The 261901-nt window shown below is 43.1% G+C and overlaps 1 protein-coding gene and 1 non-coding gene across 2 annotated transcripts; one reads left to right on the forward strand and one right to left on the reverse strand.

Moving 5' to 3' along the window:
- Window positions 1-31852: 31852 nt before the first annotated feature.
- On the forward strand, window positions 31853-223469 carry Adarb2 (adenosine deaminase RNA specific B2 (inactive); the record flags this gene model as incomplete). Its single annotated transcript, XM_038334718.1, has 10 exons — window positions 31853-31874; window positions 37111-37197; window positions 49005-49912; window positions 139136-139250; window positions 168725-168893; window positions 172639-172790; window positions 185579-185747; window positions 200664-200845; window positions 219880-220058; window positions 223293-223469. Coding segments are annotated over 10 exons (2160 nt in total), but the record flags the coding sequence as incomplete, so codon positions are not given.
- On the reverse strand, window positions 94416-94498 carry LOC119818135. The gene has a single exon (XR_005286044.1). It is a non-coding gene; the product is annotated as a small nucleolar RNA SNORA5 (small nucleolar RNA).
- Window positions 223470-261901: the final 38432 nt, after the last annotated feature.

Raw genomic sequence — 261901 nt, forward strand, 5'->3', positions numbered from 1 at the left:
TCTTCTCAAGCCAGACTGGGTTTAGCACATAGATTTGGTGAATTATTAATTTTTTAAAGGCAATTGTGCTACATTTTACACTTGGATGAGGTCCAGAGAGACCCTGGTCTCTAGTGCAAACCTTACAGAACTGAATCACTTTGATTCATCTTTAATCTAAAGATTCTCAAAGCACATAGCCAGAGATGTAAGAGCTAATGAACCCTCCAATGTAACGTGAAGCGCTAACACACATTTAGTTAACACTTAGATTCATGTGATGAAAGAGGAAAACCACCATTTCCAGCAGGTAATCTGAGCAATAACCTTGGACAATATAATTCATTCAGTTATGTAATAAGAACTGCCTTTTAAAGACATAATGAACATTAATAAACCACAGAGCCAACAAACACCTCAACACCACTCATAATTTATGCAGATCCCCCAGACAGGCCCTCTGAGATTATTACACCACTGTTGACCCACTCTATCAGGAAAGAGTGTGTCCTCAAAAAAAGTCATCTTTTCTTTGGTTTTCCTACAATTCAATGTACTTGTGTGAGAGATAAAATATCTCTCTCTCTCTCTCTCTCTCTCTCTCTCTCTCTCTCTCTCTCTCTCTCTCTCTCTCTCTCTTTCTCTCCAGGGCCTTATATATTATGTATTCCAGGATAATCTCAATATACTATATAACTAAGGATAATCTTGAATTTCTGATCCTCTTTCCCCTACTTTGAAAGTGCTGGGATTATAGGCATGCATCACCATGCTTAGTTAAGGCAGTGCTGAAGACTGAACCCAGGACTTTGTGCATGCTATATAAACATACCAATGTAACTACTGATGGTCTTAAAATAAACATGAACTGACAAGACCTTCTGAAAGTTCAGAAAGACCTGATGGAAGAAGCTTGTCCAACATGAGGCTGAGACAAGTTGTTGGTGCCAAGGACTGCCCCTCATGTCTACAAAGATAATCCTCAGTCTGTAGAAGAGAACTAATAGATTGTTACCTGTGAGGTTTTATCTCTAGAAAAAAATCAAACCACAAGGGCTATGGCCTTCATAGTTCCAAGGTCCCTACAATTTTGCCATACTGTCATCTAGACCTGTAAATGGAGACTGCTCATTAATTTCCTGACTGCTCAGACCTGAAATAATTACACAGAAACTATACAATTACAACACTGCTTGGCCAATAGCTTAGGTTTCTTATTAACTAACTCTTACATCTTAAATTAACCAATTCCTATTGTTTTATATTTTATCATGAAGTTTATGGTTCCAGGGCATCTGTCTCCTTAGGCAGCTACATGGCATCTCCCTGACTCCACCTTTTTTTTCTCCTCTATCTGTGTTTGGAATTCCTGCCTTGCTCATTCTGCCCTGCCATAGGTCCAAGTGACTTCTTTATTCATTAACTAATAAAAGGAACAGAAGGACTTCCAACACCATAGGCCCAGATCATTCTTGATTTCTAGTATCCTCTTCAGCACTATAGAGTGTCAATTGCATCCCCTGCTTCCTCCCCACATTATGATAGTACCATCCCTCACCCCATAGTCATGATAGTCAAAAACTGCCTACAGACACCAACAAATGTGCCCAAGGACAAAATCATGCCCCTTCCTTTCCCATTTCCATTGGCTCAGCACATAGTGAGTATCTGGAGTTACTTTTTTAGGATGAATTGAATAGAAATTTCAATGTGACTCGCTGTTACTGGACTGAAATTTTTTATCCTATTTAAGTGAACTTATTTCCAACATTTAGTGAATATCACTAACATTTCTGTCTGCTTTGGCAGAATTGATTGCATAATTGGAAGATCAGCTTTTATTGAAGTTTGTATGGATTTTGAGCAAAAAAAAAAAAGATAAATTTGTTCAGTGCTCATCCTAAAAGCAGTTCAAGGATAAAGTTGAAATGCCACTCAGCAAAGCAATGAACACCGACTTTAGAGGTAGCAGCCTGAGGAAACTGAGCTTCACTGTGTAGGACCAACCTTTCTATCCCCCAGGTTCCTCTTTTGCAAGGCAGGGCTGATAAGAGGAGCCATATCATGGGACAGTAAAAAAAGAAGAGAGTTCATAAGCATATAGCAATTACTCTACTAATTTCAGATGTAATTTTAGCTATTTTAATTAAAGGGGAATAACTACCACTGGCTGAGGGCATGTAAGTCATACGACATCCAAGTATGAATTTGGGGGCCATACATAAGATGAAGAAATAGAAATATGCCTTTTAAACATATATCAATTCTTTGAGAATTTTATGCAGTATATTTGTATCCATATTCACCCAAATTCTTTCCTTTACTCCTCCTAGATCTACTACCACCTTCTTACCATCCAGTTTCCTGACATTTTTGTTTTTTTAATTTAATAATCCACAGACTCCAGTTATGTTATCAGGATGCAGGGTCGACCACTGGAGCATGGTCAAACCTACTGGGAATCGCATCCTTAAAGAAAACCAGCCTTCCTCTCACAGAAGTTAATTGTCCACTCTTTAGTCAAGGTTAGGGGTTCATGAAAACCTTTTTATTCTGTGCAAGAATTTTGGCTGGCTCTGTCTTGAAGAGCTCTACTGCACATAGCTACAACTGCTGTGAGTGTGTAAGTGTAGCAGTCTGGTCAAGTCCAAAAGACACTATTTCACTCTGCTCCTCCCCAGCCACTGGCTCCTACAATCTTCCCATTCCTTTGCCCATGATGGTCTCTGAGCCACAGAAAGGAAATGTGAAGTGGCTATCATATTTGTGGCTGAGCACTCTACAGTCACTTATTCTTTGCACTTAGACCTGTTGTGAGATAGAAATATACTAGTATTGCTTGTATCAGCTACTTGTCACTGTGAACAAACACCTGACAAGAAGAAACTGATGGAAGGAGTTTATTTTGGCTCATTGTTTGAGAGGCATCAATCCAGCATAACAGGGAAGGTCTTTGGGGGGGACAGTGTTATAGCAGTGGGAGCAGAGAGCAACTACTTACTCACATCTCAGCATACCAGAAAAGACTGGAATGTAGACTTCAACGCCTGCCCATCAGTGGCCCACTTCCTCCAACTAAACTCTGCCTCTCAAAGGTTCCACAACATCCCAAAGCAGTATCACCAACCAGGGACCAAGTGTTCAAATGCATGAGTCTAACAAGGGACATTTCATACTTCAATCATAATATTGTTCTGGAACTCATCTACTTAGTTCAAAAGATCCCATTTCAATAAATAGAAGAGAATTTTGTCCATGGTATGACCATTTTCAGTGATACAGACATTGGGCTTGGGTTATGGATTGGTGCCAAAACATTAGAATAAGGACTGTTTGAAACTGGTAAACCAGTTTGCAGAATTGCAACATCAGAAGTTCTGGTTGGTTCTCAAATACTACCGGAACAAGCAATTACTCTAGGCACCCAAGGTCCTGCCCTGTATTATCAGCCTGCTTGAGTTATTCTAACCCTTTATACCCTGCCTGGAACTGGTAGCTTCCTCCTGACTAATCTACATTATTCATTGCCCAGGTCTCTACTAACCTTACAATGTCCCCTCTCCTGAGAAGCAACCATATTTGTTTCCCCTGCCCATTATCTTACCAGGCCCCATACAAAGCATCAGTCTTGTCTAATAGCATAAAGGCAATAAAGAGAGAGGGGGGAGGGAAGAGAGGAGGAGAGAGAGACGACTCAGAATGCGAGCAGAGGATGGGAGATGACGTGAGAGAGAGAGAGAGAGGAGAGAGAGAGAGATGAGGGGAGGGCGGAGAAAAGAGGCAGATAGATGAGAGAGAGAGAGGAGGAGAGAGAGATGACGAGAGAGAGAGAGAGAGAGAGAGAGGAGAGGAGAGAAGTCTGTGGAGAAAACAAAGAAGGGGTTGCCCCAGATATATATAAATAGATTCTCTTACTTGGTATTCACAAGAGCGCTATAAAATAGCTAATTGTTTTTTTTGTAGTAAAACTTTTGTAGAGAATTGACACTTTAGACAAGTGGTCTAGCTTACCCAGAACTACATAACTCTAATGAGAAATGAGAATAAGCCTTGGAGCCATGGCCCCAGTTCTGTGAAAAGCACATCCACTCACAAATCCCTGAGCAGATACGGGTTCAGCTACTGTTTGTTAATCAGACTGATGATTTGGTCTACTACTCAGGAATAGCCTGTCTACTGCTCTTGAGTTGATTGCGTGGCATGTTATCTAACTCAATTCTATCAGACATGGGAAATCCTTTCGTGATGTAGATTTTAACATAGAAAAATATTTATGGCTAGTTTGGACTTTCTTTTCTGAGACAAAGTCTCAGTGTATAGCCCAAGCTGGCCTAGAACTCCCCTTATAGCCCAGGATGATCGTGAAATATCATTCCTCCTGCCTCTGCCACCCAAGTGCTGGAATTATTAGCCTGTATCATTATTCCTAACTATATATTTTTACTTTATAGGTACAGTAGCTTTGACATAAAGTAGTTGTCTATTTTACAAAAACAGCAAAAGCTGCAAATCCAGGTAACTAAAGCTCAAATTTAGCAAGCATTTATAGAGCTTTTAATAAGTTCATTTATTCAAAGAAAGAATTTCTTTTGGTAAATTGTAGGCTTTTCTTTTCAGGCAATACTTTAGGTTGACACAGTAAACAGACAAAAGAAAGATATCTCTTTCAAATGGATTTAAACATTCTTTTAAAAACCTAAGCGTTTTCTTAGAATGGAACCACCCTACATCTGCTCCTGAAATCATAAAAAAAAATGTTTTGAGTCTCTTCTAGGACAGACATGTTGAACTGGTTTGGCATAGCATCTGAGCTGAGGTTCAAGTATAAAGATCTCGATTGCTTCCTTACTGTACAACATTTGTCCTAGAGTGATGGAAAATTTGTCAGAAAATTATTATTTTCTTCAAAATCTCCAGGAAGTTGACCAAAGAAAAAGGAAGGAGGGAGGGAGGGAAGAAAGGATGAAAGGAGCAAGTGAGGGGAAAAGGAGAAAAGAAAGAAGAAGGGAAAGAGGGAGGAGAAAAGAAAGGGATGGTAAGTATTAGATCAAGTGTATTGAACTGTCTACATCTGATAGGCCATTGCTAAAGGTAACTTCTAAGTCAATTCTAGTTAAAAGTTGCTTTAAACTGTGGTTTATTTATAACAAAAGTATACTTGTAGCTATGAGACAGTGGTTGCTTCCAAATTTCAGTTGAAAATGCAAATAAATAGAGAACAGTTTTTGCTGCAGAATCATCTGTTTTTTCAAGATGGAGTGCTGTTTGCTGTCCACTCTCTAAGAGCTTTGTAAGTGACACCTTGCTCAATTCTCTCAGAAGCCTAAGCGTTCATCTGAGTCTTACTAGAAGGCTTGTCTCCTACATTTGTCACTTCTTCATAAAGTCACATTTGCACTGTGGTCAAATAATATTGTAACCTGAACTCAATAAGCTTGCATCTCAGTAAGTGCAAAGCCAAAACAGGAATGGGCAAGATATAAGAAAGAAGAGAGTGATTTATTACCTGCATCAGGTAAAAAGTACATGGAATCTATTTCCAAAGCAATGCCCTCTATGCTCAAAAGGATGTGGGATTTTATTTAGGGAAGCCATATAGGTTTATAAAGAAAAACACTTTGGAGGAGGGAAAATTCCCCAGCATGCTCAATTTAAGAGGCACATCACTGGCTGAGCATGCTCAGCTTAAGGTCAAGAAGGAATGATAGAAGATACATTCCTGGGAATGCCAGGCATGTTCAAAGGTGGACATAAATACTTCTGGGCATGGTTAGCTTCTTTTTACCCAAAAAGCTTTTAACAACAGTGAAAAGAAAGAACACTTTGAAGACATGTCAATACAAGAGTTTGCCCCAAGTCTACCAGCTCCACTTAACTCCTAACAGCATCAATCATCCATCCCCAATCTCTGTCTAAGAACACTCTTCACGCAAAAGACAGCCTAACGTAGGAATGTGTCAGAAAGTTACAGGTGAAAGAAAAGAGACAGATTCTTGGCTTTGGATTCACAGTATCTTAGATACAGCTTAAGTGGGTTCAAAATTGGAAGAATTGTGTTTCAGAATGTCCCGATTTTGCTGATCCCCTCTCATCCATTAGTTTGGGGTTACTAATATGTTGTTAGCTGGTCACCTTTCAGCTTAAAGAAAAGAGAAAGAGTGGTTAATATTCTTTCTCAGTGGCCTCCATGAGGCAGCTCTAAGAGACAAACACACTGATTCTAATGAGGTACCAGTGAGAAAGAACGTGTCTGATGGTTGACTGTGGTTGAAAGACGGTCAAAGACAGACTCATGAAATCTCTCTTCGGTGCAACCCACACACCTGACTCAGCTTTTCCAGAGTGGTCACTGACCCTCCATGTAGAACCAGACACTTTCAGAAGTGCAGCCCACACTTGACACTTCCTGGAGCACCAGAACCCAGGTTAATGACCCAGTGACCTAGAATAGAACCAAACATGACCAAAGGGAAAAATGTAAATGTAATGATGTCTAATGATATTCTGCTATATACATAGATTGGTGCCTAGTCCAGTTGTCATCAGAGAGGCTTCAACCAGCAATTGATGGAAACAGATGCAGACCCACAGTCAAACATTAGGCAGAACTCGGGGAATCCTGCAGAAGAGGGAGAGAAAGAATTGTAGGAGCCAAGGGGGTGTCAAAGATACTACAAGAAAATTCACAGTGTCAACTAACCTGAGCTCATAAGTGCTCACAGAGCCTGCATGGGACTGACCTAGGCCCTCTGCACATATGCCACAGCTGTGTAGCTTATTCATAACAGTGAAAGCAGGGCTTGTCTCTGGCTTCTTTACTGGATTTTGAGACCATAGTCCTCATACTGGGTTGTCATTCATAGTCTTACTGAAACATGATATGCCACGCTTTGTTGATACTCATGGGAGACTTGCCCTTTCCTAAACAGAAACAGAGGAGGGTGAATTAGGGGATGGGGGGCTGGAAGGAGAAGAGGGAAGGAAAACTGCAGCAGGGATATAAAATAAATAAATTTATCTTTTGAAGTATATTTTCTATAGCTCAGTAAGCAGTGCTTACTTTGCAGCATGAGAATGAATGGATGCTTGATTTCTCCAGAGCTCATTTTTCTAAAGCCAAGAATGGTGCCATTCACTTGTAATCCTAGCACTTGGGAAATGGAGACCCACAGAGCCCTGGGTTCCCTGGCTAGGCCAGCCTAATCTCTTGGGCAAGTTTTAGGTCAAAGAGAAACCATGTCTCAAGAGAAAAAAAAAGCAAGGTGAAATAACTTACAACTGAAGCTATCTTCTGGGATCCACACGCATATGCACACATGTACATGCACACAGGTACACATACATGTGCGTACATATACAAGAACATGTACATGTATCCAAAAAGTATATATATGTATATATATATATATTACAGCAACTACATATGAATATCAATATTTATTATATCAAAAAATGGATAAAAAATGGAAAGGGTAAGACATATTTTGATATATATTTCTAATTGAATGTGCTGTATGTTTAAATTTATGTTGTAAAGAAAGTATTTTAGATAGTGAAAAATATCAAGAACATATTAAATGAGGGGAAACCCAAGATTAAGATATATAAAGTATAATCACAATTTCATTTAAATTGCTGTGCTAACATATACACACAAATTAAATCAACCTCTTCTTAGCTATTATGTTTGTCTCTTGAGACAAGCTAGTCTAAAACATTCTGTAAAACCTGATTTACGGAAAGCTGGAAGCCATAATATGTGAGACAAAGAATCTCTAAGGGTTCTGTTGGGTTGTATTCTGTTGACCACCTATTGCCGGGCTCAGTGCCTACCTTAGGAATTGTTGGTTTCTCTAGTAAGACTTCCTTGGAGAAAACTACTATTTCATTTGCAAGTGGTTATCAGCAGGAAATAGCTTCTGGATTGGGTATGAGGACATGTGTCCATGTCTCCTTTCAGTTCTAGAACCCCATCTGGTGCAGACCGATGCAGGCCTGTGCATGCTGCCTCAGTGTCTGTGAGCTTATCTGTGCATCTGTGCTGTGTTAAGAAGGTCTTGTTTCCTTAGTGTCCCCCGTCCCCTCTGGCTCTTACATTCTTTCTGCCTCCTCTTCTGCAGGGTTCCCTGAGCCCTGAAGGGAGAGATGTGATGGTGACATCACTTTAGGGGCTGACTGTTTCATGGCCTCTCACTCTGCATATTGTCTCATAAATAGCTGCTGCTCATCTAGGGAACCTCCCCCCAGAGGTGCCAGGAGACATCACACTTGCGATTGAGATCACTCATTGGCGCTTGTAGGAGACAAATGACTCCACATGTGACACACAACTACGCCCCGTCCTCCCAGGCTTCCAGGAAGAGGAGAGTCAGGGAGACAATTAAAAGTCAATGATGCTTCCCAGCTAAGCCAAACATCCCTGTTAGAGGAACAGAAAATCAATGTGGAGATCTGCTGGGCTCTGAGCTGGTCTTGTTACCACATCAGGGAGTAAGGGAGCTGTTAACAGGTATTTAGTGGGCTCTGTAAGTGCTTGTATAAAATAACACATTTAATTTAATGCACGGTTATAAAAATAAGTGGGCTTTATGGCTGCTAGCTTTGTGAAGCTGTGAAGCCAAGAAGAAAAGACACTTCCACACAGGGCATGGGTCACTCATCTCTGCTGGCTACCCCGAGGAAAGTTGCAACTCATTCTGTTGTTTTGAGAGATGTCTCCACTACCTTCTCTCTCTCCTCTCCCTATCTGTCATTTTCTAAGTGAGAAACCCCAGGATCCATCTTTCAGTTCTGTAATGGGGCATGAGCCAGGGCTGTGGTTCATAGAGATGGGGTGATGTAAGAAGTCCTTCTGTCTGTCAGACATTCTGCAGGCCACAGAATAAAGTAACTGACAAACTGCCAATATAGGCAGAACTATCTTTGAAATTTCCTGCTTCATGGAAAAGTCTGCCAGATACTTTAGGCCTGTAGGCTAAAGATGGATGCCCCAATGGTACAGAAGAACTTTGGGTGTCTGCCCAGGCAGCGAGATGTCTCTGTCAAATCTAGAGTTTTGGAAGTTGCTTACAATGCACTTCCTGTTAACTTAAGTAATATTATATCCTTCTGGGGTCTTTGATGGAGTTGAAGAATAGAGAGTTATAATTGTAGTTTTTCTTAGTTATGATAAAAAAAAATTAAGTATATATAAATATTGTAACTGTAATTCTTGCTTGATACCTGTTTTGTATATGCAATTTTACTATGCTAAAGTTAAAATCTTCCTTTTTATTTAGACAGAAAAGGGGAGGTGATGTTGGAAATCCTTCTGTATATGTGTTGCTTTTATTGGTTAATAAATAAAGTTGTTTCATCTCATGGCTTAGCAGAATAGAATAAGGTGGAAATTCCAAGCAGCGATAGAGGAGAAAGAGGTGGAGTCATGGAGCAGCCATGTAGCTGCTGCAGGAGACAGATGCCACACACTGGATGGAACCTTACTGGTAGGCCACAACCATGTGGTGATACACAGATTAATAGAAATGGATTAATTTAAGATATAAGAGCTAGCCAGTGAGAAGCATGAGCTAATAGGCCAAGAAGTGTTGTAATTAATATAGTTCAGAGTGCTTATTTCGGGTCTGGAAGGTTGGGAAATGAATGGGCAGCCTCCGACTACAACCAGGAGGGGGCTGTTGAAATAGCAAAATATAGTAGGACTCCACACTGCAAACATTAGACTTATTACTACTTTAGGCATGTATCCTCCACACATGGAGGGCCCAGGAAAGGGAGATCGTTAAGATTGCCTGAATAAACTGGGAGAGGGGATAGAAGAGAAAGGATGGAGGATGGAAACTTGGGGGTGCAAGATAGACGAGTTGGGGAGGGATAGAGAGGGGAGCAATGAAAGAGATATCTTGATAGAGGGAGCCATTATGAGGTTAGTAGAAACCTGATGCTAGGGAAATTCCCTGGGAATCGACAAGGATGACCCCAGCTAAGACTTCTGGCAATAGTGGAAATGACCTTCCCCTATAATCAAATTAATGACTACCCTAATTGTCCAGTGACAGATGGAAGCAGATGTAGTAATCCATAGTCAATCACTGAGCTGAGATCCTGGAGTTCAGTTGAGGAGAGGGAAGAGGAATCATATGAGCAAGGGGGGTCAACGTCATGATGGGGATACACACAGAGATAGCAGACCTAAGCTATTGGGTACTCACTAAGTTTGGACTAACAGCTGGGGAAGCTGCATGGGTTGATCTGTTGTGTGGGGGGGTACCTAGCAGTGGGTCCAGAACTTATTCTGATTGCATGAACTGGCTTTTTGGAGCCCACTCCCTATGATGAAATACCTTGCTCAGCCTTGTTACAGGATGGGGGAGAGAGACTTGGTCCAGCCTCAACTTAGAATATCAGACCTTGTTGACTCTCCAAGGGAGGCCTTACCCCCCTAAGGAGTGGATGGGGTGGGATGAGGGTAGGTGGGGACAAGAGGAGGGGTAGGAGGAAGAACTGGAGCTGGTATGTAAAATAAAATAAATTAAATTAATTTTAAAAGGATTTTTTTTAAAAAAAAAAAAAAGCATGTGTCCTCCATGAAATTCAGAGAGGACATCAGCATTCCTCCTGGCCTGAAGCCTTCTTTATATTTCAAGACAAAACATTTCTTCATTTTTCTCCTAAATCCACCTAGACTTCCCAATACTCCATTTTGTTTGTATCATGTGGGGTTGGCCTAAATGCTCATTTTTTAAAATTCAAAGGATATTATAATCCATGAGGGGAAAGATCAAGGAACCAACAATATCCATTCAGGGAAGCTGAGGAAATTAAGAAGGAAGCAGATTCTTGACGGAGATGACCATTTGTGAATTGTTATTGCCAGCCACATCTGGCACTGAGCCAACTTCCATGCCCACCCTTTCTCAAATGCTCAAGACTAAATAGGAATAGATACAGTGGTAAGGCATCACTCTGAGCCCTTGAGAAGGGATTACCAATGCATGTGTCCTGAGGACAAGTTGTGGCTTGCAACTCTGCCCCTGAGCACCTGGGAATGGGTTGGCATGTAGAAGGAACCAGGACATGTTGGTTAATCAATCTTGCAGTGAGGGCAGCTGGGCTATGAGATTTATAGTGGCCACATGATGGCTGATCACTCAGGACACTCATTAAGATAAAAATTGATTCTTCACAGAGGCTGCAATGGCTTGGATGAGAAATGTCCCCAGCATAGGCTCACGTGTGTGAATATTTGATCATCAGCCAATGGCACTGTTGGGAAGTTGCTGGACCTTTTGGACATGAGGCTTCACTGGCAGGTGTAAATATGTGGGAGTGGGGCTACAAGTTTACAGTCAGCCCTGCTTCCTGGCTGAGCTGTTTCTTGATCCACCATGATGGAGTACTGTATAGACTCAAACCATGCCCTCACATAAATCCTTACTCCTTTAAGTTGTTCTGGCAGCTAGAATTCTGTCACAGAGAAAGCAAAGTAACTAACACAAATTGAAAACAACAATTTGTAGCCTAGTCTGGAGGTGAAAGGCATAAAGGCCACTATTCTCAGAGGTGTCCATAGTCATCATGAATGGGTGAGTGTATTAGGGTTGAGCCGAAGAAGCCTTACATGTAAAGATCTCTCAATATGAGAAGGCCCCAGAGTTGGGCTGAATTTGATATTACTTAAATCTCCTCTTACCTTGACTCCCTTTTGGATAAAGAAGGAGAATAATAATTGCTGTTAACTCAGAAGGCTGACATGAGCATTGGCTCATTGCACGTAGATGGATGCTTTTTATTTTTCTTGAGACATAGTCAATATGCAATAAATACCCATTAGAACTGTGTCTGTTAATCCTATATGTGCAATAAGGTGTGAGGAGAATCACGACTTGAGACATGGGGCTTGCACTGGCATCTGTCACTAGGTATTGGCCATTTCTGACACAAATTCATAATCTCTGAGAAGTCCCAGAGGTATGGTGGAGGACATGGGGAATGGTCCCAGCTCCAGCTTATACAGCGGGAATTTTGTTTAAGAATCTTTTGAGACTTCACTTAAACAAAGCAGATCATAGCATTCTGCTGATTAAGCACACTACACAATCTCAAATGGTCTAAACAATAAAAACTAAAAGCGTGGATGTCAAGGGAATTCATCCATTATTGTCTCAGGACACGGAGGAAGGTGGTCTGAAAGTGTTTTTTCCAGAAGTCCTTTTTGAATTTTTATAAAATCTTTCTCATCCTATTGCCTTTGGGGATCTGGTTGGGGTCCTTTAGGGTCATGAATTTTATTGCTAACAAAGCTGAAAAAAAAAAGACACAAAACTGTTGCCTGAAGCAGTCTGGCTCTTACCTTCCTTAGAGTTTTAAGTAGTTCAAGATGAGCAGGAGAGGTTTCGAGTGTAATGGCTTTGGATGCAGCTCCAGCCCATGCCGTGCACAAGTGCTGTCTCTGCCATCTGCAGAGCCCCGCCTTGCTGTCATTTAAACTCGAGACTGCCAAGCTACACAATGATAAAGGCAAGGGCAAAATAGAGTTGATGCCCTACAATGTGTAACCTGACCCAAATTACTCAAGGTGGTGCCGTCCTTGGCTTACAATAAAAAAAAATTAAAAACAAAAGCCAAACCCCAGCAATCCCAGTCCAGCACTAGCCCCTGCTGTCCCTGCTGTGTATTTGGCTGGAAGAACACTTTGCCAGCAGCTGCTAGAGATGCACACCTCTGTTATGGCTCTGATGGCACAGCCCATGAGATGAGCATGGGAATACATCCGCTTAAGTTAAACAGACCCAGAAGAGACGTCATTTAGTGGAGCTCTGAATGTAAATATTTCTAACCTAACTGCCTAGGCTGTATGGCCAATTCAAAGGCAGTGGCTGGTAGAAAGTTCTTTCTCTTGAAGAAATGATCCTCATTTGGGACCTCTTATTTTGATTTATGTTTATGTTCATGTACGTGTCTGTGATGTCTGTTGTTTGTGTAAGTGCAGTCAGCGACCAGAAGAGGGCGTCAGATCTTCTGGCGCTGATAACACTAGGCAGTCTTGTGCCATCTTATGTAGATGCTGGGAATTGAACTTGGGTCCCCTGGAAGAGCAGTTAGTGCTCTTAATGGCTGAGCTGTCCCTCCAGCTCAAGCTTGTTTTAATTAACTAAGCCATTTAGTGCTTGTCATTGAGAAAACAATGGGTTCCCTGCATGGAAGTTATTTCTCCACCTAGTCAACACAGAACTCCTAAGATGTGCCAGTGGCAGAGACTCCCTCACTCTCTCGCACTATGTGTGCATGTGTGTGCATGTGTGTACTCACTTCTGAGTGTGCATGTAGACATAAAGGTGCATATGTGTGCCCATAGAAGTAGATGCTAGAGGACTATCTCAGCTCTCATTCCTCAGGCTCTGTCTGTCTTATTTTGTCTTGCCTTAGCTTTGAGACAGGGTCTCTCACTTTCCTAAAATGTACCAAAAAAATCTAGGCAGACTGGCCAGAAAGAACTAGGCATGAACCTGTCTCAACCCCTCAGCACAAAAATTATATGTACAACCATGCTTGGCTTTTTTTCACATGGTTCCAGGAATCCACACTAAGGTCTCTTTGCTAACAAGGCAAATACTTCACCAGCTGAGGATCTCACCAGCTTATAAGGAGCCCCCAGTTCCTGGTTCACAATGAGTCCAAAGAACAGCCAGCATCCTGGACCTGTGGGCTGTCAGAGATGTCGCAGCTAGCCGATCAGTATCTGCAGAACAGAAGCCCTGTGACTGGGTCACAGTAACACAAGTGTGATGCTGTGGATGTAGCAGTGAACTGTGAAGCCAAATTAGCTGAAATAGCCAAAAACAATATGATCATCACATTGATAAAGGTGCTTGTAGGATATTCCAAAAGCCTGAGGGAGGGACGCCATCTGAAATACTGCATTAAATGAAAGAGTGGAAAGATTAAAGAGGGAACAAGCCTTGTAGCACACTGAGTGGGTCCTGGGCTGCAACCAGGGAGATGCCAAATCACTAATCTCCAAATGAGCTGACTGACTAGGAAGCCATTTTTTCCCTTAGAATATTAGACCGCTGCAGTCCCCATGTGTTTTTGTAAAGACTCTGCACTTTTCAAACTGACTGCTCATTTTAGCTTGGCCCAAGCAGCAGCCTCAGTCTGTTCATTCTGGCATGAATCAGGTGAGAACGAATGATAATGGCCCCTTACTGACTACAGTAGCAAAAGAGTTCTTTAGAAAATACATTACAATCTGAAGGGTTCCAGCCCACACCTTGCCAATACCAAGCACAGCAATTATTTCTGCATCTCAATATGGGTTCCAACTCTCATCCCAGATAAAGCAAATGCTCAGTTCCATGCAACGCAAGGGCAGGGGAGTGATAATGGAGTCGAGGCCCTTTCGATAACCTGAGGAGATATTAAGATTTTCACTTTAGCCATGAAGGACTTGAAGCCAATAAAAAAAAAAAATTTGAAGTTTTGTAATTAGCATTACATAAGTCAGAATAAATTTGGTCGCAAGTGTTAGATAACCAGTCTTGGCTCCCAGAACTGGGGAGTTGAGAGACAGGGCTGGCTCGCATCCCACTGGAAGCAAAGTATAATGATGGATGGAAATCAGAGCTCAGGGGCAAGCTAAGCCCAGCCTTCTTCTACCTCCAACTCTGGGTTAGAGACACATGGTAACCAGAAGGTCTAGTATCCTGAAGTTACACGCTTCAGACTCATCCAGTCACTCCATCCAGTAGGAATGTGTATCAGTCAATCAAGAGCCCTAGGTGGACTCTCATTAGCCTGAGTTTTGTACGCACGCATGAAAGAACCACCAGGGAAAGTATGTAGTTTCTCAGGCTTGGGACAAGTGACATGTCCTGCTCAGTAGCACCCCACTCTTAGATTAATGTTCCAGCATCACCATCTTGAAATATCTAATTATTAAAAAAAGGGGGGGCGCCACAGTTTCATTCGGTATAGATTGCAAATTTTGGAGTCTCTTATGGTCAAGAAAACAGAGTAGGTTAGATTATCAGAGCTCCCCCTAGAGGTGAGAAGGGTATAAGTCTGGCTCAACCTGTAACTTAAAACTCAGGAATGGGTACTCCCAGAGGAAGAGAAGTCTGCTCACTTGCAGGAAAATGGGTACTAATGGGCAAAGATTACAAATGCCCACAAACATGGGGAATCCCACATCAGACCCTTGTATAGAATCTTTTGCTGCTATGTTGGTCTTGGAATGCCTGACGTATTTTCCGATTTGTGTTTGGTGTGAATGGTGAAACTATACTAGAATAACTTCAGTCATATAAACATAAATAAATGTTTTTATTTTGCCTGTGATCAAAATCTGTACAGCACTATTTCTCAGTGGAACATCCTATATTTGTTTGCTACCAAATCCCCCAAATGTAGGAAACCACTGTCCCTTCATGACTTAGCAATAATAATAATAATAATAATAATAATAACTACACTGACTGCCAGTGAACATACTGTTCATAAATAACATTTTCAAATATACCCCCTCTCTATATAGACCACCTCTCTACACATGATACTGACTTTTGTCCCCCCCAAAAAAGGGGGGGAGTCTGCATTCCATTTCTTGCCCCTCAGCCTGGAGCTCAGCAACTCAAATCTAAATGCAAACTTCCCACTGCATTACTTAGGAAATATCTGCAGGGCAGTTCAAATGACATCAGGCTGGGTCTTCTGATGGTCCATGGGTCAGCATTTCTCAAGCTCCTCTTGTGGAACAAAAGTTCCCTGAGATGCTCATGGAAAGCATTCCAAAGCATAAGATATACTGCATGCTCAATCCATCTCAGATATTTCAAATGATGTCAGCAAATTGCATATCACTCCAACCCTAAAAAAGCCTTCCTAGTAAAGAAGTCTGTTTAATTTTATAGACCCCAGCATTCTGGGAGTGCATTTAAAGCACAAGGTGGACAATACTCCCGTAGATCTCCCCACAACATTTTAATGAAAAGCAAATCAGCTTCCTCGGGTGACATGTATTTCTTTCTCTATGACATGGTGGAGAACACCAAGAAGATGTCCAACTGTGCTGTAGTCGCCCAGATCAGCCTGGAAACCATTATAAAGTTTCTGCGTGTGGTTGAGAGAGAGAGGCGACTCCTGTGGGTTGTCTTCTGACCTCCAGAGGTAGACAGTTGCCTCTCTGTCTCTCCGTCACTCTCTCTGTGTCTCCTCTGTCTCTGTCTCTCTCTCACACACACACACATACACACAATATTTTATGCATATTTTACTACCTAGAGCGGTTAAGTATGCTCCTTGTAACACTCCTGCTCCTGTAGATTGGTGTTGTCTGTGGTATACATCTTTGTGTTGGCTTTCAGAGACTGGGCCTGGTTTGTGTGGAGAAACTATGATGACTAGAGCGGGCCCCTGATCAGCACCTATCCCGCCATCGACAATCCTTGAGCTGATGACAACTCATATAATAACTTTGCAACCCCCAAACCTGGGCCTTCTTCTCTGAGGTGGGAGGAACTCATTGGCCCTTTAGTGTAGCTGAAAATTAGGACTGATGAATAAGCCCTCATTTTTAAATTAATAGTGTCTTCTAGAATGTGTGGGTACAATTAAATCCCTGCCTCACTGTTAACTGGGTAGTGTCCACTTCACCTCAAGCCCACAGACATCTCTTCTATAGTCCCACGTGTTAGGGACATATCCCCATTCGACCTTAGGGACTCACAGGTCATGTCAGTTTCCTGTTGATTTTGCCTTGTTAGAAAGTTAAAAACACAGGGCCACAATCACCTAGGCCCCAACCTCAGCATCCTCACCAACTATTCTACAAGCTTCCCTTCTGATGGGTTTCTTTCTCATCTGTAGAGGGGACCCTGATAATAGTTCTCACTGTGCTCGGGGCTGTGTAGACTCCAGATGGTGAGATGGGGAGGCCTCAGGCAGGTGTGTGGTAGCAGGATATGGCAGGATTCTTCCAGATGGCTAAGAGCCCACACCAGGTGTTCTCAGAAGCCTTTGTTCTTTCTCTTTCCAACTTTTTGGTTATTATCAAGACCTCCAAAGGGAGCAACTTCTCAGAGAAGTGAGGATAATATGTCCCTTTTTGCTTCTGTTTTCACCGTTGTTACCAGGCCTTTCATGACTTGGCCCAGCAGAGCTTCCCTGGCCACATCCTCCATATGCCCTGATCTCCAAAATAACTACTTTCTAGAATGAGTAGATGATTTGAAAAGAAGGAGGAAGAGGAGGAGGAGAAGAGGAGGAGGAGGAGTAGAAAGAGGAGGAGGAGAGGAGGAGGAGGAGGAGGAGGAGGAGTAGAAAGAGGAGGAGGAGGAGGAGGAGGAGGAGGAGAAAGAGGAGGAGGAGGAGGAGGAGGAGAAAGAGGAGGAGGAGGAGGAGAAAGACAGAGGAAAAAAATTTTTTGCATTTTCATTTTCCACATTTTAGTATCAAACCCTGCAGAATGCGAAGCAAAGGGCTGAGAATGAGGCTCCTTATACGAGGAAGGTGGTAGAGTCTTATTGTCTGTGGAAGACGTTTTACCCCAGTCAGCAGACCTTCAAAAACACACCATGTTGTACGACTCTCACCCTGTAGAGGCGCACAGGAGCGGGTAATAACTCAGGGTATTTTAGCCCTCTGTGTCCTCAAGCTAGGCACTGGATGAGAAAAACACTCTGGAAACAAAATTAAATAGTTTTAGATCTAATTTTACCAGGCTGAACGAGGCTGCAGATTGATTTTCATGGAATCTAATAGAGAGCGGCACTACGCCGCCCATCTTGTAGAAAATCCATCTCCCGCACTGTGCTCTTTACTTACTGGGCTGTTCACGAGAAGTAATAAGAAACTAATATTTTACGGCACAGTGTGTTTCACTCTGTAAACGGTCCTTTCACATGAAGCTGTTGTGGATGCTTAAGTTCAACCTGGGGTTTGTCTCTGAAAACGCCTGCTTGGGTTTGATGGGAAAACTGAAGCCAGGGCTCACCTCTTTTCTTATGTACATGTGTGCACACATTTTATGTGTGTGCAGGCATGTGTACAGGTATGTGCATGCACGCAGAGTCTCAGCTTCAGGAAGGCTACCCATCTCCTCTGAGAACAGATTCTCTCAATGACCTGGAGCTCACCAGCTAGCCTAGCCTAACCGGCTAGGGAGCCCCAGGGATCCATGTGTCTTGTCCTCCCGTGGCTGGGAGGTGCCATGACACCTGGCATATTTATGTGGGTTGGGGGATGTAACTTAAGTCCTCATACTGATAAGGTAAGCGTTTTACCAAGTGTTCTGCCCTTCCCATCGAGAACTCGCGTTGCCCCTCTTAGCCCATGAACAATGTTTGAGATCTTGCTTAGAGGCAAAGTCAAAGGTTTGTTGGTGAGGGAACCTGTACTATCGTGTCCTTTTCCTGAGTCCTCTCATAGCCCCATGACTATTCTTTGTAGTTCAACTAAACCTGGGTAGTTCTCCTTCTCTAACTCCTGTTGTTTTGTCGGCTTGAGTGTCAGTACACGGAACCCGGGGCCTTTACACACTCAGACAGAACTTTGCCACTGAGTTCCAGCCTCAGCCCTTTTCGCTTTTTATTTTGAATTTCCCAGGCTGGGCTTTACTCATGTTGCAGCCCCAGCAGCCCTTGAGCTCATGGTTGTCCTGTGTCAGCCTCCCAGGTAGCTAAGATTGTGGGTCTGCAATGTCATGCCTGCCTCTCTGCCCTTCCTCTTCCTCAATGACAGATGCAAAGGTGTAAGCACCAATGCCTACACATGCTCCCGTGCCCCTTGAAGCACTGGGTGCCTTTAAGGTATGCACAGAATTGGTTGCTTTGTCCTGAGCATCTTCCAGCCAAACACCTCCTCTTGAGCGCATCAGCCGAACACCACAGCGCCCTCCTTCACTGAGGGGAGGCCCTGAGGACAGCCAGTTGTTGGTTTTTGTTTCTTCCTCTTTTTCAATGCAACCTACAGTCCTCGTCAAGCAACACAGGTAAATCTTCTAACACAGTCACACACACACACACACACATACACGTGAGATGGGGAGAGGGAGAGAGAGAGACCTAATCACCTAGCACTCCTTCCAAATAATGACACAGTAACTTTGAATATTCACCTCACTGTTGGGATATGATTATCCACATAGCATGAAGATCTCCTGTAGAATCTTTGTAATCTTCCTTATCCTGAGCATTTGTTAGCAACTTTCACAGGAATCTGAGGGCCGAGAGACCCCAAGTAACAGGGTTGGGTGACCTTGGAAATTGACTGAAATTAAAACACAAAACAGAAAAATGTTGAACTGTAATGAAAACCAGTAGTTAAAAGAAATAATGTTGTTGATTAGCAATCTGTTTAAAACTCATTCGTCCAGGGCCTGCTGATTCCATAAAACGGTCTCATTGGCACACATTATAGGACATACTATCACCCTTCTTCAGTCATCTAGTTACAAAAAACCACTGAGAGAGCAAGATCTTGTGAAGCACTTTTCCTTTCTATGATTGAACCATAAGCACCATGCAGTTGCTTTACAGTAGGCTGGCTGACACTTTATTTTGCTTTTGGTTTGGTTTGGTTTGGTTTGGTTTGGTTTGGTTTGGTTTGGTTTGGTTTGGTTCGATTTTGGTTTTTTTTTTTTCTCTCTCATGGTTTATTTTTTTTATATTTAAAAATTTCCATCCCCTCCTCCTCCCCCTTCCCTCCCCTCCTTCTCTCCCTTCCCTCCCCTCCTCTCCACCCCTACCTCCCCTCCCTCCCTCTCAAGGCCAAGGAGCCATCAGGGTTCCCCACTCTATGCTAAGACCAAGGTCCTCCCAACTCCCCCCAGGTCCAGGAAGGTGATCGACCAAGCTGAGAAGGCTCCCACAGAGCCCATCCATCGATTTTGGTTTTTCAAGACAGGGTTTCTCTATAGCTTTTGAGGGGGCCTGTCCTGGAACTCGCTCTGTTAGACCACGCTGGTCACAGAGATCTTCCTGTCTCTGCCTCCCATGTGCTGGGATTAAATATGTGCTCCACAACCGCCCAGCTGGGTGTCACTTCAAACACACTGATATGGCACCAGTTCACACTTGAAGACCATGTACAAGAAAGAAGAATAACTTTCTTTTTGTATATAATATTTAGCCTGCAATGTCTGTGCACCACAACCATGCAATGCCTTCAGAAGCCAGAAGGAGGCACTGGATCCCCTGAGAGTGGAGTTACAGATGGTTGCAAGCCCCATCACTCCAGTCCCAGGAGTGATGCGCCAGTATTTAGAGGGAGGCTCCCACCGCAGCAACCAATGGCAAAGAATCCTCTTAGATTGTCTTAATGCATGTTTCCTTGCCTTATGGTGTTTTGTCTCGGCATTCAGTCAACATTTCTTGTAGCCTTGCTGAATGGTAAAATCTGTACTCTGTACTAAGCAAGGATTTTGCAAGAAAACCTGGAGTGTTTGATGAACAAGATTGCATCCTTACATCTCTTTGGGAAACACCTCTGGGTTTCCCGAATCAGCCACAGTCCCTAGCAAGCCCCGACAGACAGAAAGGCCAGTCTCCCTTTAGCAATAAACTGTACACTATGCTGACAATGCAAGAAGAGGAAGGCACATCTTCCCAAATGTAAACTTGGACTTTAGTGGAAACTGAGGCACTTTACAGAGTCAACTGTGCTACCGGAAAGTCATAGAAAAGCCCTGATACAAAGACACTTCCACATCTATCCTGATGTCTGAAATTCCATCATTAAAACTGTAATTCTGGACTTGCAAAATGTCTAGCAAACTCAAGTCCAGAAGTAAATGACTGGCAAAACTGCCAATATAGGTGTAAAAGTCTTTGAAATTTCCTGCTTCATAGAAAAGTCTACTGGATACTATGGGCCAGTAGGCTGAAGATGGATGCCCCAATGATACAGAAGAACTTTGGGTGACTGTTCAGGCAGCAAAATGTCTCTGTCAATTCTAAAGTTTTAGAAGTTGCTTATAATGCACTTCCTATTTACTTAGTTAATATTATATTCTTCTGGATTCTTTGATGAAGTTAAAGAATTTATAGTTATTGTTTTCCTTAGTTATGATAAAAGATAAAGTACATATAAATATTATAATTGTAATTCTTGCTTGATAAATGTTTTGTTATATGTAATTTTACTATTTTAAATTTAAAGCCTTCCTTTTTGTTTAAAGAGAAAAGTGGAAATTATATGGGAGGTCCTTCTGTCTATGCATTGCTTTTATTAAAGAAATAAAGAATAAAAAAAACTGTAATTCTGTGAATGAATTGTTCCTCAGTCTACTGTAAGTATCTCGAGGCAAAAATAGATTAATATTGTTTGTGCATGTTCTGCTCTTGTTCTAGAACTGTGTTCTGAAGATGTTAAGGGAAGCATAGAAAATTCATCTGGATAGTGGGCTTGGGAGTTTCTTTTTTCCACTTTATTTTTTATTTGGAAGGTTTTTTCATTTTACATACCAACCACAGTTCCCTCTCACTCTCCTCCTCCCACTCCTACCCACACCTCACCCCACCCAACCCCCATTCACTCCTCAGAAAGGGTAAGGCCTCCCACGAAGAGCCAACAAATTCTGGCATAACAAGTTGAGGCTGGACCAAGGCTTTCCCTCCTGTATCTAGACTCAGCAAGGTATCCTTTCATAGGGAATGGGCTCCAAAAAGCCAGTTCATGTACTAGGGATAAATCTTGGTCCCACTGCCAGAGGCCGCACAGACTGCCCAAGCCACAGAACTGTCACCCACATTCAGAAGGCCTAATTCAATTCTAAACAGGTTCCCCAGTTGTCAGTCCAGTGTCAGTGAGCTCTCATAGCTTGAGTTAGCTGTCTCTGTAGGTTTCCCCATCTTGATCTAGACCCCTTTGCTTATATAATCCCTCCTCCATCTCTTTGGCTAGACTCCAGGAGATCAGCCCAGTGCTTAGTTGTGGATCTCTGTATCTGCTTCCATCAGTTACTGGATGAAGGTTCTATGTTAACTATTAGGGTGGCCATCAAGCTGATTATAGGGAAGGTCAGTTCAAGCACCCTCTCCACTATTGCTAGGAGTCTTAGCTGGGGTCATCCTTAGGGAATGCTGGGATTTTTCCTTGGCATCAGATTTCTCCCTAACCCCATAATGACTCCCTCTATCAAGATATCTCTTTCCTTGCTCTCCCTCTCTGTCCCTCTCCAACTCAGTCATACCATCCTGTCCCCTCATGTTCCCCTTCTCCTCTCCTTTACCCCTTTCTATTTTTCCCCATACTCTCAATTTACTCAGTAGATCTCATCTATTTCCCCCTCCCTGGGACATCCAAACATGTCTCTCTTAGGATCCTCCTTGTTACATAGCTTCTTAGAGGTTATGGATTTTAGCTTGGTTATCCTTTTCTTTATGTCTAATATTCATTTATGAGTGAGTACATAGCATGTTTGTCTTTCTGGGTCTGTGTTACCTCATTCAGGATGTTTTTTCTAGTTCCATCGATTTGCTTGCAAATTTCAAGATGTTATTGTTTTTTGGTTTTTGGTTTTTTTTTAAACTGCTAAGTAATATTCCATTGTCTAAGTGTACCACATTTTCTTTATCCATTCTTTGCATAAGGAGTAACCAGGTTGTTTCTAGGTTCTGGATCTTACTAATAATGTTGCTATGAATATAGTTGAGCAAATGTCCTCGTGGTATGATTGAGCATCTTTTGGGGTATATACACAAGAGTGGTACTGCTGGATCTTAAGGTAGATTGGTTTCCAATATTCTGAGAAACCACCATACTGATTTCCAAAGTGACTGTACAAGTTTGCACTTCCACCAGCAGTGGAGTGTTCCCCTTATTCCACATCAAAGCTGTCATCAAGGAATCCTGAGCTCTGTAGGGAAAGAATGTTGAGAACTACATCCTAGAAAGAAAAGTCACCCCAAAACAGGAGAGGCCAGGAAGGACCAAGTAACATCATTCATATCCTTGCTTGTCATTTTAGCTATCTTGGGTAACACACATATAGTCTATACAATTGCATATCTGCTGTGCACCAAGAAACACATTCAACACTAAGATGCAGTAACATAGCAAGACAGAAATCCCTACTCTGTGAAACCTGTATTCTGAGTGGGAGAGATGGGCATTCAGTGAACAAATACAACACATAGTGCTAGAGTAGACAGTGAAAACTGTGGACAAAACAAAGCAAAAACAGGAATTCTAGGCACTCTTAGTAGGTCCTAGGGGTAATGTGTGCAAGACAAGTCTGAGCTGAATAAATGAAAGGTGGAGTGAATGAATTCCAGGCTCTTTCTACTTCAGTTAAAATAGCTCAAACTTACCACAGACAGACCTGAAGAATGGCGGGTATACCAAGTGACACAGAGGAAGACTGAGGGAAGCAACAGGGGCATTTCATGCTCTGGATGGCTGAGTTTGTAAATACCTGTGTTATAACACATGCGGCTATTACAGGTCATTAAGGACAGAGAAAAGCTGCTTTGATCTTATGATTTTGCTCTGGTCAACCCAAGAGAGAAAAATTAGAAGCATGAAAAAAACATTCTATTAAGGAGGTTAAAAATGGTAAATATCATTTTCATACATTAGCTAGAAGTTCAATCTAAGAGAAGTAATTCAATTTAGACTTGCAAATTCAGGTACTAACACTTTGACCTGCTCTCTAAACAATTACTCATGGAATCATTGCTCCCCTTATAGTTATTAGAATGTCTGATCCCTATAAGAGATGAGAAAGCTGCCAAATTTCTAACAGCATTGAAGAAGAGCACCGTTGACAGCATGGCTAACTGAAGTTAAAGGAAAGCAAGGTGACTCGCTAGGAGGTTTCGTGCCTTAGTTCTAATAGTCATTGAGTTCAATTCAGTACCTTAATAAAAATAGAAAGTGAAATTAAAAGAAACACTAGATCCAATTGACTTCAGAAATACACATGTTAAAATTATCTACAGAAACAAGGTAAAGAGTTTATCTTGCGAGATGCAGTGAGAGGCAGTCAGACTTCATAACCATAAAAAGCTAATGATTAGGAACATGTTTTGAGTCTGTGTCATATGCCAGATGCCATGTTTCCTTTTAGATATACATCTCAGTTAAGTAGCACAATACGCCCATGACATAGATACTGATGACGTATGGTGATGGTGGTGGTGATGGTAATGATAATGCCAATGGTGATGCTGATGACAGAGATGATGATACTGATACTGATGATGGATGGCGATGGTGATGACGAGATGCCTGACCCTAAATGGGACATAGACATCATCCCTTCCAAGGCTGATGGTGATGGTGATAATTTGAACTGAAATTTAAGGAGATCAAAAAACATGGGCAAGGTCTCATAGCTTACATGTGTATTGAAACTCAAAACTGCCTAAGCCATTCAAAACCAACCAAGACTTGCCTGAGCCCTTAGGAAGAGACAATCCCACTGGGAAATAGCATACAGAGGAAGTTGTTTTCTATTGTAGGAACATGAGTCAAGAGCAAGGAGGGAGTTGTGCTAAAGGAAAACAGAAGGATAAGATAAAAAGCCAGAAAAGACCTCAGTGACTCACAATCTATATTCAAAGCCTTCTTGGACCTCAGATGCAAAACATGGGGGAGAGACAGCCACTTACTCACTTATTAACGGCAGTGGAGCTTAGCATCCAGCTTTTGCAGTAGGCTTCATTTCAAAGCAGCATCTTCAACTGTGAGGTTTCTGCATGGTGAGTTTAGAAAAGATGGTTTAGGTTCGAAGAACGGAGGGGTCTATGTGTAGTATCCCCTCATACAGGTGCAGATTCTCCTCTTAAAAGAGATGTCCCTTTCGTCTGTGTATGTCCTTACCCATCATAAGGGTAATTTATTCACTGACACTGCTCCTTCTCGCTTCAAAATTCACATAGTGATCTTTGTAGGAAGCAAATCTCATCGCTGCCAGTCTTGCTTCACCCCTGCAATGTTCTGTCAGTCTCGGCATCGTCATACGGCAAACGGAACCCTGGAGGGCTCATCTCTGCTCTGTTCACCTCCTCTGTTGCGGCTCACTCTGTACTCCTTCGCCCAACCACAATAACTGACAAAGCAACTCCAAGCACACCATACTATTCCTGTCTCCTAGACTTCTGTGTGCTCCTCACTGGAGAAGACTGGTTTGGGACACACATTAAAGTACAGATACACATGGTATGGAAGAAATCACTGCAAAAGAAAGGTTAAGGTAATGATAGCCTGGTAAAGAATAAAGAAATGACAAGAAGGTACACCCATTTATCACAAGGAATGAGGAAAATAGACAAATAGAAGTGACCCAAAGGTTTCTAATTTGGACCTTGAGTAGATGGCACTAAATAGGTCAGAATATTCAAACATATTCAGTTTGAACAGGTAGAATCAAATGCCTATAAATTAAATATCCATATATATATATATAACTATATTAAACTATAAATTAGTTTAAACTATAAATTAAAATATCCAGTAGAAGTAAAGAATTTAGCTTTAGAAACATAATATTATCTGGGGCTAAATAACACATACAGCACTATCATCAAATGAGAGCCTTGTCCACAGGTAGGGTGACCTTACACTGTGTTTTCCAAACTGGGACAGCTATGAGTTGATGTGATGCTATTAAAGATCAGACTGGAGTGACAAGACAAACTGGGACAGGTCAAGACATGCTGGGGCAGGTTTTACCCTGTCCCTAGTGAATACTAAGAGAAGCAAGGCAAAGGTGATGTCACTGTGAAATCATCCAAAAGCTGTACTCATGAGAGGCACTGTGCATTTTCTACAACAGAAAGGTTGAGCACATTAACAAAAACTTAAGGGTAATACTAGCTACCAGGCAAGACAAGGAGTCGTAGGTTTCTACAAGTTCCAGATCTTGAGAAATATGCTCTATAGTAGTGTGAGAGATGAGGAATTAGAGGGCCTATACAGAGACCCGCAGCAGATGTGGCTTGCAATTCTAGTTCCATTTCAAGGATAGCAATACATGGTATACCTGTCAAAAACTCAAATGATGGAGCTGAGATAACTGAGTTAGTAAAGTGTCTGCCTTGCAAGCAAAAGGACCTGAGGCTGATCTTCAGAATTTATGTTTTAAAAAGGAAAAAGGCAAGTTTGATGGTATTTACTTGTTACCTCAGGGCTGAGAAGATAGAGCAAGGCAGATCATTGGGGTTTGTTGGACAGCCAGCCTAACCTTCTAGGTGAGATCTAGACCAGTAAGCCACCCTGTCTCAAAGAGAGAGGGGAAGGAGAAGGAGGAGGAGAATGAGGAGGAGGAGGAGGAGGAGGAGGAGGAGGAGGAGGAGGAGGAGGAGGAGGAGGAGGAGGAAAAGGAGGAGGAGGAGAGGGAAGGGAAGGGTAGGGAAGAAGAGGGGAGGGGAGGGGAAGGGAGGGGAGGGGAGGGGAGGGAAGAAGAGGGGAGGGGAGGGGAATGGAGGGGAAGGGAGGGGAGGGGGAGGGGAGGGGAGGGGAGGGGAGAGATAAAAGAAAGGTGGATGGTACCTAAGTAATGGCAGCCATGGTTGTCTCCTGAGCTCCATACACACATGTAACTGTACACATAAGAACATACAAACATCATTTTCTTCTTTTTGGATAAAATCACATGTAATAACAAAAGGGAAAGAATGCGGTGAGCCTCCTACACAAAGACCAGATGTCTACAAAGCTTCTCTCCCAGGAGCAAATAGTCCCTCAACAAAAAGAACAACTTATGATGGTGGAGATGGACACAATACAGCTGTAAAACTTTGACACTTAAACTTGTAAAAGGCTTGGGCCCTCTCAAGCATATAGAAACTTTGCTCAAGTCTAGCTAAGAAGATACAAATCTGTATCATAAAGGAAAAGAACAGCTAGGAAATTTTCTACAGTGACAAAATTAGAAGAGAAATGTGTACAGATGTGTATGAGTGTCACAAGGGATGCTGAATGCTCATGCCAGCATTTCTAGTACTTAAATATAAGAGTTAAATAAATAAACAATAGATATTGTTACTCAATTTAAGAACTATACTGTAGTTTGTGTAAAAGCTTTCCAAGTGACTAATTTCGGGATGCATTTGCTACTATAAACAGATGGATTGCCAAGACAAATCCTTTACAAGCTGTGGGTTCAGGAAGCACTTACTGAAGGAATAACTCTGCAGAGCCTCCATCCCATTGATTTTGCTGAGAGAATAATTTACCACGTGAGCCATTTGCTCTCAAGTCTGGTGTGAGGGTTTGAAATGATGTGGCAGGTGAGCTCTGCGTGGCCTTTGCTCCCCATCACACCATCCCTTCGCTGAGGCAGACCTTCAGAGTGAGCGTGGAAAGGCTAGAAGATGACCTGCAGTAGTCAGCTCTTCCCAACTCAGGTCTTGAGGCCTGTGGCATACACCCTTACCTCCTAAGCCATCTTACAAGTCCTGGTGTGGTCATTTCAGATATCTCAAGCAGAGGGGGCAGTAGGCAATGATGCCAATAGGTCAGGCCCCATAATCCGTTTATCTTAAATTTATGACTTTCATGTCAGCAATAAAGTCAAGGAGCCTACAGTGGAACCCAAACAGAAAAGTTGCCTGAGAATGCTAAACTCAAATGTAGAGAATGATGTCATGCCATATATACAATCCTAAAAAGATCCATTCCCAGAATCTAAAATGAGGAAATTATTTAGACTACTGCAAAGCCATAGCATACCTTGGCACATCATTTAGAAAACTGCAAGCCTCCAAGTGAAGTGTGAACATATACCTTGAGAATCTTTTCCTAATTTAAATACATTTTCCTGCAAAGATTCACCTTACCCTGTCAATCATTTGTCAGACCATCTGTATCTTTGCCCATCTTTCACATCTGGATGAGAACATGGAACAATCTGGTGTCTACTTGTTTATATGTAGGCTTTTTCCCTGTTTCTAAAAATAAGCCAAAGTTCATTGGAATGTGCTGCATATATCAAGTCAAGTATGTCTGTATGGTCTTGTAAGCTTTTCACAGCATGACAGTAATTGGTCCAAAACCTACTAGTCACATGATTCCATATTGCTACAAGAAGATTCTGTGAGGGGCAACTACATAAGAGAAGAACAAAATGCCTTAAGATGAAGGACAATTTTTATACAAAGGCTATATACTTTGCCATATAAGAAACCAATAGTTGGGCAGTGGTGGTGCACACCTATAATCCCAACACTGGGGAAGCTGAGGCAGGAGAATCTCTGAGTTCAAAGCTAGCCTGGTCTACAGAGCTAGTTTCAGGTTGGTCAGGGCTACACAGAGAAACTATGTCTCAAAGAAAAAAAAAAAAAAAAAAAAAAAGCAAAAGGAAAAAGAAAGAAAGAAAGAAAGAAAGAAAGAAAGAAAGAAAGAAAGAAAGAAAGAAAGAAAGAAGCCAATAGCTATGCTTCTAATGTCTGTGGATAAGAGGTTGCTTTTATGGGGGCTAGCAATGTAGCTAGGCCAAATAGGCTACTTGCTTAGTAGGCACAAAGTGCTTGGTTCTGTCTCAGTACCACATAAAACCAGACATGGTGGCATATACCTATAATATCAGCATTTGGGAAGTAGGGGTCAGAAGACCAGAAGAAGTTCCAAGTCATTCTATTACATAGCAAGAGTAAAACCAGCTTAGGATACATAGGACTCTGTCTGAAAAACAGAAGTCCTGTTTGTGCATACACGGCTCCCAATAGCCCCAGCATGGTTAGCAGCTTACTGCAATTTCCACGAAAGACTGGTTCCTACAAGCATTATGCTTTGAGTCTTAAATGCATCCTCATCAACCTCAGGCTCATGGCTTGAACACTTATTCCTGGGCTGATGGAGCTCAGTGATGAAGGATAATGCAAAATCTGTTAAATAAAATGAGTTTGGCAACCCTGAGGAGGAGCAGGCCCAGTGCAAGTAACCACGGCTTCTGTGAGCTCATGACTCTATTGGCTGTCATGTCTGAAAGATGGGTTTTCACTGACTGCCTTTTTCCCTATTTCCTGGCTCTTAACATTCTTCCTACCTGCTCTTCTGCAATGTTCCCTGAGCCTTGGAGTGGGAGGAGTATTTCATCTGGCAATGGATACACCGTGTCTAGCTGGAGGTAACAAATGGATCGTCTACCTTTCTTTAATTACCGGCTGGTTATCCTTCTGGACAATATAGATATGAGTTTGAGGAACCTGGGTCTGAGTAAGAATCTCAGTCTCTCTCTCTCTCTCTCTCTCTCTCTCTCTCTCTCTCCCTCTCACTCTCGATATAAATATATATATATATATATATATATATATATATATATATATATATATATATAATCATCTCTTACCATCCAGAAATTTCATTGCTACCTATCTCCAAGACTCCCAATTCAAACTCTGGACCCATTACTGCCTCAAGTTTCCATATGGAGAACTCTCCAAACTAACTTCAGAAACTCAACTAAGATCCTGGATCATTACTTAGAACCCTCACACATGCAGTTCCTCCTTAGAATGCTCTCCTGTCTCTGAGACAAAAGCCTCATAAGACATCCTGTGAGAGACTGCTTTCAAATCCTCTATAGCCATTTCTCAGCCTTCCTAATGCTGTGACCATTTAACACAGTTCTCATGTTGTGCTGACCCCCAGTCTTAAAATTATTACATTGCTACTTCATAACTGTAATTTTGCTCCTGTTATGATATGTAGGACATCTGCTATTCGACCCCTGTAGGGGTCGCGACCCACATATTGAGAGCTGATGCTCTGTTGCTTCTTAAACCACAGCCATGATCATCTACTAGGTCTTGGCCCATCAGTTACTTTGTAAAAGCTGCCTCCCCAAGGACACAGGATTCTGCATCATCCTGTCAGAGTGAGGGAGTTTGAAATCATGTATAACTCTGTAATTATCTGCAGGAAATCAATACTTACTGAAGGACATACTGTTGAGCTAAAGCTGCCGCAACAATGCTACACTTGGCTTAAAGTGGAGAAATGTTGTTGCCCCACAATTCTGAAGGCTGAGTCTTAGAGGCACTGCCAGGGGCTGGACTCCTCTGAGCCTCTCTCCTTGGCTCACAGATAGCTACCCCACCCTGGTGACCTTACTTTGCCCCAGCCACCACCTGTGAGACCTTACCTCCAAACAGTCGTATTCCGAGCAACTAAGTTTTAAGACGCCATATGAATTGTGAGGACGCAACTGAACACTCACAGCGGCCCAGTGAGTAACTGGCACTCCAAGTTGGTCTCCTTTACAATTGGATGCTCTCAGGGACCAAACACCTGAGTTCTATGCATCTCTGAAGTTGTCTGAAGATATTTCCTCTCTGCGATCACCAATGAGAACTCAAATCTTCTTGTGTTTTACAAAATTTAGTGTTGACCCAGGGTCCTCTTTAAAGCTAGAGGAATAGCTTTGTGCAGTTCATGGGACTGGAACTTAAAAACAGCACTTAAAAGTTCCTGAGAGTATGTAGGTAGGACCCTTAGCCTTTTTCCCAGAATGCCGTTGCCGTCTTCCAATCCCATGCAGGTTAATTAGTTTCCTGACTCTGAGGGTAGCCCATGTGTTAATTCTTATTTGAGGTTGTGTTTAGATAGGAGCAGTGTTTACTTACAGACATATCTGCATTCCCTTAGACTATACAGTTATGGAAGAAACTGGGTCAAGCTTGAGAGAGGCCATCTGTCAGAGTGTGTTTTGGCAAACGGAAACATAAGAACGGAACTTACAAAAGAGGCTAAGTATTGTAGCCCAAGGGTACCAGCGGAGTTCTGTAGACTCCAACTGTCACCCTCCTTTTCCAGTTACATAATCATTCAGGATAACTGCGCTGGATGGAATTGGAAATGTATGTGGCCTGCAAGAAGACAAAAACTTCACTTCCAGTTTTTAAAACGAGGCCAGCACTAACGTGTTCACTTTAGGTGTTTTTGAAATAGCCCATCCTATAAAAGTACTTGGCACCTTTTAGAGGCAAATGATAAGATCAAGTTCTCAGATAGTTTAGCAATCACCACTTTTCATTAAACTTTCTAGTGCATATGTTATTTCACATGAACGAGTTTTCTAGTAATTGGCATGTCCCTGCTGTAAGAGATTATGTCTAGTCATCCTGCTTGCTTTAAGAAGGGTGTTTCGTCAGGGAGTATAGCTCAGTGGGTAGAGTGCTTGCCCACCATCATGCAGCCTAGGCTACAGGAGATACTGCTTAAAAAACAAAGAGCAAAAACCCAGGATTTTCATGCACAAATAGGTTCCAGAAAATGAAAGCTTTTGCAGCCCCTGAAATGGTCTCTGTGAAAAAGCTGAGTCCTCGGGGCTGCAAAGGTGTGCGCAGCCATCCTGATTCTAACCCGGGCTTTGAACTTTCTGGCAATCTCACTTCAGTTCTCAGTGGAGACTTTCTGCTCGGTGGCGCTTTGGCATTCACGCCTTCCCAGGACTCTAAGAATGGTTCCAAGAGACTTGATAGTTGTAGAATATTATTTTAAGGTGTGTTACATTTGTTTATGGTCTGGGACATTTGTTTAACGATGCAAAGTTGTGTTGCTTTTGTTTGTGCTACATTTGTTTAACTCTGTGAAGCTGTGTTACTTTGCCTGTCTAAAGCACCTTTTGGTCTAATAAAGAGCTGAATGGCCAATAGCGAGGCAGGAGCAAGGATAGGTGGGGCTGGCAGGCAGACAGTATAAATAGGAGGAGAAATCTGGGCAGGGTGGGGAGAGAAGAACAAGGAGAGAAGGAGCAAGACAAGAGGGCAAGACATCAGGGGCCAGCCAGCCACCCACTCAGCCACCCAGCCAGCCACCCACCCAGCCACCCAGCCACCCTCCCACCCAGCCACCCAGCCACCCAGCCACCCAGCCACCCAGCCAGCCATGGAATAAGAGTGAAAGTCAGATACACAGAAGTAAGAAAAGGAAAAGGCCCAGAGGCAAAGGTAGACGGGGATAATTTAAGTTAAGGAAACTGGCTAGAAACAAGCCAAGCTAAGGCCAGGCATTTATAAATAAGAATAAGCCTCTGTGTGTGATTTATTTGGGGACTGAGTGGTGGGTCCCCAAAAGAGTAAAAACAACCAACAACATTTTGGCATTCCAACATGGGGTTAGAGTAAAAGAAAACCCAACTACGCTTTATCATTGAGGCTATAAGTTATCGTTGTTGTTCTTATTGAATTGTCAGGGCTCTTTAATAGATCTAAGTATTCACAACTATAAAATAAACAGGCAATAAAGTCTGAATCTAAATCCTAATAAATGAGGCCATAAGTGGCTTTATCATTTATTCTTCCGAGTTGATCTCTTCACTCAACATCTGCCATCCCGACCCTTCTTTACAGGTGAAATAGCATGCACCCCAGCCTTCATTTCCCTTTTCTGGTAAATTGACACTTTGAGGTTTTGGAGGATTTGGTTTCTTGTACAATTATGATTTGTGTTTTAGCATTTAACCACTGAAATGTAATTTACATAATGTGGAAGGTTGTGGTTTAGTGACACCTGCAGACAGACATAAAGCCCATGGCTTTAATATCTATACCATAACACATGCATACACACAAAGCCCACAGTCTTAGCAACATAAAATGTGTTTCCATCATACCAGAAATACTCTTCATGACCTCTTTCCAGTCACCCTGTAACTCAACCTTACGGGCTGCCTGATGACCCTCACCACAAAGCAGTTTGCAGAAACAAAAGAGTTACATCACAGCAGAAGGATTTTCTTTCACCATGAAGGTGTTTTTGCCTGCTCTGAACTTTCTCGATGCAATCCAGTAGTACATTCCACTTCGTGACTATTTTCTCCCCTCCATCTAATGCTTCAGAGACACAGCCATAGCATGATGTATTTTGACAGTTCGATCCTTTTATTTCATTTTGTTTTGTTTAGCTCTGTGCTACACCATCATATAAATATACTACAATTCATTTGTCCATTTTCTGTTGATGGGCATTTGAGATAGTTTGATTTTGGAGTCATAATACATAGACTTTCTACAAAAGCCTCTTTACAGATCCCTTATGAAGATAGCTATTTCATTGACATTATTTTGAGAAAAACCTAGAATGAGTTGGTATGTCATAGGTCAGGTGTATATTTAACAGCTATAGCTACACATATGATCTACTAATATGTGCTTTGTGAATATCTCTGCATCTTTTACCACATTTAGTATTAGCAGTCTTTTTAAATGTAAGTTTTTTTCTAAAAACTATGCATTGATATCTCACTGTGGTTTTAATTTGCATTTCCCCAAGCTGTAATGTTGTTCAGTACAAGTTGGTGGATTTATTGGCAATACATCTATTTTCTATTGTGAAGTTTGTGTTCAAATATCTTGATCATTTTATAATTGGATTTTATGGTCTCTGTTAATGAGTTACAAGAGTTCTTTCACTATGGGCACAAATATGCTCTGAAACTTTTAAGACCATAATACCAGTCTGTGGATTCCTTTTTGCTTTTAACAGTATTATTAATATTTATTAAAGTTTTGCTTAGTTGGACTTTTATTTATAAACACTTAATTTAATCATATTATTGCCAAAATTGGCCTTTATGGTTTCAGTTCTGTGAAATTTATGAAGACCTGTTTTATTTCTAAACAAATTACCTATCTCAGTGACTTGTTCCTTGAGAGAGGGAAATGAAAGTACATACTTCCCTGGTTGGCTGGAGTATTATGTGCTTGTCATTGTAATCAGGCTAGCTGATGACTCTGTTTAAACTTCCTGTTCTGCACACCATCCTTCCTCCCTACTTCCCCTTTAAGTTATTGAGAAAAGAATGTTAAAATCTCGGTGATAGTGTATTGTCTGCCCTTCAGTTTAAGTTTGTTAGTTTTGATTTGTGGTGCTTGAAACTAAGTGATGTGGTTATGATTTAATTTAATTTAAAAATATTTAATCGGGTCATGAAATTATATATATTTAAAGCTTATCATATTATAATTTAATATATATGGTATAATTATCATAGTTAGGTTAATATAACCATCACTACTCATAGTTACCATCGTGTGTGTGTGTGTGTGTGTGTGTGTGTGTGTGTGTGTGTGCACATTAAGGACATAAAATCTAATCTCATTAAGTGGCAAGTGCTCGATGCATTGCTGTTACCTACAGCTATGATGCTGTTTGTTAGGGAATCAGAACCTTGTCCTCTCATGATGGAGGAGGGTCATCTGTCTATGTGTTACTTTCATTGGTTAATAAAGAAACTGCCTTGGCCCTTTAATAGGACAGAAAATTAGGTAGGCAGAGTAGACAGAATAGAATTGTGGGAGAAAGAAAGCAGAGTCAGGCAGATGCCTCAGGCAGTCACCATGGCTCTCCTCTCTGAGATGGACAAAGGTTAAGATATTTCCCGGTAAGCCACCACCTCGTGGTGCTACACAGATTACTAAATATGGGTTAAAGCAAGATGTGAGAATTAGCCACTAAGAGGCTGAAACTAATGGGCCAAGCAGTATTTAAATGAATACAATTTGTGTGTTGTTATTTCTGGGTATAAGCTAGCCAGGCGGATGGGAGCTGGGCGGGAACACAGCCCGCAGCTCCTTCAACACTCTCATACGTGAAAGCTTTACATTCTTTGACTGGCATCTCCTTTCTCACAGCCCAGTGCCTTCAACTTTTCAGATTGTGCATATAAATGCAATCATACAACATTTGTCTTTTACTCTAAAGCCCATAATTGCAACCATATGGGAACAAATTGCATGGTTTCTTTCTTTTGCGTGCTGAATACTACTCCACAATGAGGGTATACCCTACTTTTGTTTATGCATTCATCTGGCAGTGGACACTGGTGCCTCTGTCTCTAGGCTACTGTGAAACGAAGCTCTTACTTCTTTAAGCTCTAGACCGACGAGAGGGATGGCTGTCGTGTCAGCATCAGCAGAGCTCAGGGTGTGACTTTCCCTACACCTTTTCCAGGACTCCGTTTTCTGTCTTGTTTCCAATAGCTATTCTGTGGGTATGGTGCAGTGCCTGATTGTGGTTTTCCTTGCACTTGTATGTCCTTAATAACCACTGATAGTAATCATTAAGTGCTCATTGGCCTGTAGAATATCTTCCTTAGAGAAATGTCGATGCACATCCTTTGCCTTAAACATGAACTTCAGATAAACAATAAGTACTTGTCCTGGTTTATACTTGCATCATGCAATATGGAGACTATATGGACTCTGAAAAACATTGTTCGTCTGGAATTTAGTTTTATCCGGATGCACTCTTTTTGTCTGATAGACATGGGGAAAAAACAGCAATGACAAAAAGTGAAGACTTGGATGGATCTGAAACTGTCTTTATATATTTCACAGTTTTGCTGTGAAATAGTTTGGTATATTTTGTGGGGGTTTTGCTGGTGTTCCTGCTTTATTAAAAAATTATAATTTCATTTCAAGATCCTCCAGACAAAATCATTTGAGCTTCACAGTCTTTGTGCAACGTTATTGGACTCACTTAATGAAATTATAACTCAAGCAAGGTATTTCATTCTGTTGGAGTAAATGAGGTTGGGCGATGAGAACCCAGGGGGTGGGAGGGGAGCAATGCCTTTGCTGCGTCGATCCTTCGTGTTTGGTAGAATGAAGGAGGAGCAGGCACTTCATATTAGAGTTATTTATTGTTCTCTTTGTGTGAACACTATATTGGTGCCTGTCTCTACTGGAAACAACAGCTGTTAACAGGCTCTGAGATGAATTTCAATGTGATCTCCCCTGGCCTCTGGAAAGCTTGGCTAAAAAGAAAATGGGCTCAGCCTTGGAAGAAAAGAGCGTGTTCCATCCTGAGCCTGGTCGCCTGAAGGCTAAGGGCAGTTAAAGCCACCAGTGAGCGTTTCATGGGTTTCTGCCCTTAGATCAAGGTACAAGTGCAAATGGGAATACGGGTACAGGCAGGCCACCTCTGTAATAACAGCAAGAGACAAGAGGCAGTGTAGAACACAGTGACCCCCACTAAAACATCCCGCCCTCGAGTGGGAAAGACTGCAGAGGAGAAGGAAAGGCCCCTGCACAGCACCGCAGCCAAGTCCTTCGTGGCCAGTGCCCCAAGCAGCTTAAAAGAAGATCAGAAATGTCTCTGATGCTGTATCACAGCAAACAAGTGATGGTAGTCCTTTCATCTGTGGTCCAGATTCATAGCGAAACAGACACAAGGAGAGTGGGGATCCCGGGAGTCCCCTGCACTGAGGCTCTGGCAATAGAGAGAAGGTGCTGTATGAGCAGACACTCGCAGTTTCTGCCGTATAGTTTGCTCAGTGGAATCTTCTAAAATAAGGAACTTCAACTCATTTAATTACTTATTTTAAAATGTGTTTTCCAATAACATGTCCCACCTAGAATTCCTTAAGAGAGGAATTGTCAGTTGGGCATATTGGTGCACAGAAGTAATTCTAGTCTCTGGGAGGCTGAGGTTGGAAAATATCGAGCTCAAGGCCAGCGTAGGCTACAGAGTAAAATAAACATCAACCAGGACAAGAGGGATGAGAAAGCCAGCTATTCCTGGGTCCCTGGAATTTTATCAGTGTCATTGAACCTCATGGTTCAGGCCCCCTACCTAACTCTGGCCTAATTCTCACTTCTAGTTCTTCTACTAATACACCCACTAAGTGACATGACCCTGTGTGCATGTGTGTGCACATGCGCACACGCGTGTGTGTACACATGCATGTGTTTCTCAATTTCTACAATTTTACTTCATGTATATCATTCAAGAGCTCAGAGAAAATGTTACACAAGTGAGAAACTTGGGAAATCCTTTGGGTGACAATTCTCTCTTAATTCTGGAATTATTTAACTGAACTTTCTCTCTAAAACTTTCCACGATAGGTGTTAGCCCACCCACCTGTGAGTAGATGAAAGGTTCTTCACCTGAATGCAATTAAAGTTTTCAGGGATGTGGAACAAGAGCATAGAAGGTAGCAAAAACAAATAAAGAAGGGAAGAAAGATGGAAATCATAAGGGTTTTAAATGGATGGAGAGAGGACTTTGATAAAAATGTTGTCAAATATCCAATAAAAGATGGAGCCAGAATGACATGTGTGTAACCACGATGATCTTTTCTCTTCCCTTGTCCAACATTTTGGTAATCAGAACATATGAAAGCATTGAGTTTTCCTGAAACTCGATGTCAAAAGTGCATTTTCCTCTTCTTTCTCTTTCCAGACAAAGTAAGCATATTGTCAACCTTCCTCGCTCCCTTCAAGTACCTAAGTCCTGGAACCACAAACACGGAGGATGAAGACAATCTAAGTAAGCAACCCCACTTCTCTTGTGGAGAGGTCCTCACTTAATGCGTATGGGGGTGGGATTGTCTTTCTCGGTTGCCTTGTAGCCATGGAAAGGAGACTGGCTGATCTTATCTAGTAGAGGAGACCCTGCTCCCAACTTCAACAGATCCATCTTCCTCCACAGTTACATCCTTACCCATAGTTCCATCCTCACCTGTAGCTCCACACTCTCCCTATTCCCATAGTTACTAGTAAACTATCATCACCTGAAGAATGGAGTCCTTACACAGAGTCTAGTCCTCATCTGAAATCCATCTTCAGGACCAAACTCACACAAATATTTATCCTCGCCCACAGCCTTGTGCCCACATGTAATCCCATCGTTAACACGGTACCAGCATTACCTGCAACCCACCCTGACCCTCAGGTCACCCCACCTATAGGACCAAATTTACACATTCTTCACGGCAGTGCCAACTATATCTAGGATCCTCCCTAATCTGCATCCATCTTCACCTTCAGGACCAAACTCGCGTAGAGTCCTATCCTCACTCATATTCCCCTGGAATACCGCCTTCCCTTGTTGACTATAGTTCCTCATCCCTATGGTTGAATCTGCAAACAGAAGTTCTGTCCTCATTTGGATTCCCACTCTCAGTGGCAGTTCTACCCTTAAACTAAAACCCTATCTCCCCTTGTAGCCCCATCTTTACCAGCTACCCCATTATCATCCACAGTTGGTATGTGTGTGCCTCATTCCTGTCCAGACCTTCATATCTCACCTACCTAGTTACCAACGCCAGGAAATCTATCCTTACCTAAAGCCCCAGTCTTATCTAATATCCTGTCCTCATTTGGAATTGTGTGCTTACCTGGAGTCCCATCATCATCTTAAAGATAAGAAAATGTCAGTAATGTGTGACCAAGAGCCCCAGACAGTGTGGGAAATGAACTAGCTTTCTTAGGCAATCCTTTTTTTCTTCATTCTCCCCTTCTAACTACATAAAAAATTGAATGATTGCAATATTGTGGTGTCTCGGTGACTGGATTTTTACAGTTCTTTAACAATAAAAATGATAAGTAGGGGTTTTTCTATTGAAACATTTCAAGTGCGTGAAGCTAGAGAAGATGCGGCGGCGGCGGCATTAGTTGTCCTGATATTGAAGTTGGTTTAGGTAAGGGGTCATATTCATCTCTTCTGCTTAGATCAGTAGGGAGAGCTCAGAATAGAAGCTAAGAAAGAGGGGAAAAATAAAGAGAGGAAGGAAGGAGGAGAGAAGAGAAGAGACAAGAGTGAAAGATTGGAGAGGAAAGGAAAAGAGAGGGGAGGGGAGGTGGGAAAAAGAGGGGAAGGGAAGGGAGAGGAGACGAGAATTCTGGGAGTGTTTGGCTTGCCCTGCGCTCTTCTCTTACCTGTGGCACATTGTCACGCATTTAAAAAGGAGTCCAAACATCCCATAAGAACACCTCTCTGTATCTTAACACCACCTAACAGGTGGGCTTCTTTTACAACTAAAATGAGCTAAGAATGTGCTTGTCGTGGGACAAGAAGGAAGCAAGGTGCTATTGGTGGTTGGTTGCTAAGATAATTGGCTGAATCAAGCAAAACCACTGGCAGAGATTTCCATGGGAATGGTGTCTGTGTTACCATCAGCCTCTAAGAATCACAGCGTATCATTGTGGGCATCCTCTCTCTAGAAATTGTTAATGCTATTAGAAATGGTTATTTCTTCCTTTAATTACTCACTTTCCCTATTGCTATGACAAATGCCAGCAAAAGCGACTTAAGGCAAAGAGGGTTTATTTTGACTCATGATCCAAGGGTATCATGGTGGTGAAGTTGTGGCTGCAGATCATGATCTGGCTGGTCACATTGCATCCTCCATTGGGAAGCAGAAAGAAATGAATGCAAGTGCTCAACTTACTTTTTCCTTCTCTGGTCAGGACCTCAACCCAATCTAGGGAGGTCTTCCCATCTTAGTTAAGACTAGAAATTCACACATGTGGCCAAAAAAATTCTCCTAAGGGATCATGCCTAGATCCTGTCAGGTTAGCAATGAGTAGTAGCCATTGTACCTCCCTACCTCACTGCCCAAAAGCAAAGTTGAGAGAGCTCAAAGGTCGGAACCTTGCCAGATGGTCACAACTTTCTACTTGGATCTTTTTATTTCTAGAGAAGGGAATGGAGGTTGAGGGATAGGGGAAGAAACTGGCTGGGTTTAGAGAGGTGTTCTTGACCCTGAATTTCTGGGGTCCCCTCTTAGCAAGGCTTGTGGTTTGAAGCAAAACTTTGACATATCGTTGTGTATATCCTCTTGGTGATCCAAATTTTAAAAAATTCCCAGATCAGTCAAATTATGGATGGCTACCTCAGAAACCTTAGGAAAAGAGGAGTTAAAAAGCATATTGTCTGGCCAAATTTATTCTGACATGAGAGGAATCTGAATTCTGTTTGCAGCTCTCTCCACCTGGAGCTGCTGGGAAGCCAGCTGAATCAGGAGAAGAAAGCAGTGAGTTACCTAGGGAACTTCTGGAGAGAAGGAGAAGCAAACGGGCTCTAACTTACAGAAATTCAGGTTCCACTTTCCTGAAGTAACTAAAGGCTCAAGATCTTAAAAACCTCAAGACCTTTGTAACGTCACTGCTCTGTCCAGGGGACACTGAAAAATTTTCACACCACCACCACCACCACCAACACCACCAGCCGCAGCCTCAACAGTCACAGTCGCTGCTGCTGCTGTTGCTGCTGCTGCTGCTGCTGCTGCTGCTGCTGCTGCTGCTGCTGCTGCTGCTGCTGCTGCTGCCCCTGCTCCTGAGGCTGACCAGTTAAGAAAGTAGGAACCTAGTTTAGGGTCTAGGAATTCTGAAGGCATGTTTACTCTTGGACTTGTGAGCTTACAAATGGGAGTGGGGAGTTACCATCCCAGAAAGTCATAGGGTTGAGGCAAGGTAGGAATATAGAACACAAGGAATGCTCAACTGAGGATGGATGATACTTGTAATTCAAGCTATTTCCCCCTGATTTGGTTTACTGGCTAATGGAAAGAAATGTACGGATAAAAATAACTTTTAACTGTTTGTTATACATTAAAATGCTTTTGAAGTGCTTGGGGAGCCTCATTTTTTGATTAGTGGATTAATTTGTGTATATGTGATTGTGTGTGGTTAGGCACGTGGGGGGTATGCGTGTGTGTATAAGTGCATGTGAGTGTGAATGTATATGTATGTGGAATCCAGACAAGTATATTGGATGTCTTCCTCTATCTTTCTTCCTTCGTCTTGTTTGGTTTTGTGTTGTGTATTTCGAGACAGCGTCTCTTCACTGAACCTGAAGCTCGTGTCTCTATCAGACTATCTATCGAGCATCCTCTGGGATCTGCCTTTGTCTACACCCCAGTGCTGGGGTTATAGACACCCATGGCAGCTCCTGACTTCAGCATGGGTGGTGGTGATTAAAATGTAGATCCTCCTCTTTGTGTAGCAAGTGCTTTACCCACTAAGTCTTCTGCTCGGACCTCTCTTCCTCTCTAAATGCTGTTAGTTCATTTAGAAAACTATTTTTATACATTTGTGTTTGATATACAGATGTCCATGGTGTGAGTGGTATTCATGTTTATCTACCTATATGTTGCATGACTGTATTTATCATGTATATGTCTGTAGTGTGTAAGAATGGTATGTGGTAAATGTATATGTTTACATACGGGTAGTGTCTGTGAACATGAGTGTGGAAGCATGGGCGGGAAGAGGAAGCACATATGACCAACCACTAGCCCCACGCTTCATGCATTAGCATCCTCTGGATCTTCTGTGTCTGTGCTACTCTAACGTAAAGACAGTTCATGTCTAATCATTTACATGTTTTCAACTGTTGGAGAATGCCTCTCAGCAGCGATCTAGATCCTAGCAACCTGGGATATATCAAAGGCATTGCTTAGAGCTGTAAACTTCTCCATCTAAAGAAGTTATGCAGAGAGACAGAGAAACACAGCCAGGACACATCCATTACACACACGTTAGGCTCTGCCTATAGAACGTTGGTATCTAGGAGCCAGTCAGCAGTAGGCTGGATCTGAGCTGGGAGACTCATACAATACTGTGGTTTCAAGACTTGTCTGCCTTCATCATTCAGTCTGAGAAGGCTTCACCTTGCAATGCTGAGCAGCAATGTGTCCCTATCTACCCGGGCCCCACCCTCTGCTCAGAAGCTGGGATTTGACCCAGATTCAAAGACAACTGAGACCCAGAGTTTCATATTGCCTTGGACTCTAATAGAGGACATTTCCTTACCAACTGTACCTGCTTTTCCCTGAATTCCATGCACACACATCACAGCATCATGGTTACTCATGACGAGCCTTTGAACAATCTGCTCAAGCTAACAAACTGTTGCACCCACATACACCAGCAAATGCCAGGCTTGTGCTACCTCCTGCACACCTCAACTTGAACCTGTCTGTCATGCACCCTACTGTTTAGGCTATCTTTTGCCCCTCCACACACCAAGCCCTCTCCGCTGTCTGGAGGAAGGACCAGGCTGTCTGCCATTCTGCTGTTGTTAAGCCTTGTCATCTGGGAGGAGCTGTTCTGTTTTTTAAACCAGGGCTGCTTGGCAGCCGAATAACCTTCACCAGGAACAATATTATCTCTTCAAATGTAGCGTGGCGCACTGGATGGCTGGCTCTCCGGAGCCCTCCTGACCCACAGACAAGACAGTGTCATTACCAGTGATGCATACTATCCCAATGATGCCAAGCCATGAGAGGAAGCCGGGTGTACATAATAACCGGGTAGAAGATTCTGGCCTGCAAGGGAGCCAGCAGAGAAGGAGGAGGCACATAAAGAAATCCACAAGCAAGGATGGCTTCTTAGGGATGCTAGCAATATGCTCTCACTTAAGACCCAACCACCACCTTGTCTAACAATTCCTGAATGTTATCAGCCCAGGTCATCAAACTTAATAAATTGCAAATTACAGACTTATTTAGAAACTAAACACATAGCTGCAGCTATGACAATATACAATTTTTTTCTTCCTGTCCAAAATGTGGCTCCTTCATGCATTAGACTTTAAACTTAGCATTATAATTGCCGACACATTTTGTCTGGAGAAGAATCCAGGTGTGAGGGAAGCAGAATGGAAATAATTTCATTTTTCATTTTCCTATACAGATGCCTTCCTGACTTAGACATTTTCTTTCAGTGCCTGGCCGTCTTCAAATTGCGCATGATTGTTCTATTACCGTTGCTTACGGTATTTATCTAATGTTGTCTGAAGTTATTTGCTTGCTTTTTTCTCCCCTAATTCCCATGATGGGAAGACACATGTGACTCCCTGAAAAGACCTTATGGGAGTCACAGTTCTGAGATGTCTTCTTTTACAGTGTCTTGAAGAATGAGGCAATTTGCCACTGTATGTATCAAAGCAGAAGAACCTTGGGCACTGAAGCCATGCATGTGGTCTCCTTGGGAGCGAGTTTCATCAGGAAAGGTGTTTGGAACCCAAATCAGGAATGTTCTAAGGGGAGAAATGCAGTCTGAGACTCTTACATGTAAGCCATCTGCGGTGACAGAAAAGCCATTCTGTCACCGCAGAGCTGCTGCATTATTCTGCTTCCCTCTCTGCCTCCTCAGCATCCCGAGGCAGGTCTGATACACACAGGAATATGCACTTGTATATGCATACGTATGTGTGACTGTGGTTAGATCTCCTAAGGTCTAGTCTGCACTCTCGGGCAGTAAGCACATGCTAATTCCACACCCGGTGCCTCCAGGAACACTCAGAGAAAGGTATAATACTGAAAGTACCCACTGGGTAAGAAGAACAGGAGCAGATAGAAAGCCCTCATGTCCCCTCACAGCCCAGGAATGTACGCATACTACCAGTACAAGAACCCCAGGGCAGGGCTGGGAATTGACAGCATAAGAGCCACAGTGTTTACACAGCCCTCTGAGTTTATTTGTAGGATACAAGGATCTCCCACTACTCCCCTAGTGAGTGCTTTCACAACTAACTCTTCCAGACTGTGTGTAAGTCAGAGGGCTTTTTTTGATCTCCTGACTTTTCTAATCTGTCGATTATTATATGTGACAATTGGGTGTATAAAACCTATTAACTAAATGGAGAAAAAAATGAATATAATTTCCTGGGTCAGAGGAGGGGAGTGGAACATATTTAATGCCTTCTCCGTGAAGAGGAAAATATGAATGTGTATGTCAGAGTCAGAGCTATGAAGAGTCCACAGAAAAGGCAGTAGGAAAATGCCCAGATGCACCTGGCTTGGTTGCAATTGGATATGAATAGCAGCAGGCATTACTGGAGTAAAGAAGGGTCCTTCTGTCTCCAATCTTGTCACAAGATGAGTGTTACCTGTGTCTGTGTTGCTCCCATTGGCATAAAGGAGCCCAAGGAAAAACGATAGGGCTTGTATCCACATGAATGGATTACAGGCAGTGCACTAGAAGCGAATAGGCGTGAACGTATGCCTTGTCAAGCAAAGGACAAGACCAGGGAAGTGTTTTGTTCTGCTCTTAGGGAGCCAGTGCTGTTCTTTTGTCCACATTTCTGGGTGGTAAAATCACCATCTACCATTCAGCACACCAGAGAAATCAGAGATCCATTTACCCTTCTCTCTGGTACATCTTTGAGAATAGAAGTAGGAGGTCCTGCACTGATTGCTTCCGTGCTGAACTTTAAATGCCCCTGAGGTGGTCTTTTTGCTAAGTCTGATAGACAGATAGATAGATAGATAGATAGATAGATAGATAGATAGATAGATAGATAGATAGATACATACATACATACATACATACATAGATACGTACAGAGAGAGAAAGATGTATACATATGTACATAGATAGATACATACATGTATACATACATAAATAGACAGACAGATAGATAGATAGATTCATAGTCACTTAATTCACTTTCAACCGATAAAACAAATATAAGTAAAATCTTCATTTTCTGCCATTTAAAGAAATGAAGCTTGCACAGAATGAGCTGCCTAAGATTCCAATAATCATAAACAACAAAGGCTTTGTTTGATCTCTCACCTGCTTAACTCTACACCCTGTGAAGTGGGCACTGAACCACCTCAAGTACTACGCTTCCCAGGACAGAGACCACAGTCTAAGTCTAGCTGGAAGTACTTGCTGAACTCTGAGGATCCGTTAACCAACACGTTTTACATTAGTAATATCACCATGGGTAATGTCATCCCAGAGAGTCTACCTTGTATGTAAGGGACCAATGTCTGTAGTTTTAAATCAACCACTACTAATTATTGATTATTAAGAAAGGAGCTCACAGGAACTGACAGATAGTTCATATTGTTATCTTATTTCACAAGCACAACTCCTGAGTTTGATATCCAGCACCCATGTAAAAAGGTGTACTGGGAACAACTGTAATCCCAATGCTGGGGAAACAGAAACAGCAAGATCTGGGGCTTTGTGGCCAACCAGCCTAACCTACTTGGCAAGCTCCATGTTCATTTGAAGACCCTGTCTCAAACTGAGAAAACACCCAACATCAACCTTTGGTTTCCACACTTGCACGCACACACACACACACACACACACACACACAATGTGCATATACATAAACATGCACACATGTACCAACACACACACACGAGAAGAAAGAAACTCACACCATGGTTTAATAATCAAAGTTTATATAAAGAGTTCCAACTACGACAGTAGTAAGATATTGAGAGTTACAGAAGAGAAGCAAATAAAAGGGATTTCACCTTGTATAGAGCAAAAACATTATTTTCTGGTTCGATTCTCAAGATACAGCAAAGGTCATCTGATATGCTAGCCACCATAATCACACTGGCACACTTATTGAATCCCCACATTGTAAGAAATCAATAAGAAATTAGAAGGCTCCAAGCAGGTTTCTAGGCAATCTGATGTGGGGATTTGGGAATTGTTTTGTTTGCTCTTTATTTTCCATTTTGAGTTCAGTCTGGGAAAATCACATGGTTTAATCTAATGAACACTCTCCCTTGGCTTGAAACACCCTAAAAAGCAGAGTCCATTGCAGTGTGCATACCCAGAGCTCACAACGATCAACACAAACAGCCGAGATTTAGCACTTGCTGTCTACAAGGTAATTATTTTTGCTGAGATCCATAGCAAATGAGTGCTGCATGGTTATCACTGAGAAAGTACTCAGGTCCACACTTTTGAACAAACTAACCTCCCCAAGCCTAATAGCTTTTTAGTAGCAAATTGATAGAGATAGTAGTAAGCCCATTTCACAATTTATAAAATTAAACTGAGAAGCTGAGCTTGCTTTCAATGCAGAGCCCAGTGCCCCCCACTGGAGCATCCTAGCAAGGACTGTTTGGGCTTCTTTATACAGACATGATAGCTATGACCGACAGGTTAGCTCTGAGCTGAGAGGAAGTAGAGTACATGCTGAAAAGAACATTCTCAAATGTCGGGATACCTCTGAAAGGCCCCTGATTTTCAAAGGCATCCTTTGTGGCTGTGAAATTGTACCTTCTTCTTCATTATTCTCCAACAACAATGCCATAAACTGAGAGGTTAGGCGCACAGCAGCCATTCTGGCAGGTCTCAACCTACGTAGCTTTCAGGCTGCACGAGAGAAGCAGGTCCATGTGTCAAGAGCCAGCCAGGCATTCAGCGTCTGTTTTGAAGTTGTGGGTTCACCGGAAAATTCACCTGGAGTTTCCACCAGCTTAATGAGAAAAAAAAATACACACACATTCACACCTGCCACAGAGAGCCCCCCAGCCCCTGAGGACATGTACAAGGTGCACAGAAACCTGGACATGGTTCTGCCTGGCCAGATCAGCCCCAGGACTCATCACGCATGGAGTAGACTTGGTTTCATTATATCCAGATGGCCTGGGGAGGGGTGTCAATCTACAAAGGCCAAGAAAATGTCACAACCATTCTGTGTCCATAAAATCAACTTACAGCCACTGCACAGATGAGAGGAGTGTGAGATTCCTAGGACCGAGTCCCATCATGAACACAACACAGCATACAACCTTTATAAATAAATTATTTCAACTCCTTGAGTCTCAGCTTCTGCCTGCCTGCTTATAAAATGTTGACCATACTAGCCACTAACTAGGGACTAAGGAAGAAGAAATATATAAAAGTTAGGTTCTCAACAGAATGCATAGAGGCTTATGGGTCAGTTGACAATGCCAGACTATTCATAGGCATAATCCTTGGGTTATTATAATAAAACTAAGAGTTTAGCTTCTAGAAGCACACACCCTACACCCTAGCAAAGTTCAGCAGGGGTCATATGGTCATGTGGCAGTTCACATGGTCATGTGGCAGTTCACAACTGGGTTTTTCTAAACAGGACAGCTTTATTAGAAAATAGTCATTCAAGGTGGTGGCTAGTCTTAAATTATCTTTAAATTCATCTTCACTCAGTTATGATGTGTGTGTGTGTATGCACGTGCATGTGCATGTGTGTAGCTTTCAAGCTGCAGAAGAGAAGCAGATCCATGTGTCAACAGCCAGCCAGGCATTAAATGTCTGTTTTGAAGTTGTGGGTTCACTGGAAAATTCACCTGGAGTTTCCACCAGCTTAACGTGAAAAAAAAAACACAACACATTCACACCTGCCACAGAGCTGAGAGCTCCCAGCCTCTGAAAAAAATGCATGGAAGGTGCACACCTGGGCATGGCTATGCCTAGCCAGATCAGCCTCAAGATGTGTGTGCACATTGTGTGTGTGTGTGTGTGTGTGTGTGTGTGTGTGTGAAATAGATAGATGATAGATAGATAGATAGACAGACAGACAGACAGACAGACAGACAGACAGACAGACAGATAGATAGATGTCAACTATATGTAGTTTAAGATATAGTTATAGCAAGTGATGGTTTTGGTGAACTTGCTTTATGTCAGTTTTTTGCAAAGATACAAAATGTTGGATCAGCAAAATGGTTCAGGTGATAAAGATGCTTGCCACCAATCCTGATGGCTCATGTTAAATCCTTGGGACACACATGAAGGAAAGAGAGAACTGATTCCTACAAGTTGTCCTCTGAACTCCACATACAATACACATGCCACGGTACACACACACACACACACACACACACAGACACACACCACAAACACACACTGTAATTTTTTAAAAAGAAAGAAAATGTTACAAATACAAATGAAGCCATTCTTTATCCATTTCTTTTCCTTCCCTCCCTCCACCTCCTGTGGGAGATGGGAATATGTCTTTATGATATAACTGTCTTCAGTTCTTTCATAAGTCTGACTACACAAATAATATGTCATGTGAGTATTCTCATGACATTCTGACTCAATGGAATTTTTGCAAGTTCATTTTGTCATTTAACATGCTGATGAGTTTTATTTATGTTGAAGCATATAGAGTCCATTAAGATATAATTGTTGTATATCATTTTGTTGTTGAGTCTACTGTAACTTAACCATTCCTCGAGGCATGGGAAGTTAGATAGTTCCTACATTTTCAATTTTAAAATATTATGTTATGGTGAACATCTTTATTAATCTCAGTTCTCAGATGCATCCCTAACGACATATTACTGAGTAGGTAGTGTTTCTGAGTAGGTAGTGTTTCTTGGTTGTCAGGGGGTGTCCCTAAATTTTTTGCCATGGAATTGTACCTGTGTTCATTCCCACTGATCTGTGGGTGCATATCCTAAGAAACACATTACATTTTGGTCTGTTTTACCTGTTTGCCTGGCTAAGATGGGAAGGCTCTCAGCAGAGTAATCCAAGGATTCCTTCTATCCTGTAGGGGAAGTCGAGCCCCAGATTTGCAGCTGAATCATATGGTTCATTTAGGACCGTTTCCAACTTCGATATGTCAACATGTGGTATTTTTTTATTTAGAAGGACAAAGGACTTCTAGTCAGTGCACTTTATTAAAAAGTCCCAGGTGATTGTGGCAGAGAAGACAAGAATCATATTCAGATGAAGAATCAAGGCCACATCTCGGCACCTGTGGCTTTTGATGGCTTCCCATGGGTTGTCTCAGCTAGGATGGGGCTGGTTGGCCAGGGCCCCATGCACCCCTCGGACTCTCCAGTTCTGTTACCAAGCAGCATGACTGAAGCCAGCAACTGTATTGGCCTACACAGGCAGCATGCGGGTGTTTAGAAAAGGCAGCTGCACCTCCATTTGATTGGCTCCTAGCTGTCTCCTCCATGGAGGTCTCACTTCCAGATGTGATCTGGGAGGCGGGGTTTTGAGAAACTCTATTGGGCTTGATGTGAAAGAGCATATCCTCGACAAAGCCCTACCCCTGTTCTTCAGTGCTAAGGGCATCACAAGCATCAGTCACCATGCCTGATGGCCCTGAAAGCACATGAGGCAGGAAGGTGCTCATCATTGCAAGAACAGCCTTTCTAACGTCTGCTGTTGCCCCAAACCATACATAGGCAGGGCTACTCATCTGTTTGATTTTTAAGAGATAATGTAGGTGCAGAGGAGGTAGGCACTCGTAAGTGACAATATCATAGCTCAGACAACATAGTGTGAGACCATGCATAGGACACACCCCTTTCCTGTCTCTTCCTCACATCTTTTCAGGCCTGACTTTCTGAGGATTGCCCAATGATGGAGCCTTTCCTCCACAGGCAACTGGTCCCTAGTGTTCCTCCTCCTTTGAGTCTTGCACAAGCCACTATAGCACCTTTCCCAGACTGGCTGGAGGCGCTGATGGCAAAGACCCATGAGCCTGGATTCCCAGTCTTCCAGAGCCATCATTAGCAACAGTTTCTGTCATTACTGCTGACCTGCCAGTGCCCTGGGTCATGACTAATTTGTTCTCACCCCCAGGTACCAGCAGTGCTGAAGTGAAGGAAAACCGAAATGTGAGCAACCTGGGGACTAGGGCCCTGCCCCCTGCAGACTGGGCCAGAGGCAGCACAACCAGCATTAAAAGGAAAAGGCCACTGGAGGAAGGAAACGCGGGGCATTTCTGCAAACTCCAGCTGATCTGGAAGAAGCTCTCCTGGTCTATGACACCCAAGAATGCCCTGGTCCAACTGCATGAGCTGAAGCCGGGTCTGCAGTACCGGATGGTGTCACAAACGGGCCCGGTGCACGCCCCAGTCTTCGCAGTGGCTGTGGAAGTGAACGGGCTCACGTTTGAAGGCACGGGGCCCACTAAAAAGAAAGCCAAGATGCGGGCAGCAGAGATGGCCCTGAAGTCCTTCGTGCAGTTCCCCAATGCGTTTCAGGCCCACCTGGCTATGGGCAGTAGTACCAGTTCATGCACTGACTTCACCTCTGACCAGGCTGACTTCCCAGACACGTTGTTCAAGGAGTTCGAACCATCTTCAAGAAATGAGGACTTCCCCGGCTGTCGTCCTGTCGACCCGGAGTTTCTGTCTTCCACCTACCGACGAGGACGACTGTTCTACCACACACTGGACCTCATGGGCCAGGCTCTGCCTGACAGGTCCAGGCTGGCCCCTGGGGCTCTGGGCGAGAGGAACCCTGTAGTGGTGCTGAATGAGTTACGCTCAGGTCTGCGGTATGTGTGCCTCTCTGAAACAGCCGAAAAGCCCCGAGTCAAGAGTTTTGTCATGGCTGTGTGCGTGGACGGGAGGACGTTCGAAGGCTCTGGACGCAGCAAGAAGCTGGCCAAGGGCCAGGCAGCACAAGCTGCTTTGCAGGCCCTCTTCGACATCCGGCTGCCTGGCCACACACCCAGCAGGAGTAAAAGCAACCTCTTGCCACAGGTGAGACTTCTCGGGTAGCTGCCTGTCAGTGGAAAGATGGATGTGGGTTGGGCTATTCTTTTTTTTTTCCTCATTTTTTTATTAAAGATTTCCATCTCCTTCCCTCCTCCTCCCCCTTCCCTCCCCTCCCTTCCACCCATACCCCCACTCCACCCCTCTCCAAGACAAAGAGCCATCAGGGTTCCCTTCACTATGTTAAGTCCAAGGTCCTCCCAGCTCCCCCTAAGTCCAGGAAGGTGAGCAACCAAACTGACAAGGCTCACAGTGAGCCCGTCCATGCTGTAGAGTTCATGTTCATTGCCGTTGTCCTTGGTTTCTCAGTCCTCCTCCACCGTCAGCCACATTCAGAGAGTCCGGTTTGGTCCCCTGTTCCTTCAGTCCCATTCCAACTGGACTTGGTGGTCTCCCGTTAGATCTGTCCCACCGTCTCAATGGGTTGGGCTATTCTTGCTGCGATGGGGAAATGGGCATGCCCTTCTCCCCCAGTGTCTGTGAGAAGAACATGGTAAAGCGCTGGCCTTCCTGAAAAGGCCCCTTTCCTAAGCACATAGAGAGGAACTGCTGGGAATATTAAGCAAAGAGTTCATCAACACAGCAACCGAACAGAAGTAATGAGAGAACTCATGAAGCTAGGCAACTTTCACAATGATGGGCTCAACTGCTAGGGCGGAAAGACAACCAGGGTCACAGGAAACAAGTGGAGCCAGCAGAACGCAGAGTCTTCTGTCCCCACCTAGAGACCCAGCTGCAGGAAAGGAAAGCAAGATTCATTCGCCAGGTCCTCCAGTAACTTAGAAAGTGAAGAACCAAGAAAAAAAAGTGTGTTGGTTGGTGGTCTGCGCTAAGTTTCTAGTTAGTTACTGTGAGCAAACCAAGAGGGAAACTGTCTCACTGGAGCGGCCAGAACCGCTGAGTATGATTTCCCACCAGGTGGGAATTTCCCCAGTAAGACACTAGCGCAGACTGAGAGGCGTCGGAAGCTGCTGGAAGGCAGAGAAGCCAGAAATAAGGATTAGGGAACTGCGGATGTGACTCTGGTTGTCTAGTGCTTTCCCAGCATTCACGAAGCTGTGTGTTCAACCCCCAGCGCTGCATGAACCAAGAATGGAGGTGCGCTTCCATAATCCCTGCACCAGGGAGGTAGCAGCAAGAGGATAAAGAGTTCAAGGTTATCTTCAGATACATAGCAAGTTCAAGGTCAGCCTGGCACATATAACAGAGAGAGACAGAGGGAGAGAGAGAGAGAGAGAGAGAGAGAGAGAGAGAGAGAGAGAGAGAGAGAGAGAGAGAGAGAGAGAGGAAAGAGAGGTAGGGAGAGGGAGAGAGACAGAGAGGGGGGAAGTAGGAGGGGAAGAAAAAAGAAAGAGAAAGGGATCTCTCCCCGTTTTGCCAACACAATGGTGGTTCTAATTTCATTTTTTTCTTTCTTGCTGCTGCTGGAGTGACCCAGAGCCACTGGCACATTAGACAAGGGGTCCCTCTGAGCTCCACCCCCAGCCCTGTGAGTCTGCTTTCTCACAGGAGTTTACCTCCAAATGTTTAAGGTGCCTGTGTAGCACTGCCTGTGTGTCAAGAACTATTCTCACACCACTTAAGACAACCTTATTCTGCCAAGTTCTATAATTGCTTATTTATGCAAATTATCTTTTCTCTTATCACTCTGAGACTTATTTGTAGGTCTCTCTAATGTAGTCGATACAGAAAATTATTTTTATTCATTCTGGGCATCAATCAAGGAAAGAAACACTTTAGATAGTTAAAAGGCACTTAGCCCCGTGTGGGATTCATCATAAGTACTTAATAACGGTGAGTTATTGCTGGGATCGTCACCATCATGACATCACAGCACCTGGAATAGAATCCCTTATTTTGCTTTTGAAGATAAAGAACCCACAAAAGAATTCAGGGTGTCATAAAAATGCCAGATACTGCTCAGGGATATGTGTGAACAACGAGCATAAAGGGCTCTTTCAGCTTGAATAATAACTGGATAGGGCATTCATTAGTTCATTTCATTCATTCACTCATTTCATATTTGACTCTAAGCAGGCATGGGAAAGACGCCAGAGCAGATGTCCTTTGTGTATGTGTGTTTACAGCACATGCTTGTGTATATGTTTGGGTGTGTATATGTGTGGGTGTGTACACACATGTGTGTGCACTCATGTAGAGGCATGTCAGAGATCAATGTGGCATGTCTCTTCTATCACTTGTCACCTTATATTTTTATTTATGTGTTTATGTGGAGGTATGCAAATGACTGCAGTGATCCCAAATCCAAAAGAGGCACCTGGAGTTACTGGTAGTTGTGAGCCATGTGATGTGGATTCTGGGAACTAATGGAGGTCTCTGAAATTGTAATATGCACCCTTCACTGCTGAGCCATCTCTCCAGCCCCTCCATCTTGTTTCTTGATACAGAATCTCTCACTGAACGGGAAGTTCAGCAGTTTGACGAGACTAGCTGGTCAGTGTGCCCCAGTGATCCGTCTGTCTCTACCTCTCTAAAGCTTGGATTATAGGCCCATGATACCATTGCCTGTTTTTATGTGGATACTAATGATCCAAAGTTAGATCCTCATGCTTGCAGAACCTGCACTCTCTTGACTGAGCCATGTTCCCGACCATAAGATGTACTGATTTTCACAAATTTTGATGAGAGAAAAGACACACTATATATGAGTCCCAGTTGAGGGACAGTGGTTTTTTTTCCCTGCTTTATCTACACTTCCTACTCATTTACTTCACCTCAAGCATTTATTGCACATGTAATAATGACTTAAGGAGCAGGTGGAAGGGGGAAAACCATAAACTTCATCAGTCTTGCCTTTCAGTTCACGCGCAAATAAATGCATAACCCCAGTGAACAGAATGGGCTAGAGAAAGAAACAAGAACATTTTCTAGATCCACTCCTGCGCACTCACTAGCAAGAAACTCTATGACCTTGTATCCTCTCTTTCCTATGCCTTTGTCTTTTTATTTGTCTGACTTCCCCCCCTCCCATTCTACCTCTCTGCTACAAGGAATCAAACTTGCAGAAGTGCCATGGAAGCAGTCTCCTCCCCACTTCCAGGACTCAAGGCTGTGCAGAAGAATGAGCCCTTTCTGAAACTGCCCATGACCTTTGGCACGAGCTTGATCAGCTCATCTCTCTTGCCTACTTGAGAAGGTCCGAGAGCAATTGTAGGCATAGTCCTTGTGCTGTTTCACATGGCCGCAGCTTTATGCCACTTTGCAGAAAGGCCAGAGCTCCCCGCAAGGCTCCCAGGCAGGCCAGGGATTCTCTATTTACTAGGACACCCACCCCATCTCTCTCTTCTGCTTCCTACCGTGTGAAATTGAAGGACGTCAGTGAGTTCTGGGTGTGATGCGTCCTTCTTTCATGTTGTCAACTCTGAGTTCTCACGATGGAGAAGCCAGGCAGCGCTACTACTTTGTAATAGTCATTTGACCCCAGAATGCAGCACATCCGTTAAAGCCATGGCTGCTAAATTATTTTTCTCTGACAGTCTGCTAACCACTCCGACTGGATGATGAAGGGCATGGAGCGGCTCGAGGGTTGCGGGCCATTCATCACACCACAGCAGCACAGCCGTGCCAGGGGCTCATTATCCTCTTGCCTCAGCCCCTTAAAAAGTGCACCCTGTAGCTGGGTGGGGGCCAAACGTAAAAATGGGAATCAGGGCTGATGAAATTGAAAACCTGTCCTAGATAGGGTCTGAGTTCATGGGAGAATATATGAAAATAAACAGTTTTAAGGTTTACCATTAAGATTTCCTACTCAGCCTAAACCCCTTCCTTCTAGGAACTGTGTTCTCTCGGAACCACTGTCAATACATCATGGGGCCTCTGTCTATAGATCACAGAAGTCCTAGCTATGCACTGTTGAACCTGTGTCTACATGTCATGCCAACCTCTGTTTCTAGAACCTGAGTGTCTCATTCATAGGTCATAGATACTCCATCTATATAGACCATAGAAAGTCTATGCACAAATTGTTGACCCCTGTCTGCACATCATGGAATTCCCATCTATATATCAAAGCCTTTCGTCTATAGATCATAAAGCTTCAGGAAAACTATATCTGTGAATTGCGGGTTTCCCTGTGTATAGACCATGAGCCCTGACCTGTAGCTCAGGGAACACTCCATATACACATGGCAATACCCCACCAAGACATCATGAAACCTTTACCTATACTTTGTGGACTACAACCCATGCATCATGGACCATCCATTTGGCCACCATGAAAACTGCCCAAAAATACTCTGTGCCCCTCACCTAAGGAGCACAGAATCCTTCATTTATACTTCATGAACTTCCCTCCTTGACTGTAATATACATCGTGAACACCACACCCTTATCCTTCAATGATATTCAAGTAAACACTTGGTCTCAAAGGCACCATGACTCTAGGTCATGGGTCTTTAGGGATGTGTCCTCTTGTGATCTTTATCTGACTGCTCTGTCAGCACTGCCATGGGTGCAGCAAACCAAACATCTTCACAAAACTATTGCCTGGGCTCTCAGAACAGAGCACTTCCCACATCCCCTGAGCAAGGACAATTCTTCCAGAGTTTGCCTTGAGGACCCTGTAGCAGTGCAGTTTCTGGAACTTGGACACTGATACTAGTATTTAATGTCTTCACAAATTCCCATATTCTTCCCCATGCAGGACAGCAAAGACACACATGTTATTCCATAGAAGATAACTGGATGTTGTCTGTCCAATGCTTTAACCAAAGTTAAAGCATCACAAACAACGCTTCAAGCCATCCTAGTATGAATTCTCTTAATTATGTGATAGGCTATGAACAAATACTGCGTGTGTGCCAGAGCTTGGGAATATCAGGAAAGCATGTTTAAGATGCAGCTGTTGATGCTAGAGAGACGGCTCATTTAGTAAAGTAATTGTCATGCAAGCAAGAAGACCTGTGTCTATCTCCAGCACCCACTTAACAAGGATAGCATGTTGGTGTGCCCTTGTAATCACAGAGCTCAAGAGCCAGTGACAAATGAACCCCTGGATATACTGGCCGGCCGGCCAACCTAATGGAATCAGCAAGCTCCAGTCGAAAGAGAAACCCTGTCACCAGAAACAAGAAGGAATAGGTCCTGGGGACTATCACTTGAGGTTGACCTCTGCCCTCTAGTGCATGCCATGCACATGCACTCACATGTGCGCATGCACGTGAACACATATACACATGTTCACACACTAAGAATCTTATTTTTTATTTATTCTTTGTGTCTTTCACATCTTGCATCTTGATTCCATTCATTTCCCATCCCTGCATATCTACCCTCTGCCCCTAAACCTTGTCCCCCACCAAGATAAAAATCTAAGAGAAAAAAAGAAAAGAAAAAATGGGGTTATCTCATTATGGAAGCTGTAGTGTGACACGGTGAGTCACGCAGTAAACCTTTTCGTCCATATATCTGTGTTTGCAAGTGTTCATTGCAGAGAGTCACTGGTCTGGTTCAAGGCCTCTGGTATCTATTATACAATCAATGCTGGGCCCTCACTGGAACTCCTCTTAGTTTTCTCGCTATTACCCTGTGTTTTGGAGATCCTGCAGCTTTGGGTCTGCAGGACCAGTCCCTTCACATGCACATCACAGATGGAGTGGATGATGGGGTGGGCTGACCCATAAACCTGGTTCTGGGTATAGGTAGTAGCAAGGTTGGTCAACCCACAAACGTTCCCTTGTCCTCACCACCAGGGTGAGCTCTCCTGCATTGCATTGGCTAGTTCACCCTTTGCAGGGATGAGCAAGGAGTGGGACAGTTCTTTCGTCTCCTCAGGATTGGATCTCCCACACCTACACCTTCAGGGCCAGCTCTACTGTGTTGTCCAGGCATGGAGTAGGGGCCACTCTCGAGTGCTGCAGCAGATGAGGGTCAGGGCCAGCTCTCCACTCTTATGACCTCAGGCATTGATAGGTGGGGAAGGGTGCATGTCTCTCCCGCTCATGCCACCACATGACAGGTGAATAGAGGAGACAGCTCTTCCATGCTCACAACTTCAGGGCTGAGTCGCCCACACCTTTGCCAATGGGGTTGGTTCTATTCTGCTGCCCAGGCAAGGTGCAGGACCTGCTCTCCAGAGTGTTGCAGCTGGTGGAGGGCAGGGACAGCTCTCCCACCTGCCTCGAGTGTTGGTGGGTGGTGGACGGGGCATCTCTCCCCCTCCCATGCCACCACATGACAGATAAGTGATAGGGGACAGCTTTCCCATGCTCACAGCTTATTGTATGCTGTGATTCCTATTGGGTTCTGGAATGAAGACATAGAGTGTATAGGATAGATAGGATAATCCTAAAGAAGTAGAACCTCTTAAAATTTCCCCCTGAGACCTTGAGATGAGTCCAAATATATGATGGTAGTTGCTGTTCTTGGAATCCAAAGCACCGGCTTTACTAAGCTACCTAAAGTAGAGGCCCAGCAGGAGCGGGGCAAGAGTCCACATTGTTTCTGCAGTCTGGGTTTTGAAGGAGTAAATTCAATCGCATGATGCTCACTACAAAGGCTCGGACTGCAGGAGTGAGTTCATCGGGGTCTAATTTTCACCATGTCAGGTGCCTGAGAGCTAAGTCTTAGCCAGAGTAGCAAAAGCAAACATTTATTAATGTCTTTAAGGCATGGAGCAGACATAAATAGGTAGGGTTTACTATGCTGATAAGAAAGTGTGCAAGTCCCGGGACTCCATAAACAGCTGTTGGAAATGATGTGCTCACTGAGAGATAGCCAGGAGGCTCTGTCCAAATCCTTCTTGTTTTGTTTATCTACCTTTGGTACAAGACCCCTCTAGGCTGACATGGCTAATAGTAGGAACCAGAACAAGAGCCTGAGAATGGATAAACACTCATTACCTAGAAGTATCATCATGAGAAATAATAACAGTCTCAAGCCCGGTTCTCACCTCTAGCATGAAAAGATCTGAGTTCAGAAAGCACAAATTCAAAAAAGAATGACTTTTTTTTTTAGCAGTTCTGTTGTTGAGAAAGTGGTTAGAAAAAAAAGTACATCGCAGCAAAAGGAGCTAAAGAAAAGTTACATTCTCCCTAGGCACACAGTAAACCTGAGAAGAGAATTAATTGGCTTGTCTGTAGTTTTCTCATTCGCCCTTTATTTCCCCGTGTTTGTAAATCTCTATATCAAGTGGATTGGTGTTTATGGTGTTTTACAAGGGTTTAGTCAAAGCAACTAAAATACATGTGTCCTCAAAGTAGAAGAGGAAATGCCTTCTAAAGTGACTGCTAAAGGCTGGCTGATTTGAACAACGAAGCCTACAAGAGGGCCTGCTGTAGAAGACTGTGCCTGTGCCTTCGGGTGTGTAAAACTGGCAAGAACTTGAAATAAGTATGCCTCAGAAGGAGCCTCTGGGATCAAATGTTAAAAATGAATGCCACATTTCTCCTCCTTCAATGACCTCCATGTGCAATGTACATTAATGGTTGAACAGATTAGTCTCGTAGGAAACCAGCCCTTCTCACCCAATCACTCTTGATAATTCTATAATTTACATAGTGATATAAAAGACGATGGCTTTGCTGACTCATGATTCTTCCTCGTCGGGAGTTAAATCCCATTCTTAAAAGCTGTGATGTTTGGTTGTTGGTAGCTGCTTTAAGAATGGTGGAGGACGGCGAGGCAGAGGCATGCATGGCTCTTTGAGCCAGAATCATGATACCGTCTTAAAAATGGGCTTTTGGGGAGCTGCTGGAGAGATGGCTCCAGAGGTCCTGAGTTCAATTCCCAGTAATTACGTGGTGGTTCACAACCATCTATAATGAGATCTGGTGCCCTCTTCTGGCCTGTAGGCATACATGCAGGAAGAACACAGTATATATAATAATAAAGAAATCATTTTTTAAAAATGGGCTTTTTGTGGGCTGGCAAGATAGCTCAGCCAGTAAAGGCACTTAAACCTCAGAGCTTCTGTAAAGTGAAGGAAGGAAGTGACTTCACAAAGCTGTCCTCCATGGCGTGTGTACAGAACCCTACACACACCATGCACACATCTGTATAATGATAAAAAAATCCTTTTTAAAAAAGAATAGGATTTCATCTTATCTTGGGTCACATTTATAAGACCCTCTGAAAACAAACACCAAAACCCGGATGCCTTTTGTTTCCTTTGGAGAGCTTATCCAAAGGGGCACTTCCTAGATTATGGTTTATATGAAGGTATGTCATTTCCCACCAACCTACCCATGATGGTTCTGTTCTCTGAGCAAGGCCAAATCTAACTGGACCTAACCATCTAGTAACCAGATCCACTACATACCTGTCCATCCCAGAAAGGCCACTAGTTTCTCTGCACTCATACTCCCCTAACATATTAGCAACACAAAGCAGAAACTAGGCAGACAGCTCCCTTCCTTTCAGCACCTCTGCCTTTCAGAGAGAATTGTCTCCTTCAGCTTGTCCTCTGACCTCCACGCAAACCATGTGGCAAGTGTGCATGGGTGTTTGCATGTACACACACACACACAGACAGACACACACACCAAAATAGATAACACGTATGCAAATTTTTAAATAGAGAATGTATTTAGTTAGGTGTGGAAGACTTTGTAGATGCTTAACACTTTTTGTAAGTTTATACAATATATCATCACATTTACTATCCACATGTGCAACATATATTATGGAATGTATATCTAGCATGCCCTGTTCACTTATAGATTGTATATCTGTGTAGTGTCCTTATAATATATGCTATACTGTATTCAACATGTTCGTACAATACACTTGCCTTGACACAATAGCTTCTACCTTATTTCCTACTAAAACACGAACATTAAACAAGAACAAAGATTTCACAAGTAAGCATTGAAGCCTGATGCTCTTACTAAGTTTGGCATTTTAAACATTGTACATGTAACTACCCATCAGTTAAGGAGTGTCTACAAGGCAAGTTCTGCCAATTGTCTAATTCCGTGGCCATAATTAACGATGATCACGGTGGCGGTGGCATAACAGCTAATGTTTAATCGCACTTGATCTATATTGGCTCTGATTCTGTGTTTACATATAATGGCACATCCGCCCTCAAATGGAGTCTTTACACGAGACGTTAATTACATTCCCATGACAGATGACTGTGCAGAGGCCCTTCTGAGGCAGGTAAGGCCCTGGCCTAAAAATCGAAAGGAGGACAATTACAGAAAGGTCCAGCACTTGGTTTCTGTGGGGCTGTCGTAGTGACCTTGTCCTTAAGATACCTGTCACTCTCCCATCTTCCAGTGGCTTTCTGGCTTATGAAAGAAACTGAGCGCTCTTGGCTGAAAGGGAAGTTTATAACTTAGTAAAACATAAGCCTAAAGGGACTAGCTATTAGTTCCTAAGAAGCAAAAAAAAATATTGTGCTCTGACAAAAGGAAGGGGCTGCTTGAGTCTGGAAGGCTGCAGAGTCTAACTGTGCAAGAGGAGATGGGACACATGCCCGGGTGTCAAGTCCCAGCAGGTCGTTGATTTTGGTGTATGTGGAAACTCCTACTTGGGCAGGAGGAAGCCTGGAGAAGGTCAGCGCTCTAAGCTGCCCTCATGGATGAATTCCCATTAAGAAGCTGTCCTCCTGGCTCTCCAGGCTCCTGCTGATGCCTCTGTGGAGCAGCAGGGTCCTGGAAGCTCGCCAGGGGCTCCCATCTGAGAACATTGCCGTTTTAGTGGGCTCAAAGCCTAAGCCGCAAGTGCACTTGCACAGACGGGCTTTCTGGGGACAGGCGGGCACAGCCTTCCTCTGGGATTCATTGTTATGCTGAAAAGGAGACAGCAGAAAGAGGATGGCAAATGGTGGAATGCCAACTTGTAAATGAGCCAGAGAAAGAAACGATGACTGTCCAGAGAAAAGAAAGAGAGCGCCCCATCCCTGAGCTGGAGGGAGGGTGACAAAGAATATACCCACGGAGGAGCCAAAGCTGGCTTTACCTTTCCAGCCCAAAGGGCACCTGGGGGAGATCTCACTCCTTTGGGGTCTCTCTCCCTTTCCTGTACATTCTGTGTTCTCTCTGGCACCTGGGTGACTTGGGCTACTTTCAGTTGCGAGCTTCTGTGAACCCCAGGCAGAGGCTAGGGAGATGGCCTAAAGAGAGGCCTCGGGATAGAGCAGAAACTCTGTCTACTGCTGCTTGGCCTAGTGAGGACACACGATGATGGCAAAAGCTCGGAGTGATCCAGATGTTGAATCTGGATGTTTGAGCTTCATAGTTCACAGCTCCTCCTCATCGTATCTCTGGTTTGCTGGGCAACCAATGGCAGATAGGAGTTAGAATGTAAGCTTTGTTGCTGGGTTAGAGCAGGGAAGTTGGAGAAGAAGAGCAGAATTCTTTGTGGAAATCCATAGGCCACTGGTAGGAAAAAGGAAGAGAGGCAGAACTGAGTAAGTACCTCAGACTGGTTAATGCACAAGAGCAAACCCAGTGTCAGCTCCCCCACCAGGAACTTCCGCTGCAAACCCTGACTGCTCTGGCAAGTGCAGCAGCTGTCCCACAACCAGGCCATCATCTTAGGCGGTCCATGAAAGACAGTAGGAGCTTGAATGCCTGTGGACTCAAAGGTACTGCAGAGAGGCTGGATCCTTGATCATTCGTTCATATATGCAGGAAACAGGGTCCAAGCCAGTCTAGACAACATGACTGTCTAGAAAACCTACAATCCATCCTGGATTAACTTTTGACTGAATCCTGCAAAAACTATGTCAAAGATGGTTCAAGGGAGTTTATACAAAATGGGGAAAGAAAGCGTTCTCTCTTCTAAAAATTCACCTCATCCCACCTCAATGAACTGTGTACCCCACGCTCTGTAAACCACTGTCAGGGCAGAGGTGCAGCCATCCTGGGCGGTCTTAAATTCACATGTTCTCAAGTCCCCCATCTTTTCAGTTACTATTCTATTGCATGCTTAGTGTCCCTGGTATATACACGAGGAATATCCTAAGTGCTTTACACACAAGTGGTCTCAGGAGAGTGATACTGTACAGGTTATAGGCCAGCAGTCTTTCGTGCAGTTCTTGCTGGATTCCAGCCTGAATGACGTAGCCAAAGAAAAGCCAAGGGTCACACAGATAATGGGCACAAGGAGCTTAGAAATAAAGTCCTGAGCCCTTGTCCTGTGTGCTGCTCAGCTCTCTCCTGGGACAGGCATGCTTATCCACAGTTGGAGAGAGGGGGAAATAGGCCCTGGAGGAGAAAGAGTTAACTAGTCTTTTTGAGCCAGATTGCACGCACACACTCACTAGCTATGGAACCTAAGGCATCTTGGTCCCCAGGACCTCTGTTTCCTGGCCTGTGTGATGGGATGGTCATGAAGGTTCCTACACCAGAAATGTCAGGAGCCTCAAGTGGGTTAGTACGGGGATGAAAACAGCTTTTGACATGGAGAAAACTGTATAGATGTCTCTCATTCCTCTTTCAGGGACAGCCACAGATATGCACCACTGGTGGACAAGAAAGGGGGCAGATATTCCAAGAAAACTTAGATGAGTCCTTCTAATCCATTTCTGGCATGAAAGAGAGAAAAGCGGAACTGTGTGGGAGGTGGGAAACCAGGACTTTGATGACATTTGGCCTCTCCTGGACCTCAGTTTCCTTGCCTGTAAAATAAAGGTCTGATTAGCTGTGATTACTTCCATAAAATGGTGCTTGTCAAATTCAGCATGGATGGGGGAAAGGCCTGTGAGACCCCACATCTTGCTGAGGAACAACTAGCAGTCTGGCTTGGGGATAAGGTTAGTTATTTTTCTTCAGTGACACAGCTATGAGAAAATAATCCCGCACTGATGCTAGTGTGAGCACCGCTAACAAAACCCAGTGGCTCTTTAGAAAGTAGAAAAGGGAGGTTTTCTCTGAAGAAGAGGACCAGAGGAAATAGGAGGGGAATAAGAGGGTGTGATGAGGGGAGGAAGATGATCAAAATACATTGTATAGCTGTATAAAATTGTCATCCAATAAATTAAAATACCTTTAAATAATTAGAAAATAAGAACTATGGTTGACTGCTTACAGCTCTCCCATTGAAAAAAAATTCTGGTACAGGATGCCCATATGTCAGCATGATGCCGGCAGCTGCTATTTGATAACATTTAAAGAGCAACACAGAGGTATCCTCAGGCTGACAGGCAATCTGCAGCATCTTGCCCCAAACCAGAATTTGTATTTCTCACTCCAGCAGTGATTTTTATTAAGACATAGAGTTCTAAACCAAGGAGAAGACTGAGGACACTGGGTAGCCGGGAAATGATGGAGATACAGTGGTTATCCTCACCAGACAGGGGTGGACCAAAGCCAGTGGGCCCCCATGTAGTGTTGAAAGGGAGAGGGGAAGACACACTAGAGGATCTTTTATCTCCAGCAATCCCATCATCACTTCTACTGAAAGACTGTCAGAGTCCAGAGCCTTGGCTCGATGTCAGGTCTGTTTAAATATGCCGCCTCCTGAAGCTTTTCGTGCCTCTCACAGCTGCTCCTCGGTGCTCCCTCAGAACACTGTGAAGCATGCATGCTCATCCATGTTAAGTCCTAGGACACAAATCTTATAATCAACTCCTGTCACCATCTGTGATGCATTTTCAGTAATACACGGTGACAATTTCGGTTCCCCCGTGCTGAGGGTTGCGGGTATCTCTAGGCACAGTCCCGTGAACCCGTAAGAGCTATAGTGCTCTGAGAGCCACTCGGGTAGGATGCTAAGAGCTCATTACTCCCAGATCCCAGGGCCACACGCCCTCACTCTCACAAACTCGTCATGTGTCTGTACATATAGGATCCTAATGAGGCCTAGATGGTGATAAACCAGAGCGTGAGTTTCTAACAATGTGCCACAATTAGACAGTTCTAAAATGTATTTTTTTCTGAATTAATGCACGCAAGGGAATTGTGGCTTCATCAAGTACTCGGAACTTAAAGGCATATGGACAAAAGTTCCTCTGCAAACACCAAGGACAAGAGAGATGTTTTGTAATACAAGGTATTTTCCTCCTGGTCACAGCTTCAATGGATACCGTGACAAAAGCCGTCCTCTGCCTGTTGCACCAGGCGTCCCCTCCTTGCAGTTTTGATGGCTTCAGTGACATCGCAGGTGCTTAGTAAAATGACTCTCCAGATGCCAATTTGGTTTTATCTGGTTATCCAAACTGATAAAGCAGAGGAAATGTTGCAATAAAGTGCATACACTGCCCCCTCAAAGCATCTATCCATTATTGCAGCTCCCCCAAAAGCATCTATCCATTATTGCGGCTCCCCCAAAAGCATCTACCCATTATTGTGGCTCCCCCAAAAGCATCTACCCATTATTGTGACTCCCCACAAAACATCAGTCCATTATTGTGGCTCCCCCAAAAGCATCTATCCATTATTGCGGATCCCCAAAGCATCTATCCATTATTGCGGCTCCCCCAAAAGCATCTATCCATTATCGTGACTCCCCACAAAACATCTATCCATTATTGCGGCTCCCCAAAAGCATCTATCCATTATTGCGGCTCCCCCCAAAGCATCTATCCATTATTGCAGCTCCCCCCAAAGCATCTATCCATTATTGCAGCTTTCAGTGCCCAGAACCAGGTATGAACGACCACAGAACAGCCCAAAAGGAAGCAGAGGTTTGCAGAGAGGAAGCCTTTAGCAGTTAGAACTACAGGATGGACACCCAAGAGGGTCTTCTATCTCCAAGTTTATTCCCTCACCTACTGGTCCTTCACCCTGAGAGAATCTACAAAAATCATAGATTGGTTTAGCGTCTTGCCTATTTACATGGGTTGCATTCTGAATCTCTTCAGGCCACCCTCAGTCACTCTTCAAAAGCCTCTCAAACGCTTACAGGACATTGTGAAGAATGAGAACACAGCTGTGCTCATCTGCCTGTCCCCTAAAAATCAGTCATCAGCCCCGAACTGTCCTGACAGCCAGGGCCTCACAGAACACACTACAGTCCCTGTCACCATGGCAGCACTGTCTGCACTGCCTCCTCTGTGAAGGAACAGAGGCATAGAGCTGGGAAGCTTCGCCCATGTCGGCTCTCAATGGTCCCCCTTGGGAGGACATAGGAACAAACAAGCATCCATGGAGTAGGTGAGCTGTGAGGAATATGATCACTTGTATGGACACAACACCCAAAAGACTAAAGCTAGCTTAATTTTAAAAGGTTGAGGCAAAACTTCCTTGGGACTCAACAGACTTGAATTTTCATTTTACTCTACTTACTAGCTGGATGCCAATGGGCAATTGACTCAAACTCTCTGAGTGCCCTCACACACATAATGGCCCAGTATCCTGGCAGAATTTGCTGCTATGAGCATCCAGAAGGTCACATGCACCAAATTATATGGAAGTTACTTCAGACTTTGTAGCTCTGTTCACTGTGGATGTTATTCTGGACCCAGTGAGAGACAATTATCGTGAACGATGATGTAACTATGGGTTTCCTTACCCAGAGCCTAAAACAAAACCAACTCCCTAACTGTCCAAGGTTGTAAGCAGAATTAGAAACTCACTAGCTCAGGTCAACTGTTTCTATGGGTATCAGCATGATGGTCTTGATCTCTTTGCTCATATTATTGCTTCTCCCTCTCTTGGGTTGGTAGCTCAGACCAGTGCTTTGCTGTGGATCTCCGTATCTGCTTCCATCAGTTGCTGGTTGAAGGTTCTATCATGACAATTAAGGTAGTCATCAGTCTGACTACAGAAGAAGGCCAGTTTCGCCATCCTCTCTGCTGTTGCTTAGAGTCTTAGCTGGGGTCATCCTTGAGGATTCCTGGGATTTTCCCTATTGCTATGTCCATGTCTTATATGAAGAGAAGGGGTACACAGGGGCAAAAGGCCTCCTTCAGTAACTGCCCCATCTTAAGGGAAACTCCAGAATAGAAAAAAGAAAAAGAAAAGAAACATTCCATTGGACCATCCTTGGATGCCTGGCTTTCAGCATGTGCATCTACTGGCATTCGGAATAAGACTTAGAATGGAACCTGCTTGAATTTCTCAGTCTATGACTGACTGCTTATTTGACCTTAAGCCAGTTAGCTAATCTTTCTGGGTGATGTGGGAATGAGGAGCAATAATATCAAGGTCTGGGGAGTCTGTGAAGTACTTGCTGCATAAGCATGAGGACCGCAGTTCAGCTCTCTAGAACCCAAATCCTGTAATACTGGTGCTGGAAGACAGACAGCAGAACCTGGAACTCATCCGTCACCCAGTTCTAGCCAAGTCAGTGAGTTCCAGGTTCAGTGACAGACAGTCTTACCAAACAGGATGGAGAGCAACTGAAAAAGACACCCAGTGTCAACCCCTGGACCTCCACACACATCCACACATGAATACACACACACACACACACACAGAGAGAGAGAGAGAGAGAGAGAGAGAGAGAGAGAGAGAGAGAGAGAGAGGTTAACATCATGACATCATGTTTGTTTCAATATTACATGAGACACATCCAGAAAAAAAGGCAAGACATCATGAAAAGTAAGATTATATAATCACTATATTGACTTTACTTGTCTTGAAGGCAGGCAAGTGGGCAAGAGAGAAAGAGAGTGGATGGGGCTCCCAGGAGGATGGACTTGGGTATTACTTGCTGCTCACGCTTTCCCACTGCCAGACACAATTTGATTCTGGTTAATTCAGGCTCAAGTATGCATGAATGAAACATGAAGTGATACCATGGCTAATATAGCCTAAGGTGAGAAAAAGAAGCAGTTGAGTACAGAATTAAACACACACACACACACACACACACACACGAAAATGACTGTGACAGAGCAACACTCAGGCTCCAGGAAATATTGTGGTAATGTGAACTGAATTTCAGACCAGCATGGCCCTCACTCTGTTTGGGACCACAATACACATAGGTCACACAAATCATGTGGTTTTTTGTCCATTTGACCTCTATCTATAAGCTCACCATTATCAACTCAGTAAACAAAGGTCAGAATAAAAGTTGATGTAGGAAGAATTATTTTGAAACTCTCAAAAATTATATAAAAAGTCAACCTATTCCAAACTTCCTGTGTCTCCCTGTCGCTTTCTCCATTACCTGCGCATCTCAGGTGTGCACAGCACACAGACCTTCTCTTTCCTTTCACTCTTCTAAGGGGCGTCAGGAACTAGGAACCAACAATAACACATTCCCATCCCCTCTGCCGAGAGTGATCACTCAGCTTTTTAATGCTAGAACGTTTCGTTTCTCAACAGAAATAGTTATTGATTTGATTTGGACAATTTTCAAAGTTTGGCATGAATCTATGACAGCCCTGAATCATTGATATTTATGTTTTTGCTTCATGGCTTATGTTTGTTTTTAATCCTGTTGTAATCTAAGCAAAATCAGGATGTATGTTACATGGAGTAAAGAAAAGAACACCAAAAACACAGTCAGGGATTCCTCAGAACTTTGTTTTCAAACTTTAAAAAAAAACTAATAGAAAGAAGCCTGTTGCTGGATTTCCCAAACATAAGTGTCATTTGGCAGAAATGGGATCGCTCCCAAGAATGGCTTCTACTTATGCTAAATAGCTTGGGTCAGTAGAAGGTAAGCAGAACACGGACTTGGTCCACCTGCTTTGAATTAACCTTTGCTTTGTTACCTATTCTTATAAAATGCAAATTTGACCCAGTTTTTCAATGGGACCTGGTCATCTTGGAAGGAAGGCTACTCCCAAGGGAGGCAGATAAATCAACACCCATCTATAGGAAGGAAGGAAGACACCTCAGCACAGTCCAGCACATGATGATGCAGCTGGGCTAAGAATGGGGCACCCAGGGAAGAAGAGACTGGAACAGGAGATATTTCAAATCCAGAGCATGGGCCCCAGTGGGGACTACTCTGCTGGCAGACTGCATGGGAGAAGAATCAGAAAGATCAACCCTTAAGGTCCCAAACTATTAACAAGATGAACGTTAGGGTGAGTCCACTAGAAGGCACTCCTGCCCTCAACCTGTGTAAAGAAGACAGCCATCATTGTTTTTAGAACCCAGGGCCTGACTGGCTGAAAAGGGGGAAGATAAGCTTACTTTTTGTCAGCCTTGAAGTCTCTCCTCCATTGCACCCACCTGTCCTTGCTACAGTTTCCGAAGGCTCTCTTTGCGTGACCATTTTCATTTCCACTTTAGATTTGTTTAGAAAACAGATAGAATTAGCATAGCCAAATTAAGAAGCAATTGGCCCATGTTTGGGGCCATTCTTATCTTCTTTTCCTTTTCTGTTTACCTCTTTAGTACTAGAAGTAAACCTAGAACCTCCTCATGTATGCCAGGTAAGTGCACTTCTACTGAGTTATATCCCCAGCCTTCATATTTTTTGGCAGAATCTCCAGTAACAAGGCTGGCTTCAGACTCCCTATTTAGCAGAGAATGAATGTCCTGCTTGTACTTCTAAAGTGTTGGGATTATATTCGTGCCCACCACGCCCACTGTAGACAGTGCAGAGAACAGAGCCCATGGCTCCATGCATGCTAGGCAAGCATTCTACCAATTGAGCTAGATCCTCAGCTTTCTTTCTATGTTTTGTTTTTGTAAGTTGACAGCGTAAACATCAAACATGTTGTCCTCCTGCCTCAGCCTCTTGAGGAACCGGAGCTACTGACAGGCTTCTCTGGGCCCAGTGAGGGTCATCCTCCATACAGAACTTACTACCTCAAAAACTCTGTGTCATTCTAAACCATTCCTCCTAGAACACAAAGTACCTGATTTTCTTATTGCCATATTTTACATAAGTAAGGGTTTTTAATCAAATGGCTAAAGATGAACATTTTATATGACAGAGATCCAACGAACAGAAATTAGAAATGGAAAAATGGTAAAAATGAAGTTTATCTATAATGTAGTTATTAGAGGCCAGAAGCGGGGAACGGTGGACAGTATTTTGACACTCTGGAACATAAGATAGCTAAACTTTTGTCTGAATAAATTTAAATATGTTGGACTGAACTTCTAAAGTACTGAACAAGTGAGCACTGATCAGCAGCCGTGAATGAAAGCAGAAATGACAGCCATGGTTTTATGTGTGCCTTGTTTTCAGCGAACTGGCCACAGTTTGGGAAGTGTGTTCTTTCTCGATGTTTTTTGTCCCATATGAATTTGCTTTTTGTGACTATTTTGCATAGACGTTTTTGGTTTGGTATGTAATAACATCCTCCAATGATTCTAATTTTAAGCAAATATTAGCAATACTAGCAAATCTCACAGCGTGAGCATGGCACCCAGGGCATATGTTACCTGATTTGAAGACCCTGTAGGATTACCACCCAGAAGGAGAATTCTAAGGTCACTTTGAAAATACAGAATGCTGGACCTTTGTACTCCAACCAGCTACTTTGAGAGATCCTGTGATTCACTCTTAATTTCTCCTAGTATTGAATGGGTATTAAATAAAACTGAATTAGATACTATGAATAACTGAAATGAGTCAAGAAAACAAACAGGTATCAGAGAATTCAAGCTCATTCCAGAATAACGTGAAGTAACTTGCGGAGGCAGATGAGGAGGTACAAAGGAGCCGATAAGCCCTATGTCCATAAATATTCAGTGACATCACCTATATGCTACAACACAATAGACAACACTACTCAGCTCATCATCAGTCAGTTCACACCAGTTGCCAAAGTTCTCACATCTTATAAAGCAGGTATATGTATTCTTCACTGAAGTTGATACTGTGGTGTCATTAGCATTCATAGTTAGTCTAAATACTGTATGAACTAGGGCTGATTATTTTGTCTATCTAAAATTTTGTTATTTCTCTCAAAGCTTTAAGGACCCAGATGGATACACCCCTTACCGTGTGCTGTTTTGAGCAGCTGATCATCTGGACAGCCCCCATACTTTCTCTTAGTAATTAATCCACTTTGTAAAAGGTCAGTTCTGGTTGTATCTAAAATATACGCAGAGTCTGGTAGAGTGGTTTTTGCCCATCTTCCCAGCACTAAGTGGCTCAGTACATATTGTGAGTTTATGGCCACCTTGAGCTACATAGTGAGTTGAGGTCAGCCTGACACAGCAAGATTCAAACTCAAAACTAGTGCATAAAAATTAAAAATAGACAAAAAAGTAACTGACACACAAAACCTCTAACTAAAAGAATAAGAAAAATATCAGTTGTTTTGCTCTAAAATAGCTTAGTTCCACAGGTCCACGGCTTTTTTGCTATCTTGAGTCATTGTTCCCGATACTGTCTCCAAGTGTAGGAGATGGCATACACACCATAAAGGTTATTACCACTGAGAATTGCTGATGAAGACAGGAAGTAATGGGCTAAAATAGTCTTTCTAGAGCCACAGATAATAATAAAACTTCTCCTGACATGGGTGGTCCTCCATGGACTAAGGAAGTGCATTTTTTTTCTACAGAGACGTCGTACGGTCTTCTGAGGGCAGGCCGACTGTAGGAAATGTCTTTTCCATGAGGAACCCCTCATAATTCATCAGCAGCTAAACCTAAGGAGATGCAAAGGTCATTCTTATTTCACAACAAGAAGAAATATCTAAGGAACCTTTAAACCCTTCATTCTCCCTGCACAGCTACCCAGCACTCATACATCATAATGTAGCATGATCCGCCTTTCTGCAGCAAGGATATTCATTTAATAAATACTGTGGATGGGTGTTCCCATGATTTATTAGTAATCTTGAAGGCTACAAAGATATGTAAGAAATTCGATAATATCCCTTAGATCCACAAAGTATTAATTAAGCACCAGATATTTAAGACACTAAGGAAACAAACATGATAAATTTGTTAAAATCGCAGTGAATAAGAGAGACAGACATGAGAATAACCACACCAATAATGAGAGGAGTTACCACATTCCTTAAAGGGTTCTATCTTATTATCCCAAAGTGAGTAAAGGTCTAAATGCATTACAAGATCCCATTGTTTAAAAATCTCCTGCTGGGAAACCCTTGGTAAATTGGAAAATGATTCTGAGATGAATTGGTGCTGGATTTGTGCATTCTAGAAATCTCAGTGTTTGCTTGTTGGAATTTCCTAAAGTAGGGGACATGTTTAGAAATCACTGGGTTTTACAACCAAATTATTTCTGAATAAGAGCTAATTATGTTTATATTTGTTGTGAAGATATATAGAAACAGTCTGTGAATGCTCCTATTAACCACCACCGCCAAATGAGAAGGCATACTTAGTACTATTCAAAGCCAAATTCAGTGCAGAGGCACTCAGAAGGCAGTCTGTCTGGGATAAAAACGTATCTCTGACTTGCATATTCTAAACAATAAAACAAGCAATGAGCTAGCTGTAAAACAATAAGATTATCAGGATGTGCGAATTTAGCTTTGATGGCTTTTGAAATCTGAGAAAAGTTGCAGAATATTTCCTACTTAGACAGGAACTTGTTTATTCTTGTTTGAGATTCTATCAAAAGGGTCCTCGGGTTTAAGAAAAACATAGATGACTAGCTTTGTTCATTGTTCAACCTGTGGATAGCAGTCAAGCCTACCGGAAAAGAGTCAAGCCTACCCACAAATGCCCTCATCTGCCCCTCCCTCAACTCCTCAACCATCTATCTATACATCCAGGAAAACACCCGTCCCTCCCATCACTCAGCTTTCTCTCCATGTGTCTATCACCTCTCTGTCCCTCTATTCATATTCATTCTATAGACATTTATAATCAGTCCTCCTTTATAGGTCATAAGCCAGTGCGTGGAGTACCCAGAGAGGTGCTTAGGGTAAAGCTTTGTCCTTGAGAAGTCCTCACAGTCTAATCAAGAGGTTTTCATACACATCCCAGTAGTGGTCATCAGAAAATTTTCCTGCAGTTATACATCTGTCACTGTGGGAAAGTGCCCGAGATGATCAACTTAGACAGAATAAAAAGCTCTTGACTCAGTTTCAGAGATTTTCATCCGTCAAACTCATTCCATCGTTCAGACCTGTGACACACCAGAGCATCATGAAGGGAACAGATAATGGAGCAAAGGGGTTTACCTCACGTCAGCCAGGAAGCAGAAAGAAAAGGAAGATCCTGAAATCCCAGCATCTCCTTCAAGGACACGCCCCAATACCTTCACTTCCTTCTACTAGACCTGTTTTCTAAAGAGCTGTCAGCCGTGGAGAAAGGCTTATATCAGAGGCCTTTGGGAACCATGTAAGGCCCAAACCACAACAACCTGGAAACATGTTTAAAAGTACAGATAGTGGACTCTTATCACAGACTAAACAAATTGGAGTTTCTTGGGATATATTTTAACAAATCTCCCAAATAATTCTTACTCAGCCTGAAATTTCATAATTCAACTCCTGCAAGGACTGGAAATTAGAACAAGTCACCACAATGCATCTGACTGTGCTGTGTGCTGTGGTAGAGATGGGTTAAGACTGTTGTCACAGCACTGGAGAAAGAAGGCCAATGACCCTTTGTCAGCAGTGCCACAGCCATGTCTCTGATCCAAGCACTTCCCAGGAAACATACACATGCTTCTAAAAACTCAAACAGGCCAGGTTCAACAAGCAAAGGCACCTGCTGGCAAGCCAACAGACCTGAAACCCACACGGCAGATGAAAGGAACTGACTCCTGTAAGTTGTCTACTGATCTCCACTTGCATGCGCTGGCAGGCACACACACAACACACACACACAATAGATAGATAGATAGATAGATAGATAGATAGATAGATAGATAGATAGATAGATAGATAGATAGGTAGGTAGATAGATAGATACATACATACATACACACACACATACATACATACATACATACATAAATGTGATTTTAATGCTCAAATATTAAAATTTGTGGTCCAGAGATGAAGCTCAGTTGGTAAAGTACTTGCTTAGTGTGCACAATGCCTTGATTTCAATCCCCAGTGCTATATAAAGTGGACATGGTGTCTCACACCAGTAATTCCAGCACTTAGGAAGTAGAGCAGGAGTATCAGTGGTTCAAAATTGTTTTTAACTACATGGCTAGTTCAAAACAAGCCTTCAATACATCAGGTGCACCCTGTCTCCAAAAAAAGAAGTGGAGGAGCTAATTTAATTTATCTCTATGCTAATATATTTGACTTGTGGGAGATAATTTCTTGTAAAAGGACAGCTTCACATCACATGAAAAGATTGGCCATGAAATCTCAAGGAATCATCTAGCAAAGTTAGGAGTTTTAACAGAAGTGTGTGTGTGTGTGTGTGTGTGTGTGTGAATGTGTGTGTGTTTATAATATATACAGATTTTCAGCTGTAAATAAGATTAAAATAATGTGTATAGGAGTATGTGCATATGTCTACACAGATATGTGTATATATATATGAATGAATTTTGTCTACACACATTTGTACACATGCATAGGAGATTCCTGCTCTCCTGAAGCTTGCAGTGATGAAGCTCATGCCTGACACCTGAAATATCAGTGCTCATGACACCAACATCAATCATAACCACCAAGGCATCTGAGAAAACATTTTCAAATGTATTTTACCAAAAAGCTGATCTCTTTCATAGGACATCTCATCCATTAATCCATTTGCTATGTGTAACTAAATACCTACTCCCTCCAAATCAGCTTCTTTTCTGGTTCCCAGTCCCCTTCAGGAAAGACACCCAACACCAATCAGAAAGTTCCAGACATGGAACTTTCACTCACATTGCTCACATTATGCTTCTGGTCTACTTGTGCAAGCTTATTTGAATAACTTTCTATCTGAGCCCTTTCACTGTGTGGTTTATTTGTGTGTGTTTGTAAAAATATAGGAGTACTCTGTGTCCATTTGCTTTGAGAATTTTTTTTAAATTTTAGCCATCAGGTCTGGACTGGCTGTCAGCTCCTGGACACTAGCAATCACTGTCACATCACAGGTAGTGTGATTGAGTAGAGGCAGACAGCACAGAGATGAGTTGACAGCTTGTTTCTTTCTACCTGGTTCTGCAAAGCAAATGGGAGCTCGCAGGCAGCTGCTACCTGTTGCAGCACAGCCAATGCCTCCCTGCTTCTTTGTTTGGCTTTGAGATCTATTGTATCCACTCTACTGTCTCTTTCCTCAGTCATCGCCTTCCCAACCCAACCCAAGCCCCCTTCCTGCAGACATGTTTTTCCTGGTGAAATTTTCCATGTTATACACACACACACACACACACACACACACCTACATACATATACCCTATACACACACATGCACATTCCAATCAAATATACATTATATTCCATATAGTTACATATACCACACCATTTCACTTATTTTATGAATTGTGTTTTATTATAAAAATGAAAAAGATATGCAGAACATGTAAGAAAAATTATGTTTGGACAAAAAAAATCATACTCAAATTGGTCTTGGCTTGCCAATGAAACAAAGTGCTTAAGACCATGGACTTGGAATTCCAGCTGTCTGAGCCTAGATCTTGGCTCTACTCTGTAATATGATCTTCATAGTTTGGGGCATTTTATCTAAAAACTGTGTTCTGTATACTTGGAACTATAGAGCACTTACTTTTGAGTGTGTGGCGAGGAGAAATGAAAAGCGCCTAGAACCCTTTCAGATGCCAGATCTTCCTAAACAAAGCTTCATTTGGTGCCCAAAGATTGTGTAACATGTGACAATTTCAAACCAAGCAATTATGGCATTAAAGTGAATTAAAACCAAAAGAAAAGCTAGTAAAAATTGAGTAAACTCAGCTAAGTCTGGAGTGTGGGGCACTTCTAATGATCTTGGCAATTGAATGAGAAATGGAGCAAGCACTTTTCCTTAATGAGCTTGGGGACTTGTGTGCAGGCATGGCCACTCACAATTGGAGCTGCAAATCAATAGCAGAAGGCAGGCAAGCGACCAGGATGATGTGGCTGGTTCCAAATGGAGTTCCTTGCCCACCACTGTGCTGTAGTCAACAAAAGTATCTGCTCTAATAGATTATGTTCTCTCTCTCTCTCTCTCTCTCTCTCTCTCTCTCTCTCTCTCTCTCTCCCTCCCTCCCTCCCTCCCTCCCTCCCTCTCTCTCTTTCACACACACACACACACACACACACTTCCAATGCAATGAGATACATTATTGTGACTTGATAAATTTGTCTTTTGTGTTAATCAAGTCATATATAGCTTTGGGAATTTTGCCTCAAATAAATAGATGTGCCCTGTCCAATACACCAAACTGTTCCACTAACTAGTGTGGCTATATCAAACAGATACAGTCATGGAAGCAAAATTATAGAGCTCGCGAATGAGAGAGAAATGATGGGAGGCTCAGGCATAGGGGACTTTGTCTACACACCATTACTCTCAGGGGTGAATGCCTGCCCTGAGTTATCTTGAAGTCCTTTGAATTCTTATGTCAAAACATCAAAATTATGCCAGTTCCTGTTGGAATGTTTTTATTAATAAATAAAGGCATTCAATACTCAGGAGGCAGAGGAAGGCAGATCTCTGTGAGTTTGAGGCCAGCCTGGTCTACAAGAGCTAGTTCCGGGACAAGATCCAAAGCAACACAGAGAAACCCTGTCTCAAAAATCAAAAAAAGGAGGAGGAGGAGGGGGAGGAGGAGGAGGAGGAGGAAGAGGAAGAAGAAGAAGAAGAAGGAGGAGGAGAAGAAGCTATCCAAACAGTGCTGTTCACTAGTATACTAGTATATCCATTCTATCCTACCATGCAGAATTAAGATTTGTGTGTGTACATGTTCTTGTGTGTATATGCATGTGTGCATCCATGTGATAAAGCACAATTAATAAAAACTCAGAGGGAAAAATTCAACCAGAAGATCCAAAAAGCAAAGCAGCCAGTCACTGGCTCTTACCTCAACTTCAGTCTGAAAATGGCAATTCTGCCTCCAGGAATCTCAGACTGAGACTGAGACTGAGAGCTGTCTCCTCCTGTTTTATAATCCTATCTAGGGCTGGGATTAAAGGCATGCACTGCCTGGTTTCTATGGCAACTAGTGTGGCTACTGGGATTAAAGCTGTGTGTTACCACTGCCTGGTCCATAAGGCTGACCAGTGGGGTTATTTTACTCTCTGATCTTCAGGCAAGCTTTATTCATTAAAATACAATTAAAATACCACTACACTGTGGTGGCCGTGTCAACTTCAGGTGTCGTGAATTAGACACCCTCTATCTGTTATCTTTTTTGAGACAGTCCCTCCATAGCCTGGAATTGACTGTCTGGCCATTAAGTCCTAGCGATCTATCTACCTGTCTCCACCTTCCTGCGGTTGCAAGCATGTCTCATCATGCCCAGCTTATTTTAACGTGGGTACTTAGGACTGAACCCAAGACACTGTGCTTGTAAAACAAGCACTTTACCGACTGAGGTGTCAGGTCAGCTCCCAGGTTTATAGCTCTTCACATGTCCACACCTGTGAGTCAAATTAAAACAAATCGAGTCCAAGCTTTGTGCCTACTCAACAGTGGCAAAGCATTTTCCCAAACACTTTCCATGCTACCGCATCCCACGGGAAGAAGAGTTCTGAATATCCCCCGAAAGCAATGACACCAAGTGAGCAGTCCCTACTTGGTTAAGCTAACGGATGAAAGTCTCCTAACTGCAGAGTGTATAGATGACATATTGCATAGAAAATTAGGATTAGAGAGGCGGCTCAATGGTGAAGAGCACTTAGAGAGGACTCAGGTTTGGTTCCCGGCCCCAATAAGGCAGCTCATAACAGCAGAAATGTATGCACACATACCTACGTAACAAAAAATGAATAAATATTTTGAAAACTGTAAACTTCTTTGGGCACTTTAATCTTTTTCATTAATGACTTTATTGATATTTAAATCAATTGTCACAAAATTTAACCTTTTAAAGTGTCCAATTTAATTGTTTTGGGTTTTTTTTGGGGGGGGGAGTATACACAAAGTTGTGCAACCATCACTATTACCTAACTATAGAGCCTATTAATTATCCCAGAAATAACCTTTTATCATATTTTCCTCTCCTGGCACACAATTAACTAATCCTCATTTACTTTTCGTCTCTATGGATTTGCCTGTTCTGGGCATTCCATGTATTAAAAGGGAAAAAAAAGAAAAAAAGAAACAGAAAAGCCCAGATAACATGTAACCTTTTGTGTCTGGCTTTTTCACTTAGTGTGATGTTTCCAAAGCTCCCCCGGTTCTAACAGGAATTATGACTCCGTTTCTTTTCGGTGTTGAGTACTATTCCATTTTATGAACAGACCGGACCTTGTTCATGTACTCATCAGGTGATCCTCCCAACAGCCGGATTGCTTCTGTTTGAAGCTATTATGACCATGAGCGCTAATTCCCATGTGTCTTTCCAAGGGCCTCTATGCCCTCATTTCTCCCTGGTATGTTACCTACCAATGGAATTATGTGGTCTAATATATTTAGCATTTTGAAAATATTCTTTTTCTTCAGACGGGTTGCATCATTTAAAAAACTTACGTGAAATGTGTGAGAATTCCAGTTTCTCCACATCCTTGCCAGCATGTATCATCTGCCCACCTATCAAGTGAACTGCATCCTGTCGCAGTTTTAGCTTTCACTTCCTCATGCCTAATGATACTGAACATCTTGTAAGGCATCATTTGGTCTCTATATCTCTTCTCCAGAGAAATTTCTCCTCAAATTTTAACACTGTTTTTATTTGGGTCTTTTTATTACTAGACTATAAAATTTCATTGTATATTCTGGTATTGAATATCGCAACCAAATATATGACTCCCAGATATATTCTCCCATTCTGCAGATGTTCTGTTCAGTTTTTGCCATAATATATTTTAAAATATAAAACCCTTTTCTTTTAAAGTGTGTGTGTGTGTTTGTGTGTGCATGTGTGTGTCTGTGTGTATATGTGTGTCATGGTGTGTGTGTGTCATGGTGTGTGTGTCTGTGTGTATATGTGTGTCATGGTGTGTGTGTGTCTGTGTGTCTGTGTATGTCATGGTGTGTGTGTGCGTGCGTGTGTGTGTGTGTGTGTGTGTGTGTGTGTGTGTGTGTGTGTGTGTAGGTCAGATGATAACTTACATTATTAGGTTCTCTCCTTCTACCATGTGAATCCAGGGAATTAAACTTGGGTCATCAGGCTTGTCAGCAGGTGCTTCGACACAATTGAGCCATCTTACCATACCAAAGTTTTTAATTCTGTTCTTTAAGTCTGATTTGGATTCACACTCTCTGGGTTCCTTCTTAAAATGCAAAAATAAATCAGAATATCAACCTTCGTTGAGTCTCCACTCCATCAAACGTAGAAACACTTCTACCGAATCCTATTTATAAGAGGAAAACCAAGGGTTAAGTGTCCAATCTAGTAAGTGATACTGTAATTATTGAACAGTGACAGGAGGGACTGTCCCCAAGTCACCACATACAGACAAGAAATGAAGTTATAACAGAGGCAAGATTTGGAGAGCAATTAGTAAAATATTGAGACCAGCCATCCAAAAGAGCCCTCATCCTCCAAAGGAAGCAGACAGAGTTGCAAAGTTCACATGGAAACTAATGGGGCAAAAACCACAACCAGGAAAAAATTAAGGTTTGAGATAGAACATGGCTAATAGAAACAGCAACAGGAACTTTTATGTAAGATATCAATGCCTTAGAGATGGTTACAGTGCCAGCCAAGGCCAGCCAGCTACCTCACCGTGTAGACAATTGCCCTACGATTTTTAAACATCAGGATATTCTATTTCCAGTCTGCAAGGTGTTGAGCAAGTGATACATTTTAGTAGATTTAATTATTTAACCTCTTATGGATCACTGAAACAAATTTAGTAGCAGAGGGTTTTCTTATTATTTTATTCATACTTTCATTATTGTTACCACCCAGATTCCCATTTAGAAATAAATAGTCTGACAATTTTTACATCTCAACTGGCAGCAGGCACAAAACAGGAGACAGCTGCCAAGAAGCTCTCTGTCGTGCTGGAATGTATCGCCACATTTTGTTAAATCCTTTATCTACATAGCTGCCACAGGCTGCACGTGTTAGAGTGTGAACTTTGTACTGAATCAGAGCAATGTGTCTGAAGGAGATGTATCATAAATTAGCAAGTGACAAACTTCGGGAGCCCCTTTCCTCTTGCGCTGCTTCTTGATAAGCAAAGTGAAATAAGAGTTTGATGTGCCAAAGTGCTGGAGGGTGATTTTGACACAGCCATAATCCTGTGGAAAGCAACAAGACATTTTTCTCTGCTTGATCAACAATCCAGAGAGAACTGTGCCCTGTGCTGAGAATACCTACAGAGTAGATGATGGTGGTGATGGTGATGGTGGTGGTGGTGGTGGTGAATGAATGAATGAATGAAAGAATGAATGAATGAATGAAATGTTAAGAATGTTTGTACTCTTCAACAGAAGATATTCTGTAGGATTTTAACTAGTCTGGGTTCTCCAGAAAATCAGAGCCAATACATAGCAAGTAGATAGATAGATGATAGATAGATAGATAGATAGATAGATAGATAGATAGATAGATAGATAGATAGATGATAGATATAGATAGATAGATGGTAAATAAATAAATGATGAGTAATAAATAATAAACTTAAACATAGTAACTGATAGGTTAGTGATAAACATAAGTAGGTGGATGATGTGTTTATAGATAAATGATAACAAGACAGGTAGAGCCGGACGGTGGTGGCGCACGCCTTTAATCCCAGCACTCGGGAGGCAGAGGCAGGCGGATCTCTGAGTTCGAGGCCAGCCTGGTCTACAAGAGCCAGTTCCAGGACAGGCTCTAGAAACTACAGGGAAACCCTGTCTCGAAAAAAAAACAAAAAAAAAAAGGACAGGTAAATAGGTGATGAATTTACAGATAAAAGATGATAGATAGATAGATAGATAGATAGATAGATAGATAGATAGATAGATGATAGATAGATGATAGATAGATAGATAGATAGATAGAGATGATAGATGATAGATAGATGATAGATAGATAGATAGATAGATAGATAGATGATAGATAGATAGATAGATAGAGATGATAGATAGATAGATAGATAGATAGATAGATAGATAGATAGATAGATAGATAGATAGATGATAGATAGATAGATGATAGATAGATAGATAGATGATAGATAGATGATAGATAGATAGATGATAGATGATAGATAGATAGATATGATAGATAGATAGATAGATAGATAGATAGATAGATAGATAGATAGATAGATAGATGATAGATAGATAGATGATAGATAGATAGATAGATAGATAGATAGATAGATAGATAGATAGATAGATAGATAGATAGATAGATAGATAGATAGATAGATAGATAGATAAAAAGACAAGCAGATGGAAGCAAGAGGTGAAAGATAACCTTTTCATCTCACAAGGTGAAAGTTCCATGTTAGATTTCTACAAGCTGAAAAGCCAGAGAAGATGGCAGAGATGCTTAGTCCCAGAAGCTGAAAGCCTCTGATGGGTCTGTCAGCACATCCTCCAGACAAGGACCAAAGGCTTGAGAGCTTCTGAAGGCCTCAGGGGCAAAACCAATGAGCGTTCAGGGTGAAACTTAAGAATGACAGTAGGGGCCGGGCGGTGGTGGCGCACGCCTTTAATCCCAGCACTCGGGAGGCAGAGGCAGGCGGATCTCTGTGAGTTCGAGGCCAGCCTGGTCTACAAGAGCTAGTTCCAGGACAGGCTCTAAAAAAGCTGCAGAGAAACCCTGACTCGAAAAACCAAAAAAAGAAAAAAAAAAAAAAAGAATGACAGTCGGAGGAAATTTATTTGCTCCTTCACCCATGTCCCTGATCTGCCCAGGCCTCTATGTAGAGGGCAGTACTGCCAATGTTGAAGAAGTCTTCCCGTATCCCTTTCCTGATATTCCTCAATGCAGTTAACTTGACATTTGAAATAAGGCATCACAGGGTTAAGCGGAATAACTGAACCTTCCATAGTATAGACTATTCATTTCCTGGCATTGGATTGGGTGTATGATTCCCTAATACCGAATTTGCTTTGGAGACATCCTCCAACTTGCAATCTCCCTATCTCTGCCTCCTAAATTCTGAGATTTCAGGCTGTGATGCCACGTTTAGATGCTAACACAACTTCAAATTCTACTTTTCTACCCTTGTTTAAGAGCTTTCCTGTAAGTCACATGCCATTTTTTGGTAATGCTCTCTTTTATTCCAGGTTGGTGTTATTCAACAATTTCCTTCCTATTGCCCTTCATTAACTAAAGATAGGGTCCTGGGGATCCCTCTTCAAACTCTCTGTGGTGGTCATGGACTGCCATGAAAATTTAGCTCAACATGTGGAGACCACTTCTACCTTTGAAGATCCTATGATGCCTTGCTATTCCCAAAGATGTCACTTCAATGTAGGTACACACCCAGGACAAATTATTACAAGACTTTCTCACTCATCTCATTTCCACCATCCCTGAAACTTACACTTCCTAATGCTACTAGAGAAATCTTTCTACATCTCATATCTCACCCTCTCCATAGTCCTTCAGTGTTTGCCCAGCATTTTTATTATACAGTCAAGGCCCTTTCCCTAAATACAAAGCCCCTCAATGAGCAAAGAGTCTGACCTCAACACATCATGCTATTGCATGGTAACTGATAGTATACCTTCCTTGGTTGTAACAAAATATCTGAGTTATTTTATTTATTTAGAAGTTTCCAGTCCATGAGATAGTGTTCCCTTAGCTTTGGATCACTGACAAAATAGTGCATCATAGCAGCATCTAGATGAACCAAATTACTTACCTCATGAACATGAACAAAAAGGAGAAAGGGATGGGTTCATATTTCACAGTCCCCTTTAAGAGTATATATCCAATGACCTAAGGATTTCTCATTAAGCCGTTCTTCCTAAACATCCCACAGTCTATAAGTAGTACCATCCTGAGTACCAAATCTTTAACTATGGACCTTGAGGGTATACTTATCCAAAGAATACCAATAATGATACCCTTCCACTTGCTGTTACTCGGACCCATTACAAAGACAATTTCTTCTGCCTGGAGCCTCCTCCTTTACTTCTGTCACCCCGAAGCCTCATCAATGCGCAAGTATTTTCTTCTCCTCCATGACTCCCTGGCAAGCCTTTATTGTTCTAACTCCAGGCTGGTCAGCTATCTTTCTTCTGTGCAGCTGCAGTATTGGTATAGAACTGTAGCTACGAGGGATGTGTCACTACCATATCGTGCCCCACAGTGTCATGGTTACCTTTTTCCTGTTCATCACTTCCTGCTGGAAGAAGGACTGTGGTTAGCTTTTCCCCATTTACACTTCTGCCAGGGTTCCAGTCATAAACAAGGGTCCAACAAGTGTTCTGTGGGGATGTCTGTATTCTCGTTTCCTTGTTTGTTTTTATGGTCATTATTCCCCTCCTCTCCAGCCTTTGTAAGAATAGTTAAGCGCATATGTAAAATGCACGGTAAGGATATTTCCTCAAGTTCATAGGAAAATTGTAACTGAGATGAAATTAATTCATGCACAGTCTTACTCAGGGGCAATATCTTTTCTGCAAAGTAAGTCATATTTTTTGCTTATGTCAAGAGATGGTTTGAGACACTGAAAGAATTAAGTTTTACTCCTTAAATGGTTCTTATTTGGAACCACTGAATAACTGTGACATTTACTGAATAAAAGGTCTGAACCACTTTTCCAAAACATTCCTTCCTTCCATCATAACAATTAATGAGTTGATATAGGTTTAGTCTCTTTATATCACAAATCTGCTTCAAATATGTGCTTAAATTTATAAAAGTGAGTTTTCAGTATGTTTAACCTTATATACAGAACACCAAGATAGCTGAGTTTACCAAATGGAAAAGTTCAAAATCAATTTTATTGTATTATATTGTCTTAATATTTGCCTGTTTTTTTAACTTTCTATTGTCTTCACTTTCCTAATGATTTCACAAGAGAGGCATGCAGTGCATGTGGACTGCCGCTGGCTAGTCCTATGGCAGAACCACCGAGAGAGCCTGCTCAGCAAACACCTTGAGTTCTCTGCCCAGCTATTCTTATCTGTAGTTTTGAGATGAGCCTTGGGACTTTATGTATGCAATGGATATGCATGTGAATATTTAAATGTTTTTCATGATCACAAATGAGCATAGTATCTTAAGAAATGACTAAAATTATGTGACACTTATCTATTATCCCTCAATAATTACATCCAGAAAAACTGTAGCACATTTTAACACACACTTTAGTACAGTCAGTAATGAACTATACACTTCTTATTCAGACTTCCTATTATAATTCACATATATGCATGCACATGGGTACATGTATATGTACATACGTGTACATGCGTGTGTGTATGCATGTGTATATGTGTTCCACCATCACTCAGTACACAGAACACCCCTCTCCACAAGGTCCTTCAAGATTCTTCCTATAGCCCCACCCACCTCTCTCCCACCACTTTACCTTTAACCTTCAGTAGCCACTAAGTTTCTCTTTTCATGAATATGGAATAAACATAATCATAAAGACTTAAATTCTTTTTTACTCAGCATAATACTCTGGAGATCCATTTGAGTTGCTGGGTGTGTCCGTGGCTCATCTTTTTATTGTTGAGTAGCATTCAATGGCACAGCCCCCTCACAGTGCTTAACTAATTGGGGACCCCTGGGTTGCTTCATATTTTAGGCTATTGTGAATATATCTTCTGTAAACACTGGAATGTACTTTATATGAGACCAAAACCTTCCATTTCCTTAGGATAAATACTCGAGTGCTTTTGCTGTTTTCTAGGTTTCTCACAGGTTTGACTTAAACTGCCACACTCTGTTCCAGAGTGAGTCTCTGCCCCCACCCCGCCAGTGACTTTAAAATGCTCTGGTTTCTTGACCGACTCATCAGCACTTAGTGTCGTCATTACCTTTTCCCTTCTGCCTGGTGCACACGATAGCTTCAGTGGCTCTTTTTTGCATGTCCTGAATAATGGGTGAATGTGGGCATCTTATGTGTTTAATTGCCACTGTGTGTCACCCCTATTGATGTCTACAGTCTTCTCTCCACTTTTCTAGTTGACATTTTTGTTTTCACTTGGTTTCTAAAGTCATTTAAATATTCTCAATACAAGTTCTTGGTCAGATATTCAATTTGCAAGTATTTTCTTGTGGGTTGTAGCTTGTCATTTCACCTTTAAAGGAAGTCCTTTTTACAGAACAAAAGGTACCAATATGTATGAAATCCAACTGATTTGTTTTTCTGCTGTGAATATTAGTGTTGAGTCTAAGACTCTTCCTCTTGGTCTAGATTCTAAAGGCCTGCTTTTTCTTAAAAGTATCATGGATTCTATGAGATTCTTTAGTTGGTGATGTGGGACTCCCCTCTGTATGTTGTGAATATGTTTTATTACCATTGGGTAATAAAGAAGCTGCTTTGGCCAATGGCAAGGCAGAATAGAGATAGGCAGGGAAATTAAACTGAATAAAGGGAGAAAAAAGCAGAGTCAGACAAATGCCATGTAGCTGCAGAAAGAGAAAGATGCCAGAATCTTACCAGTAGGCCATAGTCTCAAGGTGACACACAGATTAATAGAAATGGGTTAATTTAAGATGTAAGAGCTAGCTAGGAATATACCTAAGCTATTAGACAAACAGTGTTTTAATTAATATGGTTTCTGTGTGATTATTCAGGTCTGGGAGGCAAAGAAACAAACAAGCAGTCTCAGATTACAAGTTGGCATATTGAAAATACCTAAGCAAAATACTTAAGGAAAGAAGGGTTTATTTGGACTCACTATTTCAGAGGGTCTGTTCATGGTCACTTGGCCCCGTGCTCTAGACCAGTGGTTCTCAACCTTCTTAATGCTGTGACCCTTTGATACAGTTCCTCGTGTTGTGGTGACCCCAACCATAAAACTATTTCATTGCTACTTCATAGTTGTAATTTTGCTACTGTTATAAATCATAATGTAAATATCTGATATGCAACCAACCACCAAAGGAGTCATGACCTACAGGTTGAGAACTGATGTTCTAGACAGACCACCATGGCAACAGGAGTATGTTGTGGAGGAAAACACTTCTTAGCAGAGAGCAAGTGCAGTAGGGCCATAACAGGAAGGAGCAGGGAAAATATAAATCCCTATTTTTCCAACCAGGCCCACCTATCATATTTTCACCATAGCCCCAATTAAATTTTTAAAAATACAAACAGTTCAAAAGATTCATTGAGCCAAAGACCTCATGATCTAATTGTCTCTAAAACACCTCCACAAACACCTGAAGTGTGCTTCACTAATTTCCTGAGCGTTCCTAACCCAGCCAAGGTGACTCAAGGCCAACTGTCACTTGTCTTGAGTCTATGTTCTACTCCGTCTAGATTTTCACAGATCTAAGTTTCGGGATTTACCTCCTCTTCTCCTCTTTGCCCGTGGAAGCCTAGCTGCTCATTGGCTGGAAGACTGCCTCTCCTCCACGGAATTGCATTTGTGCCTGTTAAAAACCTAGCTCAGCATTTCTATTTTTGCTTCTCTATTCTGCTCCATCCATGTGTCCATCAGTTTACCAATTCGTGTAATCAATCGTGGTAGTTGTGCAGTGAATACTGATGTTGAGTAACATAATTCTCTCTACTTTATTCTTCTTCCTCATAAATAGGTTGTTTGGGTTTTTCCAAAACTTGTGCCTTGGAATACAAACTATAGAATGAGCTTGTCAATGTTTAATAAAAATAATACTCAACTCTAGGTACATTTAGAGAGCTGACATGTTTACTATTTGAGTTCTCCATCCCATCACTACAATGTGCAACTCCTTTAATTTGGTTGGATCTTCTTTGTTTGCTTAAATAAATATTTTGTAATTTTCAGCACAAAGGTCCAAAGAGAGTATATTTATTATTTTATTACAACTTTGGAATATTCCAAAGAGGTTTAAAGTATGATGATTATAGTACTACAATTTCCATGATGCTACAAAGCACTAGACTCTTCTAAAGTATTACTCTATTGGTTCATTTTAAAAGACAAAGTCAGCTATGATGATGTAACTGGCAGTCCCAGCACTTGGGAAACAAAGGCAATGAGGATCAATAGTTCAAAGTCATCCTCAGCTGCATAGCAAGCTCAAGGTCATTCTGAGTTATATGGGATCCAATGTCTGGATCATTAAATAGTAAATAGTAAATAAATGTCAGGAATGAAATAAAAACACAAAACAGTTTTTGAAATAGAAATCATCTCTTTTTGATTTCTAATCCTTATTAAGGTTTCGATATAGCTCTTTAAAACAGTCCCCAAACAGTGAGATATATCGTGTTGTTGACTGTAACACTGTCCTAATAAATCTGACAGAGTCAAGTCCATCATTACTTCTTTGCTATGCTAAGTGTGGTAGAACCAAGTCTGTTCCAATTATGTGTCACTGGTGTCATCTTAGTTATATATAGTTTGGGGAAAAATCACACAAATCATCACATATCGTTCAATTTGGAAATGAATGAAAATTGTATCTTTAAGGTCAGAGAATTTTCTCTTTCGTAATGAATGTAGAAATTATCACAATTCTCCTTAGACGGAGTATAACAAGCAAACTACTTTTCCTATGTCTGTCATCATTCTACACTTAGAGGACTACAGTGAGTGGTACTGTCAGCAGCCCTTAAGCCTTTTCCCCTGTATTAAATGCCTCCAAACATATAAGTGTTTCAAATTCCCTAGCTTGTCTCATAAAGTATTTTACCATATTTTCTCAGTATTGGCCTAGTGGATAGCTAATTCCTTTCTCATCATTTATAACTCTGATGGAGTTCTCTAAACTAATTAGATAATCCATTACATGATAGAAACCAAAAAAAATACAGTAATGAAAAAGCCCAACTAAAATATATACATATATTTTATGAATGTTCTCTATATAATACATTAAATATTAATGTAACATATTATAATGTGTATATATTGTATTTGTAGTATAGTATGTGCATGTATGTGTGTGCACCTCTATATGTGTGCATGCATTTGTGTGTGTGTGTGTGTGTGTGTGTGTGTGTGTGTGTGTGTGTGGTGTGTGTTTCAGTTTGAATGTAAAGTGTCTCAAGAGGCTCACGTGCTCAACCACTTGGTCCCTAGATTTTGGCACTATTTAGGAAGAAGAGCCTCACTGGAGAAGATAGGTCACTCAGGAGGAACCTTGAGGTTTTCCAGCCTGGCCCCACTTCCTGTCCATGCTCTGCCCCTGACTTCAGACACAATGTGGCCAGCTGCCTCACACTCCTGCTGCTGTGCTTTCTTCATCATGAAGGATTACATGCCTTGAACTTTAAGACAAAAGAAATTCCTCCTCATTTTTATTGTTTACATTAGTGTGAATCATCCTAGATATCATTATAGAAATTTTGAACAAAATGGATCTTAGTGGTTGTCCCTTTTTCCTTTAAGTTTCTTCTTATCAAATAGTTGATCACAGTAATGAGAAAAATAACGAATATTACTCGTGGTGTATAATTCTATATTATATAGCATACTTTTATATAATCACATAAAATATAGTATATATTTTAGAGAGATCAGCTCAAATTTGGTAGATTTATAGAAAACTATCATATATAGAGAGACAGACAGACAGAAATGGAAAGAGAGAGACAGGAGAGAGAAAACGGGGAGGGGGAAAATTTAGATTCAACCTAAAGTCCATATGGCTCTGAGCCTCGCTGTTTGCTCTACACGATAATGGGCAAAAGACAAAGATAAAAGAGCAAAGGGGGTTGAGTCTTTTTTTGCCCTCAGAAAGTGGGATTTGGAGCCAACCACAAGAAATCAAGTTTATGGCCAATCCTTAATTGTTGTCCTCTTTCTCATCACCTCTCACCAAGCTTCAAAGATTTTCATTACAAAGACAGCACGGAATGTTGAGGCCTGCACTTTTCGCCGGTACTGAGTTATTTAGAAACACCACCAGGGACTAATTTATGCCTCCTGAGCCCAGTGCCTGGGTCGCTCTGAGGAGATAGGAGACGATGGTAAGGAAAATGAGCAGATGAAGTCCCTTCAGCTCTGCTGCAGGCCGTGGCCTTAGCTCTAGGATCGGAAAGTACACTGGGTAGTCTCTGTTCTGTCATTAAGTCTCTTCTTTCTGACTCTCCCACTTCCCAAATAGCAGTTGGCTGCAGATGCCCACAGGCAGGAACTGAGTCCGTAAATCTATACCCACTTTGTTCCGAGTTAGAATGTGGGGTAGCCAGAGTTCTATGCAATTTTCATCATGAACCGTGGTCCTTAGAGCTTAGAAGTTTTTTCTGTGTCAGAATGAGAAGTTGTGCTTAAGATAAAGGCAGTAATGAAAAATAGTAGCATTATCCTGTATCTAAAACCTTTAGATAGTATGGTAGTCTTTCGTTACAATGGGAGTTGTCCAAATAGTACAGGCTCAGGGACTGTAGAGATGGCTCAGTAGTTAATAGTACCTGCTGCACAATCTTCAAGATTGAAACCTGGACCTTAGCACCCATGTAAACTGGACATCCCATGCAAGCCTGTAATCCCAAAACTGAGTAAGACAATGACAGGAGGATCCCTGGAGCTTTATGTCTTCCAGTCTTGTGAAGAAAACTCAAGCCTCAGGGTCAAGAGGAGACCTTGCCTCAAAGGAATAAGCACAGAGTGTCAGGACCCCTGGAGCCCTCCGCTGGCCTCCCTACACGTACACTGGACCACACATGTGCAAACACTCAGTCTCATACATAGACGAAAATAAACAAATACCCTCTTTTTCCAAGTACAGATTCAGATGGATGTATTCTTTGAAATAAAGAAGACCCACTGTGCTAATTCACTGTCAATCAGACTTCAGCTATAAGGAACGAATGAAAATTTGGGTAGGTTTGGATATTCCCTTGGCAAGCAAGCAGGGGTAAAATCTATATGAACACCATCATAAGGGAAGACCTATAAAGCCCTAACATGATAGATTGCTGTTCCAAATTATATCTTTGGGTTTCTCACTATGCAGTCATATGGCACGTCAGTCTGACAGATGGAAGGGGAAATGAAACCTGTTGTTGCAGGGATGGGAACTTCACATGTTTTAGTGTAATCAGAGCATTTCAGGGTAAAACATATTCCTAATGAGGAACCAATCCCAATGATGCTAAATGGACCACGGGGCTCTAATTCTAGATGAGATCAGTTCCATTTATGGTTACAAAGTGGTATTCCATGTGCACATGGTCTATTCTCCAAAACGTTTTATTACGGTATTCAAGAAACAGAAAGTGATGTTTCAGCATTGGCCTGCTGAGCCATCTCTGCTGTTACCGTTTCTTCTTATGCAATGCCCTTCTCATCGGCCTTTGGTTTGTAGTTCACCATAGCACTTTCTCCTACTAAGAGAAACAGACCCTAACAAACAGGGTCTCACAGTGGCTGCTAGCTGGCACAATGACAGTTAGTAAGCCAACTAACTCCATAGTGGCCAAATAACTCTGGAAACTCCCTCCTCACAGTTCACGGTCCGATAGTCCATACCTGACTAAGAACTGTCCAGTATCCCCCATCTGGAAGTTATTCATAGCCTGAGAGAGAACATCCGCCCTTCACCAAGGAAACACATGAAAAGATGAAATTGTGTTTTCTTTCACCTGAGCTCAGAAACTGGCTCACTTAAAAAAAAAAAAAAAAGTGGTATCTACGGGATGGAATTAGAGTAATGCTGGGTACCACTCCCTGGATATGGATGGTTTTTTAATTCATACAAATCACTGACTCATGCCTCTTTAGATTCAAACGCTTCCTAAAGCCCCACTACACTGGGTTAAAAGCAGTATTTCTAGGGGCTGGAGAGATGGCTCAGAGGTTAAGAACATTGCCTGTTCTTCCAAAGGTCCTGAGTTCAATTCTCAGCAACCACATGGTGGCTCACAACCATCTGTAATGGGGTCTGGTGTCCTCTTCTGGCCTGCAGGCATATACACAGACAGAATATTGTATACATAATAAACAAATAAATAAAGGAAAACTTTTTTAAAAAAAAAAAGCAGTATTTCTAGGTGTGGCACCTGTAGTTTTAGCACTTTGGAAGTTAATGGGAAAAGGTTGTTTTCTTCTGTCTTGACCTCCTGAGAGCTGGGATTACAGGTGTGCTCCACCACAGCCAATTTACACAGTTCTGGGCAGGCGCTCTACCATCTGAGTTACAGCCCAGGCCCTTTGTGCTATTGTTACATGTTATTCTACCATCTATGTTAGGGTGGGATCTAAAGACAAGTCTCTACTTGCTTACAGTCTTCTTAACATCTTCACCAAGTCCTGCTTTTCTCTGTAAAACTTGGTGGTGTAACACTTCTGTCACATCACACAAGTCATAGTCATAAGTAACAGGGTCTGTGTTAACACACCCCCAGCCTTATTCTGGTGCTAGTTTCATCTTATTTTATAATATTCAAGTAGGATTTCTGAGAGGATTCACACTGCAGAAGACAGAAGATAAGGCCATTTATTGTGTTTATGAGCTGTTGGAATTTGTCCATTCTGAACCATTTTTTACTAGGAAACACGTCTGTCTGCAGACTGGTAATCTCTCCTCACCCTGCTGGAATTTGTGGGCTGTGTTCTAAGACTCTCTTTCTGGCGACGAGGGTGGGAATTAGATTGTTTTCTGTCTGTCGCTGACATGGTAACAAGAGAATCCCACGCTCTTTGGTATTCTTTCTGACAAGGACAAATTACGTTTGACAACACTCTTGAGTTCACAGAAAGGCCTTTCCAACATCAGCTCCCTCGGTCTCTGTCTCGTTCCTGAGTAGAATGAACAAGCATTGTCATCCCCACTTATGAATGAGAAGACTAACTCTGAGGGGACAGCAGAACTTGAATTCCACCAAAGCAGCCTGCTTTCTGAATTTGCTGCCACAAGCCCAGCATAATGGGGGGAGGGGTGCTATACACAGAGCTGGTAATTTCACAAATGAATGGGTGAATAATATTCAATGAATTCAAGCCACTCTCCAATCAGAGAACACATCTGGTACTTCTTGTTACTTTTGATTTTGACTTTCCAACATTCCTGAAAGCTTGAGCCCAGTAAAATTTCTTCTTCATTCTCAAGAATTTCATACGCATTTACAATAAAACATAATCCCCATCCAACTTCCTTCGGCCAGCAGAGAATATGATGAAGCCTGTACCTCGACACAACTCCCTCCCAACTTCGTGTCTCTTGCCTTTTTACATAACCCTCCAGATCTAGTTAGTGCTGCCCGCTAGGGCATGTGTGTGGAACCATTCACTAAAGCATGAACTTTGCCAGGACATATCCTCAAAAAAGAACAATTCCCCTCCCCAAGCAACTATCAGCTGTCAAAGGATCCTCTGTCTGGGGCAGGGTTACAAGGATTCTGGCAGGCTTGATCATCCGCAGGTCTCTTGTGGATAACTACAGCTACTAGGTGTTCATAAGTGAGATATCTGTGTCACGTCCAGAACACAGCATTTCACGGCACTCCTCCCAATTCTCCAGCTCTTACGTTCTTTCCTCTTCTCCTGATGTGTTTCATGAGCATTGGGAGCAGGGGGGTGTGCATGGAGCAACCAGTATTCAAGTGTAAAGACAATTTTTTTATATATCATGGCTGCAAGAAAATGCAGAAGCAAATGAGAGGGACTGAAGCATACCACTGGGACCCTAGGCTTCATCATATTCTCTGCTGGCTGAATTGATGACCTGTCCTTGCTCCTCTCTATAGATGGCTTTTTATCTTCATTTGATTGCTTTTGCTACTATGAAACTTATTGTATTACTTTTCCTATTGCTATAACCAAATGTCCAGCAACTTAATGGAGGAAGGTTTATTTTTGGTTTATAGTTCCAGATACAGTTTATCGTGGTGGAGAAGACATATCGGCAAGAGTTGGAAATGGCTGGTCACATTACATCCATAGTCAGAAAACAGAGGGTAGACAGGAAGTGGTATCTGGCTAACAAACCTCAAAGCCCACTATCAGTAACCTATTTCCTCCAATTAGGCTCTACATCCTATGGGCTTCATAACCTCCTAAGCAGCACCACCAACTGGGGACCAAGAGTTCAAACACATGAGCCTGGAGAGGACATTTCACATTTAAGCCTAAGCCACAGTATTCATACATACCAGGAAATAGCTTGCGTTTCCTTTTATGTAACAATTACAGATTATTTTCCGTCATCTTGAATTGCCCAGCTGGGCAGTAGATACATAATAACAAACATCTCAAATCCATTCACAAAGGGTAGTCTTACAAAATTACTACATTTTGGACAAGGACCCTGCAGGAACCTAACATGCTCACTCTGGATATTGAAAGAAGCTAGTGTTGAGGGACCTTGAGCGAGCAGACTAAGAAGCCTGACCGGATGCTGCAAACATGCAGCCTCTGAGATAGAACTCATTGGGGGCAGCTGAAGATCTGGTCACTTATTCCAGCTGGACCTTTGACTGGGAGATGTTGCCCAGAGGCCAGAGTGGGTGATGAAAACCAAATCACTTTCTTCAGCCCCCATCTCTGCCATGCCCCCACTAATAGACTTAAGCCGAATCTTTGGGTATGAATGGCAGATGGAAATACCCAGCAACACAGAAAATCAAAATATACCTAAAGACACTGTGAACTCTTCTTGTATGGAATGCTAACCAAAAGACAGTGCCTCAGAAAGGGGATTTTTCTAAATACTGTTCTGAAATCTGGGGAAACTTCATAGAGCTATTAAAACTAAGCTACATGTGCTGAGAGAGTTAATGACTTTTCCTTCAGCAAAATTAATAAACTCATAAGATCCACGCTGTCCTGGAAAAATCCAGGCCACAAAGTCTCTTACAAAGCCAATCGCCTATGCATATCAGGTTCTTGGTGATTATGTAATTATGTTTAGGATTATGCTTGATTGTGTAACTGATATTTAGTGATTAACTCCCAGGAACGTTATCTGACTCAAGGTATAGCGGATGTGATATAATAATTATCTTTAAATTATGTCTGCCTGCCTCCATTGTCATTTTTCCCTAATAGAGTAGAAAAAGAAGATGTTAAACACAAAGGAGAGAAACTGGAAGCATAAAAATTGGCAAAAATAAAAAGTAAAACAGAAATAAGTAGTCAGCAAAAAAAAATGCTGGGGAGGGGGGAAGGAGCCCATTCGACAGCCTTTATAAAATGGAATTATTTTATCTTGCCACGGCAATGCTCATAAAAATGACTTTTTCCTTCCAGCTGCAGCTGCAGCAGCTCAAGAGGAAATGGACCAGATCTTAGACTGGGGGTTAACTGGGAGAAAAATGGTGAGGCTGCATTTTGCACACAAGTGTGCACATGCATACACAGGCACACACCCCCAAAACTGCAACCTTGTGCTTCAGAACAAGCACATTATTCATCCGCAGGGGAATGATGGGAAAATCTATCATTTCCGTATTTCATTTTCAGGGCCTAAAGTCAATGACAATCTAGTTTGCGTTTTGGCCAAATGGCATTTTCATTAATGCAAAATGGACACTTTTGCAGCAAGCCCTGGTAACTGGACACCCCTGTATGTACACTAGGGGACTGAGAAGAAAGGGGTTACAATTCCATGTGCCCGTGAGACATACAAGGGTTTGTACTGTTGCGTGATTCGGTAGGAACGGCCTCACATCACCTGAATGCAAAGGTACAGGTGCTGCCATGTTTTAAACAATCCTTTCAGGGTGGGAGGAAAATCAATAGCTGCCAGACTGACTGGGAGTATTTTAGATCACACAGCCGTAGGGGTTTCATACAATTCACAAGGTGAGGGCCAGATGCATAGCAGAGCCGAACACTGCCCGGTCTCTTCCACAAGCCCACTCACCACACCTTACATCAGCCATACAAGACGTGGCTTGCTACGACCCTACTTTATGGATGAGGAAACTGAGCTCTAGCGAGGCTGTAACTGGGTCAAGGTGGCAGGCAGGACTCAAACTCTAACCACTTAGTGTCTGAGCTTGGACACTGTGCTCATTTTCCTTATTTATTTATTTTGTGTGGATGGCTGGTGTATGTGCACATATGTAAATGTGGTCATATAGCCAGGCACCCACCCATGCAGGAAGCCAGAGGAAAAATATTGGCTGTCTTCTATCTCCCTTGACCTTATTCTGGAGATATAAGGCCGCTTACTGAACCCGGAGTTGGGCTGACAATCCTCAGGTCCCAGCAATTCTCTTATTTTCCCACCACTCTCTCAGCACTGATTTTTTAACAAGGGTTACTGTGACTGGTGGAACAGCTTTACCTAGCTTTTACGCAAATTCTTGGGATTTGAACCCATGTCTTCGTGCTTGTACAGCAAGCACTCTTACCCATTGTGAAATCTCCCCAGTCCTACCACTGTATGTCTTAAATACACGAACAAACTCAAAATGGAAATGAATCCAGCTTAGAAATCAAATAAAAGCAGATGCATCCTTGGTTTTCCAGCTGAGGAGGAAATGAAGAATTGCCAAGTTCATACCCGGTGTAAAAAAAAAAAAAAAAAAACATTAAACTTTTAACATTAATTGCTCCTGAACATTTGTGAGTGCCCAAAATCCTGACATAAAAGCTTTAATTTCTATGCAAAACAGATAGGATGATTGAGTTATAATTAAAATGGTAATTATACCCTTAATGCTCCATATTTGACTTTTCAAAAAAAATGTTATGCTCCAAGAAAAGCTATTTAAAGATCAGAGGGAAAATGTTTGAAAATGAATGTATTCAAGACATTTTAAATCTTTTAAAATCCAGTTATTGATTTTTACATGCTTTCAAATGTAGTCTAAAACATTTTCTTCATTTATTTTGGTCGATGGAAATAATAAAAAATCATTGGAATGTGAAAAGCTTAAACGAAGGCAATATTCTAGAGGTTGATATTTAATGTGATAAATATTTGAAATGTTGGGGCATAGAGGGAGTGCTGTCTCCACCTACAGCAGCGGCTGAGCCTCTGGAAGCCCCACCCATGGAGGGCCAGGGAAGACGTGGTTGGCACCAAGTTACCTGGGCTGGCTCCCTCTCTGGCTTCAGAGCGCCCACTATAAGCTTGAACACTGCAAATATGACATTTCCTTTGATCCTTCATTGACTGTTTAGAATTAAAAAAGAACACCTAAAGCTATAAATCAAATGTCAGGTGCAGCAGTCTAGTGGAACCGTATCAATATTTCATGATGTATAGCTTGCTGGGAGACTTGAGAAACGCCAACCTCGCGGGGCGGGGTGGGGGGTGCTGGAGGGAGGGAAAACCTGCTAGCATGATGCTTTGCACTGGCTCAGCGGCGCAGGGTGCCCCAGGCTGAGGTGAGCTGCACTCTGAGCCCAACATGGTAGGAGAGCCCCCTGCAGACCTCCTCCTCACCAGGGAACCTGTTCTGCCCCAGGCTAGTCTCTATTCACTGACCTGCCCCTGGCCTCTCCCTTTGAGTCCCACACCTCTTGGAGCAGTGACCAACTCAAATCGCTCCTGGCTTCCTTTGCCTCTTGCCCAGGACCCTAGAAAGTTAGAAAGAGAGGGTGCTTTTGGATTCAGAAGAGATGTCCCAGCCAAAGCCTTTCTTTTTGTTTTCCTTTTTAAAATAACTTTTATTGGAAATTTTCTTTCACAATTTCCTACATGTATATGGATATAGTGCATTTTATATCTAAGGGACAGAATCTCATTGGGTATTCTGGGCCAGCCTGAGCTACTACAGAGCCCAGGCTGGCTTTGAATTCACCATCCTTCTGCCTAGTCTCTCAAGTGCTGGGATTCTAAGTGTGTGCCACCATGTCTGGCCACCATACCTTGTGTCGTCATGGAGGCTGGAGGGTGATGAGGACATATAAGAACAACAATACAATAACAAGAAGCCAAAGTCGACCTTTCTACAAAATCCAAGTCCCTCCCTCTTTTGCCTTCCTTTGGTGTCTATCTCTCTCTAATGTTTTGTCTTCATTGTTTTTTTTTCTTAATGTTATAAGATAGTCTCATGTAGCTTAGGCTTCCCTTATACTCACTATGTAGTTGAAGATGGTCTTGAACCCCCAACCCTCCTGTCTTTACCTCTCAAGTACTGGAATGACAGATGTTCATAACCACATCCATCCTTCTCTCTACCTAATAGATCCTAGAGTATTTTGTGCCAATGGTAACATATTCGAGAGCAAGAGAGGTCTTGAAGTTGGCCCTGCCTACCACACTCAGTGCAGACCAGGCAGAGAGCCCTTTCAGGAGGTGTTGCCTCCTAGAGACATGCTGAACCCTCCTCCCTCCTGGAGTGCTTCCCTTCGTGTTCATGGCCTGGTAGAGGTGTCCTCAGAGAAGCCTTTCTTGCCTAGATGTGACAGACACACTTCACTCCTATAGAAGAGTTTCCTAAGTCTTCACCACCCACAGCTGTAGCTTCAGAACTACTATGAGACCTTGAGACCCAGGGAGGCGGATAGCCAGTCACATGAGAACTGAGGCCAGGGCAAGCGGGAAGCCCTGACAGGGCCATGAGAAGAGGGACAAGGAACAAGGCAGCACACCGATGTGAGCCAAGTGCGGCCGTGGAAGGAAGGGCTCTGTTGGAAAGCTGGGTTCAGGGATAGCAAGATGTCAGCATAGAGAATCACAAGCCTGACAGCCTGAGTTTGATGCCCATGTCAAACAAGATGGAACAAGACAACAGATACCACAGACTGTGCTCTGACCTCCACACGCATGTCATGCCGCACGTGTATACACAGGCAATAAATAAATAAATTATAATAAAATAGCTTAAAGAAAACTAGGTTCTTGAGGAGACAGAATTAGATGCTAGATTTAGACGGTGATCAGGGGCATCTGCTCAATCAAGAATTCCAGTCTATTGTCTGAATTTTCTCACCACACAGCCCTTCATCCAAGGCCTCTTGTGTCAACAGTTGGATACAGCTCTGCATCCTTTGCAAGGATGGAGCAAAAAGACCACTGAGGATGGCAGATGTGGGATGAGGCAATAGGGAGAAACTTCCTCACTGCTTGGTTTTTCAGAGCACCATATTTGCAGCGCTGGCTATCAGCTCAAAAGTATAGCACTAGCAAGGAGTGCTGACCGTACCACACATGGGGAAGGTGCCATCTTCATGACGGCCATAACAGTTCCTAGACCAAAGGAAAAGGAGACCTAAATTCAAGAATCTAAAATGTCAGGTGGGTAAGGAATACAAAACCCTAAGTCAGCCATGAAGAGCTCCTGGCACTCAGGGAATACAGAACCCAAAGTCAGCCGGTGCCTAAATATGAAGGCTCCTGAGCGCTCTCATCAACATATAATTTGATTTCCACGCACCTTCCTCCCTTCATCAAGAGCTGAGACTAGAAATTGCCCTGCAGAATGTTCCAGATGACTGCTTTTCAGACATAGTGAATATCAAAAATATTACCGGTTAGCAAAAGACACATTATGGATCTTTAGCACTGCCAGTTGGCAGAAGAAATGCATTGGGAGGCAGCACTGATAGCTGTGAGCATTTTAGGGATATCTACAATCTCAGACAGAAAGTTAATGGCAGGCACATTTTTGTGGAAGCTTTGCATAATAGAAGTGTGGCCTCAGCTCTGAAGGGCCCTTTGATTGACTGGCTGGTACCAGTCCTGTGCATGTGGCTGAAGTTCCCTCACCTCCCCTCTGGTCAGGCAAAGCAAGCAACCAAACCCTCCTGATCAGGATTAGCTGCTTATGCTCCTATCATCACAGGAATCCGTGACTCACGGTGATAGCAGTGCTAGCGAGGACACTTCCACAAAGATCCACCCACACTTGACAGGGATGATAATCCATAAGTTTGGTCACACTATCCGATTGATGGGGGAGGATGGTGGTAGCGGTGGCGGTGGTGGCAGCTACGGTGGCAGTGGCCGCAGCCGTGGTTTTTGAGACAGGGTCTCTCTACCTCTTGGGAGTCCTGGCTTTTCTCAAATCCATGACAATCTTTCTGCCTCAACATCCCAAGTGCTGAGATGACAGGCATGAGTCACCACACCTGGATAGAGTAACACGATTTATGGCTCACGGTTATATTTCTACCTTGATGCCTACCTTGAGACCTCAACAAGATCCTGGGAACATTCTGTGTATCTCTATTAAGATCCATCCCTGATAGTAGGGCATGCAATGGACAACAAGAAGAAAGGAGTTGGGAAATAAGGATCAAAGCAGTTATCCCTCAGAGGTTCACAGTCCGGTCCTGAGCTGAGGCTGTCCCTAAATGGGGTGGGGAGGATAAGCAGGTAACTGAAAGTCACCTGTGCAAGTCTATTTCACTTTACGTTGTCCAGTGCTTCACACTCAAATGTTTATGCAAGAATTATAAGAGTGGAGGTCAATGAGATTGCTCAGGGGGTAAAAGAGTTTGCTGCCAAGACTGACTAACCTGAGGTCAGTCCCTAGTACCCACACGGTTGAAGGAAAGCATTGACCCCTTGTAAGTTGTCCTCTGACTTTATACATGCACCATAGTTTACATGCCCACACACACATCATACATACACACACACACACACACACACACAAAAAAAAAAAAACTAAATAAAACATTTCAACTTTAAATATGTAGAAGAATGGTCTTCCAGTTGGAGAATTCTACATGGAATTCCTTCCTTTGTTCAAATGAAGTCTCAAAATGCTGTCTTTCTGTACTCATTCCTACATCCCTACTATTTTCATTCCTCCTTCATTCATATAGTTATCTTCATCTATAGGAAGATAACTAAGCAGGGTACAGAAACGATGCTATAGGGCATACAAGCAGCACAGCCAGTGGTCCAAGGAGGAGGAATTCAGCCTGGTAGTGATGAACAGATCTGGCTTGCCTGTGATGCTGTCCAGCAGCCTAAGTGTTTCATGGGGAGTTTCAGTAGGAACTGCATATTGTGTCAGCTCTGTTTCTATAGAGGAAAGAATGGGGGGGAGGAGTTGTCATAGAAGACTTTGACAGCCACTGTCATAGTCATAGATGTCTTGGCAAGTGACTCACCTCTCTGCTTCTTTCCTGTTCTGTAAATAGGAAAAGCCACAATGGCTGCTCTGAAGGGTTATTGTGACAATTAACTTGGAGGATGTGTGCCATGTTGGGTGATGCCAGCAAGTGGCTGTGGCTCCCCACTTTCTTCCGACCAGGCAGGGTAGGCACCAAACTATACTTCTGGGGCAGGGTTAGCTTCCTATGCTCAGCTTTGTAGTGTGCATCTCCTGGTGTCATGGGAAGCCATGACGATGCATAGTGGCATTGGTGCTTGTGGTAATAATAAACAACTGATAAATTTAGCTTTCTTATGATCCCTAGAGAAGAAGGTGATCAGAAGACAGGGGTGTGGCTTAGGTGAGCTCTGAAACATGTTTAGGAGAAAGAAGGATTGCAAGCATAGAAACTTAATCAGACCTGCTGTGGTCAAGTGGCCAACCTAAAGCTAGCGAATGCTCTCCCTGGCTCAGGGAATTGGTGGACATTGTGTTCAGTATTGGTACTGCCAGTGTTGTTGCTTTTGTTTCCATGAGGTATGGAGTCAAACATACAACCTACCACATCCCCACAGAAGCTACATTCAACCCTACACCTCCAGGGAGTGCACACATAGCCAGACAGCCTGTGTGCCACCCCAGGTGCAAACACTTCCGAGATGCGAGGAATCACAAGCCAGCCACAGATACAGAGACAAACACTAGCTGCCTGGGAACTGCAGACCAGGCAAACTGGAAGTTACTTTTCTGTTCCATCTCACCTCAGAGTCAGATTATTGATTTTAATACTTTATTTTCACATGAGTTTACTTGAGCGACAGACACTACTCAGGTAGCGCCCATGAAGGGGAAATTAGATTCTGGTAATTAAGAATCGCATCCAGAGGTCGCAGGTACCACGGAGGATTAAAGCTGCTCACTCGAGTGAGTACAGAAACTCTCAGGGGATTAGGACAGAGACTCAATAATTTCTTCCCGTTTCTTAAATTACACTTAAATTCTCAGGAAGGCTTAAGATCCGGCCCATTGGTTCCAAAAAGAGCTTCATTTAGCTGCACTTCCATCATCTCAGGGTGCAGACCCGACTGCACTGGTTGCGGTGACAAGAATCAAAGAGCCGTCAGAAGAAGGGAAAGGCCAGTTTCATGGAAGGCACATGGACCGGCATCCTTGTCTGTCTCGTGGGTGGTCTCCATGGCCAGGTGACCCAAGCCTCACCACATCCTCACTGAAGTCCATGTGTCTGAACTCTGGAGGGGCTCAGATAAGTGAAAATCTACCGCTGAAAAGCAAAGTCTTCAGAAGTTCTTTTGGTTGTTGTTCATTTCTTTGAATTTTCCTGGGTTTTATCGGGTCCTTTCGGGGAGTATCTGAAGCAATAGCATTCCCACTGGTGCCTTTCCAAAGCACCTCTGCCTCCCCCAAGATGCCTTGAAGGAGGTTTACACCCAGCCCAAGTCTAGATGCCCACTGAACTCCAACACACCAGAAAGAAAAGTCTCACCATCAGGCACAGAACGAACGCCTAATGTAGGTACCCAGCATTCATACTGGGTCTGCCTAGCCGGAACCCCAGCGCGCTGCTCTGTCCTCCAGATACCAGCACTCTCTGCTACAGGAGGCTCGTCTTCCTATGTCTTTTCCTTCGTTCTCTGCCCTCAACAGAGTACAGCTCTCTGCTGGGGAAAGCTCCTGTGTATCTCTTTGCCTGGGTGACATTAGGTCGCCTGTGTTACTTGTCTGAGATCACATGGCTGTACAAAGGCCGTTCTGGGACTCTTATCCAGATGTCCCAGTAAACACCACATGTCCCTTTCCCACATCCACTGTCCACTTTGGAAGATTATGGTTATTTTACTTTTCATCTGCTTGGAGCCACATCTGGCTTGCTGGTACATGCTTGCTGATATCTTTTGAATGACTAAAGTCCTAATTGATCCAAAAACACTTGCTTTTACTATTGGATTGAAATATATGAAATTTCCAGTCTTCTGGGTAAAATTACATTCAATGTTATAAAATTAACACTAAATAATTTCAAACACTAGCCTCAATTTATTTTAAAAAATGTTTTTAGCTAAATAGTTTTCTATAAAAAGCTCATTATGCTTATAACCCTGTCTCTTTTCTTTATGCCACTCCCTTCACAAAGAGACAGTTGAGGAGCAAGGGGAATGTGTTGAGGTTAGACACTTTAATTGCAGTCCGTTTCCCATCCTACCTTTTCCAGCTCATATCTCTCCTGATCATACTTATCCATGCATAAATACCAAGAGGGTAAGTGCCGGATCTGGCAGGGTAACATCCCCTGCGCCTAGAATAGTGCCTGTCGTGGAGTAGGTTCTGCAGAAGTTACTTCCTGGTCAATCTATAAGTCAATAGCAGATCATTTTATTCCTCCAGCCTGTAGGATTTGGAGTCTGAGTTACATTGGTTCTTTTCTCAGTCAAGGAAAGTTATTAAGAGTCATTCCATATGTGCACACAGATGGAATAAGAAAGAGGGTTCTTTTCTCACTGACCCTAATAATTCTGTGGTTTATCAGGAGTGTTTAACCTCTAATGCAGATGGCGCGCTGTTTGAGGCTGCTTATCTGGAGCTGGTAAATGTCAGCATCTGGGAGTTTCTCTTCACAAAGCATTTAACAAATCGAAAATCATTTTGTTGTGTAAATGTGAACATCTTCGAGTTTCCTACCCAACGTGATAACTAAACCATATCTGATGTTTTACCTTGCATACTGCTTAGTCCACGATAAACTCGCATTAAATTGATGATGGGAGGATGGGTGGGTGGATGGATGTATGGATGGATGTATGGATGGACAGATGGGGAATTAAAAAGACTTCAGTGCAATAAAGTACCAAAAGCCCACTTCAAAGTGAGGTCTGAAGAGCAAGAATTAGTCAAGAGAACATAATAAGTTATGGGGAAAGTAGAAACAGGGGGATTAAATAAACTAGATGCTGGAGGACAGAAGGTCCTGGGCATTACAAAGGCCAGCAGAAAGAGGCCAGACCAGCACTGGAACTCACATATCTGCTTACAAGAGGAAGAGTGTGCACCTCAGCAGCTAGGTAGTGTAATGGGTATCTCTGGCAGGAAGACAGACAGAGGCCCCTTCCTGCTCAGGCAAATTCCAGCCTATCTTCCAAGAGCAACCAGCTCAAGACTGGACTCTGCATACAACAGAGTCTCAAACCATTTAAAAAGGGGAGAGATGACCACTTGTAATTTTATCCAAGGTGCCTATTATTCAGTGATGGACATTGCTTCTTGTATCATAGACTTTCTCAAATCATTCTGTCTCAATCAGAAATGTTGCTACCAATAGAAGCTGCATTTGCCACTTCATTCCCCACCATCCACCAATCCTGGAGTCCTGGGTGTAGCCTCCAGTCTTGTTGATGTACTAGGGGCAGTTTAGGAAGCAGAGCTGGTATAGGCCCAGCTAATAAAGCCATTCTTGGTGACTAAGACTGTGGTCTATACAGAGGACGAGAGCTGTACACACTGAACCAAAATGACACCGAATACTTGAAACCGCTTTGGTCACAACTGGCACAGCTTTCCTTCTCACTTACAGAGTTTGAAACCTCCAAAGTGACATCAAACATTTAGTGACCAGCCACAGAGTGCAGAGCACTGAACTCCCTAGACACAACCTCAGAAACATCCCAAAGCATCATTCCTCAATCCTAGCATCCCAGAACCCTGAACTATGCATACTGTTTGCAGTAAGAACAGTGGACTCAGCACACTTTAAATATCAGCTGAAGAACTTGGGTTTGTAGCTGGAGATGTGGCTCAGATGGAAGGTTGCAGGAAGCTCTCGGTTCCATCCCTGGCACCACAGAAGCTGGGTGTAACGGCACACACCTGTCACTCCAACACACGTGTGGTGAACACCAGAGTAACAGAAGTTAAAGGTCATCCTCAGCTACGTTTGACTCCATCCCAGGAAGAAAAGAAAGAAAAAAAACCTAATAGAAAAAAATACACACACATACAAAAAAATACACATCCACAGGTTGTTTTTCCCCCAAAGCAAAATCTGTCACAGTTCTGATAGAATGTGATTCTTGTCATTATTAGCTCATCTGTGTGCCCCAAGAAACATCCAGAAACTTCTTGGCAGCTGAGGAAGAAGAATGCTAGAGAAGACTATGCATCCTATGCTGTCTATCCTGTTCTCTGCAGAGAAGAAAAAATAAAAGATTCCTTTTCCATACTCCAAGCATCACCCACAGATCTGTATTATATGATTGAAAACCGGTTACTCAGAAAGAAAATTCAGACAACAATGAGAGGTTGAGGAGATGGCTCAGTGAGTAAATAATTGCTGAAGGACATGAGTTCCGTGCCCAGAACTCACATAAAAAAAGCAAAGCAGGCATGGCGGCCTTAATTTATAACCCCAGAAGAAGCAGATACAGGTAGACCCCTAGGGCTTGCTAGTCAGTCAGCTTAGTCTACTTAGCAGATCAGCAAGGGTCCTGGTTAGGGTTTCTATTGCTGTGAAGAGACACCATGACCACAGCAATTGTTATAAAGGAAGCATCTAATTGGGGTGGTTTACAGTTCAGAGGTTCAGTTCATTATCATTATGGTAGGACATGGCAGTGTGCAGGCAGACACAGCGCTGAAGAAGGAACTGAGAATTCTATATCTTGATCTTTAGGCAACAGGAGAGAATCTGACACACTGGGAATGGCTTGAGCATATATGAGACCTCAAAACACACTCCCAAAGTGGCATAATTCATCCAACAAGGACACACATCCTCATAGTGCCATTTCCTTAGTGCCATTTTCTTTCAAATCACCACAGCAAGAGATCTTGCCTCTCCACAGAGAAAAGATAGACAGTGTCTGAGGAAAAATAGCTGAAGTTGACCTCTGCCCTCTGTATACACATGTACACACATGTGCATGCACCTGCCCACCCAAATGAATATGGATAATACCTGTGTGGACATGTATGAGAACACACACACTCACATCCATTAGAGTGAAAAATTCTATAACACTGGCAAATACCAAATGCAGAGGAAGATGTGAAGAAAAGAGGTTCACCTGCTACTGGTAGAAATGCAAAATGGCTCAGCCACTGTGGAAGAAAGGATGACAGATTCTTACAAAACTATATGTATTCTCCCTATAGGATTCAGCAACCTTGCTGCTTACCCAAAAGGACTTCAAAAGTCATGCCCACACAAATGCTTATAGTAGTTTAATTTATAGTCACCAAATCTGGAAACAAGATTTTCTTTAATGGGTGAAGGAATAAATAAACTGTAGTACGTTCAGACAATGAAATATGACTCATCACTACAAGTACACCAGCTATCAAGCCATAAAAAAGGACTCAAGTGCATATTACTAAGTGGTAAGACGCCAACATGAAAAGGTTCCATCTATGTAAGTGTTTGCAAAAGACAGACTATGCAGGTGATGAAAAGGCTGGCAGAGGCTGGGTGGAAGGAGGAGTGAACAGGGGAGCACAGAGGGATTTAGGGAGCAGAAGAGCTCTGTGTGAGGCTGTGAAGCTCAACACTTGTCTAGATGTTTCACAGCCTGCCCCATGCAGAGAGAGCATCCTAACATAAACGATGCTCCTTGGGAGGTGACTGGAGCACAGCGTTATTCATCCTGGTGCGGGATGCTGATGGTAAGGAATGTATGGAGGATACAGGGGAGTCTCGGCACTTTCCACTCAACCTGCCTGTGGACCTAGAATTTTTATAAAATGGGGTCTGTTTCAAAAGTTGGGCACCCGATAAGATTATACCAGAGCTGTCAGCATTAAATTCAGTGACAGGAGATAAACCTCAAGGAGTGCTATAATGATTTGCCTGATAACCACTCTAGACTCTAATTAGTCACCCAAGTATTTAATCAGCAAATCTAATGAACCCTGAGAATGAAGGAAAGGATGGCAAGAAGAAGGGAGAAACAGGCAGAAGGGGGAGGGGATCGAAGATTGTCTGCAAAAGGCCGATTTTTCTTAAAGATTTTGTGCTGGACATTGATATTCTGTGTTCTATGTTGTTATTCTACTTTTCACTTAATAGTACACATAAGTTCTTCTATTTGCTATAGGTTTCGATTCTTCACTCCATCTATTCAGGTCCTGTGTGGAAGACAACTGTCACCCTCTGTTGGCAGCAGGCAGAGCTAGTGACTCTTGCCTGACTACTTAATCTTTTTTTCATGTCTATGGAAATTCCAAAGTTAAGTCACATCTGTATTTCTGTATTTCTATTTTAATGCAACTAAACTACTCAGCTTCTTCATCTTTATCTTTAAAATAAGTACACACGATATCTAAACATCTTCTGTCTTGTTCAGTCTTTGTTTTTTAAGGTTTTTATTATTATTTTTTATTGAGCTATACATTTTTCTCTGCTCCTCTCCCTACCTCTCCCCTCCCCTTCAACCCTCTCCCAAGGTTTCCATGCTCCCAATTTACTCAGGAGATCTAGTCTTTTTCTATTTCTCATGTAGATTAGATCTATATATGTCTCTCATTATTGTCTAGGTTCTCTGGGATTGTGATTTGTGGGCTGGTTTTCTTTGTTTTATGTTGAAAAACCACTTATGAGTGAGTACATGTGATAATTGTCTCTCTGTATCTGGGTTACCTCACTCAAAATGATGTTTTCTAGCTCCATCCATTTGCCTGCAAAATTCAAAATGTCATTATTTTTTTCTGCTCTGTAGTACTCCATTGTGTAAATGTACCAGTAATGTCATAATATTATACAGATACCAAAATGACCTCCATATTCTCTCACTGTTTTACCAAGAGATGTAGGCATCCTGACAAGTACTAGGTATCTCTTGGTATTCAGGACATGCTGCTCAGGTCCAGTGGTTTTTAAAATTTTTTAATCACACAGAATTATACCAATTACACAGAAACTTACATTAATTACAAACTGTTTGGCCTATTAGCTCAGGCTTATTATTAACTAGCTCTTACAACTTAAAGTAACCATTTCTATTCATCTTTATTTTGCCATGAAGCTGTGGCTTATTACTTCACATCTTGCTTCTCCAGCACCTGCTTGTGCCTCCCTGACTTCACATTATTTTTCCCTCTATCTCTGTTTAGATGTCCTGTCTGGCTCTATTCTGCCTGGTTATTGGCCAAATCAATTTTTTTTATTAACCGGTGGTAATAAAGCATATTTTCAGAGTACAGAGTGGTATCCCACATCAGAAAAACTGGAGTTATACAAATGTGTGTGTGTGTGTATCTGTGTCATGTGTGTGTGTGCAGGTACATGTTGAGGCTAGAAGACAATGTTGGGTGTCATTCCTCAGGCCCAGTCCACTATTTAGTTTTGTTTTGTTTTGTTTTAATTCATCTTGTTCTGAACCAGGAGTTCTCACTGGTTTGGAACTCACCAAGTAGACTAGACTGATTAGCTAGTGAGCCCCACAGGTCCACTGTCTCTATGTCCCCAGCACTGAGATTACAGCATGCAGCACCAACCCCACATATTCTACATAGGTTCTGGAGACCAAACTCAGGTCCTCATGCTTAATCAATAATCACTTTACTGACTTATTATATGCTTTTGTATATGATAAAAGCAACCCTCTAAAATAAAAATGATTGCCTAAATCCAGACAGGCAGCACACGACAAAGTCCACTCATACCGGTGTGCTAAGATTTCAATTCTAAATTCTTTCAGCAAATATTTACAGAGTGCCTCTTAAGGCACTGGGAATTTATAAATGAAGGAAACAGTTTTTGTCCTCGGGGAAGCACCTAAAAATATTTTGATTATGTATTCAGTAAATATTGAATGAATGAATGAACAAGTTATAGTGGGTGATGGATAACATAAGAAAGCTACTGTTGATTATAGGAGCACACACCAAGAATTGATAAACAGAAGAGATTCATCTGCCCTTGGCAGAACCACAAGGATTCAGCAGAGCTGAGCTAGCATGAGGGAAGGAATCATAACACAAGGAAGGGGCAGAGTTCAGGGCTTAGAGTTTCCCAAAGTCAGTTCAGTGACTAGCAGGAACAGCTATGACTGCAGAATGTGACATAAGGAGGTACAACACTGGCCACTACTACAGGAGAAAATGGGGAGATGTAAAAGAGCCCGCTCCTGGCATGTGAGCCACCTCCAACATTCTGAGAAAGCCCAGACATTGTGGGTGTGGAGGAGGCTGTTCAAATGTGTCACTGAGTTGCTAAGCATCAAAGGGACAATGAGTCAGAACTAAGCCTCTACTCACTTGGTGACAGTGTCGGGGGAATGGCACCAAGGGAAGGCATGCGACAAGTGACTGGATCCTCTCATTGTAGAGGAGCCACAAACAGAGGGTTCCTGTCTCATGTACACCTGGGAGACCAGGAATAGAAGGCTCCTGTCTCATGTACACCTGGGAGGCCAGGAAGAGGGAGGAGGGGTGCTGGTGTGCAGGGCACTAAGTGCACATTCAATGTACAACTCTGCTGTCTCAAATATAAGGGGACAGAAGCCCGTCTCCTAGAAGAAAACAATCCAAAAGGGTGTTTGGAAGAACCACTAATTACTAAGAGATCTATTTGCACATGGATGAGTGGGTACATTGAAATATGCCTCACGCCAACATCTCAACTCTTGAATAAGGAAAGGCATCAGTACAGTTAAGAAGCAGAACAAATTACAGCATTCATCCCTACCCAAGGTGCCACTTTTCCAAGTTCTGATCATACACACAACCAGTAAGAGTCTAATGTGTTAAACTGAAACTACTAGAAATAATTACTACATTGCAAATAATTTTCATAATACATATAACTATCCTACTTTATTACCAGTTATTGTTATCAATACATAAACATTACTATGAATATGTAAAACTATATATTATGGGCCTTAGGAGCTAAGTCAGTTGGTAAGGTACTTGGGGCACAAACATGGCCTGAGTTCCATCCCCACAACCCACGTCAAAAGCCAGGTATGGCTGTGTGCAACTGTAATCTGGGTTCTGGGGAAGCAGAGACCCCGGGGCTCTTGGAAATCCCAACCAAGCAGTCACTGAAGGTTTGGACTGTATCCCCTGGGGAAAGGGGCTGGAGGGGTGATGACACCATCTCTGTGTGGCTCTAAACAAATGTAAGAAACCTATTGTCTCTCAGTGAGGACCCCAGAACTAAAAGGTAAAGAGGCAGCAGGTTTGGTTCATTCCCAGAATTTCCAGGAGAAACTGTTCCAAGTCTTTGTCCTCACCTCTGGTGGTGGCCTGCAATCCTTTCTGTCTCCTGGTTTGTGCCTGCATCCCTTTGTCCCTGCTGTCATATGGTCTCCCCTTGGATGCAACAGCATCTAGGGATCAATAATTGCATGGAAAGGGGAAAAAAAGGAGGGACCCAGCAGGTGGCAGTGGCACACATAGGCTGCACTTGATAATGTCCATACAGGTTCGCACTCCCTCCCAGGAAGTCGCTGATAGGAAGAGACTCTACCAAGAGTCTTTATGACCAATACCGACAGTCACCTTGACAGAATTGCCCAGCAGACAAACCTGTGGGCATGTCTATTAGGGTGCCTCTAGGAAGACTCACCCCAATGCAGGTGGCACCATTCCCCGAGCTGACATCTGAGAATGCTTAAGTGAACTGAGCACCAGTGACTCTCTCTCTCTCTCCTTCCTGAGAGTAGATGCGGTGTGACCAGCTACCCCATGCCTCTACTGTCATCTCTTTCCTGCCTTGAAGGGCTGTACCCTTAAACTATGAACTCAACAAACACTTCATTCTTTGAGTTGCTTTCATTGAATAGTTTATCATAGCACCAGGAAAGGTAACTACTGCAGAGGCTTACAACAGCAGCCAAGGGAACTCCTTGGGAGAAGGGTCACTGTCTAGGCAATGTCTAAGCAGACTAGTCAGGAGTTATGGGTTAGAGAACTCTGAAGGACCCTGCAGCTTAGGATCTATGCATTGCTCAGAAATCAATCCAGGGCTTCGAGCATGCTAGGCAAGCACTCTAGGAGCTGGGTTGTGGCCTCAGCCCCTCCAGCTGTTTTCTTAATCCAATAAAATTGGAAATCAAAATTTGCCATTACAGAAGGCAAATAATAATACATAAGCAAAATCACAGAGAAAACTGACATATTAGAAAAGATAATAGAGGCCAGAGAGATAGCTCCGCAGTTGAGAGTGCTTGCTGCTCTTTGCCGAGGACCAGAGTTCAGTTCTTAGCATCTGCATTGAAATGGTTCACATCTATCTATGACTCCACTTCCAGAGAACCTCTTCTGGCCTCCACAGGTGCAACACACATACACACACACACACGCGCGCGTGCGCACATGCGCGCGCGCTTTTTAAACAACAAAAAAGAGACAGTTATAGACACATAACATCCTGAAGATGATGAGAACAGAAACAAGACTCACAGCAGCAGAGAGGCTAGCCATGGAAAGGAGGAATGGTCTCTGTTTCTGGTGGTAAACGGGGGTAGGAGTATAAGGTAATGTAATACACAGTTCTGATGCAAGATAACACCAGTCTTAAAAGCCCTCAGCATACTAGTATGCTTGTCTATGAAAGAAGGGTTGAGATGGTTCTCTGAGAGTGAGCAGGGCAGTCATTGGGCTGGGGAGATTTTTTTTAATTCTTCTCTCATATATTACATACCAACTACAGTTCCCCCTCCCTCTCTTTCCCCCATCTCTCCCTCCCCAGATCCATGCCCCACTCCATCTCCCCTCAGAAAAGAGCAGGCCTTCCAGCGATATCAACCAAACGTGACATAGTATGCTCCAATAATAACGTGATGGCGCATACCATCACATCAAGGCTGGAAGAAGCAACCCAGTAGGAAGATGGTTGGAATTGGTGTCCACTCTACCATTATATCAGAATTCAGTAAGACACAGGAGCTCATCTAAGAGGTCCAAACTAAAAATGGGGCATTAAGTGACTTGTCACAAACCAAGGACAGCCTAAATTATTGCCTGCCAACACCAAGGAGCCCCTCAAGGTTAGAAGTCCTAAATTTGAAACACCATCAATCACTTCGAATTCTTATGTCATGACTTTTCTGTCATTTTGCTTTTTAGTTTAGAATATATATAACAAGGGATCCTCCTTCCCACCACTGGATTGTGTCCAAAGAGTTTTGCAGTTAAGTAGTGGATGGAAAGATGAATCACAGGCAATCCCAAGAAACCTTAGAAACAACTTCCCAATGACCTTTCCACTTGTCTCCCTAACACTTGGGATTATTTGACCTTCTCTACCCAAGACTCCCTCATACGCCCTCCAAGCAACAGACTTTTCCCTCATTATTCTCAATAATTAGGTACCATGTTGCAGAAGATATCGGGAAAGGCATCAAATACATTACGAGTGCGTCAATAATCAATAACTTTTTAAATATTTATTCAAGGTAGTATTATCATAAGCATCTCTATTATAATATATGAACAATCCACAAGAAACAAAACACTGGGTTTTCTTTAGGCTTTGCTCAGTATTCCACAATTTAACTAAACAAATCTGCTGATATTGATTAGACTGTAGGTCAGTTAACTATCCTTTGTCTCCCTCTGCTACTAAACGAATTGCTTCCCTACCTCAGAGTTGCTGTCTTATGCATGTACCTACCCTAGGACCCCGGGGTATAAAATTCACTTTTGCAGATCCACTTGGACTCTTGAACACTGCTATGAAAAGGAAGCGATTCAGGTAGCTGCTGATCCAAGGGACATAGATGCAAGTACTGCAAGACTCACAGCAAATGACAATTAGAAACCAAGTTCAATGACTCCCAGCCTACCTCAGTTCCACTAAAACCAAAACCTGAGACTCATAAGTACTAATGAATGCTGTCTTAAAAAGTCCTTGATTTGGGGATGGTTTGCTACCCAAGTGCTTATCGATACACCACATATCAAACCACTACTAAAGGCTGTTATCACAGAACTTTAAGGAAATTAAGACTACAGATTATTCTGCAAAAGCATAGTTAGTAATACGAAATAAAATAGTTTATTTTTCATGTTTTAGACTTTTACAACTCAAAAACTTTTTTAAAAAAACTGTTTAGTGAGTCCCTGCATATATTGCTATTGCTGAGCTCAAAATGAAACAGGGTTCTAGAGCCAGATCAAGTTCTTAGGTGTTGTGTGCTTGTAAACGGACCAAAGCCTGCAACAGCTCAGTAGCCCGGACACCTGCTGACAATGAAGCCAGGCAATGACTTTAAAAGCCCAAAGTGCACTTTCTGCTCGGGGTGTGAATGAGTGCATGACAACATTTCTTCCCGGACCTCATAGTCTCAGCTCCTTTAAGCTTTTGGAGCACCCTGAATGCCGTCCCTTGGCCTCCACTCCTGTGGTTTTCCATCCTTCAATGCTACACAGTGTTGTGGTACTCCCCAGCCCCTGTCCATCAGCCAGGTGGCAATTACAACTGCCAGTGTGTCCAGCTCTGTGATAAAACATCACAGCGAAATTCCCAAAGAGAAAGATAACATTGCGTGGTGTGGAGATCCGCGTCTGGAATCCCGGCACTAAGGACACTAACACTGAAGAGATATGAGCGCAAGGAGGCCTAGACAGTGTAGCGAGTTCCAGGCTAACCTAGGCTACACAGTAAGACGTTATAGTGAAGAAGAAAAGAAAGCTATTGCCCTGACTGTCCAGGGACACTGAAGTCTAAACAGTCACAACAAACGAACGGTCAGACATGGTGATGCACACCTTTGATCGCAACACTCAAGCGGCAGAGGCGAGTGGATCTCTGTGAATTTGAGTTCAGTGTGGTCTCCATAGCAAGTACACAGCCATGGCCAGCTCAGAGCGACATAGTGAAATGCTGTCTCGGATAAATAAATAAGCAAACATGCAGGCAAGCACACAGAATAAAGACATTCAAATGTTTTCTCCATGAAAGAATATGTTATTCCAGCAACAGTTGACTATTTACCTCCTTTCCTGAGACTCCCCACTCTAGTTATGCATGGAAATCTGAGTCTAAAGGCAGAGATGCCCTCATCTCATTCCCAGACTTTCTACCATAACTGTTCTAGGCTGAGGCCATCACTCTGGGATGTTTTCAATCTCTTCATGAGGATGATATGAAGCTGGGAACCACAGCTGATGCTGTGGGCATATCCATCTGTCAGAACTGCAGAGAGACGACTAGGGAGACCTTTTTACAGGAAAAATCTTGACTCAGTGAAAGATGTTGCTTGGGCTGAAATTAAAAACCATAATAATGAGTACGACAAAGCCTGGAAGCTGGGAGGAAGAGAAGAGAGTAGCCAACACTCTGGCAATCGCCCCAGGATAGAGAGGAGGAAGCTGGGCAAGGCGTGCATGGGAACAAAACATTCCCCCAACTATCCCCCTCTTGTCATTCATTAGTAATTACTTGAAGAGTCAGCTGCTTTCCCTGAGTCTTGGTTTCGCCCACTGTAGAATAGAACACACTTCTCTCTCTGGCTAAGCCAAAAGACCCACTAGCCTCATTTATAAAAGGTTTCGCCCATCCTCAATGTCCGGCAGAAACAAGAAATGACTCCTCCTCTGGTGACAGAAAAGAGCTTGTGACTCGCAAAAAAAAAAAAAGTCGCTCCTGCCAGGGCCTATTGCCATCTCAATTTTGCCTGGAACTTCTGTTTTCACCCATTCTGTGCTGGTGATAGATTCCAGCGGACCAGCAGCTCACATCAGAAATGGAATCTGGCAGAACAGAAACGGGAGAACACTGGGCTGAAAGAGACAGCAAAGACACCTAATTTATCACAACAGCCAGAGTTCAACTTCAATGCCAGGAAAGTCAAACTTCGCCACCATCAACAACCTGGTTTTGCTCACTGCCTTTTTAGCCGTGTTCCACCTGATGCGTTGTCCCCCACCACGGGATCTTCACCTGGAGGAGGCTTTCGTCCCCAGCTCTAAGTGGCTTCTCTTTGTTCATACTCTTTCCACTCTGTGCCCGCTGCTTCCCTCCATCACAGATGCTATCTTTTGTTTTGCATTTATGCCTTGAGGAAGACATTGCCCTGCTGACACTGTGAGAAGCTTCAGTGAGTGAAGCCTGTTATCCAGGCTGCAAAGCCATCTGGACTTTCTGCTGGAAAGGTTGGACATGGTTTTAGGCAAGATTTTTATCACATCTGACAGGGGAAAGAAGTCTTGAATGCATTACCATCTTCCAAGGTGGGTGTCAGATTTTTTTTTCCCTTGTCAGTTGCAAAGCAAAGCAAAATAACAAGATGACAGACAAAAAAGAGTGGAGGATGAAGATACACATCTCCAGAGAAGTGTTGTCAAAGGTAACGGAGTACAAAAAAACAACAAAAAAATAAATTAGTTCTGGTTTTATCAGGAACTGGACAGACATCTTCTGGTATACTAATTTACCTGGTATTTCTGAACCTTTCCAAGAAGTGCCCTTAAAACGCAAAAAAAAAAAAAAAAACTGAGATGCAAGCAACAAAGGCCAAGATTTGCTTCCTAAAACCTATTAACAATTTTTATAACACACACAAGCAAGAAAAGAGAGTAAAGCAGGTCATGTGAGAGTAAAATTGCTCAATTACTTTGAAGTCGCTCCCTCTCCTCTCTCTCTGTCTCTCTCTCTCTGTCTCTCTCTCTGTCTCTCTCTCTCTCTCTCTCTCTCTGTGTGTGTGTGTGTGTGTGTGTGTGTGTGTATGTGTGTCTTTCTCCTCTCCTTCTCTCTCCTTCCCTCTCTCCATCCCTCCCTTCCCCTCCCTCACTTTCTCTCCATTTTCCTATCTTGCATACACTTTTCTAAAAGGGTTCTGCTTTTCAATGGAAGAATTCTAGGTGTCTCCGCAGTGTGAGTTTTTGTCATTTTTTTTCTACTCTCCTCAGTGGGCCGGAGCTCTGCTGTTAGAAGGATTCCCCTAATAATAGCCTTGTTTGGTATGCAGCCTGTGCCTAGTGGCTTGCTCCTCAACCTCTCCAACACATGCAGTGGTGCCCTTGAGTTCCAGAACATACGGAAAAGTGAGGACCCGCAGATTAACATCTTAAACTATCTTCTGAAAAGCAGTGTTGTCGGCTACCACTGTGGACTGCACCCTGAACTGTAGGATAAACACGGGATCCAAGGGGATTTCATTGTGGTAGAGAGACACCACATGTTTTTGATTTCTAGTACAAACCGATATGAAGAGCTATTTGTGTTGCATCTGCAATCAAAGCAAAGACATGAGCTCGAAAGATGGCCCAGTGGTTAAAAGCACTGGCTGCTCTTCCACAGGACCTGAGGTCAATTCCCATCACCAACAACAGACAGCTCACAACTGTCTGTAACTCCAGCTCCAGGGAGATCTGCTACCTCTGGCTTGTGTGAGCACACACTCACATGTAGTCACACACATATGCATAATTAAAAATAAAATGAATCTTTTAAAAAGAAGCAGAGCAAGATGAATGCTGGTGTTCAGTTCACTTTCTCCTTTCTGTTTAGAGCTGACTCCAACTCGTGGAATGGTGCCCCGCATTTAGAGATAGTTTTCCCACCTCAATTTACCCAGCCTAGAAAACCCCCCACAGATATGTCTACCATGTCTTTTTAGACAAGTCTAGCACCTGCCCAGTTGGCAGTATTACCCTTTGCTGTGTCTCTGCATGTTACAGTTTAGGAAGATGACTCTATCAAGACGGATCTCATCTAAACACACTGATCCGAGCAAAGAGGACAGAGAGGATTCATCACAGTAGAGCCATGATTACAATTAGTGATCCTACAAAAAGGATTCCTATCATTTTCTTCCTGAACATTGACCTCAGAAAGAATTTGTTTGTGTCCTCCTAATCTGTTCTGTGATTTTAGGAGTGAAAAACAAAGCATGCTTTTCCTACAAGTGTATCTAATTTGCTTGGACAAATTTGCTTTTGAAGCAATTGTAAAGCAGAAGACAGATCATGCATATTCACATGAAAACTAGTTATGACTGCATAGACAAGAGCTTCCGGTTTGGGAAGAAAGTACCATAGAGCTGTCTGAGAGGACAGAGCTGTGAGTAAAAGGTTTTCTGGCACAGGAGCCTCTTGGCAGTCAGGAGCCAAAGAATACCACAAAGCCACACCGCGTAACAAACCTCACACACGAGGTTTATTTGTGGGAAGAACAGAACGGAGGCTGCCTCTGAATGGGAGGGAACACACAGAGGGTTGGGTGAAGGGGAGGGCTTTGGAGGGCTTCTGGGAGAACGTGGAGTGAGCTAGTAGAAAAGTTGTGTGGCAAGAAGTATCACTTGGCCACTAATGCTGAGTCATGGGAGCTGGGATTTCCAAGTTTCAGGTTAGAATCAAGCCAGGGGCAAGGGTGTTCTTTCCTTGGCCCCTTTTGCCTACAGTGTGTGAGACTTTCCCTGAAGAAATGGAAATAGGTGTCTACTTGTTCCACATATGCTTTTATACCCTAATGCAAAAGGGGGAAGAAGGCAAAAGGCTGCTTTAACATGGCACAAAGGATGACTGGAACAGTTACTTCAATACTTGAGACATTAAGCCATTAGTTCCTGAGTAAAGCATTTTGCTGTGAATACACCCTAAACCAAGCATCCTGTAGGCAACCACTCAGCACATAAAACCTCGTATGTTAAAATGAAGGAGCAAAAATAGGCTTGAATTCTCTGACCTTTGGTTGGGGTGGAGCGGATCCACCTCTGTGGCCATCTTAATGTCCAAAACACCCTAAGTCAGGGTTTCTTGGTTGTAGCCACACCTGTTGTCAACAACTTGAAAAAGTAAAAATAAGCTCAAACCCTCTGACCTTTACTCAAGGTGGAGCAGGCTCACGTCTGTGGGCCCCCACACCCTAATGTGACCATGACTCTTGAAAACTGCATCTGTGTGACTTATAGGCACTGCCAGGTTAGAGAGTCACTGTCGGGCAACAGTGCTGATCCGATGGAGACTCTACTCCTCTAGCAGCTGTTTACTGCTCCCTTAACTTAACCCTGGGGAGAAACCTTGGAAACCTGGTTATTCAATTTGGAGGAAATTTCTACACACACACACACACACACACACACCACACACACACACACACGCACACTGAGACAGAGGCAGACAGAGTTCCTGAACCTGCTGTTGCACAAGGCCTAAGGAAGTCTGAGGAAGTGAAGTCACTAGGTCTCAAGTGTCAGGTCACTGCATTCTGGCCTGGTGGGAAGAAATGAGAAGAGTCACAGAAAGAATGTCCTAGTGGTGACTGACGGTGAAGGGAAGAAAAGGGCTGGAAGCAGAAGAGAGGCTGACACACCCCAGACATTGTATTGCTTACTTCCCATTGCAGGCCTGTTTCTGGGAGAAGATGGGACCCGTGTATCACCCAGTTTCCAGAATAACCCATCTTGCTTTTCTGCCACTTTGTCTTAAAAGTGGGGCAGCCCCAGAGTCTTAAGCTGGGTCAGTCCCTCCTCCATTGCTGGCAGAGAACCTGTGTGAAATTCCTTCACTTGTGGTTGCAACATTTGGACCAATTATCCCTAAGCTAGTATCCAGACTTGGGCACTCCTGGGTCTTTCAGTTAAGACACGATTCATTTGAAAGAGTCTAAAAGAAGGCTGAAAAGAAGGCAAGCATGGAAAAGCTTCATGCCTGTAGGGACAGTTCCTACCCCAGAAGTGCCCTCTAGGTGATGTTTTGTTCCCACTTGCAGTGAAGCAAAGGGTAAGATGTGCATAGGTCATTGTGCTCTTGACTCCTCCAACACAGGGAAGGCCATAGTGTTCACAGGTAAGCACCATTTTTTACCAGCCTGTACCACATCCTGGTATCCTGGTAACAGGAAAAGACAGGAAGGGACCCAGACACCAGCAGAGAGAAAATACTGACCACCCTCCTACCTCATTCAGCCAGACAGATACATGAGGCAGAGGTCCTGAGAGTTCAACATCATGAGGCATCCACTGAACACATGAATTAGCCCTCTGCAGACACTGGGAGGCTGGGAAGGGCCGTGGGGCTTGAGTTCTTCTGTTTGTACCCTTTGAGAAGCCCTGAAGACTCAGTGCCCTCAACAGAAACCGGGGTACTCTATTCTTCACCTAGTCCAAAGGACACTCCCTAATGCATATGGCAGAGTCAGAAAAACAAAAGACCATGCATTGTAGGAAGCAAAACTCCTCTTTCACTGCAGAGTGAAAGTTCTTAACGGACGGTTCTGTTCTGGAGTCCAGAAGTCTTTGGTGAAAGCTGGTGATTCGGGAAGACTGTTGCCACTCGTACTGAGTGACTCCTACATGAGACAAAGCCATGCCTGGCAGATGACAGCAATGGGACTGTGGAAGTGTTGATGCATTGATTGCCTTAAAACAGTTGTCGGTCACCAGGGCGTTAAGGTGACCTGCCCACCTCTAGACAAGCCGGAAAGCGGGCAGCATGGCATGGTGTTAGACATTTAAGCACTCCAGTGGCACAACACCCCTTCCTGAGTACTGTTAAAGAGATTGGAGCTCAAGAGAAGTTGGTGGTAGATGCAGGGAAGACGCATCTGCTGGAAAATCCATCCTGAATGTGTCCATGTAGCGCCAAAGAAGTTCTGTGGGTGCTGCAGAACTGGAACCACCTCTCCAGGAAACATGGCCTCGGTTTCACCAGCCCTTAGTCCTTGATCTTCTCAGCTGCTCTCCCCGGGCCTTCCTAAGTCTAGACACCCATCTAATAAAAGCTGTGCACCATACCGCATTCCATAGGGCTAGCTCATACTCCACCAAAGTATACCCGAAGACGTCAACTTCATTTCGTGTGTGTTCTAAACAAATTTAAAATATCACTTATCTGAGATAGACTGTATGCTTATTTTTCCCTAAATTTTATTGAATTCTGAGACCTTTACTAATACAGATGCCTTCATTTCAGTAGTCACATTAGATGGATAAAATAATAATCAAAATCAAGATAAACATCAAGAGGACGACATATATTTTGGCTTGCAGGACTGGTGATAGGGGAGGACTGGGGAGTATGAGCCAGAGCAAGAAAAATAAGAGCAGGTGCTAATAGCTGTGACATGGCTCTGCTCTGTTCTTGCTAGAAATGCTTAATAATGACCCTGTCCTAGCTTGGGTCGCAACCCAAATACACTCTTTAGAACTGTTTTGCCATTTTCATCTACTTTGCTTCTCTCTGGAGTCTAGATTCAAAATAAAAAAGCAGATTGGGGGGCAAGGCGGGGGGCAAGTCATTAGCAATGAAGTCCAAGGACCTCTCCTTTATGGTATCTAGAAGTCAGTATAACATTGTTCTTGACGGTGGTTTTACAAAGCAGGTACTGACATCCCTAATTATCTGGCCGGTAGCTAAAAATGTGAACCTAGTCCGGGAACACAGCAAACGCTAACTTTCTTCGGGTATTCAGAATGTTTCCTCTTGTTTATGCCTTTCACAATCCAGCTGAACACAAACAACCATGAATCAACCCCAAACCGAGGGCCTCATCTGTTATCCCCATTACATGAGCACACTAATGCGAGTTTAAAGATTCTAATTAAACCCACACTCCAAATCTTCCCAGGCAGATCAGAAAGCACCAGCTTAACAAAATCAGAAATATTACAGCTTTCCAATGTGGTCTGTATGGGCTGTGTTTTTATAGCATCCGTTCAAAGTGGATTACTAAAGCAACAGCTACTGCTAATTGCGTGAGAAGATTAGTGGCTATCCAACGTCGTGAACACCTACAAATGTACTCTGTCGACAGCAGACAGGCATGGATTGAAGCATATACTCTCGATTACTCAAGGCACTAGGCCTTGGCGCTCTTGTCTTAGGCTCATCTGAAATCTCCAATTAGTAAATAAGAAAATGATAAGAAACTGAAGGTACTTCTGACATTGTAGGCACAGAGCTCAGAGGCTCAAATTCAAGCTTCAGGAGTCTAATTCTGATGCTACTCTGCCTCGGTGAATTAGCTTGCTTCCGTGTTGGTCTTTGCGCTGGCAACAAAATGGAGGGACGAATAGCATCGCCCTTAGTGCCTGGGAGTCAGGCATCCTCAGATACTGTCAGAATGGACATCTTTCCCTCTTATTAGGAGGAGGGGCCTCCCCTGTGCTGCTGATTAGAAGCTGTGCATGAATTTGAACTTCCTTTATCCTTCCACTCTGCTACAGATGCCCCCAGGCTTGACAATGGCCAGGTTAATTCACAAAACAGGTAGAAAAGACAGAGGGCAGAATCTGTCAGAGATGGTCATGAAGAAAGCCAGTTCATAATACTATGAAACTTCCGTCATCCGTACAGGAACGACCATCCCTATGCCTGTGGGCCAAATGCAGTCCATAAAAGCTATGAATGATGCACAAACACAGTTGTAAACATGCTTAAAGCTATCTGAGATTTCTTTTGGTATCCAGACTTCATGCATGTAGCCATGCTGCCATGCGGAGGGCAAGGGCAGTGCATACCCACATGTATGCGTGTAGTGGTCAGAGGTCAGTGCCATGTGCTTTCTTTTATCACTGTCCCCTTTATATATTGATTCAAAGTCTCTCTCTTGAACCCAGAACGTCAGCTAATCTCGCTAGCCAGCTTGTTCTGAGCACCTCTGTCACTATCTCCCAAGCACTGGAAATACATGCTAGCCACCAACCCCAAGTGACATTCACAAAGTCCTCACGATTGCTTGGTAAGCCCTCTCTCCAACCCTGGGAAATACTTTGTTATGTGTAACTTGCTTATACAGTAACAGATATATTGCTTATATATACATTGCATATATATATATATACATTGCTTATATATACATTACTTATGTATGCTTGCTTATACATTGGAGATGGCAACATCGGGTCATAATGTCATCCACATAAGGAAGTGTGTGCTCTTACAGTCCCCAGTCACCTGGAGGACAGTCCTAACTATCATAGCATTGGCCACTTACTGAGCTACGTCCCTTCTTTTACTTTATGCAGGTTTTTTTTATTTTCAAAACATTGTTTGCTTCATTTTTCTTTAGCACCTTTTTTGAACTAAATTAGAAAATACTAACAACCCCAAATTAAGATGTCTCGATGCCATAAACTGGAATTTTAAAATGTTCCCAAGCTGGGCTGTGGTGGCGCACGCCTTTAATCCCAACACTCAGGAGGCAGAGGCGGGCAGATCTCTGTGAGTTTGAGGCCAGCCAGGTCTAGAAGAGCTAGTTCCAGGACAGGCTCTAAAACTACAACAAAATCCTGTCTTGAAAAACCAAAAAAAAAAGAAAAGTTCCCAACTGCCAGTCTATTCTGTGCCGATTATAATCCATCCCATCACACATACCAAAGACCTTCCTAGTGGGTGAGCCAAGAGTTGCTCTGCTAACAACCCCCTGAAACAGGGAGACTAGAGTTTGGGGACCTTGGGCTTTGCTTCTGACTTGGTATGGTTTGTTGGGGCACAGTGACAGGAATGGGTGACAACCAGTCTCCCCAGAAAAGGGTAAATTCAGTACAAGCCCTGCTGCCACGCTGTAGGGTGGACAGTGTAGAATAATGTCTGCAGAGCCAGAGGAAAGGAAGCCTTGCTGTGGACTCCAGCGAGAGGAAGCAGGACGGTGGCCTTTAGGGGCCAGGGAACACGCTAATGAGTTAAGTGCTATTGAGCAAGGCACACTGCTCTAATTTCACCACCCAGGGCTATCTCTATTTTTGCTTTCTAGTTGCTATGACAAGATACATCAAAAGCAACTTTAACAGACAGGGCTTATTTTGGCTCACGATTTGAGGGCACAGTCTGTCCTGGTGAGGGAGATGTGGTGGTTAAAGCAGCTCTGGCTGTGGCTGGAGCAGCTGGCCACACTGACTCCACAGTTAGGAAACAGAGAGAGGTGAGTTCTTTCCCTGTTCCCTTCCATTTAGTCTGAGAGCCCAGTCCAGGGAGTCCAGTCCAGCGCCAGGGCTGTTCCACTCCCGTTCTGGGTGGGCTTTGCGTCTTCAGGTAACCCTCTCTGGAGATGCCCTTACAGACATCCAGAGGTGTGTCTCCTGCGCAGTTCCAAATCCAGTGAGGTTGACGATGAAGATCAGTTGTGATTCCACTCACACTTTCTCAGCCAGTGGAATCTGCCTATAGGTTATGAATTCCTGGTCTGTCCTGCAGAGCAGCCGCTATGGTTTAACCGTGAAATGTCCCCATCAGCTCATGTGGGTTTGCTTGTTTGTTTGTTATTGTATTTTATTCATTTTACATACCAACCACAGTTCCCCCTTCCTGCCTTCCTCCTACTCCCCACCCACCGCCATCCACTCCTCAGACAGGGTAAGGCCTCACATAGGGAGGCAACAAAGTCTAGCACGTTAAGTTGAGGCAGGGCCGGGCCCCTCTCCTCCGCATCAAGGCTGAGCAAGGAATCCCCCGGGCCCCTCTCCTCCGCATCAAGGCTGAGCAAGGAATCCCAACATAGGAAATGGGCTCCAAAGAGTCAGCTCATGCACCAGGGATAGATCCTGGCCCCACCACCAGGGGTCCCAAAAAACGGACCAAGCTACACATACCTAGTTCAGTACCATGCAGGCTACCCAGCTGTTCGTCTAGAGTCTGTGAGCTTTCACTAGCTCAGGTCAGTTCTCTCTGTGGTCATGATCTTGACACCCCTACCACACACATACATAATCCCTCCTCCTCCTCTTCAACGGGACTCCTGGCAGAGAGTTTTAACAGTTGGTCTTGGGGCAGTGGTACTGCTTTGGAAAGTGAGACCTCTTAGACATGGAACTTAGCTAGAGTCTGTGGGGTTGGAGGGACAAGATTTCTGGGTTATGGCCTGGCCCTGGTTCCAGTCTGTGTTTTTCTGAGAAGCGAATACAACATCATGAACAGGAGGGGTTCCCGCATAAATACTCCCAAGGCCTCTCCCGTAAACATACCAGGACCTTCCCCACTTGAAGCTGTGTGCTTCCTTTCCTAAATTGTTCCACTGGTATTTGGTGATGGTGATGAGAAGTGACCAACAGAGCAGCTGACCTTGGCTTCCTAAACTCCTGCTGTTGTGCACAGAGGACTTTTTCCCAGCCTGCATCCCATTCCTTCTCAAAATCCTCCAGGACTGGGGAAACTGCTTCCCTAGGGAAGCTTCCCCTGCAATTAGAATTCTGCTGGGCTCCATGTCAGAAGCCCGATTCAGTTTCAATCCTGGGAATAGGTAGATGGATCCAGATACCCTCGGGTGACTCTGAGGCAGAGGTTGCCTGCCTATTTGAGGAAGTTGGGTGTCATTTCTTCCCCCAAACTGCTAAAGTGAAAGTGGCCATATGCCTGAAACTTGTAGGTGGAATCTGAATGCTTTGGTGGTGTCCGCAAATGGTTGTGTTTATAGGCTGTAAGCTCCTTTTGAGAATATAAGGTCAACTCTCTCTCTCTCCCTCTCTCTCTTCCCTCTCTCTGTCTCTCTCTGTCTCTCTGTCTGTCTCCCTTCCCCTCTCTCTGTATCTTTCTGTCTCTCTGTCTCTCACTCTGTTGCTCTCACTCTCGCTGTGAGATGTTACTCCAGGGAATCTGAATGAGTTTGTATGGTTCCTGGATCCACCACTTAGGGTCTGTGTATAATAAGAAATTTTATTTCTTTTTCTCAGCCTCCACTTGCTCTTCCACAAAGCAGGGCACCGACTGCAGTGGACTCTGAGGATCATAATGTAGGTTGTGTATGCCAGCCACTCAGAATAGCACTTGTTACACAGTGAGCCTTGGAGAGACACGCTGTATCACACAATGTTTCCTATTTCCTTTCTGTATTGCAGGCGTGTGTGTGTGTGTGTGTGTGTGTAACCTTGTTTGATTTGTTTCTGTATTTCATTAGTACTTTGCTCAATAAATTTTGATTGATTCTCTCCCCCAGGGGACAAGTAAGGAGATGAAATAAAAGCAAAGAGCTTGGGAAGTAATATCACCACTACGGCTTCTTCCCGGGCTGCTCTGGAGACAGAACAACTTGTCCATGAAAACGGCCCTGACGAATACCTTTCAGCTCCTCCCGGTCCCCATTTGAGGAAGGTTTCTGAGGCCAGTTGTGCCTGTGCAGACCTCCCAAAGTCAAGTGCACAGTCTGTTTAGGATAAACCATGCGCATCTACCAGATGTTGGGAAAGCAAAGATGATGTAAAGTGCTCATCCTGGGGACACAAGTCGAATAAAGACGACGTACGTGTCACCAGTCACAAAATGACACGAGTCATGGAGCCAGAGGAAGGAGCACTTGAATCAGAAAACAAGACATGAAGAGAGCAAGTAGCTAACAACACAGGACAGCGTAACTCTGAGTGGCAGTTCCTAGTGTTTGAGTGGCTGAAGAGACTGGCTCCCAATTTTTATAAAATAATTATTTGAAATGTAATAAAAGACTGTAGGATGAATTTAATTAATGAGCATTTCCCTGTCAAAAATTACAATGTTTTTACTAAAAATGACTAAATGAGATGGTTGATAAGCATGTAATTTCTCCTTAGTTTAGCTTCAGAGCCAAAATACACCCACACCTGTGTCCGTGGGTGTAGAGTAAAGGTCAGCTACATAGCGTTACATTCCTCATGATCCAAACCATTATCCAAGTTCTTCTAAAGTAGATGACACAAGGAATTCAGACAAATGAATCATGGGATAACTGTGTGGTCAGATAGCATTAACCCAGCCAAGAGAGAGGGAGTCAAAGTAAGCACTTTGACATTGAAGACATATTTCAGAAGAGATTAGTTGAACACATACCTTCCCAAAGTTGCCTGCACCTGCTTAACACATCAAAATGCATCATTTAAACAGCCTACAATGGAGAAAACTTGAATCTTAAGATGCAAATAAGTGTTCCCTGTTCCTACATTTTTCCTAGAGAAAACTCATGTTGGCATAAGGGTGGATAATAATAACACAGCTGATCATTTCTGGGTGAGGAGGGTGTCGGTATGCTCTAGTGAATGCAGGTAGAGCTCTGTGTGTGTGTGTGTGTGTGTGTGTATGTGTGCCTGGAAACCAGAGGTGTCTCCTGTGGGTGTCTTCCTTAGGTGCCATCATCTGGTTGGGTTGGGTTTGCTTTCAGAAACTGGATCACTCATTTGTCCTGGAGCTCACCAGGTAGAACAGACTAACTCAAGTGAATCCCCACCAATGTCTCTGCTTCCCCCAGGCTTGCAGGCCACCATGTTGACTTTTTCACGTGGATTCTGAGGCTGGAACTCAGGTCCTCACACATGGGGAAGTGCTCACTGACTAAGCTATCTTCCCAGCCCATACTATTCAACTGTGAGGGCTGAGTGTTAAAGAACCATATTAGGTCCTGGTATAAATCTTAGATGCACAAATTCATTAAAGCAATCACATCCCTGTCTAATGTAGACACTGCTCCTATTTGAGAGCTGAGGAAATCAAAACCTGCTTGTGATATGTCATACCTCACCTAAGCAAAAAAGTCAGAGTATTAATCTGAATTCCTGTATCTTCAGACTGCCCATTCTGAAGTCCTAATCTGTAAAATCTCCCAGAATACTACAATACCTAAATGAAATTTGTGTTGGTCATCATTACTGCAGAGAATAGCATAATTAAGATTGATCACAAGTCCACTATTAGAGAAGTTCCCATCATGTATTGCTCTTTTGTGTTTCATGTGGAATTAGACAGGACAGTTCAATGGGATCCAGACCCTATCCCCCAGAAAGCTCCCAAAAAGGGCCAGGTTGAGTTTGCTATTGTTAGATTGCTCAATTGAACTCAGTACCTCTCCGCTGGTCCTCTCCAGACATTCCCCGAGAGAAAAAAATATGTGCCAGCCCTATCGGCTGGGTCAGTTGGTGAGAAAAGAGCTGGTAGATGGGAGAAGTAAAGGATCGTTGTATGACGACCTGTGAGACGGGAGTTGCTAAGGAGCTATGACTGAAGAGTTAAATCTGCCACAAACGTGGCGATTCTGGATCTCAGAACAACTAGAACAGAGAAAAGGCCCCTGAGATGCCACCTGCAATCTTGTACTGCTGCCAGCCAACGACAACACTGAAGATGCTCCTGAAGACGCACGTCTGCTTGTGTTTGGAAAGATAGCTCCCTGCCCTTAAAAATGCATCCTCCAGGAAGGGTCCACAGCAGTACTGATAGGTATAGGTATGTGCTGTGACTCAGAACCTGAGCTTCCAGGGGTTGTCGTTAGGATGCCTCTTCTACAACTGCCTCTTAGCAGTGGCACAGTTAGATGAAGACATCGGCAGAAGCCAACCGCAGCTCTGACTCCAAGTGGCGGGTCTTTCCCACACTGCTACAGTCCCAACAAAAGATTTTCATTTCCCGTGCCTTCATTCAGCATTTTTGTCAGTCTGTAGGTAATTTGAGACACAAAAGAGCTGAATAGTCAGACAATTTGAATTGCTTAGTTGACAATGATTTTCAGCAGTCCTTGATGTTGAAATTAATGAGGCTTTATTATAATTGTCAGCAAACAGGACTCGTGACCAAGATATCCAGACTGCTTTTTTTTTTACAGAGGCATAAACGAATATTAAGACAGAAATTGGAGGATATCGGCTAACACTTTCTCTGCTTTTCTCCAACCCTTGGTTTGCTGTCCCACTGGGTGTGTTTGTTTGTTTACCCAGCAGCATTGCTCCTGCCTTCCCAGTTCTGGAAGGCTGGGTTGTTCAGGAGGAGCACAAATCTGTTGCCTAGCATGGAGAATGTACCCCATTACCATGTGAACACTTGTCCTACCCCTAAAGCCCCGCTCATCACAGCCCTCACCATGCGCCACTCCATACCGCAAAACAAAATTCACAGGAGAAAAGAGCAACAAGAATGTTGCAATCTGGATTCCCAGATCTGGTCTTGCCCAGCCCACATGCAAATCTAACCTTTCAGATATTTCAGCATCATAAACACAAAGATGGGATTTCAGCAAGAAAATATTTACTAAAGGCTTTCTCCCCTATAATCTATTGATTTTAATATCCCTACCACTTTGGCTGAATGTCAGTTTTACCCTAAGGACTACTATTGCAAATTTGAACACAATTTATTTATTTATGCCACTCAAAATATTAGCACTGGAAATGAATAAAGTTTGAGTCTTGCAATGTTCCCATTTAAAGTTTATTTTTCTGATTTGAATAATGCTGGCAATTTGCTATGGTAATCAGGGCCAAGAGGTAAAATGCGGGCAACTAAAGGCAGAAGCACACATGGCGTTTTGTCTTCTGTTCCTGTGAAGTACAGTAACACACCGCTCATTAAATGTGGGTCAACTTCCCCACTTAACCTTTGGAATGGGAAGCACCTGATCGCTCTCACTTAACAAGAAGCCAAATCCTCTCTCCTGTGACTGCTTCTGCTCCAAATGTCCGGTATATGCCAATTTGGTCATTAAAAGCTTCCCCGCTGGGTCTCTAGATCTGTGGGGATCTAGGTCCTAAAGAAGCCTCGGGAATCTCTCTCAAGAAACCCTGCTCTACCCTCAACCTCCACAGTCAACATCCTTCCCTCATGATTGAAGCCAGGGCTGTTTCCCGAAGTATCATGAAGGTGGTTCCTCCCTCTCACTGTATAAATGGTATCCTGGGAGGCTGGGAATGACTGTAGAAGACACATTAACCCTCCCCTGCTACCAAGGGACCCTTTAGCAGGCATTTTCTAAATTGCTAAATTACCAACAATAACGAGTACAGCTGGATGGCTCTCTTCTTCATATTTAATGAAGAATTGATGTGGCCAACTGTTGATTAGTCCCGGCTTTGTGGAGCAGCTTTAGAGTCTCCCTGAAGAGCGCTCTCTGTACCTCAGAGGAACCTCTACCCAGCCCCTGTCCTAACTCTCGGGCTGTCACCTGTCCTCCAGGGAGGTGGGGCTTCTAGGGACACTGTGTCTGTCTACACAGTAACCATGGACGTACCATAAAGGATCTGCAGCCCCCCCCCCACACTCAGTTCTTCAAAGCTAGACCCAGACTACATAGGTGGACTTGCTTGTGTGTGGCAACTGCACACGTGTAGATGCACATGCAGGTCCAAATGTGAGCGCGTGCATGTGGAGGCCGGAGATCAGCCTCGGGTAATATTCTTCAGGAAGTGCCCACCTTGGTGTTTGAGACACAGTCTCTCACTGAGGCCTGAGGCTTACTGATCAAACTGGACTGAGTGGCCAGCAAGCCCTAAGACCCCACCTGTCTCTGTTACCCCAGCCCTGGTTTGACCAGCGTTCACCACCACACCTTGCCTTTTTCCCTTCTTTCTGGAGAGCAAACTCAAGTCCGCATGTTTGAACAGGAAGCATTTTATTGGCCAAGCCTTTCTTTCTAGGTTTGAAGGACTTGTACTGTATGATCAGATTTCTGTCCTGACACCATTGGTGGAATAACCTCAAAGGAGCATCAGATAGTATGCTGAGATAGCCCAGAACTCAGACAAAACCACTGCCGTCTAGCCTTAACTACCCACTTGTTAAAGAAAAAGAAACCTTTGGCCAATTTACCACATCCCTTAAAACTTCCACATCCGTATGACAGGACTCGCAACCCCCGTGACACAGGTGGCGAGATGGAATGACATTGTAGTGGTCCCAGCAGAGTTCTCACGGACGGTCAAGAGGCTGGGAAGAGTGATGCGCAGTCACTGCTGGAGGGACGGAGGCAGGTGGCAAGAGCCGGCGCACTCACAGTGAAAGGCGTTCAGTCCCCCGGGCCAGTAGCACTCTTGACAATTCATCTAAGGAGGCTGAAAGTGTAGCAAAAGTGCAAACTGCACATCACACTATGACTCCGGAGAAATCTCGGGGCACTGGTGTGGTTCATCCATATACTCTACAAGACATGCATAATAGGCTATATATCCTATAGTTAATTCACAAATGAAAATAGAGATGGAAGCATACCTTTAACCACAAAGCAGTTTGTGAGGTCAAGAGCAAAGAATGCAGGTAAAGAACTTGGAAGTGTTTGATGCCTGGTAAACTCAGTGTCGTTTGCCTTAATTACTGTTAAGCAATACAGATTCGATTAAAATAGTAGCTACTTGTCTGCAATAGCTATGAAACAGTGTGCATATAGGATACAGAAAGGAGGCCGAAACAGACCGGGACAAGCAATATCAAGAGTGAGCTCAGCTTCTAATGCTATAGGAGTCGGGAGGAGACTAATGAACACCAAGAGTTCTACATCCAGGTAGCCTTTATGAAGGAGCTGGCAATTCAAGTGTTGAGAAACGAGCTTGGGTTTGTTTGTGTTTTCTTACAGCTTCTGTGTGAAATGGCCCCCACAGGCACATGTGTTTGAACACTCAGTCACTAACTGGTGGCACTCTTGGGAGGTTATGGAGCCATGAGGAGCTGTTGTCTGGCTGATGTGATAGGTCACTTGGAGAGGCCTTTAGAGGTATAGCCCAGCCCTGGTTCCTATCTAGCTCTCTACTACCTGGCCTACCATGCCTTACCTCCTGCCACCACAGACAGAGCCAGCCTAGCTATCATGCCTCCTCAACTATAGTAGACTAGATTCCCAAAGTGTAAGCCAATAAAACTCTCCTTCCATAAATTGCTTCTTGTCAGGACACAGCAATGAGAAAGAATAATCAATACATCTAGCTCTTATGATTCAAGTTCAAAGCTCAAATAGGCAGAAACTATAGGCACGTGCTATAATCCCCAAAGTTGTTACTGCACAGGCTTGTACACAGTCAAAGGGTATAATACAGAGGTGCATGTTGCTCCTGATATACAATGTGATATCTTTGTCCTCCAAGTAGGGTGAGGTGTCTTATACTAAGCCTCAAAGTAATAATACAGTATAGCTTGGCTCACAAACTCACTTGCTTTTTAAACTGTTTTGTGCTAAATTTACACACATTTTTTCAACTGCTGGAGCTTGAACAAACTCCAGGCAGTACTGTAAGCATGACTTGGAATTCGAATTTATAAAACCACGCAGGGACTACAAAAATGGCTCAGTGGGTAAAGCCAAACACGCATGATCTAGAGTTTAGAACCCTGACAGGTAGGCATAGTGGCCTGCCTGGAATCCCAGCACATAGGAGAGACAAGAGGTCCTTGAAGCAAACTGGCTAGATAGACTAAGGGAATCAGCGTTCCCTAGGTTAAATAGAAACCTTGACTCAATATATAAAGCAGAGAGCAATCATGAAAGTTTCTGATATCTTCATCTGACCCCCACATCTATACCCACACACGTGCAAGCACAAAAATACATATACACACATACTGCATATACATGCACATGCTGAAAAAAACTGCTAATCAAATGCAAGTTCAAATGTGAGCATTTTAGGTGCTTCTGGTGTAAACCAGTTGTCAGGTGGAAAAGCAAATGAAATCACTGCAAGACCTGTTGAGTGAGGTTTGCAATAAATAAAGTTGACTGCATTAGCACCCCGTAATCAAATGATGAAACTCTAGTGTCCAATTAGGCATCTATGCTTCCCTGTAAGAATCCCAAATTTCTATCTTGCTTCTAACCCCCATATAATCAAAAATAATGTCATTTACATATACAAATTCAACTACTAAAACTACATACAGATGCATCATTTAAAATAGCCACACTGTGGAGACAGCGGACAAGTGAAGGACTTTCGTGGAGAAAAGGAAAATGGAAAGATGAAGAGCGGAAAAAGCTCAGGCTGGAGAGATGGCTCAGAGGTTGAGAGCACTGGCTGTTCTTCCAGAGAACCTAAATTCAATTCCCAGCAACCACAGGGTGGCTCACAACCATCTATAATGAGATCTGGTGCCCTCTTCTGGCAAGTAGGCATACATGCAGGCATAACACTGTATAGGTAATAAATAAATAAATCTTTTTATTATAAAAATTGACTTTAAAAATAGAGAAGAAAAGCCCAAAACCATGATTTCTCTGGACCTTCCTAAACCCAACATTTTCCCTAATAATTCTTAAGTGTCTGAATATAAAATAATAATAATAATAATAACTTGTTCACAACAACATAAACTACAAAAGGTACATAAACATTCTATGAAAGTTTCCTTTGTAAACACATTTTTAGAGTGATATAAGAATTTGGGGGGGCAGGTAGCTTAGTAAAGTGCTTGCCACACAAGCATGAGTTCACATCTCTCTGTGTCCACCTAAGATCGTGGGGAAGGTGACACAGACCTAGGGATGCAGAGAGAGGCAGATCCCTGAGGGTGGCTGACTAGCAGTCCTCAGATGCCAGTAACGTTTACAGTGGTAAACGTAAAAACTCATGACTGCACGGGGTGTAGAGAATACATAACAAACAAGAGCTCAGCCCTAAATAGGCCATATTTCTACAACTCATATAAATGCCCATCTCCTCTAAGGCTCAGAGAATATCAAGGACGAAGGAGAAAAAAACGATTAAGAGCCAAAGCTAGGGAGAAGAGTTGAGAAGTGTTTTCTGGGCAAGACACAGTCATTGCAATCGTGAACTCTTGCATCTGGGAAGGCCTGCCCTGAATCTGCACAAGAATTAACCCCACAATAGTCAGCTGTGGAAAGCGAGAATCCAAGAGGCCCTACACCTGACTGCTGAACTCTTTGCTAACGATAGATTCAAGGAGCATCATTGCCTTCACTTGTATACCCTCTGATGACGCGATCAGACTCCAGTGGATAATTCCAACCAAATTGTCACATAGTGAGTCTTGGAAACTAGGTGAGTCACAAATAAAAACCAAAACAACGTGAATCTGAGTAAGGGACTAATAGGGATGAGTGAGAGTTGACAGTGATGGAGGGGGTAAAGAGGGTACTGGAGAGAGTAATCGGGGTACATTTATATATGTACCATTGCTACATAGATATAATATACACATATCTGTTGTAGTTGTCAAATAACAAAGACAATTAATTAAAAATTGTGTACAGCTCCTGGGGAATGACACCTGAACTTGTTCTCCAGCTTCCATGTGTGTGCTCATGCCTACACACGTACTCGTGCACACTTGTTCCCCAGCTTCCATGTGTGTGCTCATGCCTACACACGTACTCGTGCACACTTGTTCTCCAGCTTCCATGTGTGTGCTCATGCCTACACACGTACTCGTGCACACTTGTTCCCCAGCTTCCATGTGTGTGCTCATGCCTACACACGTACTCGTGCACACTTGTTCTCCAGCTTCCATGTGTGTGCTCATGCCTACACACATACTCGTGCACACTTGTAAACACATGAATGAATAAGCAAGCAAATAAATAAAAGTGACTTGGGACAGTCATTAAAATGTGCATGTTTAAGCCTTGTATAGTAATACGTGCCTGAAAATCCCTGCGCCTGGGACACTGAGGCATGAGTTTAAGGCTAGCCTGGCTACACAGAAAGACGTCTAAGAAAAGATATGATATGATAGATCAATACACACATACATAAAAGAAAGTCAAAGAGAATAAATAGGTTATATATAATAGATGGATAGAGATAGATGATAGATGAGAGAGAGAGAGAACATATAATTGCCAAACACACAGGCAGTATAGGTCTCTGAATTTTTGAAGTCCTAAGTAAGCTGACTCCGTGGCACACATCCAGTATCAGGAGGCTGAGACAAGAGGATTTGAGCCCAAGAGTTCACGACTAGCCTAAGACAGTATGTTGAGCCTCCACTTCAAGACAAAAACAAGATAAACACCAAATTTGTCCTGACAGAATAAGGAGGCTAAGAATCCATAATGAACATGACTCCAGATCATGTTCCGTTCTCATTTCTCAGAGACAAGAACTTGTGGGACGTGGAGGTATTAGGGAAGGTAGGGCATTGGGGGATGGGAGGTATTTGGGGAGGGGGGGCATCAGGGGAGGTGGGATATTAGGGAAAATGGGGTGTAAGGGGAAGTGGGGTATTATGGGAGGTGGGCATCAGGGGAGGTGGGATATTAGGACAGGTGGGATATTAGGGAAAGTGGGGCATTAGGGAAGGTAGGGTATTAGGGGAAGTGGGGTATTAGAGGATGTGAGGTATTAGGGAAGGTGGGGTATTAGGGGAGGTGGTATATTAGGGGAGGTGGAGCATTAGAGGAAGTGGGGTATTAGGGGAGGTGGGGTAGTAGGGAAGGTGGGGTATTAGGGGAGGTGGGGTATTAGGGGAGGTGGATTATTAGGGGAGGTGGAGTATTAGGGGAGGTGGATTATTAGGGGAGGTGGATTATTAGGGGAGGTGGTGTATTAGGGGAGGTGGAGCATTAGAGGAAGTGGGGTATTAGGGGAGGTGGGGTAGTAGGGAAGGTGGGGTATTAGGGGAGGTGGGGTATTAGGGGAGGTGGATTATTAGGGGAGGTGGAGTATTAGGGGAGGTGGATTATTAGGGGAGGTGGATTATTAGGGGAGGTGGTGTATTAGGGAAGGTGGAGCATTAGAGGAAGTGGGGTATTAGGGGAGGTGGGGTATTTGGGGAGGTGGGGTATTAGGGGAGGTGGGGCATTAGGGGAGGTGGATTATTAGGGGAAGTGGATTATTAGGGGAGGTGGGGTATTAGGGGAGGTTTGTATTATTAATAGAAGTCAGCTGCTTATACTTGTTATGATCTTCAAAGGGAAGTGAAGAGTCTCATGTTGGAGCCATGAGCCAGACTCATGAAAGTGATCACAAAAAGTAACTCTGATTAAACAACAGAGAAATAAATCCTAACGCACAACTGAAAAGTTGTCCTTATTTTAGTGAGTTAACCACCCAAAGTAAGAAAAGTTAAAGAAATACTTTATTTGTTTTTCTCTTTCTTCTTCTTCTTCCAGTCACCTATGTGAAACATTAGTTAAGAAACGGGCTTAGTATGAAGTGTACGGATTCTTCAAAGTGTTTTCCAAAATAACAAAAAGAAGAAGGGTACAACAAAGGAGATTCTAGTGGGGAATGCCCTCACGGAGCCTGCTTGGGCTAGAGACGGCAGCTGTCATGTCTGCCCGGAGCCCTTGCCCAGGCATGAAGGGTGAAGGCAACCACAGTCTGAGCATCTGTCATGGCTGCTGCCGAGTCCCAGCTGGTGAGATACAGAGCAACATTCAGTAACTTTGCACCCAAGTTAGAGGAAATCTCCAAAACAAATCCCTGATCACTCAAATTCTCCTTCTACTGGTCCAAGGTCATCTGGCACAAAGAAGATAAACATCCCATGCTTTGTGGCATTCATCCATATGAATCCACGGGGTAGAAATTAAAATCCCATACAACTGACGCTTCCATAATGGCTACTTTCATATTGAAAATTGTAGTGATGAGGCGAGCAGGCCTGCTTTTCATCCCGCCTGCCTCCCGCACGGCTAGCTTAACAACACACAAACTGTATTCTTTTAAACACTGCCTGGCCCATTAGTTTCAGCCTCTTATTAGCTAATTCTCACATCTTGCTTTAACCCATATTTAGTAATGTGTGTAGCACCACAAGGTGGTGGCTTACCGGGAAAGATTCAGCATGTCTGACCTGGCAGCTGGCTCCATGGTGTCTGTCTCAGAGAGGAGAGGCATGGCGTCTGCCTAACTTCCTTTCTTCCCAGCATTCTGTTCTGTCTACTCCACCTATCTAAATCCTGCCCTATCAAAAAGCCAAGGCAGTTTCTTTATTAACCAATGAGAGTCCTCCATCAGAAAATGCTTACAACTGGCCAGCAAGAAAACACAGACCTGATCCTTGAAATCTGAGACACACCACCCCAGGACACCCCACTCCTAGGTGGCTAGAGGAAAATTTTGCCGTATGATGAACTATACCTGGCATCCTACCCACAAATTATGTAGATGTTATTTAAAACAGATTCTAGGCTTGAGATTTTAACATTGATGCTGGACTGAGTTAAGACTATTGGGCAGTTGGAACGAATGTATGTTTTGCCATGCAAAAGAACATGACTAGGAGGTGGGTAGAATACTATTGACTGAGTATGTGTTCCTAATACATGTTTGAAGCCCTACATGCCAAGTGGCTGTATTTGGAAGTCGGGCCTCTGAGGAAGTAGGAAACTTAAACAATATTAGGGCCCTGATTCCATGGTTAGTAACCTTAAAGAAAAGACAATAGAGTGCTCATTCTTGCTTTCTCCCTTATCAACACAACAAGAAGAAGCTATGTGAGTAGGGTGGCAGTGCACCAAGAGAAGAGGCTCAGCATGAGACTTATCCCATTGCTCACACCTTAATCTAGGACTTTCAGCCTTCAGAATGTGAGCAAAGGCATAGCTGCTGTTTAAACCAGGAAGTCTGTAGGAATGAATCTGCACTGACAAGGCCTGCAGACAGACTATGTGTTACAGCTGGAAGGAATGTCGAGGTTCACTAACAAAGGAAAATTATCAACACTTTCCTGAAATTTTTAGCCCTTCGACGGTCACGCATATGTCCATTTAGTTCACGCCTGAGGATTTTATGAAATCATATTCTCGGTCATCCGTTCAAGATGTGCACCATTGTCGGTGACATTCATGAGCACACACAGTGCTACAGCGGAGCAAAGAAAGTGCACAACAAACACAAGCAATGATTCCCAATCATAAAGGTAGCCTTAGGTGGCTCGTGTCATTAAAAACATGAAACTGCTAAATATTTTCATACAAGACAAAATTTTGCTTTAATCTCACATGGATATTGCTAGCATTCTAAGCACTGGTGGGCTGTAAACAAGAGAAACAAACATCCAAATACTGCAAACAAAGAACAATTATAGGGTTTTAAATTTTTAATACATTTTATTTGAATATATGTGTCTATGTGGGAAAGGGTGTATGTCCATGGTACTCAGATGGAATCCAGAAAACAACCTGTGGCCACTGGTCCTCTCTTTCCATCATGTGGGTTCTGGGAGTAGAGCACAGGACAACAAGCTTGGAAGTAAGCAAGACCTTCACCCACTGAGCCATCTAATCAGTCTCTGGGATTTAAAGGACCAGAGACACTGTGCCATATCACAGATTAATAAACAGGAATGACAGTCAGGGTACCTATGTGTGTTGAGAGAATGAAGCCCCCACCTACATGCCCTGGCAGGGAACAGTTACTGACGGCCTTGACGTGGCCTTCCCAAGACTGAGTGTGGAATGCCAAGGTCTGTAACCTAATAATTGGGAGCTGTATCTTAGGCCTCCTGGAAGTGGCCCGATAAGGGAAACCCCGCCCCATGAACAGTCTCGCTATGCTGGTTTTCTCAGTTCTAAGCCATCTGTGCTAGCTAGAGGTCTCTGTCACTCTGCGAACAGCACCTGAAGTCCCATCGGCCCATGTGCTTTGCCAAACCAAGTGAGTCGAGGAAGCCATCATCTGTGGAAATGCTGAGATCCGAACCAAATGTGATTTGTTCTGCTTCAGCATTTCCTCAAATGACTCCATTAGGGAATCGCTACGGCTCAGGGCTAATTAACTCATAATGGGTGCAAAGCATCCTGGGATACCGGCCCAGAGGGTGTCAAGGGATCTTGGGCCCTCTGCGTACACCCTGACCCTCCTCAAGATGACAATACACATTCGGTTATGTCCAGTTACAAACAGGGCATACAGATGGAACTAAGCCTGTGGGGAGTCTTAAGACATGAATCTTGCTTCTTCCTGGAACAATTAGGTTACCAATCCAGTATGGAAAGCCTAAGACATATGTGGAATGGGGGTTAAATTCTGTCTGTCACATCCTGGCCAGGTGACTTTGGTGGCATCACTTGAGTAACTAAAGAGGATAAAGGCAGTACCCTCTTTGGGAGGATTAATGACATAATGCATACAAAGGCCCCCAGTCTCTGTTGTCTGCATTTCTTTCCATCCCTAACAGAGACAGCATGATATTTAGATCTCCAAAATGACGTTGGTCTTCTGTAATCTATGTAATTACTCAGTGTTTGGAGGGGATCTTATTCTGGGGACTTCAGTGGGAGCTTTATCAGGCATGTACAAAACAGTTAAGAAATTTCCCCTGTAAGGCCTTGTTATCATCCTTGAACACTGAAATATTTCATGATAGAAAGAAAGGACAATTAAACAAGTTGTTTTGAATAACTCTAAGGAAGACACAATGCCCAATGCCAAGAAAGAGATTTTAGAAGACACTTATAGACTCTGCTCTTTGTAAAGCTTGGGAAAGAGATTAACATGCATGAGAAACTAGAAACTGACTTTCAAGATAAAAAGACAAATATCATGTGGAGATGACAGGGTGTCATTGAGACCTCCAGGGTAGGACAGTCATTCCTGAAAGATGGACATTCAGGATGCACATGTCGGTAACATATCTGCTGGTGTGCTGCAGAGCTGGGCAGAAGGAGGAGGACAAACTCATTCTTTTGCCTGAGAAATAGAAATTTGAGGAAGGAAACACAAGGAATCCCATTTTCTTCCTTCAAGGTTCAATTTATATCAAACATCAGCATCAGCCCAAGCCTTTCTCATTACTTTGACCAAATGGGACCCAGCAGGGGACTGTGGGTGTAGATGCAGCAGGCTTGGGATCCAGGGTGGACAGCTTCATTCAATTTCCCAAACCTGCACAAGACCTCAAAACATAAGGTCTTGCATGGAATTAGGACTATAAGGGCCAGGTCTGCGCCATCAAATCTGGTTTTGAAGAGGCCTAGTAGCTCTGGAAAGACAAAGCAGGTGGCCCCATACTCACCACACAGCCCCTGTGAGGGGGGGCTGCCCTATTCCCTGAGAAGCTGTTTTGATCGTTTTCTCTGGGCTCTCGTGGTGAGCACTTGACACCATTTGTATCCCTAAGAGGAGGAACTGTACATGTCAGCCAAACCTTGGGTCCCTTCCTATCCCCAGCTCAAAGCTTGGTCCCTAAGTTCTTGAGATTTGACATCAGAACTTCTCTTCAGAGGAGGATGATGCCACCCTCCTTGATCACAGCGAGGATCAGGGCCTACGGTGAAGGCTGCTACCTAGTCTGCCGCTGGGGATGTTCATTGCTATTTGAACAGCCCCTTCATTTTTTCCAAATTAATAGTTGAGCTATTCAAAAACAAATAGAAATTAAGGAAAGCCGTGTATTGTGGTTTTAATGTGAAATAAACCCCATACACTCATCTATGGTCCTCAAGAGGAAGAGCCTTCCTGGAGGAAGTAGAACACCTACAACAAGGCTTTGAGGAGATTTCCAGCCTAGCCCTGTCTTCCATCTGTTCTCTTCTTCCTGACTGCGAACATAACACTTCTTCTGCCATGTCTTCCCCCACCATGACAGGCTGTAGCTCCTGCAACTATAAATTGAAATAAACCCCTTCTCCCTTAAGTTACTCCTTGTCAGGTTGGTCACAGTAATAAGAAAAGCAATAAATAGATTGTGCCTCTGTGGGAAAAAAAAAAATAGCTATCCTCTCCTTTACAGCCAGAAGTGGAAAAACAATGCAGAGCACAGCGGAGGGACAGGGTCCGGAAGACACAGGCAATGACTGTGACTGTAACCACATGTAGAGAAAGGATCTCTGTGGATGCAGTCAGGTTAAAGGAGTTGATATGAGCTCCTTCTGAGTCATTGATGTATCGTGAACTCACTGCAAAAGAACCATACAAGAGGTAGAAGAGAAAGAGACAGGGGCATGGCGAGAAGGCTGTAGGAAGTCACGGGCTGAGATGGAACCCAATGCCAACATCTCAGAAGCACCTTAAAGGAGAAAGGGTTTCTTTTGCCTTATAGCTACTGGAGATGCTGGAACTCTCTCTCTATCACAGCACATCACACAGGGAAAGTATGGAGTATGGGCCAATCACCACACTGGGCACACAGTCAAGAAGCAGAGAGAAGACCAGGAATGGGATCAGGCTATAAAACCTGAAGGCCTGCCCCTGGTGATAAACTGTGGAGCACCAGACACTGAAGGAGGTGGGAACAATGTTCTCCTGACACCCTCCAAGGGAGCGCAGCCCTGTGACAAGTGAACCTTGGGCTTCAGCCTCCAGAACCATGATATGATATGATTCTACTGTTCTAAGCCCCCAACTTACAGTCATTCCTCAGCACCATGTCTTAGGACACAAAGAGTCTAGTAATGTAGACTTTAGACCTCAGTCTCTAAGACATAAAAGGACAGGGCAGCCTCAAGCTGATCCAGGATTTATTGATAAAAATCCTGTCTCTATGTCAAGTCCCTGGATGTCATGATCTCTCACCAAGCAGCTTGAGTGGAAGAATGATGGGGAGAAGTTATCTAAATGAAAGTCCCAAAAAACTCAGGGCTTGCCTCTTCCTTCCCCACACAGCACTACAGCCACTTAGGGGAAGCCCAGTTTTTGGAGTGTCTGTCCGTTACGGGGTTTCCATAGTGATTTATAAAGCATTTCAAAACACAAGCACCTGCCAGGACAGTGACAGCAGCATGGGAAATAAGACTGTCAAATCACAGAGTCTGTGCTGGGAAGAGGCAGCCCTGGCCTCCCTACTGCCCACCCTTCATCAATGAAGAATTGGCAGGAGAAATTTGGGGGTTATTTTTGTGGACAGGATTGTTTCCTGAGACAGCCCTGTTTGCACATGAACATATTTTATTGCACACGAATGAAATCTTTGACCTGCCAATTTATCTCTTAGTTTTATATAACAGATGTCTAAGATTCAGTTGTCTGCACATTATCAAAGTGCACATGATGGAAACGTTAATATCTAACTCACTAAAAATAAAACCTAGTTTTATATTGGATATTCTTATTTGGCTGCACAAAAATTTTGTCACTACCTGCAAGGGCCGGGGACAATAATGAAGAGAATAACAGTTGCAGCATCATTATTGAGCACTTACCAAGTGTGATGCACCGTGCTAAGCATCTAAGAAGTGATAATCCGTTTAATCATTCCCAAAACACGATCGGATGAAAATTAAAAGGATGACCTTGTAAATTGGTTAAGCAGGGCTCAGAGGTTTTGAATGACTTATCCCAGCTCATAGACTTCCGAATTGGGATTCCAAGCAATTTCTGTGCCACTCGTGACAGTCACATCATGCAAGTTTCCCTAGTGAAAAGACGTGGGGTTCTAAAACTAGAACATGAGGCTGCAGCTGCTGGACCTGGAGGAGGGGTGGCCACAGAGTCACACCTTCTAGGCCTTGCTACTTACTGTACACGTGCTGCTTTAATAGAAATGTGAGTTGGCCTTAGGATAAGTTGGTATGTGTGCACTTTTGTGTGCACATATGTATGTATATATGGCTTATGTGTGTGGATATACATGTGTGCCTACATGCATGTGTACAGTACTCATGTACTGTGAGTGCATTTGTATTTGTGTGTACCTGTGTGTGCACATGTATGCATGTATATGCTATGTGTAGTACATGCTATATCTGTTCATGTGTGCATACTTGTGTTCGTGTGTTTATCTGTCTGAAGGTGAGAGGGGAGGTTATGGCACAAGCTGTGGTGATCAGTTCTCCAGAAGAGTAGCCTGAGGTGTTCTGACTACTTAAACACTGGTCTCTGAACCTAAAACAGTGGTTCTCAGTCTGGTTCACGACCCCTTTGCAGTTATATATCAAATATCCTGTATATCAAATAGTGACATTATGATTCATAACAGTAGGAAAATTGAAGTTATAAAGTAGTAATAAAATAACGTTATGGACAGGGGTCACCATAATATGAGGAACTGTATTAAAGGGTCGCAGCCTCAGGAAAGTTGAGAGCCACTGTCTAAAAAGAAAGCAGACCAATAGTGAATGCAAATCACCCTGCAAGTCTTTCAGGATTTTTCTCAAGTTTCGCCTGAATGTCTCCTCTGAGAATGCTGCTATGCAGGACAAGGATAGGAAGGAACTGTGTGCTTTCATGTAAAGGTTACCTGCTCAGTAAAGGGCATAGATCAGGGACCTGCTCAGACACAGGGAATTGACCTGCTCAGACACAGGACAGGGATCTGCTCAGACACAGGACAGGGACCTGCTCAGACACAGGACAGGGATCTGCTCAGACACAGAACAGGGACCTTCTCAGAGACAGGACAGGGATCTGCTCAGACACAGGACAGAGACCTGCTGAGACACAGGGAAGTGACCTGTTCAGACACAGAACAGGGACCTTATCAGAGACAGGACAGGGATCTGCTCAGACACAAGAAAGGACAGGGACCTACTCAGACACAGGACAGGGACCTTCTCAGTCACAAGGACAGGAACCTGCTCAGACACAGGACAGCGACCTGCTGAGACACAGGGAAGTGACCTGCTCAGACACAGAACAGGGGCCTACTCATATATTGAGCAGGGCCTCTCTCAAACAGAAGGGAAGAACCTGCCCAGATACAGAGCAAAGACCAAACCAAGCACAAGCTAAACTTTCAGGAAAGGCAATGCTGGGGGGTTCATACCTCACATCAAACTCCTTCCTAACAGCCTGGATCAAGGAGAAACAGGCAGCAGGCAAGGGGAGGCTCCTCTGGAGGACTGTACAAGGCGGACCTGAGCAGAGGGGTGTGCCATAGCCCGTTGTCACAAGCTGCTTCTACCCGGCACATCAAAGAGCTCTGACGCTTGTGTTTTACAGGATTTTGCAGACTCTGTGTCCCAGCTGGTCACACAGAAGTTCCGTGAGCTGACAGTTGGCCTGACATCTGTGTATGCCCGCCACAAAACACTGGCAGGAATCGTCATGACAAAAGGTAACTACCTTTCTTTTCCTGTGGCAATTTTTGTCTCCACAGAAAGAAATGTTAATATTAATCTGGATGCTTCCTACCACACAGAGATGGACAAAGACAGACAATGTGGAACACAAAGATGTCAGTGGCCACTGTTACTTCCAGAACAACCACACTGGCAATATTGTGAGAACTTCTGATGTCCCTGATTCCCATGAATTTCATAAGATATTTATGCATACCCCCACTTTCAAGAACGATGCTGGTGTTTGTAATGGCTGGAGCTGAAGGCCAGGATACCACATAAGTCATTTGAAGTCGTGCTCTGCTCCTCTGTAGGTGGAGTTTTTCCTGTGTCCCCGCAGCCACTCCCAAATAAAAAGGCTTAATATTAATTATAATCACTCGGCCAGCTCTTTATAACTTAAATTAACCCATTTCTACTAATCTATGTGTTGCCACATGGCTCATGACTTGCTACCTTATCTTGAACACATCCTGCTCCCTCTGCATCTGGCTGGCACTCCTCTGACATGGCCCTCCTTCTTCCCAGCATTCTCTCTGCCCCGAAAATCCAATCAGCTTTTTATTAACAATGAGAGAAATGTGTATTCACAATGTACAAAGATTGTTCTGCACCTCTTCTCTGTCACTTCTGAGGCACCTAAGACCAGTGACTGATGATATCACTTACACAGAACGAGCACACTGCATGCATGAGTCTGAACACAGAGCAGAAAGGTGATCCAGTATGTTCAAAAGAAGTCAGGTGTGGAGGTGGATTGTCCATGGGATGTTGGCTATCAAAGTATCTTCTTCTCTCACCAAAGAATATCTGAGGGTTCTTTTCAGTGTACACTCTACGCATTCATCCCACCAGTAGATGGCTGTGAGGAAAAAATGGAGGGGCTACCAAAAGGTACCTAAGACGATACTAAGGAACAAAGACGTCACACAGTAGGAACAGAAAAGAACAGAGAGACGGCAAAGAAATATGGAAGCCAGTCAGGACACAGTGCACAGCTGACACAGAAAGACATGGCATCATGGAATGTTCCAAAGGGACATGGAGAGCAGAGGAAGACACGGAGGGATATGACAAGATGCTGGGGTATACATTTCAAAGTATCTGCCTCCTGGGTGTCTTCAGGTCCTCTTGCCGAGGTACACACTACTGGGTGAAAGTCCCCCTTCTTATGCAGACTCGTCTTTCCAATCTGCTCTCAGAAATGGAATCCCATCCTAGGAATCAGTAATGACAAGGCCTGACAGGAAGTCACTGCTACTGTTTGCCAGGTGGGGAGAAAACGATGACTGGATTTGGACAATGAGATTTCTGAAATTTCCCAGTTGCTAAACAAATGTAACTAGTCATCTGGGTGTGTAAACTCAACCATTTTTAATCTCCACAGTAAAGAACAATTGTCATAAGATCAAAATTATTAGGGAACGATAAAAGGTTCACACTCACATGTGAGTTTGTATAGGTAGGGAACTTCTAGGACTGAAAAACACTATCTGCAGTCCCAAATTATTTATACTTAAAAAATGAAAACAAAACCAAATGACTGTAGAGTTTCCCTGTCACTCTAGATACCTAGGAATCACTCCAATATTCAAGAGCGAGGAAGCAGGAAAACAACCCCTTGGGCCCCATCGTACACCTGGTACAATGTACGCGAGCCAACCTTTCCAATTCCTGCATCAGAGCAAAGTGGAAATCACAATGCTTCCTCACAGTGTCGTTTGTAAGATAAAGTACATCAAATGCTTTGGAAAGTGAGGATCGCTCTATAAACACAATATCCCGTTCTAAGGCAAAGCAATTTGCTTTTTCCAATGATATTATTGTATGTGGTGTCATGCATAAGCCTGAGCCACTGCGAGGGCTGCCTCCCCTCCTTTCACTCATTAAATGACATCTGCCCCTGCAAAACAGAAAATGTTCCAAATCCAGGGCTGAATCAACCTCTGACAAGACAATGGCATTGGGTGCAGTCTTTTTTTTTTTTTCAAACATTTTATTTTATTTTATTTTTGCTTTATAAATAATACCATTCAAAATTTCCACCTCCTCCCATTTCCCTCCCACTCCCCCACTCATCCTCCCCTCTCCCCTTCCAGTCTTAAAAGAGGGCAGGGTGCCCTGCCCTGTGGGAAGTCCAAGGCCCTCCCAACTCCATCCAGGCCTAGGAAGGTATGCATCCAAACAGACTAGGATCCCAAAAAGCCAGTACATGCAGTAGAATCAAACCCCAGTGCCATTATCATTGGCTTCTCAGTCCGCACCCATTGTCAGCCACATAAAGAGCGTCTGGTTTGATTAGCCCAGCCTCTAAAGCTCTTTGCATTCACCCCCAATCTACATGAAAAGACTCAACCTCCCACTCAAAATCAAACGACCCATTGAGGGAGCCAAAATGAACCCAGCTCCATCAACAGCTAGCTCTGCGGCTTTAGGCAGGTTGCTTGACCTCTCTGGGATGTCGTTTTCTCACTCAGAAAAATGAGGCTAATGTAAGGCATACCCACCTCGTAGAGTTACAGTGAAGCTTAAATGTGTGTGTGTGTGATACACTTGGAAAGGCTTGCTGCTTAGGGTTTTCTATTTGACATAACTTAGACTCCCCTGGAAAAGTCTTTTTATGCTTTTATTGATTTATTGAAAAGTTAATACAATATATTTTAATCATAATCTTTTCTCTCCCCCGATACTTCCCAGATTCATCTTCCTTTATGTTTTTTCATGTTTTTTCTCTTTCTCTTAAAAAAATTAAAAAGCACACACACACGCACACACACACACAAAGAAGCATGGAGTGTGAATTGTGTCGGCCAAGGATCCTAATGGAGATTACCTAGAACAGATCATCCTGTGGACTTGTCTGTGTGAGACTGTTTTGATTTTTAATTGATATAGGAAGATGCAGCCTATTCTGAGAGGCACCATTCCTTAGACAGGGGTTTCTGAATGAGAGAGTATGAGAGACAAGAAATTTAGATGGCATCAAGCAGGTAAAGAAAGAGGCCCTCACGTGTGTGTGTGTGTGTCTTCTCTTCACAGTGAATGTGCTGTGACTAACTGCTTGAGTTCTTGCCTTGACTTCCCCTCAATGGCAGACTGTAACCTGAATTGGGAGCTGAACAAACCCTTTCTTCCCTAACCTGATGTTTGCTAAGATGCTTATCACAGAAACAGAAATGAAGCTAGAAACGATTTCTAATCCATAGTAGGAAACATATAATGTTCATTAGTAGTCATGGTACCTTTAATGCACTATATATATATTATACATAAATATATATATTTATGTATTTATACTAGACAGTGCACATGTTTTCTTTAATGCAGCATTGTGGACTGAGTGCCAACAATACTGAGGTCCTGGAGAAACAGCAGAAACAAAACTGACCAAGTGCCTGCTCTTGTGACTCTGATAACCAACTGGGAACTGTGTCATTTAAAAAATACAAAATCAATACAAAATAATGCTAAGAGAGTATCATACACAAAGTCTCAGAACACACGAACAAAACTTTGGCAGTTTTTAAAAATTTAAAGTGCCTCATAACTTTCTGCCATAAGTTGAGAGAGAGAGAGAGAGAGAGAGAGAGAGAGAGAGAGAGGCACTCCTCTTTTTCTCTTGTATAATAATGTTCAAGTTCATCAGTCTACATGAGTATGACTCCACGAGTCAGTTTTCAATAGTTTCTAGTTCCTGAGCATCTTTCCACTTTCATAGGAAACTCAAAATGGCAATTTTGGAAGTTATTTTGAGACTCTACATGGAAAGCAGTTATGTTTTACAAGGGCTTATGAGAAGATAACGCTCCAGTTGCCGGCAAGTGCTTGGTTTTTTACACAGGTGTTTTATTTATTCATTATGTGAAAGAGAGTCTCTACAAAGGAAGGCTTTGTAACTAGTCCTCTGTGGACCCGAGTACTGATTTCTGGAATTTGCTTTCCTGTTATAAAGGGAATAGTTAATAAACTTTGATTTAGAAAAGATTATAAAGAAGTGTGCAAAGTAATGAATAAAAGTATTTGTAAATATTCATTTACTCAAATTTTATGGGCCATGTAATCTTAATTCAAGTTCAGTTATTCAAACAAATGCCTGAGGAATTCTAAAAGATAGTGGCGTGTGTGCTATACCAATTACAATGCAATAAATTAAGCTGATTCTGAAATAAACTTCATTTAATTTTCACTATTTGCAGAAGGAATATTATTTTTAGCCATTATGAGGAATACTATTGGAAAAAAACATACTTATGAGCAGACTGATATTTTATCTTCATCTGATTATCCTAATCATATGATCAAAAAATCAAATAAGAAAGAATTTATGAATAAAAACTAATACTCCCCAATTTCATTGTTCACCATTTCTACCCAATAGAATTTGTTTTATTAATCCTTTGAGAATTTCTACGTACACAAAATGTGTTTTGATCATATTCATCCATAACTCCTTTAAGATCTCATCCCATTTCCAACTTCATGTCCATATTTTTTAACCCACTAAATCCAATTTGTGTCCCATATCGGTGTGGGCCATCCACTGAAGGGTGGTCAACCTGCCAGGAGCCACACCCTTAAAGAAATCTGACCCTTGCTCTCCCAGAAGTCACCAATTGCCAAAAGATCCTCAGCAGGAGTGGTGACTCGCGCATCTTCCTGCTACATGCTAGAATGTGAGTTCATTGATTTTGTGCCAAACACCACGGCTGCAGCGAGCTCATGAGTGCATCATTCCCGTCGTTTCAGAGGACACTGCTTCATCCTGGTCCTGCCTCACTTCTTGCTCTTTCAATGTCCCCACCTCACTCTGGCACACTCTTCCCTGGACCTTCGTGAGGGGAGCCATGACATAGACGAGCACTCTAAAAACACTTACTCTGTGTGCGTTGACCAGCTGTGAGTTTCTACACGCACCACCAGCCACTACAAAAAGAAGCTTCTCTCGGAAGGACTAAGAGCTACAGCTACATTCTACCCAATTTGATAATTTGTTCCCATTAGTTCTACATTTCCATAGTTTTGATTCTACAAAATATTTATTAAGCAATGCTATTGCAATCTAATACTCCTTCATTTGTGATTTTTGTAGATATAATTTTATGACATTACTAAATAAGTGTGATTTTATCCCATTTGGATTGCACAGCTTCCTATTCTGGTAATGCTCTTGGCAGCCACTCAGACTTTTACCTACTAGCCAAATTCCACAACTATAATTTTTAATAACAGGATCCTAACTGATAATACTTATATTCTAGTTGACTCTTCTATATTTTGAGTACCGCTAAGAATTGAAAAACAGTAACACAGCATCTACGTAGCTAGGCACAGAGCCAGGCTGTGTGATCTTGAATTACATTTCATTCTCTACCAACACAATCCTTCCGAGAGAGCAGCTGTCTTATCCAGGTCACAGACTCTCCCTTCCATCACTAACTCAAAATCATGTCACTTGCGTAATTCACGCTAATGGCTAGATCTAGCATGTAGATTTTTAAGTTATGTATCTATTTCCTGGTGTCTCAGTTTTCTTTTTTCTTAAAAAGGGAAGTGAAAAATAATAAACCTTTAAGTCATGTAGTCTATGGGTCAGGCTGCCCACGGAACCAGCCCACTTCCCCCACTGACAGCACCCTCAGAGTCTTGTCCCCAAGGACCCTGGCACACCACTTCTAATCTAAACCTCCGGCTCCAAAATCAGTGTCTTTCACCTCTGCCACTTTTCTTTGTGGCAGGCCATCATCAAGAAAAGAAATTCAGAGCTGAAGAAATGTCTCAATGTTTTAAGAGAACTTGTTCTTGCAGAGGACCCAGGTTTGGTTTTCAGCACTGGCGTGGTGGCTCATAACCATCTATAACTCCAATCCCAGGGGATCTGGCAACCTTTTCTGAAATCCTCAAGCACCAGGCGTGCATGTGGCACACACATACACACAGGCAAAACATTCATATGCATAAAATAAATAAATTTTAATTTTTTTTAAAGAAACGGCATTCCTATTTTAAAATATGCACAGGAAAGCCTAGTGTGGTGGATCATGCCTGCAGCCTCAACAGTTAGGAGGCTGAGGCCAGTGGGGTACTATGAGTTTGAGGAAATTCCGGACTATCTAGTAAGTTCTGCACCAGCCAGGACTACAGGTAAAGATCTGTCTCAAAAAAAAAAAAAAAAAAAAAAAAAAAAGAGCAAAGAAAAGGAACTTGTGAATAAAGTCTTGAACTGGTTCTCCTGCTACCTTAATAGCTATTCTGAGCAAGGTGACTTAAGTCTCGACAGCATCAGTCAGCCAAACAATTAAGGGCGTGGCTTCATGAAGTAAGTCTCGTATGTCTAGTATTTCCATAATAAACTGGTTATTGAAGGAGCAATCAATCATGCCCATTTTAAGTCCTCCCTGAAAATCAGCCAGGCCTGGTTTAGCGTGAAAATATAAAAAGGCCACTTAATTCACCGGTGAAACATTCCTGATTTGTTTCAAGTTCTAAAATGTAGAGAGTGTTTTGCCTGCATGCGTTTGCTCTGAACCTAAGATGGGCATCTGAGGTAGAGCAATCTGCCTGCAGTGTCCCCAGGACAATCACACTGCGGTATGCAGCCAGACAAGGCTGCTGTTTAAATGCCACGTCCCGTTTACTCTTGATACATCACGACAGTACAGATACATCTGAAACATCTTACATAGCAGAGCATGTGTGAAGGTTCACCTTCATGAGAGCCTAGCAGAATCATGGCAAAAGAAGTTTGTTCCCCAAATATCTCAAAGCCCCTTCCTTTCCATTTTCTCCCATGGATGACTAGAAATCACTTTGATTTTGAAATTAATCAGAGTCTTTTCGTATACATCCAGTCAAGCATGAGGGAGATAAGCTGAAACAAAGGAACTGGACCCAAAATAATCACACGAGCAGAAGTGTCATACCAGGATGGAAAAGGATAAATTATCACCTTGATTTCTAGAAACTGATCTTTACTACTACAAAACACATACAACACAACGTGGAGTTGCCACTGGTCTTCGGGATCTGTCCGGGCACATTAAGATTCACAGATGCAGACATCCGAGAACAATAAGGGCTGCTGATGGGCAATTGATTTTTAAATCTTTGGTTGAAACTGTTTAGACTACAAGATGCAGGATGGATTTGACTGCCACTGTGGCTGACCCTTGTGTAGCTCCAATGCCAAAGCATCATACTAAACATCTCTCTCTAAAATAAAACCAGAAGAAAGCAGTCCCTGCCTGGATATTTATCCCAGCCCAGCCATACTTATGGCTCATTTAGAGATAAATGGTTTAATTTAAAATAATTCACAAGGTGATGATGAAAATTCTCAGAGCTAAAGGGGAGAGCCATACGTCTCATCGTGAGCTATATCCTTCTGAAATGCCTGAATTTATTCCTCCTCAGTAAGGAAGGGGTTAGGAGGAAAACATGGGTTTTGTAAAAAGGAAGAAGGGGTCTGGAGAGATGGCTCAGGTGGTAAAGTGCTTGCCGGGTAAGCAGGGGGACTTAAATTCAATCCCCAGAACCCACATTTAAAAAGTTGGCCATGGTGGGGCATCCCTTGTAACCCAGCATCAGGAAGGCAGAGACAGGGAGACCCCTGGGGCTTGGTGGCCAGTCAGTAAGAAACTTGTCTCCAAACACAAGATGGAGTGGAAAGCACCTAAGGATCTACATATGAGGTGGTCCTCTTCTCTACACATTCACTCGTGTGTGCATGTGTGCACACAAAGAAACACTTCTGCACTCATAAAATCTGGTCCTTCCATCAAGGCTGTTCAAACATTTCTACGATCTTCTCATAATCAGCTCACAACTGAGCATTCTATTTCAGTTCTCCTCAAATGGCCCAAAAGCTTTCACTTAGCAGGAAAATCCAACACTGTAGCTTGAGACAGTAAAACTAGCATCGCTAAAACCATGACCCTGCTTTTGAATGGAAACAACACGGTCTGCTAATGAAAGAAAAAGAGGGAGGGGAGTAGAGAAAAATGTAGAGCTCAATAAAAATCAATAAAAAAAGAAAAAAGAAAAAGAAAAGACACTGACTTGTATTGGTTGCTCAAGTACCAGACAGAATTTTCAAGTGTTTAAAGTGTGTTATTTTGGCCAGTACACTAAAAGTTTAAAAATATTCAGTCATCCTAATTCTCTCTCTTACCCCCCCGCCCGCCATGTTAGAGTTAACTAAGAAACAAATGTGAAACTGGGCAAAGCTGCAGCCCTTTGAGCTCAAATACATGCACTTGGTGTCAAAATTCAAACTCCTTTCTTAACTAGTTGACCTTATATTAAAAGTTTTGAGTTTTTCTGTCTACATTAAGTGATATAAAAAGGCTTGGTATCTTGTAAACATTGAAGCAGGAAGTGGTGACAATCTAGACAGCTCTGCATTGGGGGTGGGGAGTTCACATTACAGTGTGCCAAGCAGCCTATGTCACTATGGCAAAAACCCAATATCATCAAATTATAAACAGAAAGGCTGCTTTGGCCTCACAGTTTTGGAGGTTCTAGTCTATAACTACTTGATCCAGGTGCTCTTGAACTGTAGCAAGGTCCATTAAATAGCACGTGATAGAACAAACCCAGAGGACAAAAAGACAGAGGGAGAGAGTGATCCCCTAATCCCTTTTAAAGACACATTCTCAGTGATGTAATCTTTCCCCTACACCCCACTTCTAAACATCTTCACCACCTGCCTGTAGAACCAAGCTATCAACACAAGAGTCTTTAGGGATACCGAATATCTAGCCTATAGCAGAACAACACCCTACTGGTGTCTTGCCCAGTGTCTTTACAATCAAGACTACAACCGCGAATGAGCTTTTGAGTTATCCTGGTGATGATGAGTTACAGAAATGAGCCAAGAAGACAGGGTTGGTAGAGAAAGAGAGGAGAGGAGAAAGTCAAGTCTTGGTAGGGAGCTGCCAAAGAGCAAGATGATCTCAGAGCAGTGCACACCTGTATCATTCAGCCAGTAATCGCTGAAAGATATTTCAGCTGACCAACCAGACTTGAACCAAAAGCAAGTCACATTGCTCTGTCAAGAAAGAATAGGTGATACTAGGAAGCTGATAGGAGTCTAAGTCAAAAGAAAAACTGAGAGCCTGCGTAAAAATTTCCCTTTGAACTGCTTTGAATACAATCCCATATCCATCTTCTGACAGACAGCAAGAAAGGAGCACGCATGTGCACGCACACACATACACACACACACACACACACACACACACACACACACAAATGGAAATATCAAGTGGTTGCTTATGGACACAGAAAGCACCGCCACTTAAACTGCTCCTCCGTGAATTATGTATGAGCTGTGACTTTGTGCTCTCATTATTTCTGGGTTTAGCATCAATGAGGAGACTTTGTCAGTTATCTCCGATGCAGGGAAGAAAAGACTTCCCATCGATCAGACCAGGTGTCGCAAAGCTGCTCCTTTGATACAAAAGAATGAGTTACTAATGGGGCAGAGAGCACACTCAGCCCAATCCAAACAGGGAGATAAATAGATTCTTCAATCTATTAATTGTAAAGAGTTCGTTGTCATTCTGCTTCTTTCTTAGAAGTAGGATGAGGGCATTGAATACATTCACTGAAAAAAAATTACCATATTTATATCCAGTGAAGCTCTTTATAATGTTGATATTTGGAGATATAACTAATGACATCCTCATAGGCTGCTCTCCTCTCTCTCTCTCTCTCTCTCTCTCTCTCTCTCTGTGTGTGTGTGTGTGTGTGTGTGTATGTGTGGTGTATTCCTGTGTATATGTGCGTTGATGTGTTCATGTGGATGTGTGCAAGCATGCATGTGGGAACACATGCACATATATGCCTGTACATATTTGTCTGGAGGCCAGAAGTTGATGTCAGATGTCTTCTTCAGGTGCGCTCCACCTTGCCTTTTTAAGACAAGACTGAGCAAGCCTGAACCTGAAGTTCACCGAATCACCTAGGCTGGCTATCCAGTGAGCTCCAGGGATTCTCGCCATTCCATCTTTTCTGTATTGGATTATAAACCCAAGCTACCATGCTCAGGTTTTTACATGGATTCCAGGGAGTGAATTCTGCTCATCATGCTTGTAGAGCAAGAACTTTACTGATTAAGCCATCTTCCCAGTCCTCACATCAAATTTTTAATGTATGCCATGTACTTCTTTGAATGCTATGCACTTTAAAGTTCATGTTTGACCGCAAGAGCTGAGATAGCTGATCAGCAATGTCTTGAACGAATTCTTTTTATTAGTGTCATATAACTGACAAACTGAACAGGCTTGATTCAAGCCTTTGATGGTTTCAGGGTCTGCCTAAAGTTCCCTCAGCCCATCTCAAGGCCCTGCCAGGTCAGAGCAGAAAAATGAATAGTCCCTGTGTAATCCTGCTGGATACAAGTTTACCACCGGCAGAAGGTGGTGGTCTGAAAAAAAAATGGCCCCCAAAGAAAGTGGCACAATTAGAAGGTGTGGCTTTACTAAAGTGAGTGTGACTTGGAAGAAGAATGCACTGTGGAGGTGGGCCACACCCAGTGTCTTAGTTAACTTCCTGTTGCCTGCAAGATGTAGAACTCTCAGCTCATCTTCAGCACCATGTCTGCCTGCACACCACGATCAAGGGCTTGAAATATGCATGGGTGGTGGTTCCCACCACATCTCACTTAAACTCTCCTATCTGACCAGTGCAGAAGACAGAAGTTATTACCAGGGACTGGGGTGTTACTGTGATAGGCCTGACCATATTTTTGTTTGAAATAATATGAACTTCGGGAGTTTGGGTTAAGAAAGCAGTGGAATGCTTTAAGCCCTGCTTAATGGGCCATAACTAATAGAAGCATGGAAGACAGTGGTGCTAAGGGTTGTTTGAACTGTAGGAGCCTGGCTTAAGAGATTTCAGAGAAGAATAGTAATATGTGACCTAGAGATCGTTCTTGTGATATTTCAGTGAAGAATGTGGCTGCCTTTTTCCCTTGTCCAAATAGTCTACCTGAGGCTAAAGTGAAGAGTTTTAGATTAATTCTGTTGGCAGAGAAAAAAATCTCAAAACAGTCTAGTATAAGACTCTGTCCTGTGATGATTAGTGGTAACTCTAATGAAGATTTATAAAGAAAAGGAGCAAGCTGAGCAAGGTAAATTAAATTTGTAAAATTTGAGGAGAAAAGGAATACCATGAAGTGGAATGGAACTAAATACTATGTTCAAGAAGACAAACAGATTAAACAATTAGAATAAAAGAAATGGTGACCTCCAAGGCCATGATGGGGATACCCACTGACACAGGTTACCTGAGCTAATGGGAGTCCAACTCCAGCCAGACAGGCAAGGAACCAGCATAGAACCAAATTAGACTCTTTGAATGTGGGACTGTGGGGCCACTGGCAATGAGACCAGGGTTTATTCCTACTACTTGTACTTGCTTTTGGAACCCATTCTCTTTGGAGGGATACCTTGTTCAACCTAGATAAAGTGTGGAGGGTTTTAGTCCTGCTTCAAAGCAATGTGCTAGATTTTGTTGACTCCCCATGGGGATCCTTACCCTCTCTGAGGAGTGGATTATGAAGGAATGGGGGAAGAAAGATGGAGGGAGCAGGAAGAAGGGAGAAAGTGGGAACTGGAATTGGTAGGTATAATGAGAAAAGATAGTTTCTTTAAAAAATAAATTTAAAAAAAGAAAAAAAAAGAAATGGTGACCTCAGGGCAAGATCCCACCCAGCCAAGTTTTCAACTTGTGAAAAGGAGCTATAGAAAAGCTTTAGAGCCAGGTGTGGTGGAGCACACCTTTAATCCCAGCACTTGGAAGGCAGAGGATATCAGATCTCTGAGTCTGAGTACAGCCTGAGCAAGTTCTAGGACAGCCGAGTTTAGGCACTGGAGGAAACCATGGAGAACAGAAAGCTGGCCAACATGTAATTAAATAAGGGGGCAATGTTTCAGCCCCAGCAATCGACATCAATTGGCAGCTTCAACCACATGGTTCTGGACTTGAGGACAGAAAAAAGCAGTTATGGAATATTCCTCCATGATTGAGGAAAGCCACTGAGGCTAAGCACATGCCAAGAGTGTTCCTGAATGGAGACCTAATAGAGAGACCATTGGGTGAAGCTGTGAATTGAAGCCTGGATTGCTTTGGAGACCCTAAGATGTTAGAGATGACAGAACCATAGAATACCTGCTGAGGAGTGCTGCTAACAGGTAGTGGAAGTAGCCCAAGTTGTAAATGGAGCTGCGGGCTGTGTCCCACCACTGGGCTAGCTTTACACCCGAAATAATTACACGGAAACTGTATTCACTTAAACACTGCCTGGCCCATTAGTTTCAGCCTCTTATTGGATAATTCTCACATCTTGCTTTAACCCATATTTAGTAATCTATGTAGCACCACGAGGTGGTCGCTTACCAGGAGAGATCTTAACCTGTGTCCATCTCAGACAGGAGAAGCATGGTGACTGCCTGAAGCGTCTGCCCAACTCTGCTTCCTTTCTCCCACAATTCTGTTCTGTCTACTCCGCCTACCTAATTTTCTGTCCTATTAAAGGGCCAAAGCAGTTTCTTTATTAACCAATGAAAGTAACCTCCTCCATCACCAAGGAAGAAGTGTGTTGCAGTCAACAAAGCTGAAAGGAGTTGAAGATATAAAAAGTGTTTTCACATCAGACATGGAGATGCAGAGTTTGGAGTTTGTTCAGCTGGTTTTTGGTCTTGCTTTGATCCAGTATTTCCGATCCATGTTTCCTTCCCCATGTTTTGGAATGGTAATGAATATCCTGTGCCATTGTATGTTGGAAGTATGTGATGATTTTATAGGAGATTGCAGTTAATAGATTGCATGAATCTCAGAAGAGACTTTGAACTTTAGACTTTTAAACATTGTTAAGACTGTGATAGAAGACTATGGGGACTTTTGAAGTTGGACTAAGTGCATTTTTTGCATATAATATGGCTATAAGCCTTTGGGGGCCAGGGAGTGGAATGTGGTGGTTTGAAAGAAAATGGCCCCAAAAGGGAGCGGCACTATTAGATTTGGTTTTGTTGGGGTGGGTGTGGCCTTGTTATAGGAGTGTGTTACTGTGGAGGCAGGCTTCGAGGTCTCATATGTTCAAGCCATACCCAGTGCCTCAGTTCACTTCCTACTGCCTGCAAGATATAGAACTCTCAGATCCTTCTTCAGCACCAAGTCTGCCTATAGGTTGCCATTTCCCACCATGATGATAATGGACTTAACCTCTGAAACTATAAACTACCCAACGAAATGTTTTCCTTTATCAGAGTTGCTGTGGTCATGGTATCTCTTCACAGCAATAGAAACCCTAACTAAGACACTGATGTTATGATCTGCAGGCCTGGTCTGTACCTGGGTACCCTGTCCCTTTAAAAGACAAGCCCTGCCCTCTCCCAACCCCTCCCTTTCCGCCAAGGAAAGCTGATATCCCGCCTCCTCCAGTCTATTCTCTCTGTCTCTTTCCTGAAAAGCTAACTTCTGTTCTCTCTCCCCCATCTCTCTCTCTCCCTCTCTCTACCTCTCTCTCTTCTTCCCCTTCTCACCTTCATCCTTTCCTTTTCCCTCCATAACCCACTAAATAAACTCGCTCTGTATGATGTATCTGTCTGTCTCCCACCCACCACAATCTCTCACCCACCAAGGTGGCCCACCATGGCCCCAAGGCCTGGAGACCTGCTGAGGCCCCTCGTGGAACCATCGCCCCTCATGAGACCCGCCAAGGTCTCAGGGGACTCGCCGAGGCCTGGGGGACCCAACAAGGCCTCAGGTCACCCACCACTACCCCTCATGGGACCAGTCACCCATTTGAGGACCAGCCTTTCCCCGCCCCCCTTATATCTTTATAAAAGAATAACTGACTCAATCAGGAAGGAAGAATCTTGCTTTCAGTCCCTATAGCAAAACCAAGAGAAGAAGGAACCAGTTTGTTCTAGCTTCATTTCTGTTGTAGTGACAAGTATCCTTGGCATGGGAAAGGAAGGGTTTGTTTGCCTTACAATTCCAAAGTTACAGTCCATCATTCAGAGAAAGTCAAGGCAGAAACTGAAGCAGCTGGACACATTGCCTCCACAGTTTAAAGCAGAGAGAACAAACACAGCCTGGGTGGCTTGTTGGCTTCCAGCTAGTTCTCTACTACTAGTCAGAACCCCAGCCTAGGGAAGAGAACTGCCTACAGTGGGCTGGGTCTTCCTACATCCACTATCAGTCAAGATAATTCCCCACAGACATGCTCCCAGGCCAGCCTGATCTGCAGAGTTCCTTAGTCTGATGTTCTTCCTATGTGATTCTAGGTTGTGTGAAGTTAGCAATATAAACTAACTAGCAAATAAATGTTTGCTAAACCAGCAGGTAGCCTATCAATGTATGTATTCATATCTCACGAAGCCTTAAATCTCTTAGTTTTTTAGGTACAGTGTTGAGAAATGACTCAGTCATTAGCTGTGTTGGGAAGAGTTGCAGAAAGGCCTATGGCAGTGGGAAGGACTGTTGGGGCTTCTCTATCTATCCTTCTCTATCTAGCCTCTGTCCTCTTAGGTGTTAAAAATGGGAGGTAGGTGTCAGCCACATTGCTTTCATGCAGACGAAGTCAAATCTATGGTTGAAATATGATTGTGTTTATCTGCCTGCACACTTCCCAAATCAGATTCCACCTCAGACTTCCTTCCAAGGTGGTATTAGCATGTACACTGCTTTGATTTTTAGCGCCACGTTGACACAACCTAGAGTCACTGGGAAGAGGAAGCCTCAGTTGAAGAATTGTCTCTATCAGGTTGGCCCATGCCATGCCTGTGAGGAATTGTCTTGCCTGGTGACTGAAACAGGTGGCAACAATCAACTGTGGAGTCTACCATCGCTAGGTAGGAGGTCTCAGGCTACATAAGAAAAAAAGCTGAGAGTCAGAGAGTAAGCCAGTTAGCAACATTTCTCCACAGTCCTTGCCTGTACTCCTACCTCAAGTTTCTGCCCAAACTCCCTCAATGGGGAATTGTCACCGAGAAGTATAAGCTGAGAAAAACTTTTCTTCCCCAAGCTGCGCTTGGGCCATTTGTTTCATCACAGCAACAGAAAGCAAGTTAGACTAGCACGTTTGACTCGCTAGAAATCACAGACACGTGCGTGAACCAGTACGTCTCTAACTAGAGCTATGGTGCTCAGCAAACCATGCAGCCTCCTACTACAAAACACAAAGAAAAGTGGCTAGCTCTGGTGGCACCCAGGTTCACCTCCAACCCCACTTCTAAAATATCAAGTTTGAGACAGTTCAGTTTTCTCACTACCCGACTGATAACCTTGTTCTCACTCCTGGCCATGAACTTGCCTCTTTGGACTTGTAGTGAGGGTGGCCACAGGGCCTGAGTTGATCCCACATGGTCAATGAGTATAAATAGCCTCAGCCTTGTGTCTAGGATCCGCCAGGTACCTTTCTCCAAGCTGGGCTTTTCCTGGAGAGATCAGTGTGTGTGTAATCAGTGTGCAGGCTTATTCCCCACAACGCTCAATACATACAGCTCAGGGACTGCCATCCACACAGCAGGAAAAAATCTTCAGCAAAGCACCTGAGACCATCACATTCCTATCAAGAATGCATGTGAATCCTAAGCCCCAGGCATTTTAGAAGGAAAATGTATGTGTGTGGTTAGAGTAGAAGAAGCATTCATTGTTAGCATCCTGAAATCCAAATAGTGGTTCACTTTTGGCTCTACTAAGACCTCAGATCAACTGGACCTATCCTCTTTGCTCACCAGGATTCCTGCCAAACAAGCTAGTATTCTTCCCAATGACAGTCTCACTAATCAAAAGGGAGAGAGAGGTATATCCTATAGAAGAATCTTTTCTTTATTTCTATTTTCTCTTATTTTTTGAGACAGGGTCTTATTTATTCAGCTCACTATGTAGCCTTAGACGTCTGATACTCCTGCCCCCACCTCTTAAGGGCTAGGATAACAGTTATGGGCCACAGTGCCCAGTCTGAGTGGTGCTAGGATTTGAATCAGGCCAGCATTTACCAACTGAGCTTAATCTCCAACCCATATTTTTCTCTCTTTAAAGAATGGTAACGAGTCTGTGATTACAGAATTTTTCTAACAAGTGGCGTGCTAGAGGATGCTATTGGGTATGTAATTACTGCAGTTACTCTAACAAGAGCTATGCTGACGTTCAGGAAGCTGGGCTCTTGTGGCTGAGTCATAGAGTGAGCATCAGCTGTAAGATTCACTGATGAAGCGCTCGACAGAATTTGAGATGTGAGCACTGAGGCAGATGGTCACCATGGTGTCTGGAGTGTCAGCAGAGTTGGGAGTTCTTTGTACCCCTGAACTCTCTATGTTCCTCATGCGTGCAAACCTCAATGTGAGATAATCTGCTTACCCAATCCAATGAAAAGAGCCTTTTTCTTTTCATTTGTTTCTTTCGTGTGGTGTGTATGTGTGTGTGTGTTGTATATTTGTTTGATTTGATTTTTTTGAGACAAGATTTTGTTTCTCTAGATAGTTCTGACTGTTCTAGAACTCTCTACATAGTTCATGCTGACCTCAAACTCCAAGAGCTCTGCCTCTGCCTCAGGAGTGCTGGGATTAAACGTGTGTACCACCACACCTAGCTTTAAAAAAAAAAAATGTCTTTTCCAAACTGTGACTTTGGCAGCTTATAGCCCATAGGAGAGATGAAAATCCTGCCTGTGTTTTGTTCATGCATTTGTGACCCTCAAAGCCACCTGGTCACATGCAAGACCCAGAAATGTTACCAAAAGACGGACTTCCAGGGACCTGGCAAAGGTATGTTCTTTCCACAGTGCAGCCTTGTGCCTTGACAAGAAACTCGAAGCTCTTTTGTCACATTTGTATGTTTAATAGTGAGAGTCCGCTGACTAGACCAGTTCAGGGGAGGGGCGTTAACCTGACTGGTGTGTTTCACAAGAGGACTCTTAGTTCCTTCAGCACTGGTGAAGGCAGCATGACGTCCAGCTGGGGGGGTCCATTCCCCTCCAGGGAGAGATCCCTGGAAGGAAGGGGTCATGGTGCTGGAATGGCCACAGGCTGGAGCCCCACTGCATTCTTCTCACAGTTGCATGCTACATATGACCCAGCTGACACCTCCAGGGTGTGATGGCTTCAGACACTTCTCCTATGAAACTCTGTTCCCCGATTCATCTGGCAGACAGCCCTCAGCACAGGCAAAGGTTCCTTGTCTCCCCATCTCTATCACGGACCTGACCCCTTCGTTCACCCCTTCCCACCCTCGCAGACACCCACAGGTCTGTTATGTCCATAATCCTAATTCTTTCTTTCCTACCATGCCAGCCTCTTTCCCCGACCTGTGACTGTGCCGGTGACACAGGGTTCCGGACCTGAAGACAAGGGACAAGTTGCCTATCCTCACTTTCAGGAGAAATCAATACTCATCATGGGGATAGATGAATGAAAATAGAGAAAAATGTGCCCTTCATACTATCAATACTTTTCCCTGAATTTTCACTTAACCTATACACCAGTGCCAACTCATACTTACTTTTAAGATTCTCTTGAATTGCCTGCCTTTCAGTTGCTCCAAACACTCTTGCTCCTGTATGAAGAACACACAGTTCGTTATGAACATAAGCAACAACAGAACACGTGATTTTTAGTGTTGTTCTAACTATGGAAGTCAGAGAAAAAGATAGGTAGACAAATATAATCATATGTGTAATAGTAAAATAAAAATGCTGCGGATCCCCAAGCGGCTGCAGCTGCAGAAACACTGCAGGTCAAGAGGCGGCCAGTGGGTAGCGGGTCCCAAGAGCAGCCAGTCCACAAGACCACGCTGCAGGTCTCCCAAGGCAGCTGGTCCCAGAAACAAAGACATGGATAGGCATGACATGCAGAGTGAGGTTGGATATTTATTTATTTATTAGGTTATGGAAGGGAAGGGGAGAAGAGAGAAGAGCAGATAGAGGAGCAGAGAGGGAGACAGAGAGAGACAGAGAGAGGAGAGATTGAAGTTGCTACTTTGAGAGGGAGACAGAAAAGGAAGAGAGTCAGGCTACAAGCAGGAAGTAAGATCTGCCTGCCTCAGCAGATGGGGAAGGGAGTGGGCGGGGCTTGTCTCTTAAAGGGACAGGACAGATCATTACAATATGGAGATAGATAAATATAATTATATGGGAATTGAAACATATCACAACAATAGCTAAAAATTAGTGTTCAAATTTTAAACTTTGCATGATTTTCTTTAAGTTAATTTTTCCCCATGAGGCAATGGAGTTAATTGAATTTAATGTAGTTAAATTTACTTGTCCAGTATTTCAAGTAAGTAAGAAATGCAGTTATCTATGCTCTGAGCCTCATGGATGCCTCCTCCTTGAACTCTACTGTCTGGTGGCCATTTCAGGTGTGCTGTCTGAAATTCACAAGACGCTGACACCTAACTTACTGGACGCACTAGCAGTATTTGGAGAATAAGAGCATAGCAGACACCGATCTCTTTCAGTTCCTAGAGATGACTTTCAGTTAACACGCTGAGGAAAGAAAAATCTCCCCGCTAGAAGCCAAACTTTTCCCAGCTCTAGTCCAATTACGCCTCTAGATCAGAAATGCCCACCGAGTACATTTTTGCTTCCACCTGATTTTGAACTAACTAGAGAAAAATTTAGCGTAGAAACTGAAACTTAACAAGAGACAAGAATTTATTGAAGAAAAAACTTGAACATAAAACAGATATTAATCAAATAAGGACCAGAAGTAGGCATATAGGCCGACTGATATTCTCTGCAAACACTCAGAATACAAAGCACAAAGAGGCAGGAGCTCTGGCACATGAAACACAAGCAATAAACTGAAATTATGCTCATGATCACTGGGGTTGATCATTGGTGAAGCTTTCTCAATGCCAGGAGCCAATCCACTGGGAAGAAGCTTTTCTCAGCGGACATGTGCAAACCTTCTTATGGAGTCATTAAGCTCCATGACATGATACTAGAAAACTGAATCAGAATAGATTGTGTACCAAACCTTTGGACAGGCTATGTATATAATAAAAATCTTTTCTTTCTGCCTCGAATTTCTATAGAAATGTATTATTTATCAGAGATTTATTTCTTTAACATATATTGATATTATTTTACTCTTAATTTGATACTTTAGAACACTGGTGGTGTTTTCTTCTAGAATCAAATATGCTGTTATGAAGCTTCTATTTAAAAAGTGAAGTAAGAATTATTTAGCTCAAGTTAAATGAATTAAATGCAGTGCCAGAAAGTTCCTAGAGCTAGGTAGATAACAGTATGCCAAAGAAAGGCCCCCTTGTGCTACTGTAACAAGGTATGTCTTTCTGGGGAGTCTATAAACAACAGAAGTTTTTGGCACTACTAGAGGCCAGGAAGTTCAAGAACAAGGGCATTGTGGTTGCTTACAAGTTTTGCATACTGTAAATAGAGCAACTGTAAGGATTCAGGTGCAGTTATTTGGTGTTTCACATCCAGATCTTAATCCATTTGGCGCCTGCCCTGGTGCCTGATGGAAGATGAAGATGCAATTGAATTTTCAAATGAGTTTTTGAAACAACATTTCACGAGATGCTGCTGACTAGGTGCTCTCTACCTCGTGGACTCAAGGGTTGGCTTTAGCCTGTACTGGGTTCTCTTATGTATTCACAATGAGTTCTACACTTTCTCCTTTGTTCCGCCTGCTCCCAGAAGGCATTCACTCCACTGTCATCTGTGACAAGCTTTTGCCACCAGCACCCTACCAGCTAAGTTAGGGTTTGTCTCCCAGCATCAGTGCCTTGCTCCAGTGCTCGCTGGGTTTTCCTGGAGAATCCACTTTTCTGACTTAAATAAAGAATAATTAAACTACGCTTTAGCTAGGTGTTGTTTAAAAGAAAGCACTCTTGCTGTTTCTGTTAGTGTCCTAACCTTATAATCAACCGGGAGAAAATTCATGGAGCTAATCTTCCTCCTCTAAGGTGCGTTCTAATATTGCCAGTGCCCTTAAGTAGAGGTGTTTCATTTTTACAGTTCTAGGGAGTGTACACCTGTAGGGCTCAGAGGACAACCTGTAGGAGTCAGTTCCCTCCTTCCACCATGTGGGTTCAGACGATCAAACTCAGGTGGTCACGCTCGGTGGCAAACACCCTTACCTGCCTGGTCCGTGTCTCCAGCCCCGTTAGTGAGTTATAAAGCGTTAGTCTTCACAGCCCGTCCTCCTTTCCCTAGCACCTTGTTTGTGGCTATTATAAACAGGCTTGTTTCCACTTTATTGTTTCTCTCTAGTGGTTGTGTGTATATATGAAAACTATTGATTTGGGTGTGTGAGCTCTGCTCCCTCTCGTTCTACTGAACTCTCTGTATTTCAGCTGGGCTGTCTTGAGGGTGCCACGTATGCAGTCTGGTCAGACGGCTCTTGTATCACCTGCTCCTTTCAATTATCGCACCTCTAATTTACTTCTCTTGTGCTGAGCGGTAGTTTCCATAGATACCAAATAACGGGACTACACTGTGCATTCTTCTAACGGCAGCAGAAATGCCTCCAGGTTGCCCCATTAAGCTGTGTGTTTTGCCAGACACTGGCTCCGTTTCTGTGACCACGGTCATCCTTCTCCATTGTATTCTAAATACAATCTACTTTCGCATTTTATCTGAAGTCATGATTTTTTTTTTCCGATGCTGGCTCTATGTCCGTGTTCATAGTTATCTTTTTGTATTGTAGCTTTACATACAACCTATTTTCACATTCTGGGAGAAATGAGCTATTCTGTTTAGTAAATTGTAGTTTATTTAGAAATTATAAAAGTCTGTGATTTTCTTTCTTGTGTAGTCTCAATCAAGTGTGTATTTTCAACATGGTCATTTCTAAAATAATTTGAGGCTTTTCTTAGTTTCATAACATTATATACCACCTTAAAGTCATCTGTCTGATATTTTAAAAGTCAGTGGGTTCAACAAACCTTAGATGGATGGTTGAGGAATGGGATCTTTGATGATTTTGCTGTTTACTTTATAGAAATCAGAGTTTTTCTGTTTTCAATAGTTCTTCCTCATGATATTCTATAGGGTATTACTTTTACTCCAATCTAAATTTGTGCACTTTTTTCTGGTTTCTCTAAGTAGGGTTTCTCTGTGTAGCTCTAGCTATCTAGCTATCCTGGAACTCGCTCTGTAGAGCAGCCTGACCTAGCACTCACAGAGATCTGCCCGCCTCTACCTCTGAGTGCTGGGATTAAAGGCATGCACCACCACCACCCAAATTGATTGTGTCAATTTAGGTTAATTTATTTCATTTTATGTATAGAAATGCTTTCGGTTGCATGTATGTCTCTGTACCTCATGTGTGCCTAATGTTCACAGTGGTCAAGAGAGGATATCAGATTCCCTGGATCTAGAATTATAGAAAAGCTGCCATGTGGGTGCTAAACCCAGGTCTTCTGGAACAGCAATAAATGCTCTTTACAACTGAGCCATCTCTCCAGCCCTAAATTAAGGCCATTTTAAGAGAAAATAGGTTGTCCAAATATCAGTGATGGTTCCAAACAACTTTTCATTTTATAAACTATCGAAGCATTATTTGACGGAGTAGATGTTGCTGGTACCACACCCAAGCTCCTCCAGGGTTCTCTTGCATTGCTGCTCTATGCACTGGCAGGGAACCACTCATAGCTATGTCTTCTCCTGACAGATGCCTTGGCTAGAGGAAGCCAGTGCTCTTGGAATACCTATAGCTGACGTCTCACAGAGTACTGAACTCACAGCCTTGCCTAGAGGCATGATAACCTTATCCTAGAATTTTCTGTCATGTCAACCTCAGACTACAACAAAATCTCTTCTTCACCCAGCTTCTGCCCTTTCTTGATTTACTATAAATTATCTCCTGGAATCTCCAACTCAGCCTCTGATTTTGGGTGTCCTGACCTAAGACACATTGTTTATACAAAGCATCATTTATGGGCCATTCACTGCACATCCCAAGTATTAAAGATTTACAAACTGGGAACAAGCCAGATGGTGGTGGCACAAGCCTTTAATCCCAGCACTCAGGAGGCAGAGGCAGGAGGACCTCTGAGTCTGAGGCCAGCTTGATCTACAAAGCTAGTTTCAGGGCAGCAAAGGCTACACAAAGAAACCCTGCCTTGAAGGAAAGAAATGGAACCAAAGTATCACAAAGAGGGTGCAACTCATTTCCAGGCAACAGTGGGCGGCTTCTGCCCACTAATGTCACCTCATACACTTTTGATTCATCCATGGGAACCAAAATTCACAAGACTTGAAGACTATTTTTTTGCCTCAATACAAGTAGAATCTTTATCTGATGAAGAGTGGGGAGTACGGCATCTTATAGAACTGAAGACCCCTCTGGGCTTATTCCACACCTCTATACTAGAACTGCAGGGTGAGAGACTTAAGAAAAACTTGTCTTCCTAGAAGGTACAATGTAGCTTGTGTTTCTAGTAATTTTTGCTTGTATTTTTGATATAGAATTCTATTTTCCAACTCGTAAAAGACTAATGTCATCAAGTCACCCTCTGTGGCATTTGGAGGGAGAAATAAGGACAAGACATCTATCTTCTGTTCTCCCCTAACTGAGACTGTCAACCTTGAACTTAGCTGACCCTCATAAGAATTTTTATAGCTTTCATTTTTACTATGTAATTCTCAAGCATTTAATTTTCCCCTCTTCCTGTTTTAATTTTCCAGTCCTTTGTTTCACTCCTGTCATCTTCTCCCCAAACTCTCCTCTTGACCCCTTTGTCTGGTTCACCACTCCCCGAATCACGATGTCTGGACTCTACACTGCCACAGCAGCCTCCTGCCTGTTACCTCATCTGTCTCCCTCTGCTCATCCAGGACGTTGCACTGAACCCATGCAGGGACAACAATGTCACTTTCCTGATCAAAAAGTTCATTAACAGTCTCACGGTCTAGTGTGTAAAATCCAGTGTCTATCTTAAGGGTGGCATTCAAAATCTTGTCATCAATTTCCACTTGCCTTTTAAGCCTAAGAACTACTACTTTTGTATATAAATCTCCCACTAGTACCAAAATGAACTTTTCATTGCTGTGTGCGCACACACACACACACACACACACACACACACACACACACAAATTAGGCATGTTCTCTATCCTGTCTATGCCTTGGGCCACTGTATTTGTTCTGCCTAAGATACACCATTTCTCAGGATCTGCTCAAACACTGAAGGTCTACTGTAAGCTTCCTAAATATGATTCTGTGTGTATGTGAGACAGAGAGAGAGAGAGAGAGAGAGAGTGAGAGAGAGAGAGAGAGAGAGAGAGAGAGAGAACGAGAGAGAGAATGAGAGAAAGAGAGAGAGAAAGAGAGAGAGGGAGAGGATCTTATTTTACAGATCTTCTGTTTCTATACTGTCTCCCTAAATACATGCTAAAAGGCAGGGCCATGTTTTAAGTGTCTTGTCTCCTGTGTTACTTAACTTGGTGCTGGCACATTGTAGGTGAGATTAATGAAAAGTGAATCAGCAAATAATGCATTTCTTGAGCCACATAATTGTACTAAATATGGCAGAGCCTGGAGTCAAGCAGTGTTGAGAATTAATGAGGGGCGAAGGGAAAGCAGTTTCTTTTTTCTACGGCTCTAATTTCCATGGAATCAAAAGAAGCCAGGGCCTCAGGAGTCACAGTGCCTACTCTCAAAGAGCAGTCTGAGTTATAGCCCGTGTACGCCAGCCGTCTACATGCTGAAACATTCTTAGCGAGAGTTAGAAATGCTGGTTTGCATCACTCGAAATACCTGCTTTAATGCAGCTAGAATCTGAAAATGCTTTCTCCATCAAGAGAGTGTCCTCATTAAGTGTTCCTCAACAGTCCACGGATCCTGTTAACTCTTTCAATTAGGAAATGGCTCCTAGGCATCCTGGGAGAGGTGACTAGCTGGCTCCTGCGGCTCCCTGTAGCTTTAGCTCCTGCTGACAAATGACTGTCAGCTCCACCTGCAGGGCTCCCAGTCAGGAGGAGCCTGGGGAACAACTAAGCAAGAGGATTACTGGACCCAAGGAAAGAGTGCCAGGCATGGTGTGTAGCTGTTTTCAGCTTTCCTGCGGGAAGAAAGCATTAGGACTTTGCTTGTATCCTCTTTTTGCTTTTCTCAAAGCAGGTTAGCTGCCGGCTTGAGAACATTCTCAAAAGATTATCAAGAAACTAAATCCCACCACAGGGAAGGAGACAGTAGAAAGACAGCATGTCGTGGACACCTGAGTCCTTCTAAGAAATGGAAGTCTAAGAAATGGAAGAGCCAGGAGAGCAATGAGAATGGGTAGGAGGTAGTGTGTGTGTGTGTGTGTGTGTGTGTGTGTGTGTGTGTGTGTGTGTCTGTGTGTCTGTGGAGGGGTTTGCACTTAGGAGGACAGGGACAGACCCAGCTGGGGAGTGTTGTTTCAAACCTGGGACAAATGGCTAACATATCAAAGTGGACTCTAGCTGCCAGATTCTCCCTGCAGCCCTCAGTCCCTACCTGTTACAGGGCCCTCCTGGCTCCCTACCCTGAATTCTCCAGCTCATAAGGCTGGGCTATTCTTCCCTATATAACCTGATTATTTTGGTTACCTGATCTTTGTACCTTTGGGCCTTCTGACTGCTGCACCTAGTACCCCTCACACACACACACACACACACACACACACACACACACACACCTCTCTTTAACCCTTGCTTCCCCTCCCCGTCTCCTCACATGGCTCAGTCTGGTCATGTCCACTCTGGACTCTTCCCTGCCTCTGGTTATACTCTCCCACACATCTACAATAAAACTTCTCCTCCACCATGCCTAGAAGCAGTCACGTTCTTTTCCTTTTTATTTTTTTATTTTTTTTTTCGTTCAGCACAGTTGGCTGCCATGGAGGTTGTAGCATGGATAGTGGATTAACCCCTGTTAACCGCAGACAATACAAGCACTCATTTGCCCTCCTTTCCCTTACCCCATCCTTAGGCTTCCATCTGATCCCCTTGGCAAAGTATTCTCCCTTCCCTCCCTGCCTCGTCCCTATTCTGTCCCACAAAGGAAGATCCACGCTGGGGGTGGGAGTAGAGACGGAGGTCAGCCAAGCTTCAGGATTTAGTTATCAATGGAGCAATTCTCTACTTAGAGTCTGTATCGAGTACTTTACAAGGCTGTCAGCACTGTTTGCGCTTGGAAAAGTAAATCTTATTAAAAATGGAAGGTCTGCTCCACTGGGGGGCCCAATTTGCATATCATCTCTTTAAAGAAACGGTTCATACATAAATTTATCAAAGGATTTAACAGAGTCCAGGAAAATCTGAGGCTAAGCCCGCACTCTGCTCCTACCACACACCACACAGAATCCGAACCTCAGCAAACAGCAGCATGCGCACACATAGAGCAGAGCCTGTGGGCAGCCCAATCCCATGCTCTGACTTTCAGTTGCGGGATCTTGAAAGTTGGATTTTTATGGGATCCTCCAACAAGGACTGAAGCCATCTCTCTAATTACACAGACTCCTGGGGAGCCCCTTCTTAGAGGATTTCATGGAGATTCTGCTTTCTATTCTCCAGGAATTCACCATTAAAGTGAGGAGAATATGTGTGCTCACACTTGCATCCATGAGGACAGGAGAAAGAATCATCTTTGACCTTCTCCGTAGTCTTCTGAAACACTGGCAGCCATGACATATTTTAAAGACCTTAAATTTTGAATGTGCTTTCAAGGTTTCCAGAGAGCCAGTTTTGTTGACCAAGTTCCTTTGGCTCTGAGTAGATGGGCATTATCTTGTGAAAAATAAGTCATGAAATGTCTAGTGTTTTTTTTTTATGTTAGTATGAGCTATTTGTCATCTCGTAACAGTTGATCAAATCAGGGAAAAAGGTAAAAATTTGGAGATGGCAAAGTGGGGTAAGAAAGGGAGTAGCCCCCATTTTATAGGTCAGAAACTGGTTATTCAGGGAGCGCCCTCTCTCGCTCTCTCTCTCTCTCTCTCTCTCTCTCTCTCTCTCTCTCTGTGTGTGTGTGTGTGTGTGTGTGTGTGTGTGTGTGTGTGTGTGTGTGTGTACTCATGCCATGGTAGACGTGTGGAGGTCAGAGTTCAACCTCAGGTGACAGTCCTAACCTTAGCCTCTTGTTGGAAACAGGGTCTCTTGTGTTTGTCACTACTAGCTAGTTGTCCCCCAAGCTCCCAGGGCCTCTCTGGTCCTGTTTCACTGTAGGAGTGCTGGGATTACTGACGCAGGCGACAGCGCCTAACATTACATCAGTTCTGGGGATTCGAACTCAGGACCTCTCGTTTGCACAGCGAGCAGTTTACCCACTGAGCCAGCCCTCTGATACCTCGAAGAGAGCGTTTTCAAGTGGCCATTCTGTCAGTGTGGCCTCCAAACTCTCTGCTCTGGCTCTTGCCCTGCAGTGAGAGTCTTTAGAGGATGAGATGATAACTGAAGGTGTTTTACAAAATGCCTCTGGCGATCTTGATGGAGCTGTTAGAATTCCTTCTGTAGGTCACTAGCAGAAGCTCACTTCAACAGTCCTATAAATCACTCCATAAAAGTTATTTACTTCTCAGGTTTTATAGCCCCATAGACCAGCAGTTGTGTGTCCTGTAAATAGACCAGAAAGGAGAGAAATAATTTGGGGCTACTCCTTTGGTGCCTCTAGGAAACCTCAGAGTTGGGAAAAGATTTGTCTCTGAGCCAGGGAAAGTTCTGCTGCCTGCTTCCTCCCGTCTATCCTGCAGCTCCCGGGAGAGGGGGGAAGCTTTACAATTTCTAGTATGACTCCCCCCCACTTCCTTTGCTTTTATGGATTCATGACATTATTCTTAGGTATAAGAGTCAGGAAGTATAGATTTTATATAGATATATATAATATAATAGAAGCAGAAGTGTCTAGGGAGATGAAGGGCACTAATGGGAGAGAGAGAGAGAGAGAGAGAGAGAGAGAGAGAGAGAGAGAGAGAGAGAGAGAGAGAGAGAGGTGAGAACAGACGTAGAGGAAGAAGTGAAAATGTTCAAATGCACAATATACGCTTATATTAAAGCATTCTTTGTATGAACCGGACAATAAAAAGCAGAACCATAAAATGCTGTCTCCTGGGCAATACAGTGGCCACTGTACTCATGAACTCATAACAGTTTCGGTGGCCTGCACAGGGCCTGCATGAGTGGGCCCATCAATAGTCCATCAAAGATGTGGGAGGGACTTAAGTGGGCTGGGCCGTCCCTGGGAAATAATGGCAGTATATGGCTACTTGGGGCTGGGAAGACATTGTTTTCAGTGGTACCCACTGGTGAGTGCCCATGCTCCAGTGGCTACCCATCTGGCCCTGATTACATTCAGTGGGTCACAAAAAAGCCAAAAACAAAGCAAAAAGACATAGAAGTGGGACAATGGAACTTTGTCAGAAAAAGTGAGGTTGGTGCGGGTCAAATGGGGATAAGAAAGGGTAAAGAAATTAATGTGATTACAATGTATTTATATATATGTGTGTGTGTGTGTGTGTATGAATATGAAACTGTCAAAGGAGCATTTTTAAATTTCCTTGTGTAATACAATACCATGTATGATGAACATATACAAAGATTTTAAGATTTAAAGATTCAGGACATGCCCCTAAATCAGAGTCCTTGGAATGAGATGAGAGTCAAACCAGATCCCAAGCAATGGTCATAGACACAGCTCAGAGCTCCTTCTCAAGGCTGCACTCAATGTAGTAGCCTCAGAGTGGAGCTGGTCACTCTGTCTGCCCTGACCACCCACTTCTGATAAGGTGTCCAACCTTAAACCTAGAGAAGGGACGCTCCCCTCAGACACCACTTCATCAGCCCCAGCCCCAGCCCCCGCCCCAGCCTCTGACATGTGACGTGTTCTGAACCTGACCCTGTGTCATGTCTCCAGCCTTCACACCTCTGTGCCCTGGGAGGCCTAAACATCAGCCCTGTAGCTACATTCTGCTTTCTGCCTTGCTCCTGAGGCACGAGTTGTACGCAAACCACACACTCTTGAGTGTTCCAAACCACTGGACCTTGTCCGGCTACAGGGTTGACCTCCAATGAGGTATGAGACTTCGAAAGGCAAGTGTCCCCCAATGCTCAACTGTGTGCTAAGTAAAACAAAGGGCTAAGTACAAAAAAAAAAAAAAAAAGAATCCAGCAGGACTTAGAGAGAAAGAGAAGTACATTTGGGATAGAAAGTGAAGGAATGACATCATCTGAATCCCACAACTCACGCGGATCCTGAAAGCTGAAGGAAAGAAAAGCCCAAGGTGTCTCCCCAACACCCTGTATACTAGTAACTTTTTTCATTGCTGCGGCAAAAGAGCTGACAAGAGGCAACACAAGAAAGGAAGGGTCTGTTGTGGCTTATAATTCCAGAGCTTATAGTGCATCATGGCAGGAACGCATAGTGACTGATGATAACTGATCATGCATCCATGGTCAGGAAGCAGAGAGTGAACAGGAGATGGGCCAGCTGTGAATTCTCAATGTTTGTCCCTGTCCCTAGAGACCCACTTCCTCTAGGGAGGCTCCACCTCCTAAATGCTCCACAACTTCCCCACACAGCACTCCCTAGAGAGTGAGCTTACAAACACAAGAGCCTATGGGGGCCATATATTCACCTCACACTTGGGGCCACCTCTCGCCCTGAAAATACAGATGTGTCTGCAAGGCAGAGCCCAAGCTAGGGGTTTTTCCTGGGCCTTCCCTGCCTTCTGTGCACTTCCGTCTCAGTGAAGATACAGCTGTCATTCCGGAGGGCAAGGACCTGTGGCAGAATCTCTGGGGGTAGAATTTAGATTGTTATTGCACACATGACTAAGAGCCCAACCTCTGTCCATTTAAAGCCCCTGAGGTGGCCCAGCTTCTCTTCCAGAGACAAGTTTGACTATGACTGTCTCTCCTTTATCTCTAGTATCAATATTTCCACAAACTTCTGCTACAAAAGAAAAAAAAATCTTTACTTCTCATCAGGTCAACAGTCATTGGGGCAAAACACAAGAGTGACCATGTTGCTCCCAGTCTCAAGATCTCAGAATGACGTCTGTCAGTCTGGGACCTGACCTTTGTGTGGCTGTGGTGATGTAGACTGAGAGCAATGTAAAGGGAGGGTCTATCTATTTTGTGCATTGTTTCAGAGATTTCAGTCCATTGTGTCCAGGGTGGCATAATAGGATAGAGAAACTTTCGCCCTAGTGGGCTGGGAAGCAAAGAAAAGGAGACTATCCATACTCCACTTTCTTTCTTTGTCAGCACCTTCTGTTCCACGGAGGTTCCCAGCCCAAGGGATGGTGCTGTCACATCCAGAATGAAAGTTCCCCAACATTTGGTCCTCTCTGGAAACAGATTTATAAATATACCTGGAGACATGTCTCACAAATCTCCTTAGGTGATTTTAAATGTAGTCAGGCTGACAATAAAGACCTGCCATAAACACTAAGGCTGGTGGCTCCAGGAAGGTTGATACGTTCCCTGCAGTGGCATCCTTGAAGCTAAGCTGTTCTGACCACCCTCTGTGTCCCCTAGGCTTGGACACCAAACAGGCGCAGGTCATCGTCCTGTCCTCGGGGACCAAGTGCATCAGCGGTGAGCACATCAGTGACCAGGGGCTCGTTGTCAACGACTGCCACGCTGAAATTGTGGCCAGGCGGGCATTTCTTCACTTCCTCTACACTCAGCTGGAGCTGCACTTGAGGTAAAGGGGCCCCTGGCATGGGCAGGACTGACACACCTTAGCTAGTGAGGAGCCAGGCGACGAGGCAGTGGGAAGGAGAACCACAGCCAGTTCAGAATGTGCCATGCACTTGGCAGATGCCATACATAGCAACTGACAAGGCACCATATAGCATCTGTGTTTATTCAGACTTGGAGCGCCCTTCGGAAACTGCACAGACACAGAAGTGTTCAGTTGCCTGATTTGGCATTACACCCAACATCTCACTCCGGGAAACATGCTGCTTGCCTCCATGTTACACACACAAGTTACCACACAGGTGCCCACAGGCATGACACACAGGAAAACATCTTGCCATGGCTCATTCCATTTGGTTATTTTTTTTCAACTAAAACACTCAGGCAGCCACAATAACATCCCTCAAAAAGCAATTTTCTTTATGAAACTCAGATATCCACAAGAACACAGGGCACAGCCATCCCTGGAATTATACATATCTTCAATAAGCTATTTGTCCAACCAGCTACTCAAATTACAAATGTCAATGGGACAAGACAGCAATACAGTTCTAGGAGACACCCGTGGATCGCAGGGAATTTCTTGAAAAAAAAAAAAAAGATGCAACCACCAAAAAGGAGAGGACAAAACAGGGAAAGACAGAGAAAAGAAGGTGAAGGACAGAGAAAGGAAGGAAAGAAGAGAGAGGGAGGGGGAGGGAAGGAGGAAACTGACTTGGCTGTCTCTCAGGAAACAGGAGTCATTGCTCTCTGAAACCGCAATTCCATCAATTGAGTTGAAAGACTGTTTGGTATAACGTGAGATAACTTGAATCAATGAGCTTGCTCCCTGGGAAAAACTTTCATTTCGGCCATGGAAAGGTGCCAGGTTAACACTGACACTTCTGCTCAATTCTGACAAAATTGTGTCCTCTTCAAGCAGGGTTCACAGGTCAGCTGTTTCTACAAAGGGTAGAGAGTCCCCTCAGCAGCCTGGTCAGTTTGGGTTTGAGAATTTCTTAACTAGCGTAGCTTCTTAGACAGTTCAGAATTATTCATGTCTGGCTAGGGCCATCTCTCACGGGCCAAGCTCATAAATGGGCTGTCATTTTATTTCCTGTCCCCAGTCCTAATCTCGGGGTCAGGCTGTTTTCATTGTGTGAGCCAAAGGCAAATGGCTCTTACAAAATACACGGTAGCCATCTTGATAGAGGTATTCAATACTTTGTAGGCCTTGTCCTACGAAGTCAAGTTACCCTGTCCTGATGGCCTCAGTTTTCCCCAACATCCCCACATTACCAAATACGTGGGGATTATTATCCATTCCCTAGACTTTTAGATTTCAAGTCAGGAGATGTGAGTAAAGTCGTGTACCCTTGTGTGTGCATGTGTGTGCTTGTGTGCATGGGTATGTGCAGGTGGAGATCAAAGACAAACCTCAGATGTCATTTCTCAGAAGCCATCTACCTTGTTTGTTCTGAGACAGGACGTTTCACCGACCTGAAACTCCCAAAATAGGGTAATCTGATTGGCCAATGAGGGATGGGAATAAGCTCTGTCTCCACCTCCCTGGCAGTGGGATCAAAAAAGCATGCCAGCAAGCCTGTATGTTTTTAAACATGGGTTGTAGGAAATAAACTTGCATCTTCATGCCTGCCAACCAAGCCATCTCCTAAGCCTACCATATACATTTTAATAATGATTTTCTGGAATGAAGAGGTGCTAAGAAATGTGGTCCATTTGATGGAAGTTCTGATGTCCCCATCAGGAAAAAGCAGGCTGTCGTATGAGCTGGAATCTCTCTGGAAGACACAATAAACCCCAGCAGAAGCACAGGTAGATTTGTTCATGTGACACTCCATACACATTCCTGAAGCAAGCCAGTCACAGTGGTTAAATTGCTGTGGGTCTCCTTGACAGAATGCTCTTTCTTTGCATCTTCCGGCTGCCCTTTCTTATCGTTTGAAACCGGGTTCCTTGAATCCACTAATAATGGCCTCTCGGAGGGGCTTTAGTGAGGGACTCATTCACATGAACCTGTTAGCAAGTGCAGAAGTCACACAAAGGGGAAAGGGCCCAATATATGCCAAGCAGGCTCAAATAAAGGCAGTACCTTAATACACTCAATTAATTTTTACCTGAGCCTCTGAGCAGCGCATAGCAGCATGATATATTGCCACATCAGTTCCAGGAGGCCTGGTGAGGGGTCAACTGGGATAGACAAGAGCTGGAAATCTCTCAAAATGTGAGGAAGGATTTCTACTGAAAACCCAACAACTCAGTAGGAAACACTCTCCAGGCCCCCCCATCTCAAGGTGTGTTGCAGAAGACAATACAGTCAACTTTGCCCAGACTTGGATGCATTTTAGGCACCGCACAGTTATCTGGAAAAGTCAAAGATATGCCCATCCCTGTCCTGTAGAAGGATACCAAAAATGGCTGCCAAGGGCCTCAAGAACAAGTGAGCTTTCCCTCCGTGGGTCTGACTCTGCACTAGGGAACCAAGACTGGATGCAGTTGCTCACGGGACTGCAGGAGAAGAGCCACACATGATGGAGGAGTCTGCTTGGGCACAAGAAAGGAGGTGGTAACACCTGAGCTTGGAGGAGCCTCAAGGATTTCCGGGGACACAATGTCCGTTTTGCTGCCTATGAGATCTCAAGGCCCTGCAAAGCAAAATTATCACCAACAAGGCAGAACTTGTACAAACAGCAAGAATGGCAGAAAGCAGACTGCAGGGCCTTGTAGAAGGGTCTGGAAGAAAAAACACAGCTCAGTTGTTCAGTGCCCAATGTGGTATCATTCCTCCTTGGGAAGGCAGGCCTGCTACAATGTGAGGTTAAAGGCTGTGAAGAAGGTTTTCCTGAAGCGAAGATTAGGAGGCATGGGTTAGTTCTAGATCTACCCTGAATGATTTTTAAAAAGCCAATTCTGCACTGTTTGCTGTTTCCACCTAGTTTGCTGGCACCCAAGCTCAGACCCTGCTTAGAACCCCTTTTCCCTCCATTGCACACACTAGCGCCCACTTAGGCTGCTTTAGTCGTCAGTGTCTCAGGACATCTCCTGAATGGGGACTTGCAGGCACAGAGGACTGTGGTTTTGTGAGGGTAGATACTGGCTTGTAAAAGATAGATCTAAAATGGTTGGAGAGACACTTCAGTTTGTAAAGTGATTCTCATACAGAATGAAGACCAAAGTATGACGCTCAGAATTCATGCCTAAATAGAAGAGGGAAAAAAGTCGGGCATAGTGGCACATGCTTATATTCCCAGAGTTGAGAAAGTGGAGACAAGCAGACCCTGAGGCTCACCAGCCAACCTAGCCTACAGCCTACACGGTGAGTTCCAAATCAAGACTCAATGTCAATATATATATATGGTGGATGGTACCTGAGGAATAACACCTGAAGCTGTCTTCTGACCTACACATACACACACACACACACACACACACACGAGAGAGAGAGAGAGAGAGAGAGAGAGAGAGAGAGAGAGAGAGAGAGAGAGAGAGAGAGAGAGAGAGAGAGTCCTGAAGTGTGACTGCTCAGGGAAGATGAAGATAGACATTACTGCTGGTTGTGTTTGTTCCCAGCTGGTTTCACTGAGGCCTGTTCCCAAAGTGTTCATGCAAGGGGCAAACAGCATATGAGCGTAGAGAAGGTAAAAGCTGGGGAACTGCTAACCCCACAAAACAAGACAAAAAGCAAGCACCGATTGGAACATCTTCATGTGTTTTGTCGTAAGTGACCTACATCCTCTTTGTGTCCATAGCAAGCATCGAGAGGACTCCGAGAGATCAATATTCGTTCGTTTAAAGGAAGGAGGCTACAGGCTTCGAGAAAACATCCTCTTCCATCTCTACGTGAGCACGTCCCCCTGCGGAGACGCCAGACTCAACTCTCCCTACGAAATCACCACAGATTGTAAGGAACCACAAGTTTGCCTCTTGTCAATAAACAAGGCCAGGCCAGGTTCCCTCTGGCTAAGCTCTGTCCCAGGCCACCTTGGCCAAGGCATCTTGTGTGTAGTGTGGATGGATGGATGGATGGAAGTGAATCATTGCTACAATTAGCCAGATACCTCCAAAACCTCAGTCGGAAATGCTCAGACCACTGGCAGAAAAGTAGTTTGGGGTCTAAACTTAGCTACTTAATTACCATAGCACTCTGCTTTGTTTTACTAGGTCAGACAATCCCTGTATCCCAGGCTGGAAAATGGAACCAAAGAGAAAGCAAATGAGAATTACGCGGGGTGAAAGCAAACTCAAACTAGCTCTTTTCGCCTTCATTTGCAACTTGGGTGAGAAAGAAACTCAACTTTTGCAACATAGCCAGGGGCCAAAGTGTAGTGTCCCCGTTAACTTAAAAATTCCATTCCTAAGCCCTTCTCTAGGACCCACAGTGCCAGTCACCTCCCTCACCACTGTGCATTCCCAGGAGGGAGGACAGAAGCGGGTGTCCACAACCTCTTTGGTGTCACTGATGCCACTGTGTCTTGACAATAAAAGAGAGAAATCAAGGACTCTTACCTTCTCACTTAAATTATGCTAGATTCTATTATTGTAACGTGCATACATCTTCTACTTATTGGTGTGTATACCACACACGCACTCACAGTCTCCCAAACTCTTTTTTTTGTGTTCATTCTTTCCTAATTTATTGATTGATTTGCACATATGTGTGATGTGTGTATGTGTGTGTGCGCACACGCACGCACAGACACATGTGTGACACAGTGCACCTGTGGAGGTCAGAAGACAACCTCAGCATCCATCCTCACCCTCCACTTTATTAGACAGGTTTTCTTCTTTGTTGCTTGTGGCTGTGCACAACAGGCTCACTGGCCCCTGAGTTCAGGGATTCTCCTGTCTCGGCTTCCCATCTCACTATAGGAGTACTGGGATTGCAGTTGTTCAACACTGCACACAGCTTTACATGGTTCTAAAGGTGTGAGCTCAGGTCTTCAAGCTTGTACAGAAAGTGCCCATCACGGGCTGGAGAGATGGCTCAGAGGTTAAGAGCATTGCATGCTCTTCCAAAGGTCCTGAGTTCAATTCCCAGCAACCACATGGTGGCTCACAACCATCTATAATGGGGTCTGGTGCCCTCTTCTGGCCTTCACGCATACACACAAACAGAATATTGTATACATAATAAATAAATAAATGTTTTTTAAAAAAAAGAAAATGCCCATCACACAGACATGTGCACTGATGTGGGAGTCCCCTCTATATGCTATGATTACCATTAATGAATAAAGAAAAATGGCTTGGCCTGATAGGGTAGAATAGAGGTAGGTGGGGAAAACTAAACTGAATGCTGGGAGAAAGGAGGTAGAGTTAGGGAGAAGCCATGTAGCCCTGCCAGAGACAGATGCTGGAACTTTAGCTGGTAAGCCACAGCCTTGTGGTGATATGCAGATTATTAAAAATGGGATAAATTAAGATATAAGAGTTAGCCAATAAGAAGCTAGAGCTAATGGGCCAAGCAGTGATTTAAAGAATATAGTTTCTGTGTGATTCTTTCAGTTCTGGGCGGCCGGAATGAACAGGCAGCCTCCTCCACACACACACATGCATGCATACACATGTATATACACACACACATACACGCATACACACACATACTTTCTCAAAATTTGTGTGATCTCCCTTGGTTTATTCTATTCCCATTGCCCTTAGTCCAAGGCTGTGTCTACATTCATGTTGGCCGAGCACCACCATCCCCCCCATCCTCCTAGGGGCAGTGGTTATAGTTTCTCAGATGGCATGTTCCCTTTTCTGATTCTCACTCCAGCTTGGCTCTCCCGTTTGCTTTCTAAAACACGTGAAATGTAAGGAATCCCTGCCAAACCCTTTCTTAAAGGCAGAGCAATGGAGTTGACAAAAATGAAAAGAGAACTTTTTTGAGTAATTATCCAATTTGAGAGTTAGACAAATGAGCTAAACATATATGGATTTAAAGACCTACTGCTTTCCCGTGTCTTCTTTGTCTTTGTGAGCATCCTCTACGCAAGCCTGGCACACAGCAGGAATTTGATAAATGTTCTTTCTTTCCTGGCTTTGGAGACTGGATCATAAATGTAACCTCACCTACAAGGAGAAAAGAGGGTTAGAACCAACCCTTAATAACCACGGAGTGTGATGTATTTCCACTGAAGATTTCCTTTGAGCACGACACATTTAATGGTTTGATAACTTCCTTAGATTCAGATTCCCTTCATATACTATATTGCTTTTTGCATAAAGTATGTTATATTCTATTTAGCTCAAATGAACCCCAGAAAAAGTTAGCTGTGTTTATATAGAAACACACATACAACTGTTTCGTTTCACCAAACGGTCTCTGCAGGAAGAGCTTTCTGGGCTCTTTTGTATGTCTGGTCGTTTGTATGTCTCTGTGATAAAAACACCTGACCAAAGCAACCTAAATGAAGAAGGCTTTGTTTGGGGTCATGTTTGCAGAAGAGTCAGACCATCATGACAAGGAAGGCATGGTATGTTCGCATCACGGTTACCAGGAAGCAGCAGGCAGAGGTAAAACAGAAGGCAAGCTATAACCCCAAGGATACATCTCCAGTGGCTTCCTTCCTTCAAAGGCTACAACTCCCATTTCTCACCGCTCCCAGTGATATCACGGTGTTTCAGATCCATTAAGAATTACTCCAGTAGTCAGGCCAGAGCCCTCATGAGCTAATGGTCTCTGGAGATGTGCTTATAGATCTTAGAGTATGTTCTACTAACCTAGATGTTCCGTAATCTAATCAAGTTGTCTATCAAAACTTGGGTGGGTAAGAAAGTGGAAAGACTTGGGAGGTGTTAGAAGGGAGTTGAATATGATCAAGACATATTGTCCAAAATTCTCAAAGAACTAATAAAAACTAATAAAAAATTAATCAGCATATCATGTGTTAGCCAGTCATGGTGATGCATGTTGGTAAAATATACTGAAAAGGCAGAAGCAGGAGGGTCATGAGTTTGAGGCCAGTCTGGGCCACACCTTGGGCTGGAGAGATGATTCAGTGGGTACAGTGTTTGTGGTACAAGCATGAGGGTCTCAGTTGGAATCCCTAAACCCTTGTGAAAAAAGGAAGCCAGGAGTATCTGTAAACCCAGGGTTTTTGATGGTGAGGCATACACACACTTGCACTCATACACACACACACACACACTCATACACACACACACACACTCATACACACACACACACACTCATACACACACACACTCATACACACACACACACACACACACATGCGCGCAAGTATGCATGCTTGGGGGGAGGGAAAGAGGGGGGAAGAGGGATGGAAAAGGGGGTGGGGAGAGAGAGGGAAAGAGAAAATTAAAAGGTATAGAAGGAAGGATCTGATTCATTTTCTTAATAATATCCATCAAGGTAGATCTACATGATACTAACGTCTCTAGATATTTGTGAAATTTGGTCCATTTCCCAATAGCTCTTTGAAACATTCCGAGTTAGTTCTAATTTATTCAGCTCCCTCCTTAGCCTCTGTAGCCCCAGCAGGAGTTAGGAGTGGGCTGAGTGAGGACCACAAAAATGTCGACCCTGCCTGAGGCCTCGGTCCCCTGTGGGGACCATTCTGGCTCATTGGGTTTCCCGTGTCTCTGTACATCAAGCACCAAGTGTGGCTTCTCAGCCTTCGGTTCTAACTTGCAATGTCAGTGGTTTAGAAAAGCAAACAAATGCATTCTCAGAGGCCCCCTGAGGTTCGCTTCCACACACAGATGTCTTTTATTTCATGGCGCTTTTAAGAAGTGGCAGGTGCTGGTAGGAGGAGAAAAATGAAGCCTTTCCCTCACAGTGTTGCTACGGATAAGGCAGGCAAAGGCAAGACGCTAGGCCTGCATACCGCTGATTTAAGCGGGTGTCTTCCAGCCCGCCGGGGAGCACAGAGAAGGTAGGCACTTGCTGTCTTGCAAAGTGGACTCATCAGCTAAAAGCCATGCATCATTTTCCCCTCCTTGCTCCATAAGGGCAAGAAAAGCCAACTGTGTGCTGTCCTCTGAAGGAGCCTTCAGAGAGACTGCTCGGCATCCCCCACGCCTCCTGAGGAAGGCAGCCACTCTCAGGAGCAGCTTCCTCAATTTCCACCTGAGAGACATTGCTACAACTCTCCCGCTGTCCCTCAAACACTGATTTTATTTTTATTGTTCCCCTTTAAGGAGGGCTGGACTGCTGGGTAATGGAATTCAAGTGATCAGGTCTTTGCCTTTAGGGGCTTCTTCCAAGGCCAGCAAAGGGCTGAAGACAATAGTGACAATGGGCCAAAGGCAGACTTGCAGAGAGCCTCTGGGAAACTCCTGTGAGCTCTCCTAGAGGTCCACAAGCAGGCACCATCCACTCCCTACAAGTTAATTTGCAGAAACTCCAACTTCCCTACACCAGAAACTCAGGGGCTCAGGGGCCGTGTTCCTAAATGAAACACTGGGAGCCATCTTTCCTAGTCCTGACTGTCAGTGTGGTGTTGTTAACCACAGAAGGGGAAGAGCACAGACACACTCAGCCAGCTCCAATGAGATCTTCATCTGGGATCTAAGAGACATTCCAAAGCAAAGGAAGCTCCTGGGCAGGACTCTGCCTTCCCGAGCTTCTGTCTCTGCCAGGCACAGAGCACTGACGCAGCTGATCCCTGAAGCTCTTTGTCACCTTACTCCCACTCTGTCATTAGGTCTAAGACAGCAGCTGCACAGCTCCGGGAGCCCTCAGTGTGCTGACCCTCAGCAGCTCGCAGCTGTGGCAGGATCGTTCATTCTCTCCCTCGCACATGCATACGCCTATGTAGCTCATGCATATAAACACATGCACCTGAGCTCATGTGTATATAACACAGAACACATACATGCATAAGGTCATGTGACCACATGTGATTTATCAGAGTCTACAAGAACAACTACAACATGACTCTAAGTCCAAGAAACCTGTGTGGCATAAATTGTTCTTCTTCCTTTGAATCAGTGTAGAAACACAGAGCAGAGCAGCCTAAGAAAAAAAAGATTACAGTTTTAGGTTTTGGAGGGTGTTGTGTTTGTTTATTGTAGTTTTGTTGTGGTTTTATTTGGCCTGATTTGTTTGGTTTTTTTTCCCCCTTAAGACAGGCTCTCATAAATCCCAAGCTATCCTCTAATTTGCTATGTAGCCAAAGGTGACCTCAAACTCTCAGTCCTCTGTCTATTTCTCCTCATCTGCTGGGGTTGTGTGAGTGTACACCACACCCAGTTAATGTGGTGCTGGAATCTTGCTCAAAGATTCACTCATGCGGGGTAAGAACTCTAAAACAGAACCATATCCCCAACACTTTCCAGAGTTTTGAGCTATGATGTTTAACACGTTTTAAATTAAAACATAATTACAGATGTCCCCTATTCCCTTTTATCACTCCAGGTACCATGTCCCTTACTTCTAATCCCTTCCATGCCCATCCTTACATTTTCAAATTGATAGCCTCTTTCTTGATTATTATAGAGATGATAGATAGATAGATAGATAGATAGATAGATAGATAGATAGATAGATGATAGACAAATGTATAAATACTTTCTGCTGAGATTGTTTTTGCACAAATATAGAAATAAAACCTACTGAGTCTATTTTGTTGTTTATGTGTTTGTGGTTTTCAGGGCTGGCCACTTTGTATTGGATGACCAGCTGGTGGTGGGGCTCATCCCTGGGAGAGGCTAATTTTTCTTTTGCGTATATTATTTGTCTAAGGGTGAGACCCTATGTTATCTGACTCTTCTGTGTTTTCATGTCTATTGATATTGTCATTGTTTAGGTCTTGCTTATGCACCCATTTCTAGAAGAGACATCTCTCAGCAGACTTCCTGGTATTGTGACTCTTACAATCTCTCTGCAATCTCTTCTGTTATATCCTCTGAGACATGGGTATAGAAGCTGTGCTGTGCTGGCTGCAGATGTATTCACTGAGTCTAGGGTACGCATGACCCATTCTCTGCATTGTGTCTTGTGGTTTTCTCTAATGGTCTCCATTTGCTGCATAGAGAATCTTCTTTGGTGAGGAGTGATAGTTACACCTATCTGTGGGTATAAGGATAATATCTAGAATGCAGTTGGCAATTATGCTAGTCTAGCAAAGTGGCAGTAGTAGTGTCTTTTCTAAGATAAGTGATCTCACTATTCCCAGGGCTAGGTTTCTAGTAACAGGCATGATTTCCCTCCTGCTGAGTGAGCCTTTAATCTACTTAGCCATTGGTTACCACCAACATGTGAATGCCACTATTTCACCTGTATGGATATCTTGCCATGCTTATCACTGTTGTCCATAGGTGTCACAGGTATGAAGGCTATTAGTTGCTTCCCTCCCTCAGCAACTTATATACTACTTTCTAGTGCTGTGGAAAGTAGAGTATAAGATGAAGGCATTCATGTTTGATATAGCTCAAGTAATCCAAGTCCTGCATCCTATGTGTGTGATGTCTTCAGCAACAGGTGCTTACCTTCCACCTGTGAGACACAACCAAGGGCAACAGCAATAGCTGCATTGTCTCGGGGGTCACTCGCGCATAACTAGAAGACCCCCGAGAACACAGCCTGGCTTAGATTTCTAGGAGGTCATGTCCAACTCCCCAACAGTACAGAGTAACTTCCTTCTCCCAGACACCTTTCCAACTCATAGCCAGGAGGTTGCCTGAGTCCCTAGAGCACTATAGGTCAAACTCTAGGTGATCAACCCAGCTTCCCTGAGGCCAAATGCAGGGTTCCCAAATCCCAAGGTCAAGAAAAAGGCCTGATGATATCAACAAGTCCTGATTACTTGGGATGTCTATAAATTTTCTGTGTTTCTCTGTTTTACCCCAGCATCTATATAGACCAAAATCTTTAAGTACAGAATCAATGACAATTGGCTTGTGGTATTTAGAGAGATATGTTGTCTACAAGCTTGGGAATGCACTGGGTTCAGTTGCTTCCAATCCAATCATGGTTTACCTATGGGGTTACCTGAGAAGTTTTTCAAATTTGGGTTCCTGTTGCTTTTTCTTTGGCCAAGATTCTGTTGCAACAGAGGAGAATCACAATATCAGTCATGTTTCAGGTCACTGGCTTAGAACTGCCTTAAATCACACCCTGACCAGCCAGGTGATTTGTTTCTTGCTTAGTAGAGAGGCCTACAAGGAGAAGACAGTGTGGCAGAGTCTCTGCCAAGGCCACACAGTGCTCTATGCAGAACACGTGGCTCTCAGCATGGTATGCTCCGTGCAGCAGAAGGGGGAAAGCTGTCTCGGCAACAGTCTCTGCAAGCCAGAGCCACTTGTCCCTCTCGGGAAACTCAAAACTGCTCACTCCTGTGATTCCTTCTGGTTCTAAGCCAAGGTCCACTGAGGTGGAGCCAAATGCCTGAAAGTTACTTCTAGATAGGAAACCTTCATCAGAGGCTTAGCTGCACAGATTTTCTCCCATCGTGTGGGCTGTTCCTCCACTCACTAGACAGTTTTCTTGGCTGTACAGAAGACTTTTATTTCCATGAGGTACCATTTGTTGACTGTTGGTCTTATTCCATGAGCAGCCAGGGTTCTAGTGGGAAAGTCCTTGACTATGCCTATATGTTAATGTACTTTTACTTACTTTTTTCTCTGACAGTTTCAGAGAGTCGGGTCTTCTCTGGCAGCCTTTGACTCATTTGGTTTGATGTTTATGCATGGTGAGAGATACTTTCATTCTTGTACATGTCCTCTCTCGGTTATGGTTCCTGAAGCTAACATGGCCACATAAAACCATGCATGTATTTATTAAATGAAATTGTCTAGAGGAATAAAAGGAACTAATGAGAGTGAGGATGCGGGAAAGAGGGTGCAGGGGAAGAATAAGGTGAGGGAGTATACTCAACATATTATTCATACTGGTAAGAAACTTTTTAAATAATAATGATGGGTTGTATTAAAGATCCTAAATGTTAGAGACGAATATCACGACCCACACACCTCCCTGTGGCTGAGCAACGTCTCTCTTCCTCTCAAATCATCAGCGGCCTCTTTATGAATCCCCTTTCAATTAATTAACCTGGCAAGCTCAATTCTTCCATCATTCCCAATGATTTAGCATATTAAATTCTATAATAAATCTTCCACAAGGTGTCATAAAATAACAGGATTATATAAGATAGATATCTACGGCGTTGCGCTAGGTACATAACACAGTCAATTTAAGTCAGTCACATTCATTGTGTAAAAGGGCACAAAACTGAGCCACAATCCCACAGTCAGGGACCTAAAACGTGGATCCTTAAATCCCTATCTTCAGATGTTCTACTGAGCCACAGGAACGTGTTACATAGGATCATGTTCACGCATTGCAGAGCAATACATTTTCATAGTTTCATAATGCAAATAAAACAAAGATCACCTACATAACCACATGGTGACTATTTGAGATTACAGTAAATGACCGGCTACCTCACCAATACACTTTCTAAAATGTGCTAATTGAAGACAAGTTGAATTTTTAATTTAGTATTTAAAAATACTTTCTTCTTTTCTTATACCTTTGCGGGGGGTTGGTAATTTTTGCTTGTTAAATTGCTTTCTTTCTAATTTTTAACTTTGATCTCTAAACACATGCACACACAAAGACACACACACACACACCATTGGAGCAGACATAATAATTAATTAGTTATGTTTCACTACCCCTTTTGAGCCTCTCATAAAAAAATAAATATTCACCTAACAGGTTTCTAAAGAGTATTATTACTCTATTTTCTTACTATCGATCCAAAAAGTTAATAAACACAGTAACAATGAGGCTGGTGGTCTCTGGGTATAGGAATTAAAGTGCAGTGTTCTAATGGACTTGGAACTGTCCGTGGATACATGACAGGCAGGATTTTAAAGTTCCACATCTTCATTGTCTCAAGGACACATTCAACCTACTGCAGATTATTTAAAGTCAATCTCCTGCAGTTGCTGGCTAGATTGGCATTTCATTATACTTGAAGTGTCATCTTCAACTCCCTCCTACCTCTAGCAATTAGCCAAGAAAGATCCAGAGCCAGGGGAAAAGGTTTGTAGGAGCTCGCCAGCTCTTCAGTTCACCCTGGGACTAAGCAGACTCACCAGGGAACACACTAGAAAAGGCAAAGAAAACACACGTGGGAGCATCTTCCACACCTGGCTCTTGAGGCAAAATTAATCTAATCTAAAACTTTGAGTTGACTCCTAGGAAATATTGTAACTCTGTCCAGGCTTTTTTATTGCTTGACATTAAAGGATGGTAAGAATTTAGAAGGCTTCTAAACTATAATAGGCAACTTTCAAGGCCTGCAAAATGTTGCATAGTATCTTTGGAGAATATAGGGACAGCAAGTACCATATCTCCTGAAACCTGCCTCCCAGGCAGGACAGTAAAGTCCGTTACCTTTGGACAACACTATAGTTATTATATAGAAGCTGTCAGTATTGTTATCTGCTCCATTCCCAATGCTATCTGCCATAGAAAGATAATATTGGGAGTGACCCCATGTGATTTATGCAAAAGTTCAGGATTAAACCCAAGTCACATGAACTGTATTTATTATGTTCAGTCTTATTATCAGTATTATTGTCATATTCATCATCACTGTCACCATCATCATCACCATAGTCACCATTATCATCACCACCACCATATCCACACTACCAGTAGCAGTACCCCCGCCATCATCATCCCCATACCGCCTCACCTAATGATGAGGTCATCATTAGTACCTCCACAGTCACCATCATCTTCCTACCACCATCAGCATCTTCCAGCTGGTAGTGTCGTTTAAGTTTGCTTAACGCAACATCCAGGCTCTGTTTCTCTCCTTGGTTTGTCTTTCCATGGATGGCACAGGGACAAATCTACATTGGATCTCATCACTTACTAAATTGGCCACAGTGAAAAAGCTGTCTGGAGGCAATCAGAAGCTGATCTTCCCTAAGCTTTGAAACTTCTTTCACTCCAAGAGATAGTCTATAAATTTGTGTGGAAAGAACATCAGTTCTTAGGATCAGTGTGAAGTACCCTGGGGGAAAAAAAATCACTGCAGTCTCTGCAGGAGAGATGTCCACAACAGGCTATGCTCTGTCCAGTATGTCGATGTGAATCAATGAGGGCGAAACTACATCTATGTAGCCTTCAAGTCTTAAAACACTTTTTAAAAAAAATTTAATAATTACTCATGCTACTGTGTGTAGAATTTGTACACGAAGCAGTTAGGCATTTCTCTAATACCATATTATCTAAACTCGATGTATAGAATTTTTTAAGGAAAGAAAGAAAAGCAAACGTAAGAAGCTTCTCTTGTTCGTGCTGGTTCACCAGGTAACTGTGGGCCGTACACTGTAATGTGTATAGGTATCTATGTGTCAAGTAGGGTCTGGGAAGAAGAGAAAGCTCAGGGCAGACTCGTAAGAGACATATGTGGACCAGCCTCAGGAAGTTTGTCATTTGCAGGCAAGGAAAATAGCTCCCTCACCTCAGCCCTTCGTAGGCAGTACTTAATTAAGACCTACTCCAAGTTGTGTGTGTGTGTGTGTGTGTGTGTGTGTGTGTGTGTGTGTCCATTACTGCACAAAACAGTGAGTTTTGTATGACGTTTTCCACATCTATATCATTGTAGTTTGCTCATACCCACTCTCATCCTCCCTTCCCATTCTCCCATCCTACTGGTCCCCTTCCCTCTAAATAATTCCCCTCTTCTTCCTAACATATGTATCTGAATTTCCTCATAAGAGAGAAGCATTCAATATTTGACTCTCTTCCCACCACAATCCCTTCTTGTTCCCCCACATAGCCCCCTTCTACTTTCAGGAGCTATATAAATTTTTCAGATCTGAATTCTGCAGTAAGAGGAAACACATGATATTTGTTGTGAATATGGCTCGTTTTATTTAACACAGTTGTCCCAGTTTAACTTCCTACTGAGGTGGAAAAAAAAAAAAAAAAGAAAACACCCTACAAAAGCAACTTTAAGGCAGAAAAGGTTTGTTCAACTTACAGCCGCTGGTTGCAGTCCTTCAATGCAGGGAAATCTGAGGAGGAGCTTGAAGCAGCCGGCCACATTCACAATCAGAACAGAGAGATGATGAGTATACGTATGCTTGCCTTTTAATTGATGCCAGAACCAGTCAGTATTGATTATCATAATGATGATCTCCAGTTCCATCTACTTTCCTGAACAGTAAAGATTTCTTTCTTCCTCGTGGCTGCAGAAACTTCCACTGTGTGTCCTTTCTCGATGTCTAATGCGCAAAACAATCCCACACCAGTTAGTATTTAAAGGGGTATTTATTTCCTGACGAAACACCGTCAGAAAAGTAGCCTAGTCGCTGGAGCAGGAGCCGGAACCAAGAGAGCGGGCCGAGGCTTGCCGCTCTTTTTTAAAGATAAATAGACCACGCCCCAGTGGGCTGGTATTTCAGCGGCTATTGGCTGAAGAAGCGGAAGGTCCTCCCGCCGCAGTTGTCTTCATTCACTCCAGGGCCAGTGGCTATCTGGGCTACCCCAGCCTCTTCAGAGCTGCTGGCTGGCATTCCTAACCCTTACAGCCTAGCAGCTAAGCACCATGACGGCCCTGTTTTAAGAGGAAGTAACCATGTCACAATGGTTTTAAGTAGCTTTCCCACAGTCACACAGCAAGTTAGTGACACCGGGATAAAAATCTAGACCAACTTGAGAGGCAAAATCCACTCAACACCTGCTTCAGGTGACCTGAAAGCTACGCGTGGCTTTACAATTGTCAGTGGCTGGGGAAAAAGTGAAGAGGCATTTCTAAACCAAGCCTCCTTGACTGCAAGCAATTATCCCTTCTGTATGACTGCCTGTAATTTTAAACGTTTCTCTAGAATGCACATGAGGCACATTGGTCTATGCCTTTCTTTCTCACAATTAACCCTCTGGGTTGTATCCACGTACACCTTCAGCTGGGAAGTATTCTTCCGTTTTTGTTATTTCTAGAAAAGTTTATGTAAAACTGGTATTGTGATATCCTTAAATGTTTGGTAAAGTTTATTTTAAACAAATCAGAAAAAGCTAAAAAGAAAAATACAATATCCTTGGGTATTCGTGGGGACTGTTCAGGACTCCCTGCAGAGGATGCTCTAATCCCTTATAAAATCGCTGTGGTGTTTGCACATAACCTGTGCACATCCTCCCATAAGCTCTAAATCACTGCCGGGTTACTTATAATACCTAATACAATGTAGATATGATAAAAATGACTGCTGCACTATATTGCTTAGGGAATAATAACAAGAAAAAAGACAGATGCAATCTGGACCAAATGTTTTTGAACCTCAGTTGGTTGAATCCACAGCTACAGAACCTGTGGATAGGGTGATCTGACTGTAATTTACAACTTACAAAAATTACACATTTCAATTTTGATGTCCAAAATTTAAGTATTAGATGCATTCTTTGACAAATCAGCCTCACGATAGATTTGTGCATCAAAGAAAAGTAAATGGCGACCGTGTGGCCCCACAGAGTCTCCGAGACATCTGCTCTCTGGTCTTCACAGGGTGGTTGGCCAATCCCAGGCTGAAATCTGCATCCCAGATCTTAACCATTTCACTGTTGAAACGAGTAAATTCCACCCTGCCTTCACATCTCAGACTCACCCCCTCTGCCCAGGCTGCTTGATTTTTGTCACACTTCCAACCCTTGTGTCTCTGGACCAGTGTTCCTGCCACTTTTAACAGTCACTTCTTCTTTCCCAGTGAACAGCAGCAAACACATCGTCAGGAAGTTCCGAGGCCACCTGCGCACCAAGATTGAGTCTGGGGAAGGGACAGTCCCTGTCCGAGGTCCCAGTGCAGTCCAGACGTGGGATGGCATCCTGCTGGGGGAGCAGCTAGTCACCATGTCCTGCACAGACAAGATTGCCAGGTAAGAGCCCAGTCAGCAGTTCTGTTCTAAAAACCAGCTATGGACCTCAGTGAGGACAGCGAAGAGAGGTCCAAAGCAGGTCTTAGTATTGAACCCACTCAGAGAAACATGGTGCTTATCATCAAGGACTCAGGCGTGCGTGTTCACATGTATATGCATGTTGTGTAAGCGCACACATACGGGGGCATTGGAAAACCAGAAGTCAATGCTCAGTGCTTTCCTCAGTCAATCTCCACCTTATATTTTGAGGAGGCGTCTGTCGCTGAACCTGGAGTTCACCCTTGGGATAGCTGACCAGTGAGTTCCAGGAATTTGCCTACCTCTGACTCCGCAGCATGGGGTTTACAAGCACACACCACCCCAACAAGCCTTTTATGTGGGTTCTGAGGTGTCAAACTCAGACCCTTCCATGTGAGCAGCAAGAAATTTACCAATTAAGCCATTGCCCGAGTTCCTGCCCTTTCATATTTTTCTTTTTTTCTTTTAAATGAAATAGCTTTCTATTTTATTTTATTTTATTACTTTTTTAAAAATACCTATCCAAATTCCCACTGCTTAGGATCTTAGCTGAAGTCATCCTTGTGGATTCCTGGGAAATTTTCTAGAGCCAGGCTTCTTGCTAACCCCAAAATGGCTCCCTCAATCAAGATTTCTCTTTCCTTGCTCTCATCTCTGTCCTTCCTCCATCTCAACTATCCCGTTCCTGAAGCTCTCCCCAACCCTCCCTTCTCCCCTCCTCTTCCTCTTATCCCCTTCCTTCTACCCCCACCCCCATGCTCCCAAATTTTGTCAGTAATAAGGTAAACCCAAAGAAAAACATATATAGATCCACCTGGAAATTGGACAGACAAGATCCCCTTCCATATTTTTCATTCCACCGGCTTGAGGGAAAAGCACCTTTCAAACGCACATTCCTAGCAATTTCAGGTGACCACAGCAAGGTCAAAAATCTCTGACCCAAGGATTAATTTTTCTTCTGTTGCAATGTAAGTTGTAATAATTATTTTTATGAAAAAGAAAAAACGGACTTAGATATGTCATCTCTGGATGCTGTGATCACTGTCAGGGAATGCGACCGAGTGTGGAACAAAGGGAGTTTTTCTCTGCCACACCTTTTACCTTGCACTAAAGGTGTTCCAAGAGCCTCCACAGGCTACTCTCAGAGATGAGCAGCCTCAGCATCCAGGTGCACAGAAGGAATTTGCAGGAAGGGCATCTCAGCATCCTTCACAGACTCCTGCTACTTGAGAAAGACCTGCACTAGGAGTGGGTCCCACTCCCCTTATCCTCATAGTGATGCCCAAGATCCATTCCCTGCCTACCTCAATTTCAGTGCCCAAAGATACCACCCATTGTGGGAACAGTTCCATAAAATGTGTTTGGAAAATACTTACAAGTTGTGCATTGAGATGAAGAATCCTAGAAGCTTGAATCTGAAAAAGTTGTAAAGCCCCAAGCTACAGCAACCATGGCATAGGAAGGTTAGAAAGGAGAATGGGAGTGGGCTGGACAGACAGCTTGGTGGGCAAGCACTCTTGCTGCAAAATTATGAGTACTGAAATTCTGATTCCAGTGCCCACAAAAAAGCTAGGAGTCCTGCAAAGGCCTGTACCTCCAACTCCAAAGGATCTTACATCTTCTTCTGGCCCCTACAGAAGCACAGACATGTGTAACCATACATACACAAATACACACACACACACACACACACACACACGACTCAAGCATGTAAATAAACAAACAAATAAATCTTTAAAACTGAGTGAATCAGAAGCTCTTTTGGAAGCCATGAAGCCATGATAAATATACTGATACATAGTTTATAACATAAGTGGAAGGGGGGAACTGAGCATCCTAGGCTAATGTAGTCTCTAAGCAAGCATGCACTTAAAAATTCCAACAGTTTTGCTGCCCCTAAAATTTCCTACGTGGATGCATTTGCAGCTGCAGCTAGTTCAGAAATGAGAATCTTAGTCTTGAAAAGGACAAATGGAGAAAGTAAAGAAAAGTAAAGTAAAGTAAAGTAAAGAAAGTAAAGGACAAATGGTAAGGTTAAACGGAAAATAAAGGCCAAGGGCCTTACACACAAAGTCCTGCCACCAATATGGGATCTAGAGTCTAAGACAAGCTGTCCCCCACAATGCCAAGAGATCCCCCAGTAAATTAAAGTCCCAGGAGGCACAAGCTGTGTTCCCAGTACCTGTATAAGACTTGAGGTGTCTTATATGCTTACATGAACCAACTAAGCTATGTTAAGTTCTGTACCCTGAAGGACTCTCTTGAGCATCTTTCACTCTACCAAAGCCAGGGGTGCTGAGGGTTACGTTCTGCTCGCATTTCAAGGTGGGGACATCAAACAGTGTATGGAAGCACAAAGTGTCACCCCAAAGTCCGGAAGTCAGCATCCCAGGTCTCTTTCTCGACCCTACCCTGTGAGGATTCTGGGGCTAAAGGGCCGAGAAAACATGAGCCTCTATCAACAGTGATTCCAAATTCTCATGGGAAATTACCAAGTAGCGATAGAAAAAAGAGCACCATTTAGGCCCTGGCTTTGATTGGCCCTGGCTTGGCAGAACAAGGAGAGGGCTAAATGACCGTAAATCTAAACTCTGATTTCTGTGCCACAGGGAACAACCTATAGTGTTCAAACAGCCCATCTTTGAAAAGAAAATGTATTCCTCTTTACAATATTTTCATCTCTTCTTGGAGTGAAAGGAGAAAAAATGCAGCAATTTTCACTTTAACAAAAACTCTCTTGATACCCTCAGACAATGTTAGTTTTCTGAGTTAATTCTATGGCTCTCCAGCAAAATGAAGAAAATTAATGCAACAGAAATGAAATCTTGTCTCTGGGATCTTAAACATCAATAGACGCTAAATTAAACAGGGGCTACAAAACCCACCTTATATTGGTTGTCAGCAAGTCTATCGATGGTAATGCTCAAAAGACAGGCTTTATCTTTTTAATAAAATCTCCTTGGGAAAAAAAAAACAGAAGTTCATGTTACATCATCTCCAGAGATAATCAAATGATGTCCTGGATAGAAAAATATTCTAGACTGTTTCTCTTGGTATTTTTGTTGGAACTGTGGTGGTGGTGGTGGTGGTGGTGGTGGTGGTGGTGGTGGTGGTGGTGGTGGTGGTGGTGGTGGTGGTGGTAAATTAGGATTTTTTATTTGTTTATTTGGCTTGGCATGGATTTTAGGTTTTTTTTTTTTATACAGAGATTCTTTGTCAACCCTGGCTGTCTCTGAAATCCTGACTGGTCTTGAATTCAGAGACTCACCTGCCTTGGCATCCTGGGAACTGAAATTAAAGGTGTACACCACCACAGCTTTCTCTCGGTGGTTTTGAAATAGGGCCACACCGTGCAGCACAAGCTGAGCCAGAACTCACTGTGAAACTCAAACTGGCATGGCTGGCAGTGATCCTCCTGTCTCAGCCTCCTGGGTGCATGTGTGATCACACCTCACTTCTAGCCTTTTCTTTTTAAGAAGGCAAATTCTGGGGGAAACAGTAATGTCTCTGCTCCAGCTGGCCGCAGAGAGACCACTTCCTGAACTAGCTCAGGAACCAATCCCCTGGCACCAGGTGGGTTCACACCATCCACCCACTTAACTCCTCTTTGCCAGAAGTGGTAACGGTAGGAGACAGGACAGAACAGAGGGGTATGATGGAGGCCAGGACTTAGAGATGCCCTCACATCTTGCTGTGTCCCCTCAAGGCCACCTCCCAGTTTCCTCCTCCTGAGCTCCACTTCCTCTTCTGCCTGCCTTACTTTCTCTTGTTCTCTCAGTCTCTTCTCTTCTTCTGTCTTTCTTGTTGTCTCTGCCCCTTGTCTGTCTTCCTCTGTCTTCCTATTCCTCTGTCTGTCACTCTTCATGTCTTTCTCCCTTTGTCTCAGGATCTTCCTGCCTTTCTCCTATTCTTGCCCTCCATTCTTTCCTTCCTCCTCCTTCCTCCTTCCATCTCATTGCTGCTCCACACACACTCCTCAGCCAAAGAGCTCCGGAGCTCACACTAACGGCTCAGTTCCATCTCCTCTCATCACCTAGTGTGCTATCGCTTCCTTGCCCTGCAGGGAATGCTGGGAAGTTGCAGCCCTGCCCTCCTTCTATCCCATGCCATCACACACCCTGTCACATGCCCTGAAATGGCAGGGATGCGGTACCTAATGCTGTTTGCTTGTGTCTGAGCTTGACCTTCATGGGATCATTGATGCCACTTGATTTGCATGGTGTCTGTCACAGTGAGTTGCACATGACGGCTCTTGATAAACAGTGCTTATTGGTAATGATGAGGAGGACAGGGTAATGATGACCACAACAGTGACAGAGATAATACTGTCACTCTAAACAGTCCTGTCTGGATCAGGCTGGAGCAATTGGCAGAGGAATCACTTCCTTTGGCATGGAAGTCCTTGTACCGCCTCCACAGCCAGACCCTGAGCATAACATACGAATGTGAGTGCTCATACATGAGCTATTTTGGAACAGAGGCACATTTGCCATTTTTGAGCAGGAACATATGTTATGATAATGGTTCAAGACCATAAGCATCTGCAGCGTGCATTATTTGTGCAAAGGCTTCACAAAGAGACAGTCTGATAACGGATGTGTTCATCTGTTTTCTAGCCTGTACAAAAACAAAATCTCAACCTAGGGCTTAAATACTGGTCAAAGCAGAGGGCCTTCACACACAGGTGCAGACGCAACTTTCTAACCGAATGGATTACTCACGCTCAGTGCTCGGGAAAGTGAGGCTCTGCGTGTGCAACAATATGGGAAACATAGTCTGTAAAATACTGTGAGGACACACTGGGCTGCACAGCCCTCAACACATGGTATACTGTGCCCAATGCCACATCACGTTGGAACCAGCTGCACTCGAGAATTTATTAAATTTTTCAAGCAGTTTTGAAAGTCAGATGTTAAATACAGTCATTATTAAAAATGAAAATACACACACTTGCAACTAAATTATACTAAAAGTAGTAAACACTCCAAATTTGCCACTTCAGAATCATCTGACCAATATGTGTGCTTTTGGAATTATTTACAGCTACTATGTTCACATAGGGGAATGCTATAAACATTTTTATAAAGTCATGAGCTGCTGCCCAAACCATTGTGCCTCCTAAGTCTGTGCTCAGTGACCTCAGACTGGCTGCTCAAAATTGGCCAGGTCATAGCATTTGCACCAAGGGAACTAGAATAAGCTACAAGTGTACTGTTTTTAAAGGGGGGGAGCTAATTGCTGCCAGTATATTAAGACCACCAAGTGTAGAGAGATTCTAAAAATAACTTATGTGAGACTGGCTGTGCATTTATTGTCTGTTTTGAGAAATCTTCATTCTTCCTTAGAATTCATCCCTGAATAGGGTGTGTGTGTGTGTGTGTGTGTGTGTATGTGTGTGTGTGTGTGTGTGCATGCACACACACACATATATATATTTGCAAGGGCTCATGTACATGTGCATACTTCACTGTGGAAATCAGAAGTTGGCATCAAATGTCTTCCTCAATTACTTCTCCACCTTCATATATATATATATATATATATATATATATATATATATATATATACACATCACTGAGCCTGGAATTCCCTGATTTAGCTAAACTGACCAGCCAGGGATCCTTCTGCCATCCCCCAGTGCTGGTATTTCAGGCACACACTACCATATCTGGTTTTGGTTTTAGTGTTGGTTCGGGTCTTCATATATGTGCACGAGTGTGCATTCAATGGCAAGCGCACATGTGGGTGTGTGAATGTGAAGAGTAGAGGCCAAGGTCCAGAATATTCTTCAACCATTCCCCACCTTGGTTTTCAAGTCAGTGTCTCTCACTGATCCTAGAGCTCACCAATCAGCTCAACTTGGGAGGCATTGAGCCCAGGGAGCTGCCTGTCTCTGCTGCCATAGTCTAGAACTGCAGACAAGTGCCCTGCAACCAGCTTTTTACGCAACTTGGGGTCTAAACTCAGGTCCTTGTGCTTGCATCGGAAGCACTGTTGCCAACTGAGCCATCTCCCCGACACTTGGAAGCCAATATTTTAGACGACTGTAATCTTCTCGCTGAAGGCAAGAAGTTATTTGTGCTGCCCATAGATTTTACAGAGGTGTTAAATATCAACTAAACCTACTGGTTTTTCTTTTCAAGAAAATCAGTCTTATCCCACATGATGCTTGGAACCCAACATAGAGCTTACATTTATTAAAAGAGATCTATGTAGCAGATCTATGTAGTAGATCTCTCTTAATAAATGTAGTTCTGCTTGAGCACTATAAAAAAATGAGTCCAGATGACTTCTTTCTCACCCTTTATTTCTTGGGACTTCTGCATGTTAAGATGAGCAATAATAATAATAATAAATGGTGTTTCTAATTAAGGTGGAGGAAACACATCCACTAGACAAATCTGTGGTTCTCTTTGAAAATTCCCTGAAATATTAAAGAAAAATGGACTGGATTCTGATATTTTCAAGGATCCATACAATTAGCTCTGCTGTACCATCCCCCACGTGCAGATCAAAAATATTACCTGGTCTTCCTTCTTATGATCAATGGCTCCTACATGACAGTATTGCTAGGTAATAACAGCCATTCTTCTAGGTATAGAATTTTATGAGTAAAAATTGATTTCATTTTACAGGGTTAGTGGTATGATCAGTTTACAGGACAACAAGAAAATGATACAGAAAGCTTGAAATTTCTGCTGTGCTTTATCACAGACTATAAAATAACAGTGCACAAAACACCTTTAGTTACCTGTCAGCTAGTGTTCAAAAGCATCCTTCCTTCTGTCTATACAAGGACAGTTCGTCTCCAAGGCAGACAATAGTAACTGTAACTATGGACCATCCTGACGGTTCTAATTCCTTATCAAGGGATGAGACCCTCGTTGGAACATCAACCAAACCCCTTGAAGTTCCATTTCATGATTCTTTTCCATGAGACCTTATGTTCCTCTAAGAAGCACCAATGAGTGGAGTTCTCTGTTATAAAAGAGTCAGTTCAAATGTTAGGAGGGGGGCACTCTTACCCATTATCCTTTATCCATTGTACTTTTCTTCACATGTAGGTACATACAGCATCTGTGTGTGTGCACGCACGCATGCACACGCACAGACACACACACACATATACATTGACCCATATAGAAACACTCATATGGACATATACACATAAAAAGTAAAAAGAATGCCAAACATTCTGTACATAAAGGTTAACTCGCAAGTTCTAAGTGGGTAGAACTAACTACCCCTTGTGAGCGTCAGGCTTTCACAGAAAACAGAACTAAATCTCTGGCCTAAGTATCCCTATAATCCCATCACTTGGAAGGCTGAGCCAAGAGGATCCCAGGATCAAGGCCAGCTTGAGCTATATAGGGAGACCCTATCAATGGCTAGAATTATAGCTCAGTGATACAGCACTTTCCTGATACTCAGGCTTTGGGTTCCATCCCCAGCACTGTAATAATAACAACAATAATAATAATTTTTAAAATCCTCCAGGTCCAGAATATGATCCAATCACGAAAGTGTCAAGGCATATTTGTATGCCTCAGTTCTCTAGGAGGTGAGGCAGTAGGATTAACATAAATTTGGAAAAGCCTAAGCTATCTAGGGAGTTCAAGGCCAACGTGGAGTACACAGGGAGACTCTGTCTCAAGAAAAGGGAAATAAAATAAAGAAAAACTATGAAAATATAAGAAATAGCAGCTAATATGCCAACAGTCACAGAGACTAGTAGCCAACTCTGCTATGTTCCTGTCAATCTTTTTCTAACTTACATTTTTTCCTACAGTTAGGATTTCATTGTATTTACCAACTGACTTATAAGTTGTTCCTTAGAGCTACAACTAGAGCTCTTTGCTAAAATAGCAAGCACTTTAATGAGAGCGTATTACTGCTAGTATTTATGCCACCAGCTGCTTCACTCCCTCTTGCTGACTGCTTGCTGTGTTTCCAGGTCATTACTACTATGAGGAGTGCTCCCCCCACCAAAAAAAAATTGTTCTAGATCTCAGATTTCCTGTGTAGGATCTGTGATGAAGGGGAAGCAATGGCTTTTCAAAATGGAATCAGCTGGGGTGTAGATGGTGAACAGACACCTCTAAAGCTATGTGTCATTCCAGAATCTGTGACTCCAACTTTATATGGCAAAATTAAGTTGGGGAGACTAATGGAGGCATGTGCCCTACCTCAGATTGCTTCTGAAGGCAACCACATGTGTCCTTGTAAAAGAAAGGCAGAGAAAGTGTGGGGACAGGCAGAGGAGAATACGCATGGCAGAAGGCAGAGTTTGGATTGATGTAGACATGATGCAAGAGCACCAACAATTGCCCCCCGCAGCTGGAGTAGGAGAGGATGCATCCTCCCCAGAGCCTCCAGGGGAAATATGCCCAGGCAGGTTGACTATTTGATTTCAGACCTCTGATCCCCAGAGTCGTAAGAGATATGTTTCTGCTGTTTGGGGCCATGTGGATGTAATTGTTTGCTATGGATGTCTTAGGAATGCAATACGACATCATGAGAAAAGTCACTCACTTAGCTTAACTCTGGAAAATTATGAAGCCAGATAAAAATCACAGTAAAATATGTTCTGAAAATCCCAGCTCTACCAACACCCTTAAAGGCTCAGTGGGTGTACAGAAAATGGGTTGTTTTAACTTATCAGTAAAAACTGACCTTCAAAAACACATAAAGCTAAGTAGCATGTCACCAACCAACCAGCCTGCAGTATACAGAGGAACAGGTGACAGCGGTGTGGCCATCACATCCACATCCCCTGTGCACATGGCTGGTTTTCATACTCTGAGCAGCCACAATCACAAGCAGAAGCCACCACCTCCTTAAAGAATGGGGAAAGCAGAGCAGCTTTTGTCTCGATGAAGCAGACATTGAACAGCATATGCAAATCTAAATCTTCTGGAACAAATGTTCCTTTAGATATGGCTTCTAATTTTAAGTACATGGACCTGATTATTGATCACAGTGTCTCCTTAAGTGAAGGTAATTAAACTTTCTCTGTTAAAAAAAAATAAACTGCATATATATATATATATATATATATATATATATATATATATATATATGATAGCCACCTTCTGGAGAACCAGGCGCCCGTCTGAGAGGCTGGCTGTGTGTGAACAGGATGCTGTTTGTTCCACCTTCCTTCCCAGCGGCTCCCTCTTCTCTGCACCTAGGCCCCTAGAGGACAGTTCTGACTTCCTTCCTTCTTGATTTATTGGCAGGCCCCTCATCTGTAGCACATTACCAGCTGCACAGAATTCAAAAGATGATAATGTGTGATTTTCTCATCTCCTGTTTTATCTGTGGGCGGTACCGGAGATTCAATTCAGGACTTCATGCATACAAACAAAGCAAGGGCCTATCACTGAGCTACACACAGCCTCCCCCAACCCCTTTCTGAGACCAGGTCTCGTTGCCTAAGGTAGCCTGGAACTTCCTATAAAGCCCGATTGTCCTTGAACTCATGATCGCCCTGCATCAACCTCCCAAAAGACAGAGATTAACAATCACACCACTCTACTCATTTCAAAATCCTTCGTACACATTCTTTCACACAAAGCTCATGGCAATTTTTACAACAGCATTTAAGTAAGTTTTGTACAGTCTCTCATGATGAAAGCAGAGTGATCAAGGGGATGATACTTATCAAATACAAAAGCAATAACAGCAAAGTGTGGCACATACCCATTCTGTTACTACTGCAACCACCCACTGAGGTGGCCACAATGGCCAGATTGGTATCCCCAGACACACGGGTGGCTGCTGGTCTCCCGGACTCTGCTCAGGGGTGTGGAAACAGCAGAGGGCTGAGATGCCCAGTTCTACAAAACAAAAGTAGTTATCTAGATCAATGAATAAGGATACTATGGTATGGAAAGAAAGAGAGTGAGCAGGCATAATCTAAATCAGTCTTAGATGTCCTATAATCTAAACCAGTCCTAGATGTCCTAATAAATGACAGGGAAGAGGCATTATGCAGGCGGCCAGTCGGATGTGATGTATCCATGTGAGAGAAGGTACACAGAGAAAACCAAGAGGGCAGGTGAGGTACTCAAGAGGAGCCCTTGACAGAGACAAGTGGTATGTACCACAAGCAATAAGGGAAGCCATGTGACTATCATATCATTTCTTTCTGTGAATATACTGCAGTCTATTAAATCAGTTCTATAGCAAAAGGAAGCTGAATTATTTCCAGTCTTCTTTAGTTTGCATTGCATTTATGGCAGTTCTGTAAAGACTATCCTGATACATATACCCTGGTACTTTATTAGAGTATAGCCATAGAATGAGCTCCTTAGAAGTCCTGTTATTGATTCAAATGGTTATCATTCTTCTTCTTTACCTATAAAAACCAGGGGAAAGTGGTTAGTCAACTGGGAATGGACCAGTCAAGTGACCCTGGCTTTGCATTATTAGTTGTCTTCGTAAAGGTGGAGGGAAAGTGGTGTGACACTAGGGAAATACGTATTGGAAACAAGTATAACCCCAAGATAGAGTTCCTGTAGTCTTTCAATGGCTTGGGAAACAGACTGCACTAGTAGGACCATATTCCAGTGCAGATAGGCAGATATCAAACTCTAACAGCATTGGAATCACCAGGAAGACTTGTTTAAAACACAGCTGCTTGAATCCACTCCAGAGGTTCTGATTTGGCAGGTCCGGGATGGAGACTGAGAGTATGTGCTTCATCCAAGTGCCCAGCCCTGTATCACTCAGGTACCACACCTAGAGGATCTCTGAGTGGACTATTGCTCAACACAGGAAGAAGTGGTTCAAGATGACCCAAAACACCAGAATCTGGATTTGTAATTCCTCTGACCTTTCGTATTCCAAATTTTCATTAACTACTCAGATGCTAAAGTTTCAGCATTGAATGTTGCTGTAATACTGATGCCCAGGGTTGTCCACACTCACAACCAATCAGATAAGAATATGTCTGGGGACTGTACTGGTTAGTTTATGACAACTTAACAAACTAGAGTCGCCTAGGAAGAAGGGATCTCAATTAAGTAATTACCATCAATCAGACTGGCCTAGAGGCATGTTTGTGGGGCATTTTCTTGATTAACAATTGATATGAGAGTGCCCGTTCTACCGTGGACAGTATCTTCCCTGGATAGGTGGTCCTGGATGCTATAAGAAAAGTAAGTGAGCCAGCCATGAAAGCGAGCCAGCCATGAAAGCGAGCCCGTAAGCTTCATTCCTCTGCATTCTCAGCTTCAGCTCCGGTCTCCAGACAGGAGCTTGAATTCCTGCCTGGAGTTCCTACCCCCGGGTTCCCTCAGAGATGTACAGTGTGACTTGGAATTGTAAGGTGAAATAAATGCTCTCCTCCCCAAGGTGGTCGTGGTGTTTATCACAACAATAGATACTAGAACAAGAACCAAGGTAGAGAATTCGTTTTTAAGATTCTAGTTGGTCCAGTATATAGGTTAAGTTGAAGTCCATGGTTCCACCGTAGTCCCTGAGTATCACCCGCAGACTGTGACAGTGGCTTCCCTCAGGGTGACCTTCACAGGCTTCAGACAGAACGTGGGAAACTTTTGCAGTTGATGTGGTGTTTTGTGTAGAAAACAAACTGGCAGAAGAAAGAAGTTTGTATCTGTGGAACTATCTCATGCTACACATTTATAATTCTAAAGAGTTGTATCTTTTTCCAGGACCACATCAAGATGCTATAAATAACAGGAAGAAAGAGAAAATGTTCAAAATATACATTACCAATGGATGTTCTCTGTCTGAACTTCAAGGCACATACCCGTGGGGAGGGCCTCATGCACACTGAGTCTCATCATTTTCTCCCTAAAGTAGAGGTCACAGTTCACATTCAGCAAGGAGATGACATCCCTTGGCTGAAGAAAGGCAACCTTTTCTAAAATCTCTCCTCCACTTATCTGTGGTATTTCTGTGATTGACAAACAGACAAAGATATATTTATCTAGGGATTATCTATATTGAAAGCTAGGCATAGGATTTCTGTCTCTGTCAACATTACAGGCATATCAGCTATTTGAACAAAAGGAAAGGTATTTTTCCATTCAATCCTGAATGCTGAGGATTCTCCAGTTCATATTCAGGGAGACATTTGGTTTTATTGATCGTGCTAGCTGAATTTGTTTAAACTCCTATAGCCAGGCAAAGAGGAGGTTGGTTTTTCTTTTTATTGTAAAGGTTATTAGGGGGAATCAGATATAGAAGTTATTTGTCTTTGGACAATCCAGTAGAATCAAAACACTCAAAAGTGTTCCACAAGTTTTGTTCAAAGCCGATACTTTAATGGTCTTAAGAATTATTATATCCCTTCATGGGAATTCTCATTTTATTGTCTGAGGCTTAGTTTATTTGAAGACAATGCCTTGTGATCAAGGGAGATTTATATATTATTCTGCTTTTAATTGATAAGAAATTTCTAAATTTTACTGACAGTCTAGGGGTTGAAAGCTCCTCTTCTGCATCTGTCACCCAAAGCCCTTTGCTCGGATAGTTGCCTCTTGACAGACTTTCTGAGCATCCTTTGTTACAAACCTTTCCTTGGCATGCTTGCCCACCATCTCCAAATCCGAAAAGAATATGTCTAAAACACTACATGGCAGCAATTCTATTTTATTCCTCCTCAATATTTACTTGTTTATGTGTGTATTTATTGTTTGTTTATTTATGGGGGTGCTGTTTGTTTGTATCAAGCAGAGTTTTGCCTAGGCTGGTCTCCAACTCACAATTCTCCTCCCTTCATTTCTCAAGTACTGGAGCTAAACTACAAGAGTATGCATTCACCTTTTAAAAATATTTACTACATTTTTCTTATTTAATTGGGCGAGGGGTCCAGGGCATGCCACACTGCACAAGTGGAGGCCAGAGGACAACTTTCCTGCCAACCGTTGGGTTCTAGAGATTAAACCCAGGTCCCCAGACTTGGCAGCAGACATCTTTACCCATTGATCCATCTCGTTATCTCTCTTCTTAGCTTCTCACTTCTTTATCTTGTTTTTCTGTTTGTTTTGAGTTGAGTTCTTTGGTTTGGTCATCTTATATTTGAGAGAGAGAGAAGCATGAGGTTGGGTGGAGAAAGAGATGGAGAGAATCTGGGAGGAGTTGAGAGAGGGGGAAAAACATGATCAGAATATATTGTATGAAAAAAATAATAATAATAATAAATAAATAAATAGATGTCCAAAAACAAAGACATAAGGGGATAAGCCAAATTCCTCAAACACAACTCAAAACCACGAACACTCTTCCTCCTCCCAGGAAGAGCTCAGATTTCACAGGACTCCTCCCCTGAGCTTTGTGGACAATCTGTAACTCGCCAGTGAAAAGTGAGGGCAACAGCGGGTGTGTCACTTTGTAGTGAAAATTCAGAATGAAGCAGAACCATTACAGCCAAAAGACATCAGGAATGAGGGCATGTCCCTCTTCCAGACATGCCCTTTGTCTCCGTCCATTCTGATATTTACACTGGCATAAAGCGCATGTATCCAAGGACAGCCCTTTCTTTGCTGAGAGAACTGGTGTGACTTCTAGAAAATGACCACAATATTTTTAAATGAAGCTATGCAAATCTGATAGTCTAAAGTAAATGTTTCATAAAACCAACGACTGTTTAAATCGTAGGACTAAATTGTTTGTATATAAATATTACCTTTTATATTCCATTTGAGTTTTATGTAGATGAACACATTACTTTAATGACCTGCATTTACGGAGGGAGACTGGGAGAGTGGTTCCCTGAAATCCTTGCCAGCCAGATGGCTGCCTTTTCTTGCATGAGATTAAAAGATGTTTCTCATTCACCATGATGCTTCCGAGGCAGATTAATATCGCCAGCTAAATTGCTTGTGTTTTCGGAATAAAATTTAAAGAGAACTTTTGAAAGCAATTGGTGTCACTGGTTCTTGGAGCAGATTGCTCTCCAGGTAGAGACACATTCGGTAATTAATGGAAAGAATTCTGTGTTAATTGACTGCTTCGGGAAGAGAGATATAATGACTCCTTATTAATCATCGGAGGAGATGTACAGCACGGAGGTCCCACAATAATGGCTCCAACAGTGGAAAAATGTTAATTAATGAAAAAGAACAATGATGTAAGAAATTAGCTACAGAACGCCTGCCTCCAACAGTGGTTCATTTGAAACACATTAGAGTGGAAACCACCAAGCATTGCTTTAAGTAGTAGATACACTGAACTTTCTACCCTGAATTTAGGTCGGGGGATAAAAAAGAAACGTTTCTCACAGTACTCTGGCATCTCTGCTTGAAGAGGTAAGAACAGTCACCCAGAGCTGTATTTATTTCAAAGAAAGGGCCATTGTCAGTCATCTCTGATATACGTTCTTTAATATAAAAAAAAAATCCCCAGACCAAAAGAAGGTCATTTAATGTCCTTTAATTTCAGCACAGTAGGACAAAGGGGATGGAAGTCAATGCTTTTCCCCAAATAGAAATCAGCAAATTCAGTTTCGGAACCTTTCCCAGATAGTATGTAAGAAAAACCTCCTGATTCACTTTGGGAACCAAGCATCTTCCTTTAAACGATCTAATTTGAAGTCACTGAGAGAATGGCACTTCCTGTCTCTCTAACGACTCGTAAAAAAGGAAGTTGAGTTTACTGAACATGCAGAGACACTATCAGAGTCAGGACTAGATCCTTAGAGTCTAGCAGAATCATCAGAGGCCACCCTGATAACTTGCCTCTGAGAACTTCCCAGGCCACCGTTCCCCAGGTTGGAAAAGGGGACACAAAAGGAGCAGGCAGCTGAAGGACAGCGCGACACCTATGTCACTCCCAGGCCCAGCTCCTTGAATGGCCCATGAGCTGCCAGCTCTGCATCCTCAGCAGACACAGGAATCCCACTGACTTCACCCTTGCTTTTCCTTCTAGCTGGAACGTGCTGGGACTGCAAGGTGCTCTCCTCTGCCACTTCATTGAGCCTGTGTACCTTCACAGCGTCATTGTGGGAAGCCTGCACCACACGGGCCACCTTGCACGGGTCATGAGCCACAGGATGGAGGGCATCGGCCAGCTGCCTGCCTCCTACCGGCAAAACAAGCCTCTCCTTAGTGGTAAGAGAGCTGTCTCAAGACAGAGACCTGTAATGTCCTCCTCCTTGTCTTCAAGCTGTTGAACATAGGCCCCATGGTTGCAACCCTTGTCTGATTGCATTCATCTTGGCAATGGCAATCTTAGACATAATGAGTAAATTGACAACAATGGAGAAACTTAATATGGACGTGTGTGTGCCTGTGTGTGTGCACGTTTGCGTGTGTGTATGTGATCACAGCATACCTGATAACAGGCAACATTTCAGCGTGAGTTCATGTGGGACCTAGCGCATCACTAGTCCGTATCTTGTTTTCACCAAAGTGGTTAAAGTAGCTCACACAAAGACCCTGCTAATGTAATGAGGCTCAGGGAGTCACCAGCACCTTAGCTGCCCCTGGTGTGTGAGAACATGAGTTCAGATGCCCAGAATCCATGAAAAAAAATGAACATGGTAGTACCCATCTGTAATTCCAGCACTCTTTTAGGGTGACGGGAGCTGGAAACAACAGAATGCCCAGAAGCTCACCAGTCAATTAGCCTGATGTATTTATGCAATGGCAAATAAAAGTCCTTGTCTCAAATATGGTGAAAATCAAGGACTGACACTCAAGGTTGTTCTCTGACATCTCACTGTTCATCCCGACACTGTAACACCACACACACACACACACACACACACACCACAAACTAAAGAAAAACTGGAAGGGTCAGTCAGCCCCCAGGTCACCTGAGCATGCTGCAGAACCCAGGACACTCTCTGTTTCAGGGCCTGGCAGGAAGAACAAACTACACTTGCTACTTCCGGTAGAGCCTAGGTGCTGTTAGGGAGACAGACGTGTCACCCAGCCTAACAACAGTTAGTTGCAAAGGTTATCGGTCACACAGCCATGGAAACAATGAAAGGTGTGAAATTTTGTGTGCCATCGGAAGGGGCCAGGGAGAAGTCTCCAAGGCTCTGTAAAGGGGGTGTTTATCCACTGGGACCAGTGGACTTCTGTAGTAACTGGAAGTTTCCAGGCTTCTGGGAGACAACCTGAGCAGGAGGAAGAAGCATGTGGGTTTTAATCCTGTCCTGTTAGCCCTGGGGTGAGAACTTGGTGGAAGAACTCTCGGTCTTTAAGTGGCTGTCCCTTGTGCATCAGGAGACCTCTCTGGAGGAACTACCTGTGGCAAAATCAGGAAGACACACTGAGCAACAGTGGAACTCCCTGTGCATGAGCAGACCCGGGCTCTGCTCCCGGAGCTGGAGGCGAGCATTCGCCAGCTTGGTTGGTTTGCTTTTAGCTTGTGCCGTGGTGTGAATGTGAAATGCCTTCCACAGGCTATTGGGTTTTCAGATTAGTCCCCAGCCAGTGGCACTGTTTGGAAAGGCTGTGCACTTTTAGAAGGTGCAGCCGTATGAGAGGAAGTAGGACACTGGGTGAGCCTCGAGTTTTATAGCCTCACTTCCTCTCTGCAATGTCTCCTGACTGTTTGTCCAATACAACCAGCTTCCATAGGCTCCTCTGTGATGGACTGTATCTCCTCAAACCATGCCAGTGTAAGCTCTTTTTCTCTTAAGTTGCTTCTGTCAAGTAACTTGGCCACAAGAAATGAGAAAAGTAATACAGTTTGAGCCTCAGGAAATATTTTTTTAAAAAAAAAAGTAAGACAAAGCAGTTTTGGGGTGTCTGTGTGTGTCTATGTGCCTTTGTATATGTATGTATTTGTCTGTCTGTCTGTCTGTCCGACTGTGTACTATGTGAATGTCTGCATATCTGTATGTTGCAGTTGGGCCTATGACTTATTTCCAGAGTTTTTAAATACTTCCACATTATAAGACCAGGTGTGAGCCGGGCGGTGGTGGCGCACGCCTTTAATCCCAGCACTCGGGAGGCAGAGGCAGGCGGATCTCTGTGAGTTCGAGACCAGCCTGGTCTACAAGAGCTAGTTCCAGGACAGGCTCCAAAGCCACAGAGAAACCCTGTCTCGAAAAACCAAAAAAAAAAAAAAAAAGACCAGGTGTGAAAAGGGGCCTCGTGTGAGCTGTGGTGGGGCTGACATGAAATAATCCACGCAAAGTGCAGAATTATGTTGAGGAAGTTCTTAAGAGGAGATGCTGCCAGGAAGCCTTTTATTCATTTATTCTACAATATTGGCCACTTGAAGGTTATGTTAAATAAGATCACAGACGTAAAAAGCTAAAACAGAGAAAGTGGAAAAGGAGTTCCCTTCTGTGTGTCACAACTCGGTCCTTCACACATTAAAACCCCAGGCAATTTAGATGCTCTCTAAGCACCTGGGGTCCTTAACTAAGACTCTTCTTTCTTTTAGCAGTGAGGAGAGTTCATGGCACTGGGAAAGTGGGCTCAACCATCACTCCTGAAGCTGAGTATATTGACCCAGGCCTATAATTTGAGTATTTAGGAAGCTGAGGGAGGACCATGGGATCAAGGACAACCTTGATGCATAATGAATTACAGATCAGCCTGAGATACACAGAGAGACTAGTGTCATTCTGTGTTCAAAGGCACAGGAGTTATTGATCATTGCTACATCCCGGGGTTCCAAGTGTGCAGCTAAGGAGACCTTGTATTCAACTGTTGGCCAGTCTCAACAAGGCTACCTCACAGGAAGTGACACTGCTCAGGAATGTTTAACAACTGTTTGTATTAAAACTTTGTCTTAGCCGGGCAGTGGTGGCACACGCCTTTAACCCCAACACTCAGTAGGCAGAAGTAGGCAGCTCTCTTTGAGTTTGAGGCCAGCCTGGTCTACAAGAGCTAGTTCCAGAATGAGATCCAAAGCTACAGAGAAATCCTGTCTCAAAAAAAAAAAAAAAGACTTTGTCTTATTTCACTATTAAGAACATTGAGCTCTTGGCCAAGGAGTGATTACTTTATCTCCAGCCTGAGGGCTGAGCTGATATTAATAAGGCTGGGTTCATATCCACAAACAGTGGGGAACCTACCCTCTGGGTGCTTGCTCTACTTCTGTTTATTACATCACCCCTCTACCCCCACTTTGTTCCTAGCCCCTCAACACAGAATGTGTGATGGGGTCCATGATATACATAATGGGAGGGGTTTTAGTTCACCTGAAAGGTTCAAGTTTTCAAGGCTGCCTTTGGGTTTGTTCTAGGCTGCAGAATCCATAACTCTAACCATAACAGCTCTTGAGAAATGAGCAGCCTCTGGGTAATACTTTTGGAGACAGAAAGGAGGCAAGAAGAGTGGTATGTTCTGAGCAGTACAACTATTATAAAGTTCAGAAGTATCCAGTGAGTGGCAAAACCATTTAGAGAAATGAGATAACACTTGTCTCTCGGTGTTGACTTTATGACATGAATCATCTCATTCAATCTTCAAACCAACCAAAACCTAATACTAGTCCCTCCAGTTTTCAAATGTCAAAGGAAGGTTAGGGAGCTATCTCAGTCTAAAATACCTGCCTTGCAGGAACTGAGCCCAAGCTCTTGAACGCACATTAAAAGACCCAGCTTTGTGGCCGGATGTCCAGACAATCTAGTCTCCTTGGAGACTGAGTCCCTGAGAAACCCTGTCTCAGGAGGTGGATAATGATCCTAAAGAACGATACTGGGTGTTGACCTCTGGCCTCCACATGCACATGCACACATGTGCGACCTTCATATCCATGAATACACATTAATTAACACTAAAAGAGACTCATGCAAATTCAATATATTCCTGAAGACACTCTATTTAACCAAAAGGAACAAGGATTTAGATTCAGATCTGGCTTAAACTTTAAATTCTTCTAATATGTCAGACTTTATACTGTGGCAGTGCAATACAGCTTCTTAGATGGCTATTTTTTTTCAACTGCATAAAAACTAATAATGCGAAACGAGGCTAGTTAAAGAGGCAGCAACATCTAACTGCGGGAGGAGCGGTGTGGGAGCAGCGGGGCAAGGCGCTGGAGTGTGTCCGAAACTCTTAGCTGCCCGCTGCCATCACAGTCATTCACACGGCTCAGACCCATCTATCGCCAAGCTCGGAGGTGAAAGGTTCGCCTTGAGGGCTAGAAAATTATATTTATTTTTTAAATGGTCAATAATTTCAGCAATTCAGGGAAAATGTTACTTGAAGACCAAATTCTTTCTCTTTTTTGTTTTCATTATTCCTTGTTTTACTTTATCCTCTTTCCTTAAAGTGACGAGGACTCACTATAACTGAGTAATGAAACTAGCCCTAGACACCGTCGCGAAATGGCTAGTTTGGAAGAATATGTGAAGGTCCCCATACTAGATGTCCCCAAATTCTGGCATAGTTCTTAGATTTAGTGTTGGTTAAGTTTAAGGGACTTTTAATTTCTTATAATGGGTTTACATTTTCTCTTTTTCTGTGCTCCGAACTCCTTGGGTTGTCTTCATTCTTCTGCATTTACCTAAGAGTTTAAAAAACATGATTTAGGGGCGGGACAAATGATTCATCAGTTCGGATGCTTGCTGTTCTTGCATAAGACCTGAGTTTGGTTCCCAGCAGCTGTCAATCACCTGTAACTCCAGTTCAAGGGATCCAATGCCCTCTTCAGATCCCTGTGGGCACCTGCACTCATGTGCACATGCCCACACACAGAAACGCACATATAAAATAAGTCTTTTTAACAGTGACTTAAAATTAACAAACACTAAGAAATGGAAACTACGATACAACCTCCCTACCAGCTCACTGTCAAGGAAGTGGTCTTTGTCCATCCTCTGGGGACCAGTACATCCCTTCTTGGGCATCCAGTCTCCCGTCTGTGCTCTTTATAAGTGACATGCTCATCTAGTAACGTGGCAACATAAATAAAATGGTAACTTTTCTTTATTGTGGCAGTAGAGATGGCTCAGCTGGCAAAGTACGCACTGAACAAACAAAGGGACCTAAGTCAGGTGCCCAGCACCAGCGTACAAGCCAGCATACCTGTAAAGGAGCACCAGCAAGGGCAGAGACAGGAAGATCCCTGAAGCTCACTGGCCAGTCAGTCTTGACAAAATGGTCAGCTTTGGGTTCTCTAAAGAGTATCCATCTCAAAGCACAATGTGGAGGGCCACAGGATGGCTCAGTGGTTTAAAGCATTTGTCACACAAGCCTGACAACCAGAGTTTGATTCCTCCAAACCAAAGTTGAATAAAATTACATAAATAATGCAGCAGTAAGAATAAGAGAAACTCAACGACGTAACAGGAGAGACTAGACTCTGTATGTTGTCATCCTACCTCCACATGCATGGAGTGTGAAATCACACATGTGTAGTAATGGAGATAAACTTGTAATAATAAACATGGAGAATGAGAGAGGAAGACGCTCAGAAGTCAGCCTCTGGCCTCCAAACACACATGCATGTGCAAAAAAAAAATTAAATGTTATGTGTGAAATCTGTGACTAGAAAAAGACAATTAGAGAAATCCAGGGCCACCTGATGGTCTTGGGATACTAGCACAGCCCTTGAGACTCTTTGTCCTCTCCCCAGGCCCATGTGGCATCTGCCTGCCCTGCAAGCAGTGTGGTCTGACTGAACCCGTCAGTCTTAACTTACTTAGAATATGGTTTTCATTACCGTCGAGATGCAAATTAGACTAAACCTTGATGTGCCACCTGATCAAACCCCTACACAGTAATTTCATTGCCTTTGATGGACATTTGAAAATGAATCATGCAAATTTTAAAAAGAAATCATCCCAATTTCTGGGAGAAAAAAAAACAAGAACGGGGAGGATGAGGTGTGGCATAAAGATAATAATAATAATCACACTCAAACAAGCAAATTAACTTCCCTCAAGGTCAGTTTGCAGAGTCGCCTTAAGAGGTGACGCGCATGCATTAGGAGAATGAAGCCCTGCAATTTGGATATGACTGAATCAGTTCTGGGTTAAAAAGAACCAGCCAAGCTGAAAAGGATACCCTCGTTGCTACGGGCACAGAGTGCATAGTAATGTCTCAAAGACAGACTTAAAATATTCTGCATAACACAAGCTAAACTGCAGCCAACTTCAGGACCAGAAATCCGTGAGTGTGCTGAGGCTGGCCCAAACCTTCAATCATTGGGTGCTGCCGTGTGGTGGGCGGGGCCGGGGGAGGTCGCATCATTACCTGAAAGGGCTACCCTAAAGAAGTCTGCCAATGAGCCTTCTTATGAAAACACAATAGTGAGGTAATAACTAATAAAATCTATACTTTGAATACTCGTGCTCTTAGGGGGAAAGGTGCCATAAAACAGAAAGTGACTTTAGCAGCTTGTCCAACCAAACTGAAGATATATGCTCCTTGAAGCTTTCAACATCACGGCTAACTTTTCCTCCCTTCAAGTAATAATACTTGCAATGGGATGAAGGGGTCTAGATAACATAGCTGTGCTGGTTTGAATGAGAAATGCCCCCCGTAGTTGCGTTATTTGAACAAGAGGTCCCATTTGGTAGCATTGTTAGGGAAGGCTGTGGAACCTTGCTGTGGGAAGCACGTCACTGAGTATGGACTTCGAAGGTTTATGGCTTTGCATTTGGTTCTCTCTTCCCTCCTTTCTCCTCCCTGTCCCCTGTCTGCTCCCTGAGTGTGATTTGAACACCAGCTTCCTGCTTCTGCCTCCATGTCTTTTCTTCCTATTGACATGTCTTCCCCGCCATGATGGACTCTACCCCTCTGGAACTGTAAAATGAAATAAATCCTATCTTCTCTAAGCTGCTTTTTGTGGGTATATCCTATCACAGCAAAAGAAAAATAACCATTTCAATAGTCAAACTATAATAGCACATTTAACAGGTGTGGATTTATGCTTATTTACTTGTGTATGGGGAAGCATGCTTGTGGAAGCCAGAGGACGACCCAGAAGAGTCATTCCTCCCCGTCTACTATCTGGGTCACTGGGACTGAACTCTGGTCATAAGCATGGCAGCAGGTCTCTTATCTACTGAGCCAGCCCACCAGCCCTAGATGCAGGTTTTAATCTTGACCTTTCTGAACCCACGCTGAAAATAGAACAATGATTATTTTTATGGTACAAAGTGAGGTTATAGCAACAATCAAGAAATCTGAGGCCAGAGTCAGGCCAGAGAATTGGTCGTGAGAACCGTGAGTTGACGACCACTGTTTCAGTTTCATGTGATGAATACTGCCGCATTTCTAATAGAAACAGGGGCGTGACTTCTCTTACTTCCTGGTACTGGTTGTCCTGAAACAGCAAAAAATAATAGCAAACATATCTAAAAGCTGTTTTAGACATTGTGTTTCCTGACAACTTAGAAGTTTAATACACATTGAAACCTTCACCAATTATAGGCTAAATTTTGCCCAATTCTATTTGCTTTTGACACTCCGGATACCTGTTCTGGAGTCATTCACAGTCCTACTTTGGTGTTTGTGAATCTTATATGGAGTTCTGATCCCCTCTAATTCAAGAGAAGTTTATGAGATTAGTGATGTTTTGAAAATAACTCAAATGTTGTGAGAGCAAATTCTTTCATCTAGAGATTACTTTGTAGCATCATTTTATATTATATCAGATTTGGGCACATGATGTTAGCAACTGACAAACTTCCATAGAAGTTTTTAGTAAATCCCATGTACTTTTTTGTTGTTTGTAAGTATTAGCGGTATACAGGCCATTGGCCCCTCACAGCCTCTAACTTAGACCTAGACCTAGAACTAGGCAGCTTCAGAAGTTGGATTGAGTCCTCCCAATGCCCCACGAGGGCCCAGGCAATCCTCTTGACTCCCTTCACTTAGGCATCATCTATACAATGAACAGGATAACTGCCTGCACTCCCCCTCATCTGGCAAAGATTGGATCCAAAACTTAAACTGTGAAGGGAAGTACTCGTCCAAGCTTCGTGTCCAATATGGGGACAGAGAGCACAGGCATCAATTCCCCTGCCTGGTTCAACTTTTTTTGTGCTTTGGAAGTCTACATATTGAGTTCCAGGCCAGCCAGGGCTTCATGGTTTAACTCTGTCTCCAAAGAGGGGTGCGGGACAAGGAAAATAAAAACCAAGGCACAGGGGCAGAGTGGGGAAAACTGCTACTCTGGTGGCCCAAGTGGCCACAGGAGGAAGAAGATACGGAATAGGGTATGGGAAGATCCTCCAGAAGAAAAGAAACCTTTCTCTGTTGGTGAGATCTTTGTACTTCCTTGCTTTCTTTTGGGTTAGCTGAGTTTGTGAGTCTAGGAGCCTGTGTGGCTGTGTCCTAGATTTTCTTTTGACATTTCTATTTAGATCAGAGAGTCTGCTAAACTAAACAGGTTTGCTCGTTTTGTCTATTTGGGAGGGGGAGTATTTGGACAGATGGAGACGTGGCCCTGAGGTTAAGAGCACTTGTTTCCAGAGGACCACAGTTGGCTCCCAGCACCCAACTCACAACCCTACCTCCAGGGATCCAACTCCAGGCCTCCCGCAACACCTTCAAACGGATGCACATGAGCCCACATAGACACTCACACACAAATAAGAATACACTTTTAAAAAGTAAAGCTTACAGGAGCTTCCCTCTCCCCGTGACCATCCCTCTCCCTGCTTGAGCATCTGCCCGGGAGCTGAGAGGAGCCTCAGCTGTTGGCATGAAACCCCCCCTTCCCCGGCCCTCGGGGGTGGGGACCAACAGACAGCTTCACCCATCCTCGAGCTGTTGTACCCCCAAAGTTCAGCCAGCTCTGGTTTTATAAAACACAAAGCCTCTAAAATAGATAGATAGATAGATAGATAGATAGATAGATAGATAGATAGATAGATAGATAGATAGATAGAAAGAAATAAAAAATAAAATAAAAAGTAAAGCTTAATAGTACACATCTGTAATTCTATCATTTAGAGATTGAAGCTGAGCCGGGCGGTGGTGGCGCACGCCTTTAATCCCAGCACTTGGGAGGCAGAGGCAGGCAGATCTCTGTGAGTTCGAGGCCAGCCTGGTCTACAAGAGCTAGTTCCAGGACAGGCTCTAAAAAAGCTGCAGAGAAACCTTGTCTCGAAAAACCAAAAAAAAAAAAGAGAGAGAGAGAGAGAGAGAGAGAGATTGAAGCTGAATGACCACAAGTTTAAAGACAGCATGGGCTGTATAGTGAGACTCAGTCTCAAGAAAAATAAAAAGAACGGATCTTTTATCCTGTTGTCACTGATCCAAGGAAAGTATTTTCATTGCCACTACATCTAATTCATACAAATATCAACACGTTTATTTGCATCATTCAGGTGTTTATTTCCTCACTCAATCTTAGGTAGAAGTTGGGAGATGCTGACCATATTATTCAATGAATAGGAACTCATTACATACAAGTACCAGGCACAGTCCTACATTGATGTATATATAAAGACATTATTTGGAGGAATGAGAGAATGGAGGATGGGGAAGAAAGAGGAAGAAGCAAAGGGGGAGGAAGACGAAAATGAGGAAAGAGTTTCCAAGGAAATTTCTTATTTTGTTTGTTTATTTGTTTGTTTTGTTTTTTGAGACAGAGTTTCTCTGTATCTTTGGAACCTGTCCTGGAACTAGCTCTTGTAGACCAGGCTGGCCTTGAACTCACAGAGATCCACCTGCCTCTGCCTCCCTAGTGCTGGGATTAAAAGTGTGAGCCACCGCCCAGCTTCCAAGGGAATTCCGAGGAGCAGGCTGTTCTCTGGTTGCAGTCTAAGGATAAGCCAATGAAAGACAAAAATATTCTTTGAGAAACACTGCTGGCTAGTGCCAGCTTCCCAAAGTTTGAGAAGCTAACTCTCTACTTGATTTTGTTGAAAATGAGTTGGGTTCCAATTCCAAGACTAGTTCACAACAGTCTTTTCTTCAGGGCTTTCAATGTGTCTGTAAGGGAAACAGGGAAGAAGGCAGACCATAAGATACCTTAACTCAGCCTTGGGAGACAACCTTGTAGGTGCTTGCCACACACACGTGAGGACCTGGGGTCTATCCCCAACCGATACAGAAGAAGCCAGGCCTCATAGCCACGCCAAGCTTCTACATAGGTTCTCTGGATTCAAACTCTGGTCCTCATGTTTGCACAGCAAATGCTTTCACCCACTGAACCGTCTCCCCAGCCCCCTTGGTTTACATTTCACATACGCTGAGAACGTGTTAAGACAGCCTCACCACATGACATACCAGGCTTCACTGCACATATCATATATGTCCCACTGAATATGCTCTATTAAGACAGGAGAGTAGCTATAAAATTACTGGCAATTATGATGGTGTTCATGTTCGTGATAATGAATAGAATGGCATTAATACGGTAAATTTTAACAATTCTGTTTCTGTTAAAGTGTGTGTGTGTGAGAGAGAGAGAGAGAGAAAGAGAGAGAGAGAGAGAGAGAGAGAGAGAGAGAGAGAGAGATTATACAGGGTACACAGGATATCTGGCAGTATATTAAATATTAAATTCAAAAGGCCCATTCTATCCCTGCAGCTTTATGATTCCATGCATGCCTGGAATCATGCTACTCCATTCATTTTGCAAAATTAAATGTAATGCTCCCCTGTATTATAGACTCGCCTCACTTCATATAAAAATTACATCCCTGAAAGGTCTTGTGTAAATTTAATTTGGGGAGAGTGAATTACATTTTAAATATAGTAGGCTCACCAGCTATTTAAAGACATGTTGTAATGTCTCACTTATATAATGCCTTTTAAAAAAAGAAAAACAAATAAGGATTTCTTTAAAGTAAGGCGTCTTCATATAGATATGTGCCAGCATAAAGCTAATTTCCACTGATGAATCGTGGACAGTCTGTCTCCACTCTTAAAAGATGATGGAACTAAGAGCAGTGGTCATAATAACTGTTGTAATAATCAAATTCTGGTGAGAGGAGAAGCGATACTGGGTTAATTAACTTATCAGAGGTGGCATTACCAGGAAGTCATAGAGGTGAGAATTGACCTTGGCCTATTTCTGAGCCCGCCTTGTTAACACAATTGTGTGAACTGAAAAGACAAGCCAGACAACCGAAGTGAGCGTGCCCCACCCCCACCAACCTCCAGAATGTCTGAGGCAAAGGTGATGGAGACTGGCTGATTTTCTCCACAGATCGACTTTGGAGCAAGAGAGATCCTTTCAAAAACTTCACCAAAGATGATTAACCCAATTACAAATGTCAACACATCTCTGTGTTGAGTATCAGGCAAACTTGCATTGACATTTGTCTGCTCAAGATGACTTTGGTAGAGGATTTGGTAGAGGTTGGGGAGGTTTCCCCCCATGACTGTTCAGAAACATCACTAAGGAAAAGGTTGTAGCTGATCCTGGAATTTTCATCAAATTCCATCATCCTTCAGGGACACTTTCCCCACCCCCTCACTCTCCGGGGCTCTTATACAAGTTTCCAAATCAAAGAGCCTATTGCGTTAAGACAGACCCACTCTGACGTGTGTTTCCTTCATTTATTCCACAAACCTGAGAAATGAGCAGCTACCATTAAGGTATCTGACCACAGTCTTCCACCAGGACTAGCATGGCTGAAGGCAAGAAGAAGGGCAAACAGATTGCCCCAGAGAGAAGGATGCAAACTCTCTGGTCTGTAGATCTGTCTTTTGGCCAGTAGGTGGTGCCAGAGTGTGGGATAACACCGGGAAATGATGCTCAGAGGATGGTGGTTTCCAGGAAGTGTCTCTGAGAAAGCCAGGAAGAGACACCCAGAGTGTGGGATTACTCCAGGAAGTGGCACACAAGTGGGGTTTCTGTAAAATGTCGTATTTGGAAGGGAGAGGCTCGCAATTTTGATTAAAATTCATGAAATGGGGAGAAGCTGACAAAATCATTTCAGAGGACCCCCATGGGCAACCACATTTGTTGTTACAAAAAGAAAGTCTCAAAAAAAAAGGCCTATGCAGGCAAAAGAAGAGATTGAAGTGATGCAACCGTAAGCCAAAGAATACCTGCAGGTTCTAGAAGATAGACAGGTCAAGGAAGACTCCTCCCCAGAAACTTCCAGAAAGCATGGCCCTGCTTTCACTGTAGATTTCTGACCTCCAGAACTGTCAGATCTGATTATTTCCAGCATTAGCTTTATAATAAGCTAAATATATAATGCTACATTGTTAAAACATAATTTTGTCAATTTCAGAAATCAAATTATACACTGTTATTATTTCATTACAAAATAACTCATTAAAGGCAAATGTTTCTTAGGGTTTCTATTCTGTCGATTTTATTTTTTACTTGTTTTGGTTTCTAGATGCTAAAGAGAAAGTTCATAGAATCTTTGGTCAAGGTAGTCTGCAAAGTAAGAAACATGGCACTGTGTGTCTTAGTCAGAGTTTCTGTTGCTGTGGTAAAACACCATGACCAAAAGTAACTTAGAGAGGAAAAGATTTATGTCAGCTCACAAGCCAGGTCAGAATCCATCACTGAGGAAAGTCAGGTCAGGAACTTAAGGTGGGAGCTGAGGCAGGACGTGGGGGAACACTTAACTGGCTTGCTCCCCTTGGCTTGCTCAGCCTTCTCTCTTATACCACCAGTGACCACCGGCTTCAGAATGGTACCACCTCCAGTGAGCTGTGCCCTCCACATCAAACACTGATCAGGAAGCTGTCCTACAGACTTGCCTACAGGCCAGTCTGATGGAGGCATTGTCTCAATTAAGATTCCCTCTTCCCAGATATGCCTAAGTTTGTGTTAAGTTAACAAAAACCAACCAGTGTACCATGGATTCCATCAACTTAATCCCAGTCATTTGCTCACAGTACTGTGTGGAACGTTCCTTTACTCTCTTTGAATATATATTGTGATTGGTTTAATAAAGAAGCTGGACAGGATAAGGTGAGGAGGAAGAGTGAAACTGAAAGTGCTGGGGAGAAGAAGGGCAGAGTCCAGAGTCACCAGCAGACACAAAAAGAAGCAAAATGGGCATGCCGTACTGAGAAAAGGACATGTGGCAAAGCACAGATAAGAAATATGGGTTGATGTAAATGTAAGAGTTATCTAGTAACAAGCCTGAGCTATTGACCGAGCATTTGTAATTAACATTTAGCCTCTGTGTGGTGACTTGGAAGAAGCTTGCAGGACATAAAATTCCACCTGCAGTACTAGGTTTCTGAATATTGATTCTTCACCAGGGGTATTCTTTTTTCTTGAACTGTAATCAACACAATACTCATTTTTCAAAATACCAAATCCATTTCCTAAATCTTAACTGGAATTGGGCCCCATGTCAGCTAGAAGATTTTGATCAGCTGGTGTCTGCCACTGAAAGGGAATTTCAGAATAATCCTGAGGAGATACTTAATACTGAACTGGGGACAATAGGTATTACTGTACATGCTTAGTATTCTAGATTATTAGGTATTAGGTATCATGGAAGTGAATCTTAGCATGACATATTGTATATTTTATTGTATCCTTAGAGGTTGGTATTTATTTATTTCATTATTTTTCAAAACTGAGTCCCATGTAGCTCACTGGCCTCCCAGTCCCTATCTAGCTGAAGATGACCTTGAATTTCTGGTCCTCCTGCCTGCACCCTCCTAGTGCAAAGATTATATGCATGCACCACCATACCTAGTTTTATGCAGATGCAGTACTGAGAGTCAAACTTAGGACGTCATAAATGCTAGGCAAGTAATCTACAGCTACATCCCAAGAGCATCAACAGACTTTATTTTAATGTTAAATCTTTTCATCTTGCATCAGGAAGAATAGTCCCTGTAATTTGTGAAATTTGTATCTCTACCCATAACCATTGAGACGTTATGTTAGGCACAAATCAGTCTTCCCTTTTCAAGCCTGAGAGGACGTTCCTTCGTCTTAGCAAGAAAAACCTAAAACTCTTATTATTGGTAGAGTTAAGCAGTATAGTCCATGGTCTTTAAACTCTTGTAAAACTGAACCACATTATCCACCCATTATCTTCTAGACACGAGCTTTTTCCTGTAGGTCATCTGTTCACTCTACTGTAGGTATCATGCCCCTTCCAGGCCAATGAAGGTTAGTTTTACAAGAATCCAAAAAGGTACCTGGAGCATTGGCTTAAAATTACAAAATCTCTATGTAGTGAATGAACTCTTTTATATATGTGAAAAAGGTTTCATAGAAACCAAATGTATTTCTAAGGACCAAAACCAAAGATTCCAGGTGTCACATAATTATCTTATTAACATATCTTCAAGGCCCAGTTCACACCAGAGGGGTTGTGCATGTGAATGTGGCACAGAGTGGGGATGGGGGAAATGGAAAATAAAAAGAATCACATAGGACAGGAAAACATGCATGTGAGAGTGGAACAAATCTGGAAGTAGTCTTCATGATGACTCAGAGACCACACCCAGAGCTTCTTCCTCACCATGCCACTGGGGGCCTTTCCATGGAAAGAAATAACCTGGTGCTGACCAGTGGCTAAGGAACTAGACTCTCCCGCACTCCAACACTGTCCCAAGACACTGTCCCCTGACAACTGCATGTGTTGCCTGCCCTTACGACGTTGGCCCTACAGAGAAAGACTGTGGTGTCAGCCTGATGCGAGCATTCTGGGCGGTGATCATGTTTCATGGCACATTGGTAAATCTGCACACTGCGTTCAAGTGAGCCCGGCACACAGCTCCATCTCCTTTACTATAGTCAGAACCCAGTTAATAATTACAGCACTGTCAAAATTGCTCTTCTGGCACTAACAGTTGACATTTCAAGTGATATTTCTTTGCAGAAAACTTTTAATGACATCAAAGGCTGGATTTCCATTCCCACAGGTTGCTTTGGAGAGGATTTTTGTTTTTGCGGGTAGAGAATAGAATAAAAATAATCCTTAAAGTAGTGGCTCAGAGTATAAGAAGACAATGATAACTCCAACAGGGATATTAATGTTAAATGTTGGACAAATGTATAAAAGTCAAACTAAATGTATGTTTAATATAAAAATAATCCTGACTTCTGCTTGCTGGTTAGTTACTCCATTCCCTATAACAATTAGGTAATTAATCACTGAGCCTGACATATTTTCTGTCCTATACCTGGGAATGTCTTGGTGTGTGACTTGGAGAAGACTAAACAAACTAGAGGTGACCTTAAAATCTTCCTCTGAATAACAATTACTAGAGCATTTGATGTTTAGAAAGTGCTCCTTTCTGTCTCAAGTCATCTTCACTTAACCTTAGGAAATGAAGTTGCCATCATCAGTGATCAAAAGGGAATAAATGGTGTGTGCCAAGGCCAAAGACAGGCTGGGAACCAAGTCTCTGCAGTTCCCAAGTCTTGTTTTCACAGTTAGTTCAAGTCTGTCGGCCTGCGGCTTCCATCTGTTGGATAGCACTCCTCCCTTCCTTCCCCTACATTCTTCACGTGTAGACACAAGAATGTTCACGGCTGCCTCCCTGGACTGTCTGGGCTCTAGTGAGTCTGGCAGGCAAGGGTGTTGAGAGCAGCGTCCAGCCAGTTCACAGCTGAGCCGTCCCCAAATGCAGGTGTCTGCTTTCTGAGAGCCCATGGCAAAGCTCAATGTTGTCTCCAGGAAAGCAGTAATAGGAAGAGAACGGGCGGGGGTTGGGGGAGGGGGGGTAATGAATTGCAAGGTAGCAGGCAGGTCGTGTGTTGACCTCAGACATTCGAAGGCTTTCCTCTGAATTCAGAGTTTAGGATTTTGGAGAAGCCCCAAATGCATGCTTCAGTGGTCAATCCCAGCACAAAAACCAGAGGGATGAGAGACTGGGGAGGGGCAGGGGAACCTGCAGAGATGGAGGAGATGCCAGGCTGCTGAGTCTGGCTGCCCACAATTCCAATGCAGTGATCACATCTCTTCGTACCCAGTCATCCCTGACCTCAGCAGCTGTCTCTTCCTGCCGAGATGGTCCCTGCCCAGTAGGACAGTCCATGGCTGCCAATGGGCCAGATTGTCTCCCCTGCCTAGCTCTCAGGGGTAGGTAGCCACGGCAGTGAACCACTTCTAAGGAAAAGAGCTGATGTGGATAAAATTTGCCTGAATGTTCAACATTGTCCATCCATGACCAGAAGGTCACAGGGTGACTTTCAGTCTAGGGCTGGGCTGTTTAGGTGGCAACTGGCAAACTAAACGACCATGCACCGAGAGAGAGTATGCCTCCGTTCCATCCAAGAAGACTGAGGTGGAGCTGGGGACACGGGAGGATCCTGAAGTCTGTGACTGTGTAGCACACAGTGTGAGCAGATCTCCCACGGAGAGGAGAGCTACCCCCTTACACGGAGTTGCATATAGGCCCCTGACCTCCCGGTGTTCTCACCCAGTTGTGATTTATACCTGAACTGCTTCCCAGCATGTGGGCTTCTCTACTGAGTGTAGCGCATCCCAGGGACATCCCACTCGACCAAACACTCTTGTCAAAACCTTTGGTGCCTCCCTGCAGCCTCTAGACACACATATGATAAATGGGCAAACTAAGAAAAGCTCTCAGGTATGTCCATTCTTTTGAAAATTTAACACAATGTTTTCCACAAAATTCATGTGGGAGAATCATGCAAGTTACAAAAAAAAATAGAAATGTTTTGAGTGTTGTGGTTTGAATGTGAAATGTCCCCCTATAGACTCATGTAATGATTGGTTCCCACCTGCTGGGACTGTTTAGGAAGGTTGTAGAACCTTTCACAAATAGAGCCCGGCTGAAGGAAGTGGGATTCAGGCCTTGAGATTGTATAAACCCAACCCCACTTCCTATTCACCTTTTGCTTCCTGTCCGTGGAGGCAATATGGCCATCCAGCTTCCCACTGTTGCCTGTCACGCCTTCCCCACCATGATGGAGTGTGTCTCCTCCAACTGTAAGCCAGGAAAACAATTCTTCCTTCCTTAAATTGCTTGTTGTCAGGTATTTTGTCACAGCAATGAAAAAGTAATGAATACAGTAAGTTACTGATTTTGTGGTGGGCTGCGTTCATAGCTGTCCTTGACTGCATGGAGCTGGCTATGGGCTGGAAATGTCTGTTCGTGGGCCCATCTGTCTAGTGTCCATGGCTAGAGAAGCAGAAATGGACATGCAGGGCTGGATAAGTAACAGGTTTGACCTTCCCATGCTAAAACTACACAAGAGGAGAGAGAGATCTATCTGGGCTGAGTTTGGACCTGTGGAGCTGCAAGATGCTTGCAGCTGAAGCTATATATAGGCGCTGTGGAGGCTGAGAGATGCAAGAGGCATGGAGAGAGAGCAACTGACAAGGGCTTCTGGGCTGGAAACCAAACTCTCCAGAGCATCACTGAAGTGCCTGGACCAGAGGTTGACTTCATTGTCTGTTGACTTTCAGGGTGGCTCCCCAAGACTCCAAGCTAAGACTGAGCCATACCGAAGATCCCACAGAACTTAGGAGGGTGTGATTTGTTATGCATGGGGTTGCTGTGGAAACCATCTGGCTCTACTCATCTGGGTGACATGTCTCCAAACTGTGTTTTTATTTAGATGATCCCTCCCTAGATATCAAGGGTCAGCAACCATAACCTTCAAGAAAAGTAGCAGTGAGACAAATAAATGAGAAACCTCCAGACTCTTGACTGTGTTGGGCACTTGGTATGATCAGAGAGGGCAGGTATTTGTTGTAGTTACCAGAAAACTCACCCCAACATTTCTAGGAAGTTCTCATCATAATGAGGAGCACTGAGAGACAGTCAGGCAGGAGGTGAGGCTGGAGCACAGAATATAATGTGGAATGCATGAAACCCCATACTGACCAGAGACTATCACCCAGAGTAGAAAGTCTTCACTTTTTCCCTCTGTTCTACTGTGTAAGGGTCATGTCCCACCTGAACACTGTAAACAGAGACTGCTTTTTTGTTTCCCAGCCACCCAGACCTGAGTAATCACACAAAAACTATATTAATTACAATGCTGTTTGGCAAATGACTCAGGCATATTTCTAGCTAGCCCTTACATCTTAAATTAACACATTTCTATTAGTCTGTGTATTGCCACATGGCCATGGTGTTACCTCATTTTCTACATATCTTGCTTCCTCGGTGACTAGCTTGCTCCTCTCTCCTTAGGCAACTACATGGCATCTGCCTGACTCTGCCTTCTTTCTCCCTGCATTCAGTTTAGTTTTCTCACCTACCTATATCTTGCCCTGTCATAGGCCAAAGCAACTTCTTTCTTAACCAATGGTAATAAAACATATTCACAGCCTACAGAAGGGAATCCCACATCAGAACATCAGTACAATGGCCCAACAGGGGAGGAGAGGTGCACTGTAAAACGAGGGTTTTCATGAGAATTCTGGAAGCCTCCTAAGCACTACCAGATTCTTCAAGGGTCAACAGACCCACTCAGGCACATGGGGAGCTTAGCTTAGAATAACCTGAGCTTGGTTGAATGCTATGCTGTCATCTTGAGAAATGGTATTGCTATACTAAGAACTGATGCTGGGACTTCTCACATGCTAGGCGAGTACTCTACCTGTGTTGTGTATCCCTAGGCCTCGTCTCGTTTCTTCCTTATTTGGAAATGAGATCTTACTAAGTTACTCCAGCTGTCATTAACCACAATCTATAGCCCAACCAAGCCTTGAACATGTTATCCTCTTGCCTTAGCCTGAACCACCAGGCCTGGCTTGAAATTCTTAGTAACTTTGCAATAAATGGATTTATATTTTCATCTCACACTGAATCTCATCAATGCTTTTACAAATTGTATTGCTTGACTGATTATCCTAAATATATAGCTCTATAGCTCCTTTATTAAATCTGGGGTCTCTTCCTCATAACTAAACCATAAGACTAAAGACTTTTAAAGAATATTTGACTAACCTTGTGTTTTGGGTATCCAGTAGGTGCCCAATAAGCTCACATTTCTAGAATTTGCAAATGGTTTTGCTTGCTCGTTAATTCATTCAACAAACATTACCAGAAGAGGGGGAAAAATCTACCCATAAAATCCTTCCGATTAAAAAGTTTACAGCAGGTCCAGCAATGAATTCCAATACAAGGCTTTCTTCAGAGTTGAACTTGACTTCCAACCTCCAACCAGCCAGGTGAAACCATGACTTCAACGTGACTAAGTTTTAAAGAAGAATAGCAAGACAGTATTTGTGTGAATGTTTCATCTTAGTTCAAACACAAGCTTTAGCTCCCATTATCTGCTCTCACAGGAGCCCTGCTTCAGCTGAAGAATATAAATGCTTGACTACTTTCTATTTCTCTCTTGACAGGCGTGAGTAACACCGAGGCCCGGCAGCCAGGAAAGTCTCCCCAGTTCAGTGCCAACTGGATCGTGGGCAGTGCCGACCTGGAGATCATTAATGCCACAACTGGGAAGAGGAGCTGTGGGGGTTCATCCCGGCTCTGCAAGCACGTGTTTTCTGCTCGGTGGGCACGGCTGCATGGTAGGGTAGGTCGCACCGGTCCTTTCTGGGGAGAAAATTGGCTGTACCTGGGCTCTGGTTAAACTCCTGATTGCTCCTGGGAGCAAGGACATCATTTGATCTGTAGTCATTGTGAGACAGGACATGCAAACGGATCCCCAGGGTTACTGCCCTTTCTCCAGCTGACTGTCCAGGAATTTCCTCCACGCGCTTACAGCTCTGCTACCCAAATGTGGCCCTCAGGGCATGGGAAGTACGTCTCTGTGAAGTCAAGCACCAAAAGAGGTTATTGTTGGGCCAGCTAATGCCACCAGGCACTGTGCCAATTGGTTTTCTCAGTGTGAAAGGTGCATAAAGAGAGAAGACCATGTGGTTAAGTATACTAGCACCTCTGGGAGAGACCAGGGTTCAGTTCAGAAATCTCATGGCCACACACAACTGTCTGTAGCTCCAGTTTCAAGGGATCCAATGCTCTCTTTTGGCTTCTGCGGGCACTACACACATGTGGTGTGAATATATACACCCAGACGCACGCATAAACACATAAAATAAAATAATATAATAAATTCTTCTTAAAACATTAAAAAGAGAAAAAAATTAATATTATTACAAGTTCAGATATAAAGAAACTACTCCTCAGAAAGTATATAAAGGCTGACAAAGTGGCTGAGTGGATAAAAGCCCTTGCCACCAGGCTTGAGGACCCAAGTTCAGTCCTCAAGACTTACATGATAAAAGAAGAGAACTGACATCTGTAACTGGCCTTCTGATTTCCAAATGTATATTGCAGCATACACACACACACACACACACACACACAGTGAAGAGAGGGAGAGAAGGGGAGAGGGAGGGAGGGAGGGAAGTAGGTAATTTCCCACTAATTCTCAAGATGGTGGCTGTCAGAATTAGCAATTTTCTCCAACCCAGAAGGCTACCCATTTCTACTAGAGCAATGTTTCAGAATCTGCTTTCCATTTATAAACAGATAATAACTACATTTGGAGGGTAAAGAATGAAATGCAGACTTTTATGTACTTTGAAAACATAGATTATAATAAAATATAGATTAAAAACTAAGATAATGAAAAAATGTATTTTGCTCATTTTCTGTATTGGGACAAAGCTCAGTCAAGGAAACCCTGGTCACGCAAGCACTAGGTCTTGAGTTAAAGCCCCAGAAACCATGTGAAAACACCCAGCATGGTGGCACTATTAGTCCCAGAACTGGGGTGTCAGAGACAGGTGGGTTCCTGAGGCTAGCTGTCCAGCCAGTCAGCCTAGCCTAACCAGAAAGCTCTAGGCCAGTGAGAGACCCTGTCTTAACGGTCTCTCTAAGGGGTGGGGACAAAGTTGGCACCTTCTGAAGAGCATTACTCTTGAGGTTGGCCTCTGAGTCTCTGTGCACCTGCACACATGTGTACCCACATGAAATACACACCCAATAATAGTGTTTGGATTGGTATATCAACCAGTAGAATAGCAGGTTTAGAAATGCTTAAGCATTTTTACCTATTCAGAGAATGTTAAAAAAAATTACAGTCATCTAAGAGTTTGGCAGTAAGCTTCCTCTGCCACAACCATGCAGATACGGGCATATGGCACAATATACTCCAGTTCTGATTAGAACGCTCTGCCTCTCTCATGCCCACATTTATCCCTTTTCCCATGTCTCACTTCTTCCAAGGACTTTGAAAGGTCTGGAGAGGCACTGGCTCTTCTTGTCTTGCTGAACAAACAGGTCCTTTTCTTGTTCTCTGTGGCACTGGCCACAGAGTGGACACATTGACCTGCAAACCCTCTGGGAAGACTGCAGTGTTATCGGAAGCTCCCCTACCACAGGCCTGCCCTCCATCTTGCTGTCCTTCTGTTGGGGGACTAAGGACATGGATGGCTATGTTCTCCCTGCCTTGCGTTGCTCCACCTTTTGCCTCCTATGACTCAGAAGCCTGATAACATCCTACTTTTACTGCCTTTCTAGTTAATGAACAGCACAACTCAAAGGCCCTCTTCTCTTCTGCCTGCCATGATGCTGTTAGTACACAAACCTACCCTAGCAATCCTTTGGAAAGAATGTAAAACCCAGTGGTTTTATTATTGGTGCTGTTTTGTCTACTTTGCTTACCTTTACTACAAAAGCCACACTGGTGTGTCAGGACGCTTCCTCATACCCTACTGGGCCACCATCATGTGGAAAACAGCACCTCTCCTCTGTGATTTGGGACATTTATCTCTGAAACATCTCTCAGTCCACTTGGGCACTCCCCGGATTGAAATTGCTATTACCATGACACTTAAGCTCCCTGTTCCCTCATGGCTCCGCTCAGCAATTTCCAAGTACTTCCTCGCCCCTTCCTAGGAGTTGCCTACATGATCCAAGTTCTGTGATCTTTCCCTGGCCTGTTTCCCTCAGAGCTACCTCCTCTTTCTCTTTCTGGGTTTTGCTGAGTTTGGGGTTTTTCGTTCATTTTGAGTCGGTGTCTTCCTATGTATCCTAGGCTGCCTTAAACATTCGGCAGCCTCCTGACTCAGCCTCTAAACTGCTGAGATTACAGGTGTGCATCATCACACTCGGCTAAGGAAGCAGTGTTAAATCCTTACTAGGAGGGGAGTCATATGTCATAATCATCTGCTCTTCTGATAAAGCAAATATCCTTAACAATTGGGTTTTCCACACAGTTTCCCAGTAGAATTCAGGTAACTGCCCTTCAGTTTGTTTTGTTTTGTTTTCTCATGTGTGTGTGTGTGTGTGTGTGTGTGAGAGAGAGAGAGAGAGAGAGAGAGAGAGAGAGAGAGAGAGAGAGAGAGAGAGAGAGAGAGAGAGAGAGAGAGAGAGAGAGAGAGAGAGTTCACACATGGAGGAGGGAGGGTGTGTGTGCATATGAATTTGGAGGCAGAAAGTCCATGCTGAGTGTCTTCCTCGATTGCTTCTCCTTATTTTCTGATACAGGGTCTCTCACTGAACCTGAAACCCATCAAGTGGCTAGACTAGCCAGCCAACAAGTCTCAGGCAAAGCCTGTCTCCGCCTTCCCAGGTCTGGGATTATAGGCGTGAACCAACACATGCAGCTCTTGACACAGATTCTAGGGATCCAAACTCAGTCCTCATGCTTGAGTGCCAGGCCTTTCCCAAATGAGCCATCTCCTCAGGCCCTGCCACAAAGGAAACAAATGGCAAGGGTTGGGACTAAGCTGGTATTTTGCTTGTGAAACTCCTCATGTTACTATGACTGGTTGAATTCACTTCCTCCTTCTCTCCACAGCTAAGCACACGGATCCCTGGTCATGGAGACACACCGTCCATGTACTGTGAGGCCAAGCTGGGGGCCCACACCTACCAGTCTGTTAAACAGCAGCTCTTCAAGGCTTTTCAGAAAGCTGGTCTTGGCACCTGGGTGAGAAAACCACCAGAGCAAGATCAGTTTCTACTAAGTATCTAAGTCGCTAGACTCCTTTGCTGTTGGACCAGGGTGAAACGCCTGGAGGGGACGCAGTTGTATGGTGGTGCGGTGTGTCCATCAACTCTTGACATTGTTCTCCTTCCGTGTTCAGGAACACACGTGTTCATGTCTGGATCGGAGACTAGATTTGAGTTTTATTCATGCTGCTTCTCCCTGGGTTGTTAGTTCCAAGAACTCTGTCCACATAGCTAGAGGTAGAAACACTATTGCATTAGCCTTTTCCCTTCCTGGTGTCAAAAGGAAAGAATCTCTTCAGGCAAGGGGAGCTCAGAGGCAAGATTGGAAAGTAGTACTTACGTGTAGCCTCCTGCCCCATCCTCCGTACTCCCTTCCCTTTTCATGGGCCTCTCTAGTGGTGTGATCGAGTTTCCCCAGCACAAGTTTATATGACTCCCATATAAGCCACAGGTGAAAAGAAAAGCCATGGGCTCTATAACTCCAAAGAACCCAACAGGAATGAATGCTGAATTGTTTTCATTATCCATTCAGGCCTTTCCACCGTCTTTCAAAATTCTTGAGATGGACACTGTTAAAGAGCAACTAAAGTAAATGAAAACCCTGTTTGTGACACAAAGGGATAGTTACCTAAGACACAGAAGAGTCCTGATCTATGATCTAAGAAAGCTGCTTTTCATCTGCCCAGTGGTAGAATGTTTCAAACAAATCCAGGCCTATTCCTTGATCACAAAATCTTCACTGCTTTTCGTAGATATGACAGCCATGGAAGTGAGAACTGCAGAATGGTTATAACTACGACCCAATAATCTCTACATTGGGTAATAAAACCGAGTCTAGAGAAAGTTCTGAATTTTAAAATGAATTGTTAAAATAAAGAAAGCATACACACACACATAAAACACTCAACAAAATCTTTAGGTTTGAGGAGCTGCTCTATCATTTTAGATTTCTTAATCATCATCTTGCATGAATAAAATAATAATAATTTTAACAAGAGTAGTTGTGATTTATCATAGCTGCCAAAATTAAAGAGACAGAATTATTCCACTTTTAGAATGTGCATCAAAGTTCATAGCTAGGCATAGATCTCTTTAATATTTAACCTATATCATCGTCCCTAAGAGGAGAAGACCCAGACAAAGGGAGACATGTTGGTAACATATTTTTAGTCAACCCATGTTCCTTGAATTAATTTTTCTACTTGGAACTCATTTCTAATATTCATCAAGTTAGGTAACATGTGTGTAATCTTTTTTATTTAAAAATATCCCATCTTATGGGCTGTAGAGATGGCTCAGCAGTGGAGAACATTTGATGCTCCTAGAGAGGACTCTGGTTCAATTCCCAACATTCATATTGCAGCTTACATCCATAACTCCAGATTCAGTGGTTATGACACCCTCTTCTGGCCTCTGAGGGCTCCATGCACCTCCATGTATACACTTATATACATGTGGGAAAACTATCATATATATAAAATAAAAATAAATAAATCCTTTTCAACCTTTTCTGAACTGCATTATTGGCTTTTTGTTTTGTTTAAAAAGTATAGGAGGAACCACTTTTAGAACATGGAATTCATGAGTAGAATTCCAGCTCATCAATCCTCAATAAAAATTCAACCATTACATCATGATGTAATATTCTAACATATATTGCAGATATCATAAGAATGAGGTAAACATGAAATATATTAAATTGTAGCTATCTGATACAAGAAAAAGAAGAGTGGAAATACTAACTCCTTGGATTTAATATGAGACCACATTTACCACTAACGCCCTTTGAGAAAAGAATATAAACACCATTGTAGAAGCATTTTCAAGATAAACTTTCAAAGAAATGCAAATGCAAGTATAAGTACTGAGGAAAATGGAACCTTCACTCAGTGTAAAGGCTACAGTCAAGGGCCAGCTTGTAGTGATCTCTGATAACTTGGTGTATAACTAGGAGGAAGCTTAGAAACCTTGAGGGCTGAGCTGTGGCTTATGTGTTGCCTTTCAGCCATTAGGTACAGTTACTTCCTGGCTGAAATCTAAGACCTCCCTCAAATTATTAGTGTTTTAAGGGGTGGAATAGAGAATACACAGCACTTCAAAACAATGTGTTCCAAACAGTGTTATCAGTTATAAAAAAAATTGGCATTAACTGCAGGATCCTAAATATTCCCATCATGTGATGGAAAGAGGAAGAATAGGGCAACTTGCAAGTATTCCCAGGAAATGCCACCCCTTTGGCCTGGGCGAGAGACATGGGAAGCAGTCGATTGCCCAACAGTGAGCATCACCATATGCATAAATTGCAGGTCTAGTGCTATGACTCATGGTGTCTAAGGTACTGTTTTCTCAGAAGCAATCCAAACTTTCCTAAAGATGAGTATCTCCTTTAAAAATAAAGCCATCCATTGAATTCATTCTATCCCTTAGCACTAGCATAGAGATTCACTTACTGATTTTAATTATGTGGGGTGGAGGGTTTGTGCATGTGTGTGCAGGAGGCTGCAGGAGGATGAAGAGGGTGTCAGAGTTGCTGGACCTAGGATTACAGACAGTTTGGAGATACTTTATGTGGGTGCTGGGAATCAAACTTGGGTCCTCTGGAAGATGGATGCTCTTAGCCACTGAGCCAACTTCCCAGCCCTGAGAATCACTTATTAAGTCAACAGGCAATTCCTAGCGAGGAGCACTAGGGATCCAGATATGTCTATAGCAGGAAGAGATGTTTCTGATGCTGCAAATGGGATTTGAAGACACTAGGGCTTCTCCAAAGAGACATCACGGTAAATACTTTTCTTAATAGTTGACCATCATCTCGCAAGATCCTTGTCAGAGTGAGTGTGACGCAGGAGGGAGATGAGAAGGAAGCAGGGAGTCCCTGAATCTAGTCAAGGAAAAGAGAGCTGCTGAAGTTACCTAAAGTGAACCCTGCCACATGCTAAGAAGCAGAGGTCAGGAAAAGATAATCTTCAAGAAATGGGAAAAAAACAAAGAGACATTAAGGGGAAGAATAAAAGCCCTGTGACATTTACTATTTGGAGCAGACAAGTAGCTACATCAGGATTTCACACCTACCCATACTGAGACATATATGAGCTGCCCCTGACCTACAGAAACCCAACCCACTCCAGAAGTAGCCAGTCATGGGATCTGGTGTACATGAATAAACCCTGAAAGAGTGAGTACCAAAAGACCAGTGATTTTTCTCACTTTGGTATCCACAAAAGCATCCCAACCCTACTTTAGGCTGCCCTGCATTTTAGCTACTGGGTTGGTGATTTGGAAGCAGCTCAGAAACACCCCATCTGAAGTTTCTGTAAGAATGAAACACACGGGTCATATTTATCTTTTAGTCATCCCAAAAGCAAATACAGTCAAACAAATCAGAAAGAATATGGGTAGAATATAAAGAGGACAGGCAGGTATCTTAGCCACCTTGGCTGTTCCTTATCCACCTGATTTATCTCAAAACTACCCCCCCCCCAGTCTCTTTGATCATTGCATCCTTTGTTTGCAAATCTTCTGTCCTCTGTATTGACACCCTTTGAGTCTCACTCCTAAAATCCAAATAGAAGTCGACAGCATCTTTATCTGCTTCCAAAACATGTTGCTTTCCTATTGGGGAGATAAGCGATTTAAGGTTCCCTGCCTGGTTCTCAGTCAAAAAGCCAATGTCTGTTCATTTGTGAGTCTTTCCACAGGACTGACTCATGATAAAGTCCATGAGGTCACAGAAACACTGCGCATCCGCCTCCAGCAAAAGATTTCACAACAATGTATAATATCAAGTTACTGAATTTAAGATTTCTTTGTATTTTGTTTTTTGCCCAGGAAAAGATTTGAAAGTCTCTGACAATCGCTTCCTTTTGCTTTCTGTGATCCTCTTTGTACCTGTATATACCTATCATGTCACTGTTGATTTTGTGATGTCTTGTCCCTCACAAATGTCAGGCTAAGTTGCTTTTCTAAAAGATGCATAGCTCATATTTTTTCCCATATAATTTCCTTTTCACGGGACGGTTATTACCAATAAATTTAAATGCTTTTTGTATAGTGTTTACCATATTTGATGAGCCATAAATAGTAAATACATAGTATATCAATTCCCAGAATAGAATAGTTACAGTATTTTGATGAAATCCTATTTTTAGATTATAAATTTCAAGATGAGTCTATAGTATCTTGTTTAAAAAATTTAAAAAGACAACTGAAATTTAAATAGAGTAGACTTTTTTATTTAGGGAAACTTCTATGATCATTTTCAAGAGGCCATTCTAAAAAATGACCTAATTGGCCCAAAAGATAATAAATATCACTTTCTAATAGCAACCAAAGGAAATTTAGAAAATGTCTTTCTTTTTATGTATTACCAGTTGGCTGTTGTAACCACATTTTTCGGCCAAAGTCTTAGCATTCAGCAAAACCTATTTCTCCATCACTCTTATTGAGGACCGTTTTCAGAATCTACAGTCTTGTATAGGACTAAGAAATCTAGTACACTGAACATTTTGAAGAACAGTCCCAGAGTTTTGCAGAGTTCATGAAGGAGTAGAGAGCTCAAAGTGCTGCTTCAGGAAAGGATATGCCACCAAGAACCAATCCTTAGCTGGAGGTGGCCGGGGAGAAGCGATATAATGTTGTTAGGGATGACATAGGAGACTGTACAGTGGAGGGGGGCACTTCAGTGGAGGGCTAGGAAAGGGTGAGCCCTGAGCGCTGTCCGTGGTCCTGAGTCATAGTTAAACATGGAAACAACTATTTCTGGGAACAATAGGGCTCTTGTCAAACTTCTTTGACAAAGTTTGAATCAGATAAATGATGGCAGAGAAACAAGGAAACAGAAACAAGATGACATAGATGGGGGCCACTAGAGAGATGTCATGGAGAGCAGAGCATTGTCTCATATCCTTTCTCCAAACCCAAGTCTGGGGAAACCAAAAATGGAGTTGTTCATTCTCCCAGCAATTTTACTTCCTTAGATTCTTTTCTCACCCACCTACCCACACCACATTCTTGTTGCGCTTCCCTACTACTAAACTTCTGCTCTCTTTGTTCTGGTCTATACCTGAGAGGAGTGAAGTAGCAGGCATACTGGTACTCACAGTCAGGAAGCTCCCTAAGTGTTCATGTGACAGCATGACTATGGGGATTTACAGTGATCATTCTGGATTCCCAGAGCATGTCCAGGTCAACTGACCTCCAACCAAAAGAATCACAGATGAGCACATCTCAAGAAATTTAAACCAAACGATATCACCCCTGCAGGGAAGTGTACAGTCTCAAAGCCTGGAGAAAATATCACCTTATTTCCCAACTCATCATTTTCTAAATGGTTTGAGAGATGATGCACCCTTTTCAAAATAAATACAAAATGATCTGGATTCTAGTGCCTCTTTCACATGGGCACCTAATTTCTATCACCTGGAAGTCTGTGAATCAATTTAATCAACTCTTCCCCAGAGGTGCCCAGCTAATTTTCAGCACTTTTTAAGTAAAATGAACTTAAAAAAATAGTCACTCTTAGTTGAAGGTATGTACATAAAAAAGCATGATCGAATGGCAATATTGAATCAATGGATGTATATTTGTAATATTTGTAAAATAAAAATCCAAAACCTTACAATATGAATTTACATATGTTAATTTGCCTCTTCTGAGTTCTGTAAATTGCACTTTGGTGATACCTGATAAGTGAATGTTTCTCTTAAGTGAATAAAAATGTCAAGTAAAGTTGTTCTTTCCTGGGTTGTCAGGCCTTTTTCATCAAGCTGTGTATTAGGGAGTCTCTGGAATATTGTGATGTCCAGGGCTTAGTAAAGCCTCAGGAGGGTCCATCCTCTTCACGGAAATAGAATATTTGCTCTAAAACCTTTTTCATCTAATAATAATTATGTTAGCTGTCAGAACATGCTAGAACAATTACTAGCCCAGATGCTGCCCTTTTAGAGTTGATGTAATCAAACTAGTTAAATTATCATGGAACTAGGAATGAAAATACTTGTCTTCCAGTCTTGAGTCAGTGATTTATTTTACCTGGGGGACGTGGAATGAGTGCCTTCATGCATGACTTTGAACCTCAGTTTTCTCACAATTGAGTGTTGGAAACAAGATATATCTACAGTTTCACAGGATTTCCCAGGGAAATTCATGTTACAATGCTTTGAACAGGCAACGCATTGTAAAGACTCAATATGTTCTCAGTTCTCCACCCAGATTTTCCACAGCATATGAAATATGGCAGTGGCTGACAATTGTACTGTCAAACATTGATCCTAGTGGATACCAGGGCATAAGATAAGCCTAAAACTTCACTTTAGGATGTTTATAGCCTCAACTCTATCTAACTCTGCATGGACTGGACATTCTGAAATTCAATCCATCTCAATAGCACATTTTGCTTCTTTCCAGAGACATAAGCTTGGAGCCAAATATATTCAGGAAGGGACATTTGCTATTGACAAGAGCTTTGATTTTTCTCCCATTACCCTAGGAATAGACAAAAATTAAAAATATGCTGAACAGAGGTCTCCTATACGATCATTTGAAAGACTGAGTAATATCTTTTGTTTCATCCTTATCTTAGAATGTATCTGAGATGCTACTACACATACACACATGCCCTTTAATCCGAAGTAAGGATTTCTTCAATTTTTTTCAGTCTTTATTATATTATCAAGAGTAATGCTTAGATAAGAGCTTATGATATCCTAGGGAAAGGCAGAGGTGGAGTCTGAAACAGATTATGAGAAGATTGACTTTCTCCATTCTCAACTTAGTATCAGTATTCTAAAGAGCTTCTCATGGTGTGTGTGTGTGTGTGTGTGTGTGTGTGTGTGTGTAGTGAATGTACACATATTCAAATGAATATGTGCACAAAAGCACTCAGATGCACATGCATGTGTAGATCACAAGTTGATGTTGGATGTCTTCCTTGATCAAGAATCATTTTTTTATTAAGGCAGGGTTCCTTGCTGAATCTGAAACTGACCAATTTGGCTAGTCTAAGTAGCGAGCTTGCCACAGAGGTCCCTTGCTTCACCTCCTGGGGGCTGGAATTACAAGTAGGCCACCACATCCACCTGGCTTTTATGTGGATGCTGTAGATCCAAACTCCAGTCCTCATACCTGCACAGCCAGCACTTTATCCATGGGACCATTCCCCAGCCCTGAGCTTCTCATTTCTTAGGTCTGATAGTTAATTATCCCTAGTGGAAGGAATAATAAGAGGGTAGGATTTCTAGTAGGAAATAAAGGATACCGCCTGAGGGTTAGGGATATAGTTCAGCGGCACAGTTCTTGACTGGCATGTATAAGACCTTGGGTTTAATGCCCAGTATACAAAAAAAAAAGTCTGTGCTGGAGAAATGGCTCATTAGTTAAGATGAGAGAACCAAGGTTCAATTTCCAGCACTCCTGTGGCAAGTCATGACCATCTGTAGTTCTACTTTCAGGGTACCTGATGCCCTCTGCACTGAGGGTACAGGGCATACATGTGATGCATAGCCGTATGTGTGGGAAAAACCCTGTTCTCATATAATAAAACAGATGATAAAATAAAAAACAATAAACACCGATATTTTTAAAGGTAAGCATGATGGTTCACACCTGTCATCTGACACTAAAGTAGCTGAGGCAAGAGAATTGTACATTTTGGGACAGCCTGGGCTACATAATGGCAACCTGTCTCAAAAAACAAACAAAAGAAGGATGTTTGAAAGTGTGGCTGAGAGATGTTCAAGATAAGTTCTCAAGTGCATCTGAACCTACCCTACTAGCATTACCAAACCTCAAGAACGCGAACATTGGCTGGTGATAGGAACGGTTTCTCATCTGCAGCAGAGACTGGTCTCTGAACTAATTAATATTATCTCCCAGAATGTCTTTCTGCCCTGCTACCCATTGCTTAATATTGCTTACAGGTGAACCCTGTTACAGGGTTGGGGGCGGGGATCTATCATGCTTGGAAATGAGTGATCAGAGCCTTGGTAACCTCTTTAAATGTTTTATATCCATGCCCAAAGCATTTCTCCAGCCAGTCAGGCCCCTGCCTGCCCTAGCCTAGAGCAGATATATCTTTCTTGTGGCATTTTTCTTTCTTGTTGAGATTTTTTTTTTTTGAAGCACGGAACATGAAGTTTATGATATATTGTCTTAGTAAAAGGTTTCAGCGAAGTGTCTGTTCCCAAGGAAAGGAACTAAAATCTACTGCTACTCTTAAAATGCGATCAGTGCACATGAAGGTTAAAGGACAAAATGACCACAGCAGAGGATGTTAAGCCCTGTGATTGATCACACCCTTGTCTACTTTGGAGCTATTAAATCAAGTTCCCATAGTCAAGTTTAACATGATGACAGAAATACACTCTTTCCAGTGAGGTACAGAAAGTCACCATCCTTTATGGAAGAGACACACTAAAGATGAAGTGAGAAGAGGGTGAGGATACAACTTGATTGGCAGCGTCCTTGCCTAGCATGATGAAGCTCTAGGTTAGACCCCATACCACAGAAACCTGTCTACTGGTGCAAGTCTGTAATCCCAGCACTTAGGAGGTAGAGTCATGAGGAGGATCAGAAGTGCAGTGTCACCCTTGACTGTATATTGAACTTGAGACCAGCCTTGGCCAGAGACCTTACCTCAACAAGAAAGAAGACGAAGTATAAATAGAGCCAAATATGATAATGATAATGACAATGATGGCCAAGTACTGATATACACCAAGGCAGTCATACTCAGTTCCCTATTCTTTCATTAAAAATTGCTCAACTAAACCTAAAATTGAATTCAGAAGGAACTTCAGTGGTATGCCTGCATGCAAACATTTTTGTATGTGCATATGCATGTGTGTGCATGCATGTGGAAGTCAGAAATCAACCTTGAGTGTTATTATTAGTCATTGAATACTCTGTTTTTGAGGTAAACTCTCCAAGAAAACTAGTCTGACTAGTCAATGACCCCAGTGATCCATGTTTGTGTCTCTCTCCCCAGTGCTAGGACCACAAGCATATGCTACCAATGCCTGACTTTTGTTTGTATGTGGTGCTAGGGACTGAACTCAGATCATCATGCTTACAAAACAAGCAATATACTGACTGGCTACCCCAGGCCGGTGTTTTTAAACACAGACCCCTTACTTGTTCAGAGCTCAGGTTGGCTATAGAATTTTCACAAATGTCTGGCCATCGTTATTACCAAACAAACTTCACAAACTCTTCAACAAGAGATGGGTTTCTTCTGTTCTGTCTACTCCACCCACCTAAGGGCTGGCCAAGGCAGTTTGTTTATTAGCCAATGAGAATCCTTTATCACATCCAGCATGAAGCTAGACACTCGAGGTCTGTCCTATGCCCTCATCATTGGAAAGTCATAGGCCAGATGAAGAAAGCAGAAGGGAAAGAGCTGCTTTTCTCCACTAAAACGAGTCTGCATAGCATTGGGCTAAAAGGCAATGAAGCTTTATGCTCATGTGACTAAATACAGAATGGTGACTGACAATGAGGATGGACTGAGAAGCCAATGATAATGACACTGGGTTTTGATTCTACTGCATGTACTGGCTTTTTGGGAGCCTAGTCTGTTTGGATGCACACCTTCCTAGACCTGGATGGGGGGGGCGGGCCTTGGACTTCCCACAGGGCAGAACACCCTGACTTCTCTTATGTATGGAGAGTGAAAGGGAGGGGGAGTGGGGAGAGTGGGAGGGAAATGGGAGGATGAGAGGAGGTGGAAATTTTAAATAAATAAATAAATAAATAAATAATAGGAAAAAAAAGAAAGAGACATCTTCACTCCTACATGAAATCAGGGTATCTGCAACCCTGAAACCCATCTCTAGGGAACCTCCAAATGACAGGAATGTGCCCTCCCCACCATGCTAATATGCCTCCTAATTTCTCAAGCAGGAAACCTGGGACATTTCTGCAAATATTTATCTGGCATGATAAGAAGAATCATGACACCCCACCTTGGAATATGAAGGTTTGGGAGTTGCACTTCCCAAATTAGCATGTGTGGCAGGAGTCTAGAAACAATGCTCATCATTGCTGGACTGTTCTAACCTACTGTAGCGTGCCCTCTACCTTTCCAGGGCCCCTTGTTTCTATCCCTTCTTGCCCTCACAGGTCCTGAACTCTGCATTCTTTCTGACTGGAGCTTCTCTTTGAAAGAAATCAGTCTAGCCCCTTACTGCATAAATTTAGCCCAGCTAATTAAGCCTCTTTGCATAAATATCAAAGACTGGTGTCTTGAAAATTTCTGCTCCCTAGGAAGAACTATTTGCATTTCAAAAGAAGCAGTACTACCCTGAAAGATCGCTTGGAAAGACAGGAGCTACTTTATGGAAGGCATAGGTTATCGTCAAGCCCAGATCATGTCCGTCCGTCCATCAAAAAAAAAAAAAAAAAAAAAAAAAAAAAAAAGTGAGACACGTCTGCAGACTGAGGTCCAGTTTGCAGCTTTAGCCTTCAGTGGGTTTTGTTCAGAATTGGGCTGCAACATTTTTGTTCCTTTTCTTGGCCCATGCTAGACGTTTGTGTGAGTGATTTTCTTACAGTGAGCAGAAGCTGGCTTCAGAAGCTGGCATCAGGAAGACCTCTACGCTTTCAGCCTCCTCACTCTCTGCACCTCCACGTCTTCACCTTTTAATAGAATAAGAATACCTGCATCAAAGGATCATTATGAAGACGGAATGAGATGAGGTTCTAAGACAAAGAAGGCAATAAATAAATAATAGTAATGATGTGGTTAGAGTCAAGGCAGAGGTTTTCCCCACTTCCTATCTTCCTCAATGATCCCCTTTCCCCATCACTACTATACTCACCTGGTCATTGGTAGGGACGACTCAAGGTAATCATAGTTGCCCTTATCTCTCCCAAACTCTTTAATAAGTAAATATTTATTGAGACTTGCTGTAAATAAGTCACAGGACTAAGCCCTTGGGAATAATAAAAAGCATAGGTGCAATCCTGGTTTGCTTCAACTGTTAACATGACCTAGAATTATCTGGGGAGAGAATCTCAATTGATGAATTACCTAGATCATATTATCCTAGACGCATGTTTGTAGTAAATTGTCTTGAGAGTTACCTGGTAGATGTAAGAGTTCCCAAACCATTTTCGGACCACCATTCCCTAAGCAGGTAGTTCTAAAGTGTTTTAAAAATGCAAATTGTAGGGACCGAAGAAATAGCTCATCAGTTAAAAGTGCTAGCTGCTCTCCTAGAGAACCTGAGCTCAATTTCCCAGCACCTATATGGCAGCTCATAAGCACCTATAACCAAAATGCAGAGGATATGATGCCCTCTTATGCCTCTACAGGCTTCAGACACAGACAAGATGCACAGACATATATAAAAGCAAAACACTTATATACATACAATATTTTTTAATTTTTAAAAGAAAAGAAAGAAATCAGAGAATTTGCTAGCCTGCCTGCTTGCTAGCAAGAATACATCCTCCATGATTCCTGCCACACTTTTTTAGCTGTGGAGTGAATTCCTTGGTCAGAAGCAATGCTGTGTGAAATAGCAAACAGACCTATCTTCAAGTTCCTGCCATGACGGCTCTTATTGTTGGACCTGAAATTGAAAGCCCAAATAAACATTTTCCTCCCTCATATTGCTTTCTGCAGAATATTTTTCACAGCAACAAAAATGAAGCTAAAGCAGGTACTTCTTGATATCGGCATCAAGAAGTTGACAGATCTTTTGATTAAGTAGAACTTGAAAGCATAAATAAATAGTGAATAGGGCATAGAAGTCATATGAAAATCATGATAGCTCAATGATAATGTGGGATGTGTAGCAAATGAGAATGAAAGAGAAGCATCGGAGCACTTCGCGCAAGAGCAGATTAGAGCGGTGAATGACAGGTGGCATCTGAGAAAATGAGGAGATAAAGGTACAGGGAGAAGTGTGGAGTCAGAGGCATGGAACTGATAGCAGGAGAGGACGAATGGAAAGAAGCGGACAGCAGCGGCTTTTATTTTTAATTAGCCAACAAAGTAATAGGCTTCATTCATTATGGCAAGGAAGCACCGAGAAATGCAGCCCCAACACGGCTACATAAAGCGTAGGCAATCAAAACCCAGTCTTGGCATAGTGAGTTGTCACTGTGAGTGAGAGTTCTCGGAGCAAAGCTGTGCCTTCCAAACCTTCCACACGCCTTAGCTGACTAGAACTTCAGCAGTCGTGGAGATGATGAAATCGTGCAGGTTCAGAACTGAATTACAATTTACCTTGGTCTCTGGCTATAAAACCCCACTTCCTCCAAAATGGCCCCACATCCTAAAGGTTCTACAACCTCCGCGAAACAGCACTAGCAGCAGGGGACCAATTTCTCAAACTCACGAACCTGGGGGGGGGGGGCATTTCACACTCAAACTTCAGCACCCTCTAAGAAATGATGGTAGGTTTAGACCTGTGTATCAGTAGAGTTCAGCTCAGGTCATATAGTCTGAGCACTTCCTTTTGAATCTTCTGGAAAATCCCGTCTGTCAGGGTCCCCCTACTCAGGCATCATACTGTGGACACCCAAGTTTATTATAGTGCCACCCCAGTCCTACTAGACTCTACAACTTCCAACATCCTACATTGGTCAGTAAAGATATGTTTGTCCTTTTCATGTTATGTTATTAAAGCATAAAACAGGAAAGGAAAATATAAAACATACTTTTCAAAACTGACACAGAATATCTAATTCTGTGATGATATATTCTTTGTACAAACTTGTCAAATGAATCAATTAACACAGAGATGGATGGGTAAAGTGCTCAGTTCTGTACTCAGCCACAAAATAAGGGTCAACATGCATTAACATAGAGGTCTGAAGGTCTGCACAGACAGACAGGAAGTGATATGGCTGGATGGTGTGGGAGGTCCTTCTGTATATGTGTTGCTTTTATTGGTTAATGAATAAAGAAGCTGCTTTCGGCCAATGGCTTAACAGAATATAGCCATGCTGGAAGAGGTATATATAGAGAGAGAGTAGGCGGAGTCAGAGAGATGCCATGAAGCCACCAAAGGGGAAAGACGCCAGCTGCCAGCTGGAACCTTGCTGGTAGGCCACGACCCTCATGGTAAAGTATAAAATAATAGAAATTGGTTAACCAAAGATGTAAGAGCTAGCTAGCAATACACTTAAGTGATTGGTCAAACAGTGATTTAAATAATAGAGTTTCTGTGTGATTATTTTTGGGAGTCTGTGTGGCCTGGAAATGAACAAGCAGACCCCAATAACAGCTGAACAGAGGAAGGACATGATAAGACAGGAGGAGACAGAAACTCAATCTCTTCTCAGCTGGGAAGTTGAGTAGGTAAGGTGGCTGTGGGTTTGTTCCTTCATCTCTCTGATGTCTCAGCATTTTCTCCTAAATCTGATTCTGGGCTTTTATTATTAAGACCTATGAGAATTCATGCTGCATAATACTTGGAGTCAATTAATTTTTTACTTAAAACATATATATGTAATAATACTTATCATTTCTGATAGTACCTACCACACATTGGAAATAATTCTTGGGATGAATGTTCTACTTACAACATCAGTTCTGAAATGCGTGCACATGCAGACTCCTCCCCACAAAATTTGAGCCTTAGTGTATGAGTTTACTTCTTGTTGCTGTGATAAACACCACAACCAAAACCAAGTTGGAGAGGAAAGGGTTCATTTCAGCTTACAGTTCCTGGTCCACCATGAAAGGAAGCTAGGGCAGAAACTCAAGGCAGAAAGCTGGAGGCAGGAACTAAAGCAGACGCCATGTAGGAATGCTGCTTATTGGATTACTCCCTGTGGCTTGCTCAGTTTGCTTTCTTTTATACTGCCCTGAAGTAGCACCACCCAGAATGGGCTGGGCCTCCCACATAAGTTATTAACCCAGAAAAAGTGCCCACAGGCTTACCAGACCAATCTGATGAGGCTATTTTCTCATTTAAGATTTCCTCTTAACCTGGCAGTGGTGGCGTATGCCTTTAAGCCCAGCACTGGGGCAGATTTCTGTGAGCTCGAGGCCAGCCTGGTCTACAAAAGCGAGTTCCAGGACAGGCTCCAAAGCTACTGGCTCCTGTCTCAAAAAACCAGAGAGAGAGAGAGAGAGAGAGAGAGAGAGAGAGAGAGAGAGAGAGAGAGAGAGAGAGAGAGAGAGAGAGAGAGAGGGAGGGAGGGAGGGGGGAGGGAGGGAGAGAGGGAGGGGGGGAGAGGGAGGGAGGGAGAGAGGGAGAGGGGGGGGGAGAGAGATTCCCTATTCCCAGACTATGTCACGTTGACAAAAAAACAAGCAGGACATTTGGGAAATTAATCAGCCTGTACTTTGACTCCTTGTCAATCAAATGAATCAATTAACACAGAGATGGATGGGTAAAGTGCTCAGTTCTGTACTCAGCCACAAAATAAGGGTCAACATGCATTAACAAAGTCAGGTGAGCTGACCTCAGGAACTTCTTTTGGTGTGCTACAGCCTAAATTGCATCTGGGCATGCTCTCCCAAGCGACTTCATCTTGGTATAGTGACCGCTGCAGCACAGCTAGGATGACTCTGGCGATACTTCCAAATTTTGCATGGCATGCCCTGAACAAGGAAAAATTAACGGAGAGCTCATAAGGATGTTTGACTTAGAGCTGCTGGAGACAGAATTGTCTCCATCATGACCCCAGGGTAACAGGACTGCTTGGTCTTCCTGCCCTCCACCAGGGACCATAGCTCCATGTCCCCTGCACCACCCACAGAACTGCTCCCTGTCCCTCTAGTGTGACATACAAAATCACCACGCACCACTCCACAGCTGACTTCACACTGAGTCATTTTTCAAAATAAAGCAAAGTGTCAGGCAGGCTTCCGAAATTCTCTCCCAGGCCTGGCAAGCAATGGCCCCAGGGGCTCCCGAAGGTGTGGGGAGGAAGCCAGAACAGGAGATGTGGACGGCAGAGCCAGGACACACTGAAGGTTGAAATTAATCACCAGATGGCCCCAGAAGCTCATTTCTACACGCCACCAACAGGAGTGGAATTTCTCATGCAATCTCAGGAAGCAAAAACAAATGAGTACTTGAAGTAGCTTGAGGGTTTCACAGACCAGAATTAAGCACCTCCGATACCAGAGGTCCTGGGCTTGGAGGTAGAGATGGATGAACAAGGCTGTCTTTGGGTAGCACAGCATTCTGCTGCCAAGAAAGAGCAGGTAGGTTTTTTATATGTTTTTACCAAAGACTGAAGCCCTGAGGAAGAGCACCTTCTGTCCTGTTCTGCAGTACCCTGGTCCCTATGGTAGGTAAATGCTTCTTCATGTGCGACACAGGAAAGGGGACTTTCACAGCCTATTGCTAGAACACACCAGGTAAATCTGCACCCTAGAGGGCTAGGTTGCTGAACCTAGTCATACAGATTTTAAAAAAAAAGTCACTGGTGCTTTATAAGACCCTGAGTTTTCTACAATAATCCAGAACAAGAGAACCATTGTAATCATTAATGCCAGGAGTGCTGGTACAAACTGGTAATCCCAGATCTGGGGAAGCAGAAATAGGAGGGTACCTGGTCTCAATGACCAACCAGTCTAGCTTCATTAATGAGCTCCAGGCCAATAAGAGATCCTGTCTCTAAGGGGGTGGATGTTTACCTGCTACAGGTGCAGCTCCAGGGCATGCAATACCTTCGCTGGCTTCCAAGGGCCCCTGAGCTCACATGTACACACTCACATTTACACACATACACAGGATTAAAAAATAAAATAATAAAAGACCCTATCTAACACTGGACACGTTTCTTTAATGGTAAAAGATGAGTTTTAATATTGAGGGAAAGCAAGAGGACAGGGAACAGATAACCTTGGCCCCTGGGAACCAAGAAAGAACAATGAACTCAAAGTTTCTTTCCTTGGGTTTCTAACTGGTCCCCTGTGCGGCCCGTTGCTTTTATCTCAGGAGAAGAGAGCAGTGTGGCTCCTCTTCCCACCTTCACATAGGTGTGATCCCTCCACTGCATTGCAAACTCCTGTTAGCTCCCTTTCCCACTGCTCTACCAAAGCAACTTAAGGAGGAGAGGGTTCATTTTGCCATGCAGTCTGAGGTACAGCCCAAACAACAGGGAAGATGCTAAGTGGGAAGCACGATGCAGCTGGATGCAGCTGGATGCAGCTGATAGCAGTCTACCTGTAGTCAGGACCTCAGCCTATGGGATAGCACTGCTCACATTCAGCACAGGCTTCCCCTCCTCAGTCAAACCTTTCTGGAAATACCTTCGCAGACACACCCGGAGGTGTGCCTCCTAGCAGATTCTAAACCTAGTAGAGTTGACAGTGATGTTAGCCCTCACAGACCCCGAAGCCTTTACTGGCCTACCAGTTGAGCTTAGATTCAAATAAATGTCTGTCTCCATCCCCCCATCTCATTTCACTCCTCAACGTCCACAGACACAGACCGTGCAATCCTAAGAGCCGGCTGTGACACGCACACTCCCTTCTCAGGGTCTAGCTTTAGCTAGGTCTTAAAACAAAGACTCTCTTTCGGGAGGAGGGCTAATTTGACAGAGTCTCAGTGTATCTCAGACTTCCCTGGAACTTGCAATCCTTTTTTCCTCCTCCCCCATAGGCCTTGGATTGCAGAAATGTACCATCTAACCCAACTGAAGACCTTAAAAACTTAAAAGCCCCATTTCCAGTGTTTGCTAGATAGTGTGGTGTAAACACAGATGACCCAGAGATGGAGGGTTTGCACACTGAGGCTCCGGGTCCTTCTTGTCTATCTTCCATTAAAGTACACCCACGGTAGCAGCCTTGTGAAAATGCAGCTCTACTTACAAGGTTCCCTGTGGGTTGTGTCCATGCTACTCGCCCTTAAAAGAAAAGAAAGATGATGAGGGAAATCAACAAGATGACACTCTCTCTGGGTCTCCGCATATGGCGTAGGAGTTGCTCACTTAGATGTGTGTACTGACAGATAACAGAAGGGGAATTTTTTTTTCTCCAGAAGGCATCCCATATGGATCCTCAGGAAATGGCGCTTTTCCCCTTGCAGTCAGAGAGTGCACAGGCACACATGCATAAGCTAGCACACACATGCTTTGTTAAACTTCCCCAAGCCAGCTACGGAGGGAACATCTTCTCTCCACTACCCTCCGTCGAACAGATATTGGTTACACGTCACATCCTAAAAATAATCTTCTGTTTATTAAGGAAAGTCATCGGATGCAGTAGCAGGAGTGCCTGTCAGGGCTCAGAAACAAAAACCACGCCACTGTTTTGATGAATTTGTTCTATGCCTCTAAACACAATGTGAAAAAAGTTAATGAATGAGGCCCAGGTAAGCCTGAGGGGTTTCTCTAAATCAGTGCATCAAAAGTCACGGCACATTCCCAACAGTTTTAAGAGAGGTTGTTGATGGGCATATTTCAAAGCAAACAACACTGCTGCTCTGACAAGCCAATTATATTACCTTACAGTGCCTACAGGCACATAAATTATACACTAACATATTTTAGTCTACTCCTAAGAAAGCGGCGATTCTCTGGCAGTCTTGACAGCGTGCCTGCCCCCTAGTGGGGTTTCAGGGAAATGCTCTATGTCTTAACTGCACCATTGCCCGGGGAGCAAGCATATGGAGACCCAAACCGGTGAATTCAGAGCCTCACAGCAGAGATTCGCACACAGAGGTGGTCTCAAGGGTAAACCCGACCTCAGAGTCGTGTGTATGTGTGTGTGTGTGTGTGTGTGTGTGTGTGTGTGTGCGCGCGCGCGCGCGCGCACATTTGTAGGCACCTTTAAAAAAATCTTTTCTTACTATTACTTTATGTCTATAAGTGGTTGCATGTATGTGTGTGCACCATAGACCAGCCCGGTGTTCTCAGAGGTTAAAAAAGGGTGTTGACCTTCCTAGACCTAGATGGAGAGGGGGCCTTGGACTTCCCATAGGACAGGCACCCTGACTTCTCTTAGGACTGGAGTCTGAGGGGGAGGGGGAGTAGGGGAAGAGGAAGGGAAATGGGAGGATGGGAAGAGGTGAACATTTTTAATAAATAAATAAACAAAAATAGAATAAAAAAGGGTGTTGGGTTCTCTGAAACTGGAGTTATGGGTGGTTGTGAGTCATCATGTGAGTGTTAGGAGCCAGACCTAGGTGCTCAGGAAGAGCACCAAGTGTTCTTAATTGCAGAGCCAACTCCTAAGCCCCAAACAACCAGAATCGTAGGCTTTCAGGCCAACTGATGTTAGCCAGAATCAGGAAGAGATCAGGGGAGTTCTCTGTCTTTCACGGTCCTCATTGTGGGTTCTGCCAGACAATCTCCAAAAGTGGTAGACAATTCCAAATCTTACAGAGTGGCCCAAACAAGTCCATTGAAAGCTTCCCTCCTTCCACACCCAGCCCCTGTTCTCTTGCCTGTTATTAGAAGGAAAAAGCCCTCCAAAGAACCCAGCAACTTGGGTGAAACATTAGAAACATTGTTAGAGGCTGGGGAGGCTGTTCAATTGGTAAAGTGCTTTCTATGTAAGTATAGGGACCCCAAGGCAGTGTCCAGAAGCCACATTTTTAAAAAAAAAAATGTCTCTGATGGAGAGATAGCTCAATGGTTAAGAGCACTGACTGTTCTTCCGGAGGTCCTGAGTTCAATTCCCAGCTATAGTGGGATCTGATGCCCTCTTCTGGCATAAAATCATACCATACATCCAGATAGAGCACTCATATACATAAAATAAATAAGTAAGACAAACAAAAAGGCCAAATATCAACACAAATTGGGTTTTGTTTGTGTTTTTCTTCTCCTTTTTAGTGGGAAGGATTGGGGTAGACTTAGGGGGAGGAAGGGAATGTAATTGGGGTGCATGATGTGAAATTCCCAAATGATCAATAAAAATATTGTGTTGGAAAAGAAAGGCAAGTGTAATGGAACACACTTAGAATCCTAGTGCTGGAGAGGAAGACAGATCCCTGGGGCTCACTGGCCAGCCAGTTTAGCCTACTTGTCAAGCTCTGGGCTGGTGAGAGACCTTGTCTCAAAAGTAAGGTGGATAGCACCCAAGGAGTGACACACAGCACTGACATTTGGCCTTCACACACATGTGCACATGAAGTATGCACACTCAGACATGCACACACACACACACACACACACACAGAGAGAGAGAGAGAGAGAGAGAGAGAGAGAGAGAGGACTTTTTCTATAAAGTTGTGAGAACAAAGTGTAATCTGATTCCCACTTTCGCTGGAGTCTTCAACTATGAACCAAAGCCGAGATCCCTCTGTATACCTGGAATGTACGCATATTCACAAAACAGAGCAATTTCCCATTTCCCAAACAAGTAGGAAGAAAGCAAATAATCCAAAATAGTGTGTCTTCTGTGATCCTGTTTGGCTGACTTTGACCTACATTTTACGGAGGTTGACCTTGAATGCCGGGAAGACTTCTGAAAAACCTAAGGTTCTGTTCTTTTTCTCTTTGTCTCTTCTTTTCCAGATAATAGAAATTGTTTTGGTATAAGAATGAAGCCACTTACCACTCTACCAATGGCAGTATTTTATATTAATTATTCACATGATTTAGGAAATACAGAAAATCCACTTACTCTGACTCATTATGTAATACTAACTAGTATCGGGCTCACCATGACTATCAGAGATGTGCAGTTTGCTCAACATGATACTCTACTTTCCAAGTAGCAAATGGAGTCCCCTCGCACCATTTCCCATCAGCATAAAGCTGTGTATTCCAAGTTCGGAGAAATTAGATTGGGGTGGTGGGAGACTTGTGATTCATCCATTACCAGAGCCAACAGTCTGACGCTTGTAAATAACGTGAACTTTCAATGGCTCCTGGGGACCGTTTCAGCTTTCCAATGAAGAAACTGCGAGGTTTTATATCTCTGTGCACGGACGTGAAACACATGCACAAAATGCCGACCATGGATACAGATATGGTGTGGCCTCAACGAACTATAATTTCGGAAGTTTGTTGTGATAGAAAACATGCTTCTCTTTCTTACAGGATCTGGAGTTCCTGGAAGAGAGAGCACTTCCTCTATGGGTCACCATGGCACAGCCTGGAGTAGGTGTTTCTTTGGGCTATCCAGCTGCTGAACCCCTTTGAAAATTAAAAAAAAAAAACCCACGTTTTATATAAACAGATGGTTTTGAGACCATGCCCTAGATGGTGGGTGTGTTCTACTAGCCATTATTATTTCCATTTTTGTGTTTTATATTGTTCACTCATTTAGCATTATTTATCTAGTGTTCTGTGTGTGGGCTCACACATGACAGCACGCCTACTGGCAGGGTGCTCAGAGGCCACCTTTCAGGAGCAGGTCTCTCCACCTACCATTTGGGTCTGGTTGACGAAATTTGGGTCATCAAACTTGATGACAAGCGTCTGTACGACCACATCATCTCGCCAGCCCAGTGCTTCTCTTTCAGTCAGGATCTCTGGGGGTTCTTTGTGGAATGGGATCTTTGTTTGCAAATCTACTTGAGGAGTCAGAAAAGAACACCAGAAAGCACTAAATTATGTTGAAAGGGGTAGCAAAGAACAACGCCAACCTACTGGCACATTTCTCTTTTGTTTTAATTTCTTCTTATTCTATAAAAACTCTGTGTTTCATACATGTATATGATGTATTTCCATCATTTTTATCCACACCTTCCCCTCTCGCCCCTTCCTTCCCCCAGTGAAAGATCCTTGGGATCTTAGAAGAGTGAGCAATTCTCTCTGACATGGACGGCGTTGTAAAATGCTTGAGTTTCTGCAGCAGAGTGTGCTGCCTGCCATTCTTGGGGATGGCGACCCCTGCTCTGCCGCATTTACTAAGACTGGGGCTGCCCAATCCAGGAGTTTATCAGAATTCAGTCAACTCTTTTTCCACTTAAATCTACAGGCTTAATGAACCTGCAACTGGGGGATCTGATTGACACATTCAAGAACTCAGTAAACAATCAGCGGCTGTAGAAGCGATGCCTGGTACAGTCCTAGCTCTTGCAATTCCTTCCACAGCTGCGCAGCACATCACTGTCCCTCGAAGCTGCTGCTGTTTTCAGACAGTCAGCTCCCACCATCCAGTGAGTCCCTACACTAAGTCAAGAATGCAGACGCAACTATTCTTTTCTGTTTAATTTTGCATTCCACCCACAGCTCTCCCCACTCCTCCTGTGCCCCTCCCACCTCTCTCCCAGTTCACCCCTAACAACTCCTCCCAATGGGTAAAGGCTACCATGGGAAGTCTGGCCTATTAAGTTGGGGCAGGACCAAGACCCTCTCCCCAGCATTAAGGGTAAGAAGCATGGCACCCCGCCATAAGGAATGGGCTCCAATAAGTTAGCTCATCCACCAGGGATAGATCCTGGTCCTACTGCCAGGTGCCTCACAGAAAAATATGGCACGCTTCACAAATTTCCATGTCATCCTTGCAGAGGGGCAAGATGTCGTTCCAGTCTTTAGAATATGCGCTGCTGCAGCAAACACAAACGGCAACCATGAAGACACTTGCCACTGCTTTTGGTTTACAAGCTGTTCAGGCAGGAAGGCACAATGATTGCTCTTCATTGTCAACTGGACTGCATTACCTAAGAGAGGAACCTTGGGGCGGGCGTGTGTACAAGGTATTTCCAGGGAGGTTTAACTGAGGAGGACCATCCATAAACAGGAGTCCTGAGCTAAATAAAAAGAGGGGAAATGATAAAAAAAAAAAAAAAAAAACAAGCCAAGCACACACCCCTTCTCTGGTTCCATACTGGGGACACAGTATGACTAGCCATCACAATGTGATTAACATGTCACATTCCTCGTCATGCCTTCCCTGCCATGATGAAGTATACCTTTTGTCACGTCGTTTGCCACGGCAACAAGAAGAGTAACTAATATAGACCAGGCAGTAGGGATGTTGCTGTGATAAACCATTTCCTAGGAAGGGGGTTTTGTACTAGCTTGCAGGAGAAAGAGGGAAATGCTGCTATACTCAGAAGCTTAATGGGCCTTTATAATAGTGCTGTAGGGGACCAGAATGCCAAGAGACATGCGCACAGTGGGATCCGGGCTCAGGATATTTTAGCAGCAAACAAAGACTCTTTGGGGAGTTGGACTAGAGACCATTCCTTTTACAATCTGGCAAAAGTCTGGCTGTCTTCCGCATGTGTCCCAAGAATTAAAGTGAGGCTGAATTTAAAAAATAATGGCCTCTCTGTTCGTTAGAGGAAACTACAAGAAGGCATGACATTCAGGCTGCGGCATGGTTGCTGCTCCGCTCTGTGGTGTGGGAGGACAGAAAGACGTGAAACATGTTCGGCAAGGAAAGAAAAGGAGTGTGAGATTTAGGATGAAGCAAACACGGAGATTAATTAATTGAAGTGATTAATGCCATCTAAAAGAAACAAAGCTTCTATTGGGACAAGACTCCACCAAATGAAGACTCCAATTTGTGAAAATTCTATTTTGTCTGAATGAAAAGACTCTGACCTCGGAATATCAAAAAAAGGTTATGAAGTTAAAAACCACCACCTCTGGAATGACGCCCCTGAGCTCAGCCATCAACACACACCAAGTCCTTACAGCTGTGGTAAATGGCATCAGAACTTCACCAAGTCATTCGCATGCAGCTACTTTTTCAGGCATACAAAGTACAAGTGTTCCGGGCTCATGGAGGCTGCACCAAGGTTCCAGAAAGCTGCTGGGGCCAGTATCGTATGACAAGGTTCAAGACCCTGCAATCGGGCCTAAAGAGACCATTGCATGAAGCTGTAAAAGTGAAGCCTAAGCTGCATTTAAGACCCCAGGCTGTTGAGAGTTTTCAGAGAGCCTTACTTTAAGTGCTGGTGGCAGCATGCTGGGGCTCCAGACTACATGTTGAAAAGTTCAAAAGGAGAAAATGAGCTGAATGCAGCATTCATTTCTCTCTTCTTCCTGAGTGCAGGTGCAATGAGTCACCAGCCTCCCACTCCTGGGGCCGCTGTGACAGCTGCCCTCACTACCACACCCCCAGACTGTGAGGTAGAATAACCCCTTTCTTCTTTAAGTTGCTTTCATCAGGAATTTTGCTATAACAATGATTAAAAATAACCACTCAAAAAGGACGTCAGGGTCCACGTTTAGTCAATGCATGCCACACAAGGTACACTCTCTCCTATTTATCATAAATAAAAACAAACACATTATTTAAAAGTGTAGGGTATATCTTTTTTAATAGAAAATCAGCTCAATTTATGATTCAGGAAACCAAACCATCTATGGAACCAATTCAAATTCTATCCATCTTTTATTTTTCCTAAAACTCCTGAAGTGAACCATGAGAAATACTGTATAGAGTGAATACAGTTCAATGCTTTGAGCATCTGATGTTCTCATGGCAGGCCCTCGCCATTCACTGCTTCTCATGGGGAGGCCTTCTGATGTCACTTATTTCAGCGTTAGCCACAGCTTCCATCAGTTAAGCTAATCCCTCTTCTCTTCTTTTCTCCTCTATCTTGTGACTCTGTAAACCCTAACTGGGCATCATGGGTACTCCCAGCGCCTCCTTCCCAGCTCCTTTCCTTGACACTTGTGTTCATAGGCTTAACCACAAAGCTCCATGCCATCCTGAGGCTTCGTTTCAATGCTTAGTGCCAGCAGCACACTCACCCTGGAAGGCAGCACATCTATACCAAATTAGTTCTAGTGAGTGTTCTGGCTAGAATATCAGAATACAAAACAAACATGATGAAAGGGGTGTGTCTGGGCATCTACAACTGAAACACAAAGAGCCACATGTTTCTGTGCTACATTGGTACATGAATATACTCATACACGGTTGCATGTGACTATCCCCTGCATTCATACATATCGTTTGTGTGCCTTCAGAGGTTATGTGTGCTGAGTTACATATGCTTATATATGTACACTGTATAGTGTGACTCTACATATGTCTCCTAGTCATTACTGTGTTGCTGTGAAGAGACATCATTACCACAGCAACTTTTTATCAAAGAAAGCATTTAACTGGGGCTGGCTTACAGTTTCAGAGACTTAGTCCATTATTATCATGGCAGGGAGCATGCAGTATGCAAGTAGACGTGGTGTTAAAGAAGTAGCTGAGAGTTCTACATCTGGATCCACAGGCAGTGGGGAGAGAGACATACTGGGCCTGGTTTGGGCTTTTGCAACCTCAAAGTCCACTCCCAGTGACACACTTCTTCCACCAAGGTCACACCTTCTAATTTTTCAAGTGGTACCACTCCCTGATGACTATGCACTCATATATAAGCCGGGAGCCTCTCTTATTCAAACCACCATAGTACGCCTGCACAGGTATGCTATGTACTTGTATAGGTATTCTTGTGTGGTACATGTTTGTGTGTGCATGTGTGAGAGACAGGAGAGAGAGAGAGAGAGAGAGAGATCCAAATGGAACTGAGGACGCAGAGAAGTGAAGCAACAACGGAGAGGGAGCCTGAGGATAAAGCAGGCACAGTTGCCTCTGGGTACCTTGCGCAGCACTGCTTACCAGCTCCAGGCCCAGGCCCAGCTCCTATACCACACAGGCTCCTGAGAGCAAAAAAATAAAATGCTCCTGCTGTCAGTTAGGATCAATGGCTTCCGAATAGCAGAGATTGTAGAAAATACTACCTGTGCCCTTATGTCTCCCTCTTCCATGAAGAAAGGCTGCCAAAGCCCTCGGTGTCACAATACATCCGGGGTTTTGTTGCTGTAGTTTTCCTACCAGGCACTGGCTTGCAGACAGGACTAATGTGCAGATTAAAACCAGACACTGCTGAGTAAAGCAATTTCCTATGACATTTGGAAGCACTGATAGCTGCCATAGAAATCCACTCGGCGCACCTCAGCTTCCTTCAGCCATGATTATGGTGGCCAAGAGGTTAAGACGGTGTTTGTGCCAATCCAGGCAGAAATGTGGCCAGGATATTTCAAAGGAATGTAATGCTTTTTAAATCAGGGTCATATTGATGGTATTTACTTATTTGCTGACTTATTTAGGGGTTCTAGAGGTTGAACTTGGGGCTGTGCATGCTCAGCATGGGTTTTCTCACTAAGCTACACCTCCAGCCCCCAAAATGCAAAACACTAATCACAAAGGCTACATGGTGGAAATGTAGGGCTTTTTCACTTTAGAAATCTTTCCATTTCTCTGTGGCCTTGACTTTTTTGAGAATGAAACCTCATAGAAAAACCTCTTCCATATTTGGCATCCAAATGTAAAAAGCCTCAGGTGCAAGGCCTACCAGATGTAGGCAACCTGATCACACAAAAAATGGCAATGCCATCAGTAAAGTTTGTGCTGTGCCTACCAGATGTATGCAACCTGATCACACCCAAAATGGCAATGCCATCGGCAAAGTTTGTGCTGTGCTTACCAGATGTATGCAACCTGATCACACCGAAAATGGCAATGTCATCAGCAAAGTTTGTGCTGGAAAACTGAGCAACTGAGTTACACAAAGAGCACTTTCACCCGAAAATGTCACAATGTCTTAAGTAAGTTTATGATTTTTGTCTTGAGCTACATCCATTGCTATCCTGGCGACAAGCAGCACATGGACGGAAGGCTGACATGTCTGACAATGTAGACATTGTCTCTGGAGATAACATCTAGAAAACGACGGGCACCTGTTTCAGAGGGTGGCCATTCACAGTCTTTCAAAAGCCAGGTGGATAATGCCACTGAGCAAAGCAACATAGGATTGCCTGGGCTGCTCAGATCACAGCTCGGTTGTGCAAACAGGCCTCCCACTTCAGCTCCAGCTAAATGAAATATGGAAATTCTGGCTCCATTTTGTCAGGTTCTAATACTTTTAAGAAAGAGCAAAAATCAAACTGTGGTCTTTCTGTTGCATAAACAATGGCTGGCTACATTTAAGTAGAACTGGCATGGGTCAGTTCTCCCCTTCTAACCCCGTTGCCTGCCTCTATGGGTTCCCAGCCTATGAGATGGCACCATTCCCACTTCGAATGGATCATCCATCTCCTCTTAACCAATCAAATCACCTCTGGAAATGCCTTCTCAGACAACAGGTAGAGGTATGCTGTAGTGTGGAGCTGTGGGCCGCATTCCCGCTGCCCTGCTCTCGGCCACCGGCTAGCTTAAAACCCGAAATAGCAACACACAAACTGTATTCATTTAAACACTGCCTGACCCATTAGTTTCAGCCTATTACTAACAACTTGACTAACCCATATTTAATAATCTGTGTAACACCACGAGTGGTGTCTTACCGGGAAATATTCAGCATGTCTGACCTGGAGGCTGGCTTCATCGCATCTGTCTCCCTGAGGAGAGGCACGACGGTCTCACTATGGCGCCTGCCCGAAGTGTCTGCCCAACTCCTTCTTCCCACAATTCTGTTCTGTCTACTCCGCCTACCTAATTTTCTGTCTCTTAAAGGGCCAAGGCAGTTTATTAATAATGAAAGTAACACATAGACACTCCTCCATCATTTCCCCTTTTTTCTGTCAGGCACTATAATTTCGGCTGGAATTATAATACCTGCTAGTTGACGAAGTCTCAGCTTACCTTTTATAATTAATTCAGAGACTTTTTCCACATAAGTTTTTATACTAAACTTCTAGAAACTTCTCTATACAGTGAATTTGATAACCAACAATACTATAACGGCAGTCATGAAAGAGTTTGAGCTATCTTAAGTGAACACTGGGAGCTGCATGAGCCAGGAGGGACAATGGTTAAAGCATACGGATGGCGCTATTGTGATAGGTTGTAGCAGTTACTCTTCTCACCACTGGGACAAAGAGGCTGACAAGAAGCAATGTAAGAAAGAAAAGGTCTGGGCTGGCTTGCAGTTCGAGGAGATAGGGAAAGGCATGGCAGCCAAGCAGGAGGCTGCTGGCCACACTGCAACAACAACCAGGAAGCAGAGTGCAAAGGAAATGAAGCCAGGCTAGGAAATCTCAAGGCTCACCCACAGTGATCCGTGCCCTCCAGCAGGACTCCCCCCCCTTCCACAGGGTCACCAGTTGGGGACCAAGTGTTCAAACCCACAAGCCTATCACCAGTCTTTCACATTCAAATCACAACAAAAGTACCTTTTAAAAAATTCTGTAATGAGGGATTTAGAGACGGCTTCTTCCAAAGGACCCAAGTTTAGTTCATAGTGATCCCATGTCTGCTTTTCAAAGTCTCTCCTTACAAGTAACTCTGCTTATGAAAGGTGGTGGTAGTTTGAATGTAACTGGCCCTCATAATTCACAGGGAGTGGCTCTATTAGGAGGCGTGGCTTTGTTGGAGTGGGTATACCTTGTAGGAGAAAATGTGTCATCTTGTGGGTGGGATCTGAGGTTTCTTATACTCAGTGTGTCAATCTCCTTCCTATTGCCCGAAAGATGTAGGACTTTCAGTTATTACTCCATATTGGGAATTTTAAAGGTCCTGCCTCTAAAGTTTTCTTTGGGGGTTCAAAAGAAAGACACTACAATAAGCGAAAGGAACTAAAAGGAAAAAAGTCTACTCACAAAATATGTTCTTTCTATCCATATCTCTTTATAGTTCAAAAAGAGATTTCCCACTGATCCCACAAGGTTTCTAGTTTATAGACCCACAAAGACACAATTAGCAATTCTTTAGCAATAGGAGAGATACCAGGCATGCATTTCACATGCCACAAAGACAGGTAAGTCTGACAAAGTGGGGACCTGTTATCTTACTCAAGTCATACTTTGAAAACCTGTACTCCACAAAATTGGAAAACTTAAAGGAAATGGACAACTTTCTGGATAACTATCACTTACCAAAACTAAATCAAGACCAGATAAGCAAATTAAATAGACCTGTAACTGCTAAAGAACTAAAGAAATAAAAACAGTCATCAAAAGTCTCCTAACCAAAAAAAAAAAAAAAAAAAAAAGGAAAAAGAAAGCCCAGGACCAGATGGCTTCAGCTCAGAATTCTACAAGATTTTCAAAGAAGCACTAATACCAATACTCCTCAAATTGCTCCACACAACAGAAACAGAAGGAACATTGCCAAACTCTTTTTATGAGGCTACAATTATCTTGATACCCAAACCACACAAAGACATTACTAAGAAAGAGAATTACAGACCAATCTCACTCATGAATATTGATGCAAAAATACTCGATATAATTAATACTGGTGAATTGAATCCAAGAACACATCAGAAAACACATTGACCAAGTAGGCTTCATCCCAGAGATGCCTAGGGTTAGTTCAACATACAAAAATCTGTCACTGAAATCCACTATATAAACAAACTGGGAAAAAAAGACCCCCACATGATCATATCATTTGGATGCTAAAAAGCCTTCAACAAAATACAACATCCTTTCATGATAAAGGTCTTAGAGAGAGTAGGGATACAAGGAACATACCTAAACATACTAAAGGAAATATACAGCAAGTCAAGAGCCAATATCAAACTAAATAGAGAAAAACTCAAAGTGATCCCACTGAAAACAGGAACAAGAGGTATTTTACTCTTTTCATATATATTCAATATAGTACTTGAGGTTCTAGCTAGAGCAGTAAGAAAACAAAAGGAGATTAAGGGGATACAAATCGAAAAAGAAGTCAAACTCTGAGTACTTGTTGATAATATGATCGTTTATATAAGTGACCCTCAAAATTCTATCAAGGAACTTCTGCAACTCATAAACACCTTCAATAATGTAGCAGGATACAAGATTAACTCAAAAAAATCAGTAGCCCTCCTCCACACAGATGAGAAATGGACTGAGAAAGAAATCAGACAAACATCACCCTTTACAATAGCCACAAATAAAATATCTTGGAGATCAAAAACACTGATGACAGCTTACACTGGTGAGGTTGTGGGGTAAGGAGAACACTCTTCCATTGCTGGTGGAAGTGCAAACTAGTACAGCCGCTTTGGATATCAGTATGGCAATTTCTCAGAAAATTAGGAAATGACTTTCCTCAAGACCCAGCAACACCACTTTTGGGTATATACTTTTGGGATGCTCAATCGTACCACAAGGACATGTGCTCAACTATGTTCATAGCAGCATTATTTGTCATAGCTAGAACCTGGAAACAACTTAAATGCCCCTCAACTGAAGAACAAATAAAGAAGATGTGTTACATTTACACAATGGAGTACTACACAGCGGGGGAAATTTGTGGGCAAATGAACAGATCTAAAAAACATCATATTGAGTGAGGTAACCCAGACCCAGAAAGACAAATATAATATGTACTCATAGGTGGCTTTTAGACATAAAGCAATGAAAAACCAGCCTACAATTCACAATCCCAGAGAACCTAGAGGACCCTAAAAGAGACATACATGGATCTAATCTACATGGAAAGTAGAAAAAGACAAGATCTTCTGAGTAAATTGGGAGTGTGGGGATCATGGGAGAGGGCAGAAGGGGAGAAGGGAGCTCCGGAGGAAGGGGTGAGTAAATATGTGTGTATATATCAATAAAAACAATAAAAATAATAAAATAAATAAAACTGCAAAAATAACCCAAAATGAAAAGCATCATATAACAGCATTATTAAAATATTCTCCTGAAGATGGAGAATTTCTGTGATTTGAACTAAGGTTTCATTATGTAGTCCAGACTGGCTTCAAATCAAAATCCTGTCTTGGCTTTCTTAGTTGCTGATAGTACAGGTGTGTATCAGACACTGCATGGTTTAATTCATCTATTAAAAATATAAAAATGGTCCAACTACCTTGCAAGAGTAGCTCAACAGCAGGGAAGATGAGAGTTGGTTTTTATATAGCTATGTATTTTCTCTTTGCGTCCTATAGGAGTCACTTCTGTAGCATGAACTCTTTAGATCAAAGGAGAGTCCTTTGCTTCTCTGAGCACTGACTAGTGTGTGCACATGAATAACAGACACCAGAAAAGATGGAAGAACTGTTGTTACTCAAAGATTTCATGGCGTTAAGACTAATGGTTGCCCCCTCCAGACAGACCAATGGGGCAGTATAGTGTCAGAAAGATCTTTCTTTCATAGCATAAGGCAACTAAGTGTGGACTAAGCATTATTCTGGTCCTACCTAACACATTTTAAAACTAAGTTCAAAGTAACCCCCAAAGCATTTTAAAATAACCATATGATTGGCTTAACATCTAGAATATTTGTAGGAATATTAAGATATCCAGCACATTAAAAGGTAAAATTCACTGTCAAGTATACAATCAAATCTTACCAGATATGTAAGAAGTGATAAATACAGAATTCAAAATGAAAAACTTAACTCATAAAATCTGACCTGGGGCCAGTTGCTAGACTTAGCAGGGAAACACACTAAGCTCTATTATAATTGTGTTCCATGTGCTCCACAAACTAAAGATGATAGGTTGAGAGAAAAGACACACTAACTGGAATTCCAGAGGTGACAACATCAGAACCCAACTTAAAAGACACGGGATGGGGTTGGTGGTAAATACAAGATTACAAAACCCCAAACCCAAGCATTAGGTTCATTACAGAGACTATGCTCAGAAAGACAGAAGGTGACAGTGAAAACAGGTGAAGATGCAGGGGAAAGGGCATATCTGTACAATGTGTGTGGGGAGGGTAATTAGTATAGCCACTATAGAGAGAAGGATGCATATTCTTCCCCAAAATTAAAAATAAAGTCACCGGGTGATCCAGCAATCCCACCACTAGGCACATATCCAAAGAATATGATATCACAAAAAAAGGAGACTCTCCTCCAGCATGGGAAGAGATCTGCATTACTGCGTGTACAGCAGCACTCTTCCCAACAGCCAAGAGATCAGGTTAATCAGTCTGACAGATGCTTAGAGTATATAGAGTATACACACACATATGGACACAGAGAAATGTACACAAAAACACATGCACAGAAACAGACACACATAAACACACAGTGACAGATACACACAGTCACACAGAGAGACATATGAATACTTTTCAACCACTAAAAGGGATAAAATCTTATCTGCAGCGATCTGAATAGAATTCAGTGAGACAAGCACAGAAACATAAATACCACACAATCTCAGCAACACGTGGGATGTAAAAAAGTTGACCCTCTAGAAGCTGAGAGTAGTATGGCAGTGACTAGGAGCTGGGAAGAGGGAAACAAGGGATGAGAAAAAGCAAGCAACGGTATTGCTAGATTAAGTTGGGTATGTCAGTTCTGCTGCACAGTGGGGTGACTAAAAGTAATCAAAACCTACTAGATAGTTAAAAACTAGGATGACCCAATTAAAAAAAATGGAGTACAGACCTAAACAGAGAACTCTCAACAGAGGAATCTAAAATGGCTGAAAGACACTTAAGGAAATGCTCAACATCCTTAGCCATCAGAGAACTGCAAATCAAAACAACTCTGAGATTCCATCTTACACCTGTAAGAATGGCCAAGATCAAAAACACTGATGACAACTTATGCTGGAGAGGTTGTGGGGTAAGGAGAACACTCTTCCATTGCTGGTGGGAGTGCAAACTGGTGCAGCTGCTTTGGATATCAGTATGGCAATTTCTCCAAAAATTAGGAAACAACCTTCCTCAAGACGCAGCAATACCACTTTTTGGGTATATACCCAAAGGATGCTCAACCATGCCACAAGGGCATGTGCTCAACTATGTTCACAGCAGCATTATTTGTCATAGCCAGAACCTGGAAACAACTGAAATGCCCCTCAACTGAAGAATGGATAAGGAAAATGTGATACATTTACACCGTGGAGTACTACACAGCAGAAAAGAATAATGTCATCTTGAAATTTGCAGGTAAATGGATAGAGGTAGAAAACATCATATTGAATGAGGTAACCCAGACCCAGAAAGACAATTATCATATGTACTCACTCATAGGTGGCTTTTAAACATAAAGAAAAAAAAACAGCCTACAAATCACAATCCTAGAGAATCTAGACAACAATGAAGACTCTAAGAGAGACAGACATGGATCTAATCTAAATGGGAAGTCGAAAAAACCAAGATTTCCTGAGTAAATTTGGGCTGAAGGGGAGGGAAGAAGCAGGGAGGGGAGCAGAGAAAAATGTAGAGCTCAATAAAAATCAATAATATAAACTAGGATTGCCAGTAAAAAACTTTATTTGCTGATGTATTTGCCCAACTTGAATATTGTACAATGTATTCATGTGTCCAAATATCACATGGTACTCCATATAGGTATGTGTGTGCGTGTGTCCACATTTGAATATGTGTGTGTGTTTGTTGATTTAAAAATCCAAAATTGGCCCAGAAAAAATCCTTGCTGCCAAGCCCTACAACATGAATTCAAGCTCCAGAATCCACACAGGAGAGAAATGATTCTCATAAGTTGTCCTCTGACCACCACACACATGCCATGGCACACCACACACACACACACACACACACACACACACACACACAAATACACTTAACAAACAAATGAATAAATAATAGTTTTTTGAGGCAGGGTCTTACTATGTAGCCTTGGCTGTCCTGGAATTTGCTATTAGACCAGGCTGGTCTCAAACACAGGAATCCTCTTGCAGTCCTCCTGCCTCTGCCTTCCCAGTGCTGCGACTACAGGTGTATACCAAAATACCTGGTTAAATATGAAACTTCAAAATAATACAAAATAAAAATATTTCAGGAGAAAAATCATAAAAAATAAAACACAAAGAGAGAAAGGACTAAAAGGAAATATGAACAGTCCGTTGTGGAAAATATCAGACAACTGGATGGATACTTACTGGGGCTACTAAAGGAGAACAAGGAACAGGGTTAGATAAAATATTTAAAGAAACAAACTGATGAAATTTTGATGGCAAAGGCATGTAATCTTATATGCAACTGGGATCCCAACTGTAATCCCAGTATGCAAGATCATGACTCAAATCGAGCCTTGGCCTACACAGCAAGATGGAATAAGGAAGAAAAGGAGAAGATGAAGTAGATGTAGAAAAAAGCGATGAGGGGTAAATATTTATGGTAAACTCATCAGGCTCAACACTTCAACTATGTTTAGTGTTGTGCTTCAACTACAACACAGCACAGCTGCTGGAAAACGGGGGGAGTGAATTTAGCTCCACTGAATGAGGATAAGTTCCAGGAGAAGATTACCAATCATACATTTTATTGTTCTACAGTAGAAGAAATGAAACCCAAGCACTATACCTCTAAGCTATACTCCTGGCCCTGCTGGGAGCACATTTTAATATTATTTATGAGAATCAACCTGGGAGCCAAAAAACATTAATGGTTAAATACTGAAGAACATCCCCACCTACCTCAAAATGCTGTTTTCTAAACACACATACTGAAAGAATAAATATGTATCCTCTGTTAAATGCAAGTCTTGGACTGCCTCCCAGATCTGAAATGATCTTCATTCTCAGTACATGAGCGACATAAGAAAACTACTCTTGTTATTTTATGTTCACACCTGGTAAATGAAATCTTTATTACATTTCCTACTTGGACACTAGGAGTCGTAAAATGTATTTGAAAACAGCCCAGTTCTGACACAGTATAACACTCTGCCTTTGTACTATTTCCTTAGTGGCCATTTTTTCAAGAACACAAAATTGGCTTCACATCATCCTATGGAATATGTGCAAACTGAGTGACTGAGAATGAGATGTTTTAGAATAATAAAACTATCTGTTCATAAGCAAAAGAAAAAACTAATATCTGAGATGGATATAATATGGTTAGACGATAAATTTGAAAGAGGCTGTCAAAAAGTATCAACATTCACTTTTTACACATTACTACTCTTAATTATATACCATTATGATATACTAAGGGAAAATTATATTCGTTATGAGTGAACCTGGTGTCCTGAGTTAAGCCCAAGAAACTGCATACGTATAAAGGGAGATCTAATTCCACAAAGTTGTCATTTGACCTCCACACCTGCACCATAGCATGTGCATGGATGCACAAGCACTTTTTACAACCTCTCTTTACACAAATTAAACATGGAATTTGGCAAGCCTGGGTTTTCCCTGTGTGGTCCTCTGCCTTCCTACCCCAATCACACCTGCACAGAAAACATGAGAATAAACTTTGCATTTTTGTTCCTATGTAAGGACAGGTAGGTAGGTAGGTAGGCAGGCAGGCAGGCAGGCAGGCAGGCAGGCAGGATTTATATATTTTCTTGGTTTGAGCCTTACAAAAATGGTTTCATATTGTGTATTCAATGGGTTACACTTTCACTCACCATAAGGTTCCTAAGACCAAGAATGGCAATCTAACCATGTGTGGTTCACTGGGTTTAAATGATAGCAATGCTTATATGCCTGCCCCCCACTGAACTTTTCACCTTGTAACTGCTGTGTTATGGATAAACATTGTAAGATACTATTTTCCAAAGTCACTGTAGTATTTTATATCCCAGCCAACATTATGTAAAAGTTTTAGTAGCCTATATCCTTGGCAGATCCTTCAATCTAACAATTGGTCTCCTGTTTCCTGATCTTCCAATTTTATTTGTTCTCTGACGCTCCCATTCTTACCTGCTGTCCAATTTCCAGTATCCCTATCGACATAAACAATTTTGTTTGGTTTAGTATCCTGCAAAATACTCTCCTGTGAATTATATTTGTTGTGACTAAATGATTTTCACCTCACTTTGGTTTTAAAAGATCTTACAACAAAGGCAACTCATTATTATACCTAATTAAAAATAAGCAAAAAAAAATGTGAATTTGTTAATCCTTTCTAACCATTTTTGTTATGCTATTTTTTATAAGTCCAGTCGTATAAACACACACACACACACACACACGAGCGTGTCTTTCCTTTAACACTTCCTTTAGTAGTTACTGATGGAATTCACTGTTAGGTGTGAAGGAGTCATATTCATCATCTCAATCCACGTAAATAATTGGCAGTACCACAATCACTGTGTCAGGACTCGCCAGGGACAGAAGATCCACTGGGGATACAGAGATGTATAAAAACTGGTTCAAGGAGACAGCTCTGTCAGTAAAGTGCTTGCCTTGCAAGGTAAGGACTTCAGTCCAAGCTCTAGAACCCACAGAAAAAGCCAGGGATAATGGCACACACTTGCAATCCTCGTGCTGGGGAGCCAAACACAGGCAAAACTTCAGTGAAGAGACCTGCTCTCAAAACACAAGGTAGACAGCTCCCAAAAAACACTGGAGGGCAACTTCGGCTATCCACGTGCATGTATACACACACACACACACACACACACACCAACATAAAAATACCTGATGATTCCAGGAATCTACCTGTCAAAATGGAAAACACAATCTTTGATGTTTCCACAGTATGACAGTCCCCTTGTGTCTTTATTCTTATTTCCCCAATGCCACCAGTAACCGCTTTTTATTATTCTAGTGTGTTATTTGTGTGTGTCTGGGCACCCAAGGCCGAAAGAGGGCACTGGATCTCTTGGGCTGTAGTTACAAGTGACTGCGAGCGGCCTGTGGTGGGTGCTGGGACCCAAACTCCAGTCTTCTGAAAGAACAGCAAGCATTCCTAAATGCTAAACCACACTGGAGAGCACAATGTGTTGTTTTTGAAGTGATTCTACTTGAAAATTTACATTTGAAAACTTAAAAATATACTATCATGAACTCAATGTCCCTATTACAGAAATTTACGAAATCAGTAACATTACTTGTACATAAACACCTGCCGGTGCCCTTGGCTTATATTTAAAGCATTTCACCTCTTATTTCACATTCATTCTTCAAACTTGGCTTTTTGCTGAGAATGCATTTCTAGTAATTTTCTCTTAGCACTTTGAAACACTCCCTCCTAATTTTCACTCAGATTAAAAGCAGGGTCACTAATAATTCCTGGAGAACTGGCTCGACCAATTCTCAGCCCAGAATTTCAAGACAGGATCCTGATTGGCCATAGACCAGAGGGACCGTTCCTACTGGGCCCCTGTGGCTGAGGGATGGGCACAGTGCCAACACTGTGAGTGACAGTGCTAAGTGTTGGTGACAAAGTATAGGGGACAAATAAATTAGTAATGCTAAGTTAAAGTCTCCCATGATTGAAACGCCCTAATGTATTGTTTTTTAAGGGAAAATCCTTACCAACAGTCCCTTAAACATCTTGGAACAAATGCACATGCATGACTAGAATAGGCAGTTCTTCAAAGATACTTCTGGACTGTGGCATAAATCACTACCTGTGCTAGACCCAAAATAGACCTCAAATCTATCCTATTGCCATCCTGCTGCCAACAAGGTCTGGCAATAGCTACTGTCACCTGAACTTCCACAGCCTGTCTAATCTTACTGCATCTCCATGAGGAATCAACAAGTGAGGAACGAAAGTCACACTTCTTATCAAGGCCTCTAAATGAGATGGTATCTGTTCATCCCAGTCTCATCTCAGGCCGCCCACTTCCACACTGTGTGCTACACACTGTGGTCAGTACCCACACCATGCCAAGCTCTCTCAACGCCTTTGCATGCACCAACAAGAAATGTTCTGCAACTTCCTATCTACTTATAACCTTTATGCTTTGGTTAAATGTCACCTTAGCAAAGGCTCTTGGCTAAATGACCTAACATGAGCTAGCAAACACCTCTCTATCTAAGCCCACAAGTCATGAGACCCAAAATACTGTTATCATTTCTTTCACACAGAATGCTCAGCATGCCAAAGATCCCTAACAAAAGCTATTTTAATGAAGCTGAATTTAAATCTTGAATCTTTCATAACTTCATTTTTAGCTTCTTTCTATAATGAAGCCCATGTTCTTTGTGCATAACTGAAATGTTCACAGTTTTGAAATAAGTTTTTTTAAAATCTTAAGTTATTACAGGAAAACAAGACTTATGAATAATGTGAAAAGAATGTTTTGGCAGAACTTGGTGAAATCTTACCAATGCTAGTCTTTACTTGCAAAAGAAATGGATAAAGAATATAACTGGGTTTTAAGTCTAAGATAAAAAAAAATTCAAACAGGCATTATAAGCAGTTCACTTGATTTCTGGACAACTGATATTTCTATAACTATCAACAATGCTTTACAAAGTAACACAAGAGGAGTAAAAACATAAGACTCCCAATAACATAAACCTTTATAATAGTAATTACAGAACACAAATGTTTTAATGAACTTCATATTTCAATGAAGACACTGAACATTTAAAAACAATTACATCAATACAGGAAAGATAACTGATTCCACAGAACATTTATAAATGCACTTTTGCCTCAAAAAAAAAAAAAACAAAACAAAACTTTTTTTCACAGATTTAAGTAACAGATGATTTACATAGTCTTCAGGTTCCCAAATATGTACAGAGCTTTTCTGACTCTACAGAAACTGGTACGCAGCAATAAGGGGGGAGCGGGAGTGTTAATTCTGTCCAACAAGAAATCTCTTGGGAAATTTTGTATCAATGCACATTTAATAACCACGCATTTCCCCTCCGTTATTAAATGAAATTCTGGACACTCTAGCACACAATAGTGTTCCTATTTCCAAACACTGTTTCTGTTGAGATCACATGTGGCTGACAGCATGACTTACCCTTAGCCACATGCACACAGCCTGCACACACTCATGAGCACAAGCCTGTTGAAGATAACACTGACCACAGCAGCAAAGGGATGAGAACAGATGGCACAGCGGTTAACAGTAAGTCCCATCCTGCTCCCGAGCACTCTGGTCGAGCACCATTAGGGTCTTCTGGAATTGAGTGAAGAGCCTCACTTCTGTGTCAGAGGCTGGTCCCTCCATTTAGCCAAAGAAAATAAGCAGCTATTGGCAGTGAAGGTCATAGTCGCATAGAACTAAATGGTCAGGAATATAAATTCTTTTAAAGTTCCAAAACTGTGTCTGGTAGAGATCTGGTTCTTATGTTTACTTTCAGATTAAGATACAAGGAACATAAGAACACAGTTTGTCATCATCATGAGCAACTCTGTGAATATACTGGGATGGAGAGGATAGAGAAACTCTGTGTGGCTGTAGGTAAAACAGACCACTGGGATCAACGTCTTCCAGTACTCCACCATCAAGCAAAATACATTCAAAACAGTCAGAGCTAGGTCCTGAAAATGAACGATAACCAATTACAGTGACCAGTCTGACTCAGTTCTCAAATACTCCATGGTGAGACTTGTGATCAGAAGGGTCAGACTTTAAAAATACATTTTTTTTTAGTTGAAAAAACAAAATTACTCAAATAGTCATTCTAAATGAGTCAGATGTGAAGTTCCTAATATCAGCTCTTTTGGTAGCCAAGTCAAAGGTGCCAATAATCAAGTTCTCACTCCTAGAAAGTGCCACCAAAGGACACCCAAATGTTCTATGCACAACAACACACATCTTACACCAAACTTCCTACCACTTACTAGTTCAGGTGCCCTCCTTGCCACCCAAAGAAAAAACAGGGGCCTGAAGGAGGGGCAAGAGTTGGGGTAACTGTAACAGCATACATACTACCTTTCCTCTTCTCCCCAAGAGGTCAGTCTCCAAAGGGCGGTATGGAAAGGATTAAAATGTGAGCGGCAGTAACTGAGATGTCTCTTTATCAAAACTGTAACTCTGTAAGAAACACAAACTTTCAAATATCAGATGAACA

The sequence above is a fragment of the Arvicola amphibius genome, chromosome 6, assembly GCF_903992535.2.
Source record: "Arvicola amphibius chromosome 6, mArvAmp1.2, whole genome shotgun sequence".
In the NCBI taxonomy this organism is placed as follows: Eukaryota; Metazoa; Chordata; class Mammalia; order Rodentia; family Cricetidae; genus Arvicola; species Arvicola amphibius.